This window comes from Platalea leucorodia (genome assembly GCF_965183815.1).
Source record: "Platalea leucorodia genome assembly, chromosome: 7".
Taxonomy (NCBI): Eukaryota; Metazoa; Chordata; class Aves; order Pelecaniformes; family Threskiornithidae; genus Platalea; species Platalea leucorodia.
Genome location: NC_138829.1, coordinates 11,809,395 through 12,080,322, shown reverse-complemented (window position 1 = coordinate 12,080,322; position 270,928 = coordinate 11,809,395). Strand labels below are relative to the sequence as shown.

Sequence of the window (270,928 nt, the reverse complement as noted above, 5' to 3'; positions counted from 1 at the left end):
CTGCTGCCTGAACATTTGAACCTGATATCCCTCCCCCATTCTTGACAAAAATAAATAAAGCTAAGCTTTTAACGTGTTATAGCAGAACGCTAATCCATAATGGTTTAAAGAAAGCTCAACTGATCACGACAGCAAAGATAAACTGTTGAGCAGATTAAAGGCAGAAAGCAATTCTGTTGAACTAAATCAGTTACGTAAGTTGGCCTACAACTGTAGCATTTCTCCAGAAATGATGTGAAAGTTCTCTTTCTACTGCTGTTGATGTCCTCCAAAAATTATGTGAAAGTTCTCTTTCTGCTGCTGTTAATGTCCTCCAGAAAGGCACACAGTAAGCTGTTACCACTGTTCATAGGGTTTGGTAGCTGTATTACAGGGACGCGCTTGCATGTGTATGCATATGCACATGTTTGTGTGCTTAAACCACCACCATGGAAGCAAGTACTAACAGAAACTAGAAGACAGGATGGGGAAATAAAACCTTAATGCTACAAGGTTGTTCTTAACTGCCTTCAAGGTGATTCTCATTCACTAACAAGTGGCATCCCCAGTCTTCACCAGGATAATTCCAGCCCTAGACTTGATTCTTTTTTCCTGACAGACTTTAGTTTAAAATAGTGTAACATTTAAACAGGATTAAAGAGCATTTAAACAGGATTAAAAAGGAACAAAGTCACGTTTCTGTCCTACAAATAGACGTGGAATGGAAATACCAATGTGTCTTCATGGAGCTTGAAACAAGGCTGATGCCTTTTTGCCTACAAAGCCCAATTCAAAACCCCTTGAAATAAACCATTGACTTTGCACGGTCCCATATTGATTTGATCCCTGCTGAGGAAGGGCAAGCATTGCGTAAGAGGAGAAGGATTTCATTTCTGTCTTTGCAATATTAAAAAGGCTTCTGTGTTTTTGTTGCCAGTCACAGCCGTGGCCGCAGCGCCACACCGCTTCCTGCTGTTGCTTTGTTGTCAGGGTCACAAGGAGGATCCCACACTGTCCAGCGTGGACGGTACTGTGCTGCCAGAACCCCCACTGGTTAATTCTGCTTATGATCACCTGTGTTTTACATTCTGGCTCCATTCCCTGCCAAAAGCGGTAAATCAGAAACACGGTCTTTCCTGCCACACTGGGGGAATCTGGCGGGCCGCGCTTTCAAAGACTCCTTTCTCTTTTTAATACGTTTTAATCTTCAGTCTTGAATGAAACATCTCTTCTTCCTGCCCTGACACAGTTTGGTCACACGTTGGCAGGCTGCACATTTTCATTGCTGCCGTGCACTTGGATCCCCGAGTCGTTGTGGACAAGCACCAGCGCACAGCTCTGACCGACAGCCAGGTTCAGCTTGTCCCGTTGTGCTCCATGCCCTACAAGCTAGCACGGAGAGCCGTCCTAGGCACCTTGCAACCTACAAGGCAAACAGTAATGACTAAGATGGGGCTTGTGAAACACTTGGGAGGTCTGCTGCTGTTTGCTGTTTACCTGTGCTTTCATCAAAGCATTACAGATCTGTATCTCACTGTGGTTGTTTCCTGCTTACCTGTTAGCACAACGCTGTTTTCCTCTGAAGAAGATGTGACCATAAATCCTGCTTGAGAACCTTAAAGGGATAAAGCAGCAAAAATGGTAGGAACTCACTCTTCTGCTTAATTTCCTGCTCTGTCTTCTCCTTAGGTACTTTGGGATACGTGATGGTGAGGAGATGGTTCTTCCTGGGAAGCGTTCCAGGGATGAGGGTTCTGGTTCACGCTCGCTCCCTGGAGAGTACATCTGTGCTCCATTAGTCCTGGTGAACTGGATGATTGCGGAAGTCATGGTGACCTAGAAAGGAGGGGGCCCAGGGGTGCAGTGGGCCTAGATCTACTTGTAAATACTAGCCCTTATCCCAGCAGATGAGCATCATTTAGGTGGGCGCATGTACTGGGCAGCCCACGTGTTCATGCCTTACCAGGTTCCTTCTGGACAGAGGCTGGAGAAAACTCTGCCCTCCTAGGCTGCGATTCAGTGGCGGTCGGTGCTCCCAGCTCACCTCTGGTGCCAGTGGGAGCAGTGCGGGCTCAGAAAAGGAGGACTGTGAAATGGCTGGGCTCTCGGAGGCCGTTGCGGGGCTCCATCTCGGCTTCTGCTTGCGCAAATATGAGAGAGGCACGATGAGAGCAAAGTGGGAGAGTCAGCATTGCATAACCATGATGTTACACCAAAGGTACGTGCAGCTGTGACTAGTCAAAGGGAGGAAGGGGGTTACTCTAGTACTAGAAAGTTCTGTCTGTGTCACCATGAGGGAAAGCATTTACATGCTGCTGGCCTCTCGAGTGCTCCTGAGGAACTATGTTGTTCAGATGCCAAAAAAGGGGAGCCAGATCCTGTTATTTCCTTTCTCGCTACGTGACGGCTTCTGAACTGGAATGAATCTGCACCAGTATCAACACAGGGAACAAATAAACCTTGAATTAAGTAGTCAAATAAAAATAATCCTTCTCACTGGTATCCAGCCCCTTTACCTGTGTATCTCGCCCAGGAGCTCTGTGTCCTTTTCTAGGCTGTTCAGGACCCGCTGTTCTCTGCCGGAGGGCAACAGCTTTGAGGTGAACTGGCTGATACGCTGATAGAAATAAATGCAGAAGCCAGCTGGGAACACCGGCCTGTGGGGCATCTCACCGTACCTGCGTGTTTCTCCCTGGCTGCTAAGGTAGATCGCCCACAACTGGGCTTCCCTTGCCGTGGAGCCGTCCCTTCCCATCACCTCCCCGCTCCTGCCCTCAAACCCAAAGCTGACAGACTGATAGCATGCACCAGCTCTTCCTGGCGCTTCGAAGCAACTCGGATTGCACAGCCAGGTTTTTGGCAGATGCAGGCATCTTCCTCTTCTCTTTACTGGCCCACAAGGTGGGGAGAGGGGCTATTTTTTGCCACCCTATCAGGACACGCCGCCACAGAGGCTCCGCAGGTACGGCTGCTGCGAGGTGCGGTGGTGCGAAGCCGCCTGGCTGCTCCTGACCCCAGCACACCGCCGAGAGGAGAGCGGTGCGCTGCCATGGAAACAGCACAGCATCATTCAAGCCGCTGAAGACCTCAGCCTTAAGTTATTTTGGTGGGGGCTGAGTGGGTTGATACTAAATACCGTATTCCTTTATAGTTCTTAAGAGGGCGATTTGCATGAATGGTTCCAGCGGAGCTGTGGAGAAGCTCTCCCCAGGGGCCCAGATAGCTGCAGGAGATGTCAGAGACCAGGACCAAGTGAATTCAGAGCTACTGCTCCCAGAGGTGCTGGCCGAGCAGTCAAAGCTGCCTAAGTAGAGGAAGGTGCTTTTTCCATCTTTTTCTGGTAGTGCCGATACTGATTCAGCACGAAGCCCACGTGCGTGACTAGTTCTAGTCAGCTAGGAGAAACTGTTGCTTTAGCAACCTCCCTTTCTGTTGGGCACCGTGCAGGAATGGGAAGTCTGCAGTGGGATTTTCCTCTCTCCTGTTGGTTTGGGGGGGCTGTAGTCCCCGCGCCTTCCTTGAGTCAAAAGTACGCTAGCAGTAGTTACCCCTGACGCAGGTGTCTGGGACTCGGCGTGGCTGGTCCCTGGGCACGTGGAATGAAAGTTTGTGATGCCAAAATATTCTGAGGCAGAAGTGATTTTATTCCACGTGAGGGGTGAGGAAGATGATGAGATTGTAGGCTCTGTGGTACTTTTTACATTGGTCCACCATGCCCTTAGAAATTGTCCATAAAGCACTATTTCAGAATAATGGAAAAAAAAAAAAAAATCAAGAGTCACCTATTTCTAGGAATCAGCTGGATATGAGAACCAAACCTGCTGGGAGGAAGAAGTGGAAGAAGCAGTAGCAAGGTAGAGAATGATTTCTGGGAGAAGGCGCCTCCGTTCCTGGCCTTTTGCAGTGAAGAGGCAATTCCCCAGAAGGTTCCAGCTGCTCCTCTTAAAAGCCATGGATCAGAAATGCTCATTAGTGAGGATGTCGGTTCGATCGGGCTGTTGTAACAAGGCGTGTGGGCTGGGATGGACTGGAGAGGAGGGAGGGAGAGGAAAAGAGGTTTTTTAAAGCATCTGCAGTCAGGTCAACTTGTTGGGTTACACGTACGTCGTGTCACGCAGTTGTTACAAGAGTCGCAGTATGGTCTAAATTATCTTAGCAAAATATACAATATACTTCTATATAATATGGAAAGGCATCACCCATTTCAATACATTACTAGGCAAGAGCATGGGACAAGAAAGAGATTTGATTACCTGTGTGACAAATGAAGTTTAATTGAGACACTAGTTGCAGTTTCTGCATGTTCTCTTGCTGTGTTTTTGTGTCCTCTGTCAGATAAGGTGGAAACATTTAAGAAAATGGATAACACTCGAGTGGAATATAGACCCCACAAGCACACAGAGCCTTGCAGATAGGAAACGGCCAGTTTTTACCACCCAGTGCTCCCAGGAGGATCCTTCATTATCAATATTTCCTCATCGATCTTAGCAGCTCTTTAAAGAGAGAGAAAATTGCCCTTTTTCAGTGGAGAGAGCAGATATTCACATGGTTACGGCTGATGACCAGCCTGTGGACACATGTCACAGCAAGGACGGCAGCACTGGACTCCTTAAGGTTTCTTATATAGACTATAAATGGGACTGTACCCCCCATCAATAGGTTGCTAGCATTACATCCAGCCCCTCTGCATTGCTAGCAGTATAGCAACACCAAGAGGCCCAGGTGGGCTAAACACTGCACACAGAGCCTGTCCCAAAGGGCTCACCAGCTGAGCAAGCCACAGGCAAAACAGATGTGGCGTGACCGGCGCACGACCGTGCAGCATGTCAGCTAGCCCAGGGCTTTCTCCCAACCTCAGGAACAGTGCTGCGTCTTGTGCATCATCCTTCAGAGCTTCTTCAGCCTCCAAGGGGATACACAGGGCTCGGTGTTTCCTTCAGACTGAGCAAGCGCCTTTGCACCTGCCAGCTCCTTCTGTACCACTTCTGACGGAGGTGTATTAGAAGAGTCAAGGTGCAACATGCCTCCCTAGGAGAAGAAAATGCGATTCTTCCGCATGATAAATCTCCGCGTGAGACATGATTTCTGGTTCGTAAGGCAACAGTTCCTCATTTCTCATGCAGTTTGATTTTGAACCTGCAAACATTTACCCAGGGAGGAGGAAGGGACTTGTAAAATGATTGCGGAAGGAGATGGAAGTACCTGCCGCTGTTGGGAGAGCGTGGACGTGGTACCTCCACGTTAGGTAGCTGCTGGCTGCCTGAAGAAAGAGCAGATTTCTCAAAGAAGGTAAAGGGGTTTCATGTCCCAGCTTCTAGTGACTTTCCTTACCGTTTATTTCAGTGGGATTTCAGCACAACTGCCTTGATGACCTGGGCCCTGGTTGCACAGGCTTCTCTGGGAATCATACAGCACCACGCTCGTTTTAAAGGCTGATGGATACAGGCATGGTGTGAGTCAGTGCCAGGGTGGAAAACGGGACCTGACATCCTAGATCTTCCCTCTGCTGGAAGGGTTACAGCTCCTTCCTAAATAACAGTGCTCTCCGAACGCTAAGCAAGAGTCTCCTCCAAAGCAAAGCTGTTCCTGCTCTCACACGGCAGCCTCTCGTTGCCCCCAGTACCTGGATGCAAATGCAGTTAGATAATGTTCACCACGTCATGACTCACTACCAAATCAGAGCATGCAGCCATATCAATGCTTAATGATTTTCTGAAACTTTAATTCATTTTACTCTGCAGCCATTTTCATTAATTAGCTAGATTAATTTTATACAGCTTAAAAATGTACGTCGATCTCTTTGAAGCAGAAAAGTGGCATTTTTAAATCTATATTCTATCCCAAGCCTGTAAATACATCTGCTCATAGAAATCAGCTGGTTATGGTTGATCTTATAGCAGAGAGGATGACTCAAAGAGGTGCTTCATTGTTTTTATCAGAGCTGAAAAAAACCACCAAATTGCCTGTGAATTACAAGGATCAGTGACTATAGATAGATCCCGTACTTTTCCCCTGCCAGATGAAACATGGCACCAGTTCCGGATAGTCCGGATCCAATGCAGTCACTCTAGCAGCAAACAGTCACATTTTGTTGCACTTTTATGGAATACCAGCCAGCATCTGATTTCCTCGAGTAAAAATCAACAAAGCAGAAATACCACAGAGGCGGCTAATTGCTCAAAACGCCGCACAGTCAGCGGTTGCCTTTCGCCCTGCCCCGCTGCATTATAGAGCACCTAAGAGTGGCTGAATTCAATTATACACCCCAAAGTAATATTAAAAGACCATGAGCGAGGCTGCAGAGCCACCCATGCAAAAAGCTGGGGAATGTAATAGAATTAAGGCACTTTCTGAAGCCATTATTTGTAGGATAAATAAGGCCAAGTTGAAGGATGAGGAATGGAGGGTAGAGATCCTAGTTGAGTCTTGCAGGAGTGTGGAGGTCATGAGTGGCATCCCAGCAGCCGTGCTGGTACTTGTGCAGCTCAACGTCGTTATAAATGACCTGGAAAAAGGGCTGAGCACTTAGCCAAGGAAGTCTGCTGAGGGCACAAAGTTATTTATGGCAGTGAGGATGGGGACAGGTTGCAAAGAACTATAGCAAGACTTTACAGGCGAGTCTTTCTTATGAATGACTGACTGGGCAATAAAGTGCAGGTGAAACGCGGTGGAGATAAATGCAAAGGGCTTCCAGGGTGAGGGGAAGGGGAGCAGCCCTCTCGGGAAGCGTGAGCCGATGGGTGTCAGGTACCAGGTGCTGGGGCTGCAGCATGGAGAGCGACACCGCCGAGAGGAGCACCGTCATCCTCTCGGAGGGAAGGATGAGCTTGTTCCTTTTCGGAGGAGCTGTTTTAAACCTTCTAGCAGAGCGTGACTAAATGGAGCTAATCTAGGAGCTCGTGCCCATTTACTCCAAGGTCCCTCTGTGCCTTCCTGGCAGTTACGGTCTAACGCTCCGTGACACTTCCCAAAACGTGTAAGGGCTGCTTGCTGCAAGTCAAAGTCAAGTTCCAGTTGTGTTTTCAACCACAATAATAAGATTTATATTGCAAAACTCTAGTGGTTCTTAACAGCAGATTTGCCCACTTGTGAGATGGGAGGTTTTCATTATGACTTTGTTTCCTAAACATTTGAAAGCCTTTGAAAAGCAGAGGGCTTGCTCAGCTGTGTCCATAAACATTCAAATGATGCTTGACTTGTTTTCTACCCTGTATTTATCCTCTGAGCATGTGTGTTGCTGTTTAGCAAGTGCGGCAGTCCTGTGGGACCAACGATGGAAGAAGCCTCCTACCTGCAGTGCAGCCTGGGGAGCTAAACCTCCTGGCTCCCATGCCTGAATTTGTGATGAACCAAAGAGCTAGACTTTTAAATTCCTTGTTTAAACTCCATTCCACCCAAAAATGAGGACAGCAACTGCCAGAGCACCAGGAAGGGCTCTGCCGAGTAGCACCTTCGGCTGCACTAACCGATGGAGAGCTGGGCAACCCTCCTGTCCTGCGCCAGCACCTCTCAGCCCGTTTGCCTGCAGCAGGGTTTGGGCTGCAAGCGGGTGGCTGCAGCGGGGAGCAGCCCTGTTCCCCTGCCAGGCAGCTCGAGCGACCTTGGGAGGTGGCACGGTTCAACAGGAGCGGTTTGTTTTACAGGCCTTGGGATTTTACCAGGAGTTTTAAGCGACAGCTCTCTGCCTTGGGAACAGGCAACGCAGCAAACGCTGGTGACGGTGCTCTCCCCTGCAAGGCACCACAGAGCTGCAGGGAGTATCTTTGTCACTGCTCCTGATCACGGCTGCCCATGGCATTTCAACTTTTTTCTGACTACTAATAAGCCCAACTCTTCCACTTCGTTTGGGAAAAAATGCAATAAACACACACTACAATTTGCATGAAATTTTTCAACAGCCCAGGCTAAAATCAGTCTTTATGTGCTTGGAATTTATTTAAAATAATTGCTATTTATGCTTCCTTTTTTTTGGCTTTTTACCAATCTAATCAGCATAATTTGACTGTGCTGGAACAAATCTACAAGACTCCAGAACTGCTCTTGCAGATCGTACAGATTAAACATGAACTAATTAGTAGATTTCTGGATCTCTAAGTCCACAGCTTCGGAAAAAGCTGACTATGCCCATCAGTCTTCCCACAAGAAGAGAGAGACAAAACCCAGACGCACCAGAAAAATGACTACAGATGGAGATATGTGTGAGAAGTCTTTGCAAAGGAAAAAAAAAAAAAACCAAAACAAAGACATTGGGATATTAAGCAACAGCAATTAATTTATTTTTTTCTTCTAAACATTTCAAGAATAAAGACTTTTTTCTGACTTTAGTTTGCTCTTTTGTGGAAATTAAGCATGATTCTGTAAGAACTAGTGGCCATAAACCACCGTGGGGTAAAAAGGAAAACGTAGCAGAAGCTACGAAGACAAATATTGAATTCACCCACGGGTTAGTCCTTGCACATCCAAAAGCCATGACGTCAGTAAAAAGGAAAAACTCTGACTATCGCCCTGGGAATGAAAGCAAAAAAATCGCTTTGCCAATATGTGAAGGCTTCTTCATTCTGAAAGTCTCCTAAAAGTTTCCTCGGGAGACAACAACAACTCGATCAGAAATGTTCCAGCACATGATGAAGAACAATAACAGCTGCTGTGAAGCTCATGGCAAACAATGGAAAGTCCCCCGTTATTTGCTCAGTCTTGAACGGGGTCCAAAATTCACAGAATTTCGGAGAAGAGGTAAAAGCAGCTGTCTGCCTGCGATAGCGGCATTCGCGCAAGGAGGGAACTGGAATGGCCCCATAATTCAAGCCCTGTCCAACAACTGCCGCTGACAGTCATGCTCCTAAAAAATACGGTGGGGACGTGGGTTCAGCGCTGGTCCCGGAGAAGGATGCTGCCTTCCCAGGCTCGCCGTCTGATGGGATAACGTGGACAAACTTGGAAAGGTCTCTCTGGAATTAGACCTGTCGTGCAGAAGGTGACATTGTGCGATCCCAGGTGCATTAAAGAGGTGTTTTTGCGTTCCTGTTTGGTTAGTCACACGCAGTCAGGGTGCCCTCCTGATCCCACCGGTACCGGTTTTATGGGAGGTCTCTCGGTTGGATGTGCTGGCGCTGAGCTTAGCAAGCTGCCAGTCGGGGCTGCTGGGGCCGGACAGGCTCTGCTCTTTGATCTGCTCTGATTAACATCCCAGACCGTTTCACCTTCAGTGGTTACTCGGGGGATACCCGTACACGAGACTGCTCTAACGAGTTCCCGTTATTGTCGCCACCTAAGGCCTTTCTTGCCATGCAAGAGCAGGAGGCTGCCATGTCTCTGCCCAGAGCCCCCGTTCTCATACCCAATGCAATTAGAGTTAATGAGGAAATTTAAGCCAAGGGCATCAGAAATGCATTTGACTCATTATCTTTAAAATACAGATGAAAGAGGCAAGACGGCTTCAAAAACATCTGAAGAATGTCCCAGTGCTGGAGCCCGAGTTTCGCGGTGCGGTGCTGGCGCTGCGCTGGCTGCCGGGGATTTACTCCGCGTAACCGCAGCCAGAGCCGGCCGCCGGCACCCGGGGAGCACCGGGCTGAGCCCCGCAGCGGCACAAGCTGTGGGTGTTGGCGCAGCCTTGCAAGGAATTTCGGTTCGGTTTAACTCCCGATGGGGAACTGCGCTGCCACGGGGGTGAGCAGCGTAAGCAGCGGGGTTTGCCAGCGGAAGGACAAATTCCTCTTTCACCTCTTCAGGACCTGGAGCAAAGCTGCGCAGCGAAGCTTCGTGCCTTCCTCCCGGTTCAGAGCAGAGCGGCTTTGTGCTGCGGTACAGCAGGCGGGGGAAGTAAGCAGGAATGAACTGAATCCTAATAACATCCACTTCGCTTTCATAGCTCTTCCCCCACCACCAGCCCCAAAAAAAGAAGTATTAGGAAAGCCCCAGAGCCTTTTTCCCCACGATGCAGCTTAAAGTCGGTTTCAATAAAAGACCATACTTCTCTGTGAACGGAGCTTTAACAGCAGATTTATTTCTTTAACAGGAAAATCAAGCTGAAGGTAAAATAAAAAATAACCCTATTCCTGAGCCTTTCACTAAGTACATGTTTATTTTGTAATTTCTCACAAAACTACATAGTCTTTTATTTGAAGGGAGCTTGTGTTGCACTGACCTTTTGGCCAGGTACAATAAATAAAAATAATCCTAATAAACCTTGTGCAAACATGCACATCATAAGCACGCTCCTTTCCCAAATTCCTGTGCCTGCCCCATGGAACTGAAATCAGGCTTTTTCCATGACATGGTTAAAGCTTGTGCACAGGCTGAGCAGAGGTTTTGGATCCTTGTCCTTGTAGTTAAAATCCCTCTGGAATTTGTGTCAATTTATCCAAAGAGCCACTTGGAAATACAGCACAGGGCTTAAAGCCCCCTCCCCTGTGCTATTTTCGAGTGCAAGCTCTGAAGCGTTTATTCAAATCGCACCCACAACGTTTCATTTTGGTCTCTTTTTAACGTGCCAGTTTAAATCTCTCTCTCTCTCTAAGGCAGCTCTCGGGCAGCGCGGGAGCGTTGGGGCTGATGCCCGCGAGCAGGAACGGTGCAAGGTGCTCTCGCGGCAGCAGCGGCACCGCGGGGACGACTTTCCCATCTCACGGCTTTGCACACCTTGGTAGGCACGGGGTAGGTCGGTTTATGCCCCGAAAGGCATGTTGGCACTTTGGCATCTGTGAATGCGATGCAGTCAGCAGCCTTTGCTTTATCTCCTTAATCACCTTTATAGCTTTACCTGCCTGCGTCATGTGCTGCAAACTCAGACATTAGTTACGGATGTGGGGTTTTTTTGCATTAAAGGTTTTATTTCGGAGAAATGAAGCGGTTGTGCCTTCACCACAAATAATGGCACTCTGTCATCAATATGAACTTGCAGAGCAAAGGCTGGGCAGCAACAGAAAATTCCCCCCCGAGGTATGTGTCCCCCAGAGGCAACGGTGCCGTGAGGCGCGAGAGCAGGAGGAGCGCGCCCGCTGTGCCCGTACGGCCCTGCCGCCTCCCGGGACACTGCAGGGGACGGATGTTATCCCGCTGGAGGAACCGTGTTCTCCTCATCTGTCTTGCCAGGAGCAAGCAAGGAGGGAGGAGGCAAATTCAGAAACCCAAGCCCCAGAACTGGGAAGGTTTTTTCCGTGTTCCTTGCTGAAATTGGTCTTTCCACGTCTCTGCCTGTCTTCCTCCTCCCAGTCAGACCTGTTGCCGAGGAACTGCTAAACCCCAGGAACGCCAGCGCCGGTTTGGGGAGGGCATGGGCAGGGAGGCTGCTTCCCCTCTGGGGAACCGATCCCTTCGGCTGCAGGGGCAGTTTCTCACAAATCCAAAACAAAGAAATCAAGGAAAATGTGATTACCTGTACAGGAAAGCTTCAGCTGATGGAGCAGGGCCAGCGTCCCTGCTTGCTGCTGCCAAACCGGTCTCGGTGTTTGACCTTGGGTGGGTCACTCGGGCCCAGCACGGCACCGTCGCGGGCAAGGGCTCCGCAGTCAGTCAGCACGGGGCCAGACACTGCTGCTGGCTCTGCCCTTAGCATTCTGCTATCTGTTTATTATTCATACGAAGCCTTCTAACATACTTGTTTACAATATTAGTTTCTACTCTATAAAGGCCATATGGACATGATGATCGATTATATGCAGAAAGCAAAGCGAAGGGTACTTTATAAAGTCAGCATATTAGCAGTTTATTCAGTAAATTAATGTCTTTGAGAATACTTATGTACATTGAAACAAAGATCTGTCATAAATTTCATCATTCAGGCCTACGATTTACATCCAAGCTTTCTGAAATCCGGGGAACAATCCAATATAATTCAGCCCTATCTCTGCACAAAATAAGCACTCGATACTCTTCATCCAATATGAAAGCAAAGAGTTTGGAGGTCTCTGGAGCAGAGCTGCCATAGCCAAGCTCAGCTGTAACACGCACTAGCTGGAAGCCAGATGAGCTTGCGGTAGCGCAGATTAAAGAGGGAGCGGTGTGATGCAGCTGGGTGCATCCCCTGCTCCTCTCGCCTGCATCCCGCCGGCCCGGGCTGCACAGGGGCAATGCTTCAATTCAGTAAAGAAAGCGTTCTGTCATTTTCCTCCAGATCTTCACAAGATAGAGCCTGCTCTCAATGTAAATATCAAGAATCTCAAAAAACTCCCCCTCGCAGCACACAGAGCTAAATGAAAATGTCTCTTCCTTAGAGCTGGCACTGTTTACGAAGTCTTAATGAGCTCCTCTTATTCATAAAAATGCTTTGTTTTTAAAAGCTTGCTGTTTCATATTTAAATAACAGCTTTAAATGTGTCTTTTGCATCTCTCCAAATTTGCGGCTTTTTTCCCTCCCACCTTCCTCCGAAGTCCGTGTTACGGAGCATACACGACACGGCCTTGCAGCTGCCTCTCCCCAAGGGAAGTCCAACAACTCACCAAATAGCAACTAGGAGGAAATATCAGCAGGGAAAGTTAATTTTCATAAGAAGAAAGGAAAACGCCCAGAGATGAAAGTCAAGCCAGCTTGCACTACCAGTGGAAAGACCCCTGAAAATCATAGCCAGAGGACTCGACTCAGCACCTTTGCTGGGCTTTCTCTCCAGTTTCTTCTTTTAAGGTCCAGCTCAGCACCATGTAACATGGACACCTTGCTACACCTGCATGATGGCTCTCTCAATTCTGCCTGCCTGCAAAAAGTTGAAGAGTTGGCATTCTCTGTTAATTTTTCTTCCAAGCAAGAACTATTCTTTTAATTACAGGTTTTAATGTGATATAATGTCACTCCTGTGCTCTCAGGCACCCTGCTGTGTGCTTTTGCAGAGCAACAGTAGTATCCTAGCAGTGATAAGATCTTATAAACCTATTGTCCTTGTTAAACAAAGAGGACTTTGATTCTACAGTAACATTGCATTTGGTGAAAACTTTATTTGCAGAGAGTCCTTTCCCTTCAGCCTACTAGAAAACTCTACCATTGACCTTCAAACGCTTTTGAATTCATGTCTAGCAAAGAAATTGCAAGGTGAGCACCTGACTTTCAACCTGTTTGTCAGACTTGCCATTGCTGGCCCCCCCTCAGCGCGTAACCTTCAGCCGTGGACTCCGAGCTTGCAGTCAGCGCTTTTACCATCCGAGCTCTTTGAAATGCCTTTCAACCCCACTGCAAATGGTAATACCCGTGACAGAGAGAGATTAAAGGCCAGTGGGGGATGTCATAGGAACTATGGTATCTCTCCAGTTCTCTGCCAATATTTTCCAGGAGCCTATTTCCTCTTATATCAGGATATATATAAAAAAAATCGATCCGCCTTATGCAAACACTTCTTATCAGCAGATAAATGCACCTGCACCACCAGGCGTATGCGATTAAGGAGCCTGGGCTTGAGGTGACACAGCGGTAGCACATGGTACTGTGCAGAACAGCAGGTGGACTCTTTCTGTCTAAAAAGTTATTTGTACTAACTATAAGGAATGAACCATTAAGCACAAATGACCCATTTAGCAAAATGCTTTGCAGAGCGCCATGGAGTGGCCCCTCCAATCTAGCCTAGATGTGTCAGTTCAGGATCGGGGTGGGGAGTGTGGGGGGGAAATATGGCTTTAATCCCTTAAACTATTGAGATGGGCAATATAATATAAATATCTATAATGTGAAACTGCATGTCCATGATCCAAGGTGCTATTGTGGCACCCAGGAGTTGCTGGAGTTCACCAGCAATGCTTCCTTTCTTCTGAGGACAGTGATTTGTGGAGCAGTTTCCAAGGCTGCCATGTATTAAGTATTTTTCTCGATTAAACCATGCCCAGGATTTAGGGATCGGATCTAAACCCACAGACGTCATTGGAAAGCCTGCCTTTGACTTCAGCAGCTTTTGAATCAGCCCCTCATTTCTGCGGGTGCTGCGGGAACAGGGATACACAGTGCTCCGCAGCAGTGTTTTTAAAAACATATTTGGGATCATCCCTCCCTCTGGCAACCTTTAGTTTAGCAGCTTAATCATCAGACAGGAACAAGAGTAGCTGAAAGATCTTCCACCTTCCTGCAATGAGTTAATTTTCCCCCTGCTATATTAGCCGTCATACATCTCTATATATTGTCATTTGTTTCTTTCCCTCCTCCAGATCAGAGAGCTGCTTAATCACTGCCTGTCAATTCCTGCCTCGCCATGTTTCAGCCTGCTCATTTAAAATGTTGTTATTTGCTCCCTGGGCAGCCAGTAGTAAACCAGAGAAGCGATCAATAAACGTCCTTAACTGGAGCTCAGGCTGCAAGCGGAAGCATTGTCTAAAACAACAGGGGGAGGATAAATCTTTGTTTCCTTCCCCCGCGCCGCTGATTGCACGTATGCACTGATTCACTTGTCAGCTTGCCATTAGCAGACAGGCTCTCCCTCCCAAAGCAAAGGGGTTGTGAAAGAAGAGAGGGGAAAGCCACACACGGGAGCAGCTGGTGCCCCCCTGGGCAAGCTGAGTCTCCTCTCCAGGCTGGGCTCACGCCTCCAGGACATCCCTCCCTGGGGAGGGTTTGGGTGCCTGCAGCTGCTCCCCAGCCCAAGCACTCATGAGTCCGGCACCGGCGGGCATGTCATGGCCCCGCAGCACCCTGCAGGCAGGCCACCGTGCCAGGGAGAGCCCACGGTACGGCAGCGGCACGCCAGCATCCCTGCTAAGGGCTGAGCTTTGCGTTTGTCCTGCTCGGCGCTGAGCTCACCTCTGTCGTCGCTGGTGCGTGTCCCCCACCAGGCCCCCAGAAGCTGTGCCATGGAGTGATAGGGTCTTCCCAGCCCAAGTGGGTCTGGCAGACATAGGAGCTGGGCAGGGAACATCCTTTGGCAACGTGGTGGGCAAGAGACGCAGGTGTCTAAGCAGGGACAAGGGGACATTTTCAAGGACAAGACACTAACTGCTTTTGCTGCTCCACAAGCCAAGACCAGGGTGGCCACAGCTGGCAGCCCCATGAACTCGTGTCGGTTGGAGCTGCTGCCCCTTCAGAAGCAGGGAGGAGCTGGTCTCCTCTCCATCACGACAGCCTGTGCGAGGTGCCCCATCCCTCCCCACACATCACTGCCGTGTCACTCATCAGCGGGAGCCGGGGTTTTCCTCCTGGCCTGGAGCAGCAGGACCTCCGCACCCTGAAACCTCTGGACCCATAACTCTTGTCAGAGCTGCAAACACCGCTGAGATGCAAGTGATGTTCTCCTCCGCTTCCTGCTCTCCCAGTCCTCCTCTACTGGAATTTTTGGATGCAAACAAATGTCGTTACATTCCCACCAGCCGTCCTTTTGGAAATTAAAGAGATTATTCTTCTTACCAGCACTTTACACTTGGAGAATACCACAAGATTACAACAGAACGAAAGCAAAAATCCGTCCCAAGTGTTGCGTGCTGCAGTTAAACTCAAAGGCGTTGTCCAGACTGGGAAGTTGCCTCCTCTTGTAACTTGCCAATTCAATTGCCATTTAAATGCTTCTTTAAATGGCAACCTAAACAAGGGTTGTTAATTCCGCTGGTGACACAACCAGTAACTGATGTGAAAAAGGGTTGGTGGGTGGAAAAATGGTAGAAAACAGTTTTGTTTTGTTCTGCCAGTGATGGAGCTCATGTAGGTGACTCTGTCCCTGGGTGCTCTCACTCATCTCCGAAGCTCCCACCAGTCAGCGTGTGGGTCACCACGCTCCCATCCAGCCTGAGCTCCTGAGCAGATGTTTCCATGCCACTTAATGCCACCGTGATGCATGTCATAAGGCATAAACCTGGCATTAGGTGAGCAACGGGGACATGAGCTACCCCTTCTGGGGCCGGTGAGGTGCCAGAGTGGCTCCCTGGGGCTGGTGGAGCTGCGTGCTCGGGGACGTGCCGAAGGTGGCATGGGAAAGCAGTGGCACAGCCACTTTGTTCCTGGGTGCACAGACTTTAGTGCAAGACCAGACTCGTTTCCATGCTCGGCAATGAGAGAAGGGAAGCCCCATGCTCTGTGCCACACATGTCTCCAGGTTCGTTATAAAGACAAACAGCTCATCTCTGCTCTGTCTGCTGCCAGGGCTCTGCAGCCCTCTCCAGCCTGGGGGCAGAAGTCTGGAGAAGGCAACCTTCGCTGCAACACAGCAAGAGAAAGAGAATTTACTACCAGTCATTCATTGAACAAATGAAAAAAATCTCTGCTTGACTGATGTGACTGTTTTTTTGATTCCCAAACCCCTCACTCTGCACGCTCGGAGGTGTGAGCATCCTGGCAGCACCCACAGCCATGCGCCCTGGGACCGGGCACTGCTGCATATCCTTGGCATGTTAAGCAAAACTGGCACAGAAAGGTGCTGCCCAGCCTCAGCAAAGGCGTAAGAAACACTGTGCCAGTAGCAAGTGTTTGTTAGGCTTGAGTCCTGTACTTAAGCAGCTCCAAATGCTTAATACCGATGCCTTGTTAGAGACAGTAAAAAGGCATCAGCCATGTGGAATGGGCTTGCGTGACAGCTATTTTATCCCAGAGGCATTTCAATAATCACTACATTAACTGCATCCCAGTTTGTACATTTTAGCCCAGCAAAACTAAAAACAGTATATCTGTCTTACACACACACATTTTAAGTCCACTTAAGCATACAAAGCCATGAGAGGTGGTTTTCTTTCCTGCTGTCTCTGCCTGGGATCCTCTGCGTGTCTACCAGCGTTTCCATTTGTTCCCCTTATCATAACATTTTCTTGATACAGTCGAATACTGGAGATATCTGTTAGACTTAATGTCAGTCTGTAGCACGGACATCCTTCAGTTTTAGTATTATCTTTCTCTGTAAGCCCTCAAAAATAAGTGTTCGAAACTTATTAAGTGTTCCTGAGTTGACCTATAGAGAAAAACTAAGCACATGAAGGTCATGGAGTGATGTTTTGCTTATAGACGCACCTTTTAGGAAAGATTCAAATTAGAAATCATCTACTGTTAAACAAGCAGGATACTTCCCTGTGGGTAAAACAGGCACTCCACACTAGGAGCTGGAAGAGTTCCAGAATTCAGGAATAAGAAAATACAGCTGATTTTCACTCCTGATTGTGATTGCACTTCATTGCAATAGCCTAAATGGCTTGGTGGGCTCTGCTTGCTTCAGTAGCCTGGTTTGGTCTGTGATGAGCTCTGTAGATGCAGCTTCCACTTAGTTATTTTATTTTATTTTTAATTCATTACCCGTACTCTGATCATCGCTGTTGGCCCAAACCTACGATGACAATTCTACAAACCGCAGCGATAGTTAGTTGAGAAGTCCCTTCCAAAGGGACTTGACTCTCTCCAGTCAGCAGAGGGATTCCCAGGGGTGCTAAAGCAGATCCGAAGTAGATATGTGATACAACAGCTGCAAGTCATGGAAGGAGGAAAGATTGTAGGAAAAGAGTAAAGGAAACAGAAGGTTACATAGATTGCTCAAAATATCCCTTCATTCCTGCCAGATATTAGTCAGTTTTGTCTCCAACAGTAAAACATCTTCTGCTAAAGCAGTCCTAAGAACCACTGTTCTCTGGCCTCCTTCTAACATGATCCAGCATCTTCTGCCTTGACACTGGAAGATGGGAGCAGGCAACCATGTTGTTGCATCTGCAGCTGCCAACGTGGAGACAAAAAATTCAGGCAATCCCGGCTGATCTACTCATATCTCACAGTCATCAGCTGTCAGCAGTGAGACACTGGCTGTCCACGGTGTCCTGTCCCATACACACCCTGAAACCAGAGAGCTGCACACACAGATGGACCTGGCCCACACTTTTAAAGAATGTTTCCTTCTGCCTCCATCTTCTCTTGCAAAAAAACCAGCTCCCCGGATGGCTCACACTACAGAAATACTCCACTGCAACAGCTCTTAGATACAACTGACGTTTGAGAGATGCTACCGTGCTGCTGGCTGGAAGAAAATCTGTCTTGTCAACTCCGTTCTCAGATGGCAATAAGTGTCACATGAATCACCGCCATCCCAGCCAGAGAGCACCATTAGCGTCAAGGAGAATAATAAAGAAGATAAGGAGCGTGGAAGAACACGTGCAGCCCACTCTAATTACTCCCATCACTACCAAGTCAATGAATTGAAGCATGAAAGTGAATGTGTGCAAAAAAGTGTAAAGCTGAAGCAAGCACCCCTTATTCCCAGATGGAGAGGGAGGAAGCCTGTATCAGCAAAACAAAGCTTTAAAAGCAGTACGAAAAGTTGAGCCTGAAGTTGTGCTGGCCACACTGTGCCCTTGGGTGACTTTGGATGAAATCAATCTCCCTTCTGCAAAATAAGGATGGTGCCTCCTTTCCTGCACCATTGCCCATCTGGATTTGGTGTTTTTCAAAGTTCTCCTGGTAGGTGACCATCCTCTGCCCAGCACAGACAAGTTCCCACCTCCAGGCAGGGATCTCCAAAACCTAAATAACAATCTGCACAAACTGTGCTCCCCTGCGTTAAACATGGACGCAATGAAGCAAGAGGCTCAGCAAGTGGGCTGAAGACTACTAGATGTACTCTCTGGGATCAGGACATCCCTGTGAGGAGATTGAAAGTGTCCTGTTCAGTGTTCTTTCTCCAACACAATCATCATTACTGTTCAAGAATATTTCTCTTTCTATTCCTCCCTCTTGTCTCCACTTCAAAGGGCCTGTGACATTACGGCAAACTGGCAGAGAATGAGAGCATCCAGGCAGTTTTTAATCAAACCATGCAATTAGGGTCTTTCCCTTCTCATTCTTGCCATCATAGTCTGTTAATGCCCTCTGCTCTGGAGCAGAAGTATCAGCTCAGACCCTGATTCAGGCCCTCCGAGTCTGGGAAGGAAGGACCATTTCACAACCTGATTCAGAGCCTCCTGATACTCAGGAGAAGGGCTTGTTCCAGTCCTGATTCACGCTGTTGTGATCTGATTCAAACCCTCCTGGCCCAGCAGGGAAGTGGGACTGTGACTCAGATGTCCGGGTTCAGAGCAGGGTGACTCAGGACCCCCATGGACCAAAGCTGTGATGACTTCTCCAAAAACACTTCTGCTCCTCTGCCACCTACTGGGGGACACATTACTGCCTGGGCACTTGGGATGAGCCATTCTGAGATGCACCTTGGACCAGATCAATACAAGGAAGTTGTATATTCAGAGAACAGTAGGGCACCAGGATATTCAGGCTGAAGTTGCCCTGTGGGTAAATAGATGTTCATCCACCTCTGGTGATCACTGCACTTTCAACTTATTGCAAGCACCTGCCCGGCACGGCCCCTCCTTCTGACACAGTGCCAGGTCTTGTTCTGCAGACGCTGCTGGATTGATGCCCTTTGCGTCCTGCCTTGAAGAATTCAATGAGCTTTTTCGGCATCAGCAGCTCAGGGCTGCTGGGTTTTGTACCTCATGCTTACAATTATGGGACCTGACAGTGGCTTTTTAATTCTTAATCCTTCTGAGAAGCAGACTGTGTGTTCCTTCCAACTCGGATCAATCTGGACCTCAATAGCTCTTCTCACTGGGGTGTGCCTAGAGGAGGTGGCAGAAGTACAGACCCAGGCAAAATTGCAGTCCTTTGCTACCATGTTACTGCAATCAAGGCCTGTGAATTTAACACTAGATTGGAACTGAACTTGGTAAAGCTCCTTTGGCTTCCTCGGCATTTCTGATTTCGCTTGGTATATTTTCCTTTTTTGCTTCCAGATTTCCATTTATGTCCAGAATGCAGGTTAGGGTGGGCCACAGGATGCAAGCTGCTGATGCAGTCCATCTAGGGGCCCTCACTCTCATCTCTGGTGGGTGTTAATTAGCCCCACATCTTCAGGGACAGGTATTTGGGTGTGCATACATGGGGGAGGCTGGAAGCTTTACAAAATCTTCACTGGCATCCACTGATGAACAGTGAGAAGAGCAGGCAAAAGCTGCTAGAGAATCCAGAGCAGGATCAATAATGTTACCTTGTGAACAGGACAGTCCTCAGGTGGTGCTCCTGATAGGCACCATCCTTGGATGAGGTCTAGAGAGGCTGGTTTTCAGGTGGGCTCAAGATATCAGACACATCCCATTGGATCCCAATGCTCTCTCCAAGGAACAGAGACATGTTGCCCATCGGTATGTGCTGAGACAGGGTTGGATCATCCTTCCCCTGGGATCTCAGATCTGCAAACCATGCTTAATTTCCCCAATTTCTGCATGGAGGATTAAGCTAATGTCATTTTAGAATTTGAAAAGAGGAGAGGAGCGGAGAGGAGCGGAAGAGGAGGAGAGGAGCGGAGAGGAGCGGAGAGGAGCGGAGAGGAGCGGAGAGGGAAGAGAAGAGAAGAGAAGAGAAGAGAAGAGAAGAGAAGAGAAGAGAAGAGAAGAGAAGAGAAGAGAAGAGAAGAGAAGAGAAGAGAAGAGAAGAGAAGAGAAGAGAAGAGAAGAGAAGAGGAGAAGAGACGAGACCTTTTCCCTGCAGAAAGATTTGTAACTCATAGCTACTTTGAAAAACAAAATTGGATGGGGGTGGGCTGTGAACTTTGGCAGCTGATTTGGGAGTGTTGGGACCAGTCTGGTACCAACAAGCACCAGGGCTGCAGGTAGGGCTGTGGAAGCTGTTAGCTAGACAGGTTCTCTAAAAGGACCAATACTGAGCAAAATCAAACAAGCATAAAGATGTCACTAAACATAGTGGCATCTGAACCCTCCCCACAAGGCCTGGGAGCCAGGAACCAAAGAAGGAGAGCGGGATGTCTCTATCGTCCGCTGCCTCTGGCTGTTGACAGAGGGCAAGAGTGAGTGACTCGGCTCTCCATCTCGAAGCCTTCACACCACGCAGAGTCCAACCTCCCGCAAGAAGAACTGTGGCTTCGGTAGCCAGTTCATAGCAGACCTCAAGATGCAGTAAAGCAATTTTAACGTGGAATTTTATACCAAGAAATGCAGAGTTTCCTCCTGCTCTTTAAGTTTGCTTCCTTAGTTTCTAGTTCAGAAAGGGAAAAAATGCCTGGCACGCCTGAGCGCTGCCTGAGCACTCATCATGGAAAGAGGCAGAGCTTTTCCTGGGCACTGCAGCCCTGCGATTATTTGCCTTACTAAAAAAAGCGATCCTAACTTGTCTTAACCCTGAGATACCCGGCGTTTTCCGCAGTGCTCATCAGACCAGTCTCAGAGCCGAGGCTGAGGGCTCGGCATGGTGATCGCTGGCTGAGCGGGGCCAACGTGCCCGCTGTTACACAGTCCGGATGGCAGCATCCTCAGCTCAAGAAAAGTACAATCCCCTCTCTATGGGCCACAGAAAACAGGCAGGGACATTTGTCACGGGGGAGCAGGATTTGGGGTTTTCCGAAGGGATGGGCATGGACCAGAGCACGACTCGCATGAAAAGCCAGGCACCAGAATCACTTCTTAAAAATCCACCTTTATTAAGATTAGAGAAAATCTTCATTGACATTTTCTGGTTTTGTCTTGGCCCTGTTATGCTGAGCATGGCAGGGTCAGAGAGAGGGGGAAAAGACATCTTAAGGACTGAAGTGTGTTTTCACACCATATCTCAGGGAAGCTGTATTTCCCTCGTGTTGCTTATACTGTGGGATTTCAAAACGCACCAGAGTCTTGGAGACTTAGCACCAGCCTCACAAAGGTTAATGCAAACCAAACTCTAGCATGGTTAAGTAATTCTTTTTTACGTGATGCAGCTGCAATTTGTCCTTCATTGTCATTAAAACCAAAGAAACTGGAAGTAAATTGGTTTAGTCAAATCAGGACCGAGCTAAGTGACCAACAATCCTGTTGCTATGTCAATCCTGATTTTTTTTTCCAGAGACTGATGTAGGCTGAGATATTTGCATTTGCTCACTCGCCCTCATGTGATCAACATTGTTTCACTCCCCCAGTTTTCATTGCCAGTGGTGTATTAGCAGATAAGTAATCTATGCAGTTATATTACCGTTTTCCTGGCTGAAGAGCAGCGTGCGCACTGCAACACATCACTAGCGCAGCCGGGAGTACAGATATCCATACCTCCAGGCTGCAGCAACAGCAGAGGTAACAGCACGGCTTTGCAACATTTTCTCTCCTTCCAGTTAACGTTTGGCACCCTTGGGTGACCTTGCTAAAATTTCAAGCCATTTATCTGAGCAACACGCAAACCAAACGTAAGCCTGCATACGCTAAACAGAGCATCCCGCAGCTTGAGTGAGAGCTATGTATTTCCATGTTTCCCTTTTTCTAGTAAAATATTTCCTGGCCCCTTTTTCCATAGGGGTAAAACTAGTAGATTGGGCAGAACCGAGATAAGTACTGTCATTCTGAACACAGTCAAACAAATGACTGATCATGCAGTTTATGCTGAATTAATAACCTGGGCCTTGATTTACATGAGCGTAGCTCCACTGGTTTCACTGCCCTCTGCCTGTTCATGGTAACTTTCTTTTTGGCCACTCAAGACCATTTTGTTGAAAGGATGCAGCACAGCACCTCCCCGTCACCACGGCACCGGCACCCTGCCCTGTTCACAGCCGTCTTGAGCACAAGACTGCTGATGCCAAGGGGCTGTGGACCCTGCAGAGGCCGGCTGGCATTGCAGTCACTCCCAAGATATTTTTTTAAATACAAAATCAATAGGAAGTACATTCATCAGAGAAATAATGTTTTTATATTATCCGCTGCCCATGTCTGGAAGGTGAAGGTACAAGAAAAATGTTGTTTATGAAATAAATAGCGATGTCGCCATAGACTTTAGCTGAAAGAGGTTCCGACTCTTGTTCCTGAATCCAGGAAATCCCAGCTTATTTATTAAAGTCACAATTATCTTCCTCTATTACTGATTTTTTTTGTCCAATATATGCACAAGCTTCCAGCCCCTGCTCTTGCCTGACCTTTACCAACTGACCCTTCTTAGACCCGGCTATTCAGTACCATGCTATCATCAGGCATCTCCTTCCTTCACTAGCTGCAGGGGAGCTGATTTACTTCCCTTTAAAAAAATCATCTTCCTCTAGACATTCCTTCTTCTAATTACCCAAACCTTTGTTTCCTTTCCACTGCCTGATAAGTGCTATTTATATCCACAGCTGCTGAAGTATCTTCTTCCCAATAGCAGGTGAAGAAGATTCCTATCACACCACATGCTCTAAAAATCCTTATCTGTTTTCTAAAGCCATCTGATGCTACCTGTCTTTTGCCTTGCAGAAACGGCCTCTCTGTATTTTAGTGGCATGCATGAAATGACAGGAATGTCCCTGGGAGGGGGGGCAAAGCAATGAAAATTAAAGGACAATACAGCGAAGCTGACTGAAGAGCTGAAAATGGTGGTCCCACCTCCTCTTCCCTACACTGAAGCACTTCCCAGCTATCTTGAGCAACCTGCCAACTATCCTCCTTTTCCATGTGGGATTAGTCTTCTGATTGTCCATCTCCTTGAAGCTCCTCACTCTACCAGTACAAGAGAAAAAGTGGAAGCAGCAAGGGGAGAAGATGGTGGAAGAAACACCCTCCCAGCAACAGCTATCCCGTACATCACTTCAACGCTTAGACTGGTGCACTAGAAGCATGCTTGGGTTTGGAGATCTCTGTCCTGTGGTAGTTAATATGATGGAGTTCTAAATCTACCCCAAACTCAGAGGAGACATGTGGCATGGTCATGCAGGAGGTCAGTTGCTTCTGGCCTTGTAGCCTGTGCTGCAAACCTCATCCTATGCTGCAAACAAACCTCAGGCCATGCTGCAAACTTCATGCAGGCCCATTATACACAGCTACATCCAGGCAAACACTCCCAGGGTCAGCAACACCTGCGCTGCAAAGCCCAGAGTGAGATTTTCAGCTTCTTTCTTGTGGTATCAGGAGAACCAAACCTTCATCACACCTGGGGATTTTGAGCTCTGCCATTTGTTTGTCCTACCACAGAGCAGAATTCATAACTGAACTCAAATGGGCTTGGTTACCTTTTGTGTCGGTCGGGCTTCAAAGCAAATGTGGTTAAAATTGAACCTTGTGTTAAAACTGACCCTCTTATTAGCAATTTCACTGCAATTATTGAGGATCTTTTCCATTTGACCTAGCGCAACAGAGCCTTCAGGCCCAGCTGTGTGACCAGTGATTAAAAGTAAAAAGTCCATGCTAGACAAATGAAGATCAATGCTATTGGACCGGCTGAGAAACGAGTGCGAGCCCAACTCTCTGTAGCTTAAGGCATAGCTTTTGCCAAGTGGAAATTTGCAGACCAAAGGGCAGAGGCTCTGGTAAAAGCACTGAACCCACTCGCTGCAGCCGTTCACCGGGCAATGCAACTCTTACAGACTTAGTCCCGTAGGTACCTCAGCAAGACGAATCCAAGAGAGCCATTGCAGGATTCAGCCTTCAGAATCCATGCTAATCACATGAGCGTACTAAAGAGTGAACCGATGTGCAGCAATCAATCTTCAGTCTTTAGAAGTTTTGCAATTGCTCCTTGTGCTGAAGGAGGAATGAACAAACTGCAGCTCTGTCCGGAGAGAGGTCAGTAAGCTGCACCCCAGCAAATTGCTGATCTGATGATGGTCTCTGCTGGCTTCAGCTTTATCAAGCTCATTCCAGACACCGATGTGCTACAGCAATTAGTTTTAATTCAAGTGCCGGCACCTTGTGCTCAAGTTCAATGAACTGGCATCTCATGTGAGACTGACAAGATGTATTGCCGCTCCGGGAGCTATCTTAGTAACACTCCACTGTCAAATATTTTAAAAGGGTGTTGATGCTAAAGAGATGCTCTGAGTTATTTGCACCAGAGGCAGCTTGGTGGACCCACTCTAACATACACAGTGGCAACCCCCAAAATAACCATGAAAAGTGCAGAACATGTAACGGTGTGTCACATGAAAACAAAAAGCGGACACTGCTGTGATCCCTGACTGACGTGCTGTAAAGAGGGGCAGTAACTCCATATAAAACGAGTTGCAAAGTTATCCATGGAGGGCAAATGGGAGGAATTCAAAACAGAGCAAGGAGAAGAAGAGAAGAACATTCCTGTAAGAAATGAAGAAAAAGTCTTCAGAGTGCGGTGAGCCATCGGGAGCAGACCGACCCCTGGCAGGGAGCTGAAACGGCACAGCGAGAGCATTGAATAAACCGTGATGTGAGCACGTCTGTATGGACCCTGAAGGCAACAATGCCAGTTTTGTGCAAATACCTCTGCCAGGAGACATTTATCATGGTTTTTACCTACCGTGCCAGGCCAGCATGCCAGTCCCCATGTATCACTGACTGACACCAGTTAGGCAGCCGCTGTAAAACATCGTGCCCTGGGAATGCTGTACACAGGTAAGCCCTCACATGTGCATTGGTTATGGGGAAATATCTAGTGTTACTTCATGTGTTATTGGAACCCAATAACCTCTACTTACAAAAGTGACTCTGGTTTTGGGCCTCTCTACCTTGGAAAACCAAGCCTAGCACACATGAAAATGTCCTGAGAAACCACCTGGTAAAAAACAAGTCCTTGTTGCAGCCCTTGCGCTGGGCTCCTGGGAGCAGGGGTGCCAAGATCCACCAGCTGCATTCCCTAGCGAGCACCACAGGGGCCAGCAGGCGGGATGGCCCTTCCTCTGCAGCAGGGACACAGCAGAAAAGGTCCCTCCGCGCCATGGGCTGGCACGGGCAAGGGTGAGCAAATGCCCTTTGCATTCACTAGGATCTGTCGCCTCCCTCGGTGCAATGTCAGGGACATTATTCACAAATACTTTGTAAACAGAGGTGTGTTTGCTGCAGCGTGTTCCCGACGGGACTGGTTGGAGCTGCCCTGGCAGGGCAGAGGGAGTGGAGCACCCGCCTTTTGTGTGCTGCAAGATGTGTGCTGGTGGCACAGCACCAGCAGCAGCCACGCTGCGGGGTTAGAGGCCCTTTGCTTTTCTTTGGAAAAGGTCCATCCTGGCCCCTCTCCACACCCACATTTATCCGTGGGCACAGGGGGGCTCCCCCTGCAAGGTGCTCTGAGCTCCCATGGGCCAGCACTGGCCCCCCACCAACCGCGTGCATCCCCTTCCTCCTCAAAGCATCCCTCCAATGTTCACCAAAACAGCCTGACCTCATTTGTAGTAGCCTCCCCAGAGCTGGCACACACAGAGACCTCCAGCTGTGCCAAAGAGCCTCTGGCTGTGCCCAGCCAAGGAAGTTCGCCTCCTCCCCTGCAATAGCCCAGCACTGGGCACAAGAAATCCCGGCTGCCCCGTCCCTTCCCAGGATGGATTTGCATATTGGGTCAGACGAGTGTTTCCAGCCGCTTGATTTCCAGGGGATAATATTATTCATTAAGCTATTTGCAGCTCCCAAATCTGTGGTTGCTGTTTGTTTGCTTCCTTCTCGCTCGCTCTTCCCTGCTTTTTACTCGCCCTTGGCTGTTTGTCTGTTAAAAAATAAGTTTCCCTTGGCTGTACTTTCAGTAGGACATTTCAAAGTCAGCCTGAGACGGGTATTAAATGAGGATAGATGCCAGGTTCCTTTTCACTACATCCAAAACTACTAGAATAGCACCGAAAGCTGTAAATTAGGTCAGCTTTGCACAAGAGCTTCCCGAGCCTTTGCTGGGAGCGATGCTGCACAGCCTTCGGGTGAGTATGGCTTAAAACGGATCTGGTGCAGCTTGTCTTGGGGGACTGGTGTGATGCAGTGAGACCTCTCCCAGGGCTGCCCCCTCCCCTATATAGACATGATTTGGGACCCAGACCTGCTCCTCTGAGGGTGCACAGTCAGGGGGAGGCACAGGAACCCCGTGGCACCCCAAGGCTGGGGCCTGACAGCCGAAGGAGATAGTGAGCGTGAATATGGGGCAGGGTGCCAGCCCGCAGAGGAGAGAGGCTGTGCACAGGCAAGATGGGCAGCAGAGGCGGCAGCAGCTCTTGGATGAACAGCAACAGGCTGAGCAGCAGTGCTGAGGACTGAGATTGCCTGGGGGAGCTTCCCATCAAGTCCTGTGCAGCTTCCAGCACGTCGCTGTAGAGGCTCAACAATGCCTTTTCGGATACAACCGGTGAACCGGGAGGATTGCTGGTGCCGAGACGATGCATCCTGCGCCTGCGGGCAGGACAGGCAGCCGGATGCATGTGCTCTCTTGTCAGTTAAGCCATTGCCACCTTGGTATGCCATTCGCAAGGCGAAGCCAGTTCCTTGCTCCCTGCGGTGGAAGATTAGCTCCCTGGTTCTGGAAATGTGGAAGCAAACAAGTTGGGGTATGGCAGGGGATATTTTGAGAGAGATTCCTGTGGAAGAGAATTAATGGTCTTGTACAACTTTTCTGACTTTGTGGAGCACTTGCTGGTGCAACACGGGGAAGAGCTATGAGCAGAGCAAAAATATATGCTCCTTCCCCAGCATGCTCACCCGGCTTCCTCTGACCTACAGCTCAGGGACGTCCTGATTTAGGGGTGATGCCTGTGTGTTTAATAGCCCTGGGTGTATTTGCCTTCAGTGAGTTTGTCTAATTGCTTTTTGATCCCGTGTATCCTTGGGGTGACGTGTTCCACCCTTCACATGTGCGTTTGGGGAGCACACAGGCTGTCTCCTCTCTGCACACCTGGATTTTAGAGTCCTGCCCCGTCCCACGTGGCACCCTCAGCACTGGCTCTGTGCCCGGGGCAGGACTGTCTTCTGGGCTGGGGACAGGTATGCCAGGAGGAGAAAAGGAAGGAGGAACGGGTCCAAGTCCTCAGCCATTAATGGAAACGCAGGAGCATGAGGAATGTAATTAGCGTCTTGGCATGGTGCTTGGGAAAGCCAGAGAGGCACGTCAGAAGGAGGAGGAGAAAGGGATCAGAGGATAAGCCAGAGAGCAGAGATCACAAAAACAGAAAGCAAAACACAGGGCCAACATTGTGAGGCCCCTAAAGGACGAAGGTCTCCTGGGCTGGGCAGCTCTGCCATGTCTCTCCCGGTGGCTTCAGGCACCCGCGGGGCCTCCGGGGATGTAGGAAACAAAGCCTATGGTGTGAAAGGCTTCTTCAAGGACCTGCAATCCTTTCCAAACCCTTTCTACCCTGAATGCCACTTCTGCAGTTTCCGTGGAGATGTCACCAACGGGAGAGCGAGTGGAGGTCCACGCGTCCTGGGTAGGAGGGACCAGCAAGAGCAGTCTCACTCTCTTGCACCTATTACAAGTCTTAGCAAGTAAATAGGTACAAATTAGCTAGGAAAATTATCTCACTGCCCTGACGCCTGCAGGAAGCACAGTGAAGGTTCACACGTGGTGTCCCTGTGAGATCTTTGTGTGCTGGAGGCAGGCAAGAGATGGAGAGCGAGGGGGGTGGAGAGCTCCTTACCACCTCCAGCTGAACTCTCCAGTGGCAACACAGCCCAAAACAACGAGAAAATAACCTCTTTCTACCCTAAAAGGCAACAGCAGACCTTCAGCAAAGCCTTGAGTTTGCTTAAACTGCAGGAGCGAGCCACAGCTTGGCTCACTGAAGCCACCTGTCCCCGCTCCCTCCCAAATGGCGCGGCCGTCCCCGGCTGTCCTCCCCACAGCGTGGCCATCGCGCCCCGGGACAGGGCGGTGGGGTGGCAATCTGCAGACAGGGAGGAGGGAAGGCTTGGCCCTCGCCATCGCCGTGTGTTTATTTGCAAGATGCTGTTGTGTTTGGATAGAGCCCCGGGCAGGATGTGTCTGCAGTAAACACAGGAAAAGGGCTGACGTGGGAGTCAAGTGGAAGGGCTGGCAATAGTTTCAAGTTTTAATTAAAATGGTCCCTCTCGGGGTAGCATGTGATTCCCGAAATGAGGGCTGATAAAGGTAGGGAGGTTGCTGAGGGCTCCCTCCTCAGGGTGCTGTGGAGGTGCCTTGGTCGTTTGAGTCTCCTTTCTAGAAATGGCCCAAGGAGACACCGATACATCTGGGAAAATATGCATGGATTTAAACACTGAAACAACTCTTGATATTTTTCTTTAATGTCAAAAACAAGCATGCATTTTAGCCAGAAACAAGACCTAAGTTGTGCAGTGTCAGTTGTGCACAAGCCCTCCTCACTGCAAGTACTGCTTCTCGGCTGGGGAATAAGAGGGATATTAAAGAAACTCCAGGTTGCCGTCTCTGGCTCTGTAATTTCACGATTCCCATGCTCAAAATGTCTGAAGGCCTGTGAAGGGATTTTCCATAGAGCACTGCCCCCTGCTGTGGGCTCGCCATTCCCACACATCTCACTCCTCACAAACCCTCCTGGTAGGAATAATCTGCAAAATAACGGTGGCCTCACGAAATTCTGGGCCATTCGCTGCCTATTTGTCTGCTCGATGTCCTGCGGGTCTCCCACAGAGCAGAGGCTTCCTCAAAATGTGAGGAAGAAGACATACCAACAGAACAAAAGGGAGGAACAAGGGGCAAAGGAATTCAGTCAACATATCTCTTTACTTCAACAAAATCCCTGACTGATACCTGAGATCTGGGGGCATCTGGGTCTGCAGCAGCTGCAGCCCAGGCCCTTGACACCGGGGCTTACCCCGCCGCGGAGGCACGTTGTGTGACTAATGCAGCAGGTGGGGACGGATGGGACCAGTTGAGCACAGTTGCTGATGCCACTGGGGCCAGCCCATACATACGTGAACGGCTTGAGCGATTTTACTGCTCAACGGCAATGGAAGAAATACACATCTCTAAAGCATCACTCGTCTTAGTGCTAATAAGGTGCATTGGGTCAAACCCTCAGCCATGCTGCTCGGGGAGTTACGGTCCCGCACAGCAGTGGGGGAGGCACCCCAGGAAAGCACAGGCTGCTCACGGGGAGCAGTGCTGTAGGAGCTGTGTCCAACTAAATGCTGCCATCAGCACTCTCGCAAAATTTTCCCAACCAGTCAGGACATAAAAATGCACCCCAATGACATCATATTTGCAGCAACCAAGCCCTCCCATACGGCTAATCTCGCTTGCGGGCGCCAAGCAAGTTTATTTGGCACAACAACGTGATTTTCACAATATGATTCTTTTCTGAGCGTTGCCAGGGCTAATGTTTAAAGTCTTCCTGACAATTTAGCCATGCTCAGGGTAAGTCTGGTAACAAAAGTCTGATTTCTGGTAACTCGATCTGTCGTTGTGCCAGTGGTCTGCCTGCAGCTGTGCTGCTGGACGGCCTCATTTTTACGGTGGATAATGTATTTCAAAGGTGCCCTCACGTCCCATGGAGGTGATACTGTTCTCCTCATTTCTGGTAGATGAACGCGTTAGCTAAAGGCCCTGCGAACGCGTTAGCTAAAGGCCCTGCCTTTCACCTGCTGAAGTCCATCACAGCTTTGCCCTTGACTTCAAGAGAAGCTGGTAGCGACTTCCAGGTAAAGAAGGAAGAGAAAAGGCAGAAGACTGGAACAAAGTCCTGTTAGCATCCAAGCTGCAGGAGGAAGAGTTACAATTTTTGTAAACAGGACACAGAGGACAGGAAGTTTTGGAAACCGCATGCATTCTAGATTAAATGAACTTAGCGTGCATTTACTCTGAATAAACCACAAAATATCTTGGCAAAAGTCTCCCCTACAGTAGGTTGTAAAGTACTATATGGTAGATTATAAAATGACTAGTCAGAGAATACCTTGATTGGCAGATAAGAAGAGGTGGCTGCTGTAGTGCGATTCACAAAACAAAGCCGCGGGGCACTGCTACCTACAAAACAGCGATTCCACCCACACCACAAAGACATGGCTGGGAGCAAAGGGAAGGGAGAGGAGGGTTTCTCACACGGTTTTAACTGGGACCTTGGGGAAGCAGAGATGGAGATGCCTCCGAGAGGGGTGTTTTTAGCCAGGAAGAGGCTTTTTTTGTTGACATTCATACTGGGAAAACCTGTTGGCATTGGTGAACCGCCAAAGACTATGAGAGCCATCGTGGCATTCCCTGTTGGCTTGGGAGACACAAGGTTTGATTCTGCAACCTGGCTTCTTAATCCCCGCATCAGCAAATCCCAGCAAAAGATAGAAAATGTATCTTTATAGTAATGTCTGTGGCTGAGCTAGGAACTGAAATAGCAGGTACCGAGGAACATCTCTGCTGGCCTGGAGAAGTCACCAGGGCAATGCAGTGTAAGGTATATTTCTCCATCCTCCATCCACTTTGCAAAGCCTCTCTGAGAAAGCAGAAAGAAAGGGCTTGGGACTTTTTTTACCTCTTCTGCCATTTATTTTCTTGATGTGACTCATTGTTGCCATTAAATTAAATATATCCAGGTTATAGGAGAGTGAATTTATGCAGGGTTTAAAATAGGCTAACATTATGCCATTGAAAAATGACTTAGCTTGCTACTGAATCAAAGCTCAGTGCTGACCTGCACAAGTATTTCTGCCCAGGAACAAAAACAGGTCTAAAAGAGAGAAATGAGAAGACAGCTGGCAGGATGAAATGAAGAAAGAGAATGTCAGCTGCCTCTCCGGGGACCAGGCATCTTTGAAATGAGCCCTGCCAGACAAAATAGAAGTGCTGTTGCTGGGCTCTAGCAAAATATTAGCAAAGGCCGGATCCTGTACACCTCAAGGCTGGGGTATATCAGTGCAAGCTAAAAGTGATAAGTGGGGGAGGAATGTGAGTGCTCCAGCTCAGCATTAATGCTCATGTCTCGCCCGTCTCTGCTCCTCAGGACACCCAAGAGAAAGTGAGCGAGTTTGCCATGGCCCTAAGACTGGCACCCATCAACGCAGAGGGCAATCCCTGCTGTCTCCCTCGTGCTAACCCCCTGCAAAGGACCAGGGAGAAGAAACTATGCCCAGAGCATCAGGAAGATGGACAGAGAGATCCAGTATGAGTCTTCTGCTCACACTGCCATGATGATCCGTCTCAGGTTTAAATAGGGTTTCCCACTGACAAGCCACACTGCTAGCTGATGTAGGTGGACTTCTCACGAGCTGAAGAGCTTATTGAAATGTCCCAAAATAAGAGAAAAGTTTTTCATTTATCATATTGGTATGACTGAAATCTCAAAGCCAGAAGGGTTGTGGACTGAGCGAGGATCCTAACCCACCTTTGGCCATAATTATTTCAACATGGCTGTTCAGACAGGACATGGGCTTACGCTCAGGCTTTGTCCTACCATAATTATTTTTGCCAAGGTGTGTTTTCTATTGATATATCCTAGAAGCAAACTGTTATTGGACACTTTGTACTGCTAGCAATATGGGTCCATACTGTGTCTGCTACGTAGGACAGATTAATAACAGACGTGTATTTATTTCTCTATGGATAAGAATAAATATTCATCCTAGCAGTTGGTAAATCCCCTTTCAACCACTGTATATAGCTACCTCCCTTAGTGCATAAATTGTACTGGTATAACTGGTATATATGTTTTAAATGGGGAGAGTTATTCCACGTCTGTACAGGAATAGCTATCCTGATACAGATGTATTTATACCAGCACATCTGTGCCCACTCAAAAGGAGTTTTGCCACATGAACTGTGTGCACAGCTCAGCGTGAGGGCATCTTCCAGTCAGCAGAAGCTATCAAAGAGAATATGGTCTACTGTAACACATGCTCTGCCTCAAGAGATGATGAGCACCCTTCCTCCAGCAACACAGCGGGGTGACCAAGAAGTAGAGCCAGTGTTGAAAAAAAAGTAAAACGGGTGACCTCTGATATCAGGAGACCTTCTTCAAAGGAATCGTGTCTTTCCTCCAGTGGGGAAAGTAGAGTTGTTTACTCCTTTTTTGGTCTAACAGTAGTGGGTGTAATTAAAGGCAGCCAAAAGCAGGGCCTGATTTGTTTGACTCATTGACGATCTGAATAGCTGCCTCGCGTTTTGTTCCAGAAGCCAGCCCGTTTTGCAGGGTGACACAAGGCCAGGGTATAACAGGTCAATAGCCCCCTTTCTAAGGAGCCCCTCTTTTCTCCCGAGCCCCCAGGCTCTTTCAGCGTTTGACACTTCTGGAGAGTTTTTCCCCCTGTGGGTTTTCCATATTGCTATTTTCGGGAGATCTCACAAGTGCAGTACAACCTTTGCCTGTTCAGCTTCTCTCTGACTGTAAAAAAGCCTCCCTGCATCACTAACCATCTAAGTGTTTGGTATTAAATTATCCATCAGAGCTCCTTCGGTAGCAGAGGGAGCTGATTGCACCGTCTTTACGGAGGATAAAAATAGGCAGCGTCACAGGCGAGGGCAGCAGGGAGGGCTGAGGCAAGGCTAGCGAAGGCAGCAGCACTTCTACTGTGGCTGCAGTTGGTATCTTCACCTGCAGATTGGTGAAAAAAAGATCTAGTTTCTGTAATCGATTGAAATGTAAACGACAGCATCTGAATTCATGCTGATGACCTTCTTCTGTTAGGCAGGGAATGAGACACTGGATACTGCAAATTTCCCCGCATCAGCCTGAAAACTCCCAGTCACGAGCCTAAAACCCCTGCCTGTTTCTTCAACTGCCTCCAGAAAACAACCCTGTTTTCCTTCTAGGTGCCAGCACTGCGTTGAGCTCGCACGCCCCAGCCCTTCAGGAGGCACAACGAGCTCCCTGGGCTCTGACAGGAGGGAAAACAGCTCCTTGCAATTTTTGCAGCTGTTGAAGAAGTGGGGCACTCTCCGCCGAACCCCCGCTCCCTGCCCACCCCCTTCCAGCTGCCTCCGCTCCTAATCCAGGCTCTGACATCCTCGCTCTGCCAAGCCCATTGGCATCGTCAGAGCGGTGCAGCAGCTCTCTCTCCAGACCTCGCTGAGAACTGACAAACTCACTGTTGTTTGTAGCCCAGAGACAGGGTTGGCATGCAGAGGTGGGAGTCATTTGCCGACAGCGTGTCCTGAAGCGGGGAGGCGGTGGGATTTGCCTCCTTTGGCCCGTGCACCGGCGAGCCCGTGGTCGCCAACACGTCATGTGCCGCTTCCTCTGCTCCCTGCAACGGGCTGGCCCAGGAGAGCACAGCCATCTGGCAGCTCCTGCGTGTGAATGATGCCGCTAAAGAAACGAGGGTTTCGCATTCAGATCCCCTTTTTTGCAGAAGTGCCAATCAAGCGTGTGCTGCTTGGGCTGGGAAAATGGTTTAAGAAGTTTGCCAGAATTAATAGAGCTTCCTATCAGTTCAGTGGGGAAAAAAAATCAATAGGAGCACATTTCCCTGTAGATATGCAAGTCCAGATCATTTTGGGCCCAGAATTCAGCTTTTCTGGGGCTAAAGCTCTGCATGGATATAGAAAGGACCCAGTTATCAGGAGCATTTCAGGAGACAACAGAAGAATACAGTGCAGGAATTTTGCCTAAGTACAGATTAAAGTGCAGGCTTTGAGTATTAGTTTATATTCTTTATCTAGAGACAGGGATGTGCTCTGGTAGCAGACCAGAATCAGATCTCCTTTTCAGGGGTATGAGGGACCGGTGGCACGCATTTCAGGGATCTGAACCTGCATCCTACGGTGCAATAAGAGCTGAAAAAAATAGGTAGTGAATCCTTTACAGTTCCCTAGCACCTTCTAGGGCACTGTCAGAAACCATGCACCCCTATGGATACATACCTGTTCAGCAGGGACATACCAGGGACATACCATTTATTTATATGTGATCACTTTCTTGCGATATTAAGCTTTTATTAGTCGATAACTGGATAGCTGTAGCACATCTATCTCAGAAATGCTGATGCTGTGCTATTTCAGCGCTGTACATGCAGCCAACAGCAGTCCCTCCCCAAAAGCAGAGCGGGAACCTAGTTCACCCACGGCCCACACGCTTTCTAGGAGCACCTGTGCTCTACTAGCTCAAGCAGTCTCTGAGAACACGTCTCAGGTTTTCACATCCAGAAAAGCTGTGGATACCATTGGAAATTAGACATAGTACTAAATTCCCAAGACCTTGCTTGGGAAGTGCAGAGCCAAACCACCCCGGCAAAGTGTCAGCACTACGGGCCAGCTCCCGAGGCTGTGACTCATGTGAAAAGAGTTCAGTGGTCCTGCGTGGGTGTGAAGGAACAAGATTTGACACTCACAGACATCTGCGCTCTCAGATGGGACCTCAGTGAAGATCTGCCGAGTCCCCCATCCTTCCAACAGCTCAAACATTTCCAGGGCAAGTGCTGAAAGTGGACGACCATGGGTGGGGGGAGCAAGCAGCCATGCTTCAGCTGAATTCGGTGCACAGAAACTGTGAGAATCTGCCTTCTCGTTTGTATGACTAACCACAAGTTACGCATTCAGCCCTAGCAAAGTTTCTCAACTGATGGAGACGCTAAGGCACGGAGGAGAAACACTCCAAAATGATCCCAGTTTGCTAAAAGTTACATCTGCAACTTATCAAGCAAATTGCCATGGTAAATAGCTATCAGTAAGGCTGAATCATCATCCCATCCTCTGCATATTTTCACTTTGACATTTGTTGTCCTTCTTCTGTTTAATGAGCGAGTGAAATAAATATATTTGAAACTTCTGTCAGTGCATCCTAGCAGTTGAAAAACTATTTTAAAGAATAATAAACATTTAAAATAGCTTAAAGCTTCTCAATGTAAAGAGAGCACATAGAATGATTCACCTATGCTACTGTGCATTTTATTCTGGTCCGTAGCAAATCAGAAATAATAAATCTGAAGATCCAAAGCAATTAATACCTCGTTTTCTCTCTGCCTTTCATTGGTGTCAGCTCCACTAAGCATTGATACACAAAGCTTTACTCGAGTACACTAAGCTTTGATACTTCAGCTCTACATATTTTGCATATGAGATATGCATTGAGAGAGATAGATCTCAATTCCAAGATATACATTATTTAGGAGAAAACTGAAGTTTAATGACACCTGTAAAAAAGAGAGCGAGCATTTCATACAGATGAGTTTTGTGAAGATAGCAATGTGATGACTGGTCTCTGGGTAACTAACACTTCATTAGCCCTTTTTCCAGCCCATTACTAACACCAGGAAAAATGTGTCTTTCTGAATAACCTTCATTTGGGTGCAGTGTCACCAAGATCTTCACAAAGCAAATATCAAATGTAAAGAGCTCCAGTCACTGGGTAAGGCAAACTAAGCCACTTGACTTTCTATCCTCTCTGTGACTGTCCCAGTGGTATGTAGACAGCACTGCTTTCTTTTCTAAATGGGAATAAACTGTTGCAAATTCAGGGCAAAAGTTACTGCTAGTGCAAACTAGCAACCCTTCACTGACATGAAGAACTCATGCCAGAATGTGGCAGGACCAAATCGGACCTACAGCCAGCCTGATGGCTTTAGGTCAAATTACAAATTAGATAAAGCCTCAATGGGAAAAATCAAGTATCCCGCAAAATTATTTTAAAAGCAATTTTAACAGAATGTGATAACACAACATAAATGACCTGGAAATCCAAACGGTCAACATCATTGCTTTCTGCAAACAGACAGTAAAAGCAAAACAGTGAAACCTCCTTGTTTATCAGCGCCGGGAGCTGAACCCGGGGGTCGTGCATGGAAAGCACAGAGCAGCCCGCACATGCGCAACTGAAACCGCAGCGGGACCTTAGAGCTGGTGACCAGGGGCAGTTTGGAGCAAAGACTTGTTTTGCAGAGAGGAGCTGTGCCCTGACACATAGAGCTGTGGGCTTGGTTACAGATGAACCCTTGGGAGATCAGTGGAGATCCTTGTCAAAAGATGCAGAATGTGTCAGAAACAGAAAAGGAGCTCTGTGTGTTACACGAAGAAGGAGCTCTGCTTGTTACCCAGTGACACCAGGACCTCACTTATGAAAGCCACTAAAATGCTTCCTTAGACTCCAGGAGGTGATGATCAGAAATGTCACGGAGCATCGCACCGATGCTGCGCTATGGGATTAATGCCACCTACTGAATGACCGGGTGTGTAATACAAATGCACGGACTGAGCTCGTGGCTGTTCATCCGTGGTGCGCCTGGCCTGCAAGAGTTCGTGAGATGCTGAACCAGAGAGAGCACAGAGGCAGGCAGGGATGTTTGGGGGAGAGAAATACGTTCCTGGTGACAACTGTCTGCCAGCAAGCAAGACAGCTGGACAGTCAGGTATATCAACTCAAGGGAAACAAAGGTTAACGCAAGCAAGGGGTAAGGAGGGATGGGCAAGACATGGTCTGAATCAGCTATCACTGCTTTTAAGGTACAATTTTAAACAGCAGGTGGATACAAAGATTAACAAACAGAGTGCATAGCTGGTAACTGCTCAGATTTGGCTGGTACCTTTCTGTACGAGAAGCAGAAGATAAGCCCAGCCAGTTATAGCCTGAAGGGAGTCCTACAGGTAAGATCTTTAAGTCGTTCCCTAGTTAGCTCTAGATACAACCAGCATCCAGTTGCCTGAAATGCCAGAGGGACATCAAACTCCTCCTGACACATCCTCATCTTGCCTGAAGCTCCCACGACTGCCATGTCTCGTGTTCCCAGGCCCTCTCCTTGCACAGAAACACCCGCTGCCTAATGAGGTACAGGATTTGCCAACAGCAGTACTTGAAGCAACACATTTTCCATGAGCAATTTTGTTCCTTACACTCAGACTGCCCTTTTATTTACAAGGGGAAGAAGAAAGAGTGTTTGCTCCCCAGCCCAGGGAAATGCTGTACTCAGGTTGTACATGACTGAACAGGAAAGTCTAATAATCATTCCCCTAACAGAGGTACTCCGCTCTTTGCAGAGATGCTTTACACTTAGTTATTTTCTCGGTGCCCGAGGCATCACACTTTTCCAATGATATCAGCGCTGGCAACATATTTATCCTAGGGCTTGTAGGGCTTTATGTTATTCTTCATAACTCACAGGTATAAAATCTCTCCTCGTGACCTCCTGACATTTCAAGCCAACACAAAATCAATAAAGCACACTGAATCACCAGCCAGCTTAAAAAATGAACCCAGCTGCAAACACCTTTGTAACAGCGACAGAAGAGTGCTACTATTAAACAGTCAGAAGTGTCATTTGTCCCCAACCTGGTCCATCGCTCCAGTCTTTGGAGTATTTCAGAGCGATTCCTTTCCATCGTGTCACTTAAGCAGCACAGGGGAATCTTTTATAAGCTGAGAAAGGGCCGCGGTAGCAGCTGACGTGATTTATGTTTAATAAAGGCCCTTTAGCGCCAGGAAAGAGGGGCCCTGCCAAATCTCAGGCGTCTCGCAAGCCGCTGCTATTGTCCCCAGGGCAGGAGCACTTTTTAGGTTCCCTCTCCATCTCTGTAAACAAAAGGACAGCTGTACGCTTGGCTGGCTCCGGACCGGGCTCTTTGTGTGCGATTAGTACCCCGCGCACATCATTCATGGCTCTTGAATAAAGATGACCTCTCGCAGGACGGGATGGGGGAAAAAAGCCTCTTTATTCAGCAGGGCTTGAATTAGCATAAAGAGAAGGAAACCATTCCTTGGAAGTCACAGGAAGAGCTAGATAAATAAATAAGCAAACTACAGGTTCCCTGCAAATACTCAATGCTCAAGAGTTGGGTCTGGGAACTGTAAAATCCAAGGGAAGCTGTCCGCACTCGCAGTCACTAACGCATGTGCCACCCCTCACTCTCCAGTCTGAGCTCCGTATGGCCCAGCCATACATCGGCAGCTGGGAAAATGCTTTGTCACAGAGGTTATGGCCCAAAAGGAGGAGAAATGAAGCATGCAACATGGCCAATGTGAACTTGTTTCCACCACCTGATCCTTCCAGCTCTCTCAGCCAGGCAGGACGATGCCTCGGTCGGTGGCTCTTGGAATGGCAATAATATTTGCCTTTATTTTCCCGGTCCTGTGTGCAGACTGGAGGGTCAGGCAGTGAGCTATGCAAACAGACAATGCCAAACCAAATTTTTTCACATGTTGGGTTTCCCGGCTGATGAAAGGCAATTCAGCAGCTTATCACCATGTATGCTGCTGCAATTAAGAGCCCTGGGAGCAGTGGCAAATGAAGGTCTCCTCCCCCAGCCCCCTCTACCTCCCATCCCTCCCCCATGCCCATAGGAACAGGCTGTCTCTCACCACCCACCACACCAGCACAATTGCAACCCTTATACTCGGCGCTGAGCTCCACCGAATTTGCTCTGACCCAGCAGCCAGGGGCACAGCAATAAGCACCAGGGTGTCCTCCAGACCCAGCCTTCACATCAGATTAGTTTTCAGCTGAAGTCCTGCTGTGTCAACTGTAATGGCCCTTAGAAACATGAGTTTCTCTCCTGGAAGGCTTAGCAACAGCAGAGTTAGCTTGGGCTCAAAATCAGCTAAAGGCAGCAGACAAGGAATGAGACAGGGTTTAAAATTAAATTAAATTCCAAAACCGTATTTAATGCACCATGGCCACCTTCTTTGGTTTTATCAGTGCTCACAGTAGTTGTTGTCTTTCTGCAGGTCTCATCTCCTGAAAATTATTCCATCCCTCTTTTTTCCTTTTTAGCTGCATCCTTTTTGCTGAAAAAAAACCTGAAAATGTGGCCCTGGCTGTAGTCGGAGGCTCGAAATGGAGGCGGCAAACAAATGAAAAACTAGTTGTTATTTTATGACTTCCAATTCTCAAATCAGTCTCATCACTTCTAACCCTCTGCAGCCGGCAGCACAATGAACAAGCCAAAGTCTTCACTGTCACTCTTGTGGTCCGTAAAAGTTTCATGAGTCTCCAAAGAAGCTGCATCAGATAAATGCATAAAAACACAAAACAAGGCTAACTGCTGAGCCGGCACCTGACTCCTCCAGTGGTGTGGACTGCTTCGGGGTGGAGATTAACATAGGCTGACTCTAGCCACAGGGAGCAATGTGATTTGCACAGGTGGGCATCATCCCCCTCATTCTTAAAAGCATGAGAGGCCAAGCACCCTGCCCCGATGGTGTGGTTTGTCACTGGAAAACTGAGGAGTAGGGCATTATCATTTCATGTAAACCATGCACCCACATAGAAGGACGTGACGCACTGAAGACTTCTGACAGCGGGTGGGCAAGGAATATTGCTGGAGTAAAGACATTCCCTGTTGTGCATTAGTCTTTGGACTTCAAATGACAGAAAATGAGCCATTTGGAAGTTATTTCTATAAAAACCATTTGCATGTTCCTCCCACTCTTGCCTTCTCCCAGCTCCCTGCCCTGCACCTCACGCATATCTTGTTTGTTTCTGTTCATCTCTGATGGGGAAATAAGAACTTTCTGAGTTTAATAGAGGGGGCTAAACCCAACATTTACAATAGGTATTTCTGGCATATGTGATAACTACACATCTGCACCATTAACAGCCCTGTTGGAGTTGCAGCAAATCAATGAATGAGTCCATAAAGGGCTGAAATACAATAAAAATCTGTGAATGGGGCTGTAAGAAAGCTCAAGTGCATCAAAGGGGAAGCAGTAAAACTGAATGAAGGGACTTCTGAGGAGAGTAGCTAGTGAGAAAAGTGTTATCAAAAGTGCTTGTTATTTAAGAATGTTATTAATACAAGGGAACTCCTGCCATCCGTAGAGGTACTCTGCCTCTCTGCTTCATTATGGAAATGCTTCCCTCAGGCCCCATCTGTCTGGTTTTCTGCTGCAGATGAAGTTGACCCGAAGGGAATTCGTTACCACACATCTCCTACAGCAAAGCAAGCCTTGCTGCAAATCAGGCGGCACAGCCTGATGAATGCTGCCTGAAGAGGCTCTGACGAACGCGTGGCAGCCAGGGCTCCACCGTCAAAAGGGTTCTCATGTGACAGTTCCTGCTTCCTTCTCATGCAGCTGGACGTCTTGGCAGCAGGCAGGGGGTTTGGGAGGGTGATATGACTCACGTAGGGTTTTTGCTGGGAACATGCTCCAACAGGACAGAAATCATAGTGTATGCATGGATCAGGTGGATCAGGTACTGTCCTGGATGCAGGCGGGACATGAGAGCTGTATACAAAGGAGATGCCTCTACCGGAGAAATCAGACAAAATGCTGCAGGTCTCAGTAAGGGAATATATATATTTATCTCTCATCTTCCATCACTTTTCTATAATCATTCACAGATTAACCATCCAGTACAGCTGGGAGTACTAAGGCAGGCTTCATTAGTCAGTGTTAGTAGAAAAAACTGGGGCATAAAATGGGAAGTACTTCGTTACAGGCCAACAAGAAGTCATAAACAGACCTCCTGCCTGTTTTCCAGTATTCATGACAAAAAACCAAAACCCAAACAGAGTGGACTTAGGCTTTGCCGGCTTGAAAGAGAAAGATAAAATATGTAGGGACAGACTTGGCAGTAAAAGAAAATCGCCATGTGAGGCAGAGGGGTGAGACCCTCAACCTATAAGTAAAGCCAGGGCCCACTTGACCATCAGATCTCAAATACATGGCATCTTTTAAATACGTAAGTGAATTAGACAAAATGAATAATCTCATGGCTTATATGTGTCATAAATCAGGGAGATGAGAGGTGGGTGGTAGGAGCTGTATGTCAAGCTTTGACCTTAACGTGGAGGATTAGCACAGCACCAGGATTATCTGGCAAACCCCATGCCAGGGACAGTTGAGTTGGGTCAAGCAAGCAGTTGAAGTTAGTTTCTTGCCAAAAGGCTCAGTTGCATAAAAACTGTCTGTAATGTTACACACCCGTATGACTCAGGCTCCTAGCATCTTCAGCTTTATTCCACAATAAAAAGAAATACAAATGTGAGCCTCTAAAACAGAGAAGCCCTCTCAGCCGTGGCCAACAGTATTTATGAGGGTCTGTCATCCTGTAGGTTATAGCAGGCCAGTAGCTGACTGACATCTTTGCACTAGTCCTCGGTTCTCCAGCTGGGATGGCTGGACCTACAAAAAGGAGATGCTCAATGTTTCTGGGAGGCTTTGCCCTGCTAAGCCCCATGGTTTTGAGAGGGCGAGGGCCTGGTGGAGGAGACGTGGCATGCTCCTGCAAGTTGCCAGGAGTATTCCCAGCAGAGGATGAGCTCAGTGCCTTCTCCGGCAGGATGTCAGGCAAACAGCAGCTCCAGAGAGGTTTGGGGAAGGCGATTCCCTCTGCTCCGAGGCACGCCTGCTCCAAGCTCTGAAGGACCACGTCCTGCAGGAGGGTTGCCCGAAGAAGGGGGCCCGTTGTCCCCTCTCCAATGTGCAAATGGTTAGCAATGTGCAGTGGTTAGTTTTTTCACATATCTATGGAGCTGACTCCCTGGTCTTCTGGGTTTTTTCCATCTTTGCTATGGGCCTGTGGGGCACATATGGGAGCAGGGGGAGTAGGAAGGAGCGTGGCAACGTGCAGGGGAGCAGAGCACACGGAGGAGACCCTGTGGCACCAGTGGGACAGGCAGCACAGTAATATGGGATTTCAAGGGTTGTTTTCTGCAGCCTGGATTATAAACCTTGAGGTTTATAATCTGTTGCAGTGGGAAAGCTGCAGCGCTTTGCCTGTCTCCGGCCGGCTTCATGTGGACTCTCTCCAGCAACTTGAATTTCTAACCTGCTTCTTACTTAAAAGCCTTTGTTTCAGTGTGGGGCTGTGAACTCAGTCTGGTCTGCGGCATGAGCCATGTGAAGAGTGATCGCAGAAACTTGTATTTTCTAGTGAGTTGGCATTTGTATGTCATGGGGTGGAAAGAGATGTCTCCAGGTGGAAAGAGATGTCTCCAGGGGGCCACACACTCCTGCACTGCCCTTAGCTGCGACACGTCCAGCACGAAAACACAGGCGGACTCACACACCCAAACCATACTTTTTGGAGTATAAATGATCTTCAAAGACCTCAGCAAAAAAGAGTGTCTTCAAGCCTCAACACAGGCTTTAAAGCAATGAATCCTAGTCTTTGCTGTAGTATGGCAAATTAACGCAGTGTTTACAAACATTTGCAGGCATAGCATGGTAAAACAAATGCCGCCAGTCCTCCAGCAAAATGCATGATTTATTTTCTGTTTCACACACAAATATTTGTGCTGTTCTGTCTTTGAGCGCTGCTGAGTGAGAGCAGGGAGGCAGCCTCTCCAACCGGCTCGGCCCGGGGGCTCTGGCTGTGCGTGGTGCCTCCAGCTCTGTGCGAGCGCAGAGATAATGCGAGTGGTCAAACTGGGACCCAGCCTGGCTCCCGCAGTGGCAAATCGTCCTGTAAAAATTCGTTTTGTACAGGCTGTTATCTTTATGAATGGGAGGAAGGTTATATTTATACTACATAAAACCCAACAGGGTTTTTTTTTTTTTTGCTAAGAAATAATAAGAAAGAGTTTATAGTTCATCCCTTTGCTGTGATGGATGGAACTAGTGACAGATGCAGGAGGGAAATTTAACAAAAAGCTTGTAAGCGTATGCTCTGAGAATATGAGAATCCCATCCCCTCCTTCTCTCACCTCCGCTGCTGCCCTCGGTGTTGCTGAAAGGGCTGCCCGGGCAGCGGGGCCATGGGGGGGATGGCTGGTCCCTCTGCCCCACGGTGTGCCGGCTTGCAGTGTGGGGTGGGAACACCAGCAAGGGAGCATTTCGTTTCTTCTCCCACCTCCCTGCACCGAAGCAGCTTGCAGAGGATTGCTGGGGGAAACAGCACATGCAGCCCATCAAACCACCAGCTGGAAAAAGTGCAGATCAATGCAAACATGGTTTCCTTCCAGTCCACAGCCTTAGGAAGGGGTTTTCAACGCAAGTGGACGGGTTAGGGATATAAATACACTTACAGCTCGGGGGAATCTGCTGCATCACCTCCGCTGCTGCAAGCCTCTCTGCAGGCTCCTGTTTTAGGGAGATCATTTCTCCCAGGCCCCAGGGAGGGCGGCTGCCCTTGCCAGGGTAGGATTTTTGTGAGGATGTGGCTGCAGAGAGAGAAGGTCAGTTTTGGGGAGGCCTGGCATCCTCACCCCAAAAAGGCAGCAGGGGACACAGGGTGTTGGGATGCCAGCAGTAAACAGCAGAAGTGCAGCAGGGCTGGTGCAGGTGAATGCAGCATCTGCAGGCAGACCCTGGATGCGGGGAGGGCTCAGCTCCCTCAGCCTGGGGCAGCTCCCAGAGCTTCTTAGTTATCGTGCAGATGACAAGGAATTTGCCTCTATTTCTCCCCTGAAGCATGTTTCCACTCATCGCCACTTCTGTATCCATGCTCCATTTGTTTGGACCGATGGCACGATCCTTGTCTGAGTGGTAACCACTTGTATTTACCGACCAGGGCAGGCTCAGGTGGGGAGGGGATGAGACACCGCAGATCTCTGCTGCCCACCGCGCACTTCTGTTCAGCCCTCCCTCCCTCAGACAGACCCAGGCAGCTCATCCCTCCATCTGGGGACTATCGGGAGGACATGGTTACCTGAGATAGCCCAAGGCTGGATTCAGTGACTCAGGAGCTCCCTCTGTTTCTAATGTTTGCATGGATTTTTAAGACAGAAGTGCTAAGCACTACCCATAATGTGTTTGCTGAGGGCCAGATGCTTACAGCAAACAGGGACGCAGCTGGGCAACACTGTCAATGGATACCATGAGCAGTTGTGAGGAAAGGGTTGGAGTCTGGCTGTTAGCAGGCATGACAGTGCACATATAGCTTTGATTTATTTCCCCTTGTGGAAAGTGTATGCGGTGGGGTTTGCACCCCAGGGGCCCTCCGCAGCTGTGGGTGCAGCACCCCAGGATGCTGGAGCTGAATGCACCAGGCGTTTGTCCTGCTGTCCCCCCTCCAGGGACCTTCCCGAGGCTACCGTCACCCTGCCACCCTCTCTGTGCCCTGTGGGCAATGAGACGTGGAGCCCCTCCAAGGGCAGGCAGGAGGAAAGGGGAGACGACAGGGACAGTGGCAAGAGAAAAGGGGTGCCTGGGGGCTGTGGCAACCCTGCACCCCAACACCAACCCTGGCCAGGGATGGCTTGCCATAAAGGTTGGGTCACGTTTGTCAGACACAGCTGATTCTTATTTCTTTTCCTGCCTGAGCTGTGTCTAACTGCCTGCCCATATGTTGGCTCGCTGGCAGCTCTGGGCACCCGGGGTGCGGTCAGATGGCGAGTGGCTTCACCCTTGCGGGGAGCTGGCTCTGAGCTGCATCCTCAGGTGTTGGCTCTGCTTTCCCATCTCCCATGTCACCAGCTTTCACCACAAGCCAGCCCTGACTATGGCATTATGCCCTACCAAGTGTCACCAGGGGACCCTACTACAGCTTACAGACCTGGTAGTGTTCAGATATTGGCCTCTTTGGGATGCTTAAAATGAACAACGAAGCCTGCCCCATTTTACAGAGCACTGCTGCCCTGAATCCCAGTCCTGCTCTCACGCTTAACTGGGAGTTTGCCTTGCTTCTGTGATAGCTTAATTTCTATTTCCATGCTGTGCTCCCAACCTCCCAGCCTGAAGATGCAAATATCTGTAAAAAAGCAACCCCTGTGCAAGCATCATCTCCACAGTGTCTTATAACCCTGAATGATACTGAAATTGCCGAACCCAGGACTGCTTTGTGGTCATCATCCAGCTGCGACTTCAAGGGGGCTGAGAGGGATGCCGTGCTAAAAGCCCTCCCCGCTCTCTTCTCGGGAAGAAAGGAAAGAGAACAACCAGCCCTGATTAAAAGCATTTTTCTTTTTTTCTAAAGCGGTCTCCACATGCAAAGATTTGGTTCAAGGAGCATTAAAATCACTGCTGTCAGTTCAGAAAGAAGGGGCTGAAGGAAATCTGGGCCATTGGCATTGTGCGAGGGTTGCTATGGCAATCCCCACAGAAAGGCGGCTTAATAGGCTTTCTTCCCAGGAAACTCAAAACTGCAGCTCACAGGCTGCAAAGCGGCGCGTGCAAAAATATTTTCATGAATAGCATCTCTGTGGAAAATTTTGTTGGCTGTTTACATCCTCCCTTTGGAAGCGGGGCGGCAAGGAAGGTGTTTGAAGATCACCTAGTGGTGGCTGGGGACATAAAGAGGGTATGGGCAACGTTGCACAGGGACCCGCGGGCGGCAGCAGCCATGCAAAGAGAATGGCAAATTTTCTTGCACAAGACAGGCGTTGTGAGCGACTTAAAAACACGTACTGCGATGTCTTCACACACCAAGAGATGCTTTAGTAAACAGACAGAACCAACGAGCTGTTTGCCCTCAGTTCTGTGACTCTGCACGTTATTCCTGAATGTAGAAAAATGCAAAATGATGCTCTCTCTTAGCTCTTCCTTGTAATATTTACCATATTAAAAAAATAATGACGTTAGCTAAAATATTCATGAACGTTAGCTGGTCACACTCTTCTTTTTTCAGTGGGAGCTTCAGAGAATACCAGTGATTCAGGGCTTACCTGAAAAAAAAACTTAAATATTGTGGATTAGGGAAACATATTTCATCTTAATGGAAAGAAAGAAAGATGAGGGATTAAAACATGAGACTGCAAGAGAGGATATCTCTGGGCTCTGGCAGACCTTCATTTCATGACGTCTGGCAAATCACATAAATCCTTCTGTGCTTCTGTTCCTCCGTACCACCTGTAAGCTGGTAATATTACAAGCAATTATTTACTTTCCTGGGTACTACAAGATTTAATTATTTTGGCATTCTTGATTGCACGTTAGTAATATAATATATAATTTATCATAAAGAAATGACTGTCAAATATGTACATGCACATCTTAGTGGGAAAAATAAAACCAGCCCAGTAGCCTGGCATATGACAAAGAAGATTTTCCTTTTTCTTCAGCGGTAGATGCTTTATGCGAAGAGATCTGAGTATCTTCCTGCTAAAGCCGAGAAATTCCACGTTATCACAGTGTGTAGCACAGAGCTAACCCACAAGTCTTAAAAGGTCATGAGTTAAGTTTAACCTGCTGTACTTTCTGCTGTAGCTCTATTTTCCATTTCATCTGCAATTCTACTGCTGCTCTCTCTCGATGCAAGGATAATTAGTGCATTAGCTGAATAAAACCTGCACTTATTACAAAAGACAGTTGTGTGGCTGAGAGGAAAAAAATGAAACCAGAATTACATTATATTTAAAAATGAGAAGATACCATAGAAAAAATGACTTGGGATGAGCCGGGATAGGAAAACAATAGATAAGGGTCTGAATGCTTCGCTCCCCGCTGAGTCTGCAGCCGTCTGGCAGAATTATGCCATTTCCCTATGTTATGTAAAAAGATTACTGCCCTCACACCACTAAGAGGAGAGTCTGAACTCCTAATTTTTAGCTTCAAAGTCAGGCTCACTTTATGAAACTGAAATCAGAAAAGTGTGAAGACCTTGGCAACTGTGACATTTTTTTGGAGGCTCATCTCAGTTACAAGGAAGTTTTAAAGACTAATTACAAAGAAGGAAAAAAAATTATGTACACGCCTTTTACTTCTCTCTGCTAACAGAGACAAGTCAGATGTAGGAAATCCCAAACGTCCTTCCTCTGTCACTAGTGGGCTGTGGTGCCAAGAATGTAACAACACATTAATTTTTAATGGTTAGGGAAAATGATGTATAGAGGAGCAAAACAAGTCCTCCAAGGTCCCACAGCAAATCACAGGCAAACCTGTGAAGATTTCTTGAACTTCTTCTTGAGCTTCAACACCGAACTTCTTTCTTAACGTGATTATATAACTTAACTAGATTATGTAATACTAAAAATTGAGAAGTTAGTCTGTTCTTTAACGTACGAGATGATGAAAAGATGGTATGGAGGCAGGGCTACAGCTGCTTCATTGTACCCAGGTGTGCAGTGGGAAAACCCCGACTGGCTGGTTAATTCTGCTTTTGGTTGTGAATGACCACAGGACAGTGCCCTCTGTTTGCCTTTCAAGCCCTTTCGGGTGGCTAATACACAAAAGGCATCGGTTGCTTGATTTTCAGGAGCCAGGCAGTGTGCATCATTATATTAAAGCTTTGTGCTTTGGAGCCACAGCTGGAGGAGAGACTGTAGACCTTTAGAGACCTCAAGCAGGTCTCTAAATTGAAAGCTACAGTGAATCCAATTTAAAAAATGCAATTTACATGTGATTATAACTCATCTGCATAAAATGCAGTTGTTTCGCGGCTATTTTTGGCAAGCTTAAGCTTCAACAAGTCCTTTTCTTCGCACTTTCAAAATTACTCATTTGCATTTCTAATTTTCTCACCTTTGTTTCCCTGAAGCCCTGAATGCCAGAGGATCAAAGGCTTATCTGGGTTACCCGGCTGCGTGGGTGCCTGAGGACTACGCCGGGACCTCGCTTCCCTGAGCCTCTGAGAGGTCTTGTATTTGGAGCTGAAACACAACTGTATTATCTGAATAACCAGGGCTTCCCTGCATTCAGAAAACCTATTCTTACAGCAGATATGAGGACTTAATCCACTCAGTTTTGCTCCCTGAAGATCCAACCAAAGTTTATCCAGCGCTGGCTTGTCTGAAGGCATTCAGAAATTGCCACAAAACCTCCTTTGGAGCAGCAGCTAAAGCGGTCGGGTGATTACAATGGATGAGCTCATGCTTCTCCTCGTAACAAGCAGGGCTTTGTTCGGGGCTCTGGGGATGGGAGCCGTGAATGGCGGGGAATACACCGACTATCAGGGGCAGATGACGCGGGAGTAAGATCTTAAATTGTTTTCAGTGGTGGGTTGGTTAGAAAGGTTAAAAAATAGGTTTTACAAGTATGCTGGGCAGGAGGGGAGAATTTTGTGCAAAAATCGTTCAGCCCCGCTCTCTTCTGCGGGTGAGTAGTATTTGCCCATGCACTACGGAGCCCGCTCTCTCTCCCATTGATGCCAGTTACGAAATTCTGGCTTCAAGAAGCAGAACAGCGATTTTATAGTCTGCAGTGCTGTTCTGCAGTGCTAACCACGAGTCCTTTAATTTCACCCTTCAATTACCATAACTACAATTTTTCCTATAGAATCAGTCATGTAGAATCAACACACTAATAAATTACTGCTTGTATATCAAAGTAGAAGACACTCTACTGCAAAAAAAACCCCAAGGAACAAATTGGGAAGGCATTTTAAATATTATGTTTTTATCTAGATGTGTAATCCTAAAAAAAAAACCTCTCAAGTGAAATTCTTCCCAAGTGAAACCTCACGCAGAACAATAGCGGAGACTGCAAATACCATTAAATGGCTGAAAAGGTTAAGAAGGGATTTATGTGAAAAACCTGGAGACCATTAATTCATGTTCCTATTTTGAGATCAGCTTGACGGTAGGAGATTAAGACAAAGACAGAAACAAATTCAGAACAGATGCCAAGATATGCCAGTTTACTACAGAGAACAAATAGTGGAATTATTCTGCTTTGCAAAAATATTAAGCCACATAATAAATATTTAGATAAAGAAACATTAAAAAACCATGGAGTTGCTGTACTTCTCTTACTAGGACTCCCATGTTTTAAAACAATGCAATAAATATAGCTGGATGATTAATTCTGCAGAAATAAAGAAAGGGTGTTAACCTGAAATGAATCACAGCTCACAAAGTTTATGTCGTATTGTTGAATTGCAGGAATTTCCTCCAGCCCAGGAACATTTTGAGTGACATCTCTGCTGAACAGCATGCTCAGAGTGCCACCTGATGGCTAAGCCTTGCTTTCTTCTCACCCAGCTGCCTTCAAAATATAATAGGACATCCATGATCTCATCATTGTTTTCCTAAGCTATGAGAAAAAGCTTCTGCTTTAATTACAAATGCTCGTTTGCTCAGGAAGGGGTATCTTTGGTGTTATATTCTTACTGGCTATCATCAGTTTGATAAAGTAGACTGGCCTACACTGGATCTTCATTTCAGAGGGTGCAGTTTGGGGGCCACACTGAGGCAGTCAGGGGAGCTCAGTGGGTCAGGGAGTGACCCAAGATGGGGGAACACCATGCCGTCTAGGGAGGACAGGCTGGGGAGATCATCCACAGCTCCAGGTCACTCCCACATGGGATGGAGCCAGCTCCAAGCTTCAGAGACCAGTGGCCTATGGATTTCAAAAGACACCTCTGCATTTTGTGGATGGAAATAAAGCCAACCTCAGTTAATACTCCATTCTGCCTTCTAAAATTCCCCCAGATCTGGAAATGAGGATGACTCCTTCTGGGATGAGCCAGGTAACATCCACTGAGCTGCAGCCTAGATCTGATTCTTCTTTATTGATGCTGCAGAGAAAACACGAGATTTTTGTCTGATCTCTGCCAAGACAGCAAAAGCAGCCTCTTCCTTCATCACTCCTTGTAGGAGTCAGACATGATCACGTCCTTTAATGCCCCATCCACCCTGGTGGAAACAGGGCCACGCTCCCACCCTCCCTTGCACTTATCTCCAGGTTTTGAAGGAGGGGAAGGAAAGTGTTTGCTTTTCCCCACTGAGGACAGTAGCCATGAACTTGCTTTCTGGGGAGGGGATGTCCAGGTCCCCTTCCAGATAGGGGCACAATTCCAACTGACTTCTACAAGAACAAGGTCTTATTCTGTTTGATACCCAGTTTTCACGTAGAGGGGCTCCACTTTGCCACCTGCATTGGCCACTACCTGCTAAGACATAGTGCAGCCTGAGGTTTGGCTTTCTGGCTAGAACAGGCGATTGCAGAACAGCTGCAGAGGCTGTTCAAGCTGCCAGAATATAAATTAAGTATTGGTTTGTGATCCTACATTATCTCTGGTTCTCAAGGGAAAGTGCAGGCAATGCTTACATACACCAAGTCATGGTTTTATCTTTCCCAGAAGGAACGAAGAAGGAAGTTCACCATTATTTTTCAACTAAGTATATTTAGTCTTTAAAACAGTGTCTCTCTGCTAGGGCATGAAGCGGATAAGAATTCAGAATAAGTATTCATTACGGCACCGTTTGGAGGAAACAAACATCAAGGACAATCTCACTTTATTTAAGGATCCTTGGGGGTAAAACACAAATCCCTCTAGAATCTCCTACTCTCTAATGAAAAACAGAAGCAGCAGCAATCTTACAAGCCACGTATATCAGAGGAAGATAGATATCGAAGCTGATACATAAGAAAACAGTATTTCACTATGACAGTGGTGAGACACTCGAGCAGAGGCCCAGAAACAGGTAGACTCTCCATCCCTGGAGATGCTGAAAATTCAGCTGGGAAATGCAACTTACCTAACTTCAAAGTCAGGCCTGTTTTGAGCAGGAGGTTGGACTAGATGACCTCCAGGGCTCTCTTCCAACCTAGATTATTCCCTGACTCCATGATGCAGACAAGGTTTTGTGTCTTTTCATGGACAAGAAAACATCATCCCACCCTTCCATTCTGACCAGCCGTCAATGAATTCAACATTGCCTCTCTCTCCACAGGAAGGTTGTGCCAGCGTAGAGCTAACGAGATGCTGATTCACCCAGCAGTCACGTCAGGCCAAGTCCTGCAGCATCACCCCTTAAGAAGCTCCTCTAGCTGAGGTTGACCAGCATGAGTGTGTGTTGTCCCACATTACAGTAAACTCACAGAGACCATTACCTTTAAGCAAAGGCAATATTTCACATCCAGCTGACAAAACAAAGTTTGGGGACTGTATAGCACACACTTTCCTTTTGAAAAATCCCCATTAAGTGTAGGCACACTTCTTACTCATCCCAGCTTTCCTGCAAAACCTTTCCTCTGACCTGTACATCAGACTTGATCCCTTTTTCATCATCCAAAAGCAAAGCTTCTTCATTAACGGCAGCTGCCAATTTATCCACCTGGGCCAAGCTGCAGCTCCTGTTGAGCCTGTATGGACCTTTCCTCTGCCCAAACAGCATTTTGTTTTGGTTGCTTCCCTAAAGTCCATTTGAGATGGACAAAATATGAATTTCCAGGAGACCTCTTCCCTCCATTCTCTTACAGAAAATAGTCCTAAGGTTTTCTTCAGGTCAATGTTACATTTACTATCAATCAAAGCTGTTTCTGCTTTGTCATTGCATCCTATGGACTAGGGAGAAGAACATCCTGTGTTACTAGGGAGAAGAGATCGACCCCCACCTCGCTACAACCTCCTTTCTACAACTACCTGAAAGGAGGTTGTAGCGAGGCGGGGGTCGGTCTCTTCTCCCTAGTAACAAGCGATAGGATGAGAGGAAATGGCCTCAAGCTGCGCCAGGGGAAGTTTAGGTTGGATACTAGGAAAAACTTCTTCACCGAAAGGGTGGTCAGGCACTGGAACAGGCTGCCCGGGGAAGTGGTTGAGTCCCCATCCCTGGAGGTATTTAAAAGACGGGTGGACGTGGTGCTCGAGGACATGGTTTAGTGGTAGACTTGGCAGTGCTAGGTTAACGGTTGGACTCGATGATCTTAAGGGTCTTTTCCAACCTTAACGATTCTATGATTCTATGGACGCATGGTCCTATGAATAGAATTACATTTGCACAGTGGATCTCTGCTGCGTGTTTTGACCAGTTTGGGCTGGAAAACTCCTGACCTAACACCTTTTTCTGCTCAATTTTCACTGTAAATTTGCCTGCTTTTACAGCTACTCAGAGTTAACTGCTATGCACTGTAGAGCCCTCCGTGGTCTGAAAACCTCGGAGACAGGCTGTGAAGGGGCACTGGGACATGCCTGAAAGGACTCCGTGTGCTCTTATGGACGATGGTTAACCTCACAGGTTTCAACATGATGGTGCAAGAGGAAGTGAGCAATCGCAGCCCGTGGCCGGGCACGTGCCGAAGGCAGGCTGGCCCGCTCCCCGACTCTGCTGCTGCCAGGGGTCCCCCTCAGCGAGGTCCCCGAGGATCAGGATAGATCAGGACTAACAGCATCTGCTGCCTACCCTCCTGACCCTGCTTAAATTACTCTCACGCTGCCAGACATGATTCACAGACTGTGAAAACCAGAGGGACCATTGCAGCGCTCTGGTGTGACTCTCGCATAGCACAAGCCAGACTCTCTCCCACTAAGCCCTGCAGCAGAGGGAATTCTTTTTCCCTTATTATGTGAATGTGTATCTGCTGGGAATGAAGCTTGTGACATGCGGCGTCACATAGAGTTACCAGCGAGGAAAACAAATGGGCTGTGTGTCATGCTCAGAGATTAATTAAATGGCTATTGAGTAGCCCAGCTTCCTCAGCTAGCAAAAATCTTGAGAAGGTACTGGGACACATCAACCTGCAGTAATGTGTCATAGTATCACTGGTCACCATCATCCCTCACCAAGGTCATCGAAACATTTGGCAATGCACCGGCGCTTTCATATCCCCTCTGAGAAGAGCGTGACCAGCAGAGCCACCAGCTGACACCTTGTTCTTCTTTGCAAACCTTGAGGTTTTAATAGGGCCCTGGAGGCAAAGGAAGGGAGGAGATGAGCCTGTCGCGGTGTGCCCTGGCATTTCTGGGGGCACGTTCACTCAGACACAGACTCGCTGCGGGCTTGTGCTTGCTGACATCCTCTCCTCATCAAAGCGCCACTGGAAACAAACCTGCCAGCTGAAACACCATGTCCTTCATGCAAGCCAAAGCAAGTACCAGCCGTGCGAGGACTTTTATAACTAACATCAGGTCTTTCCATTAGCTCACCCAAACAGCCGCAAGGCGTCTCTGAAAGTCACAGCCCCGGCTTCAGTAGAAGTGAAACAGAAACAGGGGGAGATGCACGCAGGAGCTGTTGGTGTTGCAAAGGCAAGCACTGGCTGCAGGGGTATTAATGTACCCACAGAACGAGTTCATAAATTATTTCAGCAATCTCCCTGCTAATCCTCAGTTCTGAAAAGTCTGTGGATGAGCTGATAACCTGTACAAAGTGTACAAGGGCAGGAGGCATGGACAGAGTTTGTGCTCCTCATTCAAGCATCCCAAGGGCCCCATGGAGCCCCCCGGCCATCATGCCACAGCGCAGGGACGAGCTCATCTGGTGCCTGGAACGCAGCCCCTCCATTCGGGGCTGCTGGGGCCCATGTAATTCCCTGAGCAGCTCTTCTCACCCAGCCCCAGGCTGGCCAAAAGGGCTGTGGGAGGAGGTGGAAATATTGCAGGGGACAAAGGCAGTGGCTGAGGGGACCAGGGTTACAGTGGCGTGGTGGCTTGCTTGGGTGTGAGTCTCATGGACCTAAATACCTCGATTAAACACTACAGAAAAGGATCTGTCATGTCTGCCGCTGATTTCACTGCTTAATTCAAGACTCCTGAGCAGTTCCAGGGAATTGTCTCAAAACCAGAGGGGATGTTACATTGGTTGCATGCAGTACTAAGCAATTGCTGCAGACCTTTATCTCAGGGGCTTAGGAGATAGAAAGCTCTTAGGGTGGAAAATACAGTGGATAAAAAGTGGGCTTAACTTGAAGGACATAAGTCTGGACTGCCCCACATAAAGCATAGTGCAGAAAATGCCAGTAGCAGAATTCAGGGAAACAGGAATGTATTGGTGCAGCCAGGGGAATGGGGGTAAACTTTTATTTTGTGCAGAGCTGGTGTTTCTGAGTTCCCTTTTCATTGCAGAGATCCACAGAAAAGGCCGTCTGCCCGGGCTGCCTCTGTGGATAACGCAGCCCTAGGAGAGCCGGAGCCCTGGTGTTCCAGGTTGCTGGAAGCCCCAGTCCCCCAGAGCATCCTCCACCTCCTGCGGGCTGAAGGGTCATGGGGCCACACCATGTTGGCTTGCACCCATCACTTCCCCTATTTGTATGGTGCTTTCCTCCTCAGAAAAGAGAAGTGATGGCAGTGCTCTCTCTGCAAAAATGCTTTGAGATCCATGAATGCAGAAGACCAAGTGGAAGCTAGCAGCTGCTTACTGCTACGGCTGCCACCGCTGCTGTCCTCGGGAAGGGAGGCAGGGCTGCAAGACTTAGCCTGCTGATTTGTTAGCAGTTGAATTTGCAAAGAATGATTAAATGGATGGAAAGCAGAGGACAGGCACTGATTTCCTTTAGTTTATTCCTCAAAATAAGTACAGAAAAAATGTAAATGCTTTCAGATTTCAGCCATAGAGAGAAATTCAGGAGGAGTCTGTTTCTCCTTCCCAACCTCACCTGGTTGCACACCAGAGGGAGAAGGCGAAGACGAGCCATTCTCCCCTGACATTTGCAAGGTCTCATCTGTTTCATCTCCATCCCAACCACACAAACGATGCTCTGCTTTCTCTCCATACACCCAGTCTCCCTTTCCTGGCACTCAAAGGTGCAAATACACAGCGTGGTTACAGCTGGAGCCACATCTTGCACAATGCATAGTCCCATTGCTCAGGGAAGGAAAACCCAGAGCAGAAAGGCCATGACATTGCAGAGTGCATTCATGGAAACAAGCAGACTGGCAGTTATCTTTCAGACCATGGGTGCCCGCTTCCAAGCTGCTTTGAGCATCTAACACCAGAGCTCTAAAAAACTCCGTGGCTATGCAGGGAATTTGGACTTCCCTCTTTAGCCCTGAGCCACAACCACGCTGATGCCACAGCAGGAGCGTGAATGTCCCTCTCTCTCCTCGCAGGTGGAGTGACTGTGCTAAAGGACCTTTTACCATCTCATGTTGTTTTGCAGACAGAGGGCTGTCAGGCCTGGCTGTCACTTGTCCTGCCTTGTCCCCGAGGCAGATCAGTGTTGGCAGAGAGGTGGAAAATCACTGCCTCCCCCCTTCGCTTTTATTCAGTGAGGTTAAAATAAAGAAGCTTAGTGGTAAAATTTGTAGAGTTAACTACAAGAGATTGATAGCTGCTAGATTTTTATATTGTTTGAGACTACTCAGCAGAAGGATAACAGCTGCTTTTTGCTTCTGAGAAATGTCTAGAAAGAAACCATCTTTTCAGCCAGGTGCTTTTTATCAAATGAAGTCACTTGCTTCACAAGGAAATGCTCCTGAATTTGGATTCACCTCATCAAGAGGGTACCAGGTACCGGCACTGCATGCTGCAAAGAAGGTCAGAAGAAAAATCCAGCCCCCACGCATTAAATACTGCTGTAGGGAGGGTGGGCACTGGTGGGGTAAAAAATTGGCAAATGCAAGGGGAAATGCATGTTAAACAGTGTGCAGGTACATAGAATAGAATATCCGGAATATCATGAGTTGGAAGGGACCCATAAGGATCACCGAGTCCAAGTCCTGTCCCTGCACAGGCCAACCCCAAAAATCACACCAGATGTCTGAGGGCGTTGTCCAATTGCTTCTTGAATGTTGTCAGGCTTAATGTGTGATGGCAGTGCATCCTTTGCAGTAAGCCCTGTGCAACCCTATTTTTATCACTCTTGTCTGACCCAAATACAGCAAACACAACACCCTGGAGCTGTCTCCACACAGCAGGGCTGGTTCTCGAAATAACGTCCCTGTTAAAGCACCTGCACCCCTCACACCTACCAGCTTGTATTCAGCATCTCTGGAGAAAGAGGGCAGTTTTCCAGCCTCCTGTGCAGGAGAGACAGGATTTGCTTTTCTCAAGTGCCCTGGGCATCAGTAGCTGTGTGCAGCTGGGTTGGTGTCGCAGAGGGCTGAACAGTAGGCAAGGCTTGGGCTCTCCATGGGGCAGTGGGGATGCAGAGGAGAGCAGGGACATCGCCGTGTGAATTTTAACTAACGTGCCTCGGTTGGCCAAGGCAAAGCAGCCAGGAATGAATTAATGTAGGGATAAAACACTTGCTGAGGAAACATGAGAGACATTTGCAGAAACAGTGAAAAAGTTATTTATTGAGGAACAACCTTGACACATCCAGACTGGCGAAATGTGCCCACGTGCCTGAAGACAGAGACCCTGAGGAAACCCCACACAAACCATGCCAGGGAGGGCTGCCATGTAAACATAAACCTACCCGGGAAGGACGTGCTTTTGAAGCTAAAGGACAAAGCTGGCACAAGGACAGCCGGTTATAAACCAGTTATCAACAATCTTAGGTGGGTGCATTGGGTTTGCGTGGCAAGGTTTTGGTAGCGGGGAGGCTACAGGGATGGGATGGACCTGCTGCTGGCCAAGGCTGAGCCCACCAGTAATGGGCTAGCACCTCTAGGATAACATATTTAAGAAGGGGGGGGGGGGGGGGGCGAACCTCCATAACTGCATCTGCAGAGAGGAGTGAGAATATGTGAGAGGACCAACCCTGCAGACACCAAGGTCAGTGAAGGAGGAGGGGAGGAGGTGCCCCAGGCGCCACAGCAGAGATTCCCCTGCAGCCCCTGGTGAAGCCCACGGTGAGGCAGGCTGTCCCCCTGCAGCGCATGGAGGGTCACGGGGGAGCAGAGATCCACCTGCAGCCCATGGAGGATCCCACGCTGGAGCAGGGGGATGCCTGAAGGAGGCTGTGACCCCGTGGGAAGCCCACACTGGAGCAGCCTCCTGGCAGGACCCATGGAGAGAGGAGCCCAGGCTGGAGCAGGTTTGCTGGCAGGGCTTGTGACCCCATGGGGGACCCACGCTGGAGCAGTCTGTTCCTGGAGGACTGCACCCCGTGGAAGGGACCCACGCCGGAGCAGTTCGTGAAGAACTGCAGCCCGTGGGAAGGACTCACATTGGAGAAGTTCGTGGAGGACTGTCTGCCGTGGGAGGGACCCCAGGCTGGAGCAGGGGCAGAGTGTGAGGAGCCCTCCCCTGAGGAGGCAGGAGCGGCAGAGACAACGGGTGATGAACTGACCGCAGCCCCCATTCCCCGTCCCCCTGCACCACTGAGGGGAGGAGGCAGAGAAATCGGGAGTGAAGCTGAGCCTGGGAAGAAGGGAGGGGTAGGGGGAAGGTGTTTTAAGATTTAGTTTTTATTTCTCATTACCCTACTCTGATTCGATTGGCAATAAATTAAACTAATTTCCCCAGGTCGAGTCTGTTTTGCCCGTGACAGTAATTGGTGAGTGATCTCTCCCTGTCCTTAGCTCGACCCATGAGCCTTTCGTCATATTTTCTCTCTCCTGTCCAGCTGAGCAGGGGAGCGATAGAGCGGCTTGGTGGGCACCTGGTGTCCAGCCAGGGTCAGCCCACCACAGTGGGACATTGCAAGGCTGCAGCTAGCTGGGAGGTTTGAGAACAGGATGGTGAGAGCAAAAATAATCCATTTTGGGAGGAGGTTTGATGAGTTTAAGGAGGGGATTTGTACAAAGTGGCGTTTGCAGTAGCCAGGGTCAGCAGGCAGTGACCCACAAAGTGCCAGCCAGCGCGGTGCTGCTGCACGTTCACTCTGGTCCCTGCAAGGGCACAAGACAGTACCCACCCTGTGGCTAACCTGTGTGCCTGGGCACGAGCCCGTGCTCCGCTCCGGATGGTTTCATGTGAAGGGCCCATGCTCACGCCTGGCAGCTGTGGAGCTGTTTGCTGGCGATAGAGCAGCCGAGGAGCTGGAAGGGTGCCCTGGGCGTGGCCCGCTGCCTATCGCAGGGACCGAGGGCCTGAAATTGCCTTCATTTGCTTAACCTGCTATAAAAACAAGATGGAAAGCAATTCCTGGAAGTGCTGTCCTTCTCCGTATGGTAAACCAGCAGGAGAGGAGGAACGACACCCCCGGGTCAGCACGTTAGACTTCACAAGAGCGTATCAGGCAGAAACTCGGGATCAAATTTTTCACCAAGACTTCCTGTGGTCCATTGCTGTCCTGGCCGTGGTTATATTTATTTTTTGTTGTTGTTGAAAGGTAAATCTATTGTTTTATCATTGGTATGGGGTGTTCTCAGCCAGTAAGAGCTGGCTTAGGTTGGGTCTTCAGGTCATATCGACCCTGAGGTAAAAGCTCATAGTCCCCAGCAGTGCTTGTTCTTCTAAGCAAGTTGCAATGCAGTTAGCATCTTGCCTTTCATGCTGTCTCCTGTGCACAGGTTTGCACATACAAATGACTTTGCTGGCTGAAGTCACAGAGTTTGCATTTCTGCAGCCAGAAACAACTGAGAGACAAAAAAAAAGCTGGCTAAGCATTAGCCTCATGATATTTTTTGAAAGGAACTCTATTAACCTACACTTCCTCTTGCTCACTGGCCTTCTCAGTGTTTCTCCTATCATTTACATTTGTGAATGTTAAAAAACACCTTACATGACAGCATTTATGTTGATGAGTTGTATAAGAAATCTACTCAGTCTGAAAAATGCAGATGCATTCCTCTACTTCCATTTTATGGTTTCATTTTTGCAAAATTACAATCTTTTCTTCACCGGGCACTCAATGAGAGCAGCTGCAGTGTCCTGTCTCAGCGCTTTATCAGACACCTCACAGCCTCGCATCTTCAGGAATTGAACATCAGCGGCTGAAGATGTATCGGCACCCTATAAACATCTGCCGGTGCTTTCTTCGCACTGTGAGCAGACGGGCTGTCCTCTCCCTCCGCACAGGCCAGGCCACTTGAAGTGAGGAGGGGCTGAAGATTTTGCAAGATTTCATCCCTGATAGCTTTGGAGAACCATGGGTTGTGAGATGAAAGTCAGAGCCGGGTTCCCTAGGTAAATGACGGAGCTGAATCCTGCTCCCTACAAATCCACAGGCAATAATCCCTCTGACTTCCTGCACTGCCAAAATGCCTTTAAACTACGTTTATTTTATTTGTTCTACTAGCTGTTTTGTAAAAAGTGAAGCCAATAAAGAAGTCAAAGCCCTGCTGCTTTCAGTTAGAAAAGTGACAAGTCAGGTTAGCAATAAAAGCCCTCATGAAAGCTGAGGAACCGTGTTTCCTATTCTGCACCCCGTGACAATACAGCAGCCACTAAGTACTGCAGCTTATTTTGGGAAGTGTGTCATGCACTCCAGTTATATATAGAAAACAGCACATTAGGTAGTGCCCTGTTTCTTTCAAGACCCTCATGAGATTTAGGGGACCAGGTACGAGTCTGGCACCCAAGCACAGGAGCACGTCAGACAAAATGGGTAAGTAAAGAAGAGAAGAAATGGAACTGCTCACACCCTGCAAAGCAACAGCCGTGCGTGGCAGAGAGCGAGGATCTGGAGCAGCGTACAGGAATAGAAAGCTGGTACCATCCCTCCCCCTTCCTTCCCAAATGAAACCTACTTCCATCAAACTGCAGTAACACTGCAACTAAGGCAGCATGTGGCTTCGTGCTTCACAGCAGAACCATCCTGGTGAGATTAAAAGGTCACAGCAAGTATCAAATCAGAAAGAAAATCAAGGAGTGGCTCAAGACACTGCTAGGTGTTGCCAAAGGTGTTTTTTCCACCTACAGGGAGGAGGAGAGATGAGACAACCCGCAGCAGAGAGTGATCTGCTGCCTTGAAGGAAAGAACAGCGGTCTACACAGACAATAGACACTCCCAACACACCCAGCAGCTCATACAATGGCTGGAAGTATCCAAGCGTCTGTTGCAAAGAAATTAAGCATTTAACCCTTTGACGTGACGAAAAGGGTAGCTTTCATCCATAGCAGTTGCACAAAAGGCTCGGGTTGCCTTGTACTCGTGCATTAGCTGGTTTCTCCAGGTGGGTCTAGCTGGTTTCTCCAGGTGGGTCGATGGCCTTGCATACCCATGGGAGGTGGGCACCCGCCGGGGAAGGAGCTTCTCCCTAAAAGGTGACTTCACCTGGGGGAGAGGCTGAGTTTAAGCTAAGGTTGGCAAACACAAGTAGGGATTGTGGTGCAGGTGTTTGTACGGGAGGGTGTGTATCTCACAGAAAGGCCTTGGAGAGAGCAAAGCTAACATCTCAATATTTACATTTTAAAATCACATTAAAAACAGAGTCAGTGATCTGCAAACTGCTTTACTCCTGGGGAAGGTTGCTCTGTTGTTGGTTGTGGTGGCTTATCTTCGCAGTGCCTCCATCCAGACGCACCCAGGCTTGGAGCCAAGGTGGGCCACTGAAGTCAGGCTGGAAACTCCAGTTCAGTTCATGGGTTCAGACTGAGACAGGTACTCAAGTCATGCACAGCCATCTACCCTACTCCCCAGTGTCACCAGTCTAACTCCTCACTGTGCTGGGTATTGAACCGATACATAGAAAGATCTAATCACTAACTCAGGAACTGGCAACTCAAGGACCAGATATCAAAACAAGATTTTCCCAGGCCTGTGGTAATGATTGCCACCCACATCTATCTTCTTCCTTTGAAATGTTATTCCCTTCCAAGCTAGAACACAGATCAGAAATACAGAGTACACAGAGAAAGTTTCACCTTAAAACACAGCCTGGCAATCACTAATACAAGTGATGCAATGCACTGTCTACCTTAATCCAGATTATGTGGAAAAGAATGCGTTCATTGTCAATGAGCTACACAAGCCTATAAAACCCCAGATAAAGAGTGCTCTTCATTGCATGAGAAGACAGGCATGCCATAAAGCAGAAGGCACTCCTATTTTCAGCAGCTGAACATGTAAAACTAAGGAAGGGTGCGGGAATCAGGAGAAGGCTCAACAACATGAAAAGAACCAAGATTTTAATGTGTTTCTAGTGAGTATGGAGATCCTTTTAAGTGCCCTGTTAGAGCTCTCTGAGCAGTACTTTGTCTTCAGAAAATGTTTGGGAACTATCTGAATGAGGCCTCATCGGGAGGTTTCAGGTCAAGTAGCTGAAATATGCCTCCTCCTCTGGTTAAAGACCTTCCCTCCAGTTCCCAACCTTGGTAATTCAGGGAAGAGAAGTTTCCATCTGAGTCCTTTCTGCCTGTTGAACTTTCAGAAGATCACAGGATCAGAAAGGGAACAGGAAAGGATCTGGGGGCTGCAAGCTTTTCAAGCATCCATGTAAGCTAATGGCAGATCTGGATGCCTGGCTGGGCAGGAGCCGTCTGGCGCCTCCATTCACACGATGGTGCAGCAGGCACAGCTCCAGGATGCAACAGGAGCGGTCATCTTCTCGGGGGGCTGGCTGGCAGTTGGCACAGCCTTGGTCAGTGACTCACAGATGGTGGCAACCAGCTGTGGCTGGCATGTGGAGCCACGGTGCAGGCAGGAGGCTCTGCCTGGCACAGCAAAGACACGCTCTCGCCCTAGCTGCAGGCAGGCCAGGGGCAGAAGCCAGTGGCATGAGTCCTGCACTTGATGTGTGAGATCAGACAGGCCCGGGCTTATGCAGGATCATACACTGAACATGAGTCAACTGTGTGATGCTCTTGCAAAGAAGGTGTTCTTGGCTGTATTTATAGGACTGTAATAGCTAAAATATGAGAGGCAATTGTGCCATGCTACTAATTGCTAATGACTCCCCAGCTGCAGTCCTGTGTCCACTTTTGGGAACAGTACTTCAAAAAATAGGCCCATGGTGAGCGTCTATGGGAGAGCCACCTAAGCAAGAAAGATTTAAATAACATGATGTTATTCTATGATGGAAGACTGAAGCTGTTTGAGTGCTTAATCTATAAAAGCAAATGCTAAAATGGGAGCTGAGGAAACAGCTATTTTCCGTGAATAATAAGATATTAGTTACTTATTACTAATGATTACTAAATTATTCTCCAGATTCCTGGGGATAGAGTAAGAAGGAAAAAAAAAATCAGTATTATTTAAATCTTTACAGGAAAAGAAGAGTCAAGCTGTTAGGAAAAACTTGCTAACTATAGAAGTAGTAAAGACCTAGAACAGGTTACCTGCAGAGGATGTGAATTCTTTGAGAAGGTTATGTAAATATTAGTCACTCATGATCTGTTGATATTAATCCTCTCTTAATGCAAAGGTTTTCATGACATGATCTCCTTAGGTCCCTCCCAAGCTGATTCTGTGACTTAGTGCCCACCAGACATCTGCTTTCTGTGCTTCCTATTAAAAAATGCCTTCATTTGGTGGCTGTGGGCTCCTGAAGAGTGTGCTCCCACGCAGTCAGTGAAGGCACGTTACAGGTGCCCATCTAAATTTTAACATCCTGTGTACTGAGCATAGTGCAGCCTCTCACATGGACTGGTCTCCAAAGCCAGTTAGGAACAAGTAACAATAATACAACCTGAGCTCTCGGGATGCTCTGGAATCAAACTCATCAATGTTAGTGAAATCTGCTGGGACTGTGATGAAATTAGCAATGGTATAATCAGAGTAGGATTTATATTATTTGCAGGAAATAATATAAATGTGAACCCAGATATTGAATAAGGAGCTTAAAAAGAAATACTGAATAACTTTTCATTCATTGTTAAAAAAAGGGTAATCACAACCTGCATGCATTGGGCAGCTGAATTAAAGTGCATGTCCTAAGTTAAAGTACAATTCCTAAGTTTGAGGGCACTTTGAGGGCTTTACTTAGCCACATTACCATCACAGCATGGCTGCTTGTCTGTAAGAATTTAACAGAACCTTACAGCTACTCTGAAGTGGATGGTGCATTAATTTCCAAAGAAGAGTAAGCTAAATAGAAATATGTGACATGTACTAGCACATCCACAGAAGACTTAAGAATGAAGATACTCAAGGGCTCAATGGTATCTTTGGGGTAATCAAGTCAAGGCAACATCTCATACAGCTTCCTTCAGAAATTGTCTCTTCTCATTTCCAGCCTGGATAATTTCTATCCACTTGTATTTCTGCCCACACCATCCATTAGCTTAAGTAATTGCTTTTTCATCTTTGATACTTACCCTGCTATTTAGAGAGAGCAATCATATGGTTTTTTCTCAGCTTTCATTTGGCCGGGCTACAAAATCCAGCTCTTTTAATGCCTTCCAGTAAAGCAGGTCCTTCATTCTCCTCGTCTGTTTTGCACCTCTTGTAGTCATTAAGCTTCCCTGAGTGGGAGTCACCAGAAGTGCATATGATATTTCAAAGAGGGTTTCCCTACTGTCCTGTGCAATGACAGTAATGCTTCCCTTTCTGTCCTGGAGATATCATCTCTGGTGCATTGTAGGAACCTCTTCATCTTCTTTGTGGCCATACCATAGGGACAGCTGGGTAGAAATACTCCAGCAAACTCTCCGTGAGGTTGTGCCAAAACTGAAAGCGATACTGCAGTGATCACTCAAATTTCCATGGGAAGTTGTGTGCAGCTTCTGTGAGTCAAGATCAATTGACCCTACATTAAATATAAATATTGCATCTGTTAGTCTTCAGTCATATAGCATCATCCTATATAGCATCATCCCATAGTAAGCAAGTGGGAATGCAGCTGCATCATGAACTCGTGGATGTGCTGGTGTGTGGCTGTTGTTGTATCATATGATCAGAAATTGCGTAGTTACTGGAAGTCCAGACCTTTTCCATGCTCAGGTCCTTGAGATATTCAGCAACTGACGTTGCTGAATAGCTCTCTAAATTTATAGGAACGCAGCCTTATGAGCTAAGATCAAGAACAGATTTCCCATGGTTTATCCTTGTGCTGACTCAATCCCTGATTATTTTGTACTACCAACTCTCAGTAATGCCCTAACTGCTTAGCAAAACCTGTCTAAAACTTTGCCATCTTTGACTATTATCATCCTTGATTATTTAGACTCACTAATGGGGGCCCTGACCCCAACCCGCTGGCTGAGTTCCTGGCTTAACCTGAGACCTGACTCACCACCAGACTTGTCTGGTGATCTGGACTCCTGGTGGAGCCTGGATATTGTCACTGGACCTGCCCTGCCCTGCTGCCATGCTGGCTCCTGGCACCCCATCCCATTCTCCATCTTGTCCCCCAACTCCTTCCATCAGCTGAGTATATCAGCAGCAGTATTTTTTAGTCACTGTGCTGGCTGTTCTTCTACCCTCTCATGTTTTCTTATCGGTTGTTACAACCTCCTAATGTCCTCTTTTTCTGTACCACAAATGAAGCTCATAAAAGCCCTCTCAGCTGTCTTGCAACTTATTTTAAAGAGTTTCTTCATAATTACCAGAGATCTGGTTCCAGAGATCCATGACACAGGAGCTCATGTGGCGTGCATGTATTTTTTCAGGGTCTCCAGGTCTGACCAAGTGAGTAAACTTGATCTTTGCCAGAGACCTCAACTAACAAATGCATCCTGAATGTAAGCTGTAAGGTTTCCACCAGGACAGAGAAAGAATTCAGCCATTGGTGAAATGGTGGAAACGGTGTCCACAAAAGAATTAGTAACTTGGGAAGCAACTTGTGCTTGGGAAGAACAAGACGGACCAGAAAGAGAAATGAAGAAATTTGCCACAAAACTGAATTAAAGGGTTATAACGAAAGACAGAGACAAAATATGTCAGAAACACAATAGCTCTGTAGAAATAAAAGAGACAATAAATTGGCTTCTGCTCTGAAAACAGGGATGCTGAGAAATGTTCCAAAACACTGAGTTGCAATGAGGCTGTTCTGAGGCTTCCCAAAGCAGCCACTGGCTTTACTGCATTTCAGTAATCTTTTTTTTGGTTTTTTTTTAAGATTATTTGTCCTAATTGTTGTAAACTTATTTAAATCCTCCAGGGAGCCACCTTACACCTAGTATCCTGCAGACTCCCAGTGATCCCTGGCATACTTTTAGAAGCTCCCAAAAGACAACCGTTGTCAGCAGATTTTAATTTGCCCTATGTATTTTTTTGAGTTTATAATTTGAAGAAGGTTGGAAACCACAGCACACACACCACATGAATGTTTGCTTGTGTATATATGTTCAGTGTGATGTTTTATAGGTTATTAAGTATTTTTTTCTTAAGAGTTTAGTACTCATAATAATTCAAATTTGAAAGCACATATATACATTATACCAATGTAAATCATCCTTCTACACTAAGGCCACACTTCATAAGCAGTCTCCTGTTTTAACTGATGATTTCAAAGATCTTTCTTTGTTATGAATTGGGGTTGACTCTCCCTGGAGAAGCTTTTAATCTAATCTAGTTTGGATACTATAAGACTTGCCTAAATAAACTCATGCTTCCAGCCAAGTGACATGATCAGTGATAGCTTCTGATCTAAAAACCACTCACACGTGGTTCCTTCAAACACCACCACACCTACTGTTGATGCAAAAAACTCAGCAGAGGTTGAAAATATTTCCACCTCTTTTCTGCAGGTCACTCAAAATTGTTGATTTCTAGAATATCTGAACAGCAAAGCAGGCTGGGCATGAAGACAATGCCATGAAGAAAGCACTAAAAATACATAGTTCAGTTTTTTACAATTGCATTGCTACAGATGTGATATTCATTGTTTTAGACATCCTTTGAAACAATGCATCAGACAATGTACCTGTACTGACTCCTACTTCAGGGTGGAAGTTTTAGCCTTAGATACGTTTGGTACTGGAAAAACTCCTGAAAAAATTGAAAAAGACTATTAAGGATTTCCTTTGGATTCAGAGAGTAGAGATTTTCAAAGGAGCTCAGCCTGTTTGGGTGTATTTGCTTGTTAGCCAAGCAAAACAAGAGCTGAGAGGCAATTCAGCTGTGGCCTATAAATATATTCTAGACTACACGCTAGCGGAGAAGAAAAGCTTCTCATGAATATGTTTACGCTGGAAATTAGAAGGTTACTCAATCCTCACAGCAATGATGCTTTGGAACAACCTTTCACTGGAGGAATGAGGCAAAGCCATTTTAAGTTGCAGCTTGATTAGCTGCAAGGATGATCCCATGGTTGTCTGTGACAAGAAATGACAGGGTGCGTGGGTCTACGGATGGGCTCCTTTTCAAAACATGGCCTTGTCACAGTGGGAACTTTGGGATGCTGAGTATTCTGGAAAACCTGGCTTTTACTAGATGTCTGAAAGTGAGCAGAGGCCATTCATTAATATCCATAGACGGTGGAGCACTTCAAACCTCCTTTTCATGACTCACAACTGGAGTGCTGCAATGGATAGCTACAAGCTCTTTAGAAGGGACAGGCAAGGAAGGAGAGGTGGTGGGGTGGCCTTGTACATTAGGGAGTGTTTTGACTGTCTAGAATTCAGCGAAGGTAATGATAAGGTTGAGTGCTTATGGGTAAAGATCAGAGGGAAGGCTAATAAGGCAGCTATCCTGGTGGGAGTCTGTTACAGACCACCCAACCAGGATGAGGAAACACACAAAGTATTCTACAAGCGGTTGGCTGAAGTCTCACAATCTCTAGCCCTTGTTCTCGTGGGAGACTTCAGCTTAGCAGATATCTGCTGGAAATACAACACAGCAGAGAGAAAGCAGTCTCGGAGGTGCCTGGAGGGTGTGGAAGATAACTTCCTGACGCAGCTGGTCAGCGAGCCGACCAGGGGAGGTGCCCCGCTGGACCTGCTGTTTACGAACAGAGAGGGCCTGGTGGGCGATGTGGTGGTCGGAGGGTCTCTTGGGCTCAGCGGCCATGAAATGATAGAGTTTTCAATTCTTGCAGAAGGAAGGAGGGGGGTCAGCAAAACCGCTACCCTGAACTTTAGAAGGGCAGACTTCGGATTGTTTAGGAGTCTGGTTAGCAGAGTCCCTTGGGAGGCAGTCCTGAAGGGCAAAGGGGTCCAGGAAGGCTGGATGTTATTCAAGAAGACTTAAAGTCACAGGAGCAGGGCGTCCCCATGTGCCATAAGTCGAGCAGGCGGGGGAGAAGGCCGGCCTGGCTGAACAGAGAGCTTTGGCTGGAACTCAGGAAAAAAAGGAGAGCCTACCGCCTTTGGAAGAAGGGGCAGGTGACTCAGGAGGACTACAAGGATGTTGTGAGGTTATGCAGGGAGAAGATTAGAAAGGCAAAGCCCCAGATAGAACTTAAACTTGCCACCGCCGTTAAAGGTAACAAAAAATATTTTTACAAATTTATCAGTGGCAAAAGGAGGGCCAGGGAGAATCTCCATCCTTTGTTGGATGTGGAGGGAAACTTTGCCACGAAGGATGAGGAGAAGGCTGAGGTACTTAATGCCTTCTTTGCCTCAGTCTTTAATAGTCAGACTGGTCGTCCTCGGGGTTTTCAGCCCCCTGAGCTGGGAGACGGAGATAGGATGCAGAACGAAGCCCCGGTTGTCGAAGAGGTGGCAGTCACCAACCTGCTCCTCCACCTGAATGCCCACAAGTCCACGGGCCAGACGGGATCCACCCGAGGATACTGAGGGAGCTGGCAGAGGAGCTTGCCAAGCCACTCTCCATCATTTATCAGCAGTCCTGGTCAACTGGGGAGGTCCCAGATGACTGGAAGTTAGCAAATGTGATGCCCCTCTACAAGACGGGTCGGAAGGAGGATCCGGGGAACTACAGGCCTGTCAGCCTGACCTCGGTGCCAGGAAAAGTCATGGAGCAGATCATCTTGAGTGCCATTATGCGGCACGTGCGGGACAACCTGGGGATCAGGCTCAGCCAGCATGGGTTTATGAAAGGGAGGTCCTGCTTCACTAACCTGGTCTCCTTCTATGACAAGGTGACCTTCTTAGTGGATGAGGGGAAGGCGGTGGATGTTGTCTACTTGGACTTTAGTAAGGCCTTTGACACTGTCCCCCACAGCATTCTCCTGCAGAAGCTGGCTGCTCACAGCTTGGACAAGTGCACTCTGCGCTGGGTTAAAAACTGGCTGGAGGGCTGAGCCCAGAGAGGGGTGGTGAATGGAGTCAAATCCAGTTGGCGGCCGGTCACGAGTGGTGTTCCCCAGGGCTCAGTACTGGGGCTGGTCCTGTTCAACATCTTCACTGATGATCTGGATGGGGGGATTGAGTGCACCCTCAGTAAGTCTGCAGATGACACCACGTTGGGTGGAAGTGTCGATCTGCTGGAGGGCAGGAAGGCCCTGCAGAGGGACCTGGACAGGCTGGATCGTTGGGCCGGGGCCAACTGTATGAGATTCAACAAGGCTCAGTGCCGGGTCCTGCACTTGGGTCACAACAACCCCGTGCAACGCTACAGGCTGGGGGAGGAGTGGCTGGAGAGCTGCCTGGCGGAAAAGGACCTGGGGGTGTTGGTTGACAGCCGCCTGAATATGAGCCAGCAGTGTGCTCAGGTGGCCAAGAAGGCCAATGGCATCCTGGCTTGTATGAGGAATAGTGTGGCCAGCAGGACCAGGGCGGTGATAGTGCCCCTGTACTCGGCACTGGTGAGGCCGCACCTCGAGTGCTGTGTTCAGTTTTGGGCCCCTCACTACAAGAAGGACATCGAGGTGCTGGAGCGTGTCCAGAGAAGGGCAACGAAGCTGGTGAAGGGTCTAGAGCACAAGTCTTAGGAGGAGCGGCTGAGGGAGCTGGGGTTGTTTAGTCTGGAGAAGAGGAGGCTGAGGGGAGACCTTATTGCCCTCTACAACTACCTGAAAGGAGGCTGTAGCGAGGTGGGGGTCGGTCTCTTCTCCCAAGTAATGAGTGATAGGACGAGAGGAAACGGCCTCAAGCTGTGCCAGGGGAAGTTTAGGTTGGATATTAAGAAAAACTTCTTCACCGAAAGGGTAGTCAGGCACTGGAACAGGCTGCCCAGGGAAGTGGTTGAGTCTCCATCCCTGGAGGTATTTAAAAGACGGGTAGACGTGGTGCTTGAGGACATGGTTTAGTGGTGGACTTGGCAGTGTTAGGTTAACGGTTGGACTCGATGATCTTAAGGGTCTTTTCCAACCTTAACGATTCTATGATTCTATATGGTATTAACATGAGGCATCTGGAAGGTAAGAAGTAGGCATTCAATCATAGGCTACAGATCGATTTGAATAAAAATAAAATATTAAAATAATATTATATAATAATATAAAATAAAAATAAGAATTTTCTTTTAAAAAAATAAAAAATTCAGCATAAACAATTACACGAATGATATCTTACTCAGACGTGCTAGCAGTTATTATACTATCCCTTCCAGTTATCAGTTTATTACAGGACATAGCCTTCATGTCGCACACTGTCTTCTGCAAGCCACACTGATATTCCAAGCACACACTAGGAGTTGCCATGACCAGACATTTTGGAGAGAGTGAGGGTAATTATGGCATCCCTAGAGATGGGTGGCACCGTCTTGCCCAAGGGCGCACCAAGGCTAACCCCCATCAGCTAGAGATTGGACTGTGCCTGGGAGGAGCACTTGGGGTGGAAAACAATGTTGAAGTGCAGGGTGTAGACTAGGTATAACTGCAGCAAGGCAAAAGGGAGCTTTGCTTTGCTTGCTTTTCTTACGTCGTAAAACTAAGAGAAGTCGGTCAAACAACAGCCTGACAACTTTACTAGTTTTTTGTTTTGTTTTCCTCCAGTCTTTCTTGTCTCTCTGCTTCTCTGGGTTTTTGATTTGGCTTATAGACCTCTTGGTGGTCATGATCACAGATTTGGTTTTGAGTATCTGTTCCGGAGTTGATACAATTGGGGAGCTAAATAAGACGGGACCATATTAAGGGCACTGCACTGCATCATTGTGTTTCTTCCCTCATGAGATGCTTTTGATTAGCTGCCCGAAATACAGGTTTCACAAGGAACTCCTGTGGCACAGAAGTTTGTCTGGGAAAACTAATTGAGGAGAAATGGCCCAATTAAGAAACTCATTGTACTTTTCCATTTCTCATGGCAAATTCTGCTACAATTTATGTCCTGTAGGAAGAATCTGCAGACTTGGAAAGGGTCCTCGTTATTTTTGAACTGACAAGCAGTGCCACTCATGCATTCATCTGTTTGGCAGTCCCCAGAACCAAATGCTGCAGAGAGAAAGGATAGAGCGTTGTGCAAAGCCTTCACCTCCTCCTCAGCTTCTTCAGTTAACAACCAGCTTTCTGCTGAGGTGGACATGCCTACTAGTGTCACCGAAAGCATTATGTACATTATCGTTTCACATAGCAAAACAGAATGATATCCAGACTAGTCAACCACTAGTACATGCTCCACTGTAGCTCAGCAAGAGCTTTAAACATAATTTCTCAGTTTGATCTAAAACAAAAAGCCTGACAGTGTTTCAGGGAATATTCCCCCAAGAGTCCACTTTCTCAATGAAAGGTCATAAGCAACAGGGGAACAGGCACAGAGCTCGCTCAAAACATCAGCTCTGAACATTTGGTCATGTCTCTGCTAGCAGTTTCCTCTAGCAGGAATGTTTTCCTCGATCCTGCCATTTAAATGTCTCCTGCTGGCAGCCAGCTTAAACCCCCAGGCCTTTGATCCATGAGATCAGTACTTAAGTCCTTCTGCTTCTTCAAGTTCTCAGCTGAGAATTCTCCAAAGGAGAGGATACGCCTATATGGAAATAAAACACAGAGCTTTTCTAGTTAAACCATTTCAGGCACCAAAATCTGCCTGTCCCAAACACACACAAAATATTCTAAGCAAGGCAAATTCTCTCCTTTGACGAGTAAACAGCTGATCAAGACAAACAGGTCAGCAGCTAGCTGAGCAACATCGAGGGCCATTGCCCAGATGATTTACTGGTCTTTGAAGAATATATTTCCTTGAAACAAGCTATGTTGTTAAAAGGGAGAGAAAGAAGATACAGTGAACTTGTTACCTATAGGAACATTCAACCTTTATAAACCTTATTCTTATGTTTTCTGGGTAAGATTTTTCCAGATTGTGTGTAGTACATCGACATGACCACTTCTGCTTTTTATTGCATGAACACTTACTGTGTAGCACAAAGGAGCAACTGAAAGCAACTGGTTTATTTTCCATGCATGATTCATTTGTATTGCCTTCATCATACCCCATTACTAAAGCAGCAAATTCCTACTTGTCTGTAGGAGTTGGTAGTGCCACCTTCTCTCCTTCTTTCTCCTCCAGAAATTTAACTACGCAGAAGGTTGATCTAACGACTTTCTGCTGCTGAAAATCTTAAAATGTGCTCCCTAAGCCATGGCCGCATGACCCACCCATTCATTTTGCAGTAGCTCCAGCCCACACGATGCTTTTCTCCAAGCCAATTTGACTCACTAAACCCACAGAAAACTCCCTCTTCCATTTTTGTTGTTTTCTTCTGTTTTATTGGATTAAGTCAGCTCATAGCAATTGGCCAAGCAGCAGAAACTGCACAAAGCCAGCGGCTTTCTGGACAGGAATAGAATTTCTGATTTCCATCAGCAGTGAGCTGATAACTTGGCTCACTGCATCTTGAGAAAACGTACTGAGCCATCAGAACAATCATATGAGCATGCCTCATCCACACAGTTTAAAACCAGATCAGCCTAACTCCCACTAAAGGTTCTTAATCCACGTTGACTTTGCACATGAAGAGACTGCATACCATCAGTTTTGCAAGCTCATCTGTTAAGGCAGCATCCTTCAACAGAAAAGTGGCAAGATCTTACACAGCCACAAGCATTTCTGCAGCGATCATCCGCCTGAAGCCCAGGAGCAGGCAAAGCCATCGCTGAAGAAAGAACGCAAGCAACAACTGAGGCAATGACTGTAACGCAAGGTTGAAGGCAGAGAAAACCAAAAGGCACCAGATTTAACAAGTAGAGGTAGGAGTGGTTTCCACGCAAAGAACTTTATTGTCATAAATACAGCAGTGAAAAAGCAAAATTTTAAAGAAGGAGGGGGGAAAAAAAAAAAAAAGAGAGCTTTATGTCTATATGTTTAATAAAAACACTTTTTCTAAGACAAAAATCATTTACATTCTGATAGCTCACATTCAAAAATAAATAGAGGAAGGCAGCAGGGCATAACATTCAAATGAATACCTAGTAAAAGGTGGCAATGTATTTTTACTAATAATCAAGAACATAACACTGCAATATTTAACCTTGAATTTGTATATACAAATGCCATATCCTACACAGCAATAAATCATGACATATACACCATAAGGAGCACGTATGCTAATTTCTGTTAAATTGAAAAAGTAGGAACCATACTTAATAAAAACCTCCTCCAAACTGGTAACATAGAAAAATGATTTTGAGTGGTAAACAACAAAAATAAACACTGAAATAACTAAAGAAAATTAGTTTAAAAAGAAATACAATTAACAAATAGGAATCACGATGTAGAATTACCTCTCCCCCAAACATCCTATCATTTCTTTTGCTCTAAGGCAGGTTACACAGCACACAGAAAAGATACTACATTTCAGTATAGTACTAAAATGCAGGCTTTTGCAATTTGGTCCATTTGCATTTTGCTGATTATTTTAGCCCGCCGTATCGGAAAGAGAAGTTGTGTGTCCCTCAATCTTTGGATATAAAAACCAGAAAAATTACATTCTTCAGCACAAAAGCAAGATTTTGAGAAATCTGTGCTTTTTTTTTTTTTTTGGTTAAGCATATTTAGTTTATTATTTTCATTCACTCAAAAACTGTGAATTAATCCCATTCCAGATGAGGATTTTATCATAAAATTTAAATAGTCAATTTATTAGGTTACAGAACAATGGAAAAAAGCTTAATCCACATATCTTGCTACTGAACTCCACTCAGTTAGTCAAAGTTACACTAACCTTACACATTTGCCTTCTTAGAGACGGAGGTGTAACAATTCATTCAGAAAAGCTAAAAGACATACAAATTTAAAATAGAACAGATCTGAAAACTATACTTACTCATTTTTATGTAAGAGGTTCAAACATTTATAAAGCTACACGTAACCTCCAAAGAACACAGACACGAAATTGTTAAACAATCTACAAGTAACCACTGCAGACCTGACAGTAATACTAAAGAAAAAGGAATAATATCATTACACTATCAAATTCTTGTATTTCCTAAAAATGTAAGTGCAAATCAGAAGTTGCAGTTCAAACATGTAGAAAGCTTGAAATGAGTAAAATAACAGGTGTATAACATTATTAATTTTCTGTGTTAGCCACCTAATATATAAATATAGATTGGAATTTTAACTAGGGGAAATTATTTTTTTGAGGTAAGGAGAGATAAATTCAACAGGGTTATAACTCTGAAGGAGCAGAGAGAATCCTCCAACAAACATTCTGTCACTGCCAAATTATGCCTTAGGCAATGTACTTAATTGAAAAAATAGATCGGTTTTGGCAAGTAAAATTGCAAAGCAATCACCTGTATGATCACAAACAGAATATATTCACACTCTGAAGTTACCCAGCCTTTCATCAACATCTCAAAGCATGTTATGGAGCAAACATATTATCTCCTTCTTGCAGCAACAGGCACAGAAGACCTGCCCAAAGTCCCCCATCTCCACATCAATGCATTGCTTTTTAAGCAGAATCCGTATTTCCCAAATTTGATACTCATTCTCAGGACTCTATAGAACAATTGTCACCTATCATATTATGTTAATTTGACCTATATTATAGTAGAATTATATATATGTGAGAAATCCAGTTTGCAAAGATCACAAATGTATCAAGCTGCCAGTAAACAGTTCCTATATCTACATATGACGGTGCAAGTTAGTGGTGTCGTAAAGGCACTTGTCTCTCACAGACAGTAGTCTTCTCTCATCAGTCAAAAATAGATCTAAAAATATTTATTTTAACATCCGAAATGTTTTTCACTCCTTACAGTGGTGCAAATCATCATATACATAGCAATAATTCATTAACTCAACATGAAAGAGCTAAGTGCAAAGTATCCATAATTAAATATATCTTTATAATTAATTCATATTAATGCCATGCTCTCAAAAAAATGCCAAAACACATGCTATAGTAGAAATGTGATTGGCACTAGCAGCCACAAATAAAAAGGTAGGTGCATACAATAGTACAAGCAAGCTTATTTACAAAGTTACTGAAACAATTAAGTGATGAGTTGCAAGGAGAGACATTTGCCACAAGTCTTTTCCAAGACACGCTTGAAGCCACACCTGACCAGTATGAAATATATAACACACATTTACATCATTAGGGACATCTTTATAGCTAGCTACCTAATTTTACAAAAATAATTCCAAAATGCTTCTTCACTTCAAAGTGAATTCTGTTTCTGTTTTCACTGAATGTGAAAAGACAAGTCAAACCCAGATCTAACAGCAGAGTTTAAAGAGACGCCTAAGCAGCCACTAAATAAAGTTCAGTGCAGTTTTCAGGGGTTTATGGATGGCAGTGTGAAATCCTCGAAATCCCATTTATCTGGTCAGTATATATGTACAGATTTTCCTCTCCAAGTGCCAGTACGTTAAAGCAGTAATTTGAAAGAGTTTCCACCAACAGAAGACCTGTTTTTGCAAATCAGAGGGCTCAGGTTTTACAAAAAATAGACATAATAGGCTTTGCCTATGTAAATGCTAATTTGCAGTTGGCATTATAGCTCCATTAACTGAGAAATCTAAACACCCAGAAAGGTGTGATGGCTGAAATAAATCAAGCACAACCCAAGAGCCAGCAGGATTTTTGCCCTTAATACTTTCTGTCGTAACAGCACATTAAGAGCATATCCAGACTGCTGTGAAGTTGCTGGATGGAGCCTCATGCTTGAATACTAATTTTCACGTCCAGTCTTCCTTAAATAGTTTTGCCAGTACTGTATCATAAGGAAGTTTCTGCATCTTTGAAAAATCTGCATTCACCAAACATTGCACAAGGTTATTAAAACAAAAACAGGAAAAAAAAAAAAAGAAGCCATTTGATCAAGTATTAAGCTATTCCTTCAGAGAATCGCACTTCTTTGCTTATGGCAATAACCAGAATTGCTGATGGTGTAGTGACAGTTGCCATGGCAAGTGGGTGACTGCGTGGGATAGCAGACATATAGCCAAGTCAACCGCTTATGCAATCTCTGTGATTTAAGCAAGCACAGAACATACCACTTTTATTATGTGCTGCCAATGATCTGCGTAAAGTCCAAAGGAAAAAACGTTCTCCTGTGTTAGGCCATGGCTGTTTCAGTACTCCCATTCATCTGTTTTCATGTCCAGATAGTAAAGAATATTCTGCGCAAGCTTTACTGCTTGCTTTCTGGCAGCCTTACACCGCTCGTCACCTTGCGGATCAACAGCATCCAGTGCTAGAAGTTGTTTCGTAAGAAGTTCTTCCAATCTCATGTAATTTTTATCCGTTCTGTTTCCATCAAATGAAATCACCTCCTGCTGAATTTGAGACAAGTTTCCAAGAACAGTCCAAACTGCTTGATGAGACTGGTGTTCGGCAGCAGTTTGCTCGGGATACATTTGCCTTTTTTCAAGTGCTTCCTTCAAATCAATATACGTTATAAGAGTTTGAACTTCTATTACTGCTCTCCTCCTGGCTTCTCTAATACAGGGGTTTTTTCCTGGACTCACCTCATCTAAGTGGGCAATCAGTCCCTGCAATTCTGCTTTGGATCCCAAATACAAATCAGAAGCATTCTCTGTTTTTAACAGTAAAGAATTAACTTCCTTCATCTTCTTGCGGATCTCTTCTATTTTTAGAATGGACTGATTTTGTGCCAAATCATAAGCGTGAGTGGAATTTGCTTCTTCTTCCAAGTCCAGGTATTTCTGCAATTTATTGATCTCTTCCACTACTTCTTTTCTGTAATTTCTTATTTCCGTGCGACCACAGACATCTAAAGCATCCAAATCAGCAATGAGGCCTGTAAGCACACAGGATAGATGCCTGCAGGTATCATTACTACTCACTCCCATTAGGAGCGTAATGAGAGTTCCTTTTGCTTTGTTCACATCACACATTACAGAGTTAATTTTGGAGACAGAAGGATGTGCATCATTAGAGAGTGGCAGGGACAGCTGTTGCTTTACACAGCTTTCTATAATCTCCTGAACAGCACATACTTTTGTCAGAGTGCGATATCTTGCTTTGCGTAAAGAAACTTTCCCTCCAGTTTTCACCTGGGTAAGCCTCAATACAATGTCCTGAATACCTTCTTCAAATTCTTCACTTATACAGTTACCTCCTTTGTAAAAAGGTGTAATCTCACGTTCCACAAGTGATTGTGCCTCCTTGAATATAGCTTCTATTTCCAGTCTGCGCGGATGGTTTGCGTTTTGTTCCAGTTCCTTAAGCAGCCTCTCTGTTTCCTGAGCAGCTCGCTTTCTGGCTTGCTGAATGTCCCCCTTTCCTTCGGTGTCCACAGAATCTATTTCAAAAAGCTGTTTAGTAAGACTCCTTTCTAATTTCTTGTAATCTCGATCAGTAGACAGACCACTGAAGACAGCCACTTGCTGTTCAATCTCTTTGACTTCTTTCTGTATTTCATGCAACCGTTTTATGGATGGGTGTTGGTTACCCATATCCATTCTCTTCTTTCGTCCAGTTTCAGATGAACTACAAGGAAAGTGAGAACAAGACTTACGATTAATAAAGGGCTATGCAAGCACATATCACAACTTTCACGACATCCTGATGCGCTTCAGCTATTTTAAATATCACTAGCAAGAGGAATAAACCACTTGGCTGATATTTCATAGCCATTTCTCTGTCGGTTGACACCTCTTTCTGCCGCTCGGGCTGCAGGGGTGATGTTTTAGGTACCACCCCACCAGCTCTTAGCGTTTACCCACCTTTGTCCCTCCCTTCCCAGCTGCCCTGCAGCTGAAGGCATGGCAGAACCAACCGGACGTCCGCAGCCCAGGGGAAAAACAGCGGAAAACCCCCACCGCCCTGGGGGTGCCACAACCGCAGGGCAGGGCGGCCTTCCCCGCCCAGCCCCCTCAGCTCCCGCCCCCCCCGGCCGTGGGGCCCGACGGAGCGGAGAGAGGAGAGGAGAACGGGCCCCGCCGGGGCAGCGCGGAGGCACCTGAGGAGAGGCTCGCCCCCACCCGCCGCCCCCGGCGCAAACCCCCTCAGCGCCCCCGCCCGCAACCCTCCCTCCCGGCCCCCCGGCCGCCTCACCCGCCGGCCGCCCCGGCCGAGGGAACCCGCTGCCCGGCCCGGCGCTGCGCCACGGGCCGAGCGGCAGCGAAGCCCAGGAGCCGAGCCCCGCCCCGCGGCCGGGCGGCGGCGGCGGAGGCGGGAACGGCGCGGCCGAGGGACGCGGCCCCTTCCCCAGCGCCGCCCCCGACGGCAGCGCCGCGCTCCGGGCGGCCTTGCCTTTGCGACACCGCCGTAAAGCGCCGGGCGCCGGCAGGAGGCGGGCGATGGCGGCGGCCCAGGCGCTGCGGTGGGGCGGCTGCCGCCGCCGCTGCCACCGCCGCCTCCTCTCCTCCTCGGCCGGTGGCGGCCCCGCGGCTGAGCGCGGGGAGCGGCGGGAGAGCGCGGTAAATCTGGGCGGGAGGTGGGGGGCAGCTCCTGCGTCCCGCAGCCGCGGGGAGGCCGCGGGCTCTCCCGCCCCTGCGGAGCCCTGAGGGTGGAGCGGGGGAGGCCGCCCGGGCCGCCGCCGCCGCCGCGGTGACTCTCGGCGTCGCTGGGCGGGTGCGTCCCGATGAAAGCCCGCGTTTCCCGCGGCTCCTCGTTGTTGATGTGTTTTCCAGCGGCTCCAGCGCTTGTCAGTACCCCGCGGGCCTTCCCGCGCCGGGCGGGCGGGGCGCTGCGGCCCGAGGCGGTAAAGGGCTTTTCCAGCCGGGGCGGTGAGGCACCGGCTGCGGGAGCCGGGTCTCCCCGAGCTCGGCCGGGAAAGCCGCACGCTTGTGCGTGTTCACAAGGACGCACGGAGAAAGCAGCGCTTAGGAAGGCTTAGGTACTTGCTAGTTCTTGCCATCAGGTATTTTAACGAAGTGGAATATCAGTGGTACAAAAATGGGGGGGAAAAAAGTTGCTTTTAAAAAAAATCGTCATTCACGTCTGTTGGAAAAGAGTCAAAGGTATCTTCTCTGCAGTGCATTTCTAAATAAAAGTAAATTTTAAATGTATCGCATCATTTTTGGTCAGGGTAAATGAATGCATAATTTCTGAATTTGTTATGCTTGTATGTTCTAAAGTTGTGTGGAGTTTTGGGATTTATTTCAAATCGGGATGTTCTTCAGAAACTCTGCTAAAGTGGTCATAATGAATTCTGCCTGTATTTTCAAGGGCCTGGGTTTCAGCCCCCCCGCGCACTCCCGTAACGACTGGATCGGCCCCCCCGACAAGCACTCCAACCTGCGGCCCGTCATCTTCTACGTGCCCCCCGAGGAGTCGCCCCTGGAGCGGCGGCTGCGGGAGGCGCGGCAGGAGGCCCAGGCCTGCGACCAGCGCTTCTGGGCGCGGCACAACCGTGCCTTCCGCCAGGTGAGCCCACCACGACACCCGGCGCCGCTCGGCCCCTGCCTGCCCATCCGAAATTGGGGGGTTTGGTCGCCGTGAAGTAGGGTTCAGTTCTGCCCACCGTTACTGGGTGGTAATTGATACCATTTCTTTTAATACGCATGGTGTCCCCATGGAAATTACTTTTTTGTCATTCATTTCTTTAAAATGGTGTACAAAACTAAAGAGCCTGTGTGTTTTATTGCTGTTTAGTGGCATATAATGATACTTGCCTTTTTCCTATCTTGCACTGAAAATACAAAGTTGTAGCCACCCTACATGCGAGACCTGTCTGTGACTAGAGCGGCTGTTGAAAATGATTCTGCAGCTCTTCTTGCTCTCTCATAAGTGTGAAAAATTAGGTATAATCACCAAGGGTAAATGAGGGACACGCCTGTTGTGGTTTAACCCCAGTTGGCAACTGAGCACCACACAGTGGCTCGCTCACCCTCTCCCCCCTGCCCAGTGGGATGGGGGAGAGAATCAGGGGCGGGAAAAAAAAGTAAAACCCATAGGTTGAGATAAAGACAGTTTAATAGGACAGCAGATGAAGAGAAAATAATAATGACAAAAGAACATACAAAACAAGTGATGCACAATGCAGTTGTTCACCACCCACTGACCGATGCCCAGCCTGTCCCCGAGCAGCGATCGCTGTCCCCCAGCCAACTCGCCCCAGTTTATGTACTGAGCATGACGCCATATGGTATGGAACAGCCCTTTGGCCAGTCTGGGTCAGCCCCCCTGGCTGTGCTCCCTCCCAGCTTCTTGTGCGCCTGGCAGAACATGGGAAGCTGGAAAGTCCTTGACTTAGTCTAAGCATTACTTGGCAACAACTAAAACATCAGTGTGTTACCAACATTATTCTCATCCTAAATCCAAAACACAGCACTATACCCGCTACTAGGAAGGAAATTAACTCTATCCCAGCCGAAACCAGGACACTGCCCTGTTTGACTGGCAGTGTATCCCGACAAGGCTAGAAGTGGGGACTTCTCAGTTGCGGTCTGTCCTCTTTCCTGATTGCAGCATTGGTTAGGAGACACCGAATTTTGTTGGAAGAACAGTAACAGTTCAGTAATTCACCATCATTTGTGATGATCTTTGATCATCATATCCTCCCAAAACTTGCAAAGATCTCGGACAAAAAAACAAAGCTTGTTTTTTTAATTCCATAGAACTGCTTTTTAAGTTTGAAAAACTTAGCTACAAATAATTATTCTGTTTCCATCTAAGTAATTTCAGTTTTTTAAGGCTGCATGTTCTTCTCTATGCTCAAATTCTCAGTTATACAATACAGCAGATCTTCACAGTTTGTTGTATAAACTTAAGGTTCGGATCCTGTCAAACAATACTGAAACTCAGCTGTAACTTTCCTCCACAAATAAGTCGCACATGTTTCAGTAGAACACTTGCATGACTGACTTGATGCATGCAGGTTGCAGGATCTAAGTGACAAAGGTACTGGTTTAACTCGCTGGATTCAGGAAAATGTTTTGTTGACATTTACAAGTAGAATGAGTATTGCTTGTTATTTCAGAGAGTATTAAGCACTACACTGCTATGTGATTAAAAAAAAAGGTTAACTTCAAGGGCTGAGTACATCAGATTCTAATGTGGAAAAACATGTTTTAGGAAAAAGAAGAATTTATTTATTCAAGACTGAAAGCGAAGGGTCTGGAAATGAGAGATGAAACAGGTTAGTGAGATCTTTGTTTATAGTTTAGGATGCATTCTGAATTCTGTTTGACTTTGAATTTCGTTAGTTTATGCTCTTTGTGTTCTGTCACAAGTAAATCTTGAGGGTAGGATTTAGAAGTTTTTTCAGGAGCACGATAAAAAAAGAGGGGAGGAGCTCTTCAGAGACGTGCATGTGGGGGTCAGATCATCTGTTGCACTGTTCTTCCCCTAACTCCTTCCCCGCAGCTGGAGGGAATGTGCTGAAATCCTAGCCGAGTAATAAAATCATTCTGTAGTCTTAAGGAGGAAGGGGCTTTATCCTTTCACACCTCCTAACCCAGTGAGCTAGCTGAGCTAAACATACAGAGCATTTGCCTCAACCGCATGTTATGGTTGGGTGGATAAATTCACACTCTTTGGCTTCAGGTCCATAGTGTATACAATGAATACAATATTTTTTCCTTGAGGGAGACTAAGACAGCTTCTGAGGAGACAGCAGCTGCTATCTGCCTGTCTTTGCCTGAGCACAGTTGCTGTAAAATAGTTGCCTCTCTAATTCATTATGTGAAACTGAAAACAAGATGCCTTCATAATAACAGTGAATTGGCCATTGTAGTATGTGGTTGAACATTTTGTTCGTAGAATAATGATCTGTTTGAGTTTAGTAAAGCATCTGCTCTGACGTTCTGTATATCACAGACCATTATTTTTCTTTTCTGTTTGTATGCTGGTGATCAGTGTGTGGTTGAGAAATAATTTTAATAAAGTTCTGTGTTGTTTAGAAAACACTTCTTTTATATTGCCATTTTGGTTTTGTTTTGGTTGTTTTGTTTTTATACCCTAGAAATAAAAGAAAAAATAGTAAGCATGTACATCCGTTAGAAATAAGATTATATTGGCTGCATGTGGTGATTAACTGTTCTATACTACAGCTCTGTGTGTATATAAAAATAAGAGTAATAACAATATATGTGAACAGTTGGAACATAACTTACTTTTTTATATAAGTGAATCTACGATCAGTTCTGCTGATACCAGTATGAAGACACAAATTAACTATAGGTATTAAGTAGTCTTATTAATAATGTTAATCCTTTGTAATATATTAGAGTTGTAAATAATGACAAATAGAGCTGATCAATAATTTACATTTCTGTGATCAGTCTCAGGAGCTTTAAAATGCATTTTGGAACAGTAACAAGTTGAATATCACAATTCCACCTCCCTCATCATATCCATGTCCCATGGGACATTCAAATTTGACCCTTATTTTAGAAACATTGAAAGTGCCAGAAAGTTTGTATAGGAATTATCTGGTAGAGTTGAGAATATTTGCTGATTCTCAGGATTCTACATCTGTGCTGTAGCCATGGGTTTTCCTTTCATGTTCTGTGGAGAGAATCCATCTCCTCTTATGTTCTGCTTATGAGAGTGGCATATTCAAAGTCATCTTTTGTACTTGCTTTTTCACAAAGTGATTGTCTACTATATTGGTAATAAATCTGACATCTCCGAACATAGACTCTTTGGTATAAGTTACTTGAAATTTATCAACAGCAACAGAAAAAAATTACAGCTGAAAATATCATGTCAGTCATGGATAGTGTTCTTTCTATATTTATTGACTTGCTTTAGGGGGGAAATTTAAGTTACGAAGTGGTCTTACTGGTGCTGTTAGACTTCAGCCCTGCGAGAGATTAATTTTACTCAAAGGCTAATTAATTCTAGATCTATGGACTATTTCATAGGCATCCACTAGTTCCCTAAATAATCTAAGACCTGATAAACATAATCACTTTCACAAGTAATAAGGGCTTAAGAGTTATGCCAGCTTGAAGATGATCAGTATTTTTAATCTGCTGTGCTCCCTAGATAATTTTTAAAAAGTTGGAAGATAAAAGCCTATTAACTTGATCAAGGTTACAGAGGAAGCTTGTAGGAGCAAGGAGTCAGACCTAGCTCTCCTGCATCTGAACCCAGTGCTTTAATCCAAATAATTATCTTGACATTGTTATGCCAAAACTTATTTTCAGGTCAAAAAGCAACACTGAATGCAGAAGAAATGGCTGACTTTTACAAGGACTTTCTAAGTAAAAATTTTAGAAAGCATATGCAGTATAACAGGTATGTAGAAGGTATTTATGTTGGGTATTATACATTACAGTCTAAGTGAAAGGCATAAGATCAAATTTAAAATTTGAACAATTTTTTCCATAATTGGTAAAGCAGCACCTAAACCCATCATTTTAGAAAATGATTTTTTTAAATGCTATTATTAGCATTTGACAGAAATTTACATTATCATTTGAGTTCTGCTGCTTATTGATTATTTAGTGGACAGATGAATCTCATGTCTGAGATTCAGAGAGACAAGATCAGGCACTCAATTTTTTTCTCTTATGGCATGGGTCTCTTCATGCTGCTAATTGAAACTGATAAATATGCGAATAAAACAGTTGAAATTTCTATAGAACATATTCCAGGTGACTTAAATAAGGAATAGTAAATGTGATTCAACTCAAAGGAAAATTGTTTAATGCGAATAATATTTAGTATTCTTGGTTTTATTATTTTGCAAGCCCATAGTAAAAATGAAAGTGACTGGCCTTGAGTTTGAGGGGGTTTTGTGTGGCGAAGCATTAGTAAAATGATCGCCTGAACTAATCCTGTGTAGAACCTTGGCTACAACAGGGTAAGCTCACACCACCGTGCCTCTTTACAACATCTACTGCATTGTTTGTGTTACTGTTTGTACAACAACTTGATAAACTGGATTGGGGGTATGAAACAACTGAAAAACGCCTTGCAAACACACCTTACTCTGCAAGTAGCTGTGCACGCTTGGTAGAAGGCTAGAAGTGAAGAAGTAATGGGAAGCTGGAGGAGGATAGTACTTAATCCAGTTACAGTAGCATTGTCCACTGAATATGAAACAACAACCTCAGTTTCTTCTCTGTATTGGATTGAAAGATTATTGGGCTCGAAGGTGTCAAATGTTACTGGGTTCCTGATGGTGTAATGCTAGTGAGAGTCCTACCATCGCTATAACTGATCTATATAACACATTGTGGTTTAGGGTTCTTTGTATGTATTGTGCATATATTGTAACATACTATACTGTAAGAACAATTTTACAGTAACAAATATTTAAAACAAATATGCACATCTTGTCTTGCCCATGGGGTGGGGGAGAAGCCTCACCAAAAACCTAAGGAACAGCATGAAAAGGTGGAAAGTAAAAAATTCCTTTTAATAAGGGAATTTTTGTTCAAATTGCTTATAATTGATGAGTGACAAAGCAAATAGTTTATCTTGGAACTGATCACCAGATGCCATTGTTGTTGTGACCTTGGGATAGTGTCCCATCTTCACGGTAAGAGTTCAGGCTTTGTGGCTAGACATGACCTTCCTTGTTGCTGCCTTGTAAAATCAGGTGGTGTAAGCTGCATCATTGTAGTTTCAAAGTGGAACTGCACAGCCCTGAATGCTGTGGAGCTTTTTACAGGCATTCTGATTTTGAGGGCTCATATTTATAAAAAACTGTTTATGTGTTCAACTGTATGTTCTTTTGCAGTGTTGCCAGCTGGCCTGAAAACTGTGGCCGCTGAAGTGTTGCAACTTCTAAAATCTAGTTAAAATTGAAGCAATGACTGTGCATAGACGCCATGAATATTTAGTTCAGGGTGCTTAGACTGGAAATACAGTCTAGTTTAGGAAAAAAAAAATCAAGAAGGATACAGGAAATGAGACATGAAAGGGGAAAAGACACAGTTGCAATGTTAGCATGCTATTTTGATTTAACATGACATTTGAGGGGGTAGCTCAGTGCTGCTTGTCAGCATGATTTTGGCTACTATCCTTACTGAGAGGTTAGTAGCTGAGGTTTATGTTAGATCTGTACATGCAAGGTTTCCCGCAGAGATGTCTAGAGAGGACCTAAGTCCCAGTGTTTAATATTCCCTGCTAGTTCTACAATAAGCGTATTCTGTTGCTTCTTGTGCAGCATTTTACAAAATGGGAGAGTGATCCGTGTTGAAAACTAGAAAGAAATTGCGAAATTAGTTTGTAACGGGCAAGAATCTGAAGCAAGTTCTCGGAGGTTAAAAAGGGCTGATACAGACTATCTTATCTATATCTTGAGTTGGCTCCAGAAATCACGCATGCTGCATAAAAACTGAAGATATAAACACTAACTTTTAATTAAAGGCATCATCTTTAAGGGGTACTGCATTAGAAGCCTAATGTTTCCTGTATTGGGTTATATAATTAGTCTTTGAAGTGTCATTTTATTTTATCCCCCCCCATAGGTGACCAACTGTGCCCTTTCCAACACACACTTCATACACGCACAAACAAATCCTGCAGTAGCACTGGCAGGAAATTCTTCTGGCTAGCTTGATGATCAGCTTTACTCCTGAAACATGAGATACGGTTACAATTATTTTATCTTACCTGATTCCAAATACAATTGCTCATAAAACTACCCATCCCTTAACTTTTTTACAGTTAAGCTCTCAATGGTTGTAGCCCTGTAGTCTACATGTAATCTGTTCATGGATGTGGATATTCACATAGACCTTTTCATAGGTTATTTAATTCTAATTAGGCAGGGAAAGTGTTGCCACAAAGAATGGAAAAGCATGTTGTCACTGAATTGTCATTTGTCAATGCCAAAGGATATTTTAATATAATTGTGTACCTTTCTTCTGTTCTTGTTCTGTGTGCTGATGATTTTCCTGGCTTTGGAATCCTAGAGATTGGTATAAACGTAACTTTACTATCACATTCCTCATGGGACAAGTAGCACTGGTGAGAGCTCTGAGGTGGCTTCGTTGGAAAAAGAAAAATGTTGGAAATTAATGATCACAGCTCCACGAAGAATGCAACACTAGCTAGGCCTGCTATAAACTTGTGATGTTCAGAATCTGAATGACTAATGTAATAATTGCTTGAATCTGTTCGTTAAACTATGTAAATAAAAGTTGCCATTGATCTTAATTTACAATCACTATGTAGATTTCCTTTACCTTTTATTCCAAGAATATCTAAAATATTTTCCAACCAAAACACAACTAAGAAAACTACCAAAAGCTGTTCCTCGTTTACATTAAATGGAAGGGATCGCAACTGTCACGTTTTTACCAGAGAGTCATAGCTCCTAAATAACATGTGATTCAGTATGCTGGACCTGAACTTGGGTCAGGGAATGATGTCTCCACCAACCCTGTTAGTGTATAAAGACAAAAATGCCTCATTTTGCAGCAGTTGTCTGTCTGGAGCAGTAGCTATCCACAAGTAATACAACATGGCTGAAGGAACAAGTATGATTTGTGAGTATATATACAATCAATGTAGAATAATCCTCTTTTCAGTGTGATTATTTCCTATTTTTAATAAAGATTTAAGATATGATTTCATATAAATTACTAATGCAATAGGATCTTCTTAGATAATTTTAATTAAAAGAAACATGCCCCCATTGGACAAGAGTTCCTCTAACCTATGATTGGTAAAGATTTTAGTTGCTGAGCAATAAAACAGATGCATTGCCAGTCACTTAATCTTGGTAGAAAAGGAAACTGATACTTGGTTGTATGGAGGAGGACATTAGTACTAATACGCACTGCTTTCTACCGGTTCATTTCTTTCAAAAAAATGTACGATTCTCACCGGTTTCGCTGAGGCACTCGAAAGAACTTGCCTGAGGGAGATTTTTCTGGCCTCAAGGTATGTAACATCATCGGAAGGGGTTTGGTTTAAATGAAGTCTTAAAATGTTATGCCATGTATCTGTAATTTAAAAGAAGTTCCATTCCTCAGAATGTTCTCCCTGTCCATTTATGCAGTTAAATTATTTTTTTGATACAGTACCTAGTAAGAGGATTCTGTTAAAAAGGATGTATGTTGTCAAATGAAGCGTGTTTTCCTAAAGCTATGCTGTAGGGAAGATTCTGCTTTTGGAAATGTCAGCTCAGTAGCCATTGACCTGTTTTTCGTGTCTAAACATGACATGATTTATGCACAGGCTTTTTCAGCTGGAGCAGAAAGCTTTGTCAGTATCAACTGTAATAATTCCTTTGCAAGATGAAATAAATATTAATGATATAGTAGTGGATCACACTGTTTCATGCAATGATGGTATCATCATTGGGGCTTAAACAGTCACTGAATTGTGGTTTTAACTGTTGTGTTATTAGCAAATGAAAACAGTCATTAATAGTGTTTGCTGAGGTGATAACCAACACTTCTGGGAAAATATTATTTGTGAATGTTATTTACTGCCTCAGTACTGTAAAAGGTATATGTTTATTAAAAAGTTACAAAATGCCATGTTTCCTTAGGAAAATAAATTTTTGCAATAGACTACTGTGGGTATGTAATGTAATTCTTCAGGGCTTTACAGTAAATCATATCTTACAGTATCTAAGCTTTCACCACAATGCGAATGCACACTTTTAATAAATAGTTCCAATGTAAAAGAATGATTGGATAATGTCAGAAAATATCCCTGAAAGGCAGAGGCCAGAACCCCAACGGACTGGTGGTTGATAGCCATATGTTCTGACAGCCTACGCATAAGATCCCTAAGGTAGTTTCACATACGCTTTGAGTGGGTAGAGGTCAATCAAAAGATTTTCATCTTCTGAGCGTCCCACTTCTATTAACACAGACGTTTTTGTGTCTGCCTGCTGAACCAGATCAGGAAATTGATTCACTACTAGAACTAATCCAAGGAAAAAAATGTTAGATGTCAGTTGAATTAGTAGGTCTCGTCATGCAGATATAAGTGTTCTACTGTTGGCATAGGGGAGATGTGGGAATTCAGATGGGGGGTTTGGATTGTGCCTCAGTCAATTCACAGTTAAAACTGTTTTCTGAACATGTAATTTTAGTGTTGGTCACCCAAAAATAATATAATCGGCATACGATGGATCATGCTAGGATTCTGCTCCGAGCTGCTTGTAGGTGAAGTTCACGCCTTTACGGCATTGCCTTCATTAAGATTCTGTGTGGGGTGCTGGGTCCCTTCATCTAAAGCCTATTGAAGGAGTGAGGTAGTTATCTGTTAGGTAAGTGTTGAGCTCTGATTTAGAATATCTAATAAAGCTACTGTGAAAAGACGTTATTAAAAATAAACTATCTGAAATTTTGAGTCTCATTACCAAAACCACATACATTTACTGAGATAATTACATTTTCTGAACAGCAAAAGCCATATCATTTTTGCCAGTGTTGCATTACTTTTGATATTTTTTTTTTGTCTCAGAGCAGTTGTAATAATGCCAGCTGCTTTCAGACATTATTGATCATAAATCCTTTATACATCAAAGGAAGAATAAGGAGCTGCCACAGACTACTAAAAATAAATTTTTTATGTATTCAGAGGCCTGCTACAGTAGCTGAAGCTAGTCAAATAGATCAAAGAGTGACTTTTCTCTGCACATTTTCTGAGTATAGGAAAAATACAGGGGAGTGCTCTTATAATTTAGGTATTTAGCTAATCCTGTCAGAAGGAACAGCAGTGTTTCATATTCAGTAGTGTCAGCATGTGCCTTTTTAATCTGTCTCCTCAGTAAGTGCATAATAAAGCAACAGTATTTTGGTAATATTCAGACAATTTTAGATAGTTTGTATTGGCTTAGGGTGGCTATGTTCTGATAATCTGTGTGGGGTTTTTGCTATTCACTGAATTTTTCTGCCGGAGCATTAATTTCGATAGAATATGAGAGTACAATGAACTGTACATCTTAAAAAAAAAAAAAAAAAAGCATTTCTCAGCTTCATTAGGAGTTTTAAAAGCAATGGTAGAAACTACTGAGAAGATAGCTTCTATATTTAATTGAAAATTCTTGGTGATAAAATTAAAATTTAGTTCAAACCTCAGATTTGTTACTTGGAAGCTGACCCTTCCTGGCCCCGTTTGAAGGGGACTGTTCTGCCTGCAGTTTTTAACTTCCACTGTCACTAAGCAAGACTGGTATCCTACAGGAAAATCGGATTTAGCCAAACAAGAACTTAATTTACATCCTGTGCAGAGCCCACGGGCCAGTCTTTTGCATAAAGACTGGGAGACTGAATTGCTTTCAGGAAAGGATAATATATGCCTGAAACTATAATATGCATGAATAACATTTTCATATTAAAAATTATATCCACTGATTGCCGTAAACTGATTCACAGAATAATAACCCCATAATTGAATATTCAGGTTCATTTCTCAAAAAAAAAAACCAGTAACGGAAACACAAGTTACTTTATTTCTTATGAGTTTATTTCTTAAAAAGAGTTTATAAGTACATGGAATGTAATCATCTTGAAATACATGCTCATTCATGCTCATTAATATTCATTATTATAGAAATCACTTCTTTGTGCCTTGAATTTGCATTCATTAATGGATTAAGATTAACCCAAGTATCGTGAGATTTAGTTGATTGATACATTCAACCAGCAGATGCTTTGGAAGTGCAAAAGCAGTACTTTTGCCTAGAAATACTAAAGGCAAAAAATTACAGGATCCCTTTTTAACTGTGATCTTACGCAGGAGAAATACTATTTTATAGTACTACCCACAGTCAAAATCAGTTTCAGAAGCCATGTAAATGCTCTGAAGACGTGGTCCCTGTTTCATACAGCCGCTTGTGTTTTACTGCTTCCAACCAGATCCCCCTTTGTTTCTTATATTTTGCAGGGGAAGGCACAGTGGTTTTGCTGTCTGGTGGGTGCCCGTGTTCTCATCCGTAGGGCTGGCCCCAGGTGCGTTGTGAAGGGGGCCTGAGCTGGCAGGAGGCAGCAAGGACTGCGTGCATCTCCTGAGGGTGCCAGGGGGCAATCAGCGCTCAGCCTAAGCTGGAGGAGCCCTGAAGCTGCTGGGGTGGACCGTGACTGGCATTAAGTTTCCAGCAGCCCCTGTGCCAGTCCAGAATTGCTGGCGTTCAGCAGTACTCCGTTCACACCGCTGCCTCCAAAGAGCCCACTGATATGATTCAGCTGCAGAATTGGCTGTGATAACTTTCATCAGCTGAGCCAAAACAGATTGACAGGCAAAAAGCAAGTTTCAGAGTGATAAGAAATTCAGGTCACTATTTGACTCTCATTGTTAAAGAACATCCTGTTGACAAATTTTAGCTCTGCCTTGTAATAAATCCCTGCCGTGGAAAATGTTTCATGTGATGATCAGTGTGTAGCATACATTGGCTGTTTTTAAAGGGTTCCAGAAAAGTTACAGATTTTGATTTTTAGAATGATTTGAATAATTAGAAGTCTAGATTCTTGGGGGGGGGCATGTTTTGCAAAACAGACTTTGTAGTCAAGACTACATTAGAAGGCAAAATCTATGCATTGCAAATTTCAGAAGAGATTAATTGACTGCCTTGATTGTTTTCCAAGTGATTTTATTATTCTGGAGTGTCATATAGAAAATAGATGGTATGACACAGCATAAATATTCTGTAACAAACCGAGTCAAGACAGTTCTGACCTTAGTAGCTGTAGAAACTATAAATACTTAGGTAGGAAAATCTTATTTGTCAAAAATTCTATGAGACTGAAAGACAAAATGGAAACTAAATTCCTATTAATATGTAGGAAAATGTCTTCTGGATTTACCAATCCTTTTCTCACATTTACCAAAATAATATTTCACTTTTAATGTCATGCCTGGAAAACCTCCAGTTTCCTCAGGCCTCATGAAAAATTCCACCATGAAAAACAGAACAAAATACTAAGCTGACATATGAGTAAATAGCCACAGGTGCAAATTTGTGTCAACAGAGAATTCAAGCTCACTTCAAAGAAAAGATCAGCTCTGCCATAGGATATTATAGAGCAATTTTAGTTGACAAGAGGTGCTCAAAATGAATTCATTTGCTGTGCTCCTCTTCTGCTTCTTCCCTGCTGCTGCTTTTGCTGCTGGGAAAAGAGGGGTCTCTTCAGCGTGACGCCCGGAGACTTGCTGGGCACGCTCAACAGTTACCACGGGGTCGCAGCTGTGCGTCTGGTTGCCACAGGACGGAGTGAAACAGGCTGATGCTGGGGGAAGCTGGCTGAAGAGTGGCCACTGGACAGGGCATGTTTCCATCCTAGGAAGATTTTTCTCAGGCTTTTGAATCATGGGGTTCACACTTTCTCTAAAAGCAGCAAAGTAGCTTATTACTTACTGTCTTGAGTCTATAGGTATTAGCTAACAGCCACTTAGCACTCAATGTTCAATCTCATACGTCATTAACAATGTCAGTTCCACTTTTAGTTCTGTTATATGTTTACATGTGAATTAGAAAAGCGATCTCGCTTATTTACAGTATGAACTTTGGGTTTGGGCACTACGCAACAGAGTTCCCAACCAAAAATTCAAAGAGAAAGAAAGTAAGTGAACCTAATGAGAACGCTGATAACACAGCATTCCCGCCTCCTTTGGCTGCAAAATGAGTGGGATAGGAAATGACAAATGTGTGAACCTTCCTTTAAGGATATTTAGAGTGCTTTCTGCATTGGGGCATGATAAACCTGGCAGTAACGTTTTTACGGTTATGTAGTTAATTATAAGGATATGGGGCATGTTAAATGGCTGCCCACACCGGAGCCATTTCCTGGGTAGATTTCTGGTCAGTGTTATACACTGATGAAGGAAGATACTATCATTCGTCAGCCTGTTCCCTATGAGTCATGCCAGTTTTCAACATATGGTGATGGTGTACTTTGTGGCCCTTCAGCATTTAATAACGAGTGTAACACTGTGTAGGCAGTACATTTCACTTTCAGGGCTTATTTATACATATCAGTTGCTCCCAGCTTTCTCCTAGTGTTTATTTGAGGCACGTTTCCATTCCTGTTTACAGTTACATTATTTTGAATATGTAGGGTTTGACAAACTATGTAAAATTGCACTATATATGTCTTTGAAACAATTTCAATGTATTTCAGCTTTCACTAAAACATAATTATTATTTTAAATACTAAGGAATAATTTCATTTTAGAATACACAGATTCAAAATCTGAAGTACTGCATATGGCACGTTTCAGCAATTCCCCAGAACTTCCCCAGGAGACTGTTGTTAACTGATGTGGTGGAGTGAACCGCCCCGTATAATCCAAACACCTCACACAGTCCAGGTGTTTTAGGGGATGCTGGTGTTGTAGAGAACTGTGGTAGCTTCTTCACAAGCTCTGCTTTCTGTGAATTGCACTATGCCCAGCTGGCCACCAAGGTCAAAGGTCAAGGAGTCCTGCTTTAAATTCCTATCATCTTCAGTGATTTGTCCTCTGAAAGAAAAATGGTAGCCTCAGAACATCTGTGATGATCTGCATACTGATGAGGTAACTGCCTTCTCCTTAGCTCGTTTCTGCATAAACTACAACTTACCTAAATTGAGTCTAGCCTTTTTGGCACAAGGAAAACCTTCAGAACATGATGTGATGCAGCAGTATCTGACAAACTTGACAAATTAGTAGCATCCCCTCACTGTTTTTTTTATATATTGGTCTCTAAAACACGTACACACAGATGTACGAGGAATTCCTTTCTTCAGAAACTGGCACTTACAAGGCTAGTTTCTAAGGCCTCCTTTCACATCCCCTAATATAGGGGGTATACTGAGTGCGGATGGGCTAGGTTACAGATGGACCCCATGGAGGTCCTGGGCAGAACTATCACATGGGAGCCAGGTCCTTGTGGTTGTCTAAATCGCACAGGGAGCAGGGAATAGTATAGGATTGGGAAGCCACAAAGATGATTTAAAACCATTCTCTCAACCCCTTCTCGTCTGGGCTACCAGACTCTGTTCTAGACCTTTTGGAGACTGTCCACAGATTGAGTTCTTCAACAATATTTGCTCTCAGGTAACTGACAGACAAGCCTGTAGAGATAAAAGACACCATCCATCCTGTAGGAGTGAATATACAATCAACTCACTAACATTTTAAGTCTAAGACTTGATGGTAGTGATGTACATGTCTTGTTTTCTTCTGTATCTATCTTCACAACGATACAGAAGTGAAGAGTGTGTCCACAGCATGTCTTTCAACTTAATACCTTTCAATGGATTTCTCTGTGAACTGGCAAGAAAATGTTTCACTAAAGCAGATAAAAAAAGGTAGAATTACAACAGAAAAGATAGGAGTGACGACATCTGAAACGGAAGCATAAACTTGACAGTACATACGTGCTGTGGGAAGGGAGAGGCAGCAAGGAGAAAGAATTCATATCCAAACCCCTGGGAGTAAGATCATCTCTCCTTATCCTGCATCTGCTCTATTGCCCAAGGAGACAGGATGAGGAACAAAATACCTAGCACAGGCAGTTCTCTTTCCTATTGATTTCTAGAGTGACTCTGCCCTTCTCAGCCCCACGGACTGTACACCATCCATCTAGCCACAGGCATATTCACAGAAGCCATTTTCTGCAGAGACATAATTGATCATTGGCACAGAAACTACAGAAACAGCTGTCACACGGCAGAAACATTTCCCTTTCCCTTGGGGAAAACTGTATTACCATTAATTGCCCCGTCGAGTGCAGCTGAGAACTGCCTTGGTTTGAATAGCCTCTTAACCAAGGCAAACTCCAACAATGAAAAGTGGATGTGAAATGGCCTCCCATAAAACCCGAGAAATTCCAATCAACCTTGGATGCCAAGTGAATTTGGTGTAATTCCATATAGAGTATTAGTTGAGGAGGAGAGAAAAGCATTTAAGAGAAGAACTGAAGGGGGGTAAGGGTTTGGCAATTACTGTGGCATGTGCAGAAAAGGAATACATCAAGTGAAAGGGACGTTACTGATAAATCAGACTTAGGAACAATCGTTTTCCATAGTGGCCATGGCACAAACAATTGCAGCACATTAGGCTCCAGAAAGATGAAGCAAATGGGAGCAGTGAAGGGCAAGTTGAATAATCAGGGAGATGCAGAATCTCTGTTAAAGAGATTAAGAGTTCAGTTTGTTTAGCCAAGCAAATTGATGGTCAGGAGGGGAGAAAGGAGTGCAGAATCTCCTAGGCGGGTGAGTGGAGGAAGGACCAGCTAGGAGGGTTACCCAGGGAAGAATGTTCTTTCTCTGCAATAATTTAATCAAACATATAAAAGAGAAGTGTTACATTTGAGGACCTCCTTAGAAATGCAAACACGTAGAGAAATGGGGCTAATCATTAGCAAGGGAAAAGAGTTGGAAAGAAACGACACAATTTGGCACAATATCTATATGTATATATTACCCTTGAGACCGAAAGCTGGAGGAGTGAGGTTCTTGGGCAGGAAGGGCAAGATGCCTGCTTGGTTTTCAATAGAGTTTGATAATTATATTTAGAAAAAGATCAGATGAGGTGGTTATCTGTAACGCCATTTAGACTTTTGAGACTTAGTTCTCTTTCATCAGTAGGTGCAAATTTCTACTTGGAAAAGGTCACATACAGGCATACACTGGTATTAGCATTTCTTGTGATTAGCATATGCATGAGATTTAATAAAAGGCAGCATCTGAAAAATCACAACTTCCTTCTTTTATAAATGTATGTAGGAATCTTAGTGAGAATAAAGAGAATACATCTTTTATATCTCCATGAGGAAGCACCAGTTTCCCTGGTGCCGAGACAAGTTTATGTCCCAGTCCGTGCCTCTGCCTCATGTTGGTTGGAAAAAGGAATGCCTTTCTTACACTTTCAAAGATTCACTTCTCAAAAAAAGAAAAATCTTATACTGGTTAATGAAATTATCCCAGATTTACACTGACGTGTGACTGAAATTAAAATCACAGCCCTCACAGTTTTTTTTTTAGGGAAAAAGCACTTTTCATAATGAAACTCTGGAGAATTTAATGAGGAAAAGGTACCTAAAAGTCTCATTCATGACGGAAAAAACCCTGCAGCGACTACCAAGATTATCAAGATAAGAGTCTCACCTAATCTAATTGCAAATAATCTGGCAGCAAAGCCTGATGAGTTAGCAAATCTCCATGACGGAATGCTGACAAACCGTGTAGGTAACAAACAGCTGGTGTTCAAAGAAAGCAAAGGGGATAATGTAAGTAGTAATACAGCAGGCACTTACAAATCAGTAGAGGCGATCCTTTTGTTTTCTGCTTTTAGCTCAGTGTTCCTGGGTTTGAACACAGACTGTCAAAGATTTTGTGTTTGGAAGAGTCTGTTTGTTGTGTTTGTGGAATAAACTTTTTTCCTATTGATACTAGGCCTTATGCCAAGAGAATGGTAAAGAAAGGGAGCACAGTCATAGTTGGAAAGTAAAGATACGGGAGGGTGAAGAGAAGTACTGTATCACACACTGAATGTTCTCTCTAGTAGTGGCCACAATTGTGATATTCCACCAACAGAGTGGGGTTTTTTATTTCTTCTGAAGGATTTAATGCAATTCTGCAATGGTTCAGTGACTGAGGTAGGTGAATACAGAAATAAATGTAGCTTCCTGTGACTCATATGCAGTGATTAATAATCCTCATAACCTTGAATGAGCAACTGAAACCCCAAGAGAGAATAAACTCACTGAAAAGTGAAAGTATAGAGGAAGGAAAGGAGGAGTGTAAACAGAATGCTATCTTTCATCATGTACAAGCACTAAAAGTCATGCAGAGTGAATATGGAGAAGAGAGTCTCTCCAAGCCAGAAAGGTGCTGGTAGACAACATGGAAGGAAGTAAGGAAGAAAGTTGCTTCATCTTTCAATGAAATGAGAGGTATGGCAGAAGTAAAGAAGGAGCAGAAATTGCTGGTTGAGCAGAGTAAGTACATATTGGTGCAAGCATTCCCTCGTAGAGGTGGGAACCTACTCCTTGAATGCAGGGAGTAAAGGTACAAGTCTAATGATCATCATAAGCTCTCCTCTGCAAACCCTTAACCTGTTGGAATTTTGATGCTTAAAAGTAGGATCTTGGAAAATACTGACAGTGTCTGTAAATTCATATAGCACAGAGTATTATGGTTTGTCAAAGGGTGCAATTCTTAGCTCCGTGATCACTTATTACTTTGAAGATCCCAGCGGAAATTGGGATATATAAATATAGCTGTTTTCCTGAAATTGTCTAGTATTTTTCTTTACGTTCACATTAATATTGACATGCAAATTCTCTACTAGTTTCTAGCTTTCAAGTGGTTACTTTAACCTGGTTACCTGAGGTTTTTAAGTCTGTTTTTCATAATAGAACTGGTTTAAAGCTAATTGAATGGGCTGCTTAAAACCCTTCTGTATCTTTTGGGCTTTAACAATAGCACTGCTCTGTAATAGCTGGGAGATGAAAAGAATTCTGGTTAGCAAAATGTTAATGTCCACAGCAAGGATCCTGCTCTGTTTAAAAAAAGTAACAGAAATAAACTAATGAAATGGCCTGTTAAGAGTTGAATTAACACTGCATGCTTTATTTCCTTGTTATTTCTCCACAGATAGAAAACGGCAGGGGAAAGGACACTGGCTTTTATTTGTTACAGCTTTCTAGAAATCCTTGTGACTCTGAAAAAGGAGAATTCACTTGCATGTAAATAAAGCTTACTGACTTGGGAAGCGGGATCATGATCAGTGTTTATTTTACTTAGTACTTTAATGCCATGCCCAACAGTGGGTTCCCGATGGTATGCTCAGGCATCTCGGTTATGACTGAGTCATGTCAAACAAAATACAGTCCTTTTACGCCAAAGTGCCTGAACTCCCCGATAACAAGGTAGCTCTGCATGCAGTAATTGCACATATGCACAAAGGCGTTAGGCTAAAATTGTGTCTGGGACTGCGTACTTGACACTTTTGACTCTCGAGCACTGATTTTTATGTTTCCTCTTTTCCATAAAGGACGTTCCTGTAGGAAATACAAACTAAAAGCATGTGCGACTGTCAAGTGATTGTGATGAAAAGCCAGTCAGGCTGCCGAATCTGGCCTTTCAACATTTATTATTGCCAGGATGCTTTTAAACAGCACTTTAGCAGCAGTTGAAATTATTCCAATGTAGTGCTTTATTGTAGCCCATATTTATAAAATGAAGTCATAGATTTTATAGACTGTAGGATTAGATTTAAAAAACTTCTGTCTCTTTTGGAGGAAAGATCCTCTAAGCCAGGAGGATAATTTTTTTTAATAACAATGGTAAAATAAAACGACCCACTCTTCTTCAATGAAGTGAACCTGAATTTCTTTAGAGAGGCTTGCTCTATTTGTAGATGTCAGTTAAACCGAATCTTAGTTTGCTGTGTGTATTTCTCACACTGTTGCACCTTGAAACGTAAGAGCTTTGTGCTGCATTAGTTGAACTATCTGCTTTTTTCTCTCCCACTGTGAATTACAAACCTCCCTCTCTCTTCTGGGAGAGAAGGGAAATGGGTATATTGAAATATATTGAAATAAAGAATCCAGCATTGTAAATAATGTGGTTTTGGGTTTTGTTTTAATATCCACTCAGATGTCTGCAAAAAACCATGGTGACCTTGTTGGTGGCAGACAAAGAATATTCTAGAGACAGCATGTCTAGATCACTTCATCCTAAAAGCAGGGCATATAGCATAACTAGTTCCCTAAGAGAGGATGGAAATGTGGGCAGTAAATAGTTTCTACTACTAGATGAACTTGGATAATTCTTGTGTAGACAGGACAGGAAAAACAAGATCCAAGTGGAGAGGAACTCTTACAGTATTTCATGTGAGACAGAAGCTTGAGGAAAAAGCACGCTCACCGAGTCTCTTCTGTGTCCATCTTATGCTGTGTGCCATAAACAGAGAGGAGTAATACTGCACTTTAGTTCCATTGAACTAATCAACCTTCCTGCAGGAGGGAGCTTATAGTGTGTGCTGCTTATGTGGGAAATTGCCAGCATGCATATACTTGATTAGCCAGCGTATTATGAATCAGGGTCATAGCTGGAGTACTTGCTTTGTTCCGAGATGCTCAGATCCCTCGAGTAAGCAGCTAATTGCAGGAAATCTTTTAAAGCAAATGTGTGATAGGAAGAAAGCAATGAATATTGTTTATTCAAAAGACAGGAGTGGTTCCTTTGAATCGGTTCTCTTGCATAATTATGTAATTAGGGCATGTTCTATTTTTAATTAAATCTCTTGCATATTCATGAAAATTCTCTGAACCTGCGGACCAATTGGCATGACTCTTACTTTTAAAATGTAGTTTGCATAAAGGAATGCCCTTCAATCTTTTTTTTCCCTTTCATATTACTATACAAACACGTATTTAACATTATTATACATCATTAGCCTGTATTGCCTATCAAAACTACAATACGATGATAAACCATTAACGCAAAATTGCCAGAGAAATGTTTTAAATGGAGATGAAGAACACAAGAAGCTCTGAAATACTAGTATCACAGTTGTTTTTTTGTTGGACAGCTTGACCTGTGTAAGATACCAATCAGTGAGTGGTATCTAGAAAGTACACTTCAGTTTCCTCAGCTTTTCAAATCCAACAGTGATTCCGTATTTGCAGTCTGCAGACAATCCATGTTCCCCTAACTTTGTTTTGTTTCTTGTGGCCTTCTGTGACTCTTCCTGTTCTTCTGCCTCTTTGACAACAGCATTAGCTTTGATTCCTCTTCCGTCTTCCTGCTTCTTCTTAGGACTCTGGCGTTCTCACCTGACTCTTGTTCTCATGTCTGCCATTTTGTAGACTTGCTCAATGTTGTATGTGAGGGCAAACAGATGTAAGCTCTGCTTTCCTTGTGTATTTTAGATATTAGCATTCAGGTGAGGCTGCACCTTTTGATTTGCCACTATACCTCCGTATGTTTCCATCAGCTGATGATTCATACCCTGTATGTACTGCAGGAGTTACACAGGCAGTCAGGCTCGATGGTTTTTGTAGGTCTCTTCCAACTGAACTATTCTATTCCATATTATGTGGAGCTCAGAGGATAATGCACCATAATATTCTGCCCAGATGTTAATAATTCTTTCATAAAGTTAGGCTGTCACCGTTCCCTGATGATTTCCAATGTACGTTTTACTGCTTTGCTATAGTTAACTCTTTTTTTCATCTCAGACCTCAATTCCTTCCATCTTTCATTTCTGGGCTTAATTCCCACCTACTGGAACATAAAGCAACGTGAAGAAAATACTGTGACCGTTCCTTCTTCTCTAGCAAGAGCGGGAATGAAATTGGAAGCTGCAAAGAAATAGTTCTTGTGACAAGCGCCACCGAGTTCTCACGGCAGCCTTACCTTTTATGTGTAAACCTGCAGAAGAGTAGGGATCTTTCACCGTGTTCCGTGTGAAACAAAGACAAGGGCACTGAAATATATTAACAGCACATAACTAGCCCAAAGGGGGGTCCCAGCTTTCACCACAGAATCCGCACTCCAGCCTCAGTTTCCCCGTGTAACCGGCACCGCGAGATGGCCGCGCGCCGCAGAGCCCTTCGCGCGCGCCCGTCCCCGAGGCGTTCGACGGAGACGGGAGCACCAGCGGCGCCAGTCGCGCCGTCGGCTGCTTCACAGAAGCAAAGCCTACACCTCCTTCCAGGCCACACAACCCCCACGACGAGAGGCACCCGCGGCCGGAGCCGGCCCGCCCCGGAGCAAAACCGCCGCCGGGTGCCCCGAGGAGATGCCGGGTTTCGCTGACCACGCTTCGGGCAGACGAGGCCTTAGCACGGCCCCCGCCCGTCTCCCCGGGCAGCCTCGGCGATGTCGGTGCGGGGCCTCGCACCCCAACCCCTGCAGGCCCTCACCAGCCGCCCTCCGCCCCCCCCTCCTCCCCTCCCCGCCGGGGCGGCGGCGGGCGGGCGCGGCGCTGAGCGCAGGCCGCGGCGCTCCCGCTCCCCCTCCCCTCCTCTCCCCTCCCCGGGGGAGCGATGACGTCATGCGGGGGGGCGGTGGGAAAGAAGGGCGCGCGGCGGCTTGTGGGAGAAGATGGGGAGCCGCCATGTTGGGCGGGGCGGCGGGCGGGAGGGGAGCGCGGGGCGGGCGCAGGGGCGGCGGCAGCGGCAGCCGGGGCGGCGGCGGTGGCTGCCTGCAGCCGTCAGCGCCCGCTCCTCCGGGGCCGGGCCTGTCAGCGGCTCGGGGGGGACGACGCTAAGAGCGCCGTGGTGCCGACCCGCTTCCTTCCTCCCCTCTCTCCCCCGCCGCCCCCCGAAACCCCCTTTTCCTTCCTCCCTTCCGCCCGCCCATCGCTGACATCCTCCTCCGGTCGCCTCCTCCCCGCCCCCCCGCCCCGGGCTGCGCGGCCCCCGCCGCCTCTGCCAGCGCTGCGCACATCGCCCGAGCCTGCAGCACCGAGCGGTGAGCGAGGGGCGCTGCCCGCGGCCGGGGGCGGCCCTGCCGGGCGGCGGCGGGGGTGGCAGCCGGGGGGAGGGGGGGGTGTTTAATTTTTTAATTTGCCTTTTTATCTGCCGTTACGCAAACAACAAAAGGCTGCGCGGGGCGGCTGGTCCCTCGCGGCGCCGCTGACAGCCCCTTCGCTGGGCGCAGGGCCGGGGTGGGTTGTTTTTTGGGGCGGGGGTGAGGTGGTTTTTCGGTGTTTCGTGACGAGCGCTGTCAGCTGCGCCACCGCTGGGCTGCGGGAAGCGGGGACCCCCCCCGGCGGGGATGGGCTCGGCTTTGTCCCCTTCCCCCGCCCCGGCTCCCTCCGGGGCTGCGGCTGGGGCCGGGCGCCGCCCAGGGAGGGTCCCCGGGCAGAGCCGGGGGCGAGGGGGCTGCGGGGGCCCGATCCGCTCCGCTCCGCGGGCGTCCGGCGCTTGGCGTGCTCCGCCTCGGTGGTGCGTTTGTCGCTCGTTCGGAAACGGTGAAAGAAGAGGTGGGGACAGCCCTTCCTCGGGTTTGGGAAATAGCGACCGGATTCGTGCATTGTAGGTCACCTACCGTGCTGTGGTCGGAGGCGATTCCTGCGCTTGGGTCTTGGCCAGATCGCTGCACTTAGAAAATAAGAAAAGCGTTGATTAGGAACACGTTATTCTAGCAAAATCCCATGAATACACAGCTGGCTTAATTGATAACTGCATCTTTAGGGCAGAGATTGGTTAGAAAGGCACTTTAAAACCTTACTCGTTCTGGCTTCGTGTTTCTAGTATTCTTAGGTGACAAGGTGCCTGATTTGTAGATCTGCATAGCAGTTGTCTGTAATCACAAGAAGGAACTTCTTGACTCCTTATTGAATTCTGTTTTCTAAGCGTATTGAAGCATATTTTAATGACCAAAGCAGCATCACCTAGTGTAATGCTACCGCCTGGCTTTTTGAGGGCTACTAAATCAATGATGGTGCTCTTACTCTCTTTTTTTTTTTTTTTTTCCTTTCTGCTAATGATTTCCATTAGTGTCTATGACTAAAATGTAGCAGCAATACTCAAGTACTGTACATGGAATCAGAATACAGAATCGGAAAATAAAAACAGCTACAAAAAAGTGAAAGTTTGTTTTTATAGTTTGCTTTGAACAGCAAAATGGTGAGCAAATGCCATCCGTGATATAAAATACTTTCACAGTTATACATAAAAATACATAAAATGAAGACTGTCAGAATGTAATTTTAGTGTTCTTGCAATTGGCAGGAGGTTTAGTAACAATTACTCTGGGAAGTAATTGTCTCTTTCACTTCCACTTTTGTATTTGCAGTTCACTTAAATAGGAAACTTATGTCCAAAGGGTGTGCACTGGAAGCTAAAAAGGAACCTTCGAGATTTAGGCAGCTTAGCATTTTAATTAAAAAAAAACAAAAACAAAAAACCCAAAAACCCCAAACAAAAAACCCCAACAAAACTAAAACCAACACCTTTTTCAATGCACAATTGATTTCATGCTATTTTGGAAAATAGCTTTATTTTAATTGATTATGAATTCCAAAGCTTCAGCGAAACATGATAGAGGATATTATAACCCTAGGATTATAGATACAATTGAAAGTAACACATTCAGCATTTACTGGCAGCAGAGAGAAAGCTGATCCATCTGGTGATCCTGAGCAGAAGGCCTTGTATTTTGTAAGTCACTTGCACTATTATTTTTGTGAACACATGGTTTAAGAGAACCTTTTCATGAAATTACAACAGATCTGGAGAACTCTAGCAGTTCCATTTAGATATGCATTTTATATAATGCAGAACCATGTGGGTAAATGCAAGGAATTTAAGTCGTCAGTTCCTGAAATTCTCACAATGATGCAGTATCACTTCTGCATCATGTTGCAGTTAAAAGTTTGGCAGCCTTTCTGTTTCCAAAGGATGATGATGGAACTGGACAATTCCAGTAATGAGAAATTCTAACTGCAGTTTGAGCTTAGGTTACCTTCACTTTCTAATCAAAGAAAACACACTATCATATGTAATTAAAAAAGAGAATAAAGTTACCCCCCCCAAATGTCTTGTGAAATAGCCTCATTTACTGTTTGTCAAATTATGGTGATATGCTAACAGCGTCTTATTAACGGAAACTGATTTTTAAAATGGTCTGTGTTTGACAAAAGAGGAATTGCATGTAAAATTGTGAATTAAGTTTGCAGGAGTCCAGAATATGATATTCTGAATGTTTTTGACATACAAGAATCAAAATAATACTGGACAGGCACCTAAGGCATAAAAGAGCAATTTGCTGCTTCCTCTGTTTATGAAGAACTTTACCACGATAATGTCAGAAAACCCTCACTTGTGTGCTACTCTTACGCAGTATATCTATATATGTGTGTTTATATGTGTATCTGTCTGTGTACGCATACATACCTACATGTCTCTTATTTAATTGGGAGTTTGGGGAAATATTGTAGCCTCGTATTCAGTTCTGAGTCCATTTAATACAGCTTCTGTTTCTCTTGAGACACGTGGGCTTGTGCAGTTACTCTTTCATCTCTTCCTCTGTTTGGCTTCTCTGGCAGACATGCAGTTGGATTTATTCTAGGATTAATAGCATCTCTTCCAATGCATAGCTCGTGATTATTTTAGAACTTAATTCAGTGTACAAGTACTTGTTAAAATAGTGTTTTTTATAAGAGGAGTGGAAACTAAGGAGATTTGGGTAAATTCATAAATAAGCAAAATATACTTCTGTATTTAATGTTGAAGAGCACAATAGCAGACAGTGATGGGGACAAGCGTGCTAGCTGTACTTAAATAAACATCTCTTGTAGTCTGTCTGCCTCCAGGGTGTTGTTCAGTATGACACAACTACCATAAAAATGGACCGATTCCATCATCATTGCAATAAAGTGGCTAGTCACAGGCTTTTCTCTTAATTCAGCCTGCATAATACTTTGTGTTTCCAATGTATTTTTTATGTTTTATACGAACATCGTATTTACCTTGACCAACGTTTAAGAAAACGTTTCTTTTCAATGTTAACTCTCATTTTCCGTAAAACAAAAGCATGACACGTGTAATAGATACTTTGTGGTAACCAAGTACCACTCAAAGACAGATTGTTCATTCTAAAAACAACCTTCTTTGACTTCAAAATAGAACCGATTATAATAGTTATATCCTGAGCATGGTCAGCTTCAGGTATTTTTGAGGTATTAAGGTTTTCCCAGTAATTTCTTTAGTGAAACATTTTCCTCTCTGAAAGCAGGCTGTAGAAATAAGCATGGTTCCTTTGAAAAATTACTTAATCAATAAATGCCTGACCAAAAAAAGGTGCACTTATGCTGGCTTAGATTTGCTGAGATGCTTTTGTTGCCTTCATTTTACGGGATTTAAATTGGGCACTTGGTTAGGGGGTCAGAGCCAGAATTACACATGCTTTCAGTGATGGAGGAATTACTTCCATAGGGTTTTGTGTGACGTACTTTGCAGGCACCAGGCATAAGATGACGCTTTCCTTTTTTTGGGGGGGGGGGGGGGGGGCAGTGGTGGTGGTGCTAGACAATTAATATATTTAATAATGACAGGCCATAGTGAATAGGCAAGCATGATGACTGCGGATGTATGCTTCCAGTACCCATGATATATTTGGGAATGTGAACAAAGGAGTTGTTCTCAGAGGACGAACACTAAAGCACAGTTAACACTAGATATGCTAATTTCTTATAATGTATAAAGAAAATTAATCTCTCATAGTTGACAGTTTCTTCAGATTCAGTCAGCTAAGAAAACAGATGCAAGTAATAGTATCTGTGTGTTGATTTGATGACTCTGCTTTTTTGAATCCAGTTTATCTCCCATGGACCCTGCTATTTAACTCTTTCTAGTGCAATCAGAAACAATCATTACTCTGGAAGGTGTGTTTTGACATGCATGTAGAATTAAATTGAATTTATTTTGTTAAATAATTATTATTGGTTATCTTTCTTGCTCAGAATTAGGAAGCATGGGATCATGTCATCTTTTATTCCAAATACGCTTTCCTTCTGTTGTCTACGTAAACGTACCGATTTTTACATGGTTTCTCAATATCAAGTCTTGCTTACAGGTAAAAGCAGTAAAATATCTTTTGCGGGTAGACTTAAAAGTGAGCAGTTTCCTATTTTGGTTCTTTTGTGCATATCTGCCATAAACCCCATTCATCGTATTAAGATTGTGTTTCTGGGATTATGTCAGATCTATAGGTGATTTTATTAAATTTTAAAGTGAATAGAGCAAAGGATGTAACCAGTCTAGTCAGTGGTACTGGCTTCCTCACATATTGGTAGGGTTGGTGTCGTGGCTAATTATACTCTACTTACTATGTGATGTACCCCAGCAAAACATTTTAAAAAGTTAACCTTGCACTAATTAACATTCAGAAGGTCAAGAAACGTCTGACACAAAGCTGAACTTTTGGGTACTACTTAAGAAGTTGTATCTAAAAATAAGTCTTTTTCAAGGACAATACTTACACTTTTCGGAATTATCAGGTGACTGTATGTCTTAATTCTTAGTAATTTGCACTACATACAAACACTGGTGTTACATTCGTAAACTGTTTCTTAAATCCTGTGCTGCTATCCCTTTTGGCAGCATATTACTACTAATATTTTATAGTGTTCTAATATTGTGCTTTATCTGGAGACAGCACAAGTAGTTCAAAATTAACAAAAATTAAGGTTACTTGCAACGTGCTATTATTTGTGTGTGTGTGCGCCATTCCACAGTGTAGAGGATGGTGGTTTTAAACTTTTTAAAGGATTGCAGTAGCTGCATTCCTGCAATATATCTTGAGTTTGCTCCTTCCAGCTGACAGCAGTTGAGTGATTTGCAAAGCATGTCATCCAGATTTACAGACGAGCAGAGGAGGAGAGGAGTTCTGTCTTGGGGGTGGTTCTGCTTTGCTTTTTTTCTTTTTTTTTTTTTTTTCCCTGAACAGAATATTGTGTTTAAGATTTAAGTGCTTTTATGGATGTTCCTTTATCAAACAATGTCAGGCTGAATAGTGTAGGAAAGTCACAGTTGTATCTGTCTCTTCCAGTTTGAGCAGCTGCCACTTCTGAGAGGCTGCTGTTACTCCCTCATCCCTCTTGTCTTTGCCACGGGTGGATTTTGCTGTACCCTCACCTTTAACGTTTCATTTGTTCATGTGCTTAAACTGGATCTTCCTCCCTGCCCCCCCCAATCATATTTAGTGTGTGTTTAGAGGGAGAAGAGTTGGTTAAAAAAGTGGGACTCCTCCCCCCCCCCCCGCCTCAGAGTAGAGGGTGGCTGTGTGTAGTCAGATTAATGCAATTAGTGGGATGGTAATCTGTGAGGATACAGGGGAGCTTACAGGTTTGAGATAGGAGGACAGCAACCTCCTAAAATGTGTCTGCTGACAGTACAGTAATATATAATCAATGTCTAAGGATATAGTTGAACTTTTCTTCAGTCTCAGTGCTGGTTTATGTAGTTCCATGCCTGCCGCATGTTCCATGTCCTCATTCTGTTAACACCACTTGCTGCATGGCAGCATGGGGAAATAGGTATATTTTGGCTGCGTTTGTGTCCTGGACCTTTCCCTTTTCTGTCCCCTCACCTCTGACTGAAAAATAATCCAGTAAAAGGCGTATATCTTTGGTTTGATTTATTATGGGCAGGAGTGCTTGTGCTGGCATGATGGAGGATGTGGACGAAATCCATGGCTGCATGAGGAGCATTACCAGGTTATTACCTCTAACCAAAGCTGTAGTGAGTGAATGCTCACGGTCTTGTGTTTGCAGGGAGCCAGACCAGATGATTCGATGGCCATTTCTGTCTCTAAATTCCTCTGTACATAGAAGGCAATAATGTGTGGAAGATATAAGAATGCACTGTTGTTTATATTTACCATTTCTCTGGATGTAGCCCTGTTGCCTTCAGTATAATGAATATTACTGTATTGAAATACAGAGGGGTGCAGGAGTCGTGGTGATGTTTGGCATTATGCCAGCACACATGATAGTGATCTAGAGCTCTTACTAGAGGTAAGAATGAATGAATCCTCAGGAAGACATGTTAATTTGGGGGAGTGGTATATATTGGGAAGGTTTTGTGTGTGAACCTGATCACTCTGCCTACCGTAAGGCAGAATTACATTTAACAGAGAGGATGTGATCAAACCGCTCCGTACGGTTCTGGTCTGGGAGCGTTCTGGAACGCAGAATACTGGTGCTTGGTGGGCGTTCCTGGGTGCTTAACAAATTGTGCAGAGATGACAGGTGATGTTTTGTTATGGTACTGATAGATGTCAGCCAGATGTCCTCATTTTTCAAAGATTTGTTATCCATCCTATATCTTTTGAAAAGGCAAGAGGTGCTACAGGGTGACTTTGACTCAGTGTCCCAGTAATTTGCTGTTACTTAATTACATCTCCTTTCTATTGTTCAGGAAAGAGATAAAGGCAGATTAATGATCCAATTACTCTGCTTTTACGTTTTTCTTATTCAGTTAGTATCAATTTCTCTCACAGTACTTTTAAGTTAAAATTATATGCTGCATGTTGATTTTACAGGACACTTAAAGTATTGCTGTTAGAATACATCATTTAACTTAGAAAAAATTTCCAAGTTTGGAGTTTGCACAGAATGCAGGTAGAGAGCAAAGATGCACAGCATATTTTTGAAAGCAGTAGTCAGTGGAGTTTGAATTACAGTGTCTGTACTTTGTGTGGCCATTGAATCTTGATCCCCACCCAGTTGTTGAGTTAACAAATGGCCTGGAAATGTGCTTGCTGACTCTTCCCCCCCCCCCCTTTTTTTTTTCTCTTTTCCTTTTCTTCTCTTGGCTTGTAGTCTGACTGCACATGGAGCAATACTTGCAAGTGCATGATACGTTGCTTTTAATGGCACAGTTGTTTTAGGAAGTGACTGTTCTCCATCCTCAGTAGGGGGATGCTTTCAAAACAGATTTATCCAAGTGAGATGGTTTAAAAAATTAATATTAAAAGTGTAACTCTTTACTGCTTTTGTGTCTATTTTCCTGTTAATGTGTGCTCTGGTTCTGTGTCAGTCCACCAGAAGAGCAGAGTACTGCAGCAGGATGGTGGGAACTGTCACAGTAGTGGTGTTACTGCAGCCAGTATTTCAGGAGTCCCAAAGGAGCACCCAGTGCTAAGATAAATCATGAATGTGAAAGATCACTGCAGAGGGGGCTAAAACTATGGTTTGATCCTCAGGCGTGAGTGCACACGATGTTAGGGTGCCTTTGTCAAATGCTGGGTTAGGGGCTGCTGTATTGCTCTGTACCTCCTGGCCCAGTAGAGTTCAGACCATCTGAGTAAGCCCTGCAGATTATGGAGTGCTTAACAAGGAAATTATTTCCAACCTTAAAGCAAAATCAGCTCTCTGCTGTAGTAGGTAAGCAACAGCGAATGATACGAGGTTGTTTTTCTAGATGATTGCATCATTTGTTATGCTTTCTATGAAATTAAATTTATAAGGTGTAAAAAAGTATTAGTCTGCTAGTTGGTGATTGCCATCGAAAGTATCAATTTTGATGTAATATTTAATGGGGTAGAATTAATTCCTTCTCAATATTAAGGACAATGCCTGAACAACTTAATTGTGCAACTCTCTCTGTAGTCATTTTGGAAGAATTAGGTTGGTGGTTTTGTATTTTATTTTTTTTTAATGGAAGGATAAAAAGGGGGAGGCTATTTTCGCTAAAGGTTGAAGGGAGACTGCACAGTTTGTGCATCTTAATGTAAACTATGAGATAGCTTCAAAACCAGATTTAAGGATTTGTTAAACCTAAAGGCTAGTGTGTGCTGAAGCAGCGTTAGTGGGTGTTCCTTTTACGTCTGCAGAAGAACTTGCTGGTTTTCTATTTTGGTTCAAATAACCCTTCTCTTCAATGTCCTCAAGCATGTAAGAGCAACATAAATCTGTATTCACAGTAAATTGTCAGCAGAGCTTCCCGCATAGATCCAATAATATGAGGCAAGATGTGGCCTTCTCTGCCCTTCCTGCATGTGTTTTTTTAATGGTTATAGGTATGCCATAAAAAATAGATTTGGTTGAGATTATAGGTCTGATGTTAGTAAGTGGAAGCTGATGGGGTTTTTAGTGTATTATGGAAGTCTGATTTGATGGGAACATTCCTGTGCTTTTACCGAAGTGCTATTTAGAGTTAAGATAAATAGATAACAAATGGATGCTTACTTTGATTAGTCAATAAAGCAGTTCTTGTCCAAAAATAACAGGGCAAAATGAAAGAGAGTCAAACTCAAAAAATGTTTTGTCTACGCTATTGACAGCTTAAAATTGCAAGACAAGTAACTTTGAAAACACTTTGATGTTACTTTACCTCTCCATTCCAGTCTCAGAGGCACTCTCACTGGCTAGAATCAGTCTGTTAAAAATGTCTTATCAAGACTCAAGATTCACTGAAGACGTGGTTGCACAAGTTGGCAAATCCATGAAGAGCCAAGTGCCATTTCCAGACAGAAGTAAATGTAGATTCTTGGAATATTGAGGGTAAAAACTGTGGAATTTGATAATGATGATGGATTTGTAACTCAAGCTGTCTTGACGGTGTTTCTTTAAAAATACAGTCAAAATTCCCTTTCAATCCACTTAAAGTAGGTAATTTCTGAAGCATGTCTTTATAGCTACAAAATACTTAACTACAATACAATTTTTTTTAAGAATTAGCCTTGATTTTTTTCCTGATGTCTCTTTGATTCTTGTGACAAGCATTTTTAATAGCTAAGGGTAAATATAACGACCTTTAAAATGATTCAACTTCTGCCTTCTGATGCATTTCAGTATGTTTATTCTGTCTTTATGTACTACTCTTAATAAAGTCGTGAGGATTTTGTTAAAATGATCCGGTGAGGTAGGCTCTGTGGTCATAAGCACAAGGCAAATCCTGTATGGCCCAGACCGGTATGTTGTGTCAGCGTTCTAGTGAACAGGCAAAATGCTCTGCTTTCTTGAGGTCCTTTGGTGGCTGCTCGGAGGTGTGTATTAGTGCTCACAAGAAACTAAGGAAGTGCCAGCTTTGAAGAAGATCAACAGACGCTGTTTGCTGTTGACACAGCAGTAGTGCAAAAAGAGACAACTCCCTTGCTCCAAGGGGTAGGAGGCTTTGTGATTTGCATTCTGTCTTCACAAATTGCGCGGACATGACTAAAATTAACCAGTTGACATTAGAGCTCTTTGCCCAAGACTACCAAACGGTGGAAGAGGTTTGTGTTCAGTTTTATTATTCTGGAAGAGAATGGGGTTTTGATCTTGCCCCAGGTCTGAGGATATTGTTGTTTCAGATTGAAAGTAAGGAAGGTGTGTACCACCAACCTGTAACAGATGATAGTAACCTTGATTAACAGAGTTAATAAGCATGTACCTTCTTGAAAGTATGGCTTTTGGTGTAGTTCCTCTAGATTCCTGACTGGGTCTACTAAACTGTTTTAGACACACGCCTGTGAGATTTTTCTTGCACTTGCTTCAGCTTTGAGAAAGAGTAATCTCTGATGTGATAAGAAATGCATAGAAGGATCTTATTTCCATCCAGTTTCATTTGAAACCTGAGATGTTAGAAGGACTTGGGAATGTAAACAGAGAATAAATTTTTCTCTTACATGCTTATGATACATGCAGACTGACTGTAGGATCCAAACAGATGCCACTTTTCAGAGGAAGAATAATCCACTGTGATTTTAGGATATGTCACTATTCTGTGTTTTAATTGCTATCTATTTTTACTACTTCAGAAAGGTAAGATGAAGTGGGTGAGATATGCTGGAAAGAGGATGCTTTCCCTTGATTCCTTTTACACAAGTAATGGGTGTAGGCATAGTAGCGGGGTAGCCATATCATCTGAGGGTCTCTGTCTGCTGCAGTATGTGAGCAGGAGGAGCAGGGTGGGATTTGGCCACAGTCTGCAGCATTACAGAATTCCAGATATGGTTGAATCTAAAAGAGATTTTGGAAGTAGATAGATTGGCAGGTCATCTGGATTGTCTGCAGTTAAAAGGATACAGATTTCACTGTATCATGGTAATTGGAACGCTAGCTAGTAGCTAGTGTTTACTCAGTGAAGTAGCATCAAGGGATTGATGCCATAATAATCTTTTCTTTAAGAGGAAGAATAATCTTTGTAGTTACAGGATGCTTCTATGCCACTGAATACTTCTATACTGTAGAAGGATTTTGTTACTGAATTGACTGTTGCAGCAGGAAGTCATCATTTTAATGAAAGTAGTTTACTTGCTGCAAAAGAAGGAAGGCTGAAATTACTCTGGGTTTTTTTTGGCAGTTATCCTTGAAATGTGCAAAAGTATTTATTTCAAAATGGCATTAAGATTGTTACTTAGAAGAATGCACATATGATTACTAAGAAACAGTATATGCTTCGTTAGTGTTGATGTAGTGTGCTATAGAAATCTAAATAAAAGGACTCCACAGCAGTGCAAATCTTCATAGCTTGTGCTTCCTCAAAGAGAATTGTCAGTGTCACCCTTGCTACAGGTTTTATAGGAGCTGCTTTTGCTATCATACCTTTTATTAGCAAATATAATTTGTTAGCCTGCTTTTCTCCTTAATAACTTTTTAATCTTCCAAAGAATCCAAAGATTTCCCTTGAAAGATAGGATTTTTTTTTTTTTTCTTAATAGCAGGCTGTGATTCCAAGATTTATCAAGGTGAATGTACAGTGGCTGTGTTCTTCAGCTAAACAGGTACATAGTCCTCTTCACTGAAACATAGTTTAATGCAGTGGATGGGCTTATTGATAGCCGTTGGGGTTTCCGAGAGCCTGACGCAGCGTTTTCCAGAGGTGGATGCTGTTACGGTGCAGGGGTAGGACATACGGCCGTGCAGCCTCTTCCCACTGATGCGGTGTGGAGAGTAGGCTGCACCTGGCAGTCTTAATAGAAAAGCAGCAGCCATGTTATTCTGGTGGAAATCTCTGCCAGTATTCAAGTTTTTTGGTGTTTGACACTTTTTAGTCAAGCTGTCCTATGCTTATTGTGCATTTCTTCAGAAATTCGTGGGTTTACCTTTATAAATGCTAAACCTTTATGAAGTATGAGTGTTTGTCCAGTTTGCTTACCACCACAGATGTCTTGTGGTGTTTAGGTTGTAGGTCAAATTACGAACATGATTCTGAGCTTTTATTAGGATATGTGCCCTTGACATTAAAGGACTACAAATGTCCTTTTTATAGTATCTACCTTGCATACCTTCATTTTAAACCAAGTGGTAGGGCAGACTTCTGCATTCAGGGTTAGCTCTGAGTTGAAGGCTGGCAGAAGCAGCACAGTGAGTTTTTTTTAAATTCAGATGCTTACTAGCTGAAAGTTGACAGAAAAAGTGTCTCCAAGGGGTTAATTCTTTTTTCAAACATGAGATGTGTTCTAAAGGACCTCTCTTAGCTTAATGTTGGTTGCTAGTCCCGTGCAACTCCATCTTCTTATCTGCTTCTGGTCAGTGATTTACAGCCTCCAGCATGTGCTGCTAATTGTTCTCACTGAGTTATTTTTGAGGTAGCTTGTGTACCTGTGTGCTAAATTGTGAAGACTCATTCTGAGATCATTTCTTTGGAAACCCGAGGCAGTACAGAAGTGCAGCAGGATTCTGTTTCTAGAACTGGGTCAGCGAGCGTACCTTAAGTCTGACCTCCAACAGGACACTGTTTGCAGCTGCAGTTCAAGATTTTCTATTCTGTAGAGGCTCATACATGGATTCAAATATAGTATGATGAAAAGAGTGATGGATAGCATTGGCAGTTCAGCTACAGTCCTGAATATGTCAAGAGGAAAAAGCTACTCTTTCTCTTTTGTGGGGTTAGAGATGAATGTATTGGAATAAAATTCCCGAGTGTAAGGGATCATTTTAGCTGAAAGGAGGGCAAGTCAAACAAAAAGAGAAAGATTATAAATTTCCTTATGTATGGGAATATGACTTGTGATAGCAGAAATAGCCTCACAGAGAAAGAGAAATTAACGCCTTAGATTAAACTAAAATATGAGTAACCATTGTTCTTTGAGACTTGGAGATTTCTGACTGTAAACTGTAACAGCAATATATTCAAACCAGAGTGTCTCTTATCCGAGTCCTTTTACAAATACCTTCCTAAGTATATAAAAGACATCCGTGGGTGATTCATCGTCGCCATTTCTGACTAGCATGTGTTGCTGAGCTGACTTGTTAGGAAGGGGTGCAGTTAACGTAGTGTTTGACATACTACTCGTGTCCCTCAGCAGACTCTTTTTCATCTCTTGCCTTTGTTGGTGATCTTTTGTGCTTGGAAGGCTTATGATCTTTTGAGGGTTGTTTGAGAAGGCAGTTTTCCACATTACAAAGATCAGCAGTTAAAGTAGCTCGTAGTATTTCAAGATGGTGCGCGCCATGATGTAATGAGATGTGTGTGTTCTTGGTCTGAGCAGGGAATTAATGACTTGTAATTTGTAGCTGATGGAAAGTGAAACAAGTGCATGCCAGATGTAGGATGGTGAGCCTTGCCATTTAATTAAGGAGAAACTAAGAGTGAAATTAGGGTTAAAAGCCCCGAGTAGACTGATTATTGTTACGAAACAGTGAACTAATAGCGGAGATACGAAAAGCTCAAATTAGTATATATTATATCTTTGTGGAGTTCGCAGTGCTTGTAGAAGACAGGGCCCATAGGTATGGCTTGAACCAATCTTGTAGTAGCTTTTACTGTTAATGAAGGTGATTTATTCTTTCTCATATGCAGACACATCATTCCATAATTTTCAGCTATCCTGTCTGCTATCTGTATATTCAGAGGAAAAAGTTTAGGGAGACTTTGACTTGTCACAGCAGTTTACAGACTTTGTTGGGTTTTTTAATTATATTTTGAGTTGTATTTTAAAACAGTAATGATCAGACACTAGATAAATTAAAAATTTACCTTCCAAGCTTTTAGTACTTGAAACCTGACTATTAAATAAGGAAAATAGTGATACTGAGAAAGGGAATTCTTAGGGATACATAACAAGGAAATAAAAGTAACGAATTAGAAGTGGTTTATTTGTTTGTTTATTTATTTGTCTTTAGGAGCCACACTAATCTTTAGTCAAGAAAAAAAATCTTGTGGGTTTCTTAGAAAAATATTCTTCCTTGATAAGTTTTGCTATGCAAAGAAGAATTCATATGATTATGTGTTTTGGCTCAAGAATTCTTTGAGGTGATCTGCAGGGAAATGACACTTTTTTTAAAGTAGCTGAGTAGGAAAAGCTATTTATGTTTAAGAGAGCCTTAAATACGAGTTGAAGAGCTCAAGTAGCTAGCTCTGATGCGTGTATGTCCGTAGGAGAATTTAGGCATAAATTGTGATGTCGGCATTACTAGTGCAATTGGTTTGAAAGTTTTACGAATAACAAAATAAACTGATTACAGATACAGCCACTTAAGTTGTTTGTATATGGTGAGATTATCCCAGTGGTTATATGACTGAAAGACAGTAGGCTTGGCTCTATTTTCTTTATGCTTTGGTTCAGATTCTTGCTATTCTCAATCCATTTCTTTGATTGGAGTTCATGCTATAAAATCCTGCAAAAAAATCTTTAGTAGGTGTCATTGTAGGGCTTTTTATGTTGATCTGTCAAAGTTCATTAATTTTTGTGCATTTGAAGAAAATTGCTTAATTTTTTTTTTTTTTAAAGTGTTGGAAAGTGTTAAGTGACTTTTGTACTTTAGCATAGTCTGTTTTGTGGTCAATAAACCAGGAAGGTAATGCTCAAGATCTACACAGGCACATATTTAATATGATAGGTAAATTACTTAAGCCAGCTGGCTAGCCTATAACTCTGGCTGCGTTGCGTGGGTCTTTTTCCCTCATCCAAAATTCTGTTTTCCAACTAAACCTTTGCGCATTTTAATTTTTTGTTTGTTTTCAACTGTACACTGAATTGAAAATTAGTATTGGAATCTAGAATTCCTGTCCTGTAACAGGTAAAATTTGCAGTGTAGTGGACTGTATACAGGATAAAACTGACAGGAGCTTAAGAAGCCTTTGCCCATGCCCTTTTTTTTTTTTCTGTAGGGGAAAAATAGAGGAAGAAAGAATTAACATTTTTGAAAAGTGACAATAGAAAGGCACGGTAGGCTTTGTCTCTTTTCCGCTGTGCACATGGCCGCCTGCTTCCTGCATACAAACTTCACTTCTTTGCTTCCTGTGTGGGGTTTGCTGCCTCAGGGTGTGCGAAGCTCGTTGTATGATTATTCATCAAACAAGACCGTATTTGAATACATAGGTAACGCCCTTTTGTGAAATATATTTTTAAAAAAATCATAGAAATAGCACCACGCCTTCACACTACTCTTAAAAGATATTATTTATTTATTAATCTTACTCCTACAAAGAATCCACTCTGGTAGCATGATAAATTACATGTTTGTTATCCTCCCGTTTTCTAAATTATTCTCCCAAGCGCAGTCTACAAAACTCTGAACATCATTGTCCAGATTTTCTGTAGTGTTTTATACGGAGATCATTTAAACAGACACCCTATGAAACTTATGCAGAAAGATTTATTCCTTTCCTGTCAGTGGGAGGGATTAGGATTCTAATGGTTTTCACTAGAGGAGACTTGAGAATCCCTCTCCCTGGCTGTGTGGACCTTCAAATCAATCTGTGTCTTGATGTAGCTTTTGACTTGGCACGGGCTCCAGTACAGTGGCTTGTACTGGTAACTCAGGGGCAGTGAAAGCTTATAGCTACGTTTGATTTAGAATGAGGTGGCTTAAAAATCTGGCACACCGGATTGAGATAAGAAGCATGTATCTGTAAAGCAGGTCTACTGTTGTGATGGGCTTTCAGTATGTTTTTGCCCCATTGGGTTTAAACCTGCTTTTCCTTTCTTCAAAAGCTTGTGTGCTGGCTTAGCCTTCGCTAATTGCAATTTCAGCGTATTCAGCTGGAGCTGGGTGCCTGATTCCATCTATGATCTGACAACCTTCTTTCCTTATAGTAACAAATTAGTGTCCGTTTCACACCTTAGATGTAATTGTGCACGCAGATTTGTCTTTTGGCTGGATTTCATATGCCAGGTAGGCACTTCCCAGGCTATTTATTCTTTTGGCACGAAGGCATGACTGTTGCAAGGCCTAATGTAGTTTTTGGTATTACTTTCTTGGTTTTGTGTATTCTTTTTGTAACAGTGAATGGCTGTTAATTTGTCTATATTCATCACCTAGAATTCATTTAACTTCTGCTGTGGTGGTTAAAACGTGCAATTTTTTTTAAACAAGATCTATACATGCATTACATACATACATGCGCACACCTGCCTTCCATCTTTGCTGTAGAATGACTACAGAATACTGAAGCACACAGAAGGAATTGCTACCGCTGTTCACATTAGACAGACAAATGATCACACACTTATTTGGGAATGTTGTAGAAAAACTCTAGGTATTGAAAACTTGTATTTCTCAGAAATTCTCTAATACAAAATGGCAGTTCCTATGCATTAGATGTCCTCTGCTTTTTTTATTTCCTTATGATCAAAGGTTCAGTTCTTTGCATCCAGGATGGAAATTTTTAATTGAAGGCATGAAAACATGTTGACAATAATTAGGGTTGAGCTGTATGCTGAAGTTAGCATAGCCCATAACAATTTCATATATGACTGTGCATGTTAGAAGAATTTATTTACAAATTTGGCTTACGTTGAACTGTAGTTCATTTTTATACCCAATTGTAGAGAGTATGTGCTTTAAAAATGTCATTTAAGCATTCTGGGTAATAGTTCTCAGGTTATAAATGGGAAATGTGTAAATATCATTCTACTCATCAGGTTTTGGTGAGCTGATTTCTTATACCATGCTAGATTAGATGTTTTATACAGATGTATGCAGTCTGTATTACATATGCTTATGACTATGAAGTTCTTGTATTAAACTGTGGTAAAACCAAATTCCCCAAATTATCTGTGTTTTCAGAGAATAGATTATTACAAAATAAACCAGTGTAGCATACAGCTCTTTTGTGACAAAAGAGTATGCCTGTTATCTTGTTGCAGGAGATCATAACAGAGAGGGTAATTTGAGTGTATATAAACAGGAAGAGCAACCTCTTTTTTTTGTTGTTGTTGGGGTTTTTTTGTTTGTTTTTGTTTTTGCCTTTTTTTTTTTTTTTAATGTAATACCGGAGCATAAGAGCACATCCTTTGGCTTCCTGATAGCACTCTTAATCAAGATTTAAGTGATTATAATTTTTTCTTGTCTTTCTTCTAAAACTAGACTTGTTTCTGTACAAAGTTTTAATACAGTTTAGGTAATTCATTTTAAATGTTAGTTTATCAAAGCTTCCCTAAGTGTCTTCATATAGATGTGATAATTTATTGCTTTTGAAAAATCTTCCATACTTTATTCTAATTTATACTTTATGGTACACTTGGAGATATAAATATCTTAAGTGTAAAGGAGCAATTCCTCAATTCTTTATTTTCATTATAGAACATTTTTCTGGTGACATTTAAAAAGGATCAAGTGATTTTTGTGTCTTTTATTTGTATTTTTATGTTGTTATACTTGCTTGTCACTTCAGTAACAGTGTATATAAAATTACCTGAGTTTCTAAACTTTTTGGATATTCATTTGCATTTGGTAGAGGTGTTTACAAACATCCAGAAGTTTGCTAGCTTTAATGTAGTGCATGAGGTACTGACAAAATAGCACAGTGAAATGTTTCTTGCGAGGGTTGTGTTATACAAATTTTTTCCAGCATGAGACAGTCATTGCAACTTCATCAAAACAACTGCATCTAGACCTGTAGGCAATTGAATGTCTCTATGTAACCATAGAGTTACGATAATGAATGTAAACTAATCTTAGGGGGCAGTTGTTATTTCCAAAATATGTAGAGATAACAGCTTTTGTAGCCTTGGAAAAGGATGAAGATGGTGTTTCCTTCTTACTGGAAAAGGGTGAATTTTCTCATGATTGACTGATTGGTCAACCCTTTGGAGGGTTGGATGGTATTTCTTCAAATGCGTCAACCTCTAGTTTGTGGATATTTGTAAAGATAGCTGAAGATCAGTGGCATCTGCAAATAACTATTATAGTATATCTTTTATACACCAGCTGCTTTGTTGGCTTTTGCACATCCTGGAGATGCAGCCTGATGCTTCAGTGCTTGTTAGAAATTCTTCTGCCATATTGTAATATAGATTTTATTTTCTGTTGTTGTTTGGCTTACGAATTAGTGCTAATATTAACTCTGGAAATAGAAGCTGGAATGCTTGAAACACTGTTCAAACCCAGGACTTAAAACACTGTAAAAGCTGTGCAAAAATATTACATTCTGAATATGCATTTTGAATTTGTATGTTTTAATGACTTCTTAAAGGAAAGCTTTATTCAGTTATAGAGAATTGCTTATTTTATTTTTACTTCTGGGTTAACTAGTGTACTCTTCCATTTCAGAATGTATGAAAACATGTCCACAATGGTGTATTTAAAGGAAGAGAAGTTGGAGAAGCTCACTCAAGATGAAATCATTGCCAAAACTAAGCAAGTGATTAATGGACTAGAGGCACTGAAGAATGAACACAATTCAATTTTACAGAGCTTACTTGAAACACTGAAATGTTTGAAGAAAGATGATGAAACTAATCTGGTTGAGGAAAAATCAAACATGATTCGAAAGTCACTGGAAATGCTGGAGCTCGGCCTTAGTGAAGCACAGGTAAAATTGCAGTAGAAATAAAGCATTTCAGCCTTTGAATGAGTGTTCGGTGTGGGGGTGGAAAAAAAAGAAAATTGGAAATTTTGAAGTAAACAAAGATCAGTTTTGAAGGACTTAAATTTGCCTTACTGAATATTAGCAATGTGCTGGGACATTTATGTCATTATTGTATGTTAAGGAAAAAGATTGCTGTACTTAATAGAGGTAGATACTGGCTCTCTTGCTGTGTTACAGAACTAATTATGCATTCAGTATTAAAGCACTGAAGCTCATAACTGAGTTCCTCTGTACTTTAGTGAGAGAGATGCTATTTTCTGTTTAGACTTTTCCACAGCATTAGGCAGGTAATGTTTGAGCAGCTCAAGAAATGAGCATTGGCATTTTAAATTATTGCATAGGGAGGTCTCACAAATAAATTAATTTGCTCCAACCTTTGAGCTCTGCTGTAACCTTAAATTCATATTTTTATTCCCTTGATTCTGAGATTTTTTTAGAGTAGCTCACGATGCTCCTGGAGCTTAAGAATCTCCAGTGTTTATTGATCATTTTACTAAACTAAAATTGAATCTAAAGACAATTTAAGGGTTAAGAATCAAAGTACAGAATCGGAACAACTTTCACTGATGCATTAAAGAAAGGACTCTGAGCTAATTTCTGTGAACTGCCTTGTCGGTGAAGGTATCTGTAGAAGATGAGTGAGAAGATGCATGTTTAGTCAGTATGTCAGGACTGTATTTGCAGTCCAGCTTTAGGGTATTTTGTACTAGGTCAAAAACCTGAAACGAAGTCATGCAACACAGTCACCAGTATAAAATGCGAGAGTGTTTGCAAATGAGTTGAAAATGCCAATGAGTTAACTTTATATTGATATAGGCTTTATATTGGTCTATAACTGTGCTCAGTCTTCTAATCTGGATCGAGCTATTATTATTCGGTGATCTGGAAGTCGTGTGCATTGGATCATGGTAAATTGAGGCCTGAGAGAATGAACAAATACGGGTTACCAGACATGGGAATGTAGAACCCCTGGACATTATGGTACAAACTGTCAGGCCTTAGTATATTGTACAAGCTTTGATCCCTTGTATTGGAAGAAAATACTAGAAGATGTATGGAATAAAGTTGCAATAGTTGTGTTACCTTTAATGGGTGTTTGTAGAAGATCTGTGAGTGAATCACTAGCTTCTCTTTCCTAACTTTGATGTGGTACTGGGATTCCAAAAAGCTAGTTCTGATTCTTGGCTCTGTTGCATTCAGCAGCCTCAGTTGCAGATGTTGCTGCCTTCTTTGCCCCACATGGTGTTTTGTGAACTGGGGTGGCGAGGAGCCAAGAAGCCTGCATTTGCTGCCTTTGCTAGGACAGCAATTACACTTCAGACTGCTGCTCTCAGACCTGATAAGCCTCCTCTCCCTGCATGCTTTGGGTTGCAACAATGTAGTATTTTTTTTGATTTGCAGTATTTAAATTAAGATATGGAAATATTTTATAGCTGCTTCTGTGACATGGATGTAGGTCTAATGACACACATTATTTCCATGAAAATGAAACTGACTTTGCTGAAGAAGTAATCAAACTTTTCTTTCAGTTCATTCTAGAGAGTAAGATTATAAAGGATTTTAGTTTGCCATTGTAGCTTGTAGAATGTTGTTTGAGTATGTTGACCCTATTATCACAACTTTCCTAAATATACTTTGATGTTACAAATGCCACTGTTTGAATAGGCCAAGTAATTTAAATTAGTAACAGTTTTGAATACGTAAATTGGTAGGTGCTAACGTCTGGAGATTTGGACTGGTATTAGGAAATTACACCTGGAGTTTTATCTTACCTTTATAGGAAAAAGTAGTTTCTAAAGGCTTGATGTATTTTTTTGAAACCTGAAATTTCAATTAAGGACACCATCTGTTTCGCATGAAATACTTAGTTTAAAAACACTTCAAAGTAACTTTGTTTTAAAGAAACATGAAATTGAGGAGGTGAAATATTAATAACTTCGGCATGTCAAACTCATCTAAAAGAAGATTTTTATTATCACCAGTTGCCCATTCTTACAAGGTGGCTGTTCTATTTTTGTCCTTAATGTTCAAACGCATTGAATGTCTGCACACTCAAGCTTATGACATGTATATATAAAGTGCGTGTATAAATTGTGTGTTCAGTTACACATTTAGATCTCAGTAGTCTAGTTGTCCCTTTGAAGTATTATCGTTATGCTGAGGTGTTCATCCTTATGAACTGTAAGCACGTATATGAATTCTTTTCTGTCTGAAAGCTCCTAAATTAGAACTCTGTGTTAGTTCTTAGGTTATTTTTGTGATCCTTCAAGTTAAAAGTATTACTGCTCCATTTCATGTTAGTGGCACAAAGATTTCCATTTCAGTAATCTAAATCCTAGTTGAAATTTTTCATGTATTTTAAGATTATAAGTAATCTTCAGGGAATTTTAAAACAATTTGACTTCTGATAGCATCATGGAAAACAATCATTAGTAAAGAGTTCCTCTACGTTAATTCTGGCTGAACAAATGGTAAAAAAGTTCAGAGGAAAAGTGAGAACCAGAGATATAAAGAAGAGAAATCTGAATGTTTACTGGATTTCACAGCTGACATAGGTTTTAAATAATAAAAGGCTTTTATGTTAAATACAGAATTGCATTCTAGAGGAAGTATGTCATGTGACACCTTCTGCATTTTAGGTAATGATGGCCTTGTCAAATCACTTAAATGCAGTGGAATCAGAGAAGCAGAAATTGCGGGCTCAGGTTCGCCGGCTATGCCAGGAAAATCAGTGGCTACGGGATGAACTAGCCAATACACAACAGAAACTACAGAAAAGTGAGCAATCTGTGGCTCAACTGGAGGAAGAGAAGAAACATCTAGAATTCATGAATCAGTTAAAAAAATATGACGATGATATTTCACCATCAGTAAGTAGTTGTATAGTAAAAAGCACCTTACATTTACATATGTGTTGTAATCTATCTAGTTACCAAGAAATGACAGATATAAGCTGTTTATTTTTCTCTAACATAAACTTATTATTAAAATGTTTACCTTGGACCAGTGTCACATAGTTTGCAGAAGGATTCTGAGAGTTCCGTTCATTCTTATTTTAAGAGGGTAAATGTTTTGCTGTCTGTAGATAAAATACATATGAGGGTCAAAATCCATAAATAATTATTTAGTATCATATTAGCTTAAAAAATACGAAGAACTGAACTTTAAGCCAAAAATTTCCTTCTGTAAATTCAACAGTTAAGTGAGAAATGTAAACTATTAGAGATTCTAAGTACATAGGGGGCTTGGCTTATTTTGACTACAAGAAAAATATTTAATTTTCGTGTAGTGAAATCAGTGTGTAGCTTTTGTATTTGTTGAGAATTTACACTACGATAGGATGTTATTGAATCCCCTTTCGTGACCGTCTGCCAGACATTGTGATCATCTGCATGTTTTCAGTTGTGTTTAGCTAGCCCATTGTGTTACATATTCTCAGATTCAGAGAGAAAATGGATAAAACTTTTAATTTACAGATGTAACGTATCACTTAAAAAGACTTCTGAATTATTTGCCCTTCTTGTTATCCTTTTATTTTGTTTTCTTAAGTTAGATGGTACTGTAGAGAAATATGTCATTTTGTGTGTTCAGACCTCCTCAGCTGTGTCTTGGAAAGAACAATTTTCAATAACCAATTATTTCAGCAACATAATGGTTGAAAATGTATGCATTTTAGTCATGCTTAACTGACTGCTTGACTAAATCCCTTTTAACATATTGTGAGTAGAGAGAGTTATTTTGGTCAGTTGCACACGGAACTTCTCGGTGCTATTTCATGAGTTGGTATTCGTAGCTGAACACTGCCAGTGAAGCCTATTTAGAAAAGGGGCAGGAGGAGGGAATATTGGGATTTTGATGTGCTAACTGTTGAACTGTAATCTGCGGATGGCCTAAATAGCACCATTATTTGAAGTTTAATTGGCAAGTAGGGTCAAAGTAAGCAAAGCATCTTTATAGTTTCAGTATCCACATGGGCAGTCTGTTGTTAGCCTTTGAAAATAGGTAATTGTGTATACTTAGTATGAGGTTGGAATCAGCACACTTAAAATTATGAACTTCCCATCGGAGATCTAGTCCCATCACTCTGCTGTTTTTGCAGAGCACCCACTTTGCCACCACTGAACTTGAATGCCAGCAGCAGTTGCCTTCCTCTCATCTGTGGAAAAAAGTGTTGGATGGAGAGCCAGAAAAATAGGAATGTGTTCTGCTCCTGGGTTTTGTCCTTACCGAGATTAACGTTTCTGAGAACTTCAACTATTTATATTGTGTAGACTCCACATTTAAGAAACAGGATTAAGGGATGATCTGTTTCTTCATTTTACATGATTGTGGGATTTGGAATGATCTTTGGATGTTTAAAATCAATATACACTGATGGATTGTGCAGAAATTAATATGGTTCCAGATGGAGACTATTGGAGATGAACTTCCTTCCAAGTGTTTTTTTTTCTTCTTGAAGCTTACAGGTCACAAGTACAAAATCTATTATTTGTGCAGAAGTTGAGTACTCAGAAATTGAGGTGACTGAATTAAAGTTATTGATGCGACTTTATTCTCCTTTGGGAGATGAATCTCCTTATTCTTCTCCTTTGCTCATCTATAACTGCCTTTATGACTAAAAAAATACAGTGGACAATTCTGTATTCAGTAGCACTCACTCTTCACCGGGTACTTCCATTAGGTATAATGTCTGTGTAAGAATAGCAAATGCGTTCTTGTGTGCCTAAATTGAGACTGAAATCTAGGAGACCTGATTTCTATTCCTGGCTCTTCTGAAGGTGTCCTGTATTGTTTCGGGATAGAGTATGTAAATATGTTTGGACATAAGACCTTCATGAAGCTTCTATGAGAAATGTTATTCTTGGCAATTCCTAAGTTCTGGATGTGGGGTTTTTCTTTAACGTTGCTGATTAAATGGACTGTCCCTTTATGCCTTAGATTTAAGTGTAACGATCTGTTTGGGGTTGGGGTTGTTCTGTAGGAGGATAAAGATACGGATTCCACCAAAGAGCCTTTGGATGACTTATTTCCCAATGATGAGGATGACCAAGGACAAGGAAGTAAGTGCACTTCAAATTACAATGTTAGTGTATTTCTGCAATGCAGGATATAAAGATGCTCTTTACAAAAATGAATCCATGCTTGGGGTCCTCTGGGACACAGCAAAGTGGTGAATGCCTCTGCTAGAATAAGGAAAGCAGTCATTGATACACATTCTATACATCAATATGTATAGAACTGGGGCTTAGTTTTTGAAAGAGAGTTTACTAGCTGTTGTAAAGTTCTTGGGACTGATTTCAATACAACATTTGGTCCCACAGTCTTTCCTGTGGGAATGGAAAAGGTTTGTTCCACGTGACGGAGGCAGATTCTGAAACATTGAAGCTTTTTGATGGTCTGCCCAGATGGTGAATTCTGTTCATGACCTTTTTAATGATCTGATTAAACATTTTGGGGCAGGTTTCGGTATGAAGTCTTTTTCATATCTTTTGTCCTTTGCTAAGATTGTCTTCCTTAGTTTTACTACTCATTCTAGAAGTATTGTCTTCAGGTCAGAAGGACATGAATATGCAGTGAAGTTTGAGGTATGGCTATGGTAGTGTGGTTGAAAGAAGGCTTGCTTTGTGAAATGTGTTTTTCCTATGGGTGTAAAGCTGATATTATATAACATATTGATAGTGTAGTGTATATGAAGTGTGCTAGTAGTATAATGGTTCTTAGTAGACAAATGACTTGAGAAAAACATGTCTGAAAGGTCCCACCTTTGTAATCAGCAGAGTTTCCAATTTCCTTTACGGGCACATAAAGATACACCGCATGCTTGCTAGCATGGTAATGCTGTCCATAGCCAGCAATGGAAGGAAGACTTGAAGAGTTTAGAATAGGTTAGTGTTGTCTACGAACTCCATCCTGAGCTCATCCTTCCTGCCCTAGAATTTTGTAGTAGGAAAATTGAACGGCAAAGCTGTCTATATACCTGCGTAGTCAATCTACCTTATTTTGCTTTACAGAAGACAAAGTTGACATTTCAGTAATTTCCTTGACCTCCAGAAAAAATACTGAAGTGCTTCAGTGCTTTGGTAGGCAGCGATTGTGGATGTAGGCTTGGAATTGTATGATTCCAGTGGCATAAAAAGGTTCCCACTTGCTGTGAGAGTGTTTTTTGCTTAATAGAAAAGAGAGAAGAAAGTCAGGCTCACAGCTGGAGCCCTTACCCTGTGTGTTGTCTAGAATGTAATGAAAATACGTAAGAGGTAATTTTCTCAATCTTCCCAGAAATCTCCCAGGTGAAAAGAAAAAGGGTGGTAGATTTTTGTGGGGAGTGGGAAGGTGGGAGTTGCAACAAACAAAGGTTACGAGCTACTGCAAAATCAGTGGCTGACGCTAAGGGTTAGTAAGTAAAACCTGAAGGCTGACACCGGGGTGCCTTTTCTCTTGCAACTGTTACTGGTGGCATCCAAGGTGTTTTAATCCTTTATGTGCCAACCTTAAGTATTCCTTGGTATAGCAAACAAAGGGAAATAAAAAAAAAAAGTATGTTTACAGAAGGAGAATAAAGGAAAAAGGACAAATCATTTGAGCTTCTCTGCAGGTATTTGGCTTGTCTGTGTTAATGTTGCTTTCCATAGGGAAACACTGATATTTAAGTGCAAAATTATGATATAATCTTGAGAATTGTTAATGATTTGCTGAGCTGAAATAGTTTCCTACTTTCTTCGTTGGTTTATTACATTTGGCCCTTTGAGCTAATAGGAGTGTAAAATAATATTAATACAGTACTGGACAGAGTATGAAGAATAAAATGGTCATATTTTCACTGTCACTGTTCAAAACAGCACGACTGCTGTGAAATATGTTCTAATACCAATGCTTTGTATTGAAGAAATAAAATTCAGTGAGTCTCATTTTGTGTCACTGAGCAGTAACGTTAGGTGTTTTAGTTACAGTCATCTTTTAAACAACTTGCCATCTTGTGGATTTCTTTCAGTTCAACAGCAGCATAGCAGTGCAGCAGCTGCTGCCCAACAAGGTGGCTATGAAATTCCAGCAAGGTTAAGGACCCTTCATAATCTGGTTATTCAGTACGCTTCCCAAGGTAGATATGAGGTTGCTGTACCTCTCTGTAAACAAGCTCTTGAAGATCTGGAGAAGACTTCGGGTCATGATCATCCTGATGTTGCCACTATGTTGAACATACTTGCTTTGGTGTACAGGTTTGTATACTGACATAGATAAATACCAGTTAAATAAATAGTTAATATTTGGCTACAAGCTGTTAATGTTCAGACTAACATTTTTTGACTGTTGTATTTTTTTCCATTCTCTGTTTTTTATTAAAACCCTCAAGAGGGTCCTGCAATATTTATGTGTCTCCCTATACTTAAACAAGTTGCTGCATTTTTGCCTGTGCCTTTGTTTTGGGAGTGAAGCAGGTTTTGATACTACTTTTTTTTTTTTTTTTGCCTACTGAGGGGGCATGTCTTGATTACCCTCTTACAGGTAATCTAGAGGTATAAATTGGACAGCAGTGTAGAAGGAGTACGTGCTAGTCCTCAACCAGCAAACTACAGTTACAGGCTTCGGGTTTTTAATTCCTGATTTCTGAATATATTCTCAATTACTTTTCTTTTGTACTAGCATCTTTAGGCCACTACTGAAGTCAGCTTCATTTTTATGACTTTCTTTTCTGAATCCCTAGTATTAATTATGACTCTCTCAAATTTAGAGACCAGAACAAATACAAAGATGCAGCAAATCTCCTGAATGATGCCTTGGCTATCCGCGAAAAGACTTTGGGCAAAGATCATCCAGCGGTTTGTATACATGCAATATCATATTCTTAGTTGTGTTTTTCACTGAATTTTTTTCAACTCATTCTAATATTAAACTCAACAGGAAAGTTTTTAAGACCTGGCTTATCTCTAAACAGTACAGGTAGGAGGCCACAATGTAACATTCTTTGTTTTCTCTTAAATATTTAACATACCTTTTGAGCATTATATTCAATGCTGCTTCACCACAAATGACTTGCACATACTTGATTTTGGATTGCATGGATTTTCTATGGGAAATTAATTTGGGAAGAAAGATCTTAATTCGCTTACTCAAATCACTTTATTAAACTCAGATTGAAGGTGTACCTCTGATTTGTTTTACTGCTGCTTTTAAATGAAACCTAAATCAAGCTTTTGTACTTAGTATTTAAAATTAATGTGATATCTCACTTACGTAGCCTGTGTGAAGCAGGGCAGCTCTGAGTATAGGTGTGAGAGGTAACTTTGTAAGAGAAGAACGTATGAAGAAAATGTGTGCACTAAATGACATTTCCACAAATGAAGCAAAAGTATTTCATGATTTTGTTTTTTTTTCCTTTTCTCGTTTGTGTATGTATGTATTCAATAATAGTAATTTCTTCGTTTGCAAATTTCAAGAGGTCTACCCTGTGCATGGAAAATTTGAAAACATTGCAGATGTGTTCATTTGTCAGATATTTGTATTGGCAAATTCCAGTGTAATTAATTTTTCTCTACTGTTGACAGGTGGCAGCAACTCTAAACAATCTTGCAGTACTTTATGGTAAACGGGGAAAGTACAAAGAAGCTGAACCATTGTGTAAGCGAGCTCTGGAAATCAGAGAAAAGGTATGAGTAAAAGAATACAGCATGAATGGATTTTTTGAGGGAGGGGCAAAGTTAAACACTTTCACTATTTTTATGTTTCGGTTGGGTAGATCTGCCAGGTAAGCCACAGAGTTAGCAATGCCCTGATAGTTAGCAGTGTTTGAAATTCAGAACAGTAGTAAATTCCAGTAGTCCTATGGAGCTGTTGGAGCACTTGGGGTATATTCTAAATTCTGTGTTTTGTAATTAACCTCCTTCACCTTTTTCTTTCCCCTTTGATAGCTAAGTAATCTTTGATTTGGCAAGAGCATTGGAATTAAAAATGAAACATCATTAATATTTTAAAGTTGATTATTCTGTGACTATGTGGATATTTATTCTAGTCTGTGAGACTGAATGCCTGTATCGTCAGGCTACCCTGCATATAATGTCATTATACTACTTACATTAGTCCTGTTATGAATTATTCTGCAGCATTCTCAGTTTGTAATAGAATTGAGTAATTTTCATATCTTTCAAATGCAGATTTTGCTTTTGTCATCCTCATGTTGATGAGGAATAAAATCTAATGGGGTATTGCTAAATGATGCATTTCTAAACCTTGGTATGATGATTGGAGAATGTTTTAATTCAAGGTATTTCATTTTCAGGTTCTGGGAAAAGATCACCCTGATGTTGCCAAACAATTAAATAACTTGGCTTTACTATGCCAGAACCAGGGTAAATATGAGGAGGTTGAATACTACTATCAGAGAGCACTGGAGATTTACCAAACTAAGCTGGGACCAGATGATCCAAATGTTGCAAAAACAAAGAATAACCTGGTAAGCCTTTTATAAAGTAAATCTAAGAAAAAGTAAAATTTTCTGATGAATTGAAATGCACCTTTATTCAGCGTGCATTGTATTAATTATTTATCAAGCTAAATAAAACAGTGTGCTGATATATCTTTTGGGGGGGTATTTTGCTTTCAGGCATCCTGCTATCTAAAACAGGGCAAATTTAAGCAAGCGGAAACTTTATACAAAGAGATTCTTACTCGTGCTCATGAACGGGAATTTGGCTCTGTAGATGGTAAGAAACTTAGTCCCTGGATTTGAACGTATGTTTCATTTTTGTAGTTATTATGAAATAAAATCTGCAGGAAATTAACTGTATCCTGATTAAAATTGTTGTCTGCTTGAGGTAGACTTAAAAAGTGAGATTATAGATGCGTTGAAGTACATTCATCATAAGAAAGCATTTAGATACAGCAGTAACCTTTTATTCAAAAGGAGAGGTTTTCTTACATGAGGTAGACTTGTTAGGTTTATGTTTTATGGATTGTATTTCTGGCATAATTTATCTTAGGCCCAACCAAAACCAATTTTGATATTTTTATAGAGGCAGAAGACCGTATGTCACTTTCCAGTCCCAGGAAAATGTCAGTGCAGGATTTTTCATGATATAACAAATATATTGTTAACACGAGTCCTCCATTAATACATTTAAAGAATGGGGGAAATGCCCTTAAATTGTGAATTACACTGTACATTGAAGTCAAATGCATTTTATCAACTATAAATCACAGTGAAGAATTTTCATTGCATTCCATGACAGTAGCATATGCACCACTTAGTAGATGTCAAAACAGTTGTTGTGATAAGAAATAAATGCATGTTTTCTAGCATAGAACTAGGAACATGACGAATCTATGGCACCATATACTGACTTCAAAGCTTCTCAGAAGTAACTGTTTCTAAGTTCAGATAAGAAAAGAAGACAGAATCGTTAAACTATAAAAGAAGAGGTGAATGTTTTATTTATTTGCTGCTGGTAGTATGGGCAGTATGCTGTTTTGTGGTGGTAATAGTATAATTCTCTGGTTCACACCTTCATTTCAGAAGGGTGAAAATCAAACAATGAATGTGGTTTTGTACTTCTATAAAATATTTTCTTCTGTTTCATCAGATGAAAATAAGCCTATTTGGATGCATGCAGAAGAGAGGGAAGAATGCAAAGTAAGGCCGTTGTCATAAATCTTTCTTGGAGCTTTTACTATTTAAGATACAAATCAGTTATTTTTCTTCAATGTTACTTTTGTTTTAGGGAAAGCAAAAAGATGGCACATCTTTTGGAGAATATGGTGGCTGGTACAAAGCTTGCAAAGTTGACAGGTGGGTGATTTCTTTACAGGACAAAAAATGTGGCAATACCCAGTATCCAAAACCAAACCAGCTGCTTGCTTAAGACTATAAAAACTATAGTATTAAAAATTCAGGCCCCAAGACTGGGTTTCAGGAACACAGCAGCAGTTTTCAAGTCCTGGGGCTGCTTTTAATCTAGGCTGGTTAGATCTAGTAAGTGACATAAAAATTCCCCACTTGTGTTCTTGGCAGTCCTTCACATGGAAGCATAGGTCACCTTTCTTTCTTTTTATACTGTTGGTTGGCATACGTGCTCTCCCTGCCCCAGCAAGACCTCTAGAGAGGGCCAGAAGCAAAAAGGAGACCGCGCAAATAACTGAGCCTTGAGTTTTATAGCTGGCACAAGACACAAAGTTAAGCCGGCACAATTCAGCATTACTTGAGTTTCTAAAGCTTCAAAAATATAGTTTTGTGTGAATGAAAACGTGTACCTTAAAATGGAAGAAGAGAAACAAGGACTTCAGCTTGGATTATACTTGGTGAAATATTTTTTTGTTTGCTTTAATTTTGTTCCTTAACGGCCTTTTTTTTTTTTTTTTTTTTTTAACATGCAGGTGGTACAATGTAAGAAAAAAACCCGCACCTAGTACTGCTAATGTTCAGTGAGGGTTTTTAATTTCTTCAGTGTTTGAATTCTTGTATTTAACAAGCAACAGAACCTTTATACTGTTGAAATCTGCTCTTTTTTCTCCATCTTGAACTCTGGGTGCCATACATTTTGTTAGTTTGTTTTTCATGTACTAGTTCATTCTAATGCGTGACGAAATCTTTTCTCTGCTGTTACTGGAGCAAAACTTCAAGCAACAATACTGTGACTGAGCTAATTCTTATTGTGTCATTGAAACAAGTGTCTTGTTGGAGTGTGAGACTTGTTAATGGAATGTGCGATGTTTTTTTTCCCTTTATCGTTCAAGTGTAGCTTGAATGCATAGAAACTGCAAATAGGTGCGAAGTAAAAGCTGATGAAAGGAACTGGTAATTTGTTTTGTGACTAACACATGCTACAGTAATGGTCACTGTATGCATGAGTAGGCATATTTTCTGGAAGCTTCACAATTATTCAGTTGGACACACTCAGATTGAGCTAAATTTTCACCTCGAGGTGGAAACACAAGGATATAGCGCTCCAGTTTTCTCTTGAGTAGATCTAGAGGCTAGTTACTAACTTCCAGTTTCAGGGCTGTTTACTAATTGTAGTGTGAGCCATTAATGCACATTGAAAGGGGTTAACGGGTTTTTCCATGTACACGAAGTACAGTATAGTATGTTTCAAGAGAGACTTATTAAATAATTTCAAAAAATATGATAAATACTATATTAATTTAAGTTTGTTGGTTGGTTTGTTTTTTTTTTTTTAGTTTTTAGTAATGTATGTGTGTTTATACAGACTTTTTTTTTTCTCCCCCCCTCTTAAATAGTCCGACAGTAACAACTACCTTAAAGAACCTTGGGGCACTTTACAGACGACAGGGCAAATTTGAAGCCGCTGAAACATTAGAAGAGGCAGCAATGAGATCTCGTAAGCAGGCAAGTATGAAAATTCACCTTAAATGATATTTCTGCATTGTGGTCATGCAGATTTTCAACTTCAGTATCTATCGTACATGCAGAATGTATAAACTTTTAGCTATTCAGTGTCTGGTGCCTGGTGCTGCCCTCTAATTTCAGTCTGAACTGGTGATAAACCAGTACCATCTTAACACTTGTAGACTGGTTAATTGCTAGGGCAGTGGCACCGTGTACCAGGGGCATGGTTCAAATTGGGAGTGAAATTACGTGGAAAATGGAAGAGCAGAAAACGCCGTTGGCCAGCAGTCCTCAGTTGGCTACGTGTCCTGGGAGAGAGACTGTAGCTAGGGGAAAGTGGAGAGTTTCTGTTGCTAATCTCCTTTGCCAGCAATGCTGTTCTGCTTTTAATAAAGAGCTGTCAAACTTACAAATGTTCTGGTTCTGCATATGACTGACTGCGACTGGTGCAGACCTTCAGAAGACCATTATAAATTTACCAGTTGCTGGTTCTGTTACTTTTGCGAACTGATGGGATGGATATTGCAGTTTAAGGGGGGACTATTATTCTTGTAATGTGGAGAAGTTCTGTGCTGTCTGTGTGCTCTCAGATCTGCTGTTCGAGTAACCCTTTCTCACAGTCTTAGAAGGTGGGAGAGAGTTTGGGTTTGTTGGGGTTTTATTGGCCTTTTGTTTTTCCTTTCCCTTTTGGATGCTTCAATACAATGTCTTGTATAGAAGTACATAAGACTGGACAAGCAAACATGGCTTGTCAACCAGTGTTAAAATGGAAAGCAAAATAAGAAAATATAAGTGAATAAAAAAACCTTGGAAAATTCAATTTTAATTTTATTTTTATGCAATCGTAAATAAGATTTGTATTTTTTCCAGAAGTGTTTTGTTTTGTGTGTGGTTTTTTTTCTTATATGTCCATATAAAATTCTAAACTCGAATTCTAAATTGAAGTAAACTGACTTACATGATGGATCATATCTTTATTGATAATGTACTGTTTTTTATTGGTTATATTGATTTGAAGTTGTATTTTAAAGAATGATACTGCAGTGTTTGATGTATATAGAAGCAGATTTCTGGAAAAGAGAGAGTAAAAAAGTTCCTGGCAAACCTCATGCTCTTCTAGCGAATTCAGCAACAGTTCCCTTTGATAGAAGGTGGCATAAGTTCTTTCTTCCACAAAAAATGATGGAAAAGTTGCAAGTGTTTGCCAAATAAAAGGAATGAAACTGGTAAGAGGAAAGTATGAGTCTGTGAGAGAAGTTCTTCAGCAAGGAAAATTCAGGGGTGGGGGGGAAATAGCTGATACAGGTACCTTTTTTTTTTTTTTAACTGAGTGTGATTTTCACATACTTTTACTGAAGGTTCATTTTCTGTGTGTCTCTCATTCAAATGTTATTTGAAGGTAAGAAATGAACATGCACTGCATCTTAACATACTTGTTTTAGTTCTTAGTTTTACTGTTGGCATTACATATGGTAATTTTTTAGTGTGAACAGATACAACCAGGATAAACTGGTGTACTACAATAGTAATAAGAGGACTGGAAGAAAACTTAGCTTCTAGTTATGTTTGTTTCCTTTTTTAATATAAAAAAACCCCCAAAACAGAAGACCAACTTTTCAAGTTCTGTGAAGCTTGAAATTGATTATTTGGGAATTAGGGATGGGAGGATCTTGCTATTGGAGAAGTCTCTTTTAATCAGCTGATTTCTGGCTTGCAGTACCACTGGAAAAACTGTTCCTTGCCTCCATTTTCCATAGAGCCTGCTGGAGGCTTGCTGCTGCTACTTTATTTTTATTAAGCATGCTTCAGGTTTTCATTGGTGCATCGTACACCACCTATAGCACTATACCATAATACAGAACATTACACGCGGGACTAGATTTGGACATGTAGGAAGCAATGCTGTCTTACTAGCTGCGTTTAGCACTACCTTTGTATTCTAGGTCTTTAAAGTAAAGGAGGACAGACGGGGTTAATGCATGTCCCGTTCTGAGCTAAAAGCAAAGAGGTACTTTTGTTTCTAGGTGTGGAAAAGCAGCAGTGCTCCACAGCTCTGTTCTCCGTCACACGTGTTTTGTTTGCTTTAGCTGCTGGGATGTATATGTTAGATTTTTAAAGACCAGTGAAGTTTTGTGCTTCATCTTTCATCACAGAATCGAACAAACCAGGAAAGTGCAGTTCCCTGTCCCTTCTTTTTTTTATTTTTGTTAACATGAGATAAATGAGAGACGACAGCTTTAGAGCAGAGCCTAGAGGTTGTTTATGTGATACATCACCTCCTCAGTGGTGATTTTAAGTAATTTTATGCTTTTCGTGTTCTGTGCTGCTAAAGGGTTTGGTGCAAAAGCCATTCGAGCCTAGGCTTTTCTACTGTCTTGAGAGCTCTAGCCACTTTTATGCACCGTACAGCCACGTGGAAGTGAAAATCTGTGATCATTATATGTTGCTTTCATGCTCCCTTGCGTGTAGAATTCCATTAGGGAGGGCTGTTCGGCTCTTCAGTTAGTGGAAAGCAGCTATGTGGGAACCAAGAACCTGATTTCTCCATGCCACTAAAATAACTTTCATTCTTATTCATGCACTTTTAAGTAGAATTTTGGCATGATTTTCACTTTCTCTATTGTGGTAGACTTTATGGATTTGTCGCGCAGATCCCCTGCTGCATTTGCTGCTAACACTGTACAGTGAAAGATGCAGAGTATTTTCTTATATGTAAGGCATTCATCTGGGGTCTCCTGTCAGCAAATGCCACTTATGATGTGGAGTAGGTTTATTATAAAGAAAGCAAAACTGAAAATAAGTATGATTTGAGCTTTGTTGCTTTCTAGTTTCTGTGTTAAAGATTTTACCTTTATTTTTAGTGCAGGGTTTTCATAGAAGGTATTTTAACACTTTTGAGATATTTAAAGGATTTGAGATATTTAAAGGTAATTGATGGACATTCTTTAAGAGAAAGTCAACATATTTTATTGACCATATGTCTAATCTCTTCTATTATAACCTTATCTTCTATTTGTTTTCTTTCTGAAGGATAAATTATACTGCTGTGCCAAGTGTCACATGTCAGTATTTTTAAATAACACAACCTGTGTCTTAGGTATTAGATATTCAGACACCTGCAGTGTTTTTTCCAAAGGTGGGTGAATACTCATGAACACCATGAGGCTTTGACAAGTGATAGGGAAGGAGGAAAAGAATGGCAAGTCACTGAACTCTCAGACTACCGGACTGCCTGTCCGCTTCATGCTGTGCTGATTCCTGCAGTGTACAAAGGGCAACTCATCTTGACTGCCCTTTGAAGGCAGAATCAGGGTAACGGAGTTATGGGTTTGACTGACTTCTTTCTTGATACGGTTATTGTGTGTAGGCTGTAGATTAATTCAGCTCATAATAAAATAAAACCTTTTCCTGTTTTACCTAATCCTCAGGGTCTTGACAACGTTCATAAACAGAGAGTTGCTGAAGTGCTGAATGACCCTGAGAGCATAGAAAAAAGGCGGAGCCGAGAAAGCCTCAATGTGGATGTGGTAAAGTACGAGAGTGGTCCTGATGGAGGCGAGGAAGTGAGTATGAGCGTAGAATGGAATGGGGTAAGTACAGTACACAGTTTAAGGAAATAGCCTAGATAAATTATTACCATAACAAATATGGTTGTCCATTCACCAGCCTATTGTGTTTTCAGTAGTTTCTTGGTTGATCATCTTTGTATTTTGTAATTTTGCAGAATCAATTAAGAAATGAAGAGTAACATTTTGTTTTTCATAACATCATGTAAAACAATGGTAATATTTTAAAATTTTAAAACATCCTTTTTCTTGTTGTCCCGAACGGTGAAATTTCTTCAAGAATCCCAAGCAGTTGTATTTAAGTTGTTTAATGCTGATTGAGTGTCCTGGTTATGGTCTCGTGTACAATTGCTTGTCAGTGGTTTCTTTTTACTGGTAGAAATATTCTGGCAATTAACTTACTTTTGCTTTTGTCCTTTTGATGCCATATTTGCCCGTATTTTAAATGTTTCTTTAAAAATACTGCATCTGTTGGAATCACAAGGAGCATTTGCTGTGGAGATGCATTAAGTGTTAGCAGTTTTAGAGTAAATGAAAGTGATCAGTCTAACACTAAAATAATTCCAATCTCCTCCTTACCCAACTTGTTAGAGGAAAGAACATAACTTTTCAAGCTGCTATACAGTCCATTTCAAGAGTCAGTGCCATCACATAAGTGTGATAGTAACTTCACATTTCTTAAGTGAAATATTAATATCGCTTTCCCATATTAGAATTGGACTGGAGTTAGGGCTTGTTCCTATTTGTTTCCCATATATTGGCTTCACTGTATAACACTGATTGTCATAAAGTAAAAACATGTATATAATGTGATTACATATGCATTTTTCTAACCATTGTTTTCCTTTATTTGAAAGACAGTGGAAGCTTTCAGTTATTGATCTGGCTTATGTAGTTGTTTGCGTCTGTCACCAGCTTTCCCATGCTTTATCCCATTGCTGGCAATGGGATATATGTTGCACTGTTAACTAACTCCCAGCTGCAGTTCTGCTGAAAATACTCTGTTAGACTATAAAAGTGCTGTTGCCTGCTTTTGCTGTATGGGAGGGGAAGTAGCCTACTTTGCAATATTGAGTGTTCTGAAGTTTCATTTCTCTTACAATAGCTATCTTTTTTTTTTTCCCCTTCTTTTTCTTTTAGTCACATGAGACAAAGTTTAGCATTCCAAAGAAACCTTGATAAAACACACACTGCTTTAGTCTTAAAGGAGCATGTTCTTTCCATCTTTGCTTTTGTCTCTTTATTATTGTTTCCTTGGCATTGGTGTTCTCAGTGCCAAGACAGTCAATCAGCATCTGTTGTGAATAATACTGCATCATTAATAAAGCCAAAGTGAGGTTGGATAACTCTTTTTTTTAATTCTCATTTTGCCCGTTCAGCGTTAGAACTGTGTACTGTACTCCTCCCTTAATTTTCGCTGTACTTTGCATGACTATATGTTCTAAATGAATTAAACTTTTTTCTGTTATTGACATTAATTAAACAAGCATGCAGTTTTTGGATTGAAAAGGCCTTCTGGAAAAGCAATAGACAGTATTTCTAGGTCAATACTTGACTCAAACTCAGTGATAAAATTTGTTGATCTGAAAAATAAAATTTTGACCTGTCAAGGCAAACAAACTTTTCATTTTTAGTGTGCTGAAGTGGCATCGCTTTATTCTCATCTTCTTTATTTCTTTTTTTGCCCCCTCAAGAGAAGGTATTTTGTATTACATCTTTTACATGAAGTGGGCAACTCTCTCTCCCTCTACCCTGCTAGTGTTTCTATCTCAGTGCTGTTCTTCCCTCTACTTTATATCGTGTAGGTTTTTTTACCCTTGTGTGTTCCCTCCAGACAAAATATGCTGATTCATAAAGTACAACAGAATTTTTTTTATCAGGCAGATACTTCTGTGTGCAGAGCCTGAAGAGAGGCATGGCTTTTCCCTTTAAATTCTTCTGAAGCGGTCAAGCCGACTCATGTTCTTGGCTGTCAGAGAATAGGTGGCGTGTGTAAAGCAACAAACTTCAGCGAAAAAATTACATTGGAAGATTTATTGTAATTGACTGCCATATGGAATATAATCACTATTAAGCATTGTATGCTTTGATGTCATGTCTTACGTTCTTACAGAAAGAACTGAAATATCTATTGGAAGTAAATTTGTCATTAACTGTTAAAATGAACATGCTAAGTGAGGTTGTGTAGGGCATATTTACAGGTTTCATATAAAGTCCATCCCTTAAAGTTAACTGAAGATACTTGAAAATGCAAAGAAATACTTTGTCTTAAAAATGCAAGGTAGAAATCCCAAGGTTTTTATCCCTTACTATGTTTGTATATTAAAAATGACAGTGGGTGTCTGTAACTGGCATTTTTGTAAATTGGTCTTGCAGCCAGTTGGAGAAGAGATAAAAATCTTCGTGGTATGGTAGCGTTTAATTTGAGATAATGTTTTTAGTGTAAGGAAGTATCTTTTTTTTATTCTAAGCCATATGCTTCAAAAAGACCAGCTTTTGGACACGTCAGTCCGCTTTCAGGTGTGAAATGAAAGCAATAAATTTCACTACCGTAGACTAGCTGGTAAGAGTTGCTCTTGTTTAATAAGAAGTGTCGGACAGTCGGAGCAGCATTGTAGGAGACAGCTACAAAGTACAGCAGGTGATGATGGCGGGGAGGTGTAAGCAAAAGTAATAAGGTGATTCTCGTTCTGAGGGACATAAAAATTGGCAATTAATCTTTGCCATAGAAATGGATATCTGTGATTTTTTTTTTGTTTGTTTTTATTTTTGTTTGCTTACACTGGATTTAGGAATTTTTTTTTCCTAAGCTCATGTTTTAAAGGTTTTTTGTTGCTCATGCAGTCAGTGTTTAACTTGGAAGTTCAATGCTTTTATTTCAGATTTGAAGTACCCAAAAGCTTATCTGCTTATTCCTAATGTGCTAGTTAGCATAATAAAAGTTACACTCTGTATCTACCAAATTTGTCTTGCCTTTGTGCATTGGATCATTATCACTACTATAGCATCGGTGGTTTAAGACTGTAGGACTAATTAGTCTTTTCATTGATCTAATACTTCTAATTGGAATTTAGACTTCAATTTATTCAATCCTCCAAAGTTGAAGCCTGTTTTTTAAAAGCGTGAACAATATATGCAATTTAGTTTGAAACATAAATACTGTGTTAGATTTTGATCTTCTAATCATTTGGTAGCAAGGCATTTTGCCGTTTGGAAGAATAATTTTAATTACTGTTCATTCCAGTTGCTATAGGTAAAGGCTCTTAAAACTGTTATCTTAAGACTATCAGTAATGGTTTCTGTATTTAACACCGAGAATGGAAAGCATGTAAATTGAACCACAGCTCATATTTAGAGGTGGATTCTTTCAGCTGCCTCACTGCATTAGGGAAAGTACAGAAGTTTCCACTTGGATAATATATATACATACACACACACACACACACACACACAGATATGCTCTGAAAAATACTTGTGAGGTCAGTTGGATTCTAATTCCTTAAAGAAATGAACAGAATTTTGTCTGGAGGTTAGGGGAAGACCTCTTTCTTCTTGCAGTTTTGTTTCGAGGAAAATTCCTGACGGAAGTTAAAGCTGAAATGAATGCACCTTGCTCTGTTCCTTCTGTTTTTTTTTTTTTTTTTCTTTTACTTTTGTGTTAATGTTAGCTGAAAAAAAATCCTTTGTTTACAAAATGTAATACTAAAGGTATCCCTTCTTAAAGTTTCGTATTCTATACAAATGCTAACTTAAAGAATGCACAGCATCATTCGTGCTGGTTTGTAAGTCGCATATTAGTGACACAGGCGAAACTGCATAAAGGTGTACATTCTGGTAATTGCAAGGGCCTGCACGTTGTACTTACGGGCAGTCCAAATACTCTGGAAAAAATTGTTTTGAACGTGACCTAGAAATACTGTAAACATAACTGTTCAAAATTGAAAACTGTTGAATTTTTCCCAACAGTTTCATTCAGTTTTTCTCTCTCCATTTCTGACAGGCCTAGATGCCTTTTGTGATTCTTATACTGTCTCCTGCATGACGGGCGTGCACCATCTTCAAGCTTTAACTTCTCTCTTCAGTACTGACTGCTGTGTTTTAGCAAACCCCTTAAGATTCTTGTCAGAGCTACACTTCCCTGTAAACTGGCCATTCCTTCAGTGCTGGTGTCTTTTTTTGGTTTTTCTATTTCTGTACATGTGTAGCTTTGCCAGATATGTATCTAGTCATACAGAATGTTATTACAACCATTTGCTGTGTAATACATTAGTTAAAAAAAAAAAAAAGTAACAATGAACTTTATAAGTAGCTGTTCACTATGGAAAAAAGGTAGTTAAAAGTATCACACAAGGTATTATTGAACTGGCATGATGGTGATCTCTACAGGAGAAAAACAAAACAACCCCCTTAACAGTAAGGCATGTTCTCAAAGTGCTTTAAAATGTATTTAGAGACCTATTACATGGTTAACATCAATATGGAACTCTGGATGTCTTCACTTATTCTAAAGTAGCATTGCTGTTTAGTCTTTGTGTGAGATTTGGCAATTATGCTTTTCTCTACTAATCTTGGTGTTCAGTGATTTGTGTATTTGTCTTTCTAACTTCTAATAAACTCACTCCAACTCAGGTGTCTGTCTTTGTCTGCTTAGTAGTACTTTACTTTCTTCTTTTACAATTCTTCTTTCATAACCACATAGGATTTCTATGAAGTAGGAAGAGGTCACTTCTAATCTTACTAAACTGTTGGGTTTGGGTTGTTTTTTTTTTTTTTAAAGAGTAAAACATTTAGAATTGTGGTCAGTTGGAAGTTTCTTTGGATCAGCACAGCGGTGTAAAACATGAATGCAATGTACGAAAAATTCATTTCATCATGTTTTACGTTTTCTTTGGTGAAAGTTAAAATGAAGCACAGGAATTGAACCATACATGTTTCTGATCAGAAATATTTTTGTTTAAGGATTTTAGGATTAAGCAAATGTGTTTGCAAGTAATGCAGATGTTTAGAAAAAATAAAACGGTTTTTTTCTTAGACTCTGATGGAATGCTTTTGCTTGGGGCTTGTGCTCTTTTAAGCACAGTGCGCTCGTATGAAATGGTAACATGGTGATGGTGAATTGTTTGACTGCTGTGGTGGGGTTTTATTAATTATTATGAATCACGGCTTAAGCATGTCTTCACATTTTAGAAATCTTTGTTACAGTTTGGAAGGAACCCTTTTGTTTCGGTAAAGTTATAGCTATATGATTTTCTGTGATCAGGTAACTGTACCAAGTATATATCAATAGCAATTTAAAAAAAAAAATTCACCAATGAAATGTTTTTGAGCCAGGTTTGGGGGAGGGCGACAAACTCTTGCACTTTCACATTTGTTCAATTTTTTTCAGGATGGCACTGGATCTTTAAAACGCAGTGGTTCCTTTAGCAAACTTCGCGCTTCCATTAGACGCAGCAGTGAGAAGCTGGTTAGAAAGCTGAAGGGAGGAAGTTCACGAGACAGTGAACCAAAGAATCCAGGGTAATTATCTGTTCTTAGCTGTGCTGGTGTGCCCTCCTTCTGTGCCCCCACCGTAGTCTAGTGCAGCACCTAGGGCAGTGTTTTCTTCTCTGCTTAGCTAACTGCGTACCATAGAGGTTTATATCTTAAAGAAAAATAAAATAGGAAATAATTTCTTAAGCTTGTAATGGAAGTTCTGTAACATCTGAGGAATTATATTTGCTTTTAAGAATTAACTCAACTTCAACAGTGTTTTTTCCCTTTTTACTGCTTTAGCCACTGGAAGAATGGGAAAGCCTCATAGAATTATTGGTAAATGTTAGTTACCTGCAAAATTCTCCTTTTCACACAGCAGTGAAGAATAATAAATGCTACTGACTTTTACAATAAAAGCTTGAATACAGTAAACCCGCAACTAACGTTCTTGATATAGCTTAACGTCTTGATATATTCTTGATACAGCTTTAAATATTGCTGTGGGTATAAAGAGAATTACTGACTTGAGCCCTTCTCAGTTTCTAGTTTTGGAAAACCCAGATTTCAGAGAGCAGAAGAAAATGTTGAAAAACTTGAATGTAGTTGTGCATCTCATTAACATTGTGGCCACAGTGAAGTCGGTGGTAAAAAGTCAAATTTTAATGAATCTGACTTCTCCCTTTTTCCTGTTTACCTTATGATTATGGATTTGGATTTATGGAATATTTCTAATAAATGCATAAAAACATGCACCATTTATTGGCATATTGAGAGAAGTTGAAATGTTAAAATGTACTACTGTTTTTCATAATAGCACTCGTGGGTGTTCCCCCTCACCCCCAACATAATTGCAGTCAGTTTTGCGGGGGTTTTTCCTCTTGCTGTGGAAAACTGGAACTCATTTCGTTGACAGGAAACTGTGTGACAATGTGAATTTGAACTTGGGCTTTGAAACAGTTAAATTGGAGAACTTGGATTAACTTCTGACGGAGCAACTGGATCTATGAGTAATATAGTAGATGATGATGGTAGTAACCTGAGGCAGTGCTCTGGAGGCAAGGTCTCGGTGTGGTTTTGTAAGTGCTCCAATAAAGTTTTGCCTTATGCGGCTGTAAAACACGGTGTACAGCTGCAATACACACAGAGCTCTCTTCCTCGCATACCTGTTTAAAATTCACCCGAATCTGATTTTTAGAATTGTTAATTAAAATTTCACTCTCATCTGCCAGAGACTTGATGTTGAAGGCACTGAATCAAATTCAAGGTCAAAAATCCCTTTGCATTTTTTGATACATAATTAAGAACTGCCTCTAAGATGGTAGATTGGGAATGAACTGTGAAAAACGGTGTAATTAGAAGAAGGAAATATGTAAATGTAAAGTGCTTTAGGGAAAACAAGCAAATGCAAGCCAAAATAGAATAAAAGGGATTTCCTTCTTTGTCTTCAGTATTAGCATTTTTATACGTTGGTTTTCTGTTTCCAGTCAGTTTTGTCTAGAGTTCATACATCATAGTTCACGTATATTCTTGTATGAATAGATGTATATATGCATAGCTAATTTTGCATTTTCTCTTTATTTTTGTGAGACATGGAAAGGTTTTCAGTTTCTTAAAAGCCAAGAGTTTTATTCCTTGTTCTTTGTAGTAAATAGAGCTAACTTTTTCTGCAGGTAAAGTAACTCCGTGATTATAAGTGTAGAGAATTATGCTTACATATAACTGAAGACATTTGGCTTTGCAGTGTCCTGTAAGAACTCCTCTACCTTTTTATTGTCTGCACTTCGGTCGTGTTATTTGACCAACGTAGAAGTAATCTACCCACGTTAATTGTATCGTGGGGTCTGTATCACCAGATAAGATTTCCTCAAATAAAGACGTGAATGTGAAACAAATTTGAAAACAAAGCAATATCTTTCTTGCTTTCTCTTTTTGACAAAATATTCTTGTTTTTTGGATGCCACTGTGCTTCTCAAAGAATAATTTGCTCTTAAAACTTGCAATAAGTGTATTGCATTGACAGGCTTTTATGTAGATATGCACGTTGAGTGTGTAAGACCATAAATGTTACAATTTCTGGTTTTTGTAAGATACAGACATTTTTTAATCCTAATTTATATTTGCATTTGTTATTAAAACCAGCTAAGGTTCCTGGTATTAAACAGCAGCTTTGTAGATCATGAAGCATAGCTGTACATATTGGTATTCCAAGAAGTCATTTTGATATCATTTTCTGAAAAAAATTTATAGTTAGAGGGTTTTTTTTCTGCTTCTGAGCCGAATAAATATTCAGTTTTTATTATGCAAACCTTTGTTTTTAGTGTGTTTGGTAGCTGAACATTACAATACTGACATAGCTTACGTATAAATCATGTTTGCTATGAAGTCAGCCACTCCAGGTAGAAGACTTCTGTGCCCCCTTCCCCGTACGCCGCTGCATTCCCTGCCTGTGTCTCTGTCGAGACTGTATTTTGAAATTGATTTACGCCTGCTGCTTATGCTGTGCTTCTGTAACTAGTCACTGACAGCACTGGTCTGATTCTGAATGAGAAATACTCAGGTAGAAATAGATTAATATCCCAGCATGAAAGAAAGACTTAGTTTTCATGTTGTTGCTTGGTACAGAAGGTTGAAGAGAATGAAGTGGAAAACTCGTCAGGGAAATTGTTTCTTTAAAATCACGCAAAAGCCTTTTGACAAAGAACAAATCTCTTAAGAACTGTTCTTTGAAACGTACCATAACTGAAGCATGGTATCACTTCTTTCTTTCTTTATCATATTTCGGAATTCCGTTCTGCAATAATTTAACTTTCCTAGTGTTAGGTTTGATTTTTCTATTTTAAAATTTTGATCATACAGCAGGACAGTTAGGATTTGTAATTTAAAAGGGTGGGAGAAAAAAAAGCTTTCACTACTACTAGTACTTAGGCACCAACAAAACAACTGCATTGTGTTTCTAACATGGAGGGAATTAAAAGTGCATTTGCTAGACTGAAGTTCTTAAGTATGTTGATTTAAAAAAAACAAAAAAAACCAAACAAAAAATAAAAACAAAAAACCCACAAACAAACTAGTATCTCATGTGTGATTAAATTTTTTTTTTTAATTGGCACTTCAGTAGGAAACTAAAAATACTTGTGTAAATTTTTACCGGTAGATTTTCTATTTCCCTGGAATGTTTTCCATAAACCTTTATGCTCTTTTTGAGAGTTTTATGTAACGTTTTGTTTGTGTTTTACAGATTAACTTCCTTTGACTTCCATATATAACCTCTGTTGTACGTGTTTCCTTGAATAAACGAGAGGTGTATACCATGCATGAGTCCTTGCCCTGTTGTTGCTAACACTCATGTCAGATACTGTCAATGGTGTGCATTCTAGCTTTTGAAATGTGCAGATTGAACGCTAGGAGAAACCAGTAAGGCTGTGCTATGTGGCAGCTGCTGCCTGTGTGTGGTAGTGTGTTGGTTCGGTATTCTGCTAAGCCTTTGCTTTTTGAAAGCATTTAAAACTCGTGCTTGACTTTGACTGTTAGTAGTCTTGCTTCAGTAGAAAGAAAAACTGGTTAATACCGAACGTGATCTGTATGGATAAACCTTTCCATGTTACTGGAAGGCATTGGGAACTTTGCATCAGCCAGTTGTCTCTAAAGCTGTAGGTAGCTTTGCAGGATTAGGGCCTGATTGTGTTGTGAATAGTTCCTCAAATATATATTCAAAGTACTCATTTAGTAGCTTTGAAATCATTAAAGAGGAAAAAAAAATAGTGAAAAATCAAGGCACAGCTAGTACATTCTGAGTAACGTCCAGACACTTTGGGATAAAGGACATCCGACATTCCGGTTGTAGTCACCACGATGACAGGCTAATCTTGAATTTCATGATACACACTTTAAAATATTTTTGTTAAATTTTGTATATGTTTGAGAAATGCAGATAAACTGTTCATCCTCATCTCAAACGGCAGTAGATATTACAGTTAATGCAGTGATACTTTGGCTGTCAGTGGCTCCTCTGGAGGTGACTAATTTTTTTTTCCTCATCTGTTGCTTTCAGTGCAGTGTTCTGGGGTGGTTGTTAGACTCCTCAGAGCGTTGTAAAGCCAAAAGCATAACCAAAGTTAATAGCAGCAACTATCTTATTTCCCTTCACTTTGACATGTTTAAACTCAAAGATTTTAAAATGCTTTTTGGAATAGGTTCTAGAGACTTATCTAGATGAGGCAGAAAGTACTAAATTAATGTTTGTTGTAGCTTTTCCAGGATAAATGCCGCCTATGTGACAAACTTATTTATGTTTCACATTTTTTTTTCCTTAAACTGTCTGAATGTTTTGATGCTTTTGTAGGAAGCTGCATAAAATTCAATCTGAGAATTAGCTAATTAAAAATCAGTGCTAAGTCAGTGTATTAATTTGTGCTTTAAAAATTGAGATTTTGAGCTGAAATTAAATCAGTTGCCTGAAACGTTTAAGCTCTGAGGAGCTTGTAATTTTTTGTTTTATATGTAATTTAAAACCGACTATAAACATATTCTAAGTTATGTAGTTATCGTAAAGGTGTCCCTCAGATCAGTTGTGGGGCATTGTTCAAACTCCCTTCACTGTGCATTGCTGGTTGTTATACGTGTGTTTGTAGAGCTGTTAGTTTTCAGCTGTTCTGATGGGTTTATCCTTGCATGTTCACTGTCCTGGTTGCAGCATGAAGCGTGCCAGTTCTCTGAATGTTCTTAACATGGGTGGCAAGGCTACTGAAGATCATTTTCAAGTAAGAAGCCCTACAATACTCTTACAAAAATAGATATCATTAGTAGGGTTTGGGATAAAAAGAGTATGATAAATAATAAAACAACAAAGTCCTTGTGATTGGTAAGATGTTTAAAGCATATGCTTAAGGCATCCTTCCGTAACACTTTTATGAATTATGCTTAGTTTTAAGCAAGTGCTTAAGTCCGACCAGTAAAGAGCCTTGGCTTTTATGATATCAAGCAGTTTCTGGCTTTGGACCTTCTAACTGTTACAGTGGATGTGAAACTTCTGGATTCGTATGTTCTTGTAAACACTAATTACGTACCGAGAACTTTTAAAGCCCAGTTACTAAGTATTTTTTACTTCAGCCCCTTTACCGCAAAGGGCCCAGTCATCTCAATGGCTGTACGTCTTCAGGTTCCCTTTAGCGCGACTTGAGCTGTTTGTGAGGTTGTGCAGGAGCAGTCTCTAAAAGGTCACCTGAGCTATGGAATGCTTCCGCTAATAAAAAACCTGATTTTGCTTACCTGGACATGGCGTCCCCGATTGCTACTTCTCCTTTCCCGTTTTTACCTAATAGTCACTGTTTCTTATCTTGTCAAATGAGCTAGCGATGTCCTGCGTTCTGAACACTGTTGTGCGTTTTACTAACACAGTAACTGCAACTAATTTGAGGAAGACAAAATTGCTGCTGTACTAACAGAACTGTACGTGAGGATCTTCACCACTATTTGTCCTAGAGTAGCAAGAAAGCCCAAACTGTATGGCTCTCACTTTACTGTTGAGTGGCATAAAGGTGTCTTAACTATATGAGCTCTAATGAACGTACCGCAGAGTCTTCTGTGGTGTGAAAAGTATGCAAAACTTTGCTTAGGGTGAACTTCAGCCAAAAAAAAAAACCCAGGGTAAAGCATAATTCCTTGCAGCAACAGTGCCAAGGTTTCAAAACGTCCTGCCCTAGGTGCCCCTAAACTGGATCCTTGGTACGTAATTGATCTGACTTCCAGAAGAGTAATTTCTTGTTGGTGCGTACACTGCGATATTAAAATTAGCTCTCACTTCTTCTGAACTTTGCTGGTTCACCCGCTGTAGACGCTCATGGCAATTCCCGTAGGTGGGCTCTTGTGTGTCTGGCAAGACGTGGGTCAGGATGCAAAGGGTGTGGGTACGCATCAATAGATCTTTTCAGTTTTGCTAGTTGAAAGCTGGGAAAAAGATGTTTATTAGAATACGGATGAGTGTCCCCCTACTCAACGTGAACAAGGCCACTTCTCTGTAGTTCCTTATAGTTGTTTGTTCCTGTTTGCTAAAACTAGTGATTTTGTTTGCTTGCACTGTCTGGACATCTGCTTAATTTGTTTGTTTGTTTGTTTTTTTTTCCCCCCTTCACACAGGAACGAAATAATTGTCTGACAGACTCGAGAGCTCTGAGTGTCAGTCATACTGATCTGGCGCATTGAGATTCTTGGACAGAAGCTAGCTAATATTCCTTGGTGAATAAAGAAGCACTGAGACCTTCAAAGCTTTGGTTCCTCATCATTCTGTATAGGAACACCCAGTTTGTAGATTTTGTTGTTTTTTTCCCAATGGACTGCTGTTTTTACTTTTCTAAATAGGAACGATTTTAAACACAGCATTAGTGGGTATTTTCTTCTAAAGGAAAACGATATAGATATATATTGCTCATTGCACTGCTCCCATTCATGCTACTTACATTGGTTTCTTTAATAGATCTGAGTATTACAGCAGCCAAAAAATATATAAAAATACAAACATATTTAAAGCATACCAAAATGCAAAAATGTTTGAAAATGCAGGCAAAATTAAATGTGTAGCAGTACATATATACAGTGCTGGAATGAGAAAAGGATAAATTTATGTGCGTTACTGTATAAATTCAAATTGAGCATACTGTATTGGTGGGGCTTTCCTTCGCACCACGGATTATTGTAATGTTACAAACCTTAGCTGGCAAAACAGCACTTAGACATGGCTTACTTAACCACTAGATTGAGCTATTAAATTTTACAGAAGAGATGGTTGGGGTTATGTTACATGTAGGTAGCATCAATAGCAATACCTGTGACCGTAACTTTGATACTTGTTGATATAAGTCTTAGGGCACAATAATGGATGGAGATAGGATGGTTCGTGTTGATCAGGAGAAATGGAAAATGTTTTGACCTTTGCCTTGTATGGCTGACGAATACTGAAGTCTTGGACTGCAACTGTCCCAGAGCAGCTGCTGTTGCTCTTAGGGAAACATCAAGTCTCAGGTTGACTTTCTTGCTTGTCCACTGGAATTCGCAATCCCGTTCTCCGCTGAAAGCGCTCCAGCATTTCCTTATGCTGATCCCAAATCCTGCCTTTCTCCGTCGTAGCCGATGACAGCAGGAGCAGGCGACTGCACGCTAGGCTGTGGAGTAGCTGCTGTGCAAAGGACCACTCAAATCTGCAGGGCCCCAGTGGAAGCACGAGACGGCCGTAAGTGGCAAGCAACTCGTTTGACCACGCATCCACGTTAAATCTACTTACGGTTAATATATATGCTGTCTGTATACAGGACTGCTGCTGGAACTAAGTATCTATGTTTTAAGTATTTTATAGACACTAGTATTTCCTTTTGCTTTTCTGTGAAGCTTGTAATTTTGTTCATCTTTTGTAAAAATTCTTATTCATGTGAAGTTGGATGAGAAAGTAAAAAAAACCAACCAGTGCGTGTACAAATGTATTTGTGGTCATAGTTGTGAGTTGGAAAATGCCGAACGAAATTAACTTTGGGAAAAGCCGGAATATTCGTTCAAGGTTAGCGCCAACTGAAGGAGGTAAAACACAGGGACATAAGCAAGTTTTAGTATTTGAACAGGCTGTGAAGAGCTATTAGAATTAGTACTTCGTAGAAGTATTTGACTGGCTTTGCATCTGGTGTTAAGTCGTGTTACAGTACCTGATGCAAAAAGTTGTATGTGTAATGCACTTGACTATGTTTACCAGGAGGTACCTTATTAGCATCTCGTTAAAGAAAGCTGCGTATGGTGCACCTGCTGTAAGGGCAGTGTAGAACCGGTGGGATATGATGCTGCTAATATGTAGAAGTTTTAGCACAGAGTAGTGCAATTCATTAATGAACTCGAGCAAGAACAAGTTGTTGCTCAGTTATCTTAACAATATATACTCATATAATGTAGACTCTTGAGTTTTAATCTTTTTATTAAGAGCTTTTTATATAAAAATATACATAATATATATACTTTTTTTCCCCTAAAGCAAAACATGTTATATGCACCCACGGGTGGATTGGGTTCTCTGCCGGGCTGAGCTAGCTTTGCCCAAAGAACTGCACCCCGGTTCCCTGGTGTCCAGGCGCCAGGAGAAGCAGCGAGCGGCCGCGGTGGCGGCCTCCCTGCCTCCGGCAGGACCCGGCAGCAGCTCGCCCCGAACGCCCCGGCAGGCGACCCCTGCTCACCGGCGCCCTGCTGCTGCCCGAGGAGCGGCTCCGGGGGCCTGGCACCGGCCGCTTCTCTGGAGCTCGGTGTTTGGCTTACAGACGGTTGTAAAAATCTGACTTCCAAAAAAACCCACAAGAGTATTTGGACACAGAACTGCTTTTGATAATAACAAATTACTTAAATTGAAGAATGTGTTTTCATCTTTCAACTTTGAAGGAAAATTCTTTTTGCAGCCTGCCTCTCTCTCAAAAAAAAAAAAAAAAAAAAAGACTTGTGTAAAGAGCAATAGAACATTTAACCAGGCCAAATTACAACGTACGTGACGTTTTAAAACGCAAGCTCGTGGTATGTTGATGGTGATAGCGAGGGAACTTTCTCGTTTAGGATTGTACTGTTGGTGGCATTACTAGTACTGTGCTTTTAAATGTTTTAAACCTTTGTATGGCATTTTAAAGTGTGTTGGAAGATTACGTTGTTGAGCTACTGCTTATTAAACAATTCTTACATGTACAAGGTTAATTCTTTTTTCAGAGAAGAAACAAATTTCAAGACTCCTCGAATCCATAAATCTGTGATAGCCAGGTTCTTACAGCTGTGAGCCAAGGAGCTGTCTGCAGCTTGAGAAGAACTTGGAAAGCACAAAACCAATTTTAAGGTCAACCTTCCTTGTGTTTGCATCGTGAATTCATTACTCTCACATGGTTTGTGTACGTTTACGTTTCTTCTCGGGGGGCTTTTACGTAAGATTTTCTTTCTCAGTTTCCTCTGTTTCAGTTGTAGCTGACAGCCTGCATAAAGTATCAAACCAAAATACCCAGTTGTGTAATTCCTGGATATCTTCAGTACTGAACCAAATCAACAGCTCTGGTGAAACAAAACTAGGAAAGACCTTCAAAATTGCCAGACGTTGTTAGGAAAACCGCAATCTTGGTAGTGCTGTTTTGGCTTTAATCTAGCATGTTTGTCCTTGCCCAGAACTGTAAGGGTGGACTTCATTAAAGACTCCAGGTTAGGGCAGCTCCTCTGGGTTCTCCTGCAAAGAGTTGCTCTGGGGCATACAGGCAGCGAGGGCCGCGGGGAGGAGAAGTCGCGCAGGGAGGTGTTGCCGATCGAGAGGTGCCTGGTGCCCTTCTGTCGGTCTGGGCGTGCGCTTGTCTTCAGGAATATTGGCAGGATTTGTTCTTGAGTTTAGATCTTACTAAATATTATTGTGAAATGTAACTGTTCTGTGATTTGCTCCTTTTAGAGGAATACCGGAGCTATTGCTGTGATGTTTGTGCTTGCAGTGCTGCAGTGACAGAACATAGCACTTCAGCAATGGAAAAACAACTGGATGTGTTATCTAGAGTTTGTACCTTTTCTTAAAACAAACAACACGGCCCAAGCCCTCCTGAATGGTAGTAAATTAAAATGGTTTTAAGCTTGAGAAGTATTCGTGCTTAAATTGTACCATTTGAATCCAGTAGTTTTGAAAATGGTGTGGTTCTGCTGTAAACGTATAGTGAAAGGGGCGTGCAGTGCTTCATTGGAAGTGTTTGCAATACTTGCTGAGTTCAAGTTGCTTTAGTTTTTGTTATGGAGACCGTGTATTTTGTCTGAAAGCTGCTAAGAGAATTGCGTTTTTGGTAACATTAGCCTGTACTGAGAGAATAAATGTTAAAATATGTGATGCTGTGAAGTTTACAGTTTCATTGTAGCAACTTTACATTGTCACAGGCTTACAGAAGTATTGATATAAACATTGGCTTTTTTTTTTTTTTTTACATAGAATTGAATGAAATCTTGAATGAAATCTATATTTGATTATCCCCCCGAAGCCATTCACAGTAGTCTCAGTACACTGAATAGTTAAGGTCAATATTAAAAAAAAAAAAAAAGCCCATCCGATAATCGAGGTCAAAAGACCTGAGTAGTTGGGAAAATGCTTATGCTCATAGTGAAGCTGCAAAACTCTTATTTTGTTACAGCTGCTTTTAAATAAGAAATATTTAGAGAGCCATAGTTGGAAGTTCACTTAACGTTCCAGCTGCATCGGAAAGCTCGAAGCTGCTCTAGGGGTCGTGCTGGCACACAGCTGAGAGAGGGACTAAAAATCGCGTACAGCGTGGAACAGGCGTAGTGACGTAGTTTTTAAACCAGGTCAATCCTTAGGCTCCCTGTAGTTCTACTCAAGTCACAATTCAAGCATGGGAAGCTACTGTGTCTTTAGTTTTAAACGATGTAGAAGCATTACACAGTAGTGGCGGTTGGGTACAGTATAATTAAGTCAGATGCGTTCTGTGCTATCGGGAATGGTATTTTCTGTTTTCTAGGACCTGGTTTAAAAACCAAACCCCAACAACAGCAAAACCAGAAAACCACGTGTAACGTCAATGTATCCTTCTTGAGGAGAACTCCCCCCTGCCCTGCCCCATATGGGGATTTCATGTTTGGTTTTTTTTTTTTTTTTTTAAAAAAAAGCTTACTTTCCAAGATTGGCTTTAAGATGCTGCATTTTGATCTCCATGTGTTGTTACTGCTCGTCACAGCTATGGATTAAATCCCATGCAGAGTTCACCTGTTTGTCTTACCCCATAAAACTTGGCGGAAAATAAAACTTCCACAAATGTTATTTGTAACAAACAGTAGTAATTCACTGTGATTTCATCAAGCGACTTGTAACGAGACCGTTTAGTGCGTTTTACTACATCTGTTTTGTTAATCGGTCAATGGCGTAAATTCTTTATCTTTACCAAGCACAACTGAACTCGGTTCTGCTTTTCCAGAGCAATGTTACCAGAACCCTCTAGGATCTTTCTGCTGAAAAAGGCGTCTTTAAATATATCACAGAGTTGTAGATTAATTTGGAACTGTTTAAAAATTCCTCAAGTGTCATTTAATGTTTCTTTTCAAAGTGGAGAAAAATATTTAAATGTAGTCTTACAGGATAAAGATGAGATACTTAATACATTCTAGAATGTAAAACTTCTTTGTAAAAATTACTTCAGTTTTTTTTCCTGTATAGAAACAAATCTCAGTTGTGAAATCCAAAGATGAATAAAGCTGTATAAAGGGAAGGTTCTTAAATTGCATTTATTAAAACTGAAGCATGTTTCAGCACTTCGGACACGAGGCTTCAAAGAGGGCAGGTGCTTTGCTCAGCCTTCACGAGGGCTCGCGCCCCCGGAGCTGCACTGATGCAGAGGCACGGCATCCTCCGCTTCTGACTGCAGATGGAAGTGACTGAAGAAAGGGGTGGAAACTGCAGAGGAACCCTCAGCTGCTGCGAGCCCTTGGCTGCTGACTGTAAGCTTGGGGATCAGCTCCGTTCCAGGGGTTCAGGGTTTGCAAACGCACTGTAACATCTGCCGACTCAGGTGTAAGCCTCTGGCTGGAGAGTTACATAAGAACCAGCACGGGCAATGACAGGCAGACTTGCTCAGGTAAGATGTTACTTAGATTTTTTTAGTAAAAGTGTTTTGGTTTCGTTTAGTGTTGTTTTTTTTTTTTTCTTTGTTTTTTTTCTTTGTTTTTTTTTTTTTTGTAAAAAGAGCTATCAAAGTATTGCAAAACTGAGCCTTAGGGTGTGTATCAGACTGTTCTGAACATGGTTTGCAGTGAGGCAGGCTCCTGGGCTGCGATGAGGCGCTCTTGTAAATGAGTGGGCAGGGGCTGACTGACTCCCATGAATCGGCTACATCCGTCTGTGGCCTTTTTAATCAAATCACTACAATAGGATGAGTAATATCTCGGCTAAAGTTCCTGGCCTGTTTATCTGGGCCAGATAGAAATGGAAGAGAAACAGTGGAGCATCACCTATGCTGCATTAGTTTATCTTCGTTAAAAGTGTTAGGAAGGAGGCATGGAACAAGGATTTGAAGACTGAGGTAGCCATGCCTCTGAGCTATAGCACTGTCACTTTTTCCTTAGATTGAGTACACAAAGACCTCTAAGCTTCGTGATTGGGTTTTATTAAAAAATAGCAGAGCATGGCTGTTTCAAATACAGAGAATTAAGGCATTTTAGAAAAGAGATTTAGAAAATTTGTTATGTTGTTTGCACAAGGTGCCCTTCGATGACTGAAGGGACCTCGGAAGGCACTGAAAGCAACAACATGTCCGTATTTCTGCTTGCTCAGTGTTCCCGTCCTTCAGCTGCAAGGCCTGGCCGTGCCTGTTCTCACAACTCCCCCGGGGCCGTCACCCAGTCCCCGTCTCCTGGGTCTCTCTTCCTTGCCTTGTACTCGGCTGTCCCCCGAGAAGCCGCCTGCCGGAGTCCCAGCTGACGCCGAGTACGGCTAGACAGAGCTTTTCCTTTCTGCTACCCAGCTGCACGTTTCCACAAGAAAAGATGGCTGCTTACTGTATTACTGGGGGACGGGAAAGGTAGAGGAGGTGGCTATTTCACTAATATAGTGTACCTGAAGAACACAAAAGGAACGTGCCTGGCCTTGCCCTTTACCAAGCGACAGTCAGTCCTCTGAATTCGTATTTATGGAAGAGATTGTGGTGTTTAGACTACGGAGAACAAAAGGTTCAGACACAACTGAGCAGTGTAACTACACAGAAAAACAAGGCTCTGGTAGACCTCTTGTTTGGGCAACCTGGGGAAGCAGCTGGAAGAAGGGGGAAATGTGAAAGCTTAACAAATAGGCAATGTAAGTGAGCATCGTACACTGATAAAAGCAGGCACTCACGGAACATAGGCCAAATAAGGTCTAAGGCCTTTGGAAAATGGGCATGAGTGACTTCACCGAGCTTGCTTTCACATTGAATGCAGAAAAAAAGGACTAGAAAAAGCAAATGTCATAGCAGTAGCCTGAGGACAACAAAAAAATGTGTAAAATAGTGCAAAGATGGAAAGAAAAACATGTAAAGCTTTAACAACAGCAAAAACCCGAAAAGAGCAATAGCTGCATGGATGGATGAGAACAGCTGAAGGTGCCCTTCGGAAGCGCGGTGTAGCCAAGAGCTCCGCGGTAAGGACAGAAGGTACCGGGGCAGCGACCCAGGAGCTGATGGAGAGTGCTAGCAGCCAGCCCCGACAGAACAGAGCCGTGCAGAGTACCGTCGGGAGGAACGCAACCGCAGCCCCGCTCTGAAACCCCCTGGTTACACAGCTTCAGAGACGGGCAAACAGAACGGGGGGGGAGGCGGTGTGTTCTTTTTTAAATAGAAGAGGCTAAAGAGGCTTTTGGTATGAGGGGAGGGAACAGGAAAGCAGGAAAAGAGTGGGAAAGAACCATTTCCAAAAAACGTGTAGAAGTTCTATGAAACCCACGTAGTACAGAAGCAGTACAACTTTAATTCTTCCAGTAAGAAAGATGTTAAAATCAAGTATCTTTCTAGTTTCTTTTTTTTTTTAATTCTAATATTAATAACAAGTCATTTTAAAATAGGATAGCTGCTTTGCGACAAAGCTGCTTTATGTTATTTCTGAGGCCCTACAGCTGGAAGAATGGCTATATGTAATGGCAGCACAAGGACTAGAACCACCATCAGGCAATAGTAACTGGTTGAATTTGAGTCGCTTTGGGTCTGGAAACAGAGAAGGTGTACACTTGCAGTAAATGCTGTTTCTAGATTAGCGTGCTATTAAAACAAAATCAAAAATCAGGTCTCCCCTAATACGGGGATTGCCACATCACTCTTCACTGCGCAGCCTCCACCTGCCCACGGCTTTACTCTCCTACAGAAAACTTACCTACCTCACACGGAAAAGCTGATGAGCGTACATCCAAGCCTAAAAAGATCTTCTTTCACAATGTAGACAAGGCTTGTTGTATTGTTTTATCACCGTTTATGTGTTTCAGCATCTATTTCTCTCATCTAAGAAGAATTTCATCTTACTAGTAATTCTTCCTGAAGCAAAGTAGTTTTGATACATTTTTGGAGCAGGATGCATTACTATGCAAAGGATTTATTTTATTCCTTTTACACCTTCCAATGTTACTGTATAGTAGCAAGAGGATGGAGGGAGATGAGGAGCAAAAACTACTCTTAAAGTCCTCACGCTTCCAGCGTGGCATGACGCAACTCCAGGCGACGGTTCAGGCTGTGAGATGCGGCTGACCATCAGTCTCATGAGCAGTTGATTTGCCCAGGTTATTCCAAGTGCTGGAGAGACTCTGTTACCCACTACACTGTAAAGAAAGCATGACAGATTTCTGCATGTATGAATTTAATATGAAATATCTTCACTTCTGTTGTAACAAAATTACACTGGAAGAAATGATCTACTGTTGCTATATTTACTATTGTTTGCTCTATGTAAAACTATAGGTCTTCGAAGACGGAGATTACTGGGTATACTCACAAAACGATACGCTCTATATAGCAAGGTAACAGCTGGAAGACAAGTGCTTCTATACAGAATAATTCAGTCATTTTTCCAACTACAGCTGTGGTAAATACCAGCCTCTTGTGACAGGAAAATAGCAATAGAAAAATGGTTGAATTTTAAGTACTTGAAGTGTGTAACTGTTGGCCCTGGATTCCATCTGAAGGTATATTTAGAAATGCATACATATTACTTTCAACCCCAAGTTTAAAACAATTTTTTTCCTGGAAAAAGTACAATCTCTCCAGTAAAAGAATTACAAAATAACCAGGGAAAAAAACCTGAACCTTATCCTTGTTCTGTGTCAGTTTCTGAATCTGAGGACATAACCAACTCCTCAGAAAAACACATTTATGCAGCACCTAGCTTATCTAGTAAATCAAGAATACAGTTAAGATGTAAACAAACGTGTATGTTTTAATCCTGTTAGTATCTTGGTGTCAAAAGATACTTTTTTTTTTTTTTCTTAAGCAACTGACAAAACCAACCCATAAGGTTTGGTTGCTGTATTTTTTTAAGCAGACAGAAAATGCACTCGGTTATATCAGAGAGAAGAAAAGATGCAAAAATACTCTTGTGTAAGCAAGTCCACCAGCCATTAACTCCAGAGAATTTTTCCCCCTAACTTGCTGATCAGGGATTACTGCATAAGCATATATGATGGTTTCTTCCACTTTACAGCACATTAGTTATTGCTGATCTCCAGCAGATACAGCGTTGCTGGGTAAATGCACTACTGCTCTTAATACACTCTGGTAGTTTTTATTGGAGTTACAAAAAAAATACAGTGGTTAAATGCTGCTGTGTACGGCATCGTTACGTTTCTGTCGCGGATGGCTGACTTACCTACAACTGCACTGAGCAGCTTCTGACTCGCTCACTGCATCGGTCACCTAAAGCAGAAAAACAACATTTGATGTTGACCTGTAGTTACGCATTTGTTTTTAGCAAACAGAAGGGCAGGGAAGGGAATAAAGCCAAGAAAAAATAAGTTATTGGATCACATATTAAGCCAAGTTAGAAAACCTTTATTCTTTCAAGGCAAACTAAAGGGAGTTGTGAAGTATTATCTTACAGTGCTACAACTATTTAGCTAGCTACAACTTACATGAATTTAGCTAGTATTAGGTGCTTAATTTGTTTAAAAAAACCCCAACCAACCAAAAAAACCACACAAAACTGTTCCAATGCTGTATCTGTAGATAACAGGTACTGATGCCCAATCTCCAAAAGGTGTCCCATTCTCAATGATTTCACTACCTTTGAAGGCCTGCTTAATGGAGCAGTTTGCTTTTGACTACAGCTGAGAAAAATCCACACCTCTCGACTCCCTCTGTTGTCTTTTAATGTCATGATTCTTCCACACAAGTTCTTCACAAAGTACAGCAAATTAAGTTATATATAGGTACTTCTCTAAACATAATGTACATAATGCAATTACTTTACAGCTATAATCTTCCTCAATGTTATTATATTCATAGATTATAACTACAGACTTGATGTCATGAGTCCCCTTCCATTAGAATACAGCCTTGAAGGATGCTTTGTTAGCGAATGGTCAGACTGTTGTCATTCAGCATCGGCAGTGACCTCATCTATTGTGAGCCAGCAGCAATGCAAAACTCCCATCACGGGAAGGCAGATCTAAGCAGCTCTTTTCCCTCTCATGCTGAACTGTTCCAAGGTAGATACTGGATACTCCTAGACTTATCTTACCCTTAGATCTCCTTTTGCCTGCTAGACAGACCCTCAAAACCCCCAGGAAAAAGGCAGACAGCCTTTTCCAAATGCCTATACTCAGAGTATCCCAGAAGCCAGCCAAGGAACTTGACTCCATTGGGTGGCTTCATGGTATAAATGCTGAAACACACAAACCTCTGCTTAACAAAGACCAAAGTCCAAACCATGCTTCCCAAGGAGACAAATTGTCTTACTAATACCAAAATTCAGAAAGCAGTTAGTTACAGGAAATCTCAGTTTTCCTTAAAATCTAGCTGACCCTATGAAAGATTATGTAAGAAAAAGTTGGTTAAAAAATCAGGAGTAACTCAAGGCTGAAATTTAAATCCTACTGAATGTTAATGGGAATCTTACTGAAGATAAAAACACTGTGCATGCCTGAAAGCTGTTCAAATTACTGCTATGTGTGAATTCCAATACACACCCTTCCCCTTATGGCAGTAAATGTAAGGTTTTACACACTGCTCATTCTGTAGTTCCAGAACCCCTCCTAGGGAACAGAAACAAACCAAACAACAGTTGACTTGATGTATCTAGAACCTCTTTCTTCCTGATATAAAATTCTTCTTCTTTGCGACTTCTCAAGTTCAACTCTTTCCCTACCTCTCTTCTTCTGCTGTGAGAAGGTAACCTCAGGGCTGAGTACTTACTCATTGGATGGAAGGGCCTTCCAGAAAGGAAGCTTCCCAACTGTGGCCTGCCCGCACATTTACGTACCCCTTTCTCAGGCCACATTCTAAGTGTGTATGCTTCATCTCCAGCATTCAAATGCTCCTTCGATTTGTGATTAGACTAAGAGCAGTGGCATGACGCTCCGACAGGACAGAGGTAGTGACTTATCTAGTTTTCTCAAAAGAATATTCTTGTTGACTAGTATTGTGGCCTTTTTTTGGTTCAGCTCGAGTCAGCTTGCTTGCACTCTAATGCTTTAGTAGTCTCAGCAGTTACACAAAAACGCCAAGTTTCACAAAAATGCAGCAAAGTCCCTGGTGTTTCACTGTCTCCTGTATATGTGGAATATAACTGCGCATGTGAAGATCCTGCGGGCGATGGCATTTGAAGCTAGTGTTAAGAACTTGGTTATTTTAGTTTGATGCTTTGTGCAGTTGCTATACATACCTGTTTTCATTAGCTTTAACGGAGAACCTTTGAGAACATTAACAGTCTATGAAAGCTTAAATGATATTCTTAAACTTTGAGAAGTTAAAATTTACTAAAGTACACCAGTTTAAGGAAATTTCAGTTTCCATCAGTCATTAATACTCAAGTTGACAGTGTTAAATACAACACCAAGAAATCTGCATACACAGATTTTCCCCGCCCCAGCCATTTACTAAACGGTCCCTATAAAATAAGAAGCAATTTTGATGTCATACCTGATTAATGCACATTATTGGAGTCCTGAATCTAGTGCTTAAACTGTGAAGCTGTGCTCCAAATGTCTGCAAATACCGAGCCTTCATAACCGAATCTGAAACTCCAAATTCGCATCGAAACAAAGCAGCAATAGAGTCTATGACCACCAACCGCACCATGCCTCTTGTGAGCAGTAGCGAAATCCTTTTAGTAATGCAGTTGTGAAAGGTATCCTACCACAAAATACAAACAGCCAGCATTAAAACAGTTTAAATAACTCTATTTGTAAAATCAAGATAGGAACTACAGATATCATTGCCGAAACACAAACTGATGGGAGTTTCTAATTATAAAGTGAGTTTGTGGATCTTTAAGTCTCACTAGTATCCATTTTTCACAAATGTGTTGTGGTTTTAGACAAAAAAAAAATAAAGACACCAAACTGCAATGTACAGTTACCTGCAGCTCTGACTTAAATCAATGATTTACTGACATTTCAAAATCTCAAGAATGCAATACTACAATCCTAAACCATTCCTGTTTTGCAGGAGTGGTTCTCACTGAAACACAGAGGGCTCGAGACTAGCATTAAATATTCAAACCAGAAGTTAGAGACTATGCTGCTGTTCCACTAATGACATATTAACAGTAAAATACATAGTTGCTACATCAAATCCATATTGATCAAGAGTCTTATAAACATGAGGAACTGCAACTTATATCCTCCCTACTAAAAGTTTTACTAACTGAATATTTTGAAGTCACCAAACATTTCAATTGCAGGAAGTTTAACTAACAAATATTTTGTAGGGTGCAACTTCTATCCCATAAGAATAATTCTATGAATCAGATGAAAGGTCCTCGTAAAGACAACAAATCTTGTCCTTAACGGTGCGGTCTACAGCAGCTGAGCAAGAAGGAGAACAAGCTCACGGTGATAATCTCAGCTTCTGGCCATCAGAAATTTCAATATTGGCAAAAAAAGCAATAACGTGAGAGGCACAGCTCTTGTGATTGATGTCCTCTTTACATCTAAATAGAGGCTCACAGCTAAGAGCTTATATGCATCCAAAATTACATACAATATCCTCTAGCATTCCACAGCTTTTAAAACTGAATTGTAATTCTCAAGTCTGAATTACAGTAAGATCTATTCTACTGAATGAGTTGCTTTTTACAAAATAAATAATATAGTATCAAAGGGTTTGGGTTTTTTTTGGTTGTTTGTTTGTTTTTAAACTGAGGGGAAAAAATTACTCTGAAGAATACATGATTGTTTTCCATTCTGGAAAATGGATTTTTTTTTTGTTTCACTTACTGGTGTATCTACAGGAAACTAGACTGCACTTCAAACACTTCACTGTTTGTATGTGGTCCTTCTGTTTGTACAAGACTCATTCTTTTCATGTGAATACGCAAACAACTGGATTCTTCAGAATGAAGCAAGTAAAAAAATTTTGATGTGAAAGAAAATACACAATTGTGATTGGGGTTTCTACTTCAGTTGCTATAATCTGCCTATCTCTATATAGCAATGCATTCTATGTATATGGATACACACACATACACGCAAACTGAATCTATACATAGCAATATATGAACTGTAATGGTCTGTTGTGCAGTTGCTGGACTTACCAGCGAGTGTAGTGTTTTACTTCTAAGTGTATTTTAGAGATGTACATACCACCATAGGGTGATTCTCTCCTTTTTACAATAACATACTCTGCAGCTTCTAGAAACTACAATTAGAACTTTAATATTTCCAATGAAAGGGACATGGAAAAGGTAGCTTAGCTGCTGCCCGGACCCCACAGTGAGTAAGTGGCAAGCATGCTGGTGTGGCAGGATCTTCTTACACTTGCAAACTACGATGAAAAAAAAACCCAGCAGTTGGAATGAACAAGTGCTACTTTCAAGCCTCAGAGAAAACAGAACTTCTGATGTTCTACCGATAAAGAGCATACCCACGGCTACTTAAGAAAAAGCACAAAAATGTGGGTTTACAAGGCAAGACTACAGTACTGAAGTTTGTATCTTTTCCTCTCCAGTTCTACTGTGACATCTTAAAGGCAGAGGGGCAAGACAGCGGCATTGCTGTGGTTATGCTGTGCCACTACCTATTCCAGGCATCGTTTTTTGTACCCTTTCCTCCCATCTGCTTAAATTGCAGTTTAACAACTCTGGTGTTACACTGCAAGTTAGTCAGGACGCACACCACCTTTTGCATATATGTTTATATCCCGTCTCCAAACTCAATGAAGATCTCCCTAGGAGCTGCAGTAAAACTAGTAGCAATAAGTCTACTACATTTTAATAAACATAATGACTTACAAAAATCCACTACATGATTCATTCTGAAAAATATTAATATTTATATTTTAATATCTTTCATAGTAACACACCGTGATAGACAGTTCTCTAACAGCAAATGGCAGAGATTAAGAAGTTTTCATTACAGATCTTAGTTCACTTTTAGCCTTTTGAAAGGTCTCCTATACCAAAAAAACCCTGTGGTTACTGGATTATAGTGTAATAATTATGCATTCTTAATTTGTGCTACTACTTACTAGGTCTGCTGCATGCTCAACAAAAATACTGTTTCCAAATTTGATCTTCTGTATGATTTCAGCTGGAACATCTGCACGCAGCTTATGCTGTTGATCTATGAGTTGTTGCAAACGTTTACTTGGGAATACATCTTCTGTACAAATGTAGACAGCTCCTATAATCAAGGAAACCACCTCTATTATTACGGCAGGGCTCTTACACATGATGTTTTCTTAACAGCACAAAAATAAAAGAATACATTCTGGACTTCAAAAGCTAGACATATGTACCTGGAAATTCACGTTACTTTTTTTTGCAGCCATACTGAATCAATGAGGAACAACAAAAAGACCACTCCTATGACTTTCCTGTAGTTGCCCGGCCCTTTTTTTGGCGCCTGCTGACACAAGTGGATTTTTGTACTCTCCACTAGGTGACACTCATTTTGCACAGCTGCAGAACACCTGACCACCTAACTTGGCTGCTTACGAGTATCATAATTTATCCAACCCACAAATATAGCGACTCTGCGTAGTTTGCCTATTTTGGTCACAAAGCCGAAACACAGCACTATACTATGAAGAAAATTAACTATTCCAGCCAAAACCAGTACAGCTAGTATTTTGATTAACTTCACTCAGTGTTTTCAAGTTTCTCGTTTCTAAATTTACACATGGAGGGGTACTCGTTGCCACAATTCGTAAGCCAGTTTAAAGAGGATCACTCATCCAATCTCAGTCCAATTAACTCTTCCTGAAAATGGCAGATTAGGTAAAAAGCATTATATTTCCATCATGTTACTGTGAGTGATGTCTATATATTTTTACTGTGGTTTCTGGTTCACAAGTATGCATTATTGCAGAGAAAATTAACCATACACATCAAAGATGTCAGGGAAAGAAAACAGATATACATGCAATATTTTCTTTATAAAAAATTGTTACTGCAGAACTAGCTGGAATTATCAGCTAATACTTATAGGGTTACATCTAAGGATTAAGTCCACTCACTAAAACGGTTGAAGCTGCTAACACAGCTTGGCAGCTGATGTGCTTGGCAACACGAGTCATTCTGAACATCTATACCCCAATGGTCCATCCCTACGCTGGCTCTCCAGGGAGCAGAAAGTCCCATTTCCAGATGTAACTTCCAAATCCTCTATATATTCCACTGAAAAAAAAAAAAGAAACTATATCCAATAGTAGAAACTGGAAGGTCTCGGGACTGGATCAAGTAAAAATTAATGGTTACTTTATCAATAAAAATATTTTGCTGATGGACACCTGTATAACACAGGGTTTTGAATTCTGAGAATCTTCTATATAAGACAAAGATGAGCCTGAGCCTAATTTTCTTTAGGACTAAACTTGCATCTTCAGCTTAACTCTGCCCAACCCCACCCTAAATTCTTACATAAATCACCCTACTTCACGTGTGAAACATTTAAAAAAAATTATTTTTCCAATACATAGTCTTATTTTTAAATACTTGAAGCTATCAGGTAAAGCAAAAAAATTTACCCATGCCCACTGATTAAAAAAAATTCTTTGACAAGTGAGAATTAAAGACCTTCCTCAATTATGAACACATGGAAAAATACTTCATCACCATCCATGCCTTCCAAAGGATTTACTGAAATTCCACAATTTCTATTTCCATTCTACCTAATAACAGATTCAAATTATACTTTGGCTCCTTTTTACGTTCCTTGGCCCTGGCAGACAACAGCATTTATCACTAGAATATTCAGTCTCTGTTCTTAATTTCCCAAATTTCATTAGGTACATACTTATGTCAGAGGGAATTGAGGGTTGTTAGCAGTTTACAACATTTGACAGTGAATGAGGGCTACAATAAAGCATTAGTGATCAGAACAGTCACGATCTGATCACGGTTCCTGAACTACAACGTATAAAAAACTAAGAAGTTGAACCATGAATATTTTCTGTACTTTTCCCACTTTTTTTCTAGTATTTGAGTAGATGAAATTCTGAATGTTAAACTGTGGGCATAAGGGCTGTCTTTGGTAGTTACAACGACTGAAGTCATATGCAGTATCTGTAGACACAGATGAGCACATATACAAATTTCCATCAGCAAAGAAGGAAAATAAAAAAAGAGAAAATAAGCCCACAATTACTTGAATCCATTAAGTTTACAGTGACATCAGCAGCTTGCTGAGCACTATCTGAACTTGAATGAAGCTCAGGTGAGGAAAACACAGTAAACTACCAATTATATCACTTAATTGCTTGAGGCTTTTTAAATAGCTAATTATTAAACAGTTAATTAGGTGAACCTTAACTTTCTTGACTATTTCTCTAGGTTAATTTCTCCTAGTTGGACTAATTTTCATATCACTTTCTAACTTGACAGTGACAGCTGAGTATCAAATAGGCCGGTGAGTATCTTTACTAAGGGCAGTTCATGCGTTCCTAATCAGATTTTCAGTTTCACGATTTCTAAAAAGCCAGTAAGTCAAGAAAAATTTCTAATTACAAATCTGACATTATGTATATCTAGCACCAATACTCACTCAGATAAGCCAATTATGTCTTTCAACATTTACACCACAAAACTGAAAATCGTTATGGTGCAAATTCAAAACCAAGTAAACAAATGAACAAGTAAAAACCCACCATGATATGCAGCTTCCTTAAGCCCGTGTGGTTTCTGAATTCCATAGTAACAAAAGCTATGCTAACTTGTGTTAGCACAGTAACTTAACAGTTCCTCAAGTAAAAAAAAAAAAAAAAAAAAAAAAATATTCTGGACTTCTCAACTACCATTCTTATTCACAGCTGCTTGCCTTTTCTACAACATTGCCTAATTCTGAAAGACAGGGATTTCTTTACCATGAATACTGGCTTACAAAGAAATCATCTGCTTTCTAAAAATCAGACCTGCCTTAAGCAGTACGTCCCTTGTCCTCTCCTCGGTTTACTTAAAAAGGATGGAATGTCCATTACTTGAGACTTCATGGTGGTTGTTTTTTCAAATGCAGATTTGCATTTCTAGATAGATCGGTGCTCCATTGGTTAGATAATTGTATTTAGATTCAGAGTTATTGCAACATTCAAGACATTTCAAAACAGAAAACCTGAGAAACTTGCTGGAAAAATACATTTTTTCCCAAAATTAACTTATCTGGAGAAAAAGAAACGTACAATTCTCCTAGAGATCTTTGCAGATCATTTCAGTACAGTAATAAGAACAGTGACAGGAACAAACAGAAGGCAAAAGCAGAAGAGTATAAAACGATCAAGCAATCTTACTGTATTACAAACATATGCAATTGTGGCCCAGTTTCACATTTATACCTGATGAACAAGTAAATCGAGGCAAACAAGGTAATCCTACAGCTGTAATACGTGTCGGCAAAAAAGAATAGCTGGAGAAGCAAATATCTGATCCTCTCTGCTCCGCTGGTCCAGCAACATAGATTTAAAATTCCTGATCAATAGATACACACTATCTTTGTAAAATCATGACAGCAATTTTAAAGTTCAAGTGAACACATTTATTCAGGTTAATTTTTTTTAGCGAAACACTTGTAAAAAAAAAAAAAAATCAAGATTAATTCCTTCTTAAGAACTGTTCTACTTCATTGACTATTTCCTGCCTCAGTTTAATTTTGTAAATACCAGCATGCAGACACCTGCCAATCTTCTACTCTGCTCTAACACTTTGACACCAGTAAAATCTACTACAGCAGACACTGTACTCCAGGTAAATAATTGGTCCACTTGTAATTTCTCCAAAATATACAGTGGGGCAATGTCATTTTTTTTTCTTTAAGTGCTACTCATTTCACAAAACAATATGTAATTTTCATCTTGAACTTTAAGAGAGCTAAGCCACATAAAATGTATCAGATAAGCTTTGCCTTGGCTTAAAATTTGAGTTTCACAGTACAACAAGCGTGGCACTTTCTCCTACTGGACCTTCATCAAGCTTTTTCAGCTTTTGTTTGTGCTCTTCAATTTGAACCACAATGAAACATTTGATGATTAATGAGAATACACACCCGTGCATTAAAAATACAGGAGTGCTTCATAGTAAAGTTGCAAGGGCTAGAAGAGATTGACAAATAACTAAACTCAGTATTAAAGACCGATGCCTAATTATGAGACAAAAGCACTTAATATTCACATATCTTTAAAGATAAGTCAATTGTCATAACCTAAATAAAAAGAGAAGACTGGTACAACACAAACAGAAAAGCCTATGGCATCGTGCTACTTACAGTTTATTAGGAAGCTGCCAATACTAACAGCAAGTCAAGAGTCAGGGTAGTTATCACTTCTGAGACAGAAGCTAAGAGACACTCTTAAGTCAGTCATCCCCAGTGATCTTATAAGCATCTTTCCTCACAGGTCCACAAAAACCAAAGAGAAAACAGCTATTTCATCGAATCCCAGTACTTTACTGTTATTTAGGCTGATAAAAGTGCTATGCTGGTTGTTAACCAAAAAAACACTCCAAAAAAACCCAACCAAACAAATGAAAAACCACTAAAGACCCCCACTCTCAAAGAAGGACAAATTTTGAGTCCTATGAACATAACCTGTCATGCAGCAAACCAGCTTGTTAACAAGAATCAGTAGCAAACATTTTTTTCTAATTCAGAATTCTAACGTGGATATGAATTTGTCACATTATATTCATGTATTTATTATGAATATGGGCTTACACAATAAATTCAGCCAACATGCGATTGACCATAACTGACATTCTTAGAATGGCAGAAAGATAACCTTCAGGCAAAGGATGTCCCAATTTCTTTGTTTGCTGCCAACCTCCTAGCATTGAGAATCGTAAACAAGATTAGCACTAAGTCAAATAAAGTAAATACACAATAAATATATACTGTCTGAAGAAATGTATTTCAACATCACCACCTAAGAGAAGGGAAGTTTCTAGCACTACCAAAAAAAAAAAAAAAACCCACACAACAAAAAAACACAAACAAACAACCCACTATAATTTTAGATCATTAGCAAAGTTTTAGCACTGAGATTAATCTCCTATTGGTAGTGCTAGACTTCTGTGATAGTTACTAAGCATTGTTGTTCTCCAAGTTTTCTAAAGAATAAAACTCCTCATACTTAACATAACCTTTTAATTCCTGTACTTCTCGTAACAGACTCAACACAACCCTTATTTATAGACTGCAGAGAAATCAAGTTTCATTTTCTAAGTGCCGTGCAAACCATATCTGCTGCTATGACTGTATGCAGTCAGACATATGGCAAGATACCACACTGAAAGTAAAGAACTGCAAGAATTAGGATTCCACCACTCCCTTAGCTCTCCAACTCCTGCAGCAGGATATTTCCACCTTCCACACCTTCAAAATCCTCAAAAGCTCTGTCCTCTCAGCCCTTCCAAAATGCTCTCGTTCTCTCACAGGAGCATTGATATGATGGCCATTCTATCCTGTCTTCCATGAAACACTTCGAAGTGGGTAGATGAGGAACACAGACACGACAAAGCAATCGTAATGGCACCAAGTGCTGGGAGCATATGACACAAGAACCACCTTCAAACACAAATAACAGAAAGACTTGGCATTTTGCGGCCCTACAAGGAAGACTGCAGCCTGGTACAAGAGACGAGAGTGCCATTAGGATGTTGGGCACCTTCTTCTGTACTCTGTTCTGGTTTGTTCCTTTCTTTCAACATAAATAGGGAGAAGTGCTGGGGCATGAATAAAAACGTATTTGCATTCAAACTATTTGCAGCAGTTAGCAGCAGCACACGAAGGAATTGAACAAAATATATTTGCTTCTGCTCTAATTAATGACGTAACTTAAAGCAAAGTAATGTAAGCCACTGGCTAATTACTACCCTTTAAGCAAGATCTTCATTTGGACATTCCATGATTTTCCCACATGGGTGGATATAGTACAAGAAATAATTAAGTTTCCCCACAACAAACCACTGAGCTGCCAAATTAAACCCAGTGCTGCGTGGAAGGAAGAGCAAGATCACAGCCAAAATACACCGAGGCCAGACTGCCAGGACACTGAACTCTCAGAAGTGACACAAGTTTCCTCCCTTTCTAAGACAGCATATAATACTAAACCCAAAAAATATTAGGAGTTAGATTAACATGATAGATGGTTGAAAAACCACACTCTAATCAAAGAATAAACCTACTTTGGCAAAACCAGGAAAATCACAGGTATAAAACAATGTTAACTTTCTTCAATTACATTTCCATCAATTTTACTCTGCAAATCACTTTAAGTATTGTTATAAAACTAAATATTCTTTGAAATTTGAAACCCCCAACTAGGGAATATATACCGTTACTAACTAACTAGCTTGCTACTAATGCTATTGCAGAAGGTTAAGACATGCACTGAATACGTGCATCTATTTTAATGCACTGATGATATTCTTAAAGACAGTATATTCCTCCAAATGGCAAATTAATCAATATTTACATTTCAGTACTTACCAGACTCTAATCCACCATATTTGTAAGGATACTGCACACAAAGGCACAGCTGTAAACTAATCTGAGTCTTCCCAGCAGAACTTTCCCCGGCAAGTTCTGTGATTCCCACTAAAGGAATGCCACCTTTTAACAAGTTGTCTAGTACTGAACATCCCAGGCTTAGCTTCTGGTGCTGGGAGGTGAGATGATCTTTATCTTGGTAGAGCTGAAGTGCTGCAGGATTTTGGATTTTTTTAAATGATTAAAAAGAAAAAAAGAAAAAAAAAAAAAAAAAGGAGTTTCATTTAGTATCTTTCTAACACACAACAATACAAAATAGAGGCTGTATACCAGGTTTACATCCACAAGGAATGCTTTCTTTGTTGATGGAAGATTTTTCTACTTCAGCCTGGTCTTCCCCACCTCCCTTTCCCCACAGGACCTACTAACTGAAGGCCTGTTCAAAAATTGATAGTTTACACTGAGCCCTTTCTTTCTCTTGAACTTTTTTCCTTTCTCTGCCTCTAAGGAGTCTCCATGGAAAGCAACACTCTGGGAAAATACTGCCAGCAAGCTTCAAGCACAGCAATTATGGAAATGGAAAGCTATAGCAGACTATGAAACAGCGTAGCAGGCATCTGGCCAAGGCCTGAAGATATATGCAAATCACAAGAAAATAAATTTTAAGTACAGAGCTGCCATGAAGCATTTGTACAGGAGGAGCTATTAGGTCCTGCTTGGTTTGGAATGAGGTGTTTATATGATATATTAAAAACTATATAAACTGATTTAAGTTTTTCAAGTAGTCTTAGTCCAAAAGAAAAATAGTGGGAGAGGGAGGGAGAAAGAAAAAGGAAATACTTTGTACTTCTAATCAAGTTTTCCAGACTGGAGAATCATTTTGTCCTGTTTCAGGCAGGCTTGATCCTGAGGAATGACACCCATCCACTTCCATCTACCTTCAAGGTCTCAGAGGAGCTGTCCTTAGTCAAGTAGTTCACTACAGCAAAACTAAAACACTTGCCTTTTCATTTTCAGAGGCCCATTACTGTGTCAACGAGGAGCCAAAACCATGTTTTCTCCCAGTGACCGTATTTTATGATTTAAATAGAACAGTTTTTTTGTATTGACTATATTACCTGTAAGCATACTGTTTCTCCTCAGCGCGTGAGAGACTGTTTTCAGTAAGCACTGTATATCTGCACTGGATAGTTTCATCAATCTTTGCAAGTCTGCTCCAGAAAGATTTAAAATCTGTTTTATTGATTTTATGTCAGCTGAAATTAGAAGAATTTTTATCAATACTTTTGGCTGGATTACAGTCTTATGCACAATAAGAAAAGTCTTCCCACTTTCTACTGCTCATTTACTTGAAGTTTACCTACACTGCATCCTTGTAAGCAGGGCAGGCAACATTTACTTCAAATGTATCAACACACGCTATAAAATTGTTTGGAAATGTATTATTGGAGCATGGGGAAAAAAAACATCACTTCTAATTACTCCAAAAACTTGGTTATGAAATACTTAATTACAGTTCTAAAATGTTACTGTACATCTATATGCTTACACCCACAAACACACAATTATGTAAAGGAAGACACTATGGTGACAGATCTATTATCGAGACACGGGCAAATTAAGTTACCTTTCTTAAGGGCAGCAATTACTTTAGGGTTCAAGTCAAACTGGTCCCAGTCCATTTCCTGATACAGCACTCGGGTGAATTATCTGTTATTAAAAGGGCTTTTATCAGATATACATGCAACAAACAAATAAGCATCATTCAACATGAAAAGTTTGTAGGAATATTGTTACTAGTATTCAGATCATCTTTATGAAGCATTGCAGCAGACACGTAAGAGTCATATAAGAATGTATGACTTAATGAACAATCCCTTTTTTAACATGGGGCAGGAGAGGTTGCCATGGATCCAGGTAACAGCTATTTTTAAGCAACACCTATTTAAAGCAACGTTCTGACAGGAGTTACAAGCCAAAACTTACTGAAACGAATCATGATTATGACGACCTTTGACGGGAAGGACCCCAAACCATTTTGCACACTCCGCTCACACGGAGCCACTCCATCGCGGCCACTGCTTGAGGCACTGGGAAGAGAGGGAAAATCGCCAGGAGCAAATTACTGGAAAGCCCGGCGCGTCCCACGGACAAGGCACCGACAGAGGCCGCCCTGGCCTGCCGGAGTGCGGCCTGGCACGGAGAAAGCCGAGCGGCAGCACGCTCCGCGGCCCGTTCCTCAGGCGGGAGCGCGGTGAGGGAGGGCTGAGCGGGGAGCGGAGCAGCCGGGCCCGCCCCGCCACAACGCCCGCCTCGCAGCCCCCCGGCCTTGCCAGGAGCCGCCTCGCCACAGCCGGCGCCCCCACGGGGGCCTTCGGAGGGCGGCTGGCGGCGGAGGAGGGACGCCGGCTCAGCGACCCCTCCCGCCGCGGGGACGGGGGCCCGGGCGCAGGGCCGCCACACCGCCCTCACCCCCGTTACGAACCCCCCGCCAGAGCCGCCGCCAAGGGCCGTAGCCAATCGGCGAGCAGCTTGCCTGCGACGTCACTAGTCACAGGCCAATCAAAACTCTTCAAAGCGACGGCTCCGGCAGGACAGCCAATGGCTGGGCGCTGCTCAAGGAGCAGGCGGGGCGCTCTTCGCTCCGGTAACGATCACTTCCGCGGGGCTGGACGGGGAGCGGTCAAGGAGACGAGAGGAGAGGAGCGTTCGCCACTGCCGGCGGCGGCACAAGCGGCTCGGCGGGCCCCTCGGGGCGGGCGCTGCCCCACCAGCCGTGGAGCCGCCGCAGCGCCGCTCCTCAAGGCCGCGGCCAGCTGAGCCCACCCCGCTGCGCGGCCCTGCTCGCTGATTGGCTATCACGCTTCCCCGAACGCGGAATACGGGGGCGGGGCTGAGGCGCGCACGCCCTTCGTTTCCGGGTTGCGGGGGCCGGCGATTCCCGTTGCGCATGCGCCTCGAGCGCCAAAGGGGTGGGGAAGGAATAACATGCCAGCCTTAAGCCCCAGGCGACACGGGATTGGCTGGGAAGCCCGGAGCCAGCGTCCTATTGGGCGTCTGGAGTGGGGGAGCGGGGACTGGCGGCTCGCTGCTTCCCATTGGGCTCGCTCGCTGCCCGTCCCGAAGGGTCCAGGCGGCCATTGGGTAGCGGCGCTGCCAGTCCCCGGGGGGCGAGTAGCGGTGGCGGCGTTTGAGGGGAAAGATGTCGGGCTGCGAGGCCCGCGACGCCAAGAAGCTGGTGCGCTCGCCCAGCGGGCTGCGCATGGTGCCCGAGCACCGCTCGGCCCGCAGCCCCTTCGGCCTGGACGAGCCGCCCTGGGTGCCTGACAAGGAGGTATTTTCATCCCGAGGGGCTGGGAACCCGGGGTTGCCATCGCGCTTCTTCCCCTTCCTTGCGCGTCCGTTTCCCGGCGCCTCCCTCCCTCCCTCAGCCGTCGCTGCCCGCCGGGGCGCGGCGGTGCTGGAGCGGCTGGGGGGCCCTTCGCAGCGCGGGGGGCTGCGCCGGCCCCGGGGCGGGGGCTGCGCCGGCCCCGGGGGGCTTGCAGCCCTGCCCGGGGGGGAGCTGGCCCGCCCGGTGCTGAGGAGAGCCAGGCTCGGCTCGCCTCGCCTCGGACCCACCCGGCAGCGAATCGGGCTCGCCCGGGTGCGGTTTTTTTAGTTGTAAACCACAGGTTTTTATTTCGCTGAGATAAATGGGCTGAAAAGGACAGGACCGGCACTCGTCCTTCGGGGATGTGTGGCCCTGCTACCAAAATTAGTGAGGAACTTAATGAGTTAAAAGCGTAGCGAGCTATGCAGTATTAATGTTTAGTAGCGTTGTCCCTTTAAAAGCTTATAATACTGAAGACCATGTTGACTTAAAAAAAAAAAGTCTTAAGGCAATAAAGCTGAGTTAGACAGCCCTTCTGGCTCCCAGTGTGAATGTCCTTAGTGTTAAATGAGTATTAAATAACTTAGACTGTTTCAGTCAACTTTGCCTTTAAATGCTTTTCAAGTAAACTGTGTGATCATGTTGTTATATTAAATTTCATGTAATGCGCATTCTTTGTTACCAGTCCCTACAGCTGGATGGTAATACAACTTGGAATCAATTGTTTGTTTATTTAATTATTGCCAACATTCTGTGGTGTGGATGCATGCCGATGCATTTAAGTGTGACCAGGATTAAGGTTTTTGTTGTTGTTGTTTTTTTGTTTGTTTGTTTGTTTGTTTTTTAGATGAGCCAATATGAATTTAAGCAGGGAGTCATTATACAAAGCCATTCTTTGCCAGATACTGACATGGTTGGTCTGTTTTGTATGGGAACACTATGTCCTCCTTGGTTAGGAATGAGGAAGAAAATTTTCTTGAGGCAAAAAGTTCTGTGTAAAAGTAATAATTCTGCAGACTCCCTCTGCTAGCACAGCTTCTGCAGCTCAGACTAACCTTTACTGTCATAATGTGCATGATTAGTAAGTCAGTTGCTGGTTTTGTTCAAAATAACAACACTTTTTTTGGAAAGTGACTTTTTCAACTTATTTTAAACTAGCGGTCTGCTGAAATACCTTGGGGGAGTTTTCTCAAGTTATTCTCTTCCATGCTTAGAGTATTAAAAAAATCCTCCCTGTCCTCTGGGAGGTGGGTGTCTGTCTGACATGAAGCGTAGCTAAGACAACATTTTCAGTGGCGGGAGCTGGGTGCCATTCGAAGGACCCGGTGCTCAGCTCTCTGGGTTCCCACCCAGCTGGCACCATATGTGGTGTGGTGCAGATGGGGCGTGTATTTATCAGGGAGCGTGTAGCAAAGTCTGAGCAGTTATTGTGTAAGTGCTTTCCCTTTGCGTTGCGTGGAGTCTGCTTTTGCTGTGTCGGTGACTTGCTGTGCCCTGTGTGCGCTGACCTGCGCCACCTGGAAACATGATTCCTGATGTCATCATTAGTGGATATAATTTGTGTAACAGTTAAATTGAAATTAGCTTTCTCCCTGACCCTCTGAAATGTAGTTTTGTATTTCAATAGTCCTTGATTATAGCAGACTAGCTTCATTTAAAAAAAGTAAGGTACTTCTAACTCAGTCTAATACATAGCACCATCTTAATTCAACTAAAAGTTGTTTGAGGATTGTGGTAGAATTTATTTAAACTAGTTAGCTATATTTAAGACTTAAGTCTGTGTATTTTAGATACATCAGTCTGATGTGTTGTTAGTTTGAATTCTATATTACAGTTGTACTGCAGGTATTCATTCTCCTTAAAATTCAACTTTTCCCCTGTAGTCTGCTGGTCAATAAGCTGATGGTGTTGATTTCTGATTGAATGTTGCCTTTGCGTCAGCAATGTATTATAGGCAAACATTTAAATGCATTTGTTAATTCATATTCTTAATCTTGCATTATTGTTCTTTTGTAAAAAGTTATTTTACTAAGTTTTGTAAACTGTATTGAAGTGCTGACATTCCTTTGGTTAATGATTACCAAATATGTTACAAACTTCTTCCTTAAATAAAGCAGGTGCACAATATACAGGGAAGCTTATAAACCCCATGTTTTTATTAATAAAATGAAATGTAAAAAGACAGTGTTATCTGGTTAATGAATTCAGCAACAACACTTCTCTTGTTACCATGTTAGATGTAATTAAAAAAACCATGTTCTTTGTCCAAGCAAGAGACTGGTATTGGCAAATGTTGATCTGGCTTTTCAAATATGCTGGCTTCTGCTGTGTGGCCAGTAACACTCACAAATTCAGTAGCTTTATTTTTCTTATGCAGGAAGAGGCTACTGGCTTACTTTTTAAAAGTAAAGCCACCTAAAAATTATGGCAGTTAGTAGTTTGGCAAAACTTATATAACACTGAAATGTATTTAAATTTTATGTCACAAGATTATACAGTCTTAAAATATCAGTTATTTTGAGGAGTTTGAAGTGTAAGACTGAAGCAGGACTACAGAAAACTTTTTTTTTGGTAGTCTTATTTATAATATAAATAATGGGTTGAGGTGGATAATATTATGAAAATCTGTGCAGAGCATCATTAAACTTGAGACAGAGCTTAAAATGCTGGCATGCGCCTGGTCTAACCCAGAATTTCTTCATTAATCACCGGCAGAGCTCAGCTGATGGTGTTCCTGTTAAGGAAATCTTGGACTAGAAATTGAGTAGAATTTGTATGTTCGAATGGAGAGGTGGCCAAACCTCGTGCCATCCAGCCGTGTCCCAGATCTTTACGTGGCCGAGGAGCACTGGGTGCCTCGGAGCTGGGGTGTGCGAGAGGAGCGTACGGATGCGGCGGCAGTGATTCCCTGGGGCTCCGGGATCACTGCGGGAGGGGACTGAGCTTTGTGTAGCCGTGTCCTCTGTCGGCTCAGGCTCTCGGGGTCGGCACTAGTTGCGCGACAGAGCTGCGCTCGGGCTGCTGGCAAGCTCGTGTAGCTCAGGCAATGAATTGGCCCTGTACAGTTGTAATATCAGAAGGCATCGTAAGCTGTGTCTGCCCTATGTTTGCATTGTGGTGTTTGCCACTCGGGCATCACCTGTTTTGGTCAGGTGTGTTACAAGGTGTGATTTGACGAGCTTGTGAACATTCACATTTGCAAAAGTTGGCTGTGTTAACAAGCTTAACCAGGTGTTACCTTGCATCCCTTCTTGAATCACTTTGTTATTGTACATGCAAATAAAGCATATGAAGTGTAACTATAGCTTCCTGTCCACCTATGGTGCTCTCACCTCTGGCTGGATCTGCAGTGTTAGGCAAGTTTGTTATCACGCTTCAGCAAATGCATGAGAAGTTCCACTCTATTTGTAATGAACAAATTCCGGTATTTCAGAATTAGTAACAAAATCCCACAACTGTTGGATGTTCTTCCATTTTCCTCTTGCTATATGAAGTAATCTGATATTAGTATTCATGGTATGTTGATTGTATGTGAAACGAATATACTCATGACATGCATTTTAATTTAATTTCTTATTTTATATCTTTTTGTTTCCACTTTCCAAAAAACTCGGATTTGCAGTAGTTTTAAAAAGCCTGTGTCTTGAAGACACGAAAAGTATCTCAAACATCATGCTTTCTTCTCTGTAAATGTGATAAAAAAACCCCTTAAAGCTATAAAGCTTAGTTCAGTATTCATGCACTCTCTAATTATGTCGGCATATGGATGAATAGGAAGGATTCGCCTTTCAAGATGTTTTTCAATAGCAATCTCTTCCCAGGCAAAGTAGAAGTTGATATTATGCAAATGGATTCACTTGATTTTGGTTACTTGAAGCAGAAGTGCCTTGAAGGAACACTGTCTTGAGCCTACTTGTATTAGAACATTTTTGTAGGAAAATCCCGTTCTGTGATGCCTGCTGCCATCTGCCATTTGACTGGTGGTTTATTTATGACTGCTCTATGTATGAGGCAGTGTTGTCATGATACGTTTGGAATTCAGAAATGTTTTTCTATGGAGTTTGTATTAAATAAGAGAGAATGGATAACTCTTCCTTCCTGAAAAGCAACTTGTATGTTTAGCGTAACGTTGTGTATGAAGTCTATTTAGGACAGTATTTAGAAGACCGTTTTTTTCCCATAGTTTGTGGCTTGTGCTGTCTAATTTCTGACAAAAAAAAAAAAAAGTTTTCATTAAGAAAATTAGTTAGACTCCTGGTAAATTCAAAGTATACAAAAATTCTTGCCAGGTCGTGCTCCCAGACAAGCTATTAAGCTACACATGTCAAGAATTAAAAGACTAAAGATCAGAGTAGGCTAAAATGTGGTATTAGCTGTAGAGAACTACTTGTTACAGAGGTGAAACCTGAGGAATACTGAAGTTGCTTTATGCTGAAGGATATTCATCAGTGAATGTTAGAATAAGCTTTTCTGCAGCCATTGTGGGAAGAGGTGGTTGGATGCCTTATCAGTACGCTGTTTGAGGCGCTACAGGAACACTTCTAGTTCTCTTTTGTGTGGGATTTAGAAACAGGTAGTTTGTTGTGACAAATATTGCAAGTAGCTATTTATGTTCCGTTATAGTGACTGCAGTTACTCTCTAATTTGTTAAACTTCTGTTTAGATGTCAGAACACTTCATATAGGCTGTTGCAAATTATTAACAATCTTGTACTTTAAAAGAGCCTGAAACGTTTCTAGAGAATGTTTAACTTAGCTGCTGTGATATTTTCTTAGCTATCGTTATTGAACTTGTGACGGTGGTTGGGTATCTGCTGAAGCAGAAGTCCCCGAAATAGATGGCAAAAGCTGTTGTAACCTGAAGGAATTCATAGAACATAAAGGGTTAGGTATTGAAATGTGTTAATTAAAGGCAAACGGTGATTACTGTGTGCTTAGCAAATAGCACCTGCTCAGCTTAGGGCATGCTTTTAAGATGACATTCTGCTGTAGTTTGAGATAGTTTAGTTTGAAGAGCTTTTAGATTTCTAGAGTTACAAAACATACTGCAGGATCTAACCATGTTCTCCCGATTCAGGTGTCAGGCATAATTTTTCATTAATATTTGCAAATAAATCTAACAAATTGCTTTATAAGCAAAAGCAACTGGAGACTGGTTTTTGATGTGGTGGATAAAAATACGTAAAGTCTTGGTGAAAATCTAGTGATCTAAGCGGTGAGTGTCAGCCCTTTGGTAAGTGACTTTCTGTATAGAAAACTTTAATTGTTGTAACAATCACTGATCACTTCTGCTAGTTTAGAAAATCAAAACTGTCACCCCTTAAACTCTCCTTAGTTGCAAGAGAGAAACTTCAATGTTTTTCTGGCTTTTCTTTTGGGAGGAGTGTGGGTGTAAGCTTGTTTTAGGAAGGAGATATTTCAGGAAGGGACATTTTGTAGTTGGAAGAAAAATTAAGTCTTAGTGGCTTGGAAGAAAACCAAATATCTCCTAGCATGTTTCAAAAACGTGTAAGTATTGAGAGCATTAAAATACATAAACAATGTTTTAGAGAGTCAACAGAAGCATCACAGTATAGCATAGTGAGGATGACAACATAAAAACAGTCGACTGTGGAGTATATGACTGTCTGGATAGCCGAGCATAATTAAACATAAATACTTCTGAAATGTAGTTTAGACCGCTGGCAAGATGCAGTATTCCTTAGGGCGAATGAGTTTGGCAGCTTTTTTTGTCTTACAAATGAGGATGACATTGTTTTGCTACATCAATATTAAAATAAATGAAAACCATCCATGGTGAAAAGATAAAGGATGGAAATTTGTTGGAGGTGTTTCTTTTTAGGGCATAATATAAAGCTTAGTCTTCGCATATGGTAGTAGGATTAAAGGTTTAGAAATCTTGTAGATTAATATTAATTTGTACTGTTTTCTAGTGCCCAAGATGTATGCAGTGTGATACAAAATTTGACTTCATAACTAGAAAGGTAAGAGAAATCAATGAAATGTAAAGCATTAACTGTTGCAAAATACTAATATGGACTTTTTTTGATTTAAAATTTAGATTTCAGTAGAATAGCGTGCAAAGTCTGATATAACTTAAAGTAGTTTTTCTTTCTGTTCTGCCTCTTCTAAGTAGAGGTCCTTTTTGTTTTAATTCTGTTTCTTTGAAATTCTTCGTGGTGCTCAATGTGTAACACATAGAGTTTTTCCAAATTACTGGGTACTGACAGGATTGAAATTCAAAGGAAGAGTTAGAGGAACTCGCACTGGAGTGGGCTGCTAACATCAGTACTGACACAGAAACCAAATCAACTAATTCAGTTGTGTTTTGGGACATAAAATTAGTTGTGGAAATGTAAGCAAAAATGTTTTCAGGAGTAATGAATTATAATTGTACATTAAAGAACCGTATTGGTAAAATGTGGAGAACCAAAACTCAGATTCTCCTTCTGTTCTAAAAGTAAACAAGGATTTATCTTGGGTTTGGAAAAGGGAATTTCTAATTAAAGTAGAAAGTATGAACCGCCTTGATTGCTGTGAGCCATAAGTAGGCTCACTGTACGAAGAGAAAACACTAACATTAAATTATGTTCATTACATAAAAGTAAGCAGGCCACTGTGGAATGCATGCTGGTGTATGGACTGCTACTATCAGAAAACATTCTGCTGATACTGGGGTTTCTGCATGGAGAAGGAAAGCAGCCTCCCAAAAAAAGGCCAACGATGATTTCTGGCAGGGAGTATCATTCTTTTGTATAACTACATTGACACTCACTCAGCACGCTCTTGTGAAAGTGAAGAAAGATGTGCAAGTGTGACTTGTAGTGCATCGACGTAGTCAGTGTTTTTTATTTTATTGTTTGGAGGGCAAGGGAAGGAGAAATTGTAAACCAGACGTAGTAATAGGTTATACCAGATAGGTGTAAATTTTCAGGAGGCCTGAAGAGCATTAGGATGTCGGTTAGCGATCCTAGTACTCCTAAATCATTGGGTGTACTTTCTCCTAGTTCTTGTTTTACCCTGTAGTTGGATGGGTTAAGAGCATGGTTGTTGGTTGGTTAGAGCATTTTGAGAAGCACTAATTCATTAGGCGGCTGTGTTTTACTTGTGTTAGCTTTGGGAAGTAAATGGAGGTAGCCCTGGGAAAGAGGTACTCCAGAGAATTTTGCATAATGTTTGGAAGGAAAGCCTAACACTGATCAAAACTGCAGGGTATCAGTTCCTTGTATCAAGCTGATCCAACCTGCTTGGAGCCACAAATCAGTTCCTGCTTGCCTGGAATACTTGTTCTGACATGAGAACTTGCATCAGGAAGGCCTGCTGGGGCTGTCCCACCCCGGTGGGGATTTGGAGCACAAGCCACTCGTTGCAGATTTAGCAGCTGTGAAACACATTGCAATACTAGTTCTGATTTTGCAACTTCACTGGATTTGTACTACGCTGCCTGAGATTTCTGATAGAGAAATAGCTTTAGGTTTTAAGTTTCCATGGGAAAAAAATTGAGAATAAGTTTTAAGGTAGAAGAATAGGATCTCCAGTTGAAGTTTCCCAAGATCTTTGCTTGAAAGTGGGAAGGGACCTAGAAACCACTGTTCTTTTGTATTTTTATTGACAGTAAGGTTTCCTGGGCACTGGAGAAGCCCTTTCGGGGTCTTGTGTGGTCTGCTTTAGAAGCATGTTTACAGAGTGCCAACAAAGGCTTATAGTGCTGCTGTTCATCCTGTACTCCGTCCTTGGTGTTCCATCTTCAGAGATGTCCTTCTGTCACTCTAGCATTTAAATTTCCTTTACCTATCCCTCAACTTGCATGTTTCACACCAGAGAAACTGCTCTGTTTCTTGGGGAGGAGGATATTTACGGTGGTAAGTCTATTAAATTATTCCTTAATAGTTTCCTGTGTAAATAAATAAAGCAAATGTTCTCTCATGCTTAGCATCACTGCCGAAGATGTGGAAAGTGCTTCTGTGACAAGTGCTGCAGTAAAAAAGTGCCTCTGCCTCGCATGTGCTTTGTGGACCCTGTGCGCCAGTGTGCTGAATGTGCCCTCATCTCTCAGAAAGAAACAGAATTTTATGACAAACAGCTTAAAGTGCTCATGAATGGTAAGGACTGAATGCATATATATGCTGGTTTGATCTCATTTATATTTATTCAAATGCGGTGTTGCACAAATGCGATAAACAGCAAGAGTAATGCCTCTTGTCACACAAGCTGCAGTTTTGTCTGCTTTAAATACTTTGTTGTTGCCATGCTTCTTATTTGCAAGTTAATAATTCTGTGTTATCTGTTTATTTAGAGAGAAGTTTACACTTTTTAGTCAATATTTATAAAGAGTGATTTAATTGAAGACAAAGGAATTTTTAACGCCTCTGAGAACAGATGTGTGTGCAGTTGGCATTCTTCTTAAAATAATGCATCTTTTAGCCAGATTCCTGTTACATTAAATAAGGATGAAAACTACGTAACAATAGAGAATATTTTAATATTTTCTAACAAGAAACAGTGCTTGCTTCAAGCTTCGTCTGTTAGCTTTGATCTTGTCTATGGCCTACAGCTACGGTTGATGGCAGATCATCGTGAGTGGTCAATTTTGCGTAGCATTAAAACTACATGCAATACAGGAATTCGTGTTCCAGTTACGTTAAGAAAGCTGAGTCTTCAGTTTTTAAAATATTCTGTGATTGTTTCTGTTCACAGAAAATATTCTGTGATTGAGAGCCCTTTTGATGGGCTCTCGACTCTCAGCACGGCTCCAGTGTGTATAATCGGTAAGCTAAACCACACGTCTGATTAGCGTGACCGTTCCTAGGGAGATTCTAGGTTCAGAAAGGAGTATGCTCATCCCTGTAACACGCAAATCGTTCTTCACTCTGCTCTGCAGATGAAGGTGTAGGTGAGGTTTCAAATAATGTATTTTAAACTGAAGATTATTTTTTTTTTTAAAAGCTTGTCCTGCTTGCATTCGTGTTATGCAGTTCAAGCCTGAAGTTGTTCCTGACTTACTGTAGAGCCACAGATCTCAGTCAGAGAGATGGTGGTTGTGGTGCCCTTTGCAGTTTTGCTGCTGTTGCCTATCTCGCTTAGCAGCAGGCTGGGGGTCCGTGCTGAGGGGACAGCGAGACTGCGTAAAATTGTGACATAGACAGCGAGGTGAGGCTGGCTGAGGCTGCATGGTTCGGATTATGGAGATGGATTGCAGACCATTTGGCAGGGCTGTATGTGGTGTGGTGTGTTGGTTTTTTTTTATTATTATTTTTTTATTTCCCAGGCCAACAGTATTGGGATTAGGCAATACAGGGAGCGTGAGGCGTGAAGGAAATAAAGTGGTTAGGCATGTAGTCTGCTTTCTTTTAAGTGATGAATCACTTTACTAATGTAGCTAAGATGACTTCCCTGATGTCAAAGCAGCTGTTTTGAGCAGGAAGAAACATAACATGAAGGCTGAAGTTCATTGACCTCAAAGTAAGACTGAGCTAGCCTTCAGTAATGAAAAAGAGGTATCCTTACTATTTATTAAGCATAGAGCTGAAGGTCACATCCTGCTATTAGATTCTTCTGACAGATTTTTTTTTTTTAATATTGAAACAATAGTGTGTATTAGGGTGACAAGATAGGGTCTTTAATTGCCTTTTTTTGCCATCTCCAAATCTGTTCTCATTTTTAAGATTGACCTTAGGTATCATCTGTATTTCTACAACATGTGGGAAAAATTACATAGCAATTGTGAAAGGTCCTGTGATTCAGAACATGATAATTAAAGATGCGCTTTTTATACTTGAGTGTTTTGCTGATGTTAATCAGTTTGACATTTCAATTGGTCTCTTAATTCACCCAATTCAGTGTATTAGGTGCAGTAAGTAAAAATTAGTTGTCCTTTTTGATACTTGCATGTTCCTTCCTAAACTATGCATTAGAATACTAAAACATTTCTTTCCAGGTGCTACATTCTTTGTAACTCTGGGAACATCCGATAAATCTGAGCTCATGGTTTGCCGACTCTCCAACAATCAGAGGTGAGAAAGATTGATAGAAATTGCACTTGTAAACTATATTATTGTTGCACTTACAGCTATATTATTATCTAATCACCTAAACAAAATATGAGTGGTGTGCTGTGAGGATATTGGAAAGAGTAATTGGACTGAAAGGATATGTACAGCTTTATTGGAATTTGTTGGTTTGAGTTTACTAGCAGCGTGGATCGGAATGGCTTAGAAAGGTGGAGCTCCACTCACTGATAATGCCTCTCAGTGCCACTGGAAGGCAGTGGTTTTGCCAGCTAATGGGGGATTGGAGGAAGGGGGAGCAGGGAAAAATCTGTAGCCACTGAAAAAAGCTTGTTTCAGAATGATTCTAATACTGCACCATATTGTTTAACATGCAGCAAAGCATTACTTTGGTCATCCCTGTAGTTTGGTTGGCTAGAACACTTTAGACGCCGTGTTCTCTTCTTCCCCCAGAACTTTGGAAGAATGCTTTTAATATTTTGAAAGAGTCTCCTGGCAAACCGAACTATATGTTTTGTGTTGTTTGTTTTCCTTTAAATGGAGAACTTAAATGAAAAGTAATTTTTCCTTCTTTATTTCTCTCCCTCCCCACCACAAAACATATAAAGAGCCAGTCACTGAGAGATTGTGTTTATTTTTTTCCTTTGATTTGGACTTGATATTGTAGAAAAAACAGTTTTGTTTTGTTTTTTTTAAAGTTTTTCTTCTGTTACATAGATACCTAGTTTTGGATGGAGACAGCCACTATGAAATTGAAATTATACAGATTTCAACTGTTCAGATACTTACAGAGGGATTTACTCCTGGAGGTAAATTTTTTTTCATTGAATACAAATGAACTATTAAGAAAAAAATATATGAAGTTGTAATTATTGTTCGAGCTAGACAGTGCATTTCTAGGTTATTGGTAACTTAGGTGTAACTATATTAGTTACAACTGCTCTCAGAATAGAGCACAGTGTGTGTGGAACCCTGTCCATGTGGCTGTTGGGATTTGGGGGGAAAACCAAAGAACTGAGAAATTACCTTAGAGCTCTGATATGGGAGAACTTCTTGATAAACCTGAGTAAAGGCGGTCAGCATCTGTTCTGATCCTTTCTCTTGGCTAAATACAAACATCTATTGATTCAGAAGCTCGTAGGAGGGAACGGTTAGCCCTTGGTAGCTTCCATGTCAGAATGCAGCTGGGATTTCTCTTCTACTGGTACAAACAATTGTGAGGGGAGTGAGAGAGAAACTGTGGGGAAAAATAAATAATTAAACTACGCTTTCTTAATTTCATTCACGATGAAGGGGTGGCCGAATGAAACTGGTAACATCTGAATCAGAGGGCAGCCACTTACTGCCTCATCTCTTACCAGATTTTAGAGTATTTCAGGATGAACTTGAATATGATTTCACTGAAATGAGAACAAACAAGGTCAGGAATTTTAATAATTGTTCTTTAGCAACACCTCTGTCACTGCTGGAATTTTCTAATCGGACAGCCTATCTGTGCAATAGTCAGTCAGTACAGCATGTTAACTTCAATAAAGTTATCTTGGTATTCAAATCCACCAGATGTGTTGCTGAGTTACTTAATTCCTTGTTCACTGCTCTTCTGACTGCTTTATCTTTTTGCCTGCCTGCCTGCCTTCTTGATGGTAGAGAAGGATATTCACACTTACACCAGCCTTCTGGAGAGCCAGCACATTACTGAAGGTACCGCCCGTACCTTTGAGCATGACACACCTAAGCATGTTGCCATGACCCCCCTCCCGTCTTTCTTCCTCTGCAGTGCTGGTTTTTTTGCTTGATTGATAGCTGTTCAACTTCAGACAAGTTGTGTTCAAATCTGACATGTATCTGTTCCTTCCCACCTGTCTGTTCAGTAAACTGAGAATGAATGTTTTGTAACTTTTTGGAGGAGAACTAAAACATTCGAGGCCACCTTTAGACCACATGTGCTATTGCCCATACTAGAAGAGAGAAGGGAAGATGAGAAATAATATCTTCAGTGGTACACAGCATTACGCATCACCTGCTTCAGCAGAGGTGTGCTGAATTGTGTATACCAGAAATCAATAATATACTTCTTGGCTACTGTCCAGTAAGGTTTTTGCACTGAATAAACTGTTAATTAATGGCTTGCTTTTACACTTCTTTAAAATAAATACGATGTCTTGTTGTGTAAGGTGTGTGCTGCCTGAGTCGGTGATGTCCTGGAATGCCAGACATGGGCAATGTGAATAAATAAAACTGGTCAAGGCTGTAGGTGTTGGATTTCCACGGGTTTATCTCCGAGTAGGGCCCTAATCTGTTCCTCTGACCAGGTGGATGCAGGGGAGCGAGTGATGAGGAAGTTGGGTATCAGTTTATCCCAGAAGAGGAGATAATAGCTACTTTTATAAGCACTGTTAGTGGGCTTTTGACCAGGTTGCTTAGACCGAGGTTGTCTGTCTTTGGCTCCTTGGATATTACAGTAACGGCCTCCAGGAGCCCTCTCGGGCAGAGTTTGCATAAAGTGTCCCTGTCTGTGTGGTGGAGCTGTTCCTGGGGCTTAGTTTGTGCTCTGCTGCTTCAGGAAGTAAGCAATGCCAGTCAAGTCTGCGTAAAGCATCAGTGTGCTGTTCTAAACAAAGCTTTTGTTTCATTTCTGTAGTTTTGCTTTGGTTTATTTTAATCTCTATGCAGCTAGAGTGAGAGAGAGACAAACATCTCGCTATCAGACTGTTGTCAGAGCAACGTCTGTTGTAGCGGATTTCCCTCAGGAAGTCAGTGACGTTGCCAGTCGTCGTCTAGTCTTGCCTAAGCACCTTTCCCTTTGCCAGATTCGGAGGGACTGCCGACCGCTGTGCCAGGCTGCGGCTCGAGCACGGATCCCCTCTCCGATGTCAAACCGGATGCTAGTAACGCAGGTTATAAACCGCAGGCTACAGTGCGAAACTGTGGCGTCTACTGAAGAGAAGGCGTGGTAACATTAAAGCGTGAGGGTACTCCTAGCGTGTGTTGCTAGCGGCTTTACCCGAGGGCTTACAGAAGTTCTGCCTCGGTGGTTCTCAGTGAGGGAATTAGCCAACACTGAGCCTGCACATTCCATTGCCTGGCACTAACGCCCGTGGTCACCGCCTCCCGATGCGGCAGTTAGCGCCCCGGCAGTTGCTAGCGCTTTGAATGAAGCGATGAGGTAGTTTTCTTCAAACACGCTTACTAGCTAGAAGTTGTGTTACTTAGTTGGTGAAACCTGTTGCTGTTCAAGGGTTTCTTTCTTTTTTCAGGAGGCAACACCCGTGCTATAGGTATGATTCTGCAGTATAAGGTACCAGGATCGGAGGAGCTCACGCAGATGAAATTTACGGCCAGTGAAGACTTCAGCTGTAACAAGAAGCTGTCGGCGAGCTGGCTGGCAGCTATGCATAAGGTAAGCAGAGGAGGCAAAACTCACAGAAAGCTGAAGAAAATCTTAACGTGGGGTGCTGAGTAGCACTTAAGGGAGTATGCAGCCTTAGGAGGCTTTTTTAATTTTTATTATTTTTTATTTAAGGATTTTAGGGCCTTGTTGCTTAAGAAAACGGAAGCTATGGATGGTTGTTATGAACATGACTTTAGCTTTATGCTCGGATACCTGAAGAAGATAGGCACTACAAAGAGTTTCCCAAGATGTCATGTGTGTCGTTAGGTGAAAGAAGTAGGAGTTAGACTTCCAACTTCCTTAGGTTTTTGTTACTCACTGAAGAATGTGCATTATGAAATACTCTTCTGAACCTAAACTCAGCTAACTATGAACTATGTTTTAACTACTTTAGGAAGGCTTAAAGAAGTTGCCGATTTTTGAAAACAGGAGCAGGGATGGGGGCAGGACCCTGTGGAAGACGGTTTCATCTTCTGTTGTTAGGCTCTGGATGGCTAATGAAACTGGAGTTTATTATTTCATAAGTCAAAGTAATGGGAGACAAAAACCAAAACCACCCCAACTAGTTCTGGAACTTGGCTCATCTGGTTGATAATTAGACCTGTATTTTGTAAGCTGTCTGCAAATGCCAGCGTGCGGCTGTTTGCCTCTCTACCGCCGCTGTTAAGCTCCCCGGCCACCCCTAGCCCCAGCGTTTAACTTGTGTTCAGCACAGTGCACCCAAACTTCGTGTTGCCACGGGAGGACAAGTTAGCTCTTCCTTATGCCTGTTCCAATTCATCTCTCAAGCGATGCAACTCCCACAAATATGCTGAGAACGGGTATTTTATGGATAAGCTTAACACCCTCCCTGTGCTGATTTGTCTCCTTTGACTGGGCTTCCGAGTAGTGAGACTTACAGAGGTCCTAGTGAACAGCACGTAAAAGGAGTTATTGCTAGAGAAAGGACGTCTGTTCCCATCACGTACTATGGTTTGAGACGAACGGAACACTTCACCAAAACTTTGCGAGGGGGAAGCAGAAGAGGTAGGAGGAATATAGAACGGAACAACGTTGGTTACTGCATATGTTTAGACAGATTACCAAAATCTCAGAACTACTACTTCAACTTTTTCAAAGGCAGTTTTCATTTTTCATTTCTGACCAAAAAGAAACAAGTGAGTTGATCTAAAATCTTCAGTGACTTCAGGTTCTGCACTTAACATAACCTTGAATAGTTTAAAAAAAATTACTGAATGCTATTAAGTGCCTTAGCCTAAGGAAGACAGCAGAGGAGGAACTTAAAGCCTTGGGTTTAAAGGGCACGTTCGGAGGTTAGGTGGCTGCAAGTGAAACTTCAGTTAACACAATGACGTTTTGCCTTCATGTTAGGCAACGAAACTTCTTTATGAGTCCCGGGACCAGTAAGACCAGCAAACGGTTGGCCACTCGAGGGAAGACACCAGCCTCCATGGACCTGCCTCTCACTTTCTGCTAATTTGACAGCTGGTAACATTTGCTGTTCTTGACCCTCTCTCATTCCAGTGTGGTTCATTATGTAAGAACTGGCAAATGCAATGTGAGTATTTTTTGAACCATGAGTATTCACTATAGTGTGCAATATGTATACAATTAATGCTTTAAACAGCCTCACCTTTTAAGACTTTGTATATTTTGTTAAGCCTTTACTGGCACTTAATATGAAAGTGACCTGCACTACAGCTAATGTACAGCACAACTTTTATAGTAACAATTATATATACTGTTTGCTACAAAATGCAAACAAATGTATGTCTCTTCTGCAGAGAATAGCTTTTGGGTATAGATCTCAGGTTTTTCCCTCTATCCAAATGTTTAAAATCAATGATGTACAATAAAATCTGCCTTAGATATGATTTTATAGAAGTCACTTGATTTTTTTAAACATTTCATTTTAAACATCTAAATATTTCACCAAAAATCACCAAACTGGACTTACATGAACATGATCTTGAAACTTTCCTTCTGTAATAAATAAGCTTCCAGAATAGTTTTTAGTTTTGTATTTTCTTTTTGGTAACTAGCTTTTGTTAATCTAACTGTAACGCTATCTGAAATTGTATACAATTTAATGTACAAATATGAATAAATTAATTCACTTATTTAAAAAAAAAAAGGTGATACTTAATTTCACAGTATGTAACTTCTTTAGTGATGGATACTGTGGTCTCTACCCTCTGAAACTTTTGACTTTTTATAAGCAGCACCCTAATTTTAGGTCTAAGCGTTGATAATTGGTTCCACTACTGGGATGAATCCTCCAGCTACGTGTGCTGAGCCAAGTGTCTTTCTGCCCTCCGTCTTCCTCCGCTGGTAGAAATTGAGGAAACAAGCACGCAAGGCTCCGGTGTCAGCTTGTGTGTTAAGGACCCTTGAGAGCTTTTCTAGACAAGTATTAATTTGTTGCAGTTGGAATACCGGAGCACTGGTAGTGTAAGGAGGTTCCAGAATTGTTTGGCAAGTCATTTTCTGTGCAGCTGGTAAAACAACGAGGAAACTTGAATTAGCAGATAGAACACAGCATGCTCCAGTTATTCTTGGTTTGTAGACTATGACCAAAGGCATGTCTGCTGTGGCTACCTACATAAAAATACTGGAGAATGCAGCCATGCCTTAGCAGTACTTTATTGTGCACATTTACATGTTCTCTGAATTAGTGTATCATAGGCTCTTGAAATCATCACATTCATGTAGCAAATTCTTCAACAATAATACCCTTTCACTTTTCACCACAATATATACAGTTAATGCTAACCTGTGGTAAAAGCAAGTTACAGCACTGCAGAAATGGATATATAAATTATACACAGAACTTGTACATGAAGAATTAATCAAATTGCATACTGTTAAATGGGAGAAAATTACAAGAAATATGGCTAAAACTTATAATGGGAAATTCAAAATATACTTTTGGTATATAAAATCATGTACAATTAAAATTCCAGTGAAGTGCCTTTTTTTTTTTTTTCCTTGAAACTACAATGTAGTGGAATAGGTTATTGCATAACTTGCCTTGGCAACAGATGTAGGCTGCCAAGAACCACAGAAACTGTCCTCAAATAAGCTACTGCCTTTCTTAAATCCTTCTCTAAACCTTGTTTCTTTCTTCTCCTTGACTTAGCATCTACACAACCCTCTTTCTACTTCGATCCAGTCCTTCATATTTTCTTCTAGACTGACTCAGGCAGACTTCAAATTACACAGTATAACCCTTACCGGACTCTTACCCTTTTCAACTATTGCACTTTCATCCATGCAGACGTACAAATCCCTTAAGCTGCTGCAAGTTCGGTACTAACCGTTTTGTCCAGGACGGACCAGCTCAGGTGGTTAGCAGGGGAACCTTTACGTTAGTAGAGGTAACACTAGTGCTGTAGGCTGAGTAATAAGAAAATAAACCACCCAGTGAAATACTGTGTAGGGGTTGAGAAGTGTACAAATACTGCTGTTTTGTTAGTTCTCTAGCTTGATTCTAAACGCAAATAATACTAGATGCTAGACTATGTAAAGCTTTCGTTGGGGTTGCCTGGACGAGGATTTAAGTGTATACACTTAAATGTTACCACTTAAAATCCTAGCCTTTGTAAAGCTTTGGTGACTACTTAATTATGCACATAACAGGTGAAGATCTTGTGTCCTAGAACCCAAAAAGTTGATGAGTAATGAGAACTCAACATTCACTGGTATCAAACAAAATACCCAAAATCCTGATGTGGGACAGTTACTGTGGGGTTGGAGCGAACTGGACAGCGTATCTGCACTCCGCAAATGACACCTCTGAACATTTAACACAAGAAAGCTCCTACCACGGAACTTTAACTTAAAACACTGCTTTAGACGATAGTTGGTGCAACACTGTAGGTAGTGGAGGTATCGCTCTCCTCATCAGTGGCGGGTCACATAAAAACGATCCTCATTTACAAACTGCAGATCTTGAAAATCTCGGATGCTGTCCATTTAACAAGAGAAAGCACCATTAAAACTAAATCTCATAGTTTTTTTTTCTCTGTGTGAAATGATCAAAAATGATGGCTCCAGTGTATGGTTTCAGTTTCCAGTTACCAGCACGGTATTGCACTGTTGTGCAACTGAATTCAAGCAAGGGTTCGCTGTCTAGGTTTTATTCGTGGATATAACTGTAAAAACAGAATAAAAATATTAGGCTTTGCATGGTTGATACCAAGTTACCTATAAATCAATTCGGTTATAACCAACGGGTACTTATTAACAAGAACTGGGGTGATGAAGTGTTTTGTGGGGGTTACAGCATGTTCCTAGGTAACTTCTGAAGAATTAAACCAGACGTAGCAGGAGGCCAAGGGCTGACTTATTCCTGCCAACAGCAGCAAAATCACTGCTCGAAGATGGCTTGGTTCATTTAGCTCAAGATCCCAGACTAGACCAAAGGATGCTTTTATGTAAGTACAAGAGTTCCCTGTCGAGCCCCAGAGAGAGGTTATTTCCTGCTCTATAAGGTTTTCTTACACATTTTGTCCTCTGTATCTCTCTACTTAGTAACAGCCTTGCGTTCCCGGTCTCTCATGATACCAGTGTTCCATTTGACTGAGAGCAGCATAAATGACTTGCTGACAGTTGTAATCTTCAAGGCTCTTTCCCATTTTAAATTTGTACATATCTATATATTGCTTATCTCGTGCCAGGTATTAAAAACCTTCCTGAAGAACTTCCTGGGCCAAAGCTTAGAGCTGCCTCATACAGCCACCACACTTTACATAGGGGCCCTATATTTTAAGCAAGGGAAAAAAACCAACTTATTAAAGCATTAAATATATTAGATATGCTAACTTGCCAAATAAAAACCAGCACTAATCTCCTAACCGTAGCCTCTCCTTTTTGTTTATGATGACACAGAGGCCAGAGAGAATAAGGATAATCTGCTTCACCGCACTTCATAGCAGTGTGTCCAGATGATGCACAGAAGGATTCTGACCAAAGATCCATCTTGTGTTTCTACTTCAGGAGAAAGTACAAAATAGAAGGGAGAAGGGAACTTAGAAAGAACTTACCCCAAGGAGATTTTTAGGCACATAGCCTTCTTTATCATTGAGGCGGGCCCACCACCACTCTGTTTCATTGTCATCCTTGCGTCTTAGAATAGTAATGGCGTCACCCTCGTGGAATGACAACTCGTCGTTATTCTGGGCTTCGTAATCCCACAGAGCGTACACCACTCCTTTATTCATCACTCCCAACTTCTCTTGCACTCCTATGAACAAATTAGAGAAGACACTAGATGGTAAAATATCCTATTTTTCACCTCTGAGATTTTTTAGTATGGACACTGTGGCCCAAATATTAGTCTCTTATAAATAAAATATCATTAAGTGTTTTTAGCACTTTCATGACGAAATGTTTTCATAAATTTAACTGCATAAGACCAAATTTTACGGAATATTTTAAACCAATTTAGAGCATGAGATTTTCTCATTTGTTATATATGCAATAGAAACTTCACAATCTTTTATTCAAATGAGGATAAAAATAAGTTTTACAAATGTTTGAGCAAAGCAGCTTTATAGAACTGCTGTTTTCTCACAGGCCTGCTTTCTACAACAGACCTTATACAGTAACACTCGAAGCTTTTGAAAACCTGCACAATGTCAGGTATTATAGCCTTAATGAAGCTTATATCCTCTGATGTAAATTAAAAAAAAATTGTCTGCTCCATCAAGGTACTTTTCTTGCAAAAATATATCTTGGTAACTAAATATATTTAGTAAGTTAATTATTCATAAAGTACACGTGTTTCTTCATGTGATCTGCTAGAATTTTGTGCACCTGGAAGTTGGAGGATCTCTGTCAAGATACTTGACAACTCACTGTTACTGTCGAAACCTCCCCATGGAAGCATTTCCTTGAAGTTAAGCCAAATTAAACTTTAAAAATCTGTAACATTAGAAGGAGCCTGCGAAGTAACTCAAAGAACAGAAGGACTATGAGCAACATAATCAAAAGACTGTTTTGTTTCTAGCATTTTCAGGTGATGGGCTGTATTGTCAAGTCGGGGGCATAAGCAGATGTTTCATGCAGATCAGAGAGACAAAAAGGGATTAATTTTAGAAAAGCTAAAAAAGTTTGTGAAGTAGCGTCACAGCTTACCATACAAGAACTGGGAACACTGAATATAACCTTCTTCCATCTCTTCACACTTGTCTGCAGCGGTTTCTATATCACTTATAGTTGAAGCAAAAATAGCTGCCCCAGATTCAACCAGTAGTTTACAGAGATGAACACTATTGCAAGAAGCAGCACAATGCAAGGGTGTCCTGAAATAAAGCAAAAATGTAGACATGAAAAAAATAAACTTCCAGGATTCCTAAGTATTTTACCTTGCAGTATAGAGTTTAGTCTGTCTATTTTTAAAGGAATTTGTTCTTTATGATTATAGTATACGTATGTATTGTCCAAAACCTGTCAAGCAGCTGGAGTGGATCCCAGGATTTACCAGTAGATTTACCCAGGATACTCCAGTAAAGCCAAACATTATAAAATAGATCTTAGCAAAAATGTTGATTTTCATAGCTTACAAAGCTTCTGGGTATAAAAGGGTATCTTCCAATATCAGGAAATTTGAAAGGTAAAATAAGGTGAGGGCAAAACAGATCAGCACAGCAAGGTTTCACATCCCCTCCAAACGCTTCAGAAGTGCTACATCTACCTCTAAGGCTGGAGTCTTCAAGAACACCAAAATCTGTGGTGGGTTATATGAAGATGAAACTTAAAAACAAATGAACTTTTGTCAGTTATTTACAGTTTAGTTATTTCAGCATGTGAATAAGAAATGCAACTATGCCATTTAGTAAACCCAGAACGTAGTATACTTTAAGTGTGCTTGCACATGAGTTGAACACAGTGTAACCTTGCATTTGAGTTTGTCACCACCTAGAGATGAGAAAGTCCTTGTTTACTGGGGGTAAAGGGGAAGGAAATTGTTCCCAAAACAGGTCTCGACTAAATTTTGAATGCGCATCAAAATGGCATTTCTGCCAGATACGAAGTTAAAAATATTGACACTTACCACCCATCACTATCTGCTGCATTTACATTTACACCAAAATCAAGCAGGAACTTCACAATGTGGTGATGACCAGCACACACTGCGTTATGCAAAGGTGTAATTCCTTCATCATTTGGTTTACTGGGATCATCAACCTATTGAAAACATAAAATAATTCAGCACTTTTTTTTCACCCCCCTAAATATTTGAAGAGGTTGGCATTGGTTAGAAGCTCACCTCATATATGATTCGTTGTACAAGATCAAATTCTCCCTCCAAAGAAGCATCTAGGAGGAGGGCCAACGGATTGAACTTCACTCTCAAACCATGGCCTGTTCTTTCTGAGTTAGGTTTCTTCAAGTTAGTACGTTTCGTCTGAGTAGAGATGAAGGTTGGAAGGCATCATTTCAGGTTGCATATTACAAATGATTCAGTTACTTTTTAACTAGATCAAGAATCCCATCCTCCTTAAATGGTAGCAAATGCTTCTATTATAAAGTCTCTAAATAAAAGGCTTGATACCTTACTACGTCTTACTCAGTTAAAAAATGAAAAAGCATGCCAATGTAATCTAGAGGCTTCTAATTAAAAGGTAGTGAGTACAAGGAACAAAGCACTTTTAAGCCAATGGTTTTTGAGCACCACAATCTTAACTGTATCTAATCATAGAATCAAGGTTGGAAAAGACCCTTAAGATCATCGAGTCCAACCATTAACCTATCACTGCCAAGTCCACCACTAAACCATGTCCTCGAGCACCACATCTACCCGTCTTGTAAATACCTCCAGGGATGGAGACTCGACCACTTCCCTGGGCAGCCTGTTCCAGTGCCTGACTGCCCTTTCAGTGAAGAAGTTTTTCCTAATATCCAACCTAAACTTCCCCTGGCGCAGCTTGAGGCCATTTCCTCTCATCCTATTGCTTGTTACTTGGGAGAAGAGACCGACCCCCACCTCGCTACAGCCTCCTTTCAGGTAGTTGTAGAGAGCAATAAGGTCTCCCCTCAGCCTCCTCTTCTCCAGGCTAAACAACCCCAGCTCCCTCAACCACTCCCCATAAGACTTGTGCTCCAGACCCTTCACCAGCTTCGCTGCCCTTCTTTGGGCATGCTCCAGCTGAATGGGTTTCTGGTGGATTGTCTGAGACACTTGAACTTTTGCTTAGACTAGAAAGCATGACACAATTAAGCCTGAGTATCAGTATCTACTCAGAGGAATCTTTGCCTTGAATTAGCAAAAGTATCTGCTGTAGGTCACTACTGACAAGTTAGAGTTTTGCTGCGGGAAAGAAAAGTACAGAACATGAAGCTATATTATGTGACATTCTAGCTGGTGTTATCAGAAGAAGCATTCTCAAGATCTGAAAGACATTTAAATGTGTTTTGAGAATATTCTAAATCATTCACATGTGCCCTTGTCACTTGCCAGAAAAAAAAAAAAAAAATCTATTATTAATTACAGCTTTTATGGAATGCTTTTATGCTCCTATTTAGTACAGCTATTTCAGTTTGGAAAATAAAGCTCTCCCAGTATGAATAATATCTGTTGCTAGCATATTCCATTCTCCCAGAAGTATCCTGGCCCACTTGTGCTCATGGAAAATGCCTACAAGGCCCTATGCACACTGTAGTCAAATTGTAAGAGGAATGCAAGGTCCCTACGTGAATGAAAAAGTGGAGATATTCTTTGAAACCAATGTTAAAGTGAGTCATATCAACAACTAAGAATAAAATTCTGTTTTCTCCCTATTTTCAATTCTCCATATGCTGTAGATTTTGGTAATGACAAGTATTTAAAAGATTTTTGGTGCAGCTGGAGGAGGGACTTTGAAAGCAATTCAAATTATGCGACAAGCCCAATAGAAAAACATTTCTGCTAAAACAAGTCAGCTGTGTTGCTGTTAGTGTTGTCAGCCCTGGTCTCACATTTCTCTGCTGAGAGGGGAAAAGGAGTGCACTTCTCCCACAACAGTTATTTCAGCTTGTTTGCAAATTAAAAAGCTTCCCACTGCCATAGCTTACCCTTAGTTTCATACAAATAAGTTATCTTTGTAGGCCCAGCAAAATGGAAAAAAATATTTTTAATGGAATCTCAGATCTCAGAATTAGTTCTACAACAAAAGTATATCCCCCAAAAGTTCTACAGCCTAAGGTACATACACAACCCCCTTCTGCCGCTGTGCATATTTTTCTTATTAAACAGCTATATTAGTAAAGAAACTCATCCATTAGAATCCTTCTTGGAGCCCCCCTGGTTTTGTTTTCTTTTCTTTTAGTATCATGAAACTTGAAGTGCAGACATACCGTTTAGCATAAGCTTACCATCTTCCAGTTATGTTTAAACACACAACTAATTCTATAGTTCACAAAACTGCCTTTTTGCTTTGTTACTTACTGGAGGAAGTGGAGGAGGAAGAGCAGGTGGCAAAGGAGCTTCATCTTCTACTGGAGAACTGACCTCCGGTGTGGGACTGGATGACTGTTCAGTAGAAGGAACTATAGCAGGATTGTTGTTGTTATCTTCAGTTGTCTCAGATGTTTGATTTGTGGTTTCAGTGCTTATCAGTTCCTCAGTAGCAGGAGAAGGTAATTCATTATCATTGGCATCTGACGAAGGGGGTGGCTCATCAGGAAGAGGAACTGTAGGTTGCACAGAAATAGGTTCTTCAATATTGCCATTGGTACTAGTGTTACCATTATCAACATCAGCTAAGATGCCTATGAAGTCCTGTGGATTGCTTGGCTGGTAAAAAGGGGCACTTTCTATTCCTCCAGCAAGAGTATTAAAGCGCTGATACAATAATTTTTGTATATTTGGTCCACTTGGGCCTTCTGGTTCAGTGATAGAACTACGCTTCTTTAACGGCCTAGGAGCATTGGCCAATTTTCTTCTCAGAGCTTCAAGGTCAGCATCACTTTGATATCGTAGGGGTGAATGCACAATAGGTGTGAGCTTAGTAGGACTGAGAGGGCGAGGAATGTTTTCCACATTGCTGTTTTCACTGGGCGGCGGAGCATTTTCCAGCTCTTGATCTTTTTCAGAGACCTCCGTCTGAGGCTGAGATTGTGGCTGTGAGGGAGTCTGGGCAGGCAAAGAACCATGAAGGAATGGCAAGGGCGAGGGAGAAGTCGAACCAGATTGTAATACGGGCTTTCCATAAACTGAGGAAAAGACAGAGGGAAAACAGTGAAGAACTGTTCTCAGATTACACAATAAAATATTTGCAAATAAACTGCATATATCTCTGTTGCTACTTGTTTGACGCTAATACAGAAAGAAAAAAAAAATCAAATTAATTACATTGGAACCTATCAAAACAGAAATAAATACTCACCTGTTGGTGATTGTGATGCTTACAATTATAAGCTACAAGTAACCCCTGGAATGTTTTTCATCTTTCATGAGGAAACAGTAAGAGGAGAAAAACTCCCCTCTCCAGAAACTGTTTTTTCAACTTATTTCTGAAAGTATTGGTAGAATATCCAGACTGTATTGTTCTAACTGCATCTTGTTTTAAATAAAAGGTAATTGAATGTACACTTATTTATCACCCCAAAAATATACAGGATCATTTTTGTGCCACGCTGCATACATGAAAATCTCTTTCCTCTTCTCACAGATTTAGACAAGGTTTTCAAACTGATATGGAAAGTAAACTAAGCCCAATAAGTAGATCTTAACAGTCTATTTCAAAGGAGAAAAATAAAGCAAAATATGTTCTACCTGCTTTTACTGACTTATTTAAGGTATTGTATACAGCTTGTTGATAATTCTTTGGTGGTGTTGCTTGCTGAAGATACATTGAGTAGATGGAACTGGAGTTCACTGTCTGTGGCCCTTTTCTGGGAGACTGAGGCCTTGATCCTTTATCAGCTAGAAAAGGTCTGATTGCCACAGTTAAAGGGAGTTCTGGCCTGCCATCTCCTCCTGGGAACAAGGGGGGGCCAGAAGGTTGATACGTAGGGCTGGGAGGTACAGAAATTCTCTGCTGAATCTGTTGTGAAGAACTGGGCTGATGTACATTGCTTGGCGGCGGAAGCGGAACGGGTCTTTGCCGATTTGTTATACTGGTGCCAGGTCTGGGCAGGCTGCCATCCTTCCTTCTTTCTAGAGAATTTGTAGAACCTGTTCCTAAGGGAACTGGACTTGGATAGGTCCCATAGTTTTGAGGCAACTGCTTGCTTACACCAGGAATTGTTGGTGGCACCTTCCCCAGGTCAAGACCCTATGTAAGAACAATTAAAAAAAGTATATACCATTTAATTAAATAAAACACTTGTGAGCAAGAATATTCCTCATTCAACAAAACATACTAATAACATTGTGTGACAGCAAAGGAGTCAATATAAACAATCTGTGTTCCTTAATCACTAGGTATGATTCTACTTGAATTTACCACAAGACCTCATCATACGTCAGACAGAGGCCACTGTTTAAAGGCATCTTCAGGTATCATATGTTAATATGAATCCAAAACTATTTGCATACTTTCAAAGCCTGAATAACTTGTTCTAGGTTCTGGATCTCAGTATCTAGTTGACAATGTACTCGATAATATATAGTGTGATAACAGAGTTTACCAAAACTATTTAAAGACAAGGTCCTTATTCTTTAAAGATTACAGTTAAAGAATTCATAAAGTACTAGAACAACAGTGCAGACAGACAACACCAGTGGACTCACTCAAGGATGGATTTAATGACTTCTTTTGTGAGATTTTTTGTGAGAAAAAGAATGCACTGAAAAAGTGATAGTCTACACCAAGGAAAAATAGTAACGAAGATTTGAATTAGAAAAAGAGGAAGGTGGGGGAGACGATTAGGGAAGAGCAAAGGGAGAGAAAAGGGGAGACAAGATACGCGAAAGAACAGGAAGGAATATGAACTAATGAAGTAGAAAAAATATATAACTTGTAATGTGATAAGAACAGAAAGGAACAGGAGGAATACAAAGGTAATTTTCTTTCTGACTTTTTAAGTAATCATCAGCAGGGAAACTGAATGCGTATGTAACTGAGGTGAGCTCAGCTACGGAAGCCAAAGGTTCATAATTTCAGCAAAGCAGATCTATAAATATATCACAGATGAAACCCACCAGCTTATCAGAACTTCCTAATACTGAAGTTGGCAAAGGCTGGCTGGATATAGTTCCTTGTTTTAAAGCAGTATCCATGCTTGATTCTTTCCAGTCTGTGTTGGAGATCTGAGGGGGTTTTACCACAGGGGTTGAGCTCTGTTTAAGTATTGGCCAATTTCCATCATTAGCTTGAAAACAGACAAAAATACTATATTTAAGATAATCCACACCACCACTGTAAACAAGCAAAACAACACGTGAAATGGAATAGCTTAGATTACAACAGGATTAATTTGATTCCAGAAATGAGATAAATCACTATTGTTTGATTCAGAAATCAATACTGAAAGCCCAATCACTGCATATAATATGCTGTTCATTACCCTTTGACATTGAAATTGTATTGAAAATTTCTATAGAAAAAAAGATGGTTAAAATTTTGGTTTGAGCATTGCATATTCTACTATTAGGAGGCAAACAAGTTCAGAACAAGAATTCTTACAGAAACACTTCATCAACATACTTCTTTTTGTAGTGTGCAGAGACACTGTCAAATTATGCTAAATGTTAAGTCTACATCAGCTCTGAGTAGACTTACTCCAAATTTAAACTATGGTTACTAGATTCATTCACTCATAACAGGAAGTAAAAACTCATTTCAACAATGGGGTGGAACAAAAGCAGACACTCCTTTGCTGGAAGTGGCAGTTAACTTACCTTTTGTTTTTCCTCACCATACTCACCTGATTAGAATTGCCCCAGAGATTTAATTTTAAAGAAAGTCAGCTGACAACTTCAACTCACAATATCAAGATACAAGTCATGGGCTTTTTATCTTCATCATATGCAAAAAATCATGCATAGCTGCACATAAACTGAGGCAACAAATCCTTAATGAAGTCTTAGATGCATTGATATGTTACTTTATTAACTGCATGAGGCTATTTAGTTTCTGTTCTCTACATAAGCAAGAAAGTTTAAGTAGCCTGATAATTAGATCTGTTTTATAACAACTAAATAGATCCCTGGTTAGATCCTAAGGCTTTGATTTGCCTTTAAAAAATTAAACTTCATGTTTCTCTTACTCTAAGGAGACCAGAGATCATTTTTCCTTCCCTATTGCCTGTAATTATCTTAGTGGAGCACTTAGTGTCAGTGAAGATGACATGTAACATGTAACTAACTTTACTAGAGGATAACAACTAAGACGGAGGGAGGTTTGTGTGTGTAGATTCACTGAGATTTCTGGACTCCATAGTAAGACAACATCAAATGAAAATCAGGTATTTAATGGCAAAGTTTCCCCATTTCATTTCAGTTTTTAAGCCCCTAGAAAACAGAATCACCAAGGCTATTTCTAGAATTCTTTGCCATCCTTGTCTAGTATAGCGGATAGGCGAAGAATAAGCTGCATAGGAACATTCTAATTACAGTGAATTTAACATCACCACTCTACTTTCTATCCTTAAGCCTTATCCTCTTTATTGAGTATCCCTTTTCTCCCCACTGCCCACCCCAGAAATGACAACCTGAAGATTTCTTGACAATTACCACCCAATGTTTTCACTGTATGAGTGCAAATTCACTCTATTAGCTCATTCATAAACCTTTTTATAGGCTTGCTAAAATACCACTTTTAAGTGAGCAAAAAAAAAGTTACACCTCTGCATTTAAGCTACCATACTAATTATTTTTTAATTATATGTGCAGACCATTCCTTAGTATTAACACACACTATATTGTATTAAACTTTCAAATTCGGATCAACTGTGTTTGAATTCTGAGAGATAATTACTTTGGAGCAAGAGTTTTTTGTGGTTGGTCATTTAAATAGAGTTAACACTTGCATATTTTTACACTAAGAATATAGTATATAGTCCAGAAATAACTTTTCAGAATCGCAAACTGCCAGGAAGTGATGAGGTCCAGGCATTCGTACTGGCAATGTTCAAGAACTAGACTTGTTGGGTTTTTTGTTTGGTTTTGTTTTTAATCATCTGGTTATCAAGAGCAAGACCAAAAAAGATGACTGTCTAAACACTTTGACCATAAATAATGGCAAATTTTTCAAGTATGCACTGAATTAACATTTTCTGTACAAAATACGCAGTATATTCCGTAACTCCAGTAAGGTTATGGTTCAGTAAAACTTTTGTTTTGAAGATCAGTAAAAGGTGTTATAACTGATTCACGCTAAACATGAAAGCATCTTTAGCCATAAGTTTAGCTATTAAGAAAGCACTTACAGAAACAACAGCAAAAATCCCAAAGAATTTCATTATCTTACCTGCAAATACAAGCCCACACTCTTCTATCAAAGACAGTTATACAAAAACTTTCTGTAATCCTTTGAATTCCAAATATTAGCATGTTCATCCCCAAATCCTGAGGTAACAGACTGGAAGTAAATTCAGACTCTTTCCCCTCTCTCCAACTTCTCTGTTTTGTTCTACTTGGATAAACATCAGAATGTAACTGTTCCTACCTTCATGTCCTTCATATCACAATCTGGCAGACGTGCCAACTACCATGCATTTTTTATGAGTGCACCTCTCGCGTACCAAGCTGAATCTCATGCACTTAACTAAGCAGCTGTTGCAATCTGCAACTGTGGCGCACGGTGCCAGAGGCTGCGCGATAGGTGTGAAAAGGAGGCAACCAAAACAGCGTCTGCCTTCTACTATCTTTGGTTAGACTGAACAGGTCCCAGACACTCTTGCCCATCTGGTGGCAATGCCCTTCTGACAAGCCCTCACTAGCTCCTGCTCTCAGCCACCCCACAGCCATTTCAGCCAACTGGCTTCGTTTTCTCCTCCAGATGTACCCTCTCGTCTGCTGCTTGGAAGACCTAGCACCCAGTGTGTTTCAACTCCCACCAGTCCATTTTGTATTTACATAAATAAGACAGTAACATGCAGACACAAAAGGTTTTGTGCATTTTCTCTGATTTTACCGAAAAATTTTTGTAGGTCTGGATCCAGGATACTTACTATAGCAACTGAAGTGCAAACCAAGTATAACATTTTTGTCCAATGGAAGTCAGCAAGATTCTTGCTATTGACTTGGACAGAGCGAGCTTTTATCCCAACTCTGGGGCCAGTGCAACACGGAAACTCAAAGTTTCCCCCAAAGTAACTCGAGCTAAACCTATATTTAATACATCTATCTAATCGGAGATATACTAAAACATGCTTTGGTGGTTACGATGAATTTTCTAGAAATTAGAATTAGAAAATGTCAAGGTTTTTCAGCGAAGAAAACTCATGCCTCGTACACTACACCAGTACTCCGGGGATGAATTTGCTGCAAATCTGTTTCCTTCAAAGATGAAAAGCAACTTCTCAACAGTTTACATTTCAACAGCATCTTCTGCATGCCAGACCACAACACAAGTTCTAAAGATGCTGTTTAATATGCATCTGTATGCAAGAGCTCAGATGACCATATTAAAAACTGAGTTCTTAGCTAGCCAGAGATCTTCTACGGACTCACAGTGCTGGGTGTCAAAGACAGTAGGTGCCAGGCGGATGACATTGTGAACAGCAGACTGAAGAGAAGTGGGAGGTGACAGAATAGGATCCACTATTATGTCTAAATCAGAAACCTTCCAGGTGTCTGGAGATTTTTTCACACACCCACAGTCTGTCTCTACCGGACACACCAAGGCAGATCCAGTTACACAGAAAAAGAAAGAAAAAAAGTGGTGGGAAAATTATAACAATGACAATGGAGAAATTAGAACAGAAACACTCAGATAATGAGAAAGAAAAGCATGACAGTTGGAAAAAAATTCTCAATTTCTTTTCTTCCTGGGAGCATATAAGCTTCTCTTTACATAATCTATCTTATAGGACTTTATTCAAGTACATTCAGAGTAATAAACACAAAGTCAGTTCTAAGGTAGAATAATTACTTTCATAAAATCAAAAAGTTATCATTCAGAGATCTTGTAACCTCCTAAGGTAGTCCTAGCAGTGCGTATGTATATCTTCTGAGGTTGATATTTACAAAATAGTCAATTATTTTTGGTTGGTGAACTTAAAAGTTATGAGCTGTCCTTTCCCATATGTGGAAGAGGAATCCACATGTCTGAAAACAAAACTGTTGCAAAACTGTCACTTCACCCCGCAATTAAATAATTCCATATTCTTAAGACTTTTCCATAAACCCACAGTGACGGGGTCTGTACAGCCTTTGAATTAAACTAAAGGTATTGTTAAACCACTAATACCAATGGAAAAGACTAGGTTTTTTTAAGTTCTGTTTGGATAGTTTCACTTCCTGACCTTGGGGTTTCTGGGGGGGGCATTTCTGTCATTCTTTCCTACAGAGATGTTCAGACTGTATTCCCTCCATCTCTTCTTCCCCATTTGGAAGCATGCTGCAAGCTTTGCTGGAGTATTCAGTTTTAAGTACCGGAATGTATGTGAATATTGCAGAAGCTTTACTCTAGTGGTCATTGCTTATCTCATTTTTAGATCTCTCCTAGGAGACCAGGTAAACTAAGTCCTGTGCTTAGACCCATGGGATCGTGCATTTTATTTGTATTATGTGTGTTTTCCTAGCTATTTCTTGAGAATTCTGATTTTGCTAAGATGTGAGCAGAGAGGTGAGCTTTGCCAGAATGAGAACTTAAGGCACAAATGTCATGACCTGCCTCCTTCGGTCTCCAGTGTACATTAAAAATAATAATTCTATTTTATAATGTAGATGGTATTATTAATTATGGGAGACATGGGAGCCAACTTTGGACATAAATTTCTGGGGAATACTCAGGAAGGACAGCTCCTTCACTAATGAAGGCAGAAACAAGTATACAGCATCAATGCTAAGGTTATTACATTTCAGAAATGCTTCAAGCACCACAAATTCTCCTATCTCAGTTGGAGCAAAAAACCTCCCATAGTTTTGTTCTGTTTTCCTATTTAGTCTCCTTCTGAGAAGTAATATTATTTGTATTTGTTCACCAGCTTTGTTTTACTTGACAAAAAGGAACATACTGTAAATAGTTGTTTATAATACAGTTTGCCACAAAGTTGATTTCATTATTCCATTCAAACACACAAACTAATTGAAAAAGCTATTAAAAGACAGAACATAGAATCTGCGAAGGAACACGCGCTCCTTTTAGCAGTGTACCAGCTAGTAAGATTTCAAGGAAAACACTCAGTGTCCTAAGAAAAATTCATGGAGAGAGGCAAAAATGTTTCATATCAAATGACTAATGTCCAATTCACAGAATAGTATCAAGACATCTAAAACTTGCCTCTTCCACTACAGAGATTATGCCAACACTGGGTCTCCTAAGATTACTCCTTTTCTTTGTTACTCCTTTCCAAACCATGTGTATTCATAAACACCACACTTAAGTGCTTACCAGATTTTGATCTTCCATGTGTTGAGCTGGAAGCAATGGTAAGAGACTGTGGTTTAACTGGATCTACTGGTACAGTGTAAGTGCCAGCACTTGGAACTTGGATGTAAGGTCCTACTGCTGCCACCCTTCCTGAAGCACTCAAGGATGACTGGGGTGATGAAGTTCCATTAATACGATTCAACTAAAAAAATCAGACAAATTGAAATGTGAACTTCCATTTAATCTAGGCATTTGTGCACGAACAGGAGGTCTAAATTTAATTATCTAGAACCATTCACTGTAGCTAAGAAACCTTAATAATTAAGTTACCATACTCCATGCGTCTAAAAAAAAAAAAAAAAAGTAGAAAGTACAAATTTTATTCCCTAAAATCAACACCTCAAAAATTAAGTTTCTCAGCCACAGCACATACATTTCTTGTAGAAACCTTCATCTGTATAAGGTCTCTTTCACTGTGCCTTTCTTAGGCAAATAGGCTAAAATGAGTCCTTATATGATCAAATACGTTTTGGGTGTTTTTAAAAGCAATACTTCTAGCTAGGAACACATACGGGAATCCAGAATTGATCTCTCTAGTCCTCAGACAAATGGTCTACTGTGCAACTGATTTCTTTTCAAAGTTCCAGACAACTATTAAGACTAACTTTATCAGACTATTCATATTTTTATCAATTCTCCATATTGGAAGATCAATATTTCATAAAAAACAAATTTTATGCTTTCATACTTTGAAACACAGCCCATAATCACACTTTCCTTCCTAGAAATATAAACTACTACAATTTTTAATGTAGTATGGTCTGTGCCATAAAGAAAAATGAAAGGAAACACATTCTAAACAGTTTTCTGATACCTATGCAAAAGCGTAAAATAGTTTTAAGAAGCCTGCTACTTTTAAAATAGGTTCTTTAGATGTAATTAGATTACTGAGCTGGGAAAAAGTGAGATTCTATGTAGTTTTTATAGGCTCTTGATAAACTAAAGTGTGGCCCTTTTAACAGTTTATCTTACAGGAATGTTTTCTTTTTGACGTGCCTCAACTTTTTTCTTGTATAGTCGTTCACGCAGCTCATTGATTCGCTTGTCCATCATAGCCACCTCCATATTACGTTTGTTTAAGAGTTCTTTCTGCTGCTGAAGCTTGGAGTTCTGCTCCTGGTTAAGCCTGTTACGAATCTTAAAACAAAAACAAAAACCACAAACACTTATTAGGACAGTTACTTCATCTTGTCTGCTGTCAAGTTGTTTTTTACTACAGTGCTAAAAAACCCAAAGCAACTTGGATTGGCTATGATCTGATGTCTCTAATGTTATGCTTCCACACAGCCTGTCGAATTAGCATTTGCAACCATGAACGACTCTTAAAAGAAAGCAGCAAAAGAATGTCCTAATGAACTAGTGGATACCCATTAAATACACGTAGACTGCCTCCCATTTATTGCAAATGGATTGAAGAATCAGGCATAAAGGCATTTCTCAACTGAATTACACCGTGAAAAATTAAGTCAGAGAAAATGTTTGTTAAAAGTTACGTTTAACCATCAAGACAGGTTAAATATCATGAAAACTAAGCGATATAAAAGTTGTAACAGAAATTATGCTATTGATTCTCTTTCCAGTTCCACATGAAACTTCTTGATGTCTGGATGGGAGGTTAACGGAACTGCTAGTGCAGGGACCGGGCACACATTTTCCTCTCTACATGGGGATTAAACTGAAACGTTCACAGCAGGTTTCCAGTAGCATTAGGGAATGGATTACGTTTATGGTTCAAATCAACCATGACAGTCTTTATAATTATTTCTCTTGCTTTCCCATTGGCATTTTTTCATACCTTCAGTAACTCTGACAGTATTGGCTCAATGTTCCAATTTCCATGGTAATGTTACATGAAAAAAAAACCTGAGGCAAACTTAAGTCTTGATAAATGCGTACGGGATCATTGTGAAGCACAAGAGAGAAATCTTTATCTATTGGGTATCTTTGCACTTACAAGTACTTGAAAGGTAGATACCTGCTCTAGTTGAAGATGGCCCTGCTCACTGCAGGGCGGGTTGGACTAGATGACCTTTAAAGGTCCCTTCCAACCCAACTATTCTATGATTCTATATGTCTTGTATAAATGGGGAAAGGGAAAAAAAGAGAGAAAAAGGACCCTTATTTCTAATTTATGAAAACATGTGAAGGATTAATTTCTATGTTGTATACAAATACATAGCAAATGCTCATGTAGAGAAATGAGTGAGACTACTTTTGAAATTTAAATTAATTTTGAAATATTAAATATATTAGAGCTGTTGCCTTGCTCACAATAAAGTACCTGAGTAAATAAAGTAGCCCTCAAATCCTGACACATTGGCACACAATTAAGTATTTCATAACTTTTAAACATAAAAACTGAACAAAATTTCAATGTAAATGGAATATTTAATTACTTCTGTGAGAACTACACTTTAGATGCAACAATCTTCTTGGAGGAAGATATATAATAGTGATACAGGGAATACTGTGTGAATACGCTGCGGCTATAGTGCACTATATAGTGCAGTGAATACAGTGCAACTTATATTTTTGATGATTCTGTCAAAATGTGTTATTTAATTCCCATGTATTTTGTTTATTTACACCAGACATTAGAGCTATATTTTCACAATATATTTTAAATATAATTTTATTCACTGCTCAGTTATGTCTCCAAGTTAAGATGACATTTCAGTAAGCTTGCCATACCCAGTTCTTTGCAAAATAGAAAAGTATTGAAATTAATTTATATATATATATATTTTTTTTAAGAGATATTAAAACAAATACTAGATTATGTCAACATTCAGTATTTCAGTCTTAGGAGCCGAAAAGTGCCCTTCAGAACACTTGCACACTTTGTATCATTATGCGTATGAGCAACAACAAAAATAGGTTTTAAAGCTAAGGAAATTCTGTTTTAAAGAGGGTTATATGCTAACTACAACCTCACATATTAACAGCATTCCAATACACCAGTTTTATAAGATGTCACAGAACCAAATGGCCACCTGTAAGAGCAGTAATACAACTTTTTAAAATCTACAGCTATCATCCAAATAGCATCTCTCCATTACTTACCTGTAGCTCTTGATACAACTTTTTTAATTCTACTGCTGCAGGTCCCGTCATTTGTCCATTGTAAGACTGAAACCCATTCAGTTTCCCTTTCCTTAAATCCTCCAGCTGCTGAGTAAGTTGATCCACTTTTAACACTGCAGCCTGTAGCTCCTGCTGCTTTTCCTGGAACATGGCACTTATATGCTCAATTTCAGTTGCTAAAATTAACAAGATAAAAATAACAAAAAAACAATTAAGTAAAGCAGAAGTTGTTAGCTTTTTAATTCTACAGATATTGATAAATACAACACACTAGTTTTAAATCTAGTATATGCATGCACATACAAAATACTTATGTGTTGGGAATCTGCTAACGGTCATAGTATTTCCTAATAGTCAGAGAATAGACTTATTCTGACTTTATGCCTGACTACATAAAACAAAAAGTTACATCATATACAAATTTCATAGAAACACAGGACCCTCTGTAAGACAAAACCCATTCTATCTGAAATCCTGCTTCAATGCTGTATTGACTAGTAATGTAGCATTATTTGCTAGTCATGCAGTGAACAGTAACTTAAATGAAATACATTACTTAAAAATTCCACATACATAGATTGCCATTCATGATCTTGCTGTAGTCCACTTGTCCTCTCATGGCACGGATTTTTTTCAGCTTTGTCTCCTGGGTTTCAACACGTTCTTTAAGTTTTTGAAGCTTTTCACTCTCAGAAACAGACTGCTGCTGACGACGTTCTTGCTGCTTCAGATAACGCAAACGTTGTTCCTGAGAAAATGAGGTTTTAGACAAGAGGTACCTGTTACCCATTTATTTAAAAAAAAAAAGTTAACTTAGAAAAACCCATCACTATGATCAGTGGGTTTTTTTATTTCCAGAAATCAGAAAAAGTTGTATCTAGTTAAATTATGTATCAGTCCTCCTAGAAAAACTCTTAACGTTAATTGAACAACTCTGTTTTAGAGCAGATTTTCAAGATTTTTTTAGACCAAATATCAAGTTTACATATATGTGCAAATAGCCTGAACACTCATTCAAACACATCTGTGAAGCTTCCTCTGGCATTTGTTTTCTGCCACTATTAACGCTTTTCCTGCTGTGGCAAAATGAACTCCCAATACTGTTATCCAGCTTCCCAAAGACGACAAAATACGTCCAACAGACCATCGTAAACAAGCTGACCTACTGGAAGATAATGTTCCAGTTCTAAATAACAGTGCTTCTGCTGGGCACACAAGGAAAAGGTTTCTTTTTCTACATTATTTCCATCAAAAAAGAACAACAGAACTGATAGGTTGATTCCCAAGTACTCCAAGCATCCAATGCATACTGCATATTATAACACCTACAGCAATGTCAAAAACATTAAAGCCACTCCCCACTCTGAAAACATACTTAGATTCTTAAATCTCAGAGACTTTGGATATGTAATATATGAATATATACGAAGTGGGCACATTCTCATCTCACACCACTATTACTATACTGGAGTGAATGAGCTACTGAAGATGAGCATAGAGTCAAGCCTGGTCGATCACAGATCATGAAGTGAGCCTCACAAAAGAGACAAATAAATAAAGCCTAGCAATATTTTTATGAAGATGCATAACTTGACTTGACATAGGTTGTTATAGTATCATTTACACTGAAATGTTGTATATTGCCTAGGTTAAGATTGACTTGGTAAAACAGTGGATTTCTCAAGCTCTTTCTTGAGCTTATCTAGAATGAATTAGCTTGTTTTTCTGTACCCATTAAACGTATGTTTGCGTATGTTGAAAGAAATTTGTATTTATTATGATCTGTATATAATTATTACCTTAGCAACCAACATTTGCTGTTGATTTTCAATCTGCTGCTGTTGTCGGGCAGCCATATCTTGAAGTTCAGAAAGAGTGAGCTCAACACGTGGATTCCCAACCTGAAGAACACAAAACGGTACATTAACGTGTTGATGTATATTAAGTGTTCTGACTATAGAAACTAAACCCCCACTCCTCAGAGGAAGGTTAAAGCTTCCTCCCCAGTCCTCAGAGGAAGAATAGTGATAGATATCTATGAAACAGTACAGAACCTCAGAGCAGAAAGAAAGGGCACAGATCATGCACATACCAGGGACAGAAAAAGCACAAAGGGGAAAAGCAGATGAAAGGAAAACACTAAGAGACAAAACAAACAAGAGAAAAAAAAGCCCTTATGCTACGTTTAAGGCTGCTCCGTTAAGACATTGTGTAGAATTGGTACACAGTACTGGTACGGCGTGTGTGATAACACACAGGCAAGCAGGGATTTTAAGCAGTAATTGGAATCTGAAGCTTCTTTCCTTTCCGAACACTTTAACTGTAACTGCCTTGGCAGCTTTAACTGGTAGTTAGCATTATTTACCTAGCACAGGACAAGACCACACGAGAACCCTTAGATAAATGCTTAGATAAAGGCTGCCACTAAGCTCACATCCAAAGATGGCGAAATTTCCTGGCAGATTGCAGCATTTAAGGTAAGAATCTGTAAAAAAGTCTGTACAAAGTGAAACAAAGTAAAGCTGATCCCCTTTGGATAAGTAAGTGGCTGTTACTGAGCAAATTTTGAATGAGAAGACTTTCAGTGGGGCTTTACCACTCCTTTTGCATTCCAAAACTAACAAATCATTTACAAAATTGGGGTAGAGAGGCAATTACTAAAAATTATTCAAAAATAATATGATGCCGTGACAATGTGTGAGACGGAGTATTATGTGCTTTTAAAAACAAATGCATTGTTTCAGTATATTCATAGTTCTATCAACAAATATAATTTAAATCTATACATCAAATTACTTCAATTCAACCACGTTTTTCACTATGCAATCACAAGAAGGAGGGCAGTGTAACAAGACAAATTCCAGAAGCTGACACTTGCCAAACCAAAAGCCACCACCTTAGAACTGCAGAGTTTAACCACAACTTTAGAATTCACAGAGAAAGAGAACACCAGCCTTTGAAAAATTATGCTGGAAAGCTGGAAAGTTCAGCATAGCCCAGCGTCCTTTGCCAGGTATTTACATGTAATTCAGTCAATTTATTGGATCAATGTAAAGCTGGATCACTGCATTTTAATTAGTCAATAAACAATGTAGTATTTTCACCGGACTACATGACTACACTATTAGTAGAACAAATTAAAATTACATCATTTCCTATCCCCAATATAGTCAATACTGCTGAAAAAGAAAGGAGAATTAAATGTTTTGGATATATTGATAAACAAAACTCTCTTTCAAATTAATGTTTACAAAATGGAATGAGGTGTAAACATTTTACAGACACACAAAAAAAGAAGGAAAAAAAAAAAAAAAAAAGAGAAAACCCCCAAACACCTCCCCTCCCCAATCAAATCAGGCATTAATTAGATTGTGGATCTGATCAAACCCAATCCCAGAGGAAAGCCGATTTAGCTGCTCTGCTTTTCTGGGCGCTGACTTCCAATGCAGTTCTGTAGTGATCTCGTCTGACAACGTCCCCTGCAATACTTGCACTTCATTCTACGAAAAGTAAAATTCTCCTCGACCACCTTGTTGATACCGAAGTATCTCAGCCACTTTGAATGGCTTGTTTCATATTCCTACATCAAATTCCTACTTAAGTAAGTGTCAGTTCTCCAATCAATGCATAATACAGAACTGTTTCTTTAAGCTTCAATCAGGAAAGGAAAATAATATTTGTTTTAAAATAACCGATTTCTCATTTTTTTTTCCTACTTGAACTCCAATTAATATTTCATGTTTCCGCACACAATTATTCAGGTAAGATATGCACCTCAAGGTCAGTCACTAAAATAAGCCAGATTTGGAAAACTAACTTTTAAAGTTGCTGCATCTTAGACACATGATATAAACACGTCAGATTACAATTTTTAGAGAAAGTTATTGTCCCTCTTTGAACATTTCCAAATGAATAAATTATGGAGCGAAATTATAATTCTTGCTCCTCTTACTAGTCAACAATAACGAAAAATATTTATGGTAGAGAAGTGATTAAAAAAAAAAAAAAAATCTATGTATTTGTTTACAGTTACAGCTATATAGAATAGTGGAGCTAGAACAAAAGGTAAAATCCACCCAAAACACTAATTCTCTATTTCAACACTTTGTTAGTGAACACAGAAAATTAAAAAAAATAAAAAAAAAATAAAAAAAATTGAACTTAGTAGCGTGTACTTTTTTTATTAGCATGACTTATGACAGACAGGAGTCCTTCACAATATTCTTTAAGGCCAAATAACTTGTATGCACTTGTGGCCACCAGCTAATAAATCAGAGAGAAATATTTTATTATTAATTACAGACTGAAAGGCACTAATTGGGTAAGAAAGTAAGGAAGCTTTTCCAAGTGCCATCCACAAAACAAAATGTGCTCACTTGAAACAAGAAAATAACATAGAAAAAGCAGATGCTGCTCCCAGGAGACGTTCAAGCTCTGCTGACGTCCTTTGGCGTGACCTTCCGCCAGAAAAGCCTAAACCTCTACATCTGCTTCTGCTGGACTCTGTAGGTAATTCTTAAAGGGGGCTCCGAATGGCTTGAAGGCTTCCCTCTGGATCACTGATTTTAAAAGTAAAAAAGGTGGGGCAGTGAATTGATAGGATTTTCTCAATACACATATGCTCTGTTTCAAAAATACACAACTTGCATCAGACTATGCAGAGTCTTCCCCATGCTTCCCTCCTTTCTGCTTTGATCATCGGTTCAAGTTAACAACATTGATAGCTTATTCTGTTTCCAGTGTAACACTGTCCAAGAAATAGAGATAGATTTTATTCTGCTAAGAAATCTTGTTAAAAATACATCCAGACTCAAAAAGTGGTATCTGTGTAGGCGTTGTGCATATTTCAAGGTAAAAAAGCCATTTCACCGAATGAAAATTACAGATTTTCTAAATGAAAAATGTAACCTGGAATGCACAATAAGAAACTGGTTTGTAAAAGCATTAGAAACAAAAAAACAGGTTGATCCAAAAGCTGAGAGTTTTTACTGCTTTAAATAAGCATATTTGAAAGTATATCTTATAATGCCTGAAAAAAGTACTGTATTATGTTGTATTATGTAAAATATAAAAGATCAATTATAAGATGAATGCAAATATTAGCTTCTCCTTGAAGAAGCTATTAAGTACTGTAAAATGTTCCATTTAGAAAGTGTAATGTCTAAAAACCTTTTATACATGGCAAAGCACAGGAACATGGGAAACAGTGATAATTAACCATTTAAATATAAATGCTCTATGAGAAATCTTTTAATGTTTACCTCACTGAACACCCATAAGTGTCCCTTTCACTTAAAATAACTACAATATACTTAGGAAAGAAAAGAAGAGGCAGCTGAGGAAACAAAGTTTTAAACCTGTAACTTCACTTGCAGCTTGTTCTTTTTCATCCACATGGCAAAAGCAGTAAACAGACCAAGCAGAATTCCTCTTCAACATCAAATCGATTATTTTCAGATTGACTGTTACTTATTTCAGGTCTCCAAAACAGAACAGCATCATTTTTGAAACAGCATGAAAAATACTGACTCTTTCTCTTGCCAGGATCTAGTTGAATCAGTTCGTTTAGAGCATTTTATATTAGTTGAGTCTGCTTGTAATAATCTGTATGCAAACACCACCGCTGAAAAAAGTCAGTCTGTCCTTCTTCAGAACCTCGGGTTATGTGAGGCAAAGAGAGCGCTACATTTTCTCAGTTCTTTAATGAGGTTGTTGGTTTTTCGGATTCTTAAATTTGTGCTGTTCATACTAGTTATTAACAATTTTGTCCATGAAGTCACTCACCTCTCATAACAAACATGAGCCTATCGCATTTAAGGTCCAGACCTCCTCCTTTCTCCTGCAGCCAGAGAAACCTACCTCCTGCAGAACTGCCTTCTGAAGGAGGTACTGAAAAGCCACTACAAATATCTGCTCCTCCAGATTCCACAGATTCATTTGCTACATGGTGATACATCAAAGCAGACAGTTTTGCTGAATTGTAAATTTCTTTTCATTGATTCACAGAAGCATTTACACATAGAGATGAACTCCTAAATAAAATGCTATAGAACAAACACTGCATTATTAGGCACTAAGGAAGTATTATGTATGTCTCATAGAGAAAAGAATACTTTACACCTATATTCCCTAATTTCTTAATACTGACAAGAATCTTAAAAAAATTTTATTTATTTTGTTTAGCATGCACTTTAAAAGGTCATGATGAGAGACAGAATCTGTAATGAACTGGAGTTTCAGCTTCTGACATTACCCTCCTACTACAGACTAATATTTTACCATTTGATGATTAATATTTTTGAGACAGATGAATGGTACAGTAGTAATTAAATAGTTTGGCAACCAGTTTACAAGCTGCCTCAAAACAAGTCATACCCTAGGCATTTAATTAAGAAAAGGAACCTCCTTTAACATTTAATTTTACACATTAGTCTTGTCACTCTGAAAATTCATTTTCTTGCTCCTCCTTCCTTCCTTTCTGCCCTCACACTATGCTGTTCTGCCTGTCATCACAACTCCTCAGTCTACATGCTTCTGAGCTATTATGAAATGGCTTACTCATTGGCAACCCACAACAGTAAATGAAAAATTGCACCTGAACTCAAAATATTTCTTTGACAAGCAAAGCGTACTATAGTCAAGACATGTAAGCAATAAAGGCAGATTCCAGTGGTTTTTTGCCTTTACTCCTGTCAGAAAACTATCTTTTAAGAGGAATCTCATTATGTCCATATTAAAATAAAAAAACCATGAGACTGATCTTTTGAAATAGATTATTTTTTAAAAGATGATAATTAGGATGTGGTTTGATTTTATGCATTTCTTTGCCTCCATGTCTAAGCCATGAAGATACTTATTTTGGATTGCTTTCTAAGTTTGAACTAGTAAGAACAGAAAGTTACTTTGAAAATAATAACGAAACATATACCAAACCCACACCTGAGACTGTTATGATTTCAGAAATAAGAGCTTTAGAGGAAAACAACAAGAATTCAAAAGCTTTTCACGTCATCATAATGACTGGCAATCTCATGTTTAGGTTCAGCAACGCCTAGCCACTCAAATAGCCAGTGTAAAGCATAACGTAACCAATTAATTGAAAAAGAAAACCCGAGCAGTACAAGAATTTACCAATCATTTCCTGCACGCTATCTCTTCAGATCTTTTTCTAGGTTTGCAAGAGCCACCGTGTCATTAACTTCCCTTATCTATTCCTTCCCTCTTTTTAAGGGAAGTGTTCACACCCATCTCCCACACAATTCTTCTTCAGTTCCCTTCCCAACGCCCTGCACTAGAAAGTGTAGGGTTCAAGTACCTCAAGCCTCCTGAAACTGGCCAAGCCCCACCTTCTCCTATGCGTATTCTTGTACAATGAATTATGTACAGTGAACCCTCTCATGTGTCTTCTGGTCTTCTTCCTATCGCTCACCTTCATCACCTCTATGCTTACTCCTTCATTTACTACTACTTTTTTAGCACTTCAGTCTACCCTTCTCTCTTGTCACAGCCAGAGGTGATTCTGAGGTTAAACCACCAATTGCCAAGGTCCAACATAACCTAAATAAAATGTAATCAACCAGCGTGCAGTGAGGCCAGAAGGTCTGCGTTTTAGCTTCTGCCTTGGAGCCCAGAATGGTGGGTTCTGACTCTGGCCATCAAAAGGGCTACCCAGAAAGCTGGGCTGCTTGTATCCCACTACTTTCAACCACCTATTATTTTATTGACAAGCCAATACAGAACAGCTACTAAAGATAATGCAGCATATATCCTACCCGCAACCCAGCTACACTGTTTATTCTTTACATAGGCTGCCACTCTGAAATTGTAGTACAGATAAGGAACGTTTTGGCCAAATGGTCTTTTATAGCCAAAAAAAAAGGCAATCCTTCTCTGAAGTCCTCCATACTCGCCCTCCCAAAAACATTTGTGATAGTAAAGGTAACTATATCCTCAGCTAGAATAAATGTGAAAGAAAACACTCTTTATCATGGTTGGGACAACACCAGCATATCAAAGGCCAGAGATGTTGGGGACACACACACACAAAACCCCAACCCCCAAAAACCACAGACTGAGGACAAGATCAGTACTGAATTAGAGACAGAAACTGTAACAGAGAGAGGAAAAAATCCAAGAATCAATTCCTTTGAGCTCATGATTTAAAGAATTTACTCTCCCATGTGGGATTCATTAATGAGGCACACCACTTCTGCCATGGCAAAAAGAAAACATCATCTTCACCAGCCTAATAGGAGAGGACAGCAAAGGCCAGAAAGGTACCGCAAGTTGCTCCTGAGAAGGCTTAAAATGCCAACATAGAAATGCAAAGTAAATACTCTGTTTTTACTGCACATACTGAAAGACTCAGTTTTCCTTAATCTATAGCAGTTTTAAGTTGCTGTTCCTTCCTAGGGCAAATGAGGGAATACAAAACTTACCTCCAGACTAGCAATGTACCTTTGTAGAGCTGTCAACCCCCAGAAATCTATATAGCTACATGGCCAACACAGAACTGACAGGTCTGGGACTATGTATATGAGTATGTGGACAAACAAAGTATATTACATAAATGAGCGTTTTCCCAGAACGAAGCAGACTGACAACCATAAAATGAACGGGGGTAGGTTGGAGCGCTTCCCAGCCAGTGAATTCCAGACTGGGATCTGGGCTCTGACAATTCCCAGCCTCCCCAAACCAGGGAGCTCTCACCTCAGTGGGCCATCCCTGCATTCTCCTCCTCTGTGCCACATTTACAGCAAAGGAAGAGCTACAGCTCTGGCTGCACAACTACCAAATTGCCAGAGCAGGAAAGAAAGGAACAGCTTGCTTTGCCTGCGGAATCTAGCAAAAAATTTCCTAATTCTCCCACTCTAACCTGGACACGAGCAGCAGAAGTCCATCAGTCATGCCTAACTTCTGTGCCTTAAGCCTCATTCAAAGTAACATAGTTTAGGGGACGCTTTAACTAGCCCAGTTGGCAACAAAGCTTTAAAGGCTGCTGATAAGAATAGCCAGTGCACGCTTTGGGTACCTGTCCTCAGCACAACAGTAGTGATGGGGAAAACAGATGGAAGTTAACGGGAGTTTATTATACCAGTTCTGTATCAAATAGGTCTTATATGAAATATATGTGGCCTCCTTGTGCTGAGGAGTATGAGAAGAGAACACAGGATGGAGCACCTGCTGAAGGTTATTGATTCTGACCTCCTTACATTTCTGAAACATATTGACCCTATATATCACCAAATTTAAGATTTCTAGTAGATTTTGATCACATTTTCCATAAAACCTGATCCTAGTGCCATGCATAACGAAGACAGCTTGAAAATCTTGTGTGAAAACCCATATATAACACTGTAAAAAGACAGAAGAAAATATCTGTTTTTATTTAAACTAAAATAGAGTTTTTGCTGATCTCAACAAGGATGACATTATTTCCAGTTTAATGGCTTTATCCACAGCTCTGCCTTGCATTTTTTTAATTGGGTCAGAAATACGCCGATAGCAGAAATCCATTTAAAAGAATCCAATGACAATAGCATGTGCCTTTTTTAGCTTATTGGAAATGAACAAGCTAATTAAACCCAGAAAAGGCAACCCGGACATTGGGAATTAAAGGAAAATATACCTAGCATGTGCTATCTCCTGATAATCAAATCATCTTGAAATTAACATTACAAATGGAATCTGATAACTTCACTCAGAAATTTATAATAAAAATGTTGTTTTATTTGTGCAAATAAATACATTAACAGTTTCTTAGAATAAACACGCTTCAACTGTATCACAAGAAAAATCTCACATTACCTGGACTTGATAAAATCTTAACATCTCCCATAAACTACACTACCTTGTTAGCAGTTCCTCCAACTTGCTGATGCTAATGAGTCACTCTATTATACAAAACATTTAAAGTCTATTCTGCATAAGCCACAGACTCCAGATTTCCTGTTTTCCCATATTGCTTTCTTAGAAATCTCACAAGTGAGGCTGTCCTCTGTTTTGCACAGAACAGCTAAGAAAAGGCAGAACTTAACAAAAATCAAAACAACGTTAAAAGAGATTTTTGAAATTAGAAATGGATTTAAGCATATATTGAACATCTGCTACATATGAAATAAACTGCTTATAAATAACTTCTACAATATAGGAAAGCAGTATGTGGAACTCATTTAAAATACTACTTTTTTCCTTGTCCTTGCAGACACTTCTAACAGCCACAGAAATCTTAAGCATGTTTATATTAACTTTAGTGTCAGCTAAAATACCCAGTAGCTGATTTGAATCAAAGTATGAACCTCATACTCCTAACAAAAGTAAATTATCTTAAAAGAAATTATGCATTCTTATGGAAATAACAGATCAGTTGTGCACAAAACTTCAGACCTGTTTACAATATCAATCCTTTTAATCAGAGTAATTTTGAGTAACAGACACGTTACAATATATGTTGAAAACATACTGCCCAAGTTCCTTTAAAAATAGTCTTGGAACTATATTTTCCTGGGTCTCTTAGAAAAGGAACATCTTATTCTGACAGGACAGCGAAGTATGGTTAAGATGCACTTATCATTAGTCTGAATAACATGGTTAGCATCAAATGTGCGTTTATTCTTCCCTTAAGTAATTGTTTCAATATGAAGTTTTTCTGTGATGTAAAATTGTTTATATGAGAACAGTATAATAAAACATTTCCAAAACACAAAAGTACTGAAAATAAGTATCCTCTAATTGAAAGATATGTTGTGAAACTTAGCGTACAACTCACACTTGCCATAAAACCTAAGCTGATAAAAGCAAAAGTTGTCTATGACATTTTGAAGTAGAGAGCTTTTGATAAGGTCTTAAAACTTAAAAAGGATAGCAAATGCACCTAACAAAATCTGATTAACTAAGAACATTAATTCAGAGATAAGGAGTTACAAAACCCAAACTGGTCTGCATTCCGGCCATGTGACAATGAAACCCACAATCATTTAAACTAAAGTGCAAAAGCTACACTGTATTTAAATAACATGTCCACTAAAGTGTATAACTAACAAATTTTGTGAAGTAAATTAATTACCTGTTCACTATTTTCCCACGTAATTGTAAGAGAGCACATCTTTATTTTGCAGCACTGCCCATCGGCTGTAAACATTTGCGTTGCTTCAACATGCTTGAACTCCATGATGCTGTTATTTTTCTGTCTACCCTAATTGTTTAACTGTTTGCTGTGAACAAGCCAAATCAACAGCTGTACACATCTTATGAGTTCCTGCATGGCTTTTTGGCTCAGTGCAATCAATAGGAGGTAGGATATCTTTTAATCTTATTCCATATGAAATAAAGGTTTCCCCAAATTCTTTATCAATATGAAAAGCTGTCTCTCTGCATTCATCAACAATCAGCTAACGGAAAAGGCTAGTGGATTTTGCCAGCAGTAAAAGACCTAATCACGGCAAGATCAAGCCAGCTGTCAACTACAATCAGCTTGATTTATTGCACTTTTCATATTCAATGGAAAATGTTGAGCAATACATATTTCTTTTACAGTTATCGTGTTAAACTAAAAATATTAGAATACAGACAATTTAGCTTTAAAAACACATGAAGTATTTGCTCCATTTGTATTTTTGTAGTATTAACAACTAAGTGCAAAAACTGAGTACCAAAAAGATCACGAAAATCATTCTTTTTGTATTTAATTTTACTGTTTAAAGTGACAGAAAACCATACCACCTGAAATTTAAGAAATAATTTATTTATTAACAGAGACTGCCCAAGATAAAAGGCAAACAGCACAGTCAGAGTGTTTGCTATAAGCTTGCCCCTACATACTTCAGCTTTTTCTTAAATCTTACATGCAACAAGATGAATACATGAACCAGCAGTAAAGCTAAAACATATGTGTAATAGCACAAATCAAGAAGCTGCAAGTCAGAGAAGACTGCAGCAAGCCAAAACCTAGACCTAAGGGTTTTTAAATATTAAACATTAAAGAAAATACTAAACCTCATTAAAAATTTCTTACGTATCTAAAAATTATGATATTGTGGAAGATAAAAACATAAAAAGCTGTAATTTACCTTGTCAAACTCACGAATGACATGCAAGTTCACCCTCTCCTCGTTCTTTCAAGAAAGTAATTCAAGCATGATTCAGTGCACTTTTACACAAGAGATCCAGCCAAATGGGTCTCCATAAGGACACTGAAGGACTGTATGCCCAAGCACAATACAGTGAGTATTCCAGCTGCATAAAGAACAGGCTTATTTTTAGCAAGCAAGAAAAGGTATGAGCTGTAGAGTAAGATCATCCAGTAGGAATAAAAGAAGAAAAACAAGTTCAACTCCCTTGCTCCTAAACTAGCCAGAGGGACTTTCATTTTGTCTGCTTTGATCTGAGGAAGACTGCAGGGGGAACAAACCTAACAACAATTAGATCTGGAGGCAGCTGCGGAGACAATAGAGAAATGGAAAGGTTCGCTTGCCTGGGAAGAACGTATGGGTGGGAAATCGGTATGCTAGGTGTCCAAAGGCTAGATGGACAGGAAACTAAATGAACAAGTCGGTGAACATGGAAAGGTGTGTTGAAGAAAGGAGGCCACAGCAGCACTGTACAAGAAAAACCACAGAGACTGTGGAAGAAATGAGAGGAAACACTGATCTGCAGATGACACAGCTACATAAAAGAGAGAACTCTAAAGGTTCTCTCGAAAGGTGGCACGAAAAGGAGTAGTTGGCCTTGTAAGTACCAGAAGAGTCTCCCGTTCAGAACTGAAAGCTGCTCAGAGAGACAGAGGGGCAGTCTAAACTCTCAAGCTTTGACAATTAAGCTCTTAGAGCTCTGCACTGACACAGTGAATTTCATAATCTGTCTCCTGTAAGGAACTGCAGAAATAAAGAAAAGGACAAGACCCATCTTCCTTACAATAACTTAATATTAAAATACTTGGCTTAACAAAAAATGATACCAATGTGACTGCAAAAGGATACAACTGCAACAAAAGGCACTGAAGTTCACACTGCCGGTGTAAGGACTGTGAAAGCACAGCAACACTTCATGAAAAATAACAAACGAACTCTTTAACTAACATTTGCTTTATGAGCTAATGTGTATAATGTTATGCGTCAGCTGAAGCACTCATTTATTCTAAACTATTCTACCTTTGTATGAGGGCCAAGCAACTCAGGATCTCTATGTGCAGTGACAACTGGAGGCAGTTCTCCACATGCTTCATTTAGTTAGAAATCTAGGTAAAAGAGTGAATTGTATTGCTCCAGGTTCACAATACAAATATATGAAAATAAGTACCATAGTTAGAGGTTAAGCAAACGAACGGACAGGACTTCTCATCCTCCCCCTTCCATGGACATCTGCAACTAAGTACTGCTGTAAAACTGCAAAGCCATGCCTGTGGAAAAGCACAGTCAGACCTGTAAAAGTGGGAACCAAAGGTGTAGATTGAGTAAATGGTGCAGTTTAGGTCTTTCCTCCTCTGCAAAATGGGAAGCCACCTGTTGGCCGCTATGGCCAGACCACGTCTTTGTTCCCTGTAACTTGTTGAGCAGACCTATCTTTGATGCCCAGAAGAGCAGCAGAACTAAAGTCTGTATACTACAAGTGAGCGTGTATAAGTGTCTGTATACTACAAGTCTGTATGCTGTGAGTATCTCTCATATCCACAGCCATCTACATAGATATTTGGGATCTAGAGTGACAGAGATTAAAAATATGAAAATACATGGGGAAGACATGGAGGAAAGCAGTCCTTTTGCAATGTTCCAAAGTGGGTTCCAAGAGTGTTTCCTGTTCCCAATTAGTCAAATTATCTTTAGACTCCTCAAAACAAATGAAGTCAAGATATTAAGAGCTAATATTAGTCAAACTAATGCTATCATAATTAAAATTATAACAGGGAAATGATCACAGAATAAGTGTGATTAAACTTATCAAATTATTCTCATAAAATGTAACTATCTAGTAACTTTGCCCATTATGGACTGAAATATATTTGAGATTGCACAGGACACGTCAAAACACTGTTCATGACATTCCAAATCCAAGAACGATGTGATTCGGCTTAAAAAGTTTACAAGAGGCCTCAGAGTGAGGCATGAGGTCAGGACCATTTAAATTCCCTACAGTTTCACAGAAGCTCTTTCTATGAGATCACATAGTCATTAGTCTTGTAGGGATGTTACCCTACATAACTATCCTTTACTGAGGTGTGAAGAGACTGGGATTTCTAGACCAGCAAGAATTCAAAAGCTATTTGTATGCATTAAAATTAGCTTTAGACTGTAATTTTTTTTTATTCCGTTTTCTTTTTTCCCTTTAGTTGGATTAGCTTTCCTATTTTTTGAAGAGCAAGATACTGCCAGTTGTCTGGAAAATGCTTCAGACAGACTTAACGAAGAACTCCATCAGTCTGAGGAGAATCCAAACTCCATTAAGCTGACCCAGGGCTTGAACTAGAAGTCTGATGGTGCAGAAGGCTGCTGTAGGGCAGCAAGGCTCTCATCTCTGACAGGTAAAAATAATTTTAGGTATGTATGTCTTAGACAAGGGAACACCCTTGACTGTAGAAGTGGCAGATACAATAATTTTTGTCTCCTTAACAAAAGCAACAGACAAAGTTGCAGTAGAAAATTAAGAAAACTTGGATCTGATTTAATTACAAGGTTTTTTTACATGGTCAAAATGTTCCAGGAAGCCTGCAAGAAAATTTCTTCAGAAAAAAAGATCTGTTTTCTCTGCAAACCGTTAGAATTCCTTTTGCCTAAATTTCTTTTTATCATCTTTTAATGGAATTATTTGCTTACACTTTTCTATGAGACCCCTGAAAGAATCTAGATTTCCAAGACTGACATAGTTATTTGTTCATTTTAAACAAATTTGATTAAAACCTGTCTTATGTGAATGGCAGCCTCTTCCAAGTACATTGTTAAATACTACAAACAGAAAGTACTTAATACTTACAAGCTTATATTAAATGGAATTTGCAGCTCAGATTTGAAGAGCCATTTCTATTCCAGACTAAGCTCTTTATCCTTCAACATTTCAAATGGGAAACTTCAAGCAAGTATATATAATGCACTTCTCTTCTCTTGAGGTTACTACTTCTGTTAAAAATTTAACTTGTTTGCCATTTTCCTCACAATTAGATTTTGTCATATCTTTGCCTGACAGGCTAAGGAAACCTGCAAGTATTTTGCCTGTGCAAGCATACTTGTAAAACCATTCAGCCAACTTCTTTATCAGATGCTTTTAAGAACACATTTAAAAAAATCTAATTGTCATACCATAACAAATATATGACAAAATGTATATTAGATGTTTAATGCCTTTTTATCTAGTCACACTTGTATGGATCAAATGGTTAAAACTAAGGAACAACATACAATTCTACTCAAGCATTTTGGCACCACATGTAAGCCTACCTAAACTCTAAGCCTAAAATTTGACAAGCCATACTGCAGGAACTCCAAAGCAGTGGAGCTTTACTACTGCCACGATGGAATAGGCTGACTGCATCGGATGGCTATGTACTCTCCATCAGCAACCATACGCCCTCCTAAGTTAAATCAGTACTATTAAAAACTGCTTTGCGTGTACTTATATGTAGAAGTTTTAACCTGTTTTAACCTGTTAATGGAATTTCCCTGAGAAACTCACCCAGCATGAAAGCATAAGAGTCTCCTGAAGCTAACACAGTTGGACGGCTTGCTGTAAAATTTTTGCTAAAAGCTTAATTTGAGCCACTTTAACAGTAGTGGTGAAGCTCAGTTCTGTTACCTAGTCAGCACAAAATTTTAAATCTCAACTTTACTTATCGGTCACAGCTTCAAGACTAAGGAAATTTACAGGAGTGTGATTCTCCAGTTTGGGATGATGGTGAAGTTTTCCTCCTCTGCATGAGTTTCTTTTACACTAAAACTAAATTTCCTAATGAGAGAGAAAATCAGGTTCCACTTTGTATTTCTTGGCAAAGGCTTCCATCAATACCTATCAAGAAAAAAGCTTATTGATATCAGTATCTGTAAATTGGGGGAGCAATTTTAATATTAGAACGAGCAAAATTAAGTTAAAGAGAGAAGGGCATAGGAGACCACAAACTGACATTTTATTCTCCCCAAGTAAATTACCAAGTAGAAGAATAATTTCTGCCATTTCTGTATCTGCCAAGCAACTACAGCAAATGAGCATCCTCTTCATATACAGACTGTTTCTATTACACTAATCTACTTCTAGTCAGTCCAATACACTTCACTTCCATCATGTTCCTGTACCCCATCCTTTTTTCCTCCTGAGTTGCACCTGCTTTCTTGTTTTCTTATCTCCAAGAAATTTCTCGGTTATCTGATTACCTTTTCGTCCCGACAACTGTCATCATCCGGTCAGTCCTCTTTCCGGGACTGCCTTTACGTACGTCTCTGATCCACTTTTCCTAGGGATGACTGGTAGCTGCACCACGCCGGGCGCTCCCGGCCCCTCTCCTGTCTACCACTGACCCCCAGTGGTTACAACGGCGTTTGCTCTGGCTCCCCGTTTTCAGGCCGCTGCTGCTGCCATGGAACAAAGCTCGGATCATGCTAGGACATCTGGAAGCAAACAAGACCCAGCATTGCGCGACCACTGTTTCATGGCCACTGATCACAGAATCAAAGAATAATTTAGGTAGAAAAGAGCCTCTGGAAATCACCCGGTTCAATAACCCCTGCTCGGAGCAGTTCGGATTGCTCAGGACTTTATTCAGCTGGATAGAAATTCCACAGACTGCGGGCAATGTGTGCCAACGTCTGTTACTCTCACTGAGAAAACATTTTCCCAATATTTAATTAGAATTTCCCTTGTTACAACTTGTGTTCAAATCAAACTGGCTCAGTTATGCATGCAAAAGAAAGGAAGAGGAGGAAGCAGCAGCTGTTCTCAGAGAGGAGAATCCCTCTCAAGACGCCGTCCGATCTCCCTGGCAAAGGGAAATGTTCAGTTATGCAAGTCCTACCTCCACAGATCTCCACACCTCCGTGCAGTGGTGGAAAGAGACCAGGCCCTGATTACAGTGTAATTCCACTTCCAAGAAGGAAAGTTGTAAACAAAAGCGAACCTCAGAAGATGAGCTCACCAATAAGAGAACTTGTCAATTTACAAAACGTCACATAGTTTTTCCTTTAGACTTTGTTATGCAGAACGCAAAGCTCTCAGATGAGCACTTACAGATAAGTATTCTTTTTACAGCAATGCATGTTTCACTGTTTGAAGTGACCTAGCCTATTCTATTTTTAACATTAAATCTTTATTTGGAAGATAATCTAATGAAATTTAAGCGTTATATAATGCGATTTTAAGCCAACCGTTATTTAAATAATTGCTGATCAAGCACATATAGTTTCAAAGAACAAAAAAACTCCTACTGCATATGACAAAATGCCAATTAATAGAATTACCCAAATTGAATTCCAGACAGATTGCCCATCATTTTTTTCCAAGCCTATTGATTCAACCATTAAAGCAAACATTCATCTTAAAGTTTTCTATGCATGTCACACTTTCAGCTCTAGCCAGATATTAAGTAAAAATCAATTATTTCATCATTAAAGCAGTACACATGATAAAAATATACCTGAATGCAGAATATTTGGTAAGATTTGAGCTGTCTTCAATGTTCCATTGGTTTGTATTGATTTTAGGGCCAGTCTAACATTCAGCATGCCAGTAACAATGAATAAGCCTAATGCATTACGTAAGTGTAAGCTGATTAAATCCTTGATCCTGAAGCCACCTCTTTTTTTTTTCCCCCCTCCCCCTCTGATTTAAAACTTGGCACAACTGAAAATCTTAGTTTTATACACTTTCAAAACCTAATTCGTACCATTATTGGCATAAAACCCACCAGAATTTACATTAATATAACCCCTTCAGGTTTTAGTCTTTCTTGTGTTTTAATTATTTCCTAAACCTGGTAAAAGTCCATTTTAAAGTGATCAGTTCCCTAATAAATTCTAATTTTGTGGCTAAACTTCTGGGGTTTTTTTGTGGGTTTTTTTTTTTGGTGTGTGTGGGTTTTTTGTTTTTTTTTTTGTTTTTTTTTTAATATATACTGAATGACCCAAAGGTACCAGTGTTATTCAAGTTACCAGGTCTGAGCTTTACCCATAAAAATTATCAGCAAATTGAACTAAATACAAAGCCATGCTATCATAAACTTTAGTGCTGCCAAGAAGAGAGATTATAAGGCATACTGCACATGTCAGTGCTAGTTTCCAAAGATATTATGTCTCAAACGAAGTATATGCACCACGACTTACATGGAGGAATAGATCAGGGGAGGTCATGAAAGAGTTATGTTCCCCTAGCATATTATAGTGCTATGATCTCACTACATTGTCAATATGACAATGGAAGCAGGATAAACAGATCCGGGCAGCAGAGGATATCAGCTACTGTTCTCTACAGAAAAGGAACGCAGAAAGCAATACATGATTAACTGTTTTGAATAGGGAAAAAAATCCCTTCCACTAGGCCCACATGCCATACACAAAACGAGCTGCTAAGAGCTGCAAACTGACTGAACAACTGTGTTGCTGCATATTGAAGTGAGAGTGAATATGTGAGAGTGTGCGTGTGTGTGTGTGCGTGAATTTTAGATGCCAATTATCAGGCAATATACAAGCACAGAATTGTATAATCTGCACAATTTTTAACATTTTAGTTCTTTTTTATTTTAAGACATCTCAGCTTGAAAAACCTGATTTGTTTGCTTTTAAATCTTTAAGCATTATTTTACCCTGAGAAAGAGCCCTATACATATTTAGAAATTGACAGTGCTTCATATAGACAATACAACTATGAATTGGTAAGCTCTCATCTTTTTATTGAAATTTAAAAATGTTTAAAAATAGTCAACTATAGCTATCGTGCCTCAGCAAAGGCAGCAGAATGGCCCCGAGTGAATGAGAGCAGAATATGCTCTGTAGAGGCTTCAGTATTGAGGATGAGAAGAGAGAAAGGCAAGTAAAGTGAGTTTCAGCTCAGGAGTAGGTTTTTATGTCATGGTAATTCTGAAAGACACGTACTATGTTCTACTTCTAAAAGAGAGAATGTCCAAGCCAGAATTCACCGGATGCCACCAAACAGGTTGCCTATGCTATGTAATATGTATTTTAAATTAGAAACCTAGTAATATTTTAGTAAAAAAAAATACATAGACATGAACGGAGTGCATAAAAAAAAGATAGTATAAAGAGGTGTCTCTGAGGGTTGTGCAACCTCTTCTACCAGCATCTGAAAACATCCCAATCCATAGATAGCCTCATATGTTAAAACATGAGAATGTATGTCATGAATCAATACCAGTCAGATAAATCAAACAAGAAAGATGTCTGGACAGGCAATACTAGTATGAAAGGATAATGTAGCTGCTTTTTTCTTCACACAGGATGAGTAAGACAGAGGAAGACAGATTAGAAAATGCAGTAGTTAATAAGACTCCTGGGGCTTCTCACATCACAGAAGTGAATTTCTTTCTAGACAGAAAATTTAGAGTAGTTCATGAAAAAAGCCATATTCTCCCATTGACTTTATAACAGAAAAAAACAAACAAACAAAACAGAACAAGATCTATGTATTTTCCACCAGTTCCCACCATAACAGATCTTGAAAAACAAGAATTTTAAAAACATTAAATATTTGAGTGGAATTGATGCAAAACCTTTAGGATTTATTACATACCCCATTCTCTGTACGTTTCTCCACAGGTATATTTATGCCATTTCTTTGATTTTGGGCTTGACGTCCACCTAAAAGTAAAGTGTCACTCTTAGTGCAAAGTTCAGTTTTCAACAAAAATGGTTTTCACTTTTGAATCTGTTCTTTTCAAGAATTTTTATATAAAGCTTTTACCTGTGAATTTTTGTTCTGCTAGTTCCAATGCTTTCTTATTAGGTTATTCTTTGTAAGCAGTGGAGTCAGCAGAAATAAAACATTTACTTCACAGACTTCCTCTGTTAAAAGTACAGACATGCAGCTCTACTTTTCTGACTTGTGTTTAGGCAATGATGTCATGAAAGGGAATGTACTGAGCATGATTACTGAAGTTTCATATTTCTGTGTCCACAAGAAGCAGTAGTTTCAGTTCAATACATTATAAATTAATATAGTAGAGGAAGCTTTTCTAATGCCTTATGAACAACTTTAATCTACAAATTGATCCATAGGTCAATGATTAATTAGAAAGCCTTGCACACATGGTTCAGAAGCAACATTTTCCTTGTACATGAAACTCTGTGGCTTCAGGTGTACCTTAAATTTCTTAACATACTTTAAATTTGTACTGCCCAAAGGATGACTGACTATTTTACAAAGTACCGAATTAATACAAAAATCCCTCATACATTACTGGGCCTGCTACTTCTGGCATTCAAAGCAACCAGCAACCACTTACAAACATGAAAAGAAATCCCAGCTCAAAGCAATAAGGACTCAGCCAAGACGTGAAATTCGGTTGTCAGAAGTAGTCAGATTAGTTGAATAAGGATAATCTGAGCACGCAAATATACATCTCACTTTGAGATACCTTTCCTATCCTTCAGATGGTCTGACAGCCATTAAGCATATAACACACAGCCTCAAAAGTCTTCTCATAAATTAAGTACACTCTATAAAAGTTAGATCAGAAAACTGAAATCATCCTTTTTTTTTCCATTCCAGTCTTTTAAGAAAGCCCCACTTAATACGGCACTGTTTTACATAAACACTTTTCTTGTAGAACCAAGCAGACCAGCGATTTGTCAACATGCAAATGATCACCACTATTAAATATATCTACATGAAGTACTAAGAAAGTAAAGCCACTGAGACCTCTGCCAATGATGTCTGTAAAATAGATTTTAGTTTCTAAAGGAGGCAAAGTAGTCTACTGAGTTTTTTCTCTCAATCCCACCCTCTCAAAATGTAGCGACTTTCTCTAAACAAGCAAAAAATGCATTTAGCCTCTAATACCCACCAACGTTTTTGGATCAGTATTAAGCAGAATAGAAACTGATCCTACTATGAAAATATTACTCAACAGGCTGGTGAACATGAACAAATGTGCCACTGCGGAAGGTTCAAAATGGCTTCGGTGTAAGGAAGTTGGATTACATGCATCTACTGAAGTTCACTGAAAGAACCGATAACCAAACTCACTTCAGAAATGTGTTAAATATGTTTAGGTAACAACCCTACAGGGTAAGTGTACTTACTCTGTTCATTACTTTCGGCTGGTGACTCCTCATGACGAAGAAAAAATTTCACCTCTTCCCTGCGGGGACCCCATTTCTGTAGGTGGTCATACATCATGTGATCAAAGGGTATGGGACGTTCTAAAAGTACAAGACCAAAAAACTTATTACAACTATTTTAAATTAAGCAAAGTTTTATAGAACTCTCATTAAGAATCAGAATGTCTTTTTTGGTAACAATTCAATCTATCCAGTGTATTTTATGCCAAGTCAAAGATACAGGCACCAACAAACAATAGGTGCACTATATTAAAAGCTAGCCTGTTACTGTAACATAGCTCACTGCTTCACAGCAGTACATAACCGTTTTGCAAAACCATACAAAAAATATCAAGTGTTTAGAAACCCTAATTTAGGACTTCTTCATCACAACCTTTTTCACAATGCTGATCTTTGCACCTTTGCTCCCCATCACCGCCAGATGGATATTTTGTTCTGTTACTAAAATGATTCATTCAATTTGAACCTCTGGGTTTCCACTCAGACTAAAAGCCTTATCATTATATTGACATTTCATCTCCTAAGAACTTCAGCAGGTGCTCCCACTCCAATACACTATGCCAGAGATTAACTTCCAGTATATGTGGAATTACTGGCAAATCTTTGAACAAATAAAGGCTAAGTTCTATGCAGCAGTCAGTCTCTTTGTTTTCCCCCAAAGAAATGTAAAACATTTTCATAGTGTAGTTATTTCTTCCAAATTGATCAAATATATTATTACTAAGAGGCTGCACACTATACATTTAGTACTTCAAGATGAAAATACATTTCAAGAGTGAAGTTTTCACTGTTTCCATAATTATACTTGCATTTATTTTTAAATGTTTTCATTAAGGTAAGAAAATCTCCCTTTTAAGATCTTTTAAGATCTAATACTAAGCATAGCATTAGAAGATAACTTCTAGTCAGAATAAAATTATACTAGATTTAATTAGCTTTCCTACATGCAGCACCATGTCAAACCAATATTACTACAGAAAATCAGGCTTGGATGGAAACCAAAAGGTGCAGTTTGCATTCTTCATTGTTAAAAAGCAAAATGCTCTCTGCCCCCAAAACCCAAACCACAGCATCTCCTACCAGGCACAGCACCGCTAACAATTTGTTATCCATTTCATACTTAATCCATTTGACATGAGAAGACAAAATGATTCAAAGATATAACAGGTATCTTGGGGAAAGCTTGGGAAAATCACATCACAAATATACCTTTTTTATAATGAAATTTACCTAAATTTATATGCATTACGAACTACATAAATGTATACATGTCTTGATACTCTTGGGATACTTAATTGTAGTATTTAAAGAACAATACATTTTCATCACTTGATTGACAATGCATTTAATACAATAAAGCACCTTGGCAAAATCTGTCACATCAAATAGGTATAGTGATTAACACAGTTTAGCCACAGTTAGATCTAGGTGCTTTCAACAGGGAAGGATCATTTAAACCACAAGCTAATTATATTAATCTGCTGACTGGTTACCTATCTTCCTAACCCCCACCCCCTCACCCACCCAGGGAAAAAAAAAAAAAAATCACACCACCTGGATTAAAAAAAATAAACAGATGCTTTTCTTTTTCTTGTCCCTCACTCAAGTGGACTCCAAGAAACATTGTCAATAGTGTTTATGCACACAAGAATAAGGTCACTGGCTTATTACAACTTAGTTCTTGAAAAGGAATTTTAAAAACATGATTTTCAGGTTTTTCAGCTCCTAAAGTAAAGTAAGATTTCAAGTGCTTTGAAGCATATCCACTAAAATTGCAGCATGAGTCTTCCAAAGATCACAGAGTGTAAAAATATTTAAATGGTTTAGTTCAGAGACTTTAGGACACAGAAGACAAGTATCTTTAGGAATTTTTCCCAAATAGAAAAATTGCTAGGTAAACCTAGCAAGAACTGAAGCTTGATAAGAAGGAACCAAGAAGCTGGATGTCTGAACAGGGTTGGGTTAATTCTGGAATGGAGAGGAGTGGCTGCAGCATCGCTCCTCGTTAGGCTGGTCTCCCATTAAAAGTAAGGCCCTGATCCTAGGAGCTATTCAGAATAAAAGGTTTCATTTACATAATGTACCTTGAAGAATCAAGGCTAATATTTTTCAGACATGACCATGGAGAGATATGGGAAAGACATTTTCTACTACTTCTGCAATTCTTCCACAAAAACAATTCAGGATATGTTGCCCTAAATTAGACAGAAAACAGGTTAAAATAATAACAGCAACATCATCATCACTGAAACAGAGAAAAGAACAATGAAGAAGCACTAATCATTCTGTGCAACTTCGCTACATGAAACAGATTCAGAAAAGAAAGACAAAGAAGAAACGGACATTAACACTTGACACAAGACGTGATGAGAACTGAAGTCCCCATTCCTTCCTTCAGTTTAAATCCAAAAAAATTGCAAGAAGAAAGCATGATCTTATATTTGCTGTAAGTTAGGATAGCACAAAGAGACACTTTCTGGAAACACCTGTTCTTTAAGAATCAAAATCAAAACAAACAAAAAACCTGCAGTTAAACTCCCAGTTGCTATAGCTTCAGACATATTTGTTAGTAATTGTTTTCACAATACTATTTCAAACTTTAGTTTTAATTTTTTAAAGTTTAAATAGAAGAGAATGAAGAAAAGGTGAAATAGGAGAATGGGTGTAGAGTAATAATAAACAGGTTGGATCCCTATACTTTAACAACACATCAAAAAATTATCTAGAGAATGTTTGTTTTCATTAATAACTAAGTGGAAAACCATGACATATGCATATATCCATAATTATTTGCAAAAACTGCCTTAGATTTTAAGTTGGATGAAAATTCTGAAAGGCTTTTGTGAACTGAGCTTGACTCCTTTCCTTTTAAGTAAAAGTTTTGAGGATGGGCTAGCTTTAAGTATTCTGAAATGATTGAAACACCCTGAAAGACCAAAACACAGATACCATATCAATATTTTCGAAAATTGCAAAAATCTATCTGTTGGAACTATATATCCACTATTTAAAACAAAGTAAGTTTCAGACTTCAGAATCTGCTTTTAGCCCGATTACAAGTATCCTGCTGTTTGTAATAAACACATTTATGCCTGCTAAACATGGAACCAGAATACAAAGTAATGGATTATCTCCATAGCGGGGGAGTTCACTGCAAGATCAGGAATGAGTCTTTTCCCCCTCAGGTTTGCAGAAGTACACTTGTAGTAAACAACTATTTCTTTCACAGTCACTTGCCTCTATTTTACAACTAAATTCAGGAAAACCAATTAATACCAATTGCTGAAGGGCTTTCCAGATGTAAATGAAGTGAGTAATTGAGTACTGGGTGGATTTAAAGGTTGAAATCCATTCTCTCTTGAAACATACTACAAGTTCCTGGCGTCACACCTGTCTTTTGACCTCCTTACCAACTGCTGTTTGCAATAGCTGGGGAATGAGGAAGAATATTCTGGGGTTTTTTTCTCCTGTTATAGCATGAGAAATCTGTGCAAAAAGAGGAAGCTTGAAACTGACAAAGCATAAGGTGCTACAAAATGTACTGACACATCAGGCATGAATGCTATCGACTGTTTCAACTATTACTCGTCTCAAGAAACTGGAAAGGAGGGGGAACAGAAAATGAAATACAAAAATCAAACGCAAATAAACCAAATGCATATGCCATGCAGTTGTGAGAAGAATCAGTTTCTTAACTCTAATACAAACAATACCTAAACTATTTTACAACTCTTGGGAAGCTCCTCAACCATTTCTTTGCCACACAAAAGCAAACGGAGAAAAGCTAACATAATAAATAAACAAATATGTTTTCCAACAGTTAAGCTATTGTAATCCTTCTCTGAACTCTAGAAATCGTACGTAATTTTTGGAGCCAAACTTGCACGGTTTTTAATAACATTTTTCTGGAAGACAAATGCTCTCTCTCTGTCACCCTCTAAAAAAAAAAAGTAGTATTTCTCACTTATTTGTACACACACATTCAGAACATGAAGATTATTAGAAGAGACTGTTTTGTTAGATCGATACAGTTTAGGAAACGGACAAGTTTTGGGCACACACACAGTTTTTTGTATCTGTTAATAAAGCTACAATCTACAAGCCCCATTGCCTTGAATTTGAGTAGACATGTATTATTCAGTTGGGCTGCCTAAAGAGGCTGTGGCTACCTGTAGAACAGGAGTTAGGCACATCCACAAGAGGACAGGTATGACAGCTCTCTCTTATGGAGAGCTGTGATTTGTCATCTGTGCAACATGAAGAGTCTACCAAGACAACAGATCACTTATGGTATGTGACAAAACCTAATGTGTTTATTCAACACATGATTTTCTGTATTAACTTTTGTTTTGAATTTTACTTTCCAAAATGCCTTCTGAAAGAACATTTGTAGACCTCTCTTGAGGATAAGGGCTGAGGGGTCAGAGACAGTGTAATAGAAGAGAAAAAATACTCTTCCACTGGCACAACATGCCACAGATTCATTGCAAATTGCTTCACACTTCCCACTCAGAACCATAGTTTAAGTAGTTTGTTGTTGTTAACTGTTGCATTTAGCTGTTTAGACTCTTTTCTACATCAGATCTCTGCTGCAGGCAAAATTATTTTTAAAAACTTCAGGGGAAAGAGTCCAATTTAGCTCTCAGGAGCAGCTGAAGGATAAAATACCATATTTATGCCTTGTTAAAAAAAAAAAAAAAAAAAAATCAGGTTGTTTCACTGAGAAATTTATGTACCACAGACTTTGGGGCAAGAAGTTGAAGCCACCACCACACAGATTTTTTTAACAGTATCCTACATTTAAGAACAACAAACAAAATGCTTGTGCTGAAATTCCTGTCACAGAGACTTAAAACCAGTGTGCAGGACATCTTTTTTGCTGACAGTACAGGCCTGATTGAGAGATCCAGAAACATATGCAAGTATTTCATCTTTTCTTTCATTCTCTCTAGTCTTTGCTGTTCCACGCTTTCAATGGAATAGATCTACACAGTCATCACCTTGGGTATTTAGCAAGTGAAGCTAGATTTGTGAAAGCACCTTCACGTGAGTTTTAAAAGGAAACTTGGAGCCACAAGCACATTTTAAAAAGTTTGACAGACCCATTCAACAGGTAGAAGCCTTGGGCAGGATTCTGCTCCTAAACTTAGGTGTCTGTATGTAGATGTCTACTTCACAAAACTGGGCGAGCTCCGATGCTCAAAATCACATAGATAACAACTAGCTGAAATCAGTGCTCTCCATGTTCTACTCATGGTAATATCTAGATCTCCATTGACTACAGACACATAATTCACAGGGTAGATACCCAAATTTAGTCTTAGTCTCTCCATCACAACTTCCTGAATAAGTTTTATTTCCCACTTTATAGAAACTTTTAACTTTAGATATCTAACACTTTGAGAAATAATGTATTACATCCACAGATAAAATACTTCCTCAATCTTAAAAGTTATTATAGAAAATGTGTGCTTACACTTGCCAGGGTTGCAAGGTGTAAGTGTCCCAGAAAGATGTGGATCACTGGCTACAGTTTCCAGTCACCCTTTGAAGTTAGTTGCCAACATTCTCTGCATTTTTTAAGTGCACCCTCAAAGTATTGTGAAAGCAGAAGAACAAATAATACCGTATATGTTACACTTTCACAGACAAGCAACTGGAAAATATTAGGGATATCTGAGTGCTGTTAAACACAGTCTGCAGATCCATTTTAGAAATTTATGCAATGCACTTGGCATCCTAGACTCTCCATAATCTAAGCTTCCAATTTGAAAAAGTTTTAACCCTTCTGTAAGTTTTATCCTTAAACACAGTTTTCTAACTAATTATGAACTGAATTTGTATTCCTGGAACTGCAGATATGCTTAACCTCTTCCCTGCTCATCCTAAACTCTGTGAGTTCCCATCCAGTAAGGAAATGACTTCTTGAGGCACCGTTTCCCTTTACAAAGTCTTGGAACAGTTTAGAAAAGGGGAGGAATAGTTTCCCCAGGAGGAAAATATTCTAGATTGCTAATACTTAAAAGCTCTAAACGCATCTGAATAATGCCTGTTTTGTCTGTTTGACAAAAAGCCCCTTTCAAAATAAAACCCCTCTATGCAAAATTTATTAATTCCATATCAAGTTATGACCTCATCAGTCTTTATACAAAACAGATGACATAAACAGCTTAAACAGGGGTGACCTTAGTAACTGAGGGATAAGAACCTGCCTGTTATCCTCACCCATCCACCGATTCTACTCACATCCATACATTGATATACTATAAGCTGGAGGCTTGCACTACACGCAATTGCAAGAACCCATCTAGAAACAGAATCCATACTAGGGCTGTTTTGACACACTCCTGAAAAGAACTGCCTACCCCATTATTCTGTGAAATAACAATTCCAACGCATATAGGATATGAGCACTACTACCTGCCCCAAGAGAGGCTGACAAATCTCTGAGGGGAAATGTTCATGAAGAAGCTGGAGATACTATGTCCAATTCTGGCACAATTCTGTCTGCAGAATATCTGCTATTCACGATACAGAAGGAAAAAATCTATACCCATTCATAAATTGCAGGCTGTGTTCACATGCCTAATAGCAAGGAAATTGGATTGGAAAGAATGCAGGTCGTGATCTGCACCCGCTTACTATAGAGAAGATCACTGAGATTCCGTATTGTCATTTAAATACCCTCCAACCTATATATGCTGTATGCCTATTTGAAATAAATGGCTTCTAGAAGGGAAAATACCCCCTCTTTTTTTTTTTCTTTTAAGATGGGGATACTGAATACTTTGTTTATGTAATTCAAAAAACAGAAATACAGAACATTAACGTATCTTACACATGCATTTTATCAAATACTCCATGCTGAGGAAGAAAAGAAAGGAGAAAAAGAAAAAGTCAAGAACTGCATTAATCTTTACAGACATTGAATTACCGTGCTTTGCATGAAAGTTTTAGGGGAAAAAAACCCAAAGAACAATTTGAAATCATTAATATTGAAAACTCAGTCTTAGCTTTTTTAAAATTGGTACATACATTTAAATCAATTTCCACTGAACATTTGACTCACCATTTCCACGCCATACTTCAGCCAGATGGCAGCTTCCTTCTCCAGGCTCTTTGCAGAACTCTACTACATCGCGACAGGTTGTTTCTGGTGTAATTGGAACTTCTGTCAAAATCTGTTCATTGTTGCTCAGAAACACAGTTAATATCATCTGAAAGAAAAAAAGAAAAGCAGCAGAATATTAAAAAAAAAAAAAGGACAAGAATAAAATTATGGATAAGATTTATAATCCCCCTGTAAATGGAAGTGCATGCTTATGGTTGGTTACCACGATCCATCAAAGCAGTTTTCGGCTTCTTGTAACTTTGCCAAAGCTTTAGTCCTTTGTGTTGATTTTTTTTTTTTGACAGTGCATTGAATTGACAATTTTTTTCAAAAGCTTCAGTTGAAATGGTTTAGTTCTGTCTGAAAATAAGGCTGGGAGGGAAGGCACAAGTTTTGGCTATGTTAGATGCTTGAAATCATAGCATTTAAGCGTTGCAAATAAATACATACTTCGTCAAAGTAACCTGAAGGTTCACAGGTGGGCAACCCTTTTGCATGAGGGACATCATTTTTGCAATTTGTCTGAAGATACAGTTATATTTGGTTGAATTGTAAGCCTTTGGTTAAATGGTAAGCCTCAGAGGTTTTGTTTTTTGTGGTTTTTTTGTTTGTTTGTTTGTTGTTTGTTTTTGTTTTTAAAAAGGAAGGAAAAAATTCACATTTTTCAAGAGATTGCATTTTCTTAGTGTAGTTACTAGAGCTAAAAACCTCTGAAAAGTTGGTTCTTTCTGTACTCCTTCAGCTACACCCCCCAAGCTTGCTGTGTTGATCAGACTGTACATAAAACCTTCCCACAGCAGTACTAAGCGTGCTCTCTTCACTCAAAGTTACAAATCAGAAGATTTCTTTTCCTCTAGTAACTGCTCCCAGCTATTCCACTTGGAAAGTAGCCACAAAACAGAAAATATCTTTTCTTCCCCTCCTCCCTTTAACAACATTCAAGATGACATCAAGAAAAACAGAAAGAAGAAAAAGTGGAATGAAATCTATAAAGGAAAAAGCCTAGCACTGAGAGCTAGTACTAATCCGGGTCGATGTAAACTTCTGTTCAAATTCCTTGCTCCACCTCAAATCAATGTGTGCACCAATATATATATCCAGAGATACTCCCATCCCCCTTCATGTCAGCAGATGTAACTGGCTGCAAAGTTAAACACTCAAAAACTGTGCACATAAACTTAACCCACCTCACCCCCTTGGTGCACATCTATTATTATATGATCATTAATAATATGGGCATTTGCTACATTGCCCCTATTAAGGGCCTCCGCCTTATGCAGTATTCTCAACGGATTTGTTCTGTAGGCCCTCATGTAATTTACTGCAAAAGGTGGAAGCATATAGTTAACAGCTGAGGGGCTTGTAAGAAGGAAAAGATAAAAACATTCTGCCAAGAAACAAAGTCCTAATACAATGATGCTAAAGCGATTCATTTTTTCCTGCATGAGACTGGTTGAGGACCTATAAAGGTTGTATTCAAAGACAAGTATTCCTATGTTACACTAAATCCCCTGAGAGATACCTGACCCTAAGCTTCTGCTTAAAATTAAACGGACACTTTTAAACAGATACTTTTAACTATTCTCTCTCTCTGCACCTTAATTTCCCATCTGTAGTCACAGTACTGTTCTGTAAACTCATGGGGAAGGAACAGAGATAATGTAATGTTAAAAAGACAAAGATACCATAATAATAGATGTCCCTGAAGAACGTGACAAAATTAGTAATTTTGTCTGCAAAGAAAGTTCTTTCAGATCTTTCCAGTAAAAAAGTGTGGCATCACATACTGAACCACAAAGATTAAACCTGATTATTTAAAAGCTCTTCATTAAATGAGGATTCTCGACTTAAACAGAGTTGTGCTTCTATTTGCATAGGCAATTCTTAAAAACATTCATAACACTTTTATCTGTGGGACATATACATGTACCAAACCAGAGATCTGCATTAATAACAGCTAGATACTGAGCAAGAGTGGTCTATCTACTTTAGAAGTAGGCACAGGACAAATTCCAAGAAAGCTCAGGCTTCAAGCTCTCAGTCTCCTCATCAGTCCTCCAGGCTATTTTAGTCCACGTTTCTACTCTCCCTCAGCCTGCCAAGTTTGTACGCTATATCCTGAAGTTTTCAAGTAACTACACTTCAACACAAGAAGCAGTCAGCCAGGGCTGCAAATATACTAGAATTCACCCCGGAGTTTCTCCAACAGCAGCATTAAAGGAAGCTATAGTAAAAGCTGTAGCACAAGCTAGGAGGAAGCTATAGGATGCAGCCACAGATAATAATGAAAGTGCATGTAACCACCTACTGTAAACAGCCCACAATGTTATTTTTCCCCCGTAGAAGATTCAGACATAGTCTCAATATTCAGTGGCTGTGGAATCTTTTACAGAATAAATATCTGATGTGGAATCTTGTAGTGGAATTTGACCTCATATACATGAAGAAAGAGTCATATAGGAACATAAAACAACAGGCTTAGAAGAAAACTTAAGAGGTCATCTCATGCAGTCTCTTGGCCTCAGGGAGGATCAACTATACCTACATTATTCTGCAGAGATGCTTGTTTAACCTGTTCTGAAAAGCCTTTCATGATGGAAATTCCACCACTTCCCTAAACCATCCGCCCCAGAAATCCAGGATTCCTGTTGCAAGAAGTTTCTTGAAGTCTAGTCAAAGCTTTCCTTGCCCCTATTTAAACCCACTAGTTGTTCTCCTAGCCACAGGGGTGGTAGAAAACACTTTTTTCCCCTCTTTTTTTTTCCCCCCCTCTGCAGTTAAATTTAAGGAATATATAATAAGTAAGTAAATTAAGTAAGTTTAATTAATAATTCTCTGTCAAACTGATGTTGTTTAATGCCGGTATTCCAAATACAGTTTCCCCATAACACTTGATCATAATTTCAAAATAAAACCCAAGTTTCCCAAATTTATGAGAATGCCAAGAGACCCTTTATGATATGATGCATATTGCCTCTTTATCATTTGTCTGAACGATCTGTTATCTTGTCATGAAAGGATAAATAGAATGGCTTAACATCATGTGGTTTTACACGGTTTCCAAGTTTCAATTTTTTATTGCTGTAAAGATAACACTGGCCCAGAAAACTTGTTTCATGTATTCAAGATCGTCTGCATCTGCAGACAGGCTGAAAAAGAAAGAAAAGCCTTGGAGGTGTGAGTTATCCCATACATCTCAGTCAATTTTCCATAAATTCAGACCTCAACCACTATATAAACTCACAGTCCCCTTCACAAGACCAAGCCAAAATTTGCTGTACCTGAAGCACACCACTTTCTTCTCTCAGCTCTGACTGCACCATTCTCCAAAGCTGGGTGTCACTCACAATATCATCTGCTAGACAGCCTAGGGAAAGGTATCTCACTAAGGAGGAGGCGAGGTGCTGTAGCCAACTATTGTCATACTCCTCAAGCAAACTTGGTTAAGTAAGGATTTATTTTTAACAGGTTGTCTGAGTAACACCAAAGAAACTGTTTCACTGTGCTGTGAAACAGATGTCCTGAAACATACACAGGAAGACTCAAAATATTGAATGTTATTAATGTCTTGCAATATTAATTAGATTTTCAAGTCAGTGGCATAGCTGTACCTATTTGTGGTGAGGATGGAATAAGAATCAGAGGTATTTCATAGTGATAAAATACAAAGAAGCATTGAGGGAGCCTGGAAATTTGCTGCTGAAGGATATGAGTGAAGCATACACATGAAATACACAGTACACCCACTGAAGCTTTATGAAAAAACATTCTTAGCCAAAGATGAGCACTCAGGAGAAATGATAAATCCTTTGATTTCTCATTTTAAATGGATTCCTAAATAGGAACAACTGTAAAAACCCATCTTGTAAAAGGAGATCATAACCATTGTAGCATTTCTTTGATAATCTCTCAATTCAATCATTCAAAACTTTTAATACTTGGGCACAATGTCACACAACAAGATCAACCCAACACTCATGAGTAAGTCACCTCAGGGCTTCTAAATCATGTATTTTTTCCACAATGAATACCAAGCTCCAAATCTTACGCTTCCCTCCTTCTCCTCAACCCACACACGGATGTTACCTGTCTGTTACTCTTCTCTGCTGCTCCTGCTACCAAAGTAATGGCTTTATTCCAACTTTCATGAATTCCTATCTCTTTTTACTCGTCTTTTTAACCTCCTTCCAAACTCTAGTATATCCCTTCACAGTTCAGGTCTTTTCCACACCAGATAAGCTATAAGAAACATCACAACCTGCCTTCAAAACTGTTCTGTCATCTCACTCATTTCTCAGTTTACAGATTACCTCCTTCTAGGAGAGCTTCACAATCAGTACTCTACTCAAATCTTCTCCGCCCAACAGACGCTTGTCAAATAGTTGTGTGTTCCTCTTAGTATGTTGTCTCCTCTTTCTCCATTCCCATCCCAATTCCCCTCTTCCAACCATACTTCCTGTGTTATTTAAAGGACACACTTAATCATCCCTGCAGTTTTTCGAGGAGGTAGAAGAGAGGGATAAATCCACAAGATCTTTATCCTTGCTTATTATCTCATCTCTTTCTACAGCTGGATAACGTCACCTCCAAAAATTTCAATAGAGATGTCAGTTTTATCTTTCTAGACCTGATCTCTCGCTAAGGAAGCTGAAATGTTGACAATCTTCAATCATCTCTCATGAATGCCTAGCTGTCAATTCAAGTTCCATAGGGTGTAACACAGTCCTTAGCCACTTTTCTCCAATGACTCCCTAGATTTCATATTCATCATAACACACAGGTACCTATCGCTATAAGCTGTAATACAGGCATCTTTGACACCAATCATTTTCTCAGTCTTGTGTCTCAGATCTATCTCTAGTTTTCCAGTACAATATGCAAGACATAGATAGGGTTTTTTGTTATCAACTGGTCTAGCTAATACTCTCAGAGTTTGGGAAGCTGATATGCAAGTTTCCAACTTTTCACTGGTGTGCCTTTTTCACTCATGATGCCTATCACAGCAAAAATCATTCTTCATGCCTATGGCTTTGACCACGTTGCCTTTCTGCATCAGTCCTGATAAGCACAATTTATTGGTCTTCACTTCCCCATTGTGACGTGGAATCTTCTTCCCTATCATTTTTCACTCCGTATCAAGAAATTGATGCCAAATTGGTCCTTTTCACCAGCTTCTACTCTCCATGTGCTAAACAGGTGTTTTTACGCTTTCTTCTCTGTTGTTCATCACGCCTTATATGCGCCTGCAATGCAACCTCATTATTTTCCTTGAAGACCCTCCTTTGCTCTTCTGGCTACAAAATATATTAGACAAAGTAAGCTGTCAATATGCTGAAAAGCGCTGCCAATCAGGCTGATCAATATTGTTTTGTCTACTTAGACTTATCTAACTGTCCGGTTCATCTCTTACTTCATCCCAAACCAAGGTTCCAAGACCTGTGCATCAGAGATGCATTCATAACTTGTCTACCACAGCAGAGATCCCACAAGGCCACAACTAAATGCTTTACATGCTACCATATAGAAACAAATGATCTTTCAAATGAGTCTGATGTCCTTCGTTGTATATGAGCTTGTTCAGGCTGCCCTAGAGACCACCCTGCCTTCCCTACTTGAGTTTTGCAGCTTCAGTTGCACTGCCCTAGTACAATGCAATTACTTATGACTGGAATAAAACTAGACTACCACCATGAAAACAGAAGATGGCAGCTGTTTTTTCTTAGTTAAGAAATAGCCTAGAAAGCTAGAACTCCAGCTGCTGAATGAAGTCTTTTCCTCACCATTTTTCTACAATCTTACTGAAAAAAAGACCACTTTTTGATCTTCAGCTAATATCCCAAATGAAAAAGAACAGGTATAAATTTAATTAGATCCTCTTTAACAACAGTTTCAGTGGAGACAAGAAATACATCTTACTCAACTATTGTCTTATGCTACCAAGACCTGAAACACCGGTGATTGAGAATAAATAAATTGTACACGCACAGCTCCATTGCCTTATGCCCAAGTTAATTTACCAACTCGGACAGCTGATACAATAAAATACTGGTGTTTCAGGTTAACACAGTCCATATAAGTACATATCTCCCAATACTCTAGTCGCAGAAAATTGAATTAAGTTATCAGAAAGCAATCACATAAGTACTATTTCAGGACATGCTAAAACATTAGAATTTAAAACAAGTCCGAGATTATTTTCTTATAGTAATAGTCATATATTCAACTAGAAAAAGAGAAATGGTGAGTTCTGGGGATGAAGATGGGGAATTGCTCAGCTGGCTTTTTACTTTACATATAACTGCTTTTTAACTAAACCCCACGTTTCCACTCAAAAGCAGGGTTCCTGGCAAAATTGGATCAGATGATCATTACTTTTCCTGCATATAACCTATTTTATGTCCACAACAACAAAGTAATTTAGAAAAGTCACATCTATGAAAGATCAGAAGATCATTCAAGCAGTGAACAAAAGGTTAAGAAAAAAAATCACATCCCAAGAAAATGAAAACCATTAATTTTTCCCTTTGTGCTATCCATTGCTCTCATTACCCAAATCTAGATATGGGATTGCCTAAAGGTATAATGGATAATAGATATTTTTGTGTTAATAACTTCTACTAATTTAAGAATTATCAAGCATATGATTTGAGTTCAGAATATACTGGGTATTTCATATGGCTAAATCCACACACTGCTGTTTAGCCTTATTAGATTTTGCCTTTGGGGTTTTTGTTTGTTTTTGTGTTTTGGTTTTTTGGGGGGGAGGGGGTTAAACAAAAACGTAGAAATTGCATTGTTCAAAGGTAAGAAACAAAAAAACCCCCAAACCCCTCCTCTTCCAGCAGAAGAGTGATCAGACATTCCAAATATATGAAATGTTTATTATTAAAAGGCTGACATACAATGAACTTAAAAGTACAAAATACATTTCTGATAGAAGTGCCAACTTCATTCCTTCTGTTTCATGGGAATTAGAAGGCATTATCTTCTCACCATGCATTTTCCCCTAACAGAGTTCCAAAAAATCCATTCATCTTCTGTGTTTTGCCATTTCAGAGCACTTAGTGGTGCCTACAACTCCAAGACGAGAACAATCAGCAAAGAAAAGACTTCTCTTCCACAGTAGCGACCTCAAGATCTCCCTAGAAGTTTTGATAACTTTCATCCTTGGTTTTGCTGACTTGGGAGTCCCAGGAGCTTGCTATATTTAAGGTGCTACTACAATAGAGTTTTAACCGAAACATCCAAAACCACATCATGCTGAAATGTCAAAGCCCCATCAATCAAATATGAACTTTGATTCAGATTGAGGTTTTCAGTTACTAGAAAAATTACAGAATGAGATGCAAGCAAAATGTGAAGAGGTGAAAAGTCATCCCTTTGGTGATGAGACATACTAATATGCATAATCCTGCACATAGAATGGTCAGAGAAAAAAGTTACAAATTATCAATTATATCATGCAAGTTTGCTTGCCTGGAATTCATGCCATTACATAAATCTTGCATCAGCTACAGCTGTAGAAATTGTAGTTCCACATTTCAAGCACTAAAGCAGAATTTTAACTTTATTTGCACTATGAACACTGTCCCTTTTTAAGATTATAGACTTCATTAGGTGAATCATAGAATGATTTGGGTTGGAAGGGACCTTAAAGATCATCTGGTTCCACCCCGCCTGCCATATGCAGAGACACCTTCCACTAGACCAGGTTGCTCAAAGCCCCATCCAACCTGGCCTTGAACACTTCCAGGGATGGGGCATCCACAGCTTCTCTGGGCAACCTGTCCCAGTGCCTCACCACCCTCATAGTGAAGAATTTCTTCCTTAGATCTAATCTAAATCTACCCTCTTTCAATTTAAAACCATTACCCCTTGTCCTATCACTACATGCCCTTGTAAAAAGTCCATCTCCAGCTTTCTTGTAGACCCCCTTCAGGTAATTCTATCAGGGCTTTAGCTTTCCTAACCTGATCCCAGACTGCTTGGACAATTTCTCTGTATTCCTCCTAAGCTACCCGTGAAGCTTTAAGCAATTACATTTTAAAAGAAACCAGACTATGAAATTATAACCACAAAACTGGTTTAATTAAAGCCATCTCAAGATACATTCTTGACTCAAGTCATGAGTATTTCTTTATACTGTCGAGATTTCAGGACAAACCAACGCCAAGTAAATCTCTGATGTTGATTATTTTATGTAAACCCCAGAAAACCAGTAATAAGATTAAACCATTACACTACCCTATATTAAAAAGAAACATTTAAAATCCCTCCAATAAACAAGTTATTCACCAGCATGCTTTGTTCCAATAACGATTTACCTTCAAAAAGAAACTGTTCTTTTCAAAAACAGATCTCATGAAGAATTTCTTGCAATACATTTACGACTCTTATTTCAAGTAAGAGCATCAAGACATACAGCAAATTTGTTATTGATTACTGTGTTTTTCATTAGGAGATTTCTTTCCTTTAACATCTTTTCCCCTTCCCCATATATGGGGTGAGAAACAACTACGTTCAGTTTTCATATTTCTGAACACATTTCCTCACATCCTCCTCACATCCAAGCTGTACAAACTTTGAGTTCAGGCCAAAATTTAAAGCCCAGCAATGCCTTTTGACTGTATTAGTAAAATTCACAAGGGTAGTGCAACCAACAGACTTCAGTTTGCAAAGAATACAAAAAAGAGTAAAGTTTTCTGCCAAAATGTAGACTTGTGAAACCAATAGCATCTTTCCTACTACACTTTCAAATTTGAAGCCAACTGCCTCCATATGGCCTGCAAAAGAATTCACAAAATTGGGAGCAAGTCTCAGACACTAAAAATGTATAGCATTCAGCTATGGGCTACTAGCAAACATTAAAACCATTAATTTCACTATTGATAAACCTAAGCATTTATAAGGTTACTCAAAAATACAATCTGGTATTATTCTTGGATAACATTTGCAATTTTGATCAAATCTGAAAATTTAATGTTGTTTAAATGTACTTTAACTATACTTATCTCACAAAAGCATTTTTTGCATAAGCTCATATGCTAGTTGCATTAACTTGCCATTTTGCAATCACTGAAAGAAAAAAAAAAAAAATTGATCCACCTTGAGATCCACCTTCATTAGGCTCTGCACAAGACAATCTGGTTACAGAAAACATAACCAGGAGAAAAAAAAAAAAAGTCAGACAACAGTTGTACCAACAGACTTCGTGATGGGGTATAAAATTATTTCTCTTGCTAGAGCACAGAAATCACTTTAATTAAAAAAAGTATTTAACTCCTCTTATAGAAATGTGGAAGCATAGCATTAAATTAAATCCTTAAACAAGATTTTCCTACAATTTTATAAGGCCTATATGTATGCAATGGCTTAAAGAACTGACAAAAACCACAGACATTTCCTCTCAGGACTTTCAGGACTGTTGCCTTTGCCCTCTTCAGTAAATGAGCTTTCATGTCTGACAGCAGATGTTCAACAGGATTCAGACTATTTAAAAAAAATCTACACCTGCTTGATATTTATTTGCTGAAGGGATACTTATGACACTTTCTTGCTCTTTGTTACTGAAAGATAAAATGCTCCAACATCAATTGTAGATCTGGAATATGAAGCCTCTTACTCTTCCAGTGGGAGGCTTTTTGTAGGGCAGAGAAATAAGCCAAGATTTTTGCTAGAGGAAGGAAACAGCAACTATCATCACATATTTAAATATATTCAACTGAGCAAGATAGATCCACAGATTATTAAATGAAAGGTATTGTAGTAGTTAATTGAAAGACTTCCAGAGCTCTAGGAAAACAATACCTAATTAGAACAATAGCAACTAAAAGCTCACTTGTGTAAACAACACAAGCAACCCACAGAGTCAAATGGGTATTCTACAGGCTGAGAGGAGCAAGATCTGCATAGGGCTAAAAAGACAATTGACCTAACAAAGGTGAAGTTTCTAGCATCTGCCCAAGACAGCAGAGTGACATGATCATTTGGACATTATAATGCTATGTAAGATTTTAGGCTATACTTTGTTATATTAGAAGTCACAGTCAATCTATGGTACTAAACCACTGCCAGCTCTCCAGACATTATCTTTATAGAAGCTGTGTGTTGTCACAACATTGGAATGCCTTCTTTTAGATTCAGATGGTTCTGTTAAAAACACGCAGGAGATGAGATTTCAATAAATTAATTTAAAAGATGGGCAATAAACATGTGGCTACAGAAGGGAAAACGGGTATAGCTGAAAAGGGACAAGTTAAGAGAATAAAAGAGGTTGCATTACAAATAAAACTATTAACTTAAAAGGAAATCTGTCCAAGTGCAATATTTAATGTCATCAGCTAAAGCAACACAGCCTGAAGTTAGAGAAATCTATAAAACATGCCTCTTGTGATGTTTTCTAGTGGAAAATGTAATTTGGCACTTGCTACAGAATGAGTTCAACATCCCCACATCGTATTATCTGTTGGCTTGCTTCCTAAATTGCTACATCTGGAGAAACAGCAAGAGACCTTGTTGTTGCTCCTTGATGCAGATAATTCTACCAAAGGACTGTCAAGACACTAGTTACCATGTAAGAGACTTTAGAACACAGGGATAATTCTAGGTACACTGACAAGTTCTTGCTGAGCCCATCTCTCCATTAAGCAACACACATTACAAATGGAGACATTTTTATTCTTTCCAGAATGAGGTTTTGAAATTTTGTTTTGTTCCACCGTTTAAAAGGCCGTGGGTCATATGCTGCCTTTCATGATATACACAGCTATTATTAAAAGGTGGAAGCTGGAGCCTCTTCTTGAAAGACTCTCTGCTCGAATCAGTCAATGCTGGATTTCCTAAACCCCTTATGAGGTTGATGACACCTCAATACATAAAAGTAAGTATTCTCACCTTGAAAATTAGTGTTCTCTGATTTGTTGTAGGACTATTGTAAATAAGTCTTTGCCATCTATCAACCAAGAACAGAAGACTGATTTTCAAATGAAGCAGCTCTGAAAAAGTTCCAGAGTTTTTCTGACACTCATTGGCTTCATTAAGGATACTCTTTTTTATCTTTTAGAATAGTTTTTGTCTGTGAATCTTAGGTTGACATATCTCATCTAGTATTGCCCGCCTAATTTCAATGAGATTTATCTAGAGCACCTTGAAAAAAAAAATTGAAAAAAATCAGCAGGTACATCAATTTTGTGCTGATTATTAAATAAAGAAGAAAAAGAAATTGCTAATCTATTTAAGAAACTAGCAAGTACTCCTGCTAGAATGAAATACTTCAATAGTTGTTTAGGCTTATTAATATGAGAATTCCTTAAACAAGGGATTCTCACGAAACTCTTCTTAGAAAACTGCAGCAGACGCTGCATTTGCAAGTGCATGGAACACTAGTAATACACAGGAAAAGGCAGAAGTTCAGGAGACAGCAAGACTCCAGATCAAAACAATAGCTACATTGGTGTAGTCACCTTTCCTGAAGTCCATTTGTCCGTAAACTCTGACAGCTCTAATTTGATAAAATATAAACATGATGTCCACATTTCTACTGTTCTTCCTGTCTCCAACCCAGGGTCCTCCAAACCAAATGGTTCAGAGAGTTAAGTGGGGACCCCCAGTACAGGGTCAGGTGTGGCCCCGTAGCCCCCAGGGAAAAGGAGGGAGGAATCACTGTGGTACTACAACCGCATCTCATCGTACAGGATCACAAACACAACTTAATGCTAATGTTCAGAGGTCCAAATCTTTCATATCTGTCAAGGTAACCAGCACGTCACATATCAAATGCATGACAAGGTTGAAACAACAGTCCTAAAACATTAACTGCTTATTTCATTTCATCAGCTGATGAGAAATGAATAATATACTAAAAAATGCTACAAAATATCTTACTTTCCAAATCATTACAGAAGACGTGTTGCTGAAGAACAACGCAACTGTAGTGCTGTAAAATTTGCAGTAAACTCAGGTGAACTGGCAATAAATTAAAAACAAAATTAAATGAATCCAAGATGACTCAGCTTCAGAGATCATTTTATTACATAAGAATCTCAGCTTTTTAGTCGGGGGTGGAGGGGGGGGGAGTCACCAAAAGGAAAGGTTAAAAAACAACACAAACCAAAAACCCCCACACCACACACACAACCCCCCCTAAAACTCCAAACCCTACAAAACAGGACACCCCCCTCAAAGATTCAAGAACCAGATGACAGATTAAAAAAAATTTCATATTTTACTTTTATTGGGTGAGGGATTTGGGGAGAAGTCCTATTCAAAGTTTTTGCATATTGGGATTAACAATACTGTAATTTACTTTGAAAAGAAAGCTCATTCTGACAACACAAGGCAAAGCTGAAAAGCAGGGTTAAGCATGAAGTTTGGGGTTAATTTTCCTGAAAGACAACTTAGTCTTCAAAATCCACACGCAAAAGTGTCTCACAGAATTTGTATGACAGAACTGAGTGTTCTCAAATTATTAAAAATATTTTGGCCAAGGCTAAGGAAAGGGAGGTGCTGATGTTTCTACAGTCTTGTGTTCGACCTTGTCAACAGCTACAGCAAAGTCATCCAAAATCCACTGAATTCCAGAAAAGCCTTACCTACCTACTGCATTGAAAATAATCTCATCAAAAAAGTATAGGATACGAAGACAGACATTTGCGTCTTTTCATTTACAACTTTTCAACAAAACAAAACCCCCAAACAAACAAAAAAACCCCACAAAACAAAACGAACCAACCTACCTAGTATTTTTACTAAAGACATCGTGCTTTTTATCAATTAATAAAGGTGATTTGCAGCACTGAACATCACTTTTTCATTTTACAAACAAGGAACAACTTTTATGAAATCTACAGACACACACCCGTGTATAATGTAGCAACCAGAATCAGCACTACTCTTTCCTTTTATTTTCAATAGAGCGAAACAAGAAGGGACTGCCACAGCTTTCTCCCACTGAGTGGAAAGTATTAACAAAATACTGATTGTTTAGTGTATTGCTTTCAGGGAATACCAACCATTCAATCTTAGATGTAATGTTATCTGGCTTGGCGAAAAATATAAAAAGTGAAAAGCGAATACATCCTTTGGGATTCAACAGGCAGTCTGCAGAGTTTTCCTTCCTTCAGAGTAGAAATTGCACATAATAGAAAATAACTCTTTCCAGTGCATTTCTTTAGTGTTTAAATGGCAGATTTAAAAATTAAAAGCTGTTCTGTTTTAGTCTTTCACTTTGGCTGAATCAAAACCAATAAATAATAATAATAATAATAATAATAATAATAATATCAAACAACCTATGCAAGGCACAATTAAAAATTTCAGACATTTCATATACAGAAGAAACCCATATACGACAATAATCTCTGATCTTCAAGTGAAAATCCCACATACACACACTCTAGCCCATTATAAGGATACACTGCTCGGTTTTACAAAAAGAAATCCCCAAATGCTTAATTTTACAGCAAATAAAGAAAAGTAATCCCACCTTCTTTTTTATAATTCTGTCCTTTGTCCAGTTTTTAGAGTTAAGTCCAGTCTTTTCTGGTAGCCAAGATTTCTCTTTTGATGTTTTTATAATATTCTGAAGAACCATCCTTAAAATATTCTTCATGTGGACAGTTGTAAATAGTAGTGAATATAAAAATATTGCGTAGAGCTAAAACCTAAGAACAGTTTCTGTGCAACAACTACAGTGAAAAACTACTTAAATGGAGTATTTTTGGTCTACTGGCATATGAATTCAAGCAGTAATGACGAGTGGTGATAAGATGTTCTAAAGAAACAAGACAGGCCACAGTCGTGACAGGAACAAGATAGGCTAGATCAAGTTTCACCTAATTAGGCAAGGTTGCAGTAGGGGAGTTCTGCTATCCTCTCCTTGTGCAATAGTAATCTTTGTTTACTATTATTATAATGACAAACAGTAAGTATTCATCTGAAATAAATTTACATATAAGGCTCTGACTGTCTCAAAAGAGACAGAAGTGATTTTCCTGTTAAGGGGGGCAATGATACGAGCAAGATGATCCAAGAGCAAATAATCCTAACAACTATAAAGAGACATTTCCGTGACACATTTTCTTAAATCAGGAAAATGTTTTAAAAAGATCGACCAGCTTAACAACGAAACAAACAACAGCAACAAATCCACCATGTATTTATGCCTAAAAATACTATAGTTCAAGCACTACTCCATTCTTGGCAAACTCAGTCTTCTTGCTGGATGTAATTCAAGCAGCAGAGAATATAAAATGGTAAACTATGTTTCTCATTGCCTCTTCATGTCAAGGGACAGCAAATGTTTATCATCATTCCTGTCAACACTACACAGGATCCAGAGTGGGGAACAGAGAAAGATGGCACCAACAATGCATACAGCTCTTACTCTACAATTGCAGGAGCAAAGCATATTCTCCAGCCCAATCCATTCCCTGAAGAGAGAAAACGGAGAGAAAGAGTGAGGAAGTGACCCAAGGGGGTAAAAAAAACCCCAAAAACGAAAAACAAACAAACAAACAAAAAACAAAAAACCCAATCCAACTCACACTACGAAAGATCAACAGAACCTGAAAAACCCTTCTCTCTTAAAAGACAGCTATGAGCTACATTTTCTGTGTAGCACCTCGCACATTAACTGCAGGAAGGGAAAAGTAAGGGGTTCTCAGCTTCCTTTGTGAGCCACAGAACTGTTACATTACCCTTCTTTACAAGCAGCAGCAGAGAAGAAAAAATTAGTAAGATACCGTATTTAGCCTGCTTCAACATTCAGAAATAGTACTGTCCTCCCTTAACGCATTTTGTCAGTAACAAAAACATTCTGATCCCATGCAGTCTTCCTTCCTCCTTCAGCAAATATGTATCATGTTGAGAGGTTTATTGAGAATATAATTGGTAGAATCATTTCAGAATTATAAAATGCTGCAACTTAAAAAAATTAACCTGTTTGCAACTGAGAACATTTTAAATAAATGAGAAACTGGAGGATATTTCTTAAAAGGGAAGGGTTGTTTTGCTTTTGGAAGGATGGAAAAAATCTAATCTGGTTGTTCTCCAAAACCAGATTGTATCTTTATCTGCCAGAAAAACAAACTCTATCACATGAATAAATATTTGAGAGGAAAAGCTGGGCCTATATTAACACATATTGTGCCACTCTTCCAACTATGGCTACTGGCTGAATTCTTCTAGACAAACCCCCAAAACTTATAGAGGCCTCACTTGCAATAGAAAGGCATGACATACACACGCAGACCAGAAGTATATGGGAGGGCCCAACACAAAAGCCTGCCATCCCTATTGGATAACTGGGTTCTTTCAAAAGAGAATATGAACTAAAATAAACATGTGTCACTGAACTTCCCTTTTATCCTGCACCCTCCCTTCTGAAAGAACTGAAAACACCTATGTGTAGCTTGTTAAATCAGATAAATAATAAAAACAATAGAAGCACAGTGTAGGCCCTTACTTTCTCTCATATAGTCCGTAGACACATTGTCTCCATATTGAGTAGCTGATCCACTGCAGTTATTTGGCTGACTGATTTATAACCATTACTGTTAGGTAGGTAAATATAAATGTAGAATATATGTAGAGAGATAAGGATACCACAGCCTCTGGTTGCTTAATGTATTATCAGCCTCAAAATCCTAAATTAAAGAAACAAGGGGATTTTCCCCTCAAAAACATAAAAAGGTTTTGAGTGTTCTAAATGAAGGAGGTGAGGTACATGCAGTATTTCATAGACCTAAGTTTTGATGCCATATTAAAAACTACATAAGCTCCAAAAGGACTTGCCCCATGTCACAAAGCAAAACTATGTATCTGCAGATTATGTAAATCACTCAGTAGGAAAGTGAAGTAAAGTCTATGACCCTACCAAAGCATTTTAACATGAAGACACTCATGACCTCCGGAAACCACATGGAATGATATAGGAAAAAGAATATAAAGTATAACTCAAAGTATAATTCCCTAAAATGTAAACAACTTTACATCAAATATCTGCACAAAATAGAAAACTACTTAACATAAAGCTATAGATTAAAATTAGCGGATGTGAGCAACTAAGAATACACAGAGAAGCAATGGACAAGTATAAAGAAACGCAAGAGTTCAGAAGGAATAAAATACAACACCGGAGGCAGGGTATCAGTAACTTAAATTAAGGCTTACTTCTTTTAATAACTTTTGTTCCACTTTGCCACCCTATCTCCCCCTCTCACTATTTTAACTTCTTTTCTCCTGCTATATAAGCTATATTGTAAGTGCCTAATATGCAAATGTACAATTCATTTATTTTGAACATGCTTAACTACAAATGTGAATGATTGCACAGAGGCCTTCTAAGCTAAGCTTTTCCACATTTGTGGAAATTTAATTTAAACAGACACCTTAAGATTACTGCCAGATGAAAGTTAACTTATTAGAACTTGCATATAAGATAAAGATAGTAAAAAATCAGTTTGTTTGCTTTTATACAGTCTCTTTCAGTTTCTCCAGTACAATCAATCAAAAATCTGTGGATCATACTGGGAAAAGAAAAACAAAACAAACAAACAAACAAACAAAAATCCAAAGAGCCTCAATCAAACATCATTTTTTCACAGGTCATTGTAAATTAATAATACTTGGTGAAACAGGTACCTAGATTTACTTATCACTTCCACTTAGGTAACTTGACAGTTTATGTTTTTCTTAAATCTATTCTACTGAGGTAAAAAATGTGATGTTCTATTACACTATAACAACTGTATGCTCAATAACCTATGCAGAGTATGATTTGTGGGGAGCGCATTTCCTTTTTCCAATCAAAGGGTAAAGAAAATAAAAGTGAAAAAGAATTTGATTTAAACGTGTCAAATACATACATTCAAAACAGAAACTGTGGTCAGCATGCTCTTTTTCCAGGGAGGGGGGCGTGTATGGAAGGGATTTTACCAACTGCTCTCTAAATGATGTTAGAAACACAGTAGCATCCCTAAGTCCCCAGCATATCAGACTGTTTATTCCAGTATTACAGACACTAATATATTAAAACATACATAGCTACATGACAACATTCACATTTTTGTGTTCTTTCACATATTTGAAGGCATCTTTTCTCACAAGAAAACTGTAGTACTTAACAGAACAAGGACGATGACTGAATGACTTTGGTCCCTGCTTCAGGTGGGAAAAGGAAGACAAAAGGTTTATAAAGAAATTCAGACACAATCAGAACACTCTCATCCCTGAGCTCTGGAAGAAAAGAGGCTGTTGAGACCTCACTGCTTGAAAAGCTTCTGTATCATTTGTGAGATAATAAGAAAAAGCTGACCAAAAGTTTTTTCTGCTTTTGAAAAGATACAGGCAAGTACATACACTCCAGATCAAGCTTACTTGTAATTTTGTGCCAAGGTGCCTCAGTTCTTCAGAACTCAGAGAGCAAACTGAGCAGTATTTGGTAGCTTCAGATGACTGGGGGAGGGGAGCAGCAGTAAATGGGGGTAATCCTGTAATGCGTTGAAGACTCAAATCACAAAGATTTGTTACGTTGAATGTTATAAAACACCCAGAAACACAAAAATACCATATTAGAAACACTGTAGAGTAAATCCTCTGATTTAGCGTGTCTTTTATGTCCCTTAAAGTGTTTTTTCAGACTATAATTTTGTACCATAAATACAAACAATTCACTATAAAAAGGATATCAAAGTAGTCTAAAGGTTGGTAAACGTGAAAGTGAGTCAAATTCAGAAGTTCTTTATGTTTAACTAAAAATGAGCAAAAGCACATTAGGTGATACATGAATTAAATTATTCCTATGTAAGTATTTAAGTTGGACTCCAAAATCACACCGGGGTAAACAGAGCAGTTTATAATTCAGCGCTTAAACTGATTTAAACCTTCTTCACCACTTTACCTCCTATCAGTGCTAAAAAAACAAATACTACTGCTCTCCACCATCTGGGGGGAAAAAAAAAAAAGTAAAAATAAAGTGCTGCAGTCAGGAATTTGGTGGGGTTGGGGAGAGCATCGCAAGCAACAGACTTGGAACTGATTTGTTTCAATGCAAAGCTTGGATTTTTATAGCATATTCCCATATCTAACAAGCTCTTGCTGAAGTGGTGATAAATGACAATAAAATGGTAAATACACTGCAGTGTTAGTATACCAAGAAGCTAGTCAGAAAAAGGACTGAAAAGATTTCCAAGTGACATGGGCTAGAATAGACACCAACCCATATGATATGGGTAATTAATAATTAATTAATAATTGCATTGATCCTGACATGATTTAGAAGTGTAAAGGAGGTCAACCATTCCAGATCTTTTTTCCCCATCAGAAGTACATGATTCAGAGTTGCAGCTTAAATTTTCTGAAATGTAGATAACTTGGGACAACAAAGCAGTACGTAAGGAAATTAAGCATCAGGCACGCTGAGACATTCGGAGCTGCATGCAGAGATGAAGCTGCATACAGAGATGAGTTTCATAGTTTATTTTTATAAGACACTGTTTCAAGAATTCAATAATCTCCCAAAGTGTACATACAGTCCAACTGTTTGGAGCCTGAATGGTAATTAACCCATTCGTTAGCCTGCAGAATCATCCAAAATTTCAATTCCAAGAACTTGCCATTTTTAAATACACAGCAGGAAAATCTAACCACTTCTCTGTCCATGTATCTGAATAGCAATTTTAACACCGAGAACCCTGTTTGACTATTTCTAAGTATATATTTGACTAAGCTAAGTATCTAACATACCTGTGAACTATAAAAATTATCTTACGGGATTTGTAAGAAATGGCTCTTGGTTCATAGGTGCTAGTACTTTCTCAGATGCCCAAATAAAAAGTTAGCTAAGCTGTCAGTGGGTAACTTACAGTTTCAGGCAAGTAATCACTAGTTGAACTGTTTAAACTTATTAGAGATACTAGTTTCCTATGCTGCCCACATCATCACACAGTATATGCTCTGGCTATCACGTTCTTCTCTCTACAAAATGCTAACAGCCTGCCAACCATTTTATAGACATCAATTATACCATAACAATGTACAAATATCCTCTCCTTACAGATTTTTTTTAAAAGAAGCGACTGAGATATTAGTAACATTTATTAAAGACATCTTATGACAATGTTTTGAATTTAAGTAATTTGAAAATCCTTATCTTTGGCTAGATGGGATAGATTCAGGTCAGGTTTTGACCAACACCCTGATTAAGATTTTACAAGATAGCCAGATACACTTTCTGAAGCCTGTTTTTTGGGGTTTTTTTTATAGTAGTAAGGATGGGGGAGGAGGAGGTAGAAAACAAGAGGCTGAACTATGTTGAAAGTACCATAAGTATGCTGAAAGCATCACCTTCAGAACAGGAGTAAGAATGCCAACAGGTGCAGCACTGTCTTAAATCATAAATTAGACAAATTGCATTAGGAAACAGGATTAGAAAAGGATTTTCTCATGCAAACATGCATTCAAAGTGTGTCTCCTCAACTTAACCTGTACTTGTTATTCTAAACTAAGACTTAACCCAGCTTCTCTGAGAAATTAAAAAAACCTATATTTATATGCAGGCAAGCCTGTACTTAATAGCTATGGTAAACTTTGCTAGTCTCAAACCACCCTATTTCTTTCCCTTTAAACATCAGAGAGCAATGCAGGCAATGCTTTTCTCAACATATTAATAATGCAGCCCTGTCTACTGCTTTTTTTTTTGTCTAATACTGTAACTCTCAACAATTCTCAGCTATTCACCTTAGTAGGTCTGGACATACATTCTGGTTTTTAGGAGAGCGAGGTTTGCTGGTCTTGAAGTGTCAAAAAGTGGCTCCCAGGAGAGTAGAACACTGAATTAATTCAGATGCTAGTCAATGCACTGGGCTCAGCCCATGGGATTTGGGATTGGAGAAATTCTAGATCAGCCTGGCAGAGACCTTGGGCACTGCACTGTTTTCCTTGTTTTGATTTCAGAGAGCAGGGAAGTTACTGTTCTTTGCCACTTGGGACATGGATTACATACCAAAATCATCTAGATATATCTCACCACATTCATTCACCACCATGGAGTTTTTTCAGGCTGAAAGTCCCAGCAATGTAAACTGATAAAACTGATTGCATCCTTCCTGCAATCTATGCATTTCTGCCCTCTCTTGTGCTGGTTCCAGCGCTTATCTGACCCTGCACTGAGTTGGTTTCAGTGTGCTCAGCTGGCAGAAAAGTACCCTGACAAAAAAAAAAAAAAGGCAAAAGCAAACAACTTCCTGCTGAGTTTGCATACTGAGACAGCTCTGCACAGAATCAGATAAATACCAGAGCCAATACAAGAGAGGGGGCAGTAGGGAGGCAGAACTACAGCAGCCCCTGCAGTTACATTAATTTCACCTACACAAGACTGAAGCCTCAGTTTCCCCTATTCTCAATTTATAAACAATAGTTTAGTCCTGTGAAAGCTGAAATCCTCTTTTCAAACTTAAGGATACATAGGTGAAATAGAGTGTCTGCAACATATGCAAATTTAGATTTAATTGTTTCCTGCTGAAGTTGGAATTCCTTAAATAAAATGTTAGTTTTATAGCTAGTCTTCTCACACATAAATAGAATTCTGCAGCTAAGCAAAGCAATGAATTGGAAACTAAAAAAAAAAAAAAAAAAATCTTAATTGTACTTCCACTACTGAAGAACTAGGCTAAATTACACTACGAATTTTAGAGAAGAAAATAACGGGCAGAAACCAGAAGGAATGCAATACTGCCAAGTGGGGGAAAAATGACGGCTGACTAATGACCGCCACCGAAGTTTTATTGCTTTTCCTTTTTTTGGTCCCAACTTTACATCTGTTTCTCAAGATTTCCTCAAAGACCACACATATTACCAAAAAACCAATATCCCTTACTTGCTCTTGTTTCAGGGAAAATACAAAGTGTTACTGGATACCCAATAAAGATATGAAAACCAGTGAAACCATAACTTATCTCTGAAGTAACAATGTTACTGTACTGCAGAGATCTTTAGTTTTGCTTCACTGTTCTACTCACCTGCTAAATAGCCAGAGAACAAAATTCAAAATATGTTGCCTGGGGTACAGCTCCACAATAAAGTAAACTGAATAAACAAAAATACTGAAAGGGCGAGATTCCACTTCTCTATCCCCTTCTCCATTATCAATATCAGCCAAGTGACCTGCTCCCTCCTGTACCAGCACAAACAATACAATAGCCACAGTACAAGCTGATTTAACGCACTAGCCTGGCAAAATATACATATACATATATATGTGCATGTACATATATCACTTCAGCATTCTTTGGATACAACTATTTTTTACATTTTTAGTGACCTGGATCAGTTTACAGAGACAAGCGTTGCAGGCCATTCAAAGCAAACGGTGGGAATGAGCAGCAAGGAAGAGGAAACAGCCTCTTCCACCGGCCGGAGGAAATGGTTAACCCAGCTCATCCCTCTTGTGAAACCTCAGCCCTGAAAGGAATTCAGTTGCTCCAACATCCCACTGCACCACAATGATAAACCTGCACTCTCTCATCCAAGCAAGGTTACATGTACTTCCTGCTAAGCACGACTTAAGGAAACAAATAATGACTTGAAATCTAGGTAAAGCGACTTGAAGATTGATGTTCAAAACAATTCTTTTCCTCCACTAAGCAGTTCGTATTCTTGCTTGTCCTTCGAACTATAGAATTTACACTTTGTCCTCCTGGTAGCATTGTTGCTTTTGACACACAAATCTACTTCTGAGGGATGGTCTCTATTATTGCACAATATAATTCTATTATTGTCTGTCATAAAAAAATTGCTTTCAGGAGCTCAAAACATTGAGTACATTCCACAGATATATTGCCTAACACATTAAAGGGCATTACATGCTTCCAAGTTTAATTGATTCTAATGACAGATTTCCAAGCTACCAGAAAAATGTACCAACTTGAAGAGTTAAAATTAATATTTTATAATATTTATTTACTTAAAAATTGTATAATTTAAGAATTAGTGAGACACAGGATTCAAGACTGATGGAAAAGCTGTTCCTAAAAGAAGTGAAGAAAGATTTTAAAGATACTTGAAATTACCTAATAATATCATTTTCCAGTTTAAGGGGGGGGAGAGGAGAGAAAAAAAAAAAAAAAAAAAAAATCTTACTTTGCTGGGGTCTGACAAAAGCCCAAGAATGAATCTCCTATATCCCAGGCTAGCTTATTCAGAGTTGGAGTATTTTGAGCTATCCTGTGCTAGTAATTAATGTATGGTAATACTAAGCTTTTAATTTAGACAAACATGTAAGACTTGTAAATTCCAACAGTGAGTCATGATGGAGAGGGAGCAAGACACCTTCTCCTTCTCCCCCCTCCTCAATTAGGCAACAATTTGTTTGCTTCTTCAAACCTCCATACTGAACAATTATTTTTTATTTCTGAGGCTGCCTCCAGCTTTTAAGGACAAAAAAAAATAGATCTAAAAATCCCTGAACGTTTAAAAAGATAATAAATGCAAGCTTTGATTTTAATACCAAGCATTAGACTGCAAATTCTTCAAAAAAGGCACTGTCTTTATTCTATGTATGGACAACTGTTAACATAATGGGTGCTGTTCCACAGCTGCATGATATATTAATATAAATAAAATAATAAGCTAGAATGGTTTTTTTATAATATAGTAAGAAGGCCTATATTACACATCAAACTTGAATTTGTTAGATTAACACAACTCGATCTGGTGGAATGGCATTTTGTTGTCAAGTAACTACCTATTCTCTCTAAAGTCTGCAGTAGGCAACAATCTCATCTATGTTAATCTATGAAGAGACATTAATAGAGAGCATCCTTTCCCTCAAAATTTTCTCATATGTTTCATTAGAATCCACATGTATCTATTAAATATATTTAAATATTCTATTAACAGAGTAGCCTATGAATAGTACTTTTCATTGAGATGGTGAATCTGATGAGCATATTTTTACCACAGAATAGGCCATATTCTAGCATCCTAAAAAAACAGTGACATGATCCAAAAAACCATGAAATGGCCTTTAAGCTTTGTTGCAATAAATAACTCCATTAATAATGGCTGATAAACTTGCAAATTATTCTCTACAGTCAGTTCAAATTTATTCAGCAAACAAGGATGATATCAGTGTTGCTGATAACCATACAGCACTGAATTAATTGCAACATATTTTATCTCAACATCACTGAAAATTCCTAATATTAATTTAAGTGTATTGAAGTGGCACATCTTCCTTTAGACTTTTACAACATAGCATTATATTAGTAGTGACCTTCCTAAGGGAAGAGAATAGTGTACACTGATTTGAAAATATTTTGGTTTTAAATTAGGTATAACTAAATAAACAACAAAAAAACCCAAACAAACCCCACAACAAAACCCCCTTTTTCTTAATTCACCTGGAAGATAGCTTAATTCAAAACTAACTACTGCAGGTACCCATCTTTGGTTTGTGTTTTATCAGTCATGTTATCTGTCTTCATAGGTCAGGAACATACGTTGCAATTAAGAAGATATTAATGCACACTGTAATACTCGGAATCCACTTATATATTGTCTAGTCTAACATAAAATACGCATCAGTCATGGTCATCTTTGGAGAAGAGTTGTGGTGTCACACAAAATTAACTAGACAAAAAAAAAGAAATCACTAAACACTGTCCAAAGTTTTCACTCTCACTTCAGTTAAAACAACAAACACAACCACCCAATCCTACACGTAAAAATAGATGCGTCCAACAAGTCTGACTCTAAGCCTCGCACGAAGTCCCACAAGCTTCCTCCTAGATGCGTTCAAAAATGAGAATGCTGGCTGCGACCTCACTGATACTGATCTCTCTCAATTAAGTTAAAGGCAAAACCAGAAAAGCTCTGTAGCAATAGGTGTAGGGGAATATGCAATACTAACCGTTCCTCCCAGGGGAATATGCAATACTAACTATTCCTCCTAAGAGATTCAGTCCATCACAATTTCTTACACAGCATCCACCACACCTCTCCTATCACCTTACTGATGGTGTGCAGATTCTACATAGTTCTATGCCTTTGGCACGATATGTTACCTCACATATGCTGTAAAAGAATGATACCCAAAATTTAGGTAAGAAATAGGAAGTGTGATATATACTTCTCAACCGTAGCAATTCCTTCTTCCACTGTATCTCTTCTTAAGTAGGAAAAAAGTCTCCTCATAAGTGACTTTTTCTTGTCTGCACCCTAGTGTCCAAGGAATATGGCTAATACTTGTCAGCAGAGGCAATTCTGGAACTACCAGAAGAAAAAGCATTAATTGCATTCTTTAAGGAAAAATTTCCAACGCTCTTCCAGAAACAAAATCTGAAGTCCCACCTAAAAAACCATACTGGGGCAGAATAAAAGAAAAGGAAAAAAAAAAAAAAAAAAAAAAAAGATAAATAGGCTCCTCTGAACAGGTTATAGATTATGTGGCTGAAAGAGATGCTACATCCACAATATTTTTGCAAACAAAATACAACCGTGGCTGTTTTAACCCAAAATATTTCCTGCTTGAAAGGATATCACATAGTTCTGGGTTTGCACATTTTATTCTAAGAATGCAATAAATACTAACCTTTTTTCAGTGAAAAAAACAATCACTATATTCAAGGCATACTTATAGCAACTCCTTTAGCAAGTCCTTTAGTAGAGGTGATATTCAGTGTAGCATCATAAGCTCATCATACACATAGCCCTTATGTCCTGAAGGCAATGAAAGAGTTTATGATGGATGTGACTTGTCAGCAAAGCAAAAAACAATGGGTGAGAAAAACGCAGTCCACATCATTATTACTTCTTGAAGCCCAACTGCATTCAAGACCAAGAATATAGTTATTTTTATATTTTTGGAAAACAAAATAGACTAAGCAATATGAACTTATATGGAAAGGATGTTAAAGAACAGAGAAGGAGGTATCCTGGTCACAAAAGAAATCATAACTGATAAAAACCTCTCAAAAGTAATTCAGTTCCCTATGTGGGGGAAAAAAAAAAATCACCACCAACAAAACACAGGAAGAGAGGAAAAGAGATCATTTCATTTTCCATGCTTCAGATATGACTTCATTCTTAAAAATGGTTATACAGAATGTAAAAAAATTACCAATCCAAAAATGGCCTCAATCAATTACTTGAAATCTGATAAATGCAAGTCATAAGAAACTAGAAAAGTTTGATAACATTTCAGTTTAATTTGTTGACACAAAACTGTAGTGATAACTACTTGTTAGAACAGTTCAAGTCTAGTAGCATTAAAGTCTCTCCTCTTGCTATTATGTACTTCTGTCAATTATTAAAAAAAAAAAAAATAGGATCAGGGAGGAAAAAAAGCTTCTATGAATATGAATTCAAGGAATTCCACCACATAACAAGTTAGATCACTAGCCTTTCCCTTTTCAGAATACAAAATCTCCAGTAAAAAAAACCAAAACATTTCGTCCAGTTCTACAGCCATATGTTCACATTATTTTGATATTATCTGTTGATTATTCCAGTAAACGGGGTTGATTTTTTTCATCCTTGCAGTCCAGAAATAAAAGACCTGCGATGAGAAACTGGAAGACTAAAACCACTATCACTGTGTCCATTTAAATACATATATTCCTGACAACCTTATGATAGACTGTCCATAACAGCATCTAAGAGCTCTTCAGAAAAGTAAAATATTTATTAATTTAGGATTCAGACTCAGTAAGCTCTAACCTGCAACATCATTACCATTGTAGCAAGGTAATTTGTTTTGATTAAAATTCAGCTGTCAGTATTAATAATGCTTTGAAGTATGTTTCAGAAACATCATAAAAAGTCTGAATCTTCTAACACCTTCCAATAAGCACAAACAACTGCCACATTTAAGCAACCATGAAGGTAACACGAGACACTGGCAGAAACACTCAAATAGGTAAAAAAAAAAAAAAAAAGAAACACCACCAAACAAAAAAACAACCAAAAACTTTTTCTAAAAAGTCAATCACTGCAGTACGGAAGTTATGACATTAGCCTGAAACCCACACACGGGTTTAGTAACGGGAAGCAAATACATTTGTTCAGACTTAGCCTGTCATTGGCATACTAGGCTTTCAACAAGAATTTTATGAATGTAAAGCATAACCCAAGTTGCGATGGAAGCTGAAAAAGCTGACAGTCACCTTGTTCTTGTTTTTACAAGCTACCATCCATATGTTTATAGAACAAGCCTGTAACTCAATGAACTTTGTTGCTGGTTTCTAGTGTGCCTAGTGCACTGAAATTCTTGTACACTAACAACAGAATATTTTGGTAGCTAGCAGTTGGAAGTTAAAAAGCACATGATGTTAGAAAGCTTGTCATAATACCTGTTTTTTAAACACTACCTGTACTCTCCAATCTGAAATTTTACATCTAGCTTGAGCTATTTATTTCCTCCTCTCAGTCATGAAACAAAGTTAGAGCCATGAAATTTTCTAAAAGACGTCTTTAATATTGTCACCAAAAAGCATTACGCTGCAGTGCTTCGGTTGCAAACATTGCAGAAGAACTGTAAATAAAAAGCTCATTTCTACTGGAATTGGAGAAAACACGGGAGATACTCCCTTATATGGAGTATCTCATAAACCCACATTTGAGATCAAACAGAGTTTGAAAGAAATCAACAAAAAGAATGCAGTTGTTTATTACTCAGTCTCGGAGGATCCTGTCATAAAACGAACAGTCATCAGGAACAACTCTCCTGACCACTGCATCAGCCCACAGCGACAGGGGGAGGGAAAGAGAGGGGAAGGAAACGGAGAGAGATTCTGCCACAGAAGACAATCAAGGTTGTTTGCGGGGAAATGAAAGGTTTTATCTTCGATAAATAAGCGCCGGTTTCACAAAAGAGGTGGCAGAAACCGAGGAGGGAGACCGCCTTCCCCTCAGAGGTGGCGAGGCTGAAATGAAGCTGCCGCCTGCACCCGCCTGACAACCGGCCGAGGGGCCGGGGCCGCCTGCCCCGGGACTGGTTAACCCTTCCCCACACCCGGGCGGCGAAAACCCGGTGTTTGGAAGGAAAACCCCCAAACAAACAAACAAACACACACAGACAGCCCCCACGCACGCCCGCTCACACAAACACAGCGAAGCCACCCACGCCTCGCACCGGGCCTCGGCGGCCAGCAGCCGGTCCTCCCGCCGGCCCGTGCCCGGACGGCGAAACCTGCGCTCCCCGCCGCCCCCCGCCGACACTGCCGCGGGCGCAAGAGGGCGCCGGGCGCCGGGGAAGGAGCCCCGCCAGGCAGAGGAGACGGGCAGAGCCCGGGGGGACGCGGCCCTCGACCTGTCACGGCCGGTGCAACGCCGAGAGCGGCTCGGCCGGCGGCGGGGGGCGGCAGCCCCTCGCTGAGGGGAGGCGCGGGAGCGGGTCGCGTCCCCCCAGAAGCCGGGGACGGCGGTGACCGGCGGCCCCACCCCCGCCGGGGAGCCTGACGGCGGCTCCGCAGCACCGTCGCCCTCTGTCCCGGCTGGCCGGGGCACAGGCGGGGATGACGGCGGCGCCGCGCACTCCATCCGCCGCCGCCGGCCCCGCAGGAAAAGGCAAGGCGTCCCACCGCCCGGCAGCGCGCCGCCAGGCCGGGAAGGCGACGACGCGAACTCAGCCCCTTCCCACTCACCGGCATCATCTCCGCAGCCGTCCCTCAGCCAGCCCCGCCGAGGCTGCCGCCGTGCCGTGCCGGGCCGGGCCTCTCCTGCCGCCGCCGCCGCCTCTCACGGTAGAGGACGCCGCGCTCGCCCTGGCGGCTGTGACAGGTGCCTCCCGCGCGCCTCGCTCCCCACAGCGGGCGGAAGGAAGAGGCGAAGGCGGCAGCGGCGGCCGGGCTCCCAACCCCCCTCCTCCGCCTCCTCCTCAGCGCGGCGGCGGCGGCCTCCCTGCCTCCTTCCCTCGGCGCTTCCTGCTCCGCTCCGCCCGCGCCGCGCCGCCCCGCCAGGGGTTAACCGCCGCCGCGGCCTCATTGGCCGAGGCGGGACGAGCCGAGGGCGGGGCGGCGGGAGGCGCGCACACGGCCCGCGTGGGGAGGGAGCTCGCGCGGGGGCGCGCGCTCCGGTGCGGCACGTGAGCGCGGGCGCGGTGCGGTGGCGGGATCCGCGCACGCCCCACGCCGCCGCGGCGCGGCGGGGGGGGGAATCACTCGCGGCCCCGCCGGGACTCCCTCGTCGTCCCCGCCCCCGGCTCCGTGTTTCGCGTGGGCCCCGTCCCGCTGGTTCTTCCCGCGGCTCCGGTCTCCTCTTCCCCCCCCCGTGCTGCGCCGCCCTGCCCCCGGGCCGGGCCCTGCCTCCTCTGGGCGGGCTGCCCGGGGCCGGTCGCCCGCGGGCCCCGGCGGTGGAGGAAGGGGTAGCGGCCCTGGGCGCTTTCTGCCCCGGGAATGCGGGGAATGCGGTGGCGGCGGGGCGGCTCCGCCCGGCCCGGCCCAGCGGCTGCGCAGGCGAGCGGCCGGGCCGGGGCGCGGAGGAGCGAGGCGCGACCCAGGCGTGCGGGAGCCGGCGGGGGGAGCCGGGAGGTGAGGCGGCGGTCGCTGGGCTGCCGCGGGGGCCGCGCACAGCGCGGTGCCGGCCCGCAGGGCAGGTCGCTTTCCGAGAGCTGCTCTCCGTCTACCGAAACGCCTCGGCGCGTAGCCGGTCATTGTGGCTAGAGTAACGTCACCTCTAGCGTCACCCTCGTTTTACCGTCCCCTCTCCCGTGCGTTACGTGTGAAATGTGTCTGATGTACAAAACGGCCCTCCGCAGCAGGAGAGGAGGTGCTCCTGTCCGGGGCCCTGAGGTCAGGCTGCTACGAGATTTGGTCTCGTGTTTGAAAGCAAGGTTTAGTTTCTTCATTTTCTGGTGTCTCGTTCTGTCGAGCTACAACGGCAAGATGAAAGTTAACAGCTTGGAAGAAGTCAAGCTCAACTCTAAGTCAAAACATCGCCATATGCCAGTACTGCAACACATGCAGTGTACACAAATTTCATATTGCTGTGAGCCTCAAATCCTGATCTACAAAACACGTGGACCTACCCAATGCTTCAGCTGTTTCTGTAAACGGCTGCTTTCCAGTCTTGGTTACTTTATTTGTAGAATGCCGTGACAGATCTCAGCCAGGAGTGAAAAAAATGATAGCTTGGGAAGTTTTTGAGAGGAGCTTAGATAGTGTTTGTGTAAGTCTTTGAGGGTAAGCGATGGTAGCATATTCATCTCATATATGAGCTTGTATGTTAAATGTAACCTATAAATGTAGGATTCTATACCAGATAATTGTGTCAATTATCTTAATATATACATGCCTAAGATTTCATCGCGTATCCTTGTCAGTGTATTTGCGGGCTCTGGTGTCAGCTTTGTGATAGGTCAAAGCTTCTGCTTCTTTTAATAAATTGGTCCTACGGGAAAAACCTATTAGCATCACATGATAATACTTTGTCAGCTTAAAATTACTTTGCAAGTACTATTTGGAGTGCTACTCACCAACAATAGCACTATTATTGTACTCGGTTTCTTGTAAACTGGGATTCTACCTCCCATACACCGCTTTGGAAATAGGTAAGACTATGATACTTCTGACCCAATAGAGAACTCCAAGATCTACTCAGAATAATAGTATTAATCCTGCAACTAGGCTGACCTGAAATGAAACAGGCTGTAGCGTGCTCATAGTTACGTACCTTAAGAAAAAAAAGGGAGTTTATCTTCATCAAATTCATACTGAACTTTAGTGAACAAAATAATAGCAGTGAATAGAAATTTACTGGTCGTCTTACTATTTGTGGTGAAATTCTAATTTTAGCAACAAGGGAATTTTGCGCCCTTTTGGCATGCTTGTTCTTTAAAAAATTACTGTCTTGTTAGCCAGGTTAGATTTTTTTTTTTGCCAGAGATTCGTAAGTGATGGTCTGTAATTTCTTTGCAGGTGTACTTTATAGCTGACTCTTCCCTGTTTTCAGTGATTGATAATAAAAAGTAAAATACTATAAATATGACCACACTATTACTTTTCCATTGCAATGGCAGGAATGCTGACAAAATGAAAAGTGGGAGAATATGGTGTAGACAATTGCTGCTGGGAAGGAAGGCACTCCTCCATGCCATGCCTCTATTGGAATAATGGCCTCTAGTATAAAAGTTTGTCGACCTTGCGTTGCTTTTGGCAGATGCAGGTTCAGCCAACGCAGCAGCCAGCCAGACTGGATACTGTGGACTAAGAAGAAACATCTTCAAAAGGTAGAGTGCGTACTTTATGTGCAAGTCTGTTCCTACTGCTGTTTCTGCTTCCCTTGAAGAAAACCGCTTGCCTCACCCCTTCCCATCTACATTCTCCCATAGACATGAGGAAAGAAAGAAAAAAACCTTAACCAGTCTTTACAAAGCATAGACTTAAAACTCTGCCTGCAGTGTGGTAAATTAATTAACCTCCTCTCCCACAGAGGAATCTTTTTGGGAACCACTCTTTTATCAGTCAAGGGACAGAGCAGACATTATAAAATCTTCTGATTCCAACTTAAAATATCTACAAATGTTTTGTTTACTCTGGGCAGGAAAATGGTCACTTGTAATAATGTAGATTTTTTTTTTTTCCCCATTGCCCATGCATTTCCATACCAAATGACTGGTCTGACTTTGTAGAAATTATCTTGCTTGGCCAAAGGGGCCAGTGATATCTACAGGTTAGTTGCCTGTCTTAGATAAGTGAGGTTGTGTGAAAGCAGTCATGATTTGAGGAATGCCTAAGAAGATAAGGTAAGAGAATTCGGTTATGGAAGCAGATAAAGCCAGAGATACAGAACCCAAATTATTTGCTTCCAAATACATTGCCTTTGTGAGAGATGCTCTAATTTTGTTGGCCTTTTTTTAAAGAGTTTGTGCTTATTTGTTGGTATAAGTATTAAAACACGTTATGCAAATAGCTTTCATGCTCCTCTTGGTTCTTAAAAAAAACAGAGCAATACTATTTAACTTTACAAATTGAAGCCACTGTAGCTTAACAGACATTTATTCAACTTACAACATCAAAAAATGAAGAATTACTGTTTATTAGTTATGGTATGGTTAGTTTTTGAGATTTGTGCTGAGCTCATGTTTAGCTAGAAATTGAAATTTGATTGAAATGTATGAACTATCATTTTAGTGTCTTGCTAAAATACTTGAAATTTATGGGTACACAAAGTATCAAAATGTGTTTTATATTTAACCCAGAATTATTGAAAAAAGGGATATTAACTGCAGCTAATAAACTGGCAGGCATCTTATTTGATCATGCACAACGTTATTCTTAGGACAAGCAGATATTCCCAAAGATACAGGTGGGAGACTAATGAGATTTTCAGGAGCACTCCTGATGAAGTTCCAATTCCTACTTGTGTTTTTTAAGTATCTTCTAGCAAGATTTTCAAATGTAGATGTTTTTTAAAGTCTTTAAAACTACCAGGTCTGAATCTCTCCTCCTGCTTTTGTATGCATAGATGAAAGGAGGAAAATGAGCTTTCCTACCTTCTCAGATCCAAGTTTTCTTCAGTTTTGCAGTAAGTTGTTAGGATGCTTTTCTGGAATGCAGGAAATGGTTTTCAGGCTTTGGAGGTGTCACAGGAAAATAAGTGTTTATTTTTAATTAATTTAACACTTTTTCTTTTCATGTGGTATTATTTTAAATAACAGGTACTCCTATTTATAGCCAGAAAGAAACAGTCTCAGAGGTCAAACGTTTAGGGTGGGATCCATCTTATCCAACTTTAGTAATCTAGAAGTTAGGCGTGTAGTCTCAATCAGTCATCTAGGCTCCTTCGATAGATAAATTGGGATGGGGAGAGAAGGGGGAGAGGCAGTTCTGCAGGCAGTTCATTCCATGCTGAGATACTCATCCCACTATCTAAATCTCTTGGTCTTTGAAGGTGCCTATCTCTCTATTGATTAAAGATGGAGCCTGGATGACTAGCTCAGATTAGAGAGCAGACTTTTGGATGGCTACAGTTAGGATGGGTTTCCTCACAACCGGCAGAATAAAATCTCTAAAAAGTGAGTATGGGTAGGAGCGTTGGGATTTTTTGTGTATGTGTGTATTACAAAAAAATTAATGTATCCTTTCTGAATGAATGAGTGGATTACTTTATTACAGAATACAACTCTCCTTTCAAAAATTACATTTTGCATTTGCTGTAACGCAGGAGGAACTGGCCATGAGTAGGTAAGCAATTTTAGAAGTTGAGTTACGGAAGTACATCCGACTTGCCAGGCAGTTACTTGCAGGTGCAGTGCTATGTAACAGATTATACAAACAAAAAGACTGAGTATTTCAAGGAGAGTTTCACAGCAGGTAGCCTAAAATCTTTAGTGAAATACTGTGTAAAGTAAGTGTATATATTTAAAGGAAAGGTATTTTAATTTGTTATTGTGGCCTTAAGTAACCTCTCATGGCAGAATCAAGCTGACTTCCTAAGACTGCAGCAATACGGAATTCATACTGAACAGTAGTCATATGCTGCCATGTTTGAACCCATATACAGCCAATGCATTTTAAACCCCACCAAACCTGTTCAGAGATAAACTATAAATATTAATCTAAAGGAAATACTTTGATGTCTGTTTTGTATACAGTATTTGAGCCACGTGATCAGGAGAAAGAGACTTTTTCATCACTACCTTGTAATATTCTAAAGTAATGTATGCTGGACTAGATGAGTAATGTTCTAAAGTTTCCATAGCACAATCCACTCAGTGCATCATTCTGAAAAGGAGTGTAAGAATTAAAGCAGGAGCGAAGCCATGTGATCTATATATAGCATAGCTGTGTGCACTCCTGGGGATTTGAGTGGCTGATGCATCATGTGTTTCAGCCCTGCATTTGGTGGATTAGAGATGTAATTTCTTTAAACAATAACATAAATTGTATGCTTAATCCAATACACATGATGCAAAAGAGCGTACTTAGTGGAAAAGGCTGTGGCCTCATTGGGAATGTATTGCTATACACTTTCATGAAATTCTTACACTAATAGGTATTGTTAATTTTTTATGTTGTAGCTACAGAAGATAGAGCTCTATAAAGACAGATTACATGCCATTGTTTTTACAGACGGAAAATCTTGTTCTGCTCCCCTGTAATTTATAATGATGAAACCATTAACTATATTCAAAGGGGTGGAGAAAATAAAAATGTCCTGAGAGAGGTTCTCTCTGCTTGTACCTTTAGGCTTATAAGCATTTGGGCTCTCAAGATGTTTCTTTACAAAAATCTTCTCTCTTAAATTTTCAATATGCCTATGATGAATGGAAGTATCTGTGACTAGCTAGATGATAGATGATTAGTTGAAACATTAATTAGTGAGGGGATAGAGTAACAAATTAATCCTTCATGCTCTACTTCTTTTTTTTATATGCGACTTTGTTTTGGGAGTATCACTTTGCTGAAGTTTGAGGGGAAAAAGGATGGGTCATGTTTTAAGATTGAGTCCAGCCATTTAATTTGTTACTATAAGTCTAAAATTGTTCTCAGGTATCTCAGCCATGATTCAGGGAGTCAAATACTCAAGTGTTTTTGACAATTTCTGTATGAAGTGATTTCAAATATTTCCTCTCTCAGCTAAAGGCCTAATGCAGAATTCTGTGATACATGATTAGTTTTAACCCCATGCTGCAAAAATGGTGGGCGGCTAATCTTCAACTTTTCTATTAACCATCACTTCCTTGTTTAAGATAGGCAACTACTTTATTTACTGTAGTTGAAAACAGTCTACTTTCTTTTCTTATGTTTACTGCTGGATCAGATGCATGTTTGTTTTCATGTTAAATTTGTGTTATTCTCATATTCAAACCCAGTAATTCCTAATTTGAAATGTGCATCTTCTGCTAGAATATGTCTTTTTCTTGGTTAGCTTACTTGAGGTAAGTAGATCTAATAAGAAAAAACATGCAGAGGGCATAATGTAATGGAGCTCATGCTTCCTGCTGTTGTACCTGTTAATGGGTGAACTTGAAGGACTGCAGCTTGGAAGGGGATATTGGCAAAGTCCTCTGCTTGATTCTGAAGCCTGGGATATACTGGAAGGTGTTTTTCAGCAATTACTGAGACAAGGTGATGTGCAAAGGAGGCTTGGAGAGAAAAACATGTCTCTGAGCAGAAGAATACATATAGTAGGAGAAAGAAATTATAAACCAAATTAAATGTGTATTTTTTAAAAAATAGTAATCTGTTTATACCTAGTGTTTAAACAACTACATTATTAAGACTATGCTACTGGAAATAATTTTTTAGCTTTTCTGTGTGTGTACTCATCACACATTTTACAGATCAGAATACACAAGGTCAGTTTCCTCCAGAAATACAATACAGAGTATTGAATCTGTTTAAATAAAACACCATTACAGTTGTGAAACAGGATATGGTTATGATTTAAGGTACACCTCTATGGAAGACATTTCTGTGCTTTATATATCTCTCACATATATGTATGTTAAAAAAACCCAAGACTTAAGTGATCACTTCATTTGGGGCTTTTTTGATTACCAAAAATTGTCAGAGCATGGCTGTCTTCTATACAGGTATATACAATTTCTTGTGAATCTGAGTTCTCCTGTCACAGACTTTTTTTTAATAGTGCCTTTTTATAGAAGAGCAGCTGCACTCAGATAATCTGACCAGCAGATGTAATGTAAGACATTTGCAATGATTTCCATGTTATAAACAAAAATACTGTGTTTGTGCCTTACTGATGTTTGAGGTTCGTCCTTTCTAACTGCTTGTATAAATATTGCTTTTCCAGATAAAATAATGATACTCTAGTCCTGGGAACATTAATGAGACAAGTTGATTTTGCCTCTGTCTTGTTTGTAAGCTTCCAGAAACATATTTCTGAATAATTTTTACTGTTGTAAAAACTTTACAACAAGATTTACTGCAATTCTTAGCTGCGTAAATAGAAGAATGTCAACAGTAAAGGGAGATGAATTCTACAGGGCATTGATGGAACCCTATTGAAAATGATTCCATGAAAAGCCCTAGAAATAGTGACAGTAGAAAAAGTATCACCGATATGTGTTTAGAATGTATTCTAGGTTGATCTGTTCAAAGAAGATACCATAATATGCAGCTGAACCTCAGAAGATTTGGAAGACTAGAAAGGAGTGTGTTCATCATGGAGGAGTACACACAGTAACAACCTGCTTGCTTGGGGATGATTAGATTTTTAAAGGTTTGTCTATTGCTTATGTCTCAAATTCAAAACTCGTATTTCTATTTTATAAAAGGACAAGCTATAGCACAAGGCAAAGTAACTTGAATCTTTTCTCCTCTTTTTCCAATTGCTATGTGAAAGTCCTACACAATTTTTTTCTTGCCTTCTGTTTCTGTCCTTCTAGACAGGCCTGAGTATATGTTTAAATTAGTAGCCTTAATTTAAAAAGAGGTGTGATAGTTAGCATTAATAAGAATACGTAATTTGAAAGCAAAGTAAAAATATTTTTGGCAGGATTCCTTTTCTAGTTGCATTACTCCAAAAGAATTAACTAAATCAAAGTATGCTGAACAGTATTTATGTCTCAGCGTTTAGATCCTGTGTTAAAATTGGTATGTCTCCAATTTTTGGCTTACTGAAAGAAATGCACAATTTTAATTTTTGCTAATTATTTTAAAGACGTGTCTTGAGGTCCTAACCAGGACCAAAAGAATTTTCTTTTCAAGCTGTATGTGATATGATATGTAGAATACAACATAAAGAGTATAAGGGGAGAACTGTAATGTCAAGTATAAGAGAATTTAAACAAGGCTTTTTTTCTGTACAGGTACACTAAATTAAAAGGTATACCTGAAGCATTAAGAGTAAAGAGTCAGGAATAGTGCTGCAAAAAAGTATAGCTTGAGACTGCTATATATCCTCAAGATAAATAATGGAGTTAATTATAAAAGTGGAAATGCTTTTGGTTAGACCCCCCAAAAAAGGGTATCCTTCCCTGTATTCTTGGTCCTGTATCAAATGCCTGTTCACATTCTAATCCATTTTCTTAATCCTCCCTTTTTTCTCCCATAATACTCTGGTTGGATTCACAGTTTAATTGTTGCCATTTTGCTTGTTTATATAGCATTCCATACGAAAAATCTCACAACAGTTTCTACTTCATACCTAAAGAATTCCCCCTTAATTGCAGCAATTCTTAATATTATCAAAAGCATGCTAAACACAACAGGTTAAAACAAGAAATGAAGACTACAACTGATACTGCAGAAAAATCTGTGTAGGCAGAAGTAGTCATCACAGATGGGATTCATTCAGTATACTGCTGTTAGTTCTACCACCCACAGAATCCCTATTACCATTTCCTAGCAAACACACTTCATTAGCTCTGAAGAAATCTCTATTGTCTGTTCCAGCAGAACAGTAGCTGAAGTTACTGTGATGATACGGATATAAAATAGTTAAAGGTCATGTCAATTTTAAAAAAGTTACTTTAGGTTTTTGAAGGTCATAATAATTAAGAGTGTATTTTCATTTGATGATAACCAATAATATAATTTGAAGAACCAATTTCAAATTTATTCTTTATTACTAAAAGTATTCTTCCTGCAAGTATTGAGTGTCAGGATATTGTGGTACAATTGTTCTCCCTGTTCCCTACTTGTTTGTTAGTTTGTCCCAATTAAGTGATACTATAAACTTGAGAAAGCGATGTGCTGTCACAGAGGAAGGAAGCAAGGTTCTGCCTTTTTGCTGAAGCACAAGCTGACATTCCTGATTTGTATACAGGGTGGAGTTCTGCATTCTTTTTATTCCTGTGAGTGCTGACAGTGATGACAGCTCTTATGGGAGAGACAGCACTTTGATCATGTGTGTAGCTGGGTATGAGGAGGAAACTTACATTAAATTATTGTATGGGACACAGTGACTTAGGAAAGCTGGGTCAGTGAATGAGAAGCTAGAAATTCTGATTCTTCTGCCCCTTTTCTGCAAAAAACCCAACGCTGTTGTGCTGCAATGCAAGTGATAAAGCAGCTTTGCTGTAAACAGCATCAGGAGATGGATCCAAATTAAAACAGCAAAAAAAACCACCCGAGTGCTTGTTTTGTTATTTTAGAGGGGAAAACCCCCTAAAATTATGAAAAATTGCCTGATCTGATTCACAAATAGTTGTATCAGCACAACTATGAGGAGCAAGGCACTGTGGTATAAGGGTGGAAACTCCACAAGCTGGTGTAGCTGCCAGAGTACTCATACTGTTAAACCACAACCAAAGAAATCACAGTACACTTAACAGAATTTAATTAAAACTTCCAAATAATCTATTCTTGTGGTGGTCAGTTCATTTTGAGTTAGGGGAGAGTAATTGTTTCCAAGTAGCTTGCCTGCAGCAGTGGAGCAGACTACAGAAATTCCTTGTTTATAAATTACCAAATCAGAGTCACATGGCTTTATATTCTTAAAGTAAAGAGAATATTAGCTGCTAAATGTGAGTTGCTAAAGGTCATGGAATTATAGTGTGAGGAGCTTGTTGTTCAAGCACTATCTTGTCCCTTCTTGTTTTTCCATTTACCGAATTGTTAACCAACATATTTAATGCCTCAGGGAATCTCCATCTTACTATTCTTTCCTTCCTAGTAGTTTTACAGATTTCCGTGAATGGAACAATAGAGATTTCACATGTTCATTTCCTCAGTTAGTTTCATTTCAGCCATCTGGTGGTGATGTCACATATAATCACCTGTGTCTAACAAGCACCTGATAGTTTTCCTTCCTTGGGGACTGAAAGTACAATACACATATACATACCAGCTCTGTATCAGGCTGTATTTGTACTACAAACAGTGGTTCGCTATCATGATTCAGATAAACAGGAGGCTAGTTCAGCTGTTTTAGTTACTCTAGATCATTTCCTGCAACTTTACTCATCCTCTCAATTAACACGAATAAGACATTTGGGTTTTTTTCCAAGTTAGCCATTAAAGAGGTTAAGTAGGTTGGGCCCTGTGACTAATGTTTGTTGGCTCTGACTGCATTTTGCTGCTCCCCTAGAGTATGCCATAATACTTTATTAGCATGCAGGGGATACTCTGAGATTCCTAATTGTAGGACAACACTTGAAAACGTTCTAGAAATCAGAGAGCTCCAGAATGAGAAATCCTGGCCATAAGTAAGACCACGCATGGACAGGCAAACACAGAAGTACTTCTAGTGTAAAAAAAACACACCTTGCTTTAGCACTGTCATTATGAATACAGCTCCCTACTGCTGAGCTTTCATGTTCTGTGTTGATTTAAAAAAAAAAAAAAAAAATTAACCAGTGCCACAGCAAAACTTGGTCAAGATGGTGCTGCAGTAATTGGATGAGGCTTTTCAACCCATATAGGAGTTTGTTGTTTCACTAACACTGCAAACGAGTCAACAGTTAGGTTTTGTCATTGCTGATGCCTTATCACAGGCAACAAATGAAGAACGCAGTTGCTGAACTATTTTACTACACAAAATTTAAATATAATCCTCTTATTTTAGACATGTCAGCAATATAAAGAGACAGCAGCTAAATGGAAACAGCATGATCTGTCAATGAGCTGTAAGCATTTCCCCCACCAGTGTTTGTGAATCATGATGAGTATTACCTCCATGGATTAAAGTCCTGATCTTAAATAATCATTTGCATAGAAAATGGCTTTGTTCGGGAGCTGAGGCTTGTCTATATAGACACTTACCTGAAACAAGAAAAGCTTTTTGTTTTAAGTTAGCTTTACAAATCACCTTAGCTAAATTAGGAAAAAAAGGTGCACATTCTAAAATAAGAGTATTCACTTCAAGGGTACTCCTTTGCCTACCTAGGGCTACACTCCAAATGCTAGTGCTGCAAAGAAAACTGATTACTCCTTCCACACCTCACTGTAAATAAGAAATGGCACTTAGAATGCCCTAGCCAACTTTCCTCTATGGTCTTTTATACTACCTGGTATGCTTCAGCATAGAGGAGCAAAAAGTATACAGGTAGTACTACAGGTGTTACACGTTATGCATGTGTTGATTTCTGCTTTTCATTCAGGCCACTGACTTATTTCCTATTAATTTCCTCCTTCTGTATCCTACTCAAGTAAAAAAAAAAAAATCTATTTAAATATAAACACCAGTTTTACTTCCCTTATCTTTTGCAGAGATTTGTATGTTAAGAATCACAAACAGGAAGGAATATTCTGCAACCTTCATAGAAATTTCTGACAGAGATGCACTAATGGAAGAACCAGCTGCAGACAGCATTATTTCAGTAGAAATTGTAGTTTTCATAACCCAGACATTGCTGCCCATATGTACTTTCTTTCCCTACTAGAAAATCAAGCAAGTCAGATATAAAGAAGTGTTAAGATTTGAAGTAGGTTAAGTTTACCTAAAAGTGCAGTTAACTGTGCTCCAAGGGCAGGTTAGCAGAAGCTCCTCTTGCTTTTCAATTAATGTCTGGGAGATCAGACAGCATGTTGATGTAGCTCAGCCCAGTGTCCTAGGTTCTACCTAAGGTGAAGCAAATCCTGCAGTGATTAATGGTTTTAATGTTTTTTCCCTGGCTTGTTTTCCTCAGCTCTGTAATTGAAAATTGCTAAAGCAGGTTATTTGAAGTATGTGTAGTATCTTAGGAACTATAACTTAGTGATCATAAATTTGCATTACAAATTGCCTTACCTGGCATAAATTTTCAATCTGAACCACTTATTAACTATACCACACCTCTGACCCACCCTGTAATCACCACTGGCCTAATATCTGTTCATTTGAAGCTCCATTTTCTTCTAGTTTTTATCCTCTGTTCCCTTCTTCTGGATGCTTTTGGGTTTATGTAAAGAAACAAATAGTGAGTTCTTTCTACCTCTCATTCATTCTTCTGTGGTGAGAGAACACTGAAAAGCCCATATAGAAATGATGAAAGTGATGAAGAAGTCAGCTAAAACATATCAAGGGAAGAGGCAACAACAAGGAAAGCTGTGGAAGAAAGGTCAAGAATGCATGAAAGATAGATGTCACCTATTCTTTTCAAATTGAGTAATGCTATACCTGCCTTGTTTAAAAAAGCTTTCAGAGAAATATGACTGGCGATTTTACTCTACTCATAGTAGGTATAGCTATTAAGCTGAAGCAGAAGTATAAATTTTGAAGAAATTAAAGGCAACACAGTGTTTGGAATGTTTAACATCAGCAGGTAAGGTTAGTGAGTATACAAATACAAAATATTTAAGTTATGGCCAGATACTGCAGTCAGAGAGACTGAAAAGCAAAACTTTAATCAAGCTGAAGGATTTAAGATGTTTCAGTGAAGTAGTTA

General features: G+C 41.0%; 6 protein-coding genes across 16 annotated transcripts; 3 read left to right on the top strand and 3 right to left on the bottom strand.

Annotated features, from left to right (window-relative positions):
* Positions 1 to 71,862: 71,862 nt before the first annotated feature.
* BAG5 (BAG cochaperone 5) lies at positions 71,863 to 77,055 on the bottom strand. 2 transcript variants are annotated; one of them, XM_082318136.1, is made up of 2 exons: positions 76,908 to 77,055; positions 71,863 to 76,340 (listed from the first exon to the last, which is right to left on the bottom strand). In XM_082318136.1, exon 2 carries the CDS (start codon positions 76,310 to 76,312, stop codon positions 74,960 to 74,962), a length of 1,353 nt encoding a protein of 450 aa, XP_082174262.1. In that variant the 5' UTR covers positions 76,313 to 76,340; positions 76,908 to 77,055; the 3' UTR covers positions 71,863 to 74,959. The 2 variants fall into 2 exon arrangements, with proteins under 2 accessions (XP_082174262.1, XP_082174261.1); XM_082318135.1 differs by lacking the exon at positions 76,908 to 77,055 and adding an exon at positions 76,577 to 76,758.
* Positions 77,056 to 77,131: 76 nt separating this feature from the next.
* On the top strand, positions 77,132 to 79,113 carry COA8 (cytochrome c oxidase assembly factor 8). Its single transcript, XM_082318477.1, has 2 exons — positions 77,132 to 77,272; positions 78,024 to 79,113. The coding sequence occupies exons 1-2, from the start codon at positions 77,153 to 77,155 to the stop codon at positions 78,294 to 78,296; spliced, it is 393 nt and encodes a 130-aa protein (XP_082174603.1). The 5' UTR covers positions 77,132 to 77,152; the 3' UTR covers positions 78,297 to 79,113.
* KLC1 (kinesin light chain 1) lies at positions 78,163 to 149,403 on the top strand. Of its 4 annotated transcripts, none has more exons than XM_082318474.1 (16): positions 78,163 to 78,221; positions 116,592 to 116,853; positions 119,550 to 119,780; positions 121,892 to 121,970; positions 123,899 to 124,124; positions 124,637 to 124,724; positions 125,451 to 125,552; positions 126,182 to 126,355; positions 126,506 to 126,605; positions 127,482 to 127,531; positions 127,620 to 127,687; positions 129,136 to 129,244; positions 132,673 to 132,834; positions 138,197 to 138,327; positions 142,976 to 143,042; positions 144,418 to 149,403. In XM_082318474.1, the coding sequence occupies exons 2-16, from the start codon at positions 116,593 to 116,595 to the stop codon at positions 144,481 to 144,483; spliced, it is 1,914 nt and encodes a 637-aa protein (XP_082174600.1). In that variant the 5' UTR covers positions 78,163 to 78,221; position 116,592; the 3' UTR covers positions 144,484 to 149,403. The 4 variants fall into 4 exon arrangements, with proteins under 4 accessions (XP_082174600.1, XP_082174601.1, XP_082174599.1 ...); XM_082318475.1 differs by lacking the exon at positions 78,163 to 78,221 and adding an exon at positions 99,028 to 99,127 and having other exon boundaries at positions 132,673 to 132,807; XM_082318473.1 differs by lacking the exon at positions 78,163 to 78,221 and adding an exon at positions 99,028 to 99,127.
* A 2,699-nt stretch (positions 149,404 to 152,102) lies between these two features.
* XRCC3 (X-ray repair cross complementing 3) lies at positions 152,103 to 167,070 on the bottom strand. The gene is made up of 8 exons (XM_082317419.1): positions 166,886 to 167,070; positions 166,527 to 166,609; positions 166,018 to 166,155; positions 164,900 to 165,112; positions 158,454 to 158,608; positions 155,907 to 156,119; positions 153,637 to 153,683; positions 152,103 to 152,593 (listed from the first exon to the last, which is right to left on the bottom strand). The coding sequence occupies exons 2-8, from the start codon at positions 166,579 to 166,581 to the stop codon at positions 152,371 to 152,373; spliced, it is 1,044 nt and encodes a 347-aa protein (XP_082173545.1). The 5' UTR covers positions 166,582 to 166,609; positions 166,886 to 167,070; the 3' UTR covers positions 152,103 to 152,370.
* Positions 167,071 to 168,025: 955 nt separating this feature from the next.
* Positions 168,026 to 184,055, top strand: ZFYVE21 (zinc finger FYVE-type containing 21). Of its 6 annotated transcripts, none has more exons than XM_082318462.1 (8): positions 168,026 to 168,233; positions 174,202 to 174,252; positions 176,202 to 176,370; positions 178,206 to 178,281; positions 178,993 to 179,084; positions 179,923 to 179,976; positions 181,533 to 181,675; positions 183,038 to 184,055. In XM_082318462.1, the coding sequence occupies exons 1-8, from the start codon at positions 168,102 to 168,104 to the stop codon at positions 183,071 to 183,073; spliced, it is 753 nt and encodes a 250-aa protein (XP_082174588.1). In that variant the 5' UTR covers positions 168,026 to 168,101; the 3' UTR covers positions 183,074 to 184,055. The 6 variants fall into 6 exon arrangements, with proteins under 6 accessions (XP_082174588.1, XP_082174584.1, XP_082174587.1 ...); XM_082318458.1 differs by lacking the exon at positions 183,038 to 184,055 and adding an exon at positions 182,061 to 183,006; XM_082318461.1 differs by lacking the exon at positions 183,038 to 184,055 and adding an exon at positions 181,799 to 182,147.
* Positions 184,056 to 184,234: 179 nt separating this feature from the next.
* Positions 184,235 to 258,572, bottom strand: PPP1R13B (protein phosphatase 1 regulatory subunit 13B). Of its 2 annotated transcripts, XM_082316994.1 has the most exons (18): positions 258,297 to 258,572; positions 230,614 to 230,761; positions 223,506 to 223,625; positions 221,995 to 222,062; positions 204,078 to 204,179; positions 202,852 to 203,026; positions 202,258 to 202,454; positions 200,167 to 200,331; positions 199,156 to 199,336; positions 197,271 to 197,426; positions 193,797 to 193,966; positions 192,426 to 192,927; positions 191,097 to 191,863; positions 188,940 to 189,077; positions 188,724 to 188,857; positions 187,805 to 187,971; positions 186,712 to 186,911; positions 184,235 to 185,820 (listed from the first exon to the last, which is right to left on the bottom strand). In XM_082316994.1, exons 1-18 carry the CDS (start codon positions 258,303 to 258,305, stop codon positions 185,779 to 185,781), a joined length of 3,441 nt encoding a protein of 1,146 aa, XP_082173120.1. In that variant the 5' UTR covers positions 258,306 to 258,572; the 3' UTR covers positions 184,235 to 185,778. The 2 variants fall into 2 exon arrangements, with proteins under 2 accessions (XP_082173120.1, XP_082173121.1); XM_082316995.1 differs by lacking the exon at positions 197,271 to 197,426.
* Positions 258,573 to 270,928: the final 12,356 nt, after the last annotated feature.

Bases quoted from the DNA above. Each gene is read 5' to 3' on its own strand.
- XRCC3 (XM_082317419.1), bottom strand. From the start codon at position 166,581: ATGGACTGGGACCAGTTTGACTTGAACCCTAAAGTAATTGCTGCCCTT. The intron at 158,609-164,899 runs GTAAGTACTGAA...CCTTGATTATAG, and splicing joins ATATGGTGGATTAGAGTCTG to GAGCTGTCTACATTTGTACA. The intron at 152,594-153,636 runs GTAAGTCAGCCA...CTTTCTTTACAG, and splicing joins GCTGCTCAGTGCAGTTGTAG to TGTAGTGGGTAACAGAGTCT.
- COA8 (XM_082318477.1), top strand. From the start codon at position 77,153: ATGGCGGCGGCCCAGGCGCTGCGGTGGGGCGGCTGCCGCCGCCGCTGC. The intron at 77,273-78,023 runs GTAAATCTGGGC...TGTATTTTCAAG, and splicing joins GGGAGCGGCGGGAGAGCGCG to GGCCTGGGTTTCAGCCCCCC.
- ZFYVE21 (XM_082318458.1), top strand. From the start codon at position 168,102: ATGTCGGGCTGCGAGGCCCGCGACGCCAAGAAGCTGGTGCGCTCGCCC. The intron at 168,234-174,201 runs GTATTTTCATCC...ACTGTTTTCTAG, and splicing joins CCTGGGTGCCTGACAAGGAG to TGCCCAAGATGTATGCAGTG. The intron at 179,977-181,532 runs GTACCGCCCGTA...TTCTTTTTTCAG, and splicing joins GAGCCAGCACATTACTGAAG to GAGGCAACACCCGTGCTATA.
- BAG5 (XM_082318135.1), bottom strand. From the start codon at position 76,617: ATGCCTTCAGCTGCAGGGCAGCTGGGAAGGGAGGGACAAAG. The intron at 76,341-76,576 runs GTGGGTAAACGC...CTTTCCTTGTAG, and splicing joins CTGGGAAGGGAGGGACAAAG to TTCATCTGAAACTGGACGAA.
- KLC1 (XM_082318474.1), top strand. From the start codon at position 116,593: ATGTATGAAAACATGTCCACAATGGTGTATTTAAAGGAAGAGAAGTTG. The intron at 127,688-129,135 runs GTGGGTGATTTC...CCTCTTAAATAG, and splicing joins AAAGCTTGCAAAGTTGACAG to TCCGACAGTAACAACTACCT. The intron at 138,328-142,975 runs GTAATTATCTGT...TCCTGGTTGCAG, and splicing joins AGTGAACCAAAGAATCCAGG to CATGAAGCGTGCCAGTTCTC.
- PPP1R13B (XM_082316994.1), bottom strand. The intron at 191,864-192,425 runs GTAGAACATATT...TCTTTTCCTCAG, and splicing joins AAATAAGTCAGTAAAAGCAG to TTTATGGAAAGCCCGTATTA. The intron at 189,078-191,096 runs GTAAGTAACAAA...ATCTCTACTCAG, and splicing joins TTCCTCCTCCACTTCCTCCA to ACGAAACGTACTAACTTGAA.